This window comes from Giraffa tippelskirchi, chromosome 4 (assembly GCF_054371585.1).
Source record: "Giraffa tippelskirchi isolate mGirTip1 chromosome 4, T2T-mGirTip1v1.2.pri, whole genome shotgun sequence".
Taxonomy (NCBI): Eukaryota; Metazoa; Chordata; class Mammalia; order Artiodactyla; family Giraffidae; genus Giraffa; species Giraffa tippelskirchi.
Window position 1 is genome coordinate 154,835,038 of NC_137278.1, and position 281,707 is coordinate 155,116,744.

Genomic DNA, 281,707 nt, shown 5'->3' on the forward strand with positions numbered 1-281,707 from the left:
CTGGCCATTAAATACTCTTCTCCCCCTGAAGGTTTTTGCCATCTTCCCACTTCTTGCTTTGTCCACCAGCAGGCTAACTGCAGTCTCTGGTCCACCTCTCTCTTAACGCCCCAAGTCATATGGAAAGCACTGTTTCCCGGAAACGTTTGAAAACTGCAATTATAACGATTGGTCGCTCTAAAATCCTCAAAATATAAGACCAAACTCCTTTTTTATTTTGCCTCATCTAGGCCCATTTGCCCACCCTATTTTTTGCCACCAAAAATAACCCTAATTGATGAAATAAATTTATATTTTATAGCAAGACAAGAATATTATAAACATAAATTTTTTCTCTGCCAGATCGGGGCTCTTCCCTCCCCCTTAGAGTGTACTGTGGATCTGCATTAACCAGAGCTTATAGTCCTTCTCAATCTTGTATAGTGTCAGGATGACCCACTACTTCATAACTCCTTGAGAGATAACCTTCCTTCTGTCAATAATTCATTTGATGTAATGTATAACCCTTTATCACAAAAACTTCTGTAACTGTGCTGTGACCTCTAAGGGGTGGGGCAGTCCTCAGAGAGCTTTCTGAAAGACTGTCTCCCAGGTTATAATCCTCAGATTGTCTCAAATAAAATTTCTTGCTTAGATCAACTATTAATTTTTTCATCAACATAACAAAACACAGCATTTTAACTTATACCTCCAAGCCTTAACTCATACTTCCATCCTTAAGTCCTCATCCTCGGTCCTGATGGAGAAGGAAATGGCAATCTACTCCAGTATTCGTGCCTGGGAAATCCTGTGGACACTGTTTGGTGAGCTACAGTCCATGGATCGCAAAGAATCGGACACAACTGAGCATGCACACACACACCCTCACTCCTTAAATTCCAGGTCCTAATCAAATCTACCTAATCCACAGGGCATTCCCAGATACCTTAATCAAAATTAATCTCTCCAGATCTCCCAATGTACAAAGTACTTTGTACCTATTATGACTTCATCAATACCTGACAGGTTTTAACTAACTTGTGTTTCTCTTTTTCCACTAAATTTACTCAGTTCAGCTCAATGTTTATTCAGCACCTTCTATGATGTGCCAGGCATGGCAGCAGAAACATAAGAGAACTTTTGAGGTTGAGAGGAGCATATGATTTATGCAAGAAAGGTATCTAAATCATAAAGATTCAAGAGATATTGAGGAATATGAACAGTACCTATGTGTCAAAGGTGCTCAATAAATAACTAAATTGATTGAGATGCTCAGATTACTCATTCATTTGAAACATAAAATTATGAACACCTCCTATGTACATAGACTGCTAAAACTATAAGAAAAAGGCTACTTTTTATTAAGCTGAGATACGTTATTTCTAATCCCTACCACAACCCTGCAAAATAAATATTAGTATATTTTGCAGATAAAGAAAGTGGGCTCAACAAAACTGAACAATTTATCCGGGACCACACAACTAGCTCTAATGTAGTTAGGGAACTAAAATATACAAATATGGAAAACTAGACCATTATGTTGTTGTTGTTGTTCAGTCGCCCAGTTGTATCAGACTCTTTGCGAACCCATGAATTGCAACAGGCCAGGCCTCCCAGTCCCTCACCATCTGCCCAAGTTCATGGACTTTGCATCAGTGATGCCATCCAGCCATCTCATCCTCTGTTGCCCTCTTTTCCTTCTTCCCTCAATCTTTCCCAGCATCAGGGTCTTTTCCAGTGAGTCAGTTGTTTGTATCAGGTGACCAACATACTGGAGCTTCAGCTTCAGCATAAGTCCTTCCAATTAGTATTCACGATTGATTTCCTGTAAGATTGACTGGTTTGAACTCCTTGCTGTCCAAGAGACTCTCAGGGGTCTTCTCCATCACCACAGTTCAAAGGTATCAATTCCTTGGCATTCTGCCTTCTTTACAGTCCAGCTCTCACAACCATATGTGACCACTGGAAAGACCATAGCTTTGACTATATGGATTTTTGTCAGCAGAGTGATGTCTCTACTTTTCAACACACTGTCTAGGTTTATCATAGCTTTCCTGCCAAGAAGCAATCATCTTCTGATTTCATGCCTGCAGTCACCATCCACAGTGATTTTAGAGCCCAAGAAGAGAAAATCTGTCACTGCTTCCACCTTTTCCCCTTCCATTTGCCTTGAAGTAATGGGGCCAGATGCCATGATCTTAGTTTTTTTAATATTTAGTTTTAAGCTGGCTTTTTCACTCTGGAGGAGGGAATGGCAAACCACCCCAGTATGCTTGCTGTGAGAACTTAGACCATTATAAGTTAGTATAATTAGTCTGGAATTCTCAGGGAAGGCTAGATAGAGAAGATGGGGCCTGAAATGGACTATAAAATGTGAACTTCTGAAATGCTATTCAGCTACACGAATAAGCAAAGAAATACAAATTAAAACATGTCATCCACCTCACTATATTACCAAACATTTTTTTGATGCTCGCTGCTGAAGGCAACAGAGAGAAAACCAGAAAACTGTATACCAAAATATGATCAGTAGTTGTCTACGTATCAGAATATTTTTATTACATTCATCCACATTTTCCTAATGTTCTGCAGTAAGTATGTATTACTTTTATAATCAGAAAGATAAACTTTTAAAAATTGAGTAGGCTTTGGATGCCATATGTGTAATTTCCTCCATTTATACTAACAGAAGCAGAAGATATTAAGAAGAGGTGGCAAGAGTACACTGAAAAACTGTACAAAAAAGATCTTCACGACCCAGATAATCACGATGGTGTGATCACTCACCTAGAGCCAGACATCCTGGAATGTGAAGTCAAGTGGGCCTTAGAAAGCATCACTACGAACAAAGCTAGTGGAGCTAGCTGGAATGGAATTCCAGTTGAGCTATTTCAAATCCTGAAAGATGATGCTGTGAAAGTGCTGCACTCAATATGCCAGCAAATTTGGAAAACTCAGCAGTGGCCACAGGACTGGAAAAGGTCAGTTTTCATTCCAATCCCAAAGGAAGGCAATGCCAAAGAATGCTCAAACTACCACACAATTGCACTCATCTCACACGCTAGGAAAGTAATGCTCAAAATTCTCCATGCAGGCTTCAGCAATACGTGAACCGTGAACTTCCAGATGTTCAAGCTAGTTTTAGAAAAGGCAGAGGAACCAGAGATCAAATTGCCAACATCCACTGGATCATCGAAAAAGCAAGAGAGTTCCAGAAAAACATCTATTTCTGCTTTATTGACTATGCCAAAGCCTTTGACTGTGTGGATCACAATAAACTGTGGAAAATTCTGAAAGAGATGGGACTACCAGACCACCTGATCTGTCTCTTGAGAAACCTGTACACAGGTCAGGAAGCAACAGTTAGAACTGGACATGGAACAACAGACTGGTACCAAATAGGAAAAGGAGTACGTCAAGGCTGTATATTGTCACCCTGCTTATTTAACTTATATGCAGAGTACATCATGAGAAACGCTGGGCTGGAAGAAGCACAAGCTGGAATCAAGATTGCTGGGAGAAATATCAATCACCTCAGATATGCAGATGACACCACCCTTATGGCAGAAAGTGAAGAGGAACTAAAGAGCCTCTTGATGAAAGTGAAAGAGGAGAGTGAAGAAGTTGGCTTAAAACTCAACATTCAAAAAACTAAGATCATGGCATCTGGTCCCATCACTTCATGGGAAATAGATGGGGAAACAGTGGAAACAGTGGCTGACTTTATTTTTTTGGGCTCCAAAATCACTGCAGATGGTGACTGCAGCCATGAAATTAAGAAATGCTTACTCCTTGGAAGAAAAGTTATGACCAACCTAGATAGCATATTAAAAAGCAGAGACATTACTTTGCCAAAAAGGTCTGTCTAGTCAAGGCTATGGTTTTTCCAGTAATCATGTATGGATGTGAGAGTTGGACTGTGAAGAAAGCTGAGTGCTAAAGAATTGATGCTTTTGAACTGTGGTGTTGGAGAAGACTCTTGAGAGTCCCTTGGACTGCAAGGAGATCCAACCAGTCCATCCTAAAGGAGATCAGTCCTGGGTGTTCCTTGGAAGGACTAATGTTGAAGCTGAAACTCCAATACTTTGGCCACCTCATGCGAAGAGTTGACTCATTGGAAAAGATCCTGATGCTGGGAAGGACTGGGGGCAGGAGGAGAAGGGGATGACAGAGGATGAGATGGCTGGATGGCATCACCAACTCGATGGACATGAGTTTGGGTAAACTCCAGGAGTTGGTGACGGACAGGGAGGCCTGGCGTGCTGTGATTCATGTGGTCGCAAGGAGTCAGACACGACAAAGCGACTAAACTGAACTGATACTATAAAAACATAAGTGGAATGGGAAGGCATTTGAAAGAGATGGGGAAGTGCAAATACAAATTACTAAGTTAAAAAGAGAAAAATAATTACCGCAGAGAAATGAGAACTTAGGCAAAGATTTAGGTATAAGGATTTTCATTTCTCCATTGCAGTACTAATTAAGAACAGAAAAAAGGGACTTCTCTGGGGGCCCAGAGGGAAAGAATCCACCTTGAAGTGCAGGGGACATGCGCTTAAGGGACCTGGGTTTGATCCCTGGTCAGGGAACTAAGATTCTACATGCCTTGGAGCAACCACTGAGCCTGAACGCTGCAACTACTGAAGCTGGCATACTCTGGAGCCCGTGCCACAACTAGAGATCCTGCATGCCACAAGACCTCAACTAAGACCTAACACAGCCAAACAAATCAAAAAAAATTTTTTTAAAGGATAGAAACTGTTTTAACAAAAAATACAATGGAAAACACAACCATGTTGGTTTTTAAATGAAATATGTTTATAAAAGCTTTTTAGATTACAAAATAGCATGTACAATGTAATTACAGCTTGAAACATTATATGCATAGAGAGGATCTTTAAGACTGCTCCAAAGTGTTTTCTGTGGTTGTTTACCGGTGAACGTTTTAACCAAGCAGGACTCTGTAGGGCATTTCCAGGACAGACCCCCTTTCTCCCATAACCTCTGCTGTAGCTCCTCTATACCAAGATAATAGCATCTGATACATACTTTCTGAATTACAGATACTAAAACCACCACCAAATGGGAGAAACCATCTGACGATCCTGAGCCCCCAGACCCTATAGACACCTTAGGACTGATACTGTTAAATGCCCTATTATCTCAACATCAACCAGAGAACTGTGCAGGAGCTAATCAGTACCCTGCAAACAGCCTCTCTCACCCAGCTTTTAAAAATCCTTTACTGCGGGCTTCTCTGGTGGTCCAGTGCTAAAGAATCTGTCTTACACTGCAAGGGCCACAGGTTCAGTCCCGGGAAGATCCTACACGCACTGGAGCAACTAAGCCCTCCAGTTGCAATTACTGAAGCCCTCACGCCTAGAGCCTATGCTCCACAACGAGAAAGCAGCACCGGTCCACTGGCACTAGAGAAAGCCCCTGAGCAGCAACAAAGACCCGCTACAGCCAAAAAATAAAATAAAATAATAAATCTAAAGAAAGAAATCCTGTGCTGAAATCCTTCAGGGAATTTGCGGTATTTGAGCCCCAGCTCCCTTGTCCTTCCTGGGCCCGGCAAGACACTTTTCTCTGCTTCAAACTTCCACATTTTGGTTTGGGCTCACTGTGAAGAGGAAATTTGGCGGTTTGGTTTTGTTTGCGCCTGTGTGTTCTTGCCTTCATTTTCTAAAGGAAAAATAGTTGTTTTATAGGAAGTTGTGTAAAGCTGCTTAAAATATCACAGCAACAAATGAAGTTGCACATAACTTTAAAGCGCTTTCTAGCTTTTTTTGCAACTAATAATTCACTTATCGAGGGCCACCAAAAATTCAGTGAAATTCGCCTTTCCTTAGCGATCCGTTTCGAAGGCAGAGAAAGAACAAAACAGTCTCCACCACCCACTGCAGGAACATAACACACCCGGACCTAGAAACCCCACACCGCTAAGGTATGCAAACCGACCGACAGGAGGAGTCAGGCCTCCGCACCCGGAAGTGAATTAGAGAAGGCGCGCGGCATTCTGGGAAGACTTATGCGAGCCTGGTTTGTGTGGCTGGCTGTTACCAGGGAAACCGGAGGCGCTCGACGGTTACCAATGGCTGGGTGCCTTTAGCGGGAGAGTCTGAGACGCTCAGTGATCGTTTGGAAAGAGCGAAGAAGGGAGGGCCCTTTGAAGAGGCAGTTGTCCTGTGAGGTTATCTAGTCGTGCCGGCAGGCTGAGAGCCTGCTCTGGGAATCTGGGTCACGCCCGCTTGTTCTTTGAGTCTTTCGGCCAAATGAAGTGGCCCTGCGGCTCTTGACTATCATTTCTTTACTTTTCTGCCCCTTCTTAGAAAATGTAAGTTGAGAATTTGTAATTAACACTGTAATATGTTCTAATATCAAGGTTAATTCTTGTTTATAAAATTGAGGACATTTGAGGGGACCACAAATTGAGAACTTAAAATTAACACACAAACTGTAGACTGCCCATTGAGACATGGTAAGGGCATAAGGATTTTAGATCAAGAGAAATGTTACTTTCCCAAAGGGAATTGTTTAATTCCGTTAGGAAAATAAACAATATGGATATTTTTTCCTATGCCTTGTGCAGAAAATAGAAAGTGTGGGGTTAATCACTTGTATTAGCGATCAGAGTGTAATCCTGGCCACAAAGGGATATTAATTACCACCCTCCTCCTCCTCCATGCTCAACTCCCCCCTTTATGTTCCAGCTAACTTTAAACTTCTGCAATACTGTGCTTTTTCAAGTTTCCTCCCTTTGCAATTGGTAAAAATGATCTTCCTTGCTTTGATTTTCTTTATTAGAATCCTCATTTAGTTATTATGTCCTTCCCTGAGACATTTGTCCAGCTCTCATTCAAGACAGAAAATAGTCTTCTTTATGAACTTTTGAATATTTAACATAGTAATTGTGATTCATTTTGAGACATCTCGTCTTCCAGCTTTAGAGACCTTCCGGTGGTAGAGAGTCTGCCTGCAGTGTAGGAGACCCGGGTTCGGTCCCTGGGTCAGGAAGATTCTCTGGAAAAGGAAATGGCAACCCACTCCAGTATTCTTGCCTGGAGAATCCCATAGACAGAGGAACCTGATGGGCTACAGTCCATGGGATTGCAAAGAGTCAGACGTGACTGAGCAATTAACACTTTCCGTGGGCAGGGCATATTTTATATTCATCTCAATTGCTTTGATGCTCTGGCTCATTTGGTTCTCAACAGATATTTGTTGGATAAATGTGAACTATGTTAACTAGAGTCTAAAGGAATGTGAACTAAAATGAAATAAATGAGTGGCCACTGAAATAATAAATAAATAATTGACTTTTTTTAAAAAAAGGAATAAAACTCACCAGTCATCAGAAGTAACTTAAAATTTTCATGTATTACATGTAAGTTGTTTTCTCTACATGAATATTTTTGGCATAGTTGAGTATATTTGGAGAAACCACTTTATGTCCTGCTTTTTTCACATGTATATAATATACTTCTGTTATTAAAATCTTAACAATAAAGACAGCACTGAAAATGTAAATCTGTTTGTAGTGAGTTGAAACAGATGAAGTGGACGTAGCATGTGAAGACAATTCTTCCAAGAAGTTTGGCTGTAAGGTAAAGGAGAAAGGCCAGTAGTGAAAGCAGAATGGCAAGTGAAAGAAAGACGTTAGGGTTTCTCTGTAAGGAGAAGAGACTTGGTGATGTTAATAGTAGAAGATTCAAGAGTAGTAAAGATACTGCCAGGAAAGAGGATAACTGATTGAATGATTCCCTAAAGAAATAGAAGGGAATGAGATCCATAGATCAGGTACATAGATAGGAGACAGAACTAGGAAGGAGGATGTCAAAGTGGATGTGGATAATAATAATTTTTAAACGATTGAAAATTGGCAAAAGAATAACAAAAATCTGTCAAAAAGATATATTGTGTGCATGTGTGTACTGAGTCACATCAGTCGTGTCTGACTCTTTGCAACCCTATGTACCATAGCCTGCCAAGCAACTTGGTCCATGGGATTCCCCAGGCAAGAATACTGGAGTGGGTTGCCATGCCTTCTTCCAGGGGATCTTCCCAAACCAGGGATCGAACTCCTGCATTGGCAGGCAAGTTCTTTGCCACTGGTGCCACCTGGGAAGCCCAAAGATATATTCAGTTTAGTTCAGTTTAGTCGCTAAGTCGTGTCCAACTCTTTGCGACCCCATGGACTGCAGCACACCAGGCCTCCCTGTCCATCACCAACTCCCGGAGTTTACTCAAATTCATGTCCATCAAATTGGTGATGCCATCCAACCATTTCATCCTCTGTCGTCACCTTCTCCTCCCGCCCCCAATTCTTCCCAACATCAGGGTCTTTTCAAATGAGTCAGTTCTTTGCATCAGTTGGCCAAAGTATTGGAGTTTCAGGTTCGGCATCAGACCTTCCCATGAATATTCAGGACTGATTTCCTTTAGGATGGACTGGTTGGATCTCCTTGCAGTCCAAGGGGCTCTCAAGAGTCTTCTCCTACACTACAGTTCAAAAGCATCAATTCTTCAGTGCTCAGCTTTCTTGATAGTCCAACTCTCACATCCATACATGACTACTGGAAAAACCATAGCTTTGACTAGCCAAACCTTTGTTGGCAAAGTAACATCTCTGCTTTTTAATATGCTGCCTAGGTTGGTCATAACTTTTCTTCCAAGGAGCAAGCGTCTTTTAATTTCATGGCTGCAGTCACCATCTGCAGTGATTTTGGAGCCCCCAAAAATAAAGTCTCTCACTGTTCCCACTGTTTCCCCATCTATTTGCCATGAAGTGATGGAACCAGATGCCATGATCTTAGTTTTTTGAATGTTGAGTTTTAATCCAACTTTTTTACTCTCCTCTTTCACTTTCATCAAGAGGCTCTTTAGTTCTTCTTCGTTTTCTGCCACAAGGGTGGTGTCATCTGCATATCTGAGGTGATTGATTTTTCTCCCGGCAATCTTGATTCCAGCTTGTGCTTCATCCAGCCCAGTATTCCTCATGATGTACTCTGCATATGAGTTAAATAAGCAGGGTGACAATATACAGCCTTGACATACTCCTTTCCTTATTTGGAACCAGTCTGTTGTAAAGATATATTAGGTTGATGCAAAGGTAATTGTGTTTTGGACAGTGAATTTTAAATCATTATAACTAGGCTAAAACACATCTTTATTAGTCAAGATAGGAACCATTATAGTCAACACATTTTGCCAGTGAGAAGTAAGTTTGTTAATTCCATAGCATAAAAATCCATGCCCGAACTCTTTACATTTTCTGCCTCCTGCAGCTTGTGGAAGCATTTTCTCTATAAAAAAAATTGTTGAAATACTTGAAGAAGTGGTAGTCGGTCGGCAAGAGGTCAAGTAAATATGCCAGATGAGGCAAAACTTCATAGCCCAACTCATTCAGTTTTTTAATCATTGGTTATGCGACATGTAGCCAGCTGTTATTTGGAGAAAAATTGGGCCCATTCTGTTGACCAATGCCAGCTGCAGGTGTTGCAGTTTTCGGTGCCTCTCATCAATTTGCTGAGCATACTTCTCAGATATTACGGGTTCGCTGGGATTCAGAAAGCTGTAGTGGGTCAGACCAGCAGCAGACCACCAAACAGTGACCATAACCTTTCTCTGGTGCAAGTTTGGCTTTAGGAAGTGCTTTGGAGCTTCTACTTGGCCCAACTACTGAGCTGGTTGTCACCAGTTGTATACAATCCACTTTTCATCACGCATCAAAGTACAATCGAGAAATGGTTCATTGTTGTTGTGTAGAATAAGAGAAGACGACACTTCAAAATGACGATTTTTTATTTGCAGTCAGCTTGTGAGGCACCCACTTATCAAGCTTTTTCATTTTTCCAATTTGCTTCAAATGCCAAGTGACCATAAAATGGTCAACAATGAGTTCTTCAGCAACTTCTCATGTAATTATAAGAGGATCAGCTCCGATGATTGTTCTCAATTGATCATTGTCAACTTCTGATGACCGGCCACTGCACTCCTCATCTTCAAGGCTCTTGTCTCCTTTGCCAGACTTCTTGAACTACCCGTGCATTGTAAGTTCGTTAGCAGTTGCTGAACCAAATGCGTTGTTGATGTTGAGAGCTGTCTCCGCTGCTTTGCGACCCATTTTGAATTAGAATAAGAAAATAGCTCGTCTAACATCATTTCCCTAGTCTAAAATAAATATAAAATAAACAGCATGTAATGTCATTAGCAAAAAAAATAGTGAGAAATGTGCATTAAAATGATGTATAACATAACCACATTTAAGAATTATTCCAATATTAAATGGCAAAGTTCAACAATGCAAAAACCACAGCTACTTTTGTACCAACCTAAATGTGTACAAGTGGCCAACGAATAGGTATGTTCATCCACATTACTTAAAAATGTAAATGGCATATTAAGTGCCTATTAAATTGGCAAAGATTAAAAGAAAATACTATAGGTATTGGGCAGCTGTTCAATAAAACAAGATTACAGATGGGTATAGAAATTGGTATATCTCCCCCTTCCCAGGCATTTTAGAAATAGGTATCAAAATTCTTAAATACTTTGACTAAACAAGTATGGGCTTCTCTGGTGGCTCAGACAGTAAAGAATCTACCTGCAATGCAGGAGACCTGGGTTTGATCCCTCAGTTGGGAAGATCCCCTGGAGGTGTGCATGGCAACCCACTCTAGTATTCTTACCTGGAGAATCCCCATGGACAGAGGAGCCTGCAGGCTACAGTCAGTCCATGGGGTGGCAAAGAGTCAGACATGACTGAGCGACTAAGACAACAAATAAGTATACTTCTAGGATGTTTTCAAAAGGAAATAATCAAAACTGCATATGTATGTTAAGCTGGGTGGAGTTCATTTCAGTTTCTCCACCAAAAAAAACAGGTTAAACATTATCACATACTTGTTAGACATGGATAACGTGAACGCAGATAAGAGACATTCACTCATATCAATTTAAGTAAGAGCATTTGCAGGTTTTCTAGGAAGGGCGTGTAGAGCTGCAGTTTGACTAGCCTGATACCCAATTAGTGGGATGCTTCGAACCATTTAAAATGACAATGTAGAGAACTATTTAATGATAAGGAAAGATATATAAGAAAGAAAAGTGGGTTATGAAAGCAGTAGTATGTAGTTCTAGCCACGTGGTGGTTTAACAGACAAGGAAACAGGCTTAAAGAAATAAACTGTCCTAGGTCACCTGGCTGGTAAAGGACAAAGCCTAGATTTCAAACCAAGTCTGTCTCGTGCAAACCACCTTCTTAACTACTGCACTTCAAGGATGCAGGTAGACTTTAGAGGATGGAAAAAGTTATATCAGGCAGGCAGAGACTAGGGAAGGATAATCTAAGTAGGAGAGACTAGCACAAAACTGAACCAAAAAGATTGGAAAGAATAGGGTATGTTTCAGAACACACACACACACACACACACACAGAGGAATATGAGATATATGCAGGTAAGCACTAGAGAATAAAGCAAGAAGGACTGGAGATAGATTTTTAAGATTCATAACCTTCAAAAACCTCACAGGAAAGTGGCCTCACTTAGGACATACCTTACAAAGGTCTTGGGCCTCAGAGCCTGATAAAGCACGAGTTGTAAGCACAGAGCTTTTGAACCTGAAAATTCTATGGAAGGGCCCTGAGTGGGGGATTTGAGGGACAATGGGTCCAGATTACGGACTTTCCCCAAAGTGAGGAAGGGGTCTAACGGCATGTAATAGAACCCTGTGAGACTGAGTTCTATACAGTTGTATAAAGTTGGTCAGGTGATGTTAAGTTCTTTGGACCTCAATTTCTCCATCTCTTACAGGATAGAAAGTAGAAGAGGCTATTATATAAGATGATCTTTTAATATCTCTTCCTATACTAACATTTTGTGATCTTATAGGCGAATGATTACAAATTCAAATGCCTCAATTAAAGATGAAGTGCTGCGTGCGTGCTCAGTCACTCAGTTGAGTCTGATTCTTTGCAACCCAATGGACTGTGTAGCCTGCCAGGATTTTCCTGGCAAGATATTAGAGTGGGTTCCCATTTCTTACTCCAGGGGATCTTCTTGACCCAAGGATCGAACCCATGTCTCTTGTATTGCAGGTGGATTCTTTACCACTGAGCCATGAGAAGAATATTTCATAAATGAGGAAATGAACCGAATGTAATAAAAAATAAGAAGTGGTAGAGATTGGAGTCAATCCTAGAGGAAATCCATCCTGAATACTCTTTGGAAGGGCTGTTGATGAAGCTCCAATACTTTGGCCACCTGATGCAAAGAGCCAACTTATTTAAAAAGATCCTGATGCTGGGAAAGACTGAAGGCAAAAGGAGAAGGGGGCAGCAGAGCATAAAATGGTTAGATAGCATCACCGGCTCAAAGGACACAAACTTGAGCAAACTCTGGGAGATGGTGGAGGACAGAGGAGCCTGGAGTGCTATAGTCTATGGGGTCACAAAGGATCGGACACAACTTAGTGACTGAACAACAACAGAGTTTAGAGTAGTATTTCAATGTCTCGTCTAAAACTCCAGCCATTCTTCCATGAATGAGGAGCCAGTTTTGCCTGATTTTCCAACTTTTCAAGAGAAACAATATTGTATTTGCCTGGTGGCTCAGACGATAAAGAATCTGCCTGCAATGCAAGAGACCTGTATTCAATCCCTGGGTTGGGAAGATCCCCTGGAGAAGGGAACAGCTACCCACCCCAGTATTCTGGCCTGGAGAATTCCATGGACTGTATGTATAGTCCTTGGAGTCGCAAAGAGTTGGACATGATTGAGAGACTTTTGCTTTCAGTTTTCTTTCAAAAATATAATGCAGACCAAACAAAACACCTCTACTGACTAAATACTAATTTTCAATCTCTTATAGATAAAAAGCCTAACAAGAATGATAAGTGTTTGAATGAAAATAATTAAGTATAAAGAAAGAGGAAGAAATCAAAGAGAATACCGAGATTTCCCCCTGGGTAATGAAGAGGAGGTGGTATACATTAATGTAAATACTAAAGTCAGCAGAAGGTTTAGAGACAGAAGGTGTTTGTGAGTTTTGTTGTTTTGGTTTTTTTTAACACTGGACAAATTTCTCATTTATAGGTGTCCACAGCACATGAATCAAATTCAGCTCTGAGTTTGAGAAATCTATGAGATTATCAGAGAAAGGGTGCAGGAAGTGTAGGACAGCAATTTGAGGAGAGAAGATGAAAGAGGAGTTCAAGATGCAAGAGTCATTCTCTCAAAGTTTCATTAAATCTATGTCACAGTATGTATTTGTTATTTCATGAGACTAAAATCCTATGAGAGCAGAAACCACAGATGTATTCTTCAGTGCCTAGCACAGAGCCTAGATAGTAGACGTCTTAATGTATGTTAAATAAACAAATAAATAAATACAAGACAATGTGTCTCACAGTTAAAGAGATGCAGGGTTGAATTCAAAAATATTCTTAAAGAAGCTTATAGGCCAGAAAGTAAGATAAGTCTTATGCAGAAGTAACTAACCCATGTTTGAAAAGTTCAGTTCAGTCTCTCAGTTGTGTCTAACTCTCTGCGACCCCATGGACTGCAACGTGCCAGGCCTCCCTGTCCATCGCCAACTCCCTGAGTTTACTCAAACTCGTGTCCACTGAGTCAGTGAGGCCATCCAACCATATCATCCTCTGTTGTCCCTTTCTCCTCCCGCCTTCAATCTTTCCCAGCATCAGGGTCTTTTCTAATGAGTCAGTTCTTCACATCAGGTGGCCAAAGTATTGGAGTTTCAGCATCAATCTTTCCAACTAAAGTAGTTTGAAAAAAATAGTTGGAAAAAAAAAGTTGAAAAAGTTGAAAAAAAGTAGTTTGAAAAGTAGTGCTTTAAAAAAAAAAAATGGCACCAAGAGATTCAGGAGAGAAAATTTGTTTTAGAAGAAGTAAACCCAGGCTTTAATAACAGATGGTTAGGATTGGATCATGAAGATTTTGGGAGGAACTGATCGGAAGCAGCAAAATAGAAAGGCTCATCCTTTCTTTAGAAAATAGGCAAGTGTTTGAGACTGCCAAGACAGTGAACAGAGAAACCAAACCCTAGAGAATCATCCACACGTGAAGAAAACAACCAAGTAACTAGGGAAGGAGTCTCAGAAAGATAAAAGGAGCATCAGGAGAGAAAGTTTATAGAAACTACGAATTCATGCTTCAAGAAAGAAAAGTAGTCCAAATAATGCAGAGACACTAGGCCATCAAGGAAAAGGATCTAAACCCATTGGATTTGGTGACTAAGGAAATCGTTGATGACTTTCAACTAAACAATTTCTTTATAGTTGACCAAAGAACATAAGGAGAGGAGCTTAAAAGACTAGTAGAATTAATCAGCTTTTGTTTATGGGGGTAGGAAATGTAGTTACTTTGGAGCAGGGAAAAAAAGAAAAAAACTAGGAGAGGATTATGTTGGAAAAAAGGATAATTATATGAAGCAAAATGTTGGAGGATCTAAACAGTAATGAGATCAAGAAAGGGGAGATGAGTCATTGGTCAACAATCAGCATTATAAATTCTAACAAATATTATTCAATAACAAAGGTAATTTTTTAATCCCTTACCATATTTTCCTACTCCATTCCCTGGTTTCTTTCCACTTTTATAGCCTCAGAGTAACTTTTGATATGCTGAAAAATAATTTTAGAACTTCAACTTAGTATTATTTCTTTAATATCCTCATATAAATCAGTGGATATTATAATACCAAAACCTCCTACATCTATGGTTATGCCTCATCTCTTCCTTTCAAGGAACCACCTCTCCCCAGCTGTAGCCCGGCTGGTTTCAGTGAGCTGAGTACTAATTCCCCCCACTGCCCCCGTGTGTGTTTAATCCAGTTCTGGCCAATAACAAGCATCACCAATTCTTTTACCGACACAGTAAGGAAAAAGACTCTCTTCCTCTGCTGTTGCAGGTGCTGAAGCCCATATAAGCCTGGAAGAGACAAACCACCTTTGTTACCACTTGGATGCTGGCCTAAAACTGAAACTAAAAAAGCCAACCAACCCGGGAGACAGAAAACAAATCATGGTGACCTTATTTGAGCCCAGGGATCCAGACATGCCTAAAGACTAGCTTTACCACTGAACTCACTAGTTAAATGAGCCAATAAATGCTCTTTTATGCTTAAACTTGAGTTTTATCTGGATGTTCATCATTTACTACTCAAAGCATCCTAATACAAGTATAATTAAAGTAACGTTATTTTTTGTTTCTGTACCCTATTTTCAACGTGTTACTCTATAACGTACTCTATAAGATATTCTATAGTTTTCACGAAATCATCCACAAATTTAATACAATCCCAATTTTAAATCCCAATAGAAGCTTAAGAGCTTTTTCTTTTTTTAATTTTAGAAATAAGCAAAATTACTTCAAAATTCACTCAGAGGGGGAAAAACTATAAATACCAAGAAAATAGGGGGAATTCATAAAAGAAATTGTATAATCAGATATTAAAATATAAAGCAAAAATAATAAATATAGGATGGTAATAGAGTAAGAATAAACAGTCATGGAACAGAATTCAAAGCCTGAGTAAATATAGGAGTATTTCCCATACTTAAAATATGGTAAATCAAGAAAAGATTAGTTCAATAAAGTAAGGATAATGAGCTAGAAAAATCATTAGATTTTTACCTTATTCATCATCCCAGAACAAATTCCAAGTGGATTTATGATTAAATGTAAAAATTGAAGCCAGGTTTTCAGTATGTATTTGTTGGCATATAATTGGGATAATCTCTACTAATCTCTGCTAAAATTTTAAATGTTAACACCTTTTGATACAGCTTTTTAATTCTACAAATTTATCCTATAGAAATAAAATATATGTATAAAGATAAATATGGGTAATATTGCATTGGAATGTCAAAAATTATATACACATGTGGAATAACAAATAAGGAATGGAATACCAGGCATTCTCAAAGAGGTGATATCGCAACCAAGGAGGTGAAAATTGGTTCCTGAGGAGACAAATCATTTTTATGAATAAAGCAAAAATATGCATAAGGTATATAAACAGGTATACAGTATATATGTGGTATTGAAATTTCATGAGGTGGGTGATGATTAAGGGGTAAAAAGTCTTAGGTGGATAATGATGGAAAAAAGACTGAGAAAAACTGATCTACACAATTTGTTACTGTGTAACTGTCGAAAAAAGAATGAGGTAGATGTATGTATATTGACAACAAAGGATGCCCAAGATGCATGATGCTTTAAATATATATATGCTGCTGCTGCTGCTATGTCGCTTCAGCTGTGTCCGACTCTGTGCGACCCCATAGACGGCAGCCCACCAGGCTCCTCCGTCCCTGGGATTCTCCAGCTCTTACATGTCAATAAAAAGGTTCAACACCATAACCAGCAAACCTGGTAAAGAACATGAACAAGCAAATAACACACACACTCTACAAATGACTAATAAGCATGTGAGAAAGTGTTTATTATTGCTAGTTAGGAAATACAAAAAATCCCAACAAAGAGATAACGTTTTCATTGGATTAGCAATATAGCAACACCTACAAAGGTTGGTGTTGGCAGAGAAGTGAGAGGGTCCTGCAGGGATATGAACAGGTTCAGCCTTTCTGAGTGCAATCTGACAACATGTACCAAAATGTTAAGTACATATAGTTTGAACCATAAGTGATACTTCTAGGAATGAATTCAAAGGTGATAATCAGATAAATGAGAAAAAGATTTGTTATATTAGTTATTTAAAAAAATTGGAAACAAAGTTGTTTAAAAAAAGTTATTAAGAGACTAAACACAATTTTGAGTGAAAAGAGCTTGTTACAAAGCACCAGGTTCATTGTGATCTTATTTATATAAGTAGGTAAACACATATAGAATTAATTTTTAACAAAATGTTAGTAATGGAAATCTCTGGTGGGAGTGCGAGTAAGTTTCAAGATTATGCAAAAGCAATACTAGCATGAATTCCTGTGTACCCCCACTCAGCTTTTTTATTTACAGGAGTTCCCTGGTGGCCTAGTGGCTAGGATTTCAGGCTTTCACTCATCAGGGAACTGAGATCCCACAGGCTGCAACAGAAAGTTGTTTTGGAATAATAACATACCCATCAGATAAACATTTATTGCTAGTTAATAGATGTAGCAAATATTAATATATGAAAGATGCTGATAATTGCCTACCAGTTCACATATTCTTCTAAAGTAACTTGTTTTGAACACAGATCTTTTCCCTAAAGGACCATTTACTATACCATATACCTACTATCACCATCACTGATGGGGCCAGATTGCTATATACAATAGCAGTCCCCCTTCCCCTTCTTCCATTCTCATAGAAAATTTTATTTGTCTGATACCTAAACAAAGTAAATTGTTGTTGTTTAGTCGCTAGGCCGTGTCCAGTTCTTGCAACCCTGTGGACTGTAGCCCACCAAGCTTCTCTGTCGATCGGATTTCCCAGGCAAGAATACTGGAGTGGGTTGCCATTTCCTCTTCCAGGGGATCTTCCCGATCCAAGGATCAAACCCATGTCTCTTGCATTGGCAGGTGGATTCTTTACCACTGAGCCACCAGGGAAGCCCAACAACAACAACAACAACATCCAAATGCATTACACTTCCTCCTCAGCCTAAGAGGATTAATCTTGATTGTTGTAAATCATTCATGATAATTGCCGTTTCCCTTGCCAACTCTGCCAATGAGATGCCAAGAAAAATCTGCTGGAGGCCTTCTGGGAAAGTTGCTCTTTAAAAGGAACAGATGAGAGCTTCCCCGACACAACTACTGAAGGCCTCTTGCTGCAACTACTGAAGGCCCAGTGCTCTGGAGCCTGTGCTCTGCAGCAGGAGAAGCTATCCCAGTGAGAAGCCCGCTCACCGCAACTGGAGAGTGGCCCCCACTCCCCACAACTAGAGAAAAGCCCATGAGGCAACAAAGACCCAGCACGGCCAAAAATAAATTAAATAAAGGGAACACATGATAGGCACAGTTCATTTCCTGTTTCCTGGTGTTGTCAACCCTTGAAACTGCGGCAAACATCTTAGAACAGTGAAAGAATCATCAGCTTCAGAAGAAAAGCCAACATGACGAGGATGACAAAGCAAAAAGATGGAAGAAACCTAGGTCCTTCCTTGAGGCACTGAGCAGAAGTCCTATCTCCATATTGTTATGTAAAGTAGTAAATGTTTGAATAAGTTTGAATTGGATTTTCTTTTACTTTCAGCCAAGAGCATCACAACTGATAAAAGCACATTTCTGACTCAAGACTAGCCAATCTCTCAGCTGACCAGTTGGACACAGAAAAATACAAGGTGTCCATCACATTAATGCCAAGAGTGGAACTAAAGTCCCCACACTTCTACTTAAATTTGGAAAGGTTAGTACCTTGGAGGAGAAGGCAATGGCACTGCACTCCAGTACTCTTGCCTGGAAAATCCCATGGACGGAGGAGCCTGGTAGGCTGCAGCCCATGGGGTCGCTAAGAGTCGGACACGACTGAACGACTTCACTTTCACTTTTCACTTCCATGCATTGGAGAAAGAAATGGCAACCCACTCCAGTGTTCTTGCCTGGAGAATCCCAGGGACGGCGGAGCCTGGCGGGCTGCCGTCTATGGGGTCACACAGAGTCGGACACAACTGAAGTGACTTAGCAGCAGCAGCAGCAGTACCTTGGAAAATATCCCACTTCCTTAAAGAAATATATAGACCTTGTCACCTTTTAGCTTAAACAGCATAATAGATGCTTTACACCTCATATTACCTGTCTGGCTACTCCTATAATAAACTAAAGAAGAAACCCCCAAAAATCATAGCTCTAAAGTCAGAAATATATACAAATGCTTACCCAGAGAAGTGTCATCATCTCCTGTATCCCTCCCACTCTGTTCCCACCCTCCCTCCTTAGGTAAGTTTCATTAGTTTCTGGTTTATTCTTCCAATGTATCTTTTTGTAAAAAATGAGCAGATACAGGTATATTATATCTCCTTATTTCCTACCCCAAATGTATCATACTGTTTATTCTTTTTTGCTCTTTTCTCTGTTCACTAAACAGTAAATCCTGAAAATCAGTCCACAAAAACTGCCTCATACTCTATCATGGGCATAGGACTCTATCATGTGCATTCGATTTGTCTCCTATGTATACATATTTACATTAGCTCCAACGTTTTGCAATTACAAGTACACTGAGATATATAATCTTACACATGTGTAGTTTTCTATTGTTAGAAATGTTTCTTCAGGATAAATTGCTAGTGAATTGGGTCAAAGGGTAAATTCATATGTAGTTTTCTTAGACATTGTCAAATCTCCTTCTACAAGACCAGTACTATATGATTTCACTTATATGCAGAATCTAAAAAAAAAAAAAATGAACCCATATAACAAAACAGAAACAGAATCATAGATACAAAGAACAAACAGGTGGTTACTAGAGGAGAAGTAGGTGGAGAGGAGAAAGAAATAGATGAGGGAGATTAAGAGGTATAAACTTACAGTTGCAAAATAAATGAGTCATGAGTATGAAATGTACAGTGTGGGGAATACAGTCAATAACTGAAGACTATCTTTGTATGGTGACATATCATAACCAGACTTATTGTGATGATCATTTTGAAATGTACAGAAAAAAGTCACTATGTTGTAAAATGGAAAAATATAGTGTTGTGGGTCAATTATACTTCAAAAGCAAACATACAAGCAAACTTATAGAAAAAGAGATCATATTTGTAGTTACGAATTGGATGAAAGCAGTCAAAATGTACCAACTTCCAGTCATAAGATAAATTGGAACAAGGGATATAATGTACACCAAGATAAATACAATTAGCACTGCTCTATGTTATTTGAAAACTGTTGAGAGTAAATCCTAGGGGTTCTCCTAATAAAAATTTTCTTTTTTCTATTTAATTTTGTACCTATATGAGATGATAGATGTTCATTAAACATATTGTGATCATCATTTCATGATATATGTGAGTCAAATCATTATACCTTAAACTTATACAGTGTTGTGTGTCAATTATTGGGTTTCCCTTGTAGCTCAGATGGTAAAAAAAAAAAAAAAAAAAAATCTGCCTGCAATGCAGGAGACCCTGGTTATATCCCTGGGTCAAGAAGATCCCCTGGAGAAGGGAAAACTGGAAGAAAAATTAAAAATAAAAATATAATCAGTTATGATGTTAAATTCACTAATCAATTAAAAATTTAAAAATACAACAACCGTAACCATCATTCATGTCTATTTTTACACCCTAAAATTGACACTTTTCCCAAAAGAATTTTAGGTGGAAGCCCACATAAGCAACCTTTGCTTTCATTGTTTTCATTATGTGGATTTGGAACCAAGTGGATTTTCTATTGGATTTTCCTTTTTTTTTTTTTTTGGCAGCTATGCTTTGGAACAATGAGATTGAAAACCTGCAAAAAGGCAAGGTGTGTGTCCAAAACATGTAGTCAGTCTGGCTGTCACCCTGAAGCAGGCAGAGATATGCCCTGAGGATAACCAAAGTTACACCCACACATCCCTGTCATTATGTTGTCCCAAAGACTGGCTGTTGTGTTTATCTTCCCAGCAAAGCGTGTCTTAGTTTCATTCACATATTTTCATCCTGTAAGAAGATAATTTCACTTTTGGAAACTTTGGCACAGAGCAACAAGGAAATACTAAATATATGGGTGTGAAACTAAATGTCGCCAAGAGATACATGCAAGAGGACAGCACATCGCAGATGTTTCCTGAGTCTGATAAAGGCACGCTGCAGATCCCAAGAGGTTCAAGGATGCTGAGTGAACAGAGTGAATAGAAGGCATAGCTTCATTTTATTTTTTTCTCATAGCTTCATTTTATTTTTTTATTTTTAATTGGAGGATAATTGCTTTACAATGTTGTCTTGGTTTCTGCCATACAACAACATGAATCTACCTGAGAAAACCGTAACTGGAAAAGACACGTGTACCCCAGTGTTCATTGCAGCACTATTTATAGCAGCCAGGACATGAAAGCAACCTAAATATCCATCAACAGAGGAATAGATAAAGAAGGTGTGATATTTGTATACAGTGAAATATTACTCAGCCATTAAAAGGAACAAAGTTGAATCATTTGTAGTGATGTGGATGGACCTAGATTCTGTCATACAGAGTGAAGTAAGTCAGAAGAAAGGCACAGGCCTTTACTTAACCTTCACTGTGTTCTTACCATCCTCAGAATCCTAGGCAGCAAAAAGCACATCTGTCAAATGAACAAAGGGCTAGGCACTAGTGGTAAAGAACCCACCTGGCGATGCAGAAGATGCAGGAGATGTGGGTTTGATTCCTGAATCAGGAAGATCCTCTGGAGAAGGAAATGGCAACCCACTCCAGTATTCTTGCCTGGGAAATCCCACGGACAGAGGAGCCTGGCCGGCAACAGTCCAGAGTCACAAAGAGTCGGACACAACTGAAGCGACTTAGCACACACACACAATGAACAAAAATTGTGGAACCAGCCACAAGCTGCTTTTAGCTCCTTTGTGAAGGAGTTGAGCCACTCATCCTCATCTTCCTCTTCCACCTCTTCAAAGCCACTTGCCTGGCTGGTTGTCAAGGAAGGGCCTCCAAGCCACCAACCAGGACAGGTGGAAGAAATTGCCCTTCTGTCATCCGACCACCTTTCCCTGTGTATGCCACATCTCTTCTGTCTCTGCTCTCTCTCTCTCACTTTTGACCCCCAGTTCCATTGGCTGGTATTTCCCCAAGCCCACTGTGGTCCTCTCCTACCCAGGCTGACACAGGCTAGGTGGCATACTGGAAACAGCACAGACTCTGGACTGAAAAACGTTAGGTTTTGGCTCTTGCCTCTGCATTCATGAGCTTTACGACCTTGGACATATCATAATAGACCTTCCAGGTCTCAGTTTTGTCGTCTATAAATGGGCATAAATAAGATCTACTTTGTAGAGCTGTTGTAGGATTAATAATGACGGTTTTTGTATCTGGCACATAAGTAGCTCAATAACTAATAGCTGGTAGTGATGGTGGTAACGGAATGAGGAGAGAAGGAACTTCAGCTTCCTACCTCAAAGGGCTATCCTGGTGGCTCAGCGGAAAAGAATCCGCCTACAATGCAGGAGACACAGGAGATGTGGGTTTGATCCCTGAGTCGGGGAGATCCCCTGGAGGAGGACATGGCAACCCACTCCATTATTCTTGCCTGGAGAATCCTATGGACTGAGGAGCCTTGTGGGCTACCATCCATAGGGTCGCAAAGAGTCAGACACGGCTTAGTAAGTGAGCACGCAGGTGCATAAAAGCTCCACGGACTGAAGACTGGAAAGGTATCTTTATATTTTCAATTTTTTTATCTTCTAATCTGTGCTTCCTTTATTTAAAAAGGAAATTATCTTAAAGGTCTTTTCCAATATTAAAATTCTAGTTTTAATGGCAAAAGTTAAACAGATGTCTACTAAAGGCCTTTTATGTGCAGAGAGGGTCACATAAAATTTCTCTAGGTGAACCAGATTAAATTAAAATCTGCTGGAAAAAAATCTTTAGATTTTCATTTTTTTTTCTTTCCTTCATACTTTCTTGCCAGTGGCATCACTATGCATATGATCCAAAGGAGTAGCGAGTGGCAACCATGCATCTATGTAATAAGTACTTGGGTCGTTGAGGCTCTTTTCATATATGTATATTAAATAATGTTGATGCCTCAGAATTTTTATTTCAATGCTTCATTATTCTCTAAACCTTTGACTGATCCTCAAATCACTAGGTATCAGTAGATATCTGATGAAGACTGCCACCCTCAACAGTGCACCCTCATTCCAAGGAGCTCATCGGTAAAAGAGCAGGCTGAGATGGTTGCCTTCTAGCTTCAGTATCTAGGAAATTCATTTCGCTGAAACGGATTGAGTTCAAGGTGACCCAGCTAAGTGCGCTCCTGAGTACTGTGATAGCTTTTGGTGAGAGATAACAAGGCTGTCACTTCTACTCTGCTTGTCTCCACTGAACATTACCATCTGCAAAGGTTTTTAACCTGGGCCACGAGATGTGCTTTGGTGGGTTCATGAACCTCTTGAAATTGTGTTCAGTTCTGTGTGTATATGAATTCTTCTGGAGAGAAGACCTGCAGTTTTCATCACATTCTCAAAGGTGTCTATGACCCTCAGAAAGTGAAACCACTGACATAAGAAATTAAGTACTGGGAATTCCCTGATTGTCCCATGGTTTAGACTCTGAGCTTGCACTGCTGGAGGCGTGAGTTCAGTTCTTGGTCAGGGAATTAATGTCCCGCATCCCATGTGGTGTGGACCAAAAAAATATATGAAATTCGGACTTCGCTGGTAGCTGAGTGCTAAAGAATCCACCTGCCAATGCAGGAGATGCAGGTTTACTGCCTGGTCTGGGAAGATCCCCTGGAGAATGAAATGGCAACCCACTCCAGCATTCTTGACTGGAGAATCCCATAGACAGAGGAAACTGGCAGGCTACAATCCATGCGGTTGCAAAGAATCCAACATGACTTAGCAACTGAACGAGAACAACAAAATATGAAATTAAGTAGTAGGAATTAAGTAGTGCCCAACCTGCTGTATTAGTTTTCTATTGTGCTGTGTTGTGCTTAGTCATGTCCGACTCTGTGTTTTTCTACTGCTTCAGTAATAAATCACCAAAAATTTAGAAACTTAAAACTAATTTATTATCCTAGAGTTCCATCTGACGTGGTCTCTCCAGGTTAAAATGAAGGTATTGGCAAGGCTGCAAACTTTTCTGGAAGCCCTAGGGGAGAATTTGTTTGCTTGATCATCCTGGTTGTTGGCAGGATCCACTTCCTTGTGGTTGTAGAACTGAGGCTCCCACTTCCCTGTTGGCTGTCATCTGGGCGCTGTTCCCAGCCTCCAGAGGCTGCTCTTGGACGTGGCCCCCTTCCTCCATATTCAAAGCCAGGGTCTGAGTCCTTCTCAAGCTTCAAGTCTCTCCTGCCTCTTCTTCAGTTGCATCTCTCTGACTCATTTTCCTGCCTTTCTCTTCCCCTTTTAAAGGCTCATGTGATTACAATGCGATTACATTAGGTCCATCTGGATAATACAGGATAATCTTCCTATTTTAAGGTTCATAACCTTAATTCCCTCTGCAAAGTCTCTTTCACCACATAATTTAACATATTCACAGACACCAGGGATTAGGGGGCCATTATTCGGCCTTCCACACCTTTCCACCCACATTTGTGCTTCTTTTTATTTTTAATTAATTTATTTATTTTAATTGGAGGCTAATTACTTTAGAATATTGTAGTGATTTTTGCCATACATCAACATGAATCAGCCTCGGGTGCACATTTGTGCTTCTTGCCCCATTCCAGTCACAGAGAAAGGAGGACTGGTGACCGGGCCCTGTGCAAGGTGTCCTTCAGCAAAAAGTATGTGATGCTGTCCTCAACAGCATCCACAGTCTTCTTTTAGTTACTTATTAATGAAGTACCACCTAAGCCCCCCTGCCAAAAAATTCGATGAACTTAGGCCCCAACAGCACCCCACTCGTCTTTCTCCGAATACCAGGTTAAGACGTCCAAATCTCTATCTTTTCTCCTAAGAAAATAAAGTTTCACTACATTGTCCAGAAAAAATATCTAATAACATAAATTCCTTTTATGGTCCAGTGGTTAAGAATCCACCTTCTACAAGGGTGGGATGATTTGAGAGAATAGCATTGAAACATGTATATTCCCATATGTGAAATAGATGATCAGTCCAAGTTCAATGCATGGAGCAGGGCACTCAAAGTTGGTGCTCTGGGACAACCCAGAAGGATGGGATGGGGAGGGAGGTGGGGGGTTGGTTTCGGACGGGGGGACACATGTACATCCGTGGCTGATCCATGTCAAGGTATGGCAAAAACCACTACAATATTGTAAAGTAATTAGCCTCCAATTAAACTAAATAATTTTTTTTTTTTAAAGCTATTGCCAGGAAAAAAAAAGAATCCACCTTCTAATGCAGGGGACACGGTTTCCATCCCTGGCTAGGGAAGGAAGGTCCCACGTGCCCTGGGGCAACTAATTCTGTGCATGGGACTATTGAAGCCCCAGAGCTCTAAAGACCATGCTCCGCAACAAGAGAAGCCTGCATGCTTTAACAAAGAACCCACGTGCCACAACAAACATCCAACTGCAGTCCCCCTCAAAAAAGTCCCTCTAAATTGTTAAAGACTAATAAGCAGTCACTCTTCTCTAATAACATAGAGCAAAAAAAATAGAATTGCAGAATTATTTAAATCACATAGAAAATTTATTACTAAATGTGAATTGCATGTAAGCTGTGTCGGAGGCCCATTAAATGCTTCCGCTCAAACTTGTCTTCTTCGTTTTGTTCTTATCGTCTGCAATCAACCCCAATCACTTGGTTGTACCTTGGGGACTATCATTAATCCCCTCTCCCTTCTAGGGGGTCTCATCTTTTGATCCAGATCATCAGCCCCAGCTCAGCTCACCATCTCCAAGAGATCACCATGTGTATGCCTACTGTTAAGCTTACAGACCTCCAGGGAAGGAGTTTGCATTACAGAGAGAAACAGTGGCCTAGACCACTTTCAACTATCTCCTTTATATCTGGCCCAGGTATTGTCTCCCAGCATCCTTGGTTTTTAGAAATACTCAATATAAAAAAAGGTATTGGGAATAATCATCTTCACAGAATTGATGTAAAGATGTGTTTTCTCTTTATTTAAAACAAGATTTAGCAGCCAATCTAAAAATTTATGAAGAAATAAAATCATTCAGATATTGAAGACTGACTTGCTTAAAAACTCTGTCCTCTCCCTCTCTCACAAGCGTGTGCATGCACACACACCCCTTAAATATTAAAAATGTTTTGTTGCTGATAGACTGTTTCAAAACTCAAAAGTTTCTAGGTGTTCCTTTCATTAAACCATCTCCTGACACAATGGACAAGACACAACCCTGGCTCCTCTACGAGAACTCACTGGGGTGGAAAGGGACATCATATTTTATCAGGGTTATTTTGATGTGGAGTTGTTTTCTTTTTTAAGTCTGAAAGACAGCACCATTTCTCCTTACACTCTCTCCCCAACCCCTTCACTTTGTATCCTGAGGTCCTGTGTAGTGTCCACATCCTTCTCCTGGTCCTTTTCTCCCAGATCTGATCTCTCCTTCATCCCTCATCCCACACCCTAGTCACCTCCAAAGGTGATTCACAGCAAAGCTAAGGGAGCTTCAGCCTCAGGGCCTCACCTGTGAGGCCTCTGGGTGTGCAGGGTCCAGGTGGAGAGGCCAAGGAATCAGAAGGTACTTCTTTCCTTCTTTTTTTTTTCTTTAACTTTTGTGTGTGTATGGGTTCCTTCGAGTTTCTACATGTAACATCACGCTGTCTTTGAAGGGAGATAGCTTCACTTCTTTATTTTTTCGTTTAATTTTCTTTCTTTATTCCTTTATCTATTTTGGGGTTGCACTGGGTGTTCATTGCTGCCCTCGGGCTTTCTCTAGTTGTGGAGAGCAGGGGCTACTATCTAGTTGCCATGCATGGGCTTCCTACTGTCATGGCTTCTCTCATAGCAGAGTACGGGCTCTAGAACTTGGGTTCCAGAGTCGTGGTGCACGGACTTAGTTGCTTCACAGCATGTGGAATCCTCCTGACTCAGGGCTTAAACCTATGTCCCCTTCTCTGGCAGGCGTACTCTTAACCACTGGACCACCAGTTAAGTCCCAGGAGGAATTTCTATGTGAGCAATTCTACTAAACTGCCTAAAAAGAACCATAAGAAAGTATTCTGAGTCCCCAAAGCATCAATTGTTTATTGTGATTTATTTCTTTATCCTAAATAGGCAATTTTCTACATAGGTCTGTCTGCTTTTTAAAATATATATATTTATTTTGCTGTACCAGGTCTTAATTGTAGCACATAGGATCTACCTCCCCATCCAGGGATTGAACCCAGGCCCCCTGCGTTGGGAGCACAGAGTCTTAGCCACTGGACCACCTGCATCCTTTTTTTTAAGGAGCCCCCCAAATTGTAATCTGCCTGCAATGCAGGAGACCCCAGTTCAATTGCTAGGTTGGGAAGATCCCCTGGAGAAGGGAACAGCTACCCACTCGAGTATTCTGGGCTGAGGAATTCCATGGACTGTATCCTATGGGGTGGCAAAGAGTTGGACACCACTGAGAGATTTTCACTTTCACTTCTCTTTCCAAATCGTAGAAACTTCAGCCCCACAGTACTTGGTTCTGCCTCTGCTCACCTTATCACAGGCCCTCACTGCGTCTATCAGCCTTACTTCATTCCTCACCCCATCCCCAGCCCTCCCTCAGCTGTGGGAACTGCAAGGGTGAGAAATCAATTTAAATACTATTTCTAGCATTTATTAGCTATGTGGCTCTGAGTGAGATGTTTAAATTAACTGAGCTTCATATCCTTCACCTGTTTTTGAGGATCAGAAATAATGGGTGAAAAGACCCTACCGAGTTGCTGGGCAGTGGGCACTGAATTTATATCACCTAAGACTTTCAAATGTGTGGTGAATGGAGACAAGGAATACAGACTGCACTCAAGCCAGGTAAGTTCCACAAATAGCTCTAGTCATTACACTTACCTGTCATGACTTATGCATCATCAAGCTCTTAGCCGAGTATTGCTTCAGGTTGGACCCTCACGTTAACCATCTGAAATCTGTTAGTCACCCAGTCGTGTCCAACCCTTTGCAACCCCATGGACTGTAGCCCACCAGGCTCTTCTGTCCATGGAATTCTCCAGGAAAGAATACTGGAATGGGTTGCCACTTCATTCTCCAGGGGATCTTCCCAACCCAGAGATTGAACTTGAGTCTCCTGGATTTCAGGCAGATTCTTTACTGTCTGAGCCACCAGGGAAGCCCATGTTAACCATCTCTGCGCCCAGTTCTGGGAGTCTCATCCTTTAGTAATCCCTAGATTGACTTCTTTGCCTTTTCTGCAGGTACCCAAATGCTTCCTCAGAGGACTGCCCCTCCCAGGGCCTCTTTATAGAGTACTTCTGCTCCAAACCTGTATTTTTATACCTTGGGAAAAAATACTACTTTTGCTGTTCCACCATGTCTTCACTTGTTAGGACTATTATAACAAAATATCACAGACTGAATAGTTTATTAACAACAGAAACTTATTGCTTACAGTTCTGGAAGCTGGAAAATCCAAAATTAAGGCACGAGCATGGGTGAGTGAGGGCCCTTTTCCTGGTTCACTCTGTCCTAACATGGTGGAAGGGGCCAGGAATCTCTCTGGAGTGCCTTGTTTCATATATATAATTTTATTTATTTTTGACTGCACTGCATCTTTGTTGTTGTACAGGCTTTCTCTAGTTGCAGTGCACTGGGGGTACTCCCTAGTTGAGGTGCTCTGACTTCTCATTGCAGTGGCTTCTCTTGTTACAGAGCACAGGCTCTAGAGCACAGCTCAGTAGTTGTGGAACGTGGGCTTAGTTGCTCCTCAGCATGTGGGATCCTCCTGGGCCAGAGACTGAACCCGTCTCTCCCACACTGGGAGGCAGATTCTTTATCACCGACCACCAGGGCAGTCCTGGAGCCACTTTCATTAAGGCATCAATCCCATTTAAGAGGGCTTTACCTTCATGGCTTAAGCATCTCCCAAAGGCTCTACCTACTATACTCATGGGCTTCCCAGGTGGCTCAGTGGATAAAGAAACCTCCTGCAATGCTGGAGATACCGAAGACGCGGGTTCATTCCCTGGTTCGGGAAGAACCCCTGGAGGAGGGCATGGCAACCCACTCCAGTATTCTTGCCTGGAGAACCCCATGGACAGAGGAGCCTGGCAGGCTACAGTCCACAGGATCCCAAAGAGCCAGACACAACTGAAGCAACTGAGCACATACGCACTATACTAATACCATCACATCAGTCATTAGCGTTTTGACATATGAATTTCAAGGGTACATTCAGAGCATAGCACTCCCTTAAGCTACTTCTTAAGGATTTCTGTATAGTCAATTATTCCTCTAATATTCACTGAGCATATGCACAGGACATTTTGCTATGCTTTTAGGAGAAAACAAAGGAAATAAGACAAGACCTTTCTACCTAAACAGGCTTGGAGGGAATAAAATGGATTCAAAATTACTACAAAAGAATAGAGTATGTGTAAAGTGCTATGGAAGTTCAGAAAAGTAAAAAAAAAAAAAGAAGTTTGGGTTGGAAGAATTAAGGAATGTTGAATTGTTGAATGAAGGACTGTTTAATATTGACCTTAAAGGATGGAAAGAATTTTGGTGGCAATATAGAAGAAAGAGAAATGTGTTCCAATGTGTCTAAGGTTCTGACTTGGAGGAAGCAAGAAGAGGAGTTCTGAGAGATAAAGCTGAAAACTGTAAGACATATAAGACTCAAGTAAATGGAAAGATGGTCCATAATCATAGATTAGAAGAATTAATATTGTTAAAAAAGTCCACATTACTCATAGCAATCTACAGGTTCGATGTAAGCCCTATAAGAATTCCAATGGCATCTTTCACAGAAACAGGAAAAACAATTCAAAAATATGTAGGGAACCACAGAAGACCCTGAATAACCAAAGAAACTGAGAAAGAACAACAAAGCTAGAGGCATCCCACTTCCTGATTTCCAACTACATTAGAAAGCTATAGATCAGAACAGTGTGGTGATGGCATAAAAACAGACACTTGATCAATGGAACAGAATAAAGAGCCCAGAAATAAACCCATGCACATATGGCTAATTAATTGCAACAAAGGAACTAAAAATATCCAATGGAGAAATGATGTGTGTGTATGTGTGTGTGTGCTCAGTCATGTTCGACTCTTTTTGATCCCATGGACTGTAGCCCGCCAAGTTCCTCTTGTCTATGGAATTTTCCAGGCAAGAATACTGGAACAGCTTGCCATTTCCTACTCCAGGGGATCTTCCTAACCCAGGGATCAAACCTGTGTCTCTTGCATTTCCTGCATTGGGAGGCAGATTCTTTACCATCGCACCACCTGGGAAGCCCAGAGAAATGCTAGTCCGTTAAATAAATGAAGAGAAAACAGAACAGCCAACATAAAGGGATGAAACTAGACCCCCATCTTACACCATATATAAAAGTCATTCAAGATAGATTAAAGGCCTGAACCTAAGACCCGAAGTCATAAAACTCCTAAAAGAAAACGTAGTTGGTAAGTTCTTTGACATCAGCCTTGGCAATGATGTTTTTGGATCTGACACCAAAGCAAAGACAACAAAAGCAAAAATAAACAAGTGGGACTACATCAAACTAAAAAGCTTCTGCAAAGGAAACCATCAGAAAAATCAAAAGGACACCTATGGAATGGGAGAAAATACTTGCAAACCATAAATCTGATAAGGGGTTAGTACTCAAAATACATAAAGAACTTATACAATTTGATAACAAAACCAATTTGATTAAAAATAGACAGAGGAACTGGATACTAGACATTTTCCAAAATAAATGTACTCGTATGTGAAAAGGTGCACAACATCACTAACCAGGGAAATGCAAATCAAATCCACAGCGAGGTATCATCTCACATCTGTTAAAATGGCTATTATCAAAAAGACAAAGGATAAGTGTTGGTGAGGATGTGGAGACAACACCCTATGAGTTCATGGATGAATGGATAAAGTATACAAATACAATAGACTGTTATGCAACCATAGCAAAGAAGGAAATCCTTCTATTTGTGACAACATGGATGGACTTTGAGGCATTATTCTAAGTGAAGTCAGACAGAGAAAGACAAATACTGTATGATCTCACTTATCTGTGGAATCTGAAAAAACCATTTCATAGGAATGGCAGATTGGTAGTCAGCAGAGGTGGGGGAATTAGGTGAAGGTGATCAAAATGTACAAACCTCCAGCTATACGATAAATAAGTTCTGGGGGGTATACAGCATGGTGACTGTAGTAGCTAATACTTTATTACATATTTTAAAGTTGTTAAGAGAGTAAATCAAAAGTTCTCATCACAAGGAAAAAAATTTGTAACTATGGGTGGTGGAGAACGCTAACTAAATTTACTGTGGTAACCATTCTGAATACACACATATTATCAAATCATGATGTTGTATGCTCTAAACTAATACAAAGTTATATGTCAATTTTATTTCAATAAAATTGGAAAAAAATGTAAAATAATAAATAGTACTTAAATCCATTCCTTCCTCAAAATGCATTTCCACCATCTCAAGTCCTTATCACTCACTGAATTATTAAAATAGCCTGCTAATTTGTTCTCGGCTTCCTTCTCACTGCTAACCAATATATATATATATTTTTTTGGTATAGAATGCAGGATCTTAGTTCCGTGTATGTGTGTGTGTTAGCTGCTCAGTCGTGTCCAACTCTTTGCAACCCCACAGACTGTAGCCCGCCAGGCTTCTCTGGCCATGGAATTCTCCAGGCAAGAATACAGGAGTGGATTGCCATTCCCTTCTCCAGAGGAACTTCCCAACCCAGGGATCGAACCCTGGTCTTCTGCCTTGCAAGCAGATTCTTTACCATTTGAGCTGCAGGGAAGTCTCCAACCAGAGATCAAATCTCTGCCACCTGCAGGGAGCTCACAGAGCCTTAACCACTGGACCACCAGGGAATTCCCTAATCAAATTATTTTAAAAACATAAATCTGATACTGTCACTCTGTTACCCAAAGGTATGCATGGTGGGGATCCAGCTGCTCGCTGCTTAAAAGCCAGTAAACAGGCCAGGTTGGTGGAAAGGAAAGTTTGCTTTATTTCAGATGCCAGCCACTGGGGGGAAGGGGGATGGACATCTGTCCAAAGGCCAACTCCCCTGCTGATAAGCAAGGGGTGAGAGCTTTTATAGACAGAGTGGCATGGAGGAGCTACATGCAGAAACAGTACAGCCATCTCTAACAGTCATCTTCAAATTGGTCATCAGTGGTCAAACTAGCATCATCTTGGTTGTTTTTGGTACAGTTAATCTTCATTTCGGGGGTGCACTTGGTCCCATTTCTTTGCAGTCAATTCTTGGAATTGTGGCAGCTCAAGTCTGGGTACAGTCTGCTCATCATGTAGTTAACTTCTCCACCTGGTGTTTTGGTATCTATAAGATACTTCACAGGATATGGCTCAGAATATTATCTATAGCCCTTGAGAAAGAAGTAAAGATCCTTGACTGTGCTTAATGACTACATTATTATTGTTTAGTCTCCTTAGACTGTTTTGCTTTGTTTCTATATTTCTCACTTCTCTGATTAAACTTATTCTTTGACTAAAGTTTTCCACGGACAAAAGTCAGGCAGGGAACATGGTGGGGAGGCAAGGACCGTACGGTCCTGCTCCGTTTCAACTCCACTGTTCAAACCCTTCAACGGTCCTCCACCCCTCCCTCTCTCACCTCTTCCAGCATAATGTTCATTTTCCTTAGTGTTATCATCTGTCCCCCACATAACCCCTTCCCCCTCCTCTCTCACACTCCTTTCATCATCATTCATTCTCTTATTCATTCATCCACCAGGGATTTATGGAGCACCTACAATGTACATCCCACCTCATGCTACAGCTCTATTTGCAGTACCTGAACACCTCAAGGAATGTCCTGCCTCCCGGCTTGTGCTTTCCAACTGCCAGGGCCTCCGTCTTCTATCTCCACCCTCACCCAGCCCACCTAGAAAACTCCCTATTCTGCAAGATACAAATCAGGTGCCACCTCCTCTCTTTCAAGCCTTTCCCAACCTCCAGGTAGAGGTGGCCATTCTGCACCTCTGTCCTACAGCAAGCCCTTCCACTATCACTGCATACAACAGGCATTTACCTGTTCATTTATCTGTCTTTACACTTTTAACTCCTTAAGGACAGGTCATATACACTGTATCTAATTCACCTTAGGTCCTTAACAGCACTTAGTACAGAGACTAATAGTAAAAGTCTAGGGACCTCCCTGGTGATCTAGTGGTTGAGATTTCACCTTCCAGTACAGAGGATGCAGTGGTTCCCTCCCTGGTTGGGGAAGTAATGTCCCACATGCCTCGCAGCTGAAAAAATCAAAACATAAAACAATATTGTGACAAATTCAATAAAGACTTTAAAAATGGTCCAAATTAAAAAAAAAAAAACTTTAATAAATAAATAATTTTTAAAATTCAGTACAATTTTGTTGTCTAAATTCTAAGATCATTTCCAGGTCTAAAATTTCTGTGATTCAGGCACAGCATAAAGATCAAAAAATAATAGTTGAGAATATGTCATATATTTATGTCATAGCCACACAAAATTGTAAATTTAGATTTTCATATTTGAGGGTTTCTTCAATATCCGTCGGGCAGCAAGCAGCAATTGCAAATGCCATGCCAGTGCTGGCACTCTCCTGGCTCATCTCTGCTTTATGAGTGTTAAGCAAAGGTCAACTGTTAACTCCCTTCCTGATCTATATCTTTATTTCTGTAATCCTACACAAGGCAGGCAAAGATTCCTAGGGTGTCACGCTGTTGCCTCTTGCCACGAGAGGGCAACAGGGAGTCCAGGTTTGTGTTAAAACCCTTCTGGCCACAAGATGGACCCCAAACACCAGTTTAACGGCGGCAAGGATTTACTTTCCATTAGTTGCATGTTAGAATCTGGTTTCTCTTATTCCTGCTCCCTGAAAACTGAAATTTCTCCCACAGGTGATTGGGAAATAGCTGGGAATTGTCTAGAGCTACATTTGTTTAGGAAGAGGGAACATAGGAAGAAAGAGAAGCAACACTAAGAACTTCATTAAAATTAGCTAGAAAGAGAAGACCCTCTTCCAGGCCAAATAAAAGACCAGAAATTTGACTGTGGGTGATGTTTTAGGTGAATTCAAAATATTACCTAAACAAATATTAATTTTTTTAGGTGTGTTAATTAATGATGTTTTTCTTAAGAATGGTGGTTTAATAAGTGGTGTTCAGCCCATGAGGGCAGGACCCAGGTCTCTCCTGGCCACCACTCTCTCAGCTCTTAGCAAAATGGCACAAAGTCTGTGTTTAGTAAACAGTTTTTGAGTGAAGAGAAAGTTCAGTATTATCCAAATTCTACACATACATAACTAAAGGCAAACTAAAAGTCTCTTTTTAAAAAGTCCTGGGAGATGGGTGATGAATCGCAACCACAATCATCAAATTATATTCTTGAAAGCCTGGTGCTCTCATCATGGCTCAAACAACCAAAATCAAAGTGTTTGTGAACTGAGCAAACTCCCGCCTGATGGAGACTTTTTCTGGGCCAAGAAAACCACATACTGCTACTTGGACCTTGGTGGGCTGGCAGGTGAAATGGGAGTGGGGTATGAGTACAGAACGCAAATCTTCCAGACCGGGCTTGGAGGAAGCTGCTTTACTGAAGGAATTTCATGTTTGTTCTGGACAGACCTCTGGAATTTATGTTCTCCTTCAATGCTTTCAGGTCCTCCCATTACAGTTGAGCTAGTTATTTACCTCAAGCAGAGATTTCCATTAAAAATGTATTTGTGTGCTCAGTCGTGTCTGACTCTCTGCAGTCCCATGGACTGTAGCCTGCCAGGCAAGAATACTGGAGTGGGGTGCCATGCCCTCCTCCAGGGTAATCTTCCAACCCGGGGACCGAACCCGTGTCTCTTGTGTCTCTTGCATTGGCAGGCAGATTCTTTTATCACTAGCACCACCATTAAAAATCATGATTCAAATATCATATATTAACATATATACAAGGAATTTAGAAAAATGGTACAGATGAATGTATCTGCAAAGCAGAAATAGCTACACAGACGTAGAGAACAAACATATGGTCACCAAGCAGGGAAAGGGGGGTGCAATGAATTGGGAGGCTGAGATTAACATATATACACTGCTATGTATAAAACAGATAACAAATGAGAACCTACTGCATAGCACAGGGAACTCTACTCAGTGCTCTGTGGTGACAAAGAGAGGATATATGTATACGTATAGCTGATTCACTTTTCTGTACAGCGGAAAACTACACAACATTGCAAAAGCAACTAAACTCCAATTTTAAAAGATCATGATTGACACCCAGATAGTAAGAAAAGACTGCCCTAAGGGTACATGGTACTTCCCTTCAGAAGACCTGAGCAGAAGCAGCTATCCAGGGAGCCTCATCATTGTTTCAGTTTTGTAGCCCCCAGAAGAAACTGTTCTGTGTCCTGCTGTTCGTCTTCACAGAGCGTTGCTGTTTCTCCTGTGTCAAGAGAAGACTCTCAATAGGCAGGATGTTTATAGGAGGGATTTTCAACCAAAAATTAAATATTAGCACCCAAGCACCCTGGGCTTCCCTGATAGCTCAGTTGGTAAAGAATGCCCCTGTAATGCAGGAGACCCTGGTTCAATTCTTGGGTCGGGAAGATCTGCTGGAGAAGGGATAGGCTACCCACTTTATTATTCTGAGCCCTGGTGGCTCAGACAGTAAAGAACCCATCTGCAATGTGGGAGACCTGGATCTAATCCCTGGGTTGGGAAGATCTCCTGGAAAAAGGAAAAGTCACCCACTCCAGTATTCTGGCCAGGAGAATTCCATGGACTTCCACGGGGTCGCAAAGAGCTGGACACGACTAAGCGATTTTCACTTTCACCCAAGCACCCAGAGAATCTATGTGACATTCCCTGGCTTCCCCCCACCCCATTTAAAGGTGATCCCTATATTATTCTCTGTCACGGCACTTGTGCATGTCCATCACAGCACAGATGACAGCCCTTTGTTTGTTTACTTGTTTATCACCTTTTCCACTAGACTAGGCTCCCAGAGGGCAGGGGCTGAGTCAGTTCTGTTCACCCCTCTCTCAGCTCTCAGCAAAACGACACAAAGTGTGCATTTAACAAACAGCTGTTGAGTGAAAAAATGCATGAACAGAAAGTCTAGTATGATCCAGTTCTACCAAATCCAAGAGGGGGAAATGGATTCCTGGCTGGTTTCTGTGTTGAACATCCTTTCAGGAGTGAACAGGGCTATTAAGACTACTGCTCTTTTTCAATAGAGTCCAATTATAATTACTGTTCATTTACCTGTGTTCTCCTGGAAGGACTACTTAAGCCAATTACTAACATTAAAACATAGAAATGTGAAATTTCACTGTTGAGATGGCAATCTATTTAAAATACATCTTAATTTTACTCTCTTGTTAGAAGGTTCTCCTGACAAACCTCTTTATAACAGCTGAGTCCTCCCCTAATCGAGCCTAATCATGGTAGAATCATTAGCATTACGGCAAAGAACTGGCCTGGAGAGTGAGCTAGTCCTGAGATGAGACCCAGCTTGGCCATTTACAGCCTGGTGACCTGGAGCAAATCAGCTTTTCAAGCTTCCATGTCCCCACCCAGTAATACCTGCCCTTGGGCTGTGTGCCCAGCACACCCGGACCTTCAGAACTATTCAATCCTCCGCACTCACTGCCAGCCGAGAGAGCCCAGCTACCCAAGACACGTTAGACTTACTCATCCAGGCATTAGTAACATTCGATGTAAGAAATAAGAAAGCATGTTACATCACTGTTGCCCCAACTCAAACTCTCTCCCCAGCCTCCATGTTTACATCCACCTCAATATCAGATGGACACCCACAGTGCATACGCACACTCCCTACCTCAGTCACCCCCACTTACATAGAACCACACTGCCCCCCTGTGCCTCCAACTACAGCTTTTTACTTTATTGTTCAATATGGCCAAGTGTTCAAGGGCCAAAGAGGGCTATCTGTACAATATACAGACACACATGTGGCAGAACAGGAGCAAATTTCTTTAACAGTAAGAAACCTTTAAAAACCAATTAGGAAAATCAATTAAGAAAAAGCAAACTACCCAATAGAAAAAAAAATGAAGACTAAGAACAGGAAAAGAATGCAAAAGGTTAGTAATCCTGTGAAAATATTCTCAGACTTATTCACAATTAAGACAAATCAAAACCATGAGGCACCATTTTTCACTTATCAGATTAATAAAAATTAAAACCGATAATGCCCAATGTTGGCAGCAGTATGGAGAAACGGGCATTCTTATACACTATTGACTAAAGTCTAACCTGGGCAATTAACACTAACAAAAAATTTAAATCAAAACAATAACATTAGTTCAGCTTTTGCTCATCCAAAGTCACCCACTTAAGAAGTGAAAAGAAATAGATATTCCTCAAAAGAAGACACACAGATGGCCAAGAGGCACGTGAAAAGATGCTCAACATTACTAATTATCAGAAAAATGCAAACCAGAACTACAATGAGGTATCACTTTCCACCAGTCAAAATGGCCATCATCAAAAAATCTACAAACAATAAATGCTGGAGAGGGTGTAGAGAAAAGGGAACACTCCTACACTGTTGGTGGGAATGTATAATGTGCAGCTACTATAGAAATAAATATGGAGTTTCCTTAAAAAACTAAACGTAGAGATACCATATGACCCAGCAATCCCACTCCTGGGCATATATCCAGAGAAAACCATAATTTGAAAAGATAATTTCCCCCTAATGTTTACTGCAGCACTATTTACAGTAGCCTGGACATGGAAGCAACCTAAATGTCCACCAATGGAGGAGTAGATAAAGAAGATGTATATATATACATATATATACAAAACTGGAATATTACTCTGCCATAAAAAGAATGGAATAACATCACTTGCAGCATCATGGAAGGACGTAGAGATTGTCAATACTAAGTCAAGTAAGTCAGAGAAAGACAAATATTATATGATACTGTTTATATGTGAAATCTTTAAAAAAAAGTACAAATTAATCTATTTTTAAAACAGAAATAGAGTCACAGATGTAGAAAACAAATTTATAGTTACCAAGAGAGAAGGAGGGAGACAAGAGGAATATAAATTGGGAGATTGGGACTAACATATTCACACTGCTGTGTATAAAACAGATAACTAATAAGAACCTGCTGTATAGCACAGGGAATTCTATTCAATTCTCTATAATGACCTATATGGGAACAGAATCTAAAAAAGAGTGGGGTAACAAAAAACTAAAAAAGAGTGAATATGTGCCTATGTGTAACTGATTCACTTTGCTGTACAGCAGAACTAACCCAACATTGTAAATCAACTAAACTCGAATAAAAATCGATTATCAAAAAATAAAAATAAATAAAAGTGAAAAGAGAATAAACAGATTGAGAAAAGATACTATTTAACCCATAACAGACCAGTAAGCACAAAATATAATGAAATTCTACAAATCAATAAAGCAAGTGAGACAGGAGATAGATGGGCTCCAGGTTAGACATTTACAGTCAGCATCCTGTTTACACTTCCAAATAGAAATAACAACATGGGTGACTTCCCTGGTGGTCCAGTGGTTAAGAGTCTGCCTTGCAATCCAGAGGACACGGGTTCAATCCCCGGTCTCGATTAATAAGATCCCACAGGCCTTGGAGCAACTAAGCTCCCGTGCCACAACTACTGAGCCCACATGCCCCTGAGACCACAGGCCACAACTAGAGTCTGTACACCACAACGAAAGAGCCACATGACACAACTAAGACCCGACACAGCCAAATAAATAAAGGACAGAAAAATCTTACTAACACTAATCAAAATAAAAGCTGAATAACTATGAAAAAAGAAATAACAACAACAACAGGAAAAGGGTAAACAACTGGACTTTGTCCCCAGTGGACACTTGAAGATAACAATAATGACACGGGCAAAAAGTAGCTGAATTCTGCCCAGATAAAAGACGAAGAGACCACAGATTTCTTATTCTCAAGGTCAGGAGACCTTCCTGACTACACATGAGCAGAAAGGCTGCTCAGGGGTCAAAAAAGGAGGGGGTGCCACTCCATAGTAGGTGATGTCAACCTACCCAGAGGCCTCTTCGCTAGAATCCATCTTGGCTAAGCAACGGGCCTCACACAGGGGATATAAACCAAATACAGACTCAGAATCAGGCAAAGCAAGATGACTGGCCAGAGGAAACCTCAAAGAAATGCCCCATGTAAGTGATTCAACTATCAGGAGGGCTTGACTCTCTGAGCCTGCCCATGTGTCTATCCACAGTACCCTTTCCCTCCTAATAAATGCTTTACTTGCTTCACTACTTTCCTTCTCTTTGTGGAAATTCATGTCCACAAAGCCAATGGGACAGGGCATTGTCATTGGCCACTGGTCTAGTGGCTAGAATTCAGCAGTCTCACTACCTCAACCTGACTTCAGTCTCTGGCGGGGGAACCAAAATCCTGCTTGAAGCCACTGCAGGCTGAGGCCACCTGAGATCAGAAAGGACAAATACTCCAACAGGAAAAAATAATAGTCAAAGGCAATTCACACAAGAGGAAACATGCATGGCCACAAAATACAAGAAAAGAAGCCCAACCTCATGAATAATGCAAGAAATGTGAACAAAAACCACAAGATGCATTTCACAACAATCAAACTGGAAAAATCAAAAGATCGAACAATACCAAGTGCTGGTGAAGATGTGGAATAACTGACTGGAGTGAGTGCAAAACCACTTTGGAGAACAATTTCTAGTATCATTGAAGGTCCTCATATTTCGTGAATTAGAAATTCCCTCCTAGGCAAATACCCTAGAGAAATCCCCTCAGGAGATACAATCAAGAACACAAACGTTCGCTGCAGCATTATTTATAACAGAATAAAACTAGTACAACTTTAATGTCCATTAACCAGGAAATGGATATATAAATTGTGATACATTCATATAATTTGAAGTTATTCAGTACTGAAAAGAAATTAGCTCAAAAAAATGGTATCAGCTTGGAAGAATCTCAGAAATTTAATGCTGAGGAAAAGATGCAAGTGTCAGAAGATCTTTATGTCTTTACATATGTCTTAAGGAGTGCAGAATAAAATTTTTTAAATTTATGTAAGTATACTTTCACCTAATTCCACTGCTAGTAATTTATCTTACATACATATTTGCATATATACAAGAATGCAACAATATATACAAGAATGCAACAATATATACAAAGATGCTTATTATAACAGTTTATAAGAAGAAAAAACTGAAAATAACCTAAATATGGGAATATTATATAAAATATTCAATAAAATGCCAGAGCTAGACAATCATTTAAAAGCCTGAGCTAGACCTGTATGCCAAGATAAATATTTACGTGGGAAAAAATAATCACAGAACTAGACTATTTGTGGAAAAATATTAGATTAGATGTATACACACACACACAAACAAAAACTTTCTGTATCATAAGAAACCATTAACTTTGATCATCTCAGGGGAGTAAGACTGGGTAATGAGAGGCAACTTCTACTTTTCATTTTACACCCTTCAGAATGATTTGCATTTCTGTTTTCACCATTAGTGTATATTACCTTTCTAAGGCAAATAAATAAATAGATAAATCAGCAGAAAAAACAAATAACAGCCATAAGATTAGGATGTTAGTTTACCAAGATTTTATTTTAAAAGCAAAAATCACATGAAACTCTTTTAATCATTTTTTATGTTTATCTCTTTGGGGAATTGAGAGCACTCAAAGAAATGAATCCTAAAGGTGACTGCTTTGAACAGGATGATAAATAGTACTGCCATTGGAGTACATTATTTGTGGCTCTTTCACAGCTTTACATAACTATCTGTAGAATATGCTGCACTATTTGTTTTACTTCAAATCACCACTCTGAAAACCATAAACTGTTTTCTGACCTCAGAGGGTTTGTTTACCAAAAAATACGTTCAAAGAGGAAATAAGGACCCAAAGCACATTAGCAGAGTGGGCCAGCATACCAGCCAGGATAGTTTCCTGGGCTCAGGGACACCAGGCATTGCTGTCTACCAGGTCTGACCAGACACATCGCCCTGGGCCTTCTGCCTCCAAGCCCTGCTGGTTCCTCTTAGCTGGTTCACACCCAAGGCAGCAGCATCACTAGAGACGACACTTAGCCTGCACCATGGGCACACTGAGGGGTCTGCAAGCCTTCGTGGGCTCCAGCCAGACCTCCAAAGTCAGGAAGTTTGTGGCTGAAAAGGTGGGGGAAAGAAGCTGAGTGTAGAGAGGGCCATGGTGCAGAAGCCCCATTTCCCAGCCTGACCTAGGGACCGGCACTAGGAGTGGAGCCCAACAATGGAGACTCAGAGCCTCCTGATTCCTCTGAAACCAGAACTCTGTAACCTGTATCTGTTTTGACTCCCGGTAAAATTTACTGCCAAAAATAAAAGGCTGAAAATAAAAGTTTGGAAATCTTTAAACTAGCGGGCACCGCCAGACATGTGGTTCTCAAACATAATAATCAAACTTTTTACAAGCTTTCTTGTGTTTCTTCAGCAGTAGGGGGGAAAAAGGGCCTGACAATACCTCCCTCCCGAACCTTGCAGGGCGGCTGGAAGGATCAAACGAGGTAATAGCCATCTTCAGCTAAGAGGCCCTTAGGAAACAAATTTATTATTTCCTTCCTTTATAATGGAGGATATATCCGGTTCAAATAATTCGTCACACAAACAAGACTGTTTCTTCTAGAAGGAGAAGACGAAGGGGGGTTGGTAAGAAGAATAAAAAAAAAAAAACAGCAACAGCTCAGTTACAATTTAAGAAGGGAGAGACTCTGATTGAGTGCCTGTCACATAAATGAACTTGGGGTTGGGGGTGAGTGTGGTGGGAAGGGCAGTGTGGAGAAGGAGGACGTCTGGGTTAAGCATATATGTATGTATGTGTGTGTGTGTGTAACTCAGTCGTGTCCTACTCTTTTCGACCCCATGGACTGTAGCCCACCAGGCTTCTCTGTCCATGGGATTCTCCAGGCAAGCATACTGGAGTGGGTTACCATTCCCTTCTCCAGGGGATCTTCCCAACCCAGGGACTGAACCCAGGTCTGCCGTATTGCAGACAGATTCTTTACCACAGAGCCACTGGCGAATCGGTGCTATGTATCAAACACCATGCAGTGTGCAAGAGGCCCCATGTGTTTCCTTTAATCTGCACAGACTATGACTGTTGTTGCTTAGTCGCTCAGTCGTGTCCAACTCTTTGCGATCCCATGGGCTGTAGCCGACCAGGCTCCTCTGTCCATGGGATTCTCCAGGCAAGAATACTGGAGTGGGTTGCCCCTTTTCCTTCTCCAGTGGATCTTCCCGACTTGGGGATTGAACCCTCGTCTCCTGCATTGGCAGGAGGACTCTTTACCACTGAGTCACCAAGGAAGCCCCACAAAATATGCTGCAAGTGTGCTCATTCCATTTTACAGATCAGAGGGAATGAACAACCTAGCCAAGGTCAGACAGAGACACTTCCCACCCAGGCTGCAGTTCCCTCCACAGCCTCACCACTGGCTCCTCCCCCTAAATGTGGGTATTCCTGTCCCCACTTTCTCCCTTTCTGTTATCTCTCTTTAAAATCTTGGGTCATTTCACCCCTTGTGTCATCTCCTCCATGCACATCCTCTGTTCTGATTTCCAGCCCCCTGGACAGTTCCCAGTTAAGATCCCACTGCCCTCACAAACACAACAGTCTCTGAAAGGAGTTCTTCACCTCCCCACTCACACACCCCATCCTCCCAGCCTCCCAAGCTCAAAATCACCATCACTTCTGGTCCTTTCTCCCCCTTCCCCATATACACCATCACTCAATGATCTCAATTCTTTCTTCAAAATCTCTCTTACCCTTCATTTTTTATTTCTCCTTTTTCTCTTTGCAGCCTAGCACTGTGAACCTTCTATCTCCCTGGCCCCTACAGAAGCCTCCAGCAGGTTTCCTCAAGATTTTCACCATGCCATAAACATCATGTACACCATGCTATAAACATCACACCACATACCTGCTCTGCACCTTCACTGGATGGCACGCTGCCTTCGTCAAATCAAGTACACGCTCAGCCCTGCTCCCTAAGGCTGCCTGCATCTTGCCCTGTGGCTTTCCAGCCTCCAACCCCATCCACTCCTCAGTTCCTCAGTTTAGCAAAGGATTGCTGGCTGCACACACCCCTCACTTTCCTCCCCTCTCCTCCCCACTTGTGGCCCCAGTGCCCCCAGGAGGCTGTACATTTTTCCCTCCTGCCACCTCTCAGTTAAGGCCTGTCAGCCCTCCCCTCCAAGCCTGCAAGGCTCATTATCTGTACTGTTCATCAGGCAGTAATTATGTACTGCCTTGTAACTCTTCTATTTAGCCCGGAACAGGCTTTGAAATAGGCTAGTGCATGTAATCTCTCCCAGGTCTCTATCTCATCACTCCAAGCAGTATAAACCACTCGGAGAAGACTGTCTAATGGGTCTAAGTTTCTCCCTGCAGTGCCTGGTACTTAGATAGTGGGTGCTTAACACATGTGTTGATTTCCTTTTTCTATGTATTTGTACTGGCCTCAAACCGCCAGGGCTGGTTAGAATAATAAGCATCAGCCTTGGAAGCCTGCTTTTGGCCACTACAGATCTCCAGCAGGACAATTTCATCTTGACCTCTCAGATCAGGGTTCCCCAGGATTCCCCCACCCCTGGGGCATCAAGGGCATCAACTGCTCTCAGAGTCTGCCAGAGAGGTCTCTGACCCACACCACCAACCCAGGCTGGCTCTGTCTGCTACTTTAGTGATTACATTTTCGTGTCCTTCCCTGGTCTCCAGCTAGAAGGAAACAGCCCAGAGAATGGAGTTGGGGCCGGAGGCTCCCTAAACCCCAAACCCCGACCCTCTCATTGGGGATGCAACCTCCAGCCTGCTCGCTGGCCCGTCAGAAGCACCCCGGGGCACCCCTACCCTTGGGAGAGAAAGAAGACACTGCACCTTTAAGTCTGCAGCCAGTTGAGAAAAACAAGCTGTGATTTATATAAGCGGGAAAATCATGTGATTTGCAGGAACGCTCCCTCCTCCACCGGCCCCCTCCCCGTGTAGTGTCGCCTCCAGCTCTTCCCAGAGGAGCCCCGGCCCCGGCCGCCGGGCTGGGCTGGAGGGGAGGGGGCCAGGCAGGCGGGCCTGAGGGCGCCCCGAGCCTCCCTTCTCTGACCGCGGGAGCCCCGCGCGCCAGGGCGCGCCGTGACCGAGAGGGGCCTGGAGCCACCGCGCCTCACTCCAGCGCTGCCCGGTGGCCCCAGACGCCGGCGAAGGCGGTGTTCGGCCTCGGGGCGCAGCGGTTTGGCCCGAGCATCCCCTGCCGGGGGCCCCTTGCCCGATTCCGACCAAAGTGTGCGACGGAGAAACTGAGGCTCCTCCCCCGCCCAAGTCCTCCAGGAGAAAGAAACGCCAGGGGACCCAACGGCCTGACTTCTGTGTCCCCCGCACCCCGAACACCCAGCGCGGGGCGGGGGGAGAGTAATTTAAGAAATCATTTGATCGGGAAAGGACATGATGAAAATCAGCCATTTCTAGAACTGAAAGGCAGTTTGTGTTTTTAGCCCAAAGGACCTAGCTTTCAGGGGGAAAAAAAAAAAAAACAACCCGATGTGGCCTTTTCAGCCAGAGCCAAGGAAAATAAATACATGATTCGGAGGCCCTAAGAACCCGTACAGATCTTTTAAATATTAGAGGAAGGGTAGTGTAGCTACAAGGAGCCCACGCCCACGCGGAGTTAACTCTGACAACTTCTGAAGGAAAGGAAATGCTTAGATCCTCCTGAGCTGCAGAAACTGTAGAGTGGGCAAGACTTGAAGAGGTCATCTCAGCCATCCCCCTGTCTCTGGAGGAATACTATACTAAGGCCTTCCAGGAAGTGCTTCCAGCTGGGAGAGGGTTAACCATCACTTCCGAAACCAAGCCCAGGAGAAGTTGGGGGAACTCCCTCAGGGCAAAGGGCTAGGAGGGGAGGAAATATCTCTCAATGCCATAAACCATAACATCCCTCTTTTCTATAAACCTCAGTAATGGGCCCTGATACTGTCCAAGGAAGGAGACCCATGGCTTCTCTGAGTTACCAATTTCCAGGAGTTAAACCTTGCCAGAGAGAAGGTTGCAATTCCATTTTATTTTCCTCCCTTGGTTATCTGCTAGGGATGAGGCATAAGCCCAGTGCTGTCACATGGAGAAAAACATGATGCAATTAATGAAGTTGCTAATGCATCGTCTTGTGGTGACCTCCGCCATCGCCAGCACAGCCTGGCCAATTTCAGTCCACCCTCTACATCCCACAGAGCCAACTGGACCCTGGGAGGTCATTCTGGCCCTCCTCCCATCTCCCCTCCCCCCACAGATGGAGGGCCTTTATGCTGAGATAGTTTGCGGGACAGCGCCTAATGCTCTCTGTCACACCAACAGTAAGTTCCTTCCTGAAGGAGAAAGCTCAAGTTAAGCAAATATTCTCGATTATTCTTTAAATCCTGAAGAAGAAAAATAGAAGTTAACATAGGGGCTGAAGGGAATAGCACTCCCTGCGTTCAGACAGATAACCAACTACATTCATTCCATTATCAGCGAGCACCTCCTGTGTGCCTGGCCCTGAGCTGAGCACCAGGGGGACCATGGAAACAGAACACACAAAGCTCCTGCCCTGAACCTGACTTTCTACTCCCCGACTCTGTCACCCCAGACAGGAGCCTGGAAAAGGCTTTTCTCTCCCCCTCCAGCACACAAATGTCCCCTCGCCAGCCCACACCCAGCTTGTGTTGCCCCCAATTCCAGCTGCATGTGTCTCACTTGTCTGCCAAGAGCTGCTTCTATCAGAAGGCGACACCTCTCTCTGGTGATTGGGTGGTGGGTATAAGAAGTAACCCAAAGGCCTATCCAGAAAGGGAGATCAAAGTTGGCAGCCTCCTGGGCCCCTCCCCAAACTTATAATTCAGGCCCCACTTCACTCCGTGCCCCTTACTTTCTTTCTTTGCTCTTTTTCCTGAGGGACCCGGCTGCCCCCCATCCAGGGCTCCTCTTTCCTAAGCTTCATATGCCTGGGGTCTGCCCATCCTCAGAGCCTCCCTGATGCTCCGAGTACCATATTCTCAAGGTAGCCTCTCCGCTTCCACAGAAGCCCGAGCGCCCAGCCCTGCACAGATGCCTTGCCAAGGTCTCTTCTGTTGCCTTATGGCTTCTTGTTGAGGGTACTCAGACCTTCACCCTTAACCGCAGGCCTGTCAACCACCACCTTCTAACCCCACCCCACTCCCGGACCATACCAGCCCCTGCCTTATTCCACTCTCTTCCTGAGTTTGGTTTCTTGCTTCCCTCAGCCATTCATCAGCATGGCCTGATAACGTGCAAAGGGAGAGCTGGCGAGAAGCCTGTGGTGAACAAACATTTTAATGAACAAACAGAAATGATGGCTCCAAACTGAAAACACCCTGGAAGCCACAAACTCAGTGACTTTTAAAGAAGCCAGATCAGGACCTCTGAGGGCTTTCTTTCTTTTCTTTTTTTTTAAATGCACCCAGGAGGGCAATGAGTGAAATCAGCTCATCTTGGACACTGTCTCTTTCAGGAAAACAGGGGCCTCCAAAGAAAAAAGGCATCCTAGCCCCTGCCAAATTCCACTCTGTTTCAGATTAGCCTCCCAGCAAAATGAGGGGGCTGTACTAGCTGCTCTTCCAAGTCCTTCTAGCACCGAGGCTCTGCAGCTCCCCTAAACAACCTATTTCTGAACCCTCCACGTCCTCATCACAGAATAGCGGATGCATCTGTGCTCCGGGCCTGGGTCCGCAGCTGGAGCTCAGAATTAGGCCTTTCACTGTAGTGTTTTCAGGCCTGTTTTCCCTCTTTCTCCTTTCCCTGAAAGGGCCTCTGGTCTTTCCCAAGCTGCCAGAGTAGAAGGGAACACACAGCTCCCCCAGAGCAGAGGGGCCCATCGAAGGGAAAGCTGGCCCGGCCCCAGGACAGGCTCGCCTGCGATTCTGCAGGGACATTCCTCCCTCCCAACCTGCAGGCAACTTCTGGAACTTCCAAACAGCACATCCTTGAGCCAGCTCAGGCCCCTCAGTATCCTGCACACCAGTTTACAAGCTTTTAGTGGCAACTAACACATTTGGCAAACCTCCTCAAGTGTGGGCCAGGCTGGGCCCTTTTCCCCAGGACCCAGCTGATGAAGGGATGCTGGGCTGGGACCAAATTGGGGTCCAGCCAGACAAGCCCTGAGCCTTGGTTCTCTGGGCCAAGGCTGGAGAGGACCAGAGGGAAATGTCCTCGGTCGGCCCTACCGCCACCACGAGGGCTGGTCCCGCGATCTTAGGATGCATCAGTAATTCCAGGCAGGGCTCCATCCTCAACCCACACTCAGCCCAGGACCTGGTCAGGGAATCTCCAACATTCCCAGTAACACAAAGCTCGCCTTCCATGCCAGATTCCTCTGGAGTCTCTGGGTGGGCGTAGCCAGACCCTCTCGTTGGGCTCCTGCTAGATCTGGGAGGTCCAAAAAGCATCTGTCTCCATCAGAGACAGTCACAGCTCCAGATCTCTGCTTTCAGATGATTTTAAAGAGAAGGGTGTTTTGAAAGCTCAAGACATGTTCCGGGCTTGGCTTTGGTTCTAGCTCCATCTCCGTCTCTCAAAATACCAGTTCTACCCCTGTGAATCTGGACGTCCTGGAGGCAGTGAGCTGAGCTGACAGGACTGCAGGGAGCCTCTGCTTCCTGATGACCCAGGCTGTGCCCAGTCTAGATTTTACCAGAAGGACTCCAAGAAGGGAAACCCACATCCACTCATTCCTTCAGGCTCTCTGACTGACACGCTGGCCCCAAATATTCAAGAGAAGACTGGAGACTCCCTCCCAACTGTGGGGACCTCATCACTGTTTCCTACCCCCAACCTCCCAGTCCGTCTCGTCTCTTATCCCACAACCAACCATGTTCCCAGGACTCTCAGAGGGTTTATGCTTCCTCTGAAGACCTCTGGCTCGGTTTCCTTCTTGACTACCCCTTATCACCCATGCACTGCCCACTTCCCGCATCCCCCCAGCCAACCCGCCAGCTCACACCAGGCTAACGGGCACAGTAGTAGCCTTCCCCTTCTCCAGGGAATCTTCCCAACCCAGGGATCTCTTGCATTGTAGGCAGATTATTTACCAGCTGAGCCACAAGGGAAGCCCAGACTTTTACTTAAACCTCAGGGAAATAGAGAATCACAGTAAACACATTCGAATCTAACAGACATCACTCTCCTAAAAATTTGTCAGCCATCCCCCCACCTCAAAAAATTTCTCATGTTTCCTAAGTCCCAACTTGTACTATCTTCTCCAGCCTCTCACTTCTCCTCCAGACCCTTCTATCCAAACTCCAAGTTCCTGCTGATTTCTCTCACACAACATTTGTCTTGCCTCCAGCCTGCCCAGAGGGTCACTCTGTTCTCACCAGACAGAGGGGCTTCTCCATCAGGGTTCATAATCTTCAAAAAAGAGGCGTCTACCTCTGGGGGCTGGGGTGGAGGGGAGTGGTGCACCCCTCCCCTAGAATGATAAAGTACAGCATTTTTTCTCTATGTAACACTTTCTTCCTATCCACCCTCCACCACCACCCCCTTACATCTGGTACCCCTCTCAGTTGAGAAATCCACCCCAGATCACTCCTTCTCTTTTTTTCACCCCTTTATGGGCATGGAGCACTGGTAATTACTCTCCCTGTTATAGTTAAAAATGATGATCCAATAAAAAATAAGTCAACATAAAACAGACACAAAAGGACAAATATTATATGATTCCACTTACATGAGGTCCCTAGAGTAGTTAAATTCCTAGAGACACAAAGTAGAATAGTGGCTGCCAGGGGCTGGAGAGAGGGGAGAATGGGGAGTTATTGTTCAGTGGGTATGAGGTTTCAGTCTGGGAAGAAGAAAAAAGTTTTGAAGATGGATGGTGGGAATGGTTGCACAATGATGTAAATATACTTAATGCCACTGAACTGTACACTTAAAAGTGGGAAAAATGGTGACTTTTATATAATGCATACTTTATCACAATAAATAAGTACTGTCAGCAACATTCACTCTGACTTCAGGACTGGTGTCCTGGTGGTTCAATGGCTAAGACTCTGTGCTCCCCATGCAGGGGACCTGGGTTCGATCCCTGGTCAGGGAACTGGATCCCACATGCCACAACTAAGAGTTTGCACACCACAATTAAAGATCCTGCATGCCACAATTAAAACCCAGCACAGCCAAATAAATTAAATAGATTTTTTTTTTAAATAGCAACAACAAAACCCATCTACTCTGACCCCAAGAGAGACTTGCAGTTAATTGAAAAAGGGGAGGCTTTTCCTTCTGCCACCCTACATTTCAGCAGCTCTGTGAACACCTTCAGGGAGCCCCGAGCTAAGGAGGGTATCTTCACCTGCTCTCAGTCATCTTTCTGCTGACCTCACCTACATGGCTGTAGGCTTCAGTTCCATTTCCAACTGACAGAAAGCAGAAGAACCGCAGAGGAGGCACCATCCATGTAGGTGTGCGTGTGTGCTAAGTCATTCAGTCGTGTCCAACTCTTTGCGACGCCGTGGACTATAGCCTGCCAGGCTCCTCTGTCCATGGGATTCTCCAGACAAGAATACTGGAGTGGGTTACCAAGCCCTTTTCCAGGGGATTTTCCCGACCCAGGGATCGAACCAGCTTCTCTCAGTTCTCTTGCATTCGAAAGCAGGTTCTTTACCACTAGTGCCACCTGGGGAAGCCCAAGGAAGAGGACTTTGGTTCTAAACCTAGTCAGTAACTAGTTGTGCATCCTCGAGCAAGTTATCTAATCTATGTATCTCAATATCCTTATAAAGAAAACAGAGAAGGGAACAGGCTGCCCCACGAGAGATAATGGATATGAACACAGTTTGAGAAGTGCGTGCAAGCTGATTTCATCATCTTTAATTTCACTTTGTCAAATTAAAAACATCTCAAACATTAGAAGTAAGTTTCTACCTGAAAATAAGGAGGTAGACAGTAAATCGCTCCATAAATACAACCTAAAGATAATACTTTGATCCTCCATCATCATCCCTAAATCATCATCCTCATTGAAGGTGGAATGAAGCCAAGTTCTTCCCAGCCTGATCTCTCTCTGCCATGAAAACCCATTTTGTCCAGACACATTTTTCTCCATGATTTGCTCTTAATTCAGAGGCAGGATCCAGTTTTGCCCACAGGCTGCCCATAGCATTGCCTGCATGAGACGTGCAGTGGTGTTGCAAGCAGGAGCAGAGTTGGGAGAGGGGTAGGGGAGAAGCCAGGGAGAACGGAATCCCTTGAACATATATTCAAAAATGGCACCTTCTAACTATGTTCAAGCCTCCCTGGTGACTCAGTGGTAAAGAATCCATCTGCCAATGCAGAAGACGTGGGTTCGATCTCTGAGTTGGGAAGATCCCCTGGAGAAGGAAATGGCAACCCACTCCAAGATTCTTGCCTGGGAAATCCCACAGACAGAGGAGCCTGGCGGGCTGTAGCCCAGGAGATGGCAAAGAGTTGGACGTGGACACAACTTAGCGATTAAACAACAACCACGTTCATGGCACTCACACGTTGACATGACGGTCAATAGCCTGGTGAAAAGGTGCCAGCACAAGTAGGGTGGCTCCAGGACCACAAACCCCATGAAGAAGGTGGTCCAAAGGTGGCTTCATCTGGTGGAGTTGGCTGCCCCTCAGTCTGACCACCAGCCGGGTTGGCTGCTGTCAGAAGGCCACCAGCCCCGGCTCTACCCCAGATGCAGGAGGCAGCATTTCTCTCCAACAAAGAGTCTCTCTGTCCCTCAGGCCCAAGGAGGACGTTCGGGTCACCCACAGCCCAGGTAACGCACACCTGGCCCTGCCCCTTCCTCCCTTTTGCCACCCCGACCTCACTAGGACCCCTTCTGGTTCTTTTCACAGCCTCCCCTTCTCTCTGAGGAGGGACTTGTCAAGGCCTCTCTGCTCCCTTCCATGGAACCTCCCAGAGGGAGGGGGTCCCAGCCCTCTCATCTAGGGTCCCCGGTTGGGTCCCTGGCCACTCCTCAGGACCGCCTCCCACACCTCATAGGGACCCAGCTCAGCCCAGATGGAAGTCATCTGTATTCAGGCTTCACCCTGATTTCACCACTAATTACGTTATGCTTGTCCACACCCATTTCCACAGCACCTCCACCCCCACCCGAGCCCCCTTCACACTTACTCAGGCAGTGCCAAGAAGGAAAAATGGAAGCAGACCCGAAGGAACCCCAGGCGGGCAGGCAAGCTGGGGACACAACCAGAGCCCAAGGCTTGGCCAGCGTGCAACTCCAGGCTCTGATCCTCAAGGGGCCCTGCCTCCCTTTCAGCGCAGAATTGTAATGTCAAGGAGCCAATTCTTCCCCTGAGGCCCAGGGAGAGGTCTGCAGACAGGTCCCACTTGAGAGGCCAGCTCCCTCTGGGCCTTCTGGGCACCCCAGGTGTCTTGTCCTTGCTGTGGCCCCAGGACCCTCACTCGCAGCCAGTCACAGGCATCTTGGGGTCACCATGCCTGAGGTCCAAGGACTCCGAGGGACAGGGGCGTTGTTGTGAGACCGTGACTTCTAGAATGTCCTTCTGTCCCGTTCTGTGGACTTTAAGCTTTTCTTAGTACCCAGGAGGGCAGACCAAGGGGACTTTGATCCCATGGGCATCTGGTGGAATAAACTATCATTGCAAATGGGGCCTCCTGGCCACCTTTCCCCTCAAACATGGCCTGTTTAAGAGCAAGCCACTCTCTCAGGCTAATCTGACCACACCTACCTGGGAGCTGCGGGGAGCCTGAGTGGGAGGGTAGGGGTGGGGAAGCTGAGCCTGGAAGAGGGAGGGAACTCAAGAACCACCCCCTCTCATTCCAGATAGAGCCAGAGTGGTTCCTCAGAAGAAACCGTGAAGTGTCAATAACCAGACCCTAGCACAGCCTGAAATGTCTGAGCCGCCACCGCCTTCACCAGCCACCCTCTCAACTTCTCAATGAAGGCTGTGGGAGGGGGCGGAGTGTTGCCCGCCCCCTGACCGGGGTTGGGGTGGAGGGTCCTCACCGGTCTGGGCCCAGATCCACCCCCTTCCCCAGCCTTCTCACAGGGTGCTTTGAGGACCCGAAGCTCTGGCTTCTCCAGCCAGTGCCCTCACAAAGGCCCCCTCTGTCACAGCCTCCCGGGGAACAGCCCCCCCCCCGCCCGCCCCGCCTCCTCCCGCTGCCCACTCCTCCCCACTCCTCCCCACTCCCCCCCACTCCCCCCCACCACACACACAGGCACTTCCTACAGCAGCGGATTCCAAGCCGAGTTCCCAAAGACGTGCTGGAACAAAGGCTGCACATGACTCCGTGTGCCGGAGAGCCTGTCAGGGCTCAGGGAACGTAATTATAGGGGGCACAGCCACTCTCAGCGGCCACACCTGGCCGTACAGTAAACAGCACTTCTTCCTGTCAAGCTAGGGGGGAAGTTGAGAGACAGGGAGGCGACAAACCACAATTTGAATCATTTGGAGAGAAGCTATAAATATAATAATGAGTCATTTGTAAAATATAATTTCATCCAAAAGCCTGGAAAAAATGGGAAAGAAGTTCTTATGCTATTTCAGGCTAAATCGTTCAAGGGTGTTCTGCCAGAACCTGGGGAGGGGACCCAGCTGCCCCCTGAGAGCTGGGCTGCCCTCCAGTCCCCAGCTCTTCTCCTGACGCTGCATGGCCTTGGACACCCCCTTTTCCAGTTCCCTTTTCATATCCTGGGATCATGATGTCGTGATGCAGAGTTCTCTCTTGGAGAGCTGATAAGAATCATAGCTGAGCAGCCTTGCATCCAGGCTGTTGAGCTGAGAGCAGTTTAGGGCAGCCACACTGTTGTTTTTGGCAAAATGTTCCCCAGCCTTGGGGGCCTTCAGCCTTGTGAGCACAGGGTGGCTTTTCCAGTGTGACCCGCAGGTCTCCTCCGGAGCTCTGGGAAGCCTTAATTCCAGCCCTGGGCCCCAGCTGCTCATGGGGGAAAGGGAGAGTCTGAACAAGCCTCTGTCTGGGGGAGCGTAGTGAGGTCACCACTGCCTTCGGAGTGGTTGGAACCAGACTTCTCCTAGGTTTGGTTACAGGGGGAACCACTTATTCTCTGTGTGACCTGAAGTAAGTGACTTAAACCTCTCTGAGCTCAGTCATTCATCTATTGATTTAGTCACTAAGTCGTGTCCGACTCTTGTGATCCCATGGACTGTAGTCCACCAGGTTCCTCTGTCCATGGGATTTCCCAGGCAAGAATACTGGAGTGGATTGCCATTTCCTTCTCCAGGGAGGATCTTCCCAACCCAGGAACAGAACCTGGGTTTCCTGCATTGCAGGCAGATTCTTTACTGACTGAGCTATGAGGGTATCCCTACTTCATCTATTACATGGGTTTAATAACAGTATCTTCCTCAAAGGGTTGTTGAGAAGATGAAATGAATTACTGTGTAAAGCACTTAGAAGAGAACCTGGCAGAATGAGCCCTCAATAATGCCAGCTAAGATTCTGGTTATTGTTTCTCACTGAGCACTTTGTGCTGCAAGGGACCACAGGACAGAGGCACCATAGTGTATAGGATTAACCTGAGTGATGGTGGATAAACCAGGGTCAGGGCCCAGGGCACGTCCTTCAGCCATTTCATCATCTCAACTTGCCCGTTGACCTGAGCAAACTGATTAATCTCTGTGGCCAGAGCACCCCCTCATCCCTCCTCACGAGCAGCTTTGTCTCTGGCCTGAACTGCAGGGACTGCGAGGAGAGGAGGGGAGGACTCTATCCTAACATCTAGAGGCTGAAGTCAACTGGTACTTGGGAGGGGAGCATCTGAGTGTGTGCTGCGCTCTCTTTCCTGTTCTCTTCCCTCTTCTCCTCTTTTCTCCTCTGTCTCTCCTTCCCTCTTTTCTTACCTCTTCTTCACGCCAGTTCTCTCGACCTTCCTACTCTTCTACCCCCAGGCAGAGCTGAGAGAGTGGAAGGGGGCTGAAGTGCTCAAAGCTTCTGTCTCCCCAGTGCTTCTGGCACTCGGACCCTGTTGCTGAGGGTGACCTTGAAAGCCCTCAACAGGACTTCTTCCCCTGAGGTGGCCCCTCACACCCAGGGTGGCCAGAAGAGGTCAAGAGAAATAGTCTCCATGTCAATATTCTGAATTTTTCTTTTTCAGAAACCAGAGCGCCGCCGCCAATCCTAGCCTGGGGTAAAGGTCAGAGGACATGTATGCAGCAAGAGTCTTTTCTCCTGTACCTGCCAACTCTCCCCCTCTTCCTAAGAGGACGTGTCTTTGCCAGTGCTGTGCCCACCTTCTCACTCTTGCCTGGATAACTGTTTTTCCCCCCAGTTATTCCTTAATATATCTGTCAGTGTTCACATTTCCCTAAGTGTATTATCTTTCTTTTTTTTTTTTTTTTTCCCTTTCTAGTTAGTTTGAATTAGGGATCTAAAGATCCATGCAGGGGACTTTCCTGGTGGTCCAGTGGCTAAGACTCCACACTCCCAATGCACACGGCCTGGGTTCAATCCCTTGTCAGGAAACTAGATCCCACATGCCGCAACTAAGAGTTCACATGCCGCAACTCAAGATTCCGATTGCTACAATGAAGACTGAAGAGCCTGCGTTATGCAACTAACACCTGGTGTAGCCAAATAAATATTTTATTAAAAAAAAACAGACAAACACAGTGGTGTCATTTAACTTGTTTCTCTTTCCCTTATATATCCTGTAAATTGATAGTTAGATTTATTTATCTGGCTGCACCGGGTCTTAGCTGTGGCTTGTGGGCTCTAGTTTCCTGACCAGGGGTTGAACCTAGGTCCTCTGCACTGGGAGCACGGGAGTCTCGGCCATTGGACCACCAGGCCAAATTCAGGTTTGATTATTATTACCTCTTTTTGTTTCTGTTGTTTGACAGGATTATTTCACATAGGTGGTGAAGTGTGCCTCTGTCAACATGTATAATATCTGGTTGTCTCTCTTTGTGGGACTTCCCAGGTGGCACTAGTGGTAAAGAATCCACCTGCAATGCAGGAGATGTAAGAGATTCAGGTTCGATCCCTGTGTCAGGAAGATCCCCTGGAGAAGGAAATGGCAACCCACTCCAATATTCTTGCCTGGAGAATCCCATGAACGGATGAGCCTGGAGGGTTATAGTCCATTAGGGTCACAACGAGTCAGACACAAGTGAACTGCCTTAGCATGCAGCATGTCTCTCTTTTTGTCATATTGTCAGCCATTGTTCTTCATTGCCTAGATCCATTATTTCAGTAGGGCTTTCAAAATTGTGATACTCTAGTTATAACATTCCTTCTTAATTTAGTAGTTGGAACATCTCATTTCTACCACTCTTAATTGTCTTGTATAGATCCATACTCCTACATAGTATAATTTTCCTTCTGCTTGAGGGACTTATGTCAATATTTCTCATAGTACAGGTCTGCTGGTGATGAATTTTTTTCATATTTTGCCTGAAAATGTTCTCATTTCACCATAATTTTTGAAAAATATTTTTGTTGGGTATAGAATCCAAGGGTGACAATATCTTCTTTCAGTAGTTTAATGATGTTGCTCCACTGACTTCTGGCTTTCATTGTTTTTAAAAGAAGTCTATGAGCTCATTTGGGGTGTGTATATATACCTTTGCATCGTTCCTGGTGTCTGGCATACAGTAGGTGCTGAATTAAAATTTTAGGAAAATGAATAAAGAGAAATCTATGATCACTTGGCCATGACCAACCAGGACCATATGGCCATACTCATGACTGGTATGTGCTTCAGACTTGTCATAAACAGTGGGCACCAACTGTAACAGCTGTCCTCTGGGCATGTCCCTCTTCCTGAGCTGAGTTGGCAGTGTCCAGAGCACTCCCAAGAATGTGGCTTTAAATATCCTGACCTTGACAATTCCAAGGCCTTTGATGGAGGGCGTGTAGAGTTGAGACACATGAGTCACTCAAGGTGCCACAAAAGTGTGACTGCTCCACTGAGGCTCTCAGAATGCTCCTTGTCCTGAGGTGTGGTGGAAGGAAGAAAATAAACATGGAGAAGCCTAGTAAACACTCCCCGACATTTGACACATTCCTCCTTCCCACAGATGTGTCCAGAACTCTCTGCCTGAACAAGGGGTACTGGCAGAGGACCCCAGCTATATTCACTGCCAGTTCAGTGTCTGGATAAGGCCACCCCAATAGGTGCGTAGCAGGAGCAAACAGAATCAAGGGGCAGGGAAGCAGGGACACAGGGCACATCAGTCTCTGGGATCAGAGTCTGCATACTTCCCAAATCCACGTTGGCTCTGAATACCTGTGCTTTTCCGGTCTAGTGGGCAAGTCTCTGCCAAGCTCCACTTCTGTGCCCTACATAATGCTAGATACTATAAGGACAAAAGGAGACCTGTTGTCACTAAGGAATTTAATCATTTCCCTAAATGCAATTTCTCCCAAAGTGAGGTTTCCCAGTCACCTGCATGTGAACCATCAGGGACATTTGTTAATAGTGAAGATGCCTGAGCTCAATCTCAGACAGAAGGAATCATATTCTTTAGGAACGAAGCCCAAGAATTAATACTTTTTTTGGGGGGGGAGGGGGCCACACCATGAGGCTTGTGGGATCTCAGTTTCAAATCAGAGATCCCAGGGATGGAACCGGAGTCCCCCACAGTAGAAGCACAGAGTCCTAACCACTGGACCACCAGGGAATTCCCAAGAACTGACACTTTTAGTAAATTTCTTATATACATAAAAGTGTAAGAAATATTGCTGTAATGTTTTATCCCTATGAAGTTTCATTCACTGTATTTGGACACCTAAGAAATTCTGTTAGAGTTGAAGTCTCTGGCCATTGGCACCTTGGCTCAGAGTTTCTTTGGCACTGTAAATCTCTCTATAGGCTTCCAATCTATTTGCTTCTGATGGATTCTGTGAGCTACTACACAAAAGCAAAAGTCTTGCTGAGACTAGTCTCTGGGTCTCGTGTCTAGTGCAGGTATTTCTTTCTTTAAGCAACAAACCTCAGTGCTCTTCCAGACTCTCAGCCTTACCTTAGGATAGCTATACCTTAGGACAACAGGAGAGGCACCCCAAGTCTGGTCCTTGCCTGTGGGCTATATCCCATGTACATATTAAGGGAGTGAAAACCAGGAAGTACTTAGGAAAGGACATGTCCCAGTCTTATCTCCTGCGATATATACCCCATCCCTGCTTCTGCTTATACTCATAGACTCTGGGGCAAAGCTTTGGGGATTTTACAATTCTGCCAGTTTCCAGAATCTTAGCCATTTTCTACCATAGGCAGAAAGAGCTTCTCTTAGCAAAGCTCTATTTTCTTCCTTTTCTCTTTTTGGGTAGGCTAGTTTGAACATAAGTTTACCTTTTTATAGTACTTTACTAATAGCAACAAGAAGGAACCAACCCAATCCAACACTCTGAATTTCTCTACTAAGTAATGTGCTGCTATAACCACAGCAGGCACATGAGCTGCGTTCCAAGGTACAACAGGAAACTATATAACTAGCTGGATCGGACTGTTAATTTTTCAACCCAAGATAGAGGGGTTATTACTTGCCCTTCATCTTTCCTCTTTGGTTGAATCACTTTGGGGCTGAACCATTTGTGTGGCGTCTTACTCATGGCTTCCCTGGTAGTTCAGATGGTAAAGGATCTGCCCGTAATCAGGAGACCCTTCGATCCCTGGGTTGGGAAGATCCCTGGAGAAGGAAATGGCAACCCATTCCAGTATTCTTGCCTGGAGAATTCCATGGACAGAGGAGCCTGGCAGGCTACAGTCCATGGGGTCACAAAGAGTCAGACACAACTAAGCAACCAACACATATTACTCATGGCACTAATTGCTGTACTAGTTAGGACTCTTTAAGTTGGAATAAACAAAAATCCAACTCAACTGGCTTAAACAATAAAGACAATTTACTGGCTCACATTACTCTAAAGTCCAGAGGAAGAGCTCCTCTGAGCAAGGCTTGATGCAAGAGCTCATACAGTGTCACCAAGCACTTCGCTTCCCCACTCTGTCACTCAGCCTTTCATGGTGGCTTCATCATCATGTTTCATACAGTGGCCTTCCATCAACTTCAGGTTCAGAGTTATAAAATGGTCACAGCAATTTCAGACTCACATCCTCATACTAGTGACTGCTTTATAAGTCCTGAGACTCATACTCTCTCATTCACTTGAAATGGATCAAATGCCCATCCCTGAGTGCCTCCTATATGCTCAGTTGCTCAGTCGTATCCGACTGTTTGTGTCTCTATGGACTGTACTGGTTTTTCCGGTAGTCATGTATAGAACTGGGATTTGGATCATAAACAAGGCTGAGCACTGAAGAATTGATGCTTTGAAATTGTGGTGTTGGAGAAGATCCTTGAGAGTCCCTTGGACTACAAGGAGATCAAACCAGTCAATCCTAAAGGAAATCAACCCTGAATACTCTTTGGAAGGACTGATGCTGAAGCTAAAGCTCCCAAACTTTGGCCACCTGATGCAAAGAGCTGACTCATTGGAAAAAACCTTGATGCTGGGAAAGATTGAAGGCAAAAGGAGAAGAGGGCAGCAGAGGATGAGATGGTTAGATAACATCACCAACTCAGTGGACATGAATTTGAACAAACTCTGGGAGATAGTAAAGGACAGAGGAGGCTGGCATGCTACAGTCCATGGGGTCACAAAGAGTCGGACATGACTTAGCGAGTGAACAACAACCCATGCCTGAACCAGCCACTGTGGCCAGTGTGCTGAGTAGCTAAGGGATAACTGGGGATAAGAGCGCACCCCACCCAAATCCCAGGGCTGAGAATGGATGAAATCCTCTAAAAGGGAGCCAGGTACTGTGAAGGAGTTTATAGCCAAATGCAGAGGGGAGCAGACCTCTGAAAGGTATTACCAAAATGAGGTTAGGACTGTAACATTAACCAGGGGGGATAAAAGAAGGTGCACCTATGTCTGCCTGGAGAAATTTAGAAAGAATTCCCAAATGTTGGCAAGGATGTGGAAAAAAAGGTGCAGCCATTATGGAAAACAGTAAGGAGGTTCTCTAAAAAACGAAAAATAGAACTATCATATGATCCAGCAACTCCACTCCTGGGCATATATCCAGACAAAAATAAAAACACTAATTGAAAAGGATACATGCATCCCAATGTTCATAGAAGCACTATCTACAATAGCTAAGACATGGAAGTAACCCAAGTGCCCATCAACAGGCAACTGGCTTAAGAAGATGTGGTATAAATTATACAATGGAATATTACCCAGTCATAAAAAAGAACAAAATATTACCATTTGTAACAACATGGATGGACCTAGAGAATATTATGCTTAGTGAAATGTCAGACAAAAAAAGACAAAATTATAGAATATCACTTGTAAGTGAAATCTAAAAAACAATACAAATAAATGTTCATGTAAGTGACAAATAGACTCATAGGCATAGAAAACAAACTTACAGTTAAAAAGGGAGAAGGCAGAGGGGGAATATAAATTAGGAGTATGGGGTTAACTATTAGATAGATATGAACTATTATATATAAAATAGATAAACGACAAGGCTATCCTGTACAGCACAGGTAATTATCCTCATTATCTTCTAAGAACCTATAATGGAGTATAATCTTCAAAAATGCTGAATCACTATGGTGAACACCAGAAACTAACACAGTATTGAAAATCAACTATTCTTCAGTAAAAAGATTAAAATTAAAATAAACCTAAAAGACCTCATCGCCTTTATTTGTCACTGTTGGCCTCTCTCTTTGACAGGTTTCATGGACACAATACTTTCTTGGTTTTCCTCCTACTTCCAGGCTGCCAATTTGTTTCCTTTGTTAAATTAAGTTAATGGTGTTGAAACTGGCAATGAGCTCATAGGAGGGTGTGGTAGTATTTTATACTTCTCTGTGTTCTACACATCCTAAAAAAACTTTTGAAGGACTTTTTTTTGGCCTAATCTTGGAACTGACTGAAATCTCAGTTCCCTGACCAGGGATGGAACCCAGGCTCGGCAGTGAAAGCACCAAGTCTTAACCAATAGACAGCCAAGGAATTTCCCGGAAGAATAACTTTTATTTTTATCCTATGGAGTGAATAGAAAAATTTTATTGATTATAGTAGATATGCATTGAATGTATATATATTATATATATACATAAATGTATACATAATTAATGAAAATTAATTTTTCTTGGAGTAGAGTTGTTTTACAGTGTTGTGTTGGGCTTCTGCTGTACAGCAAAGTAAATCAGTTTTATGTATCCATGTATCTCCTCTTTTTTGGACTTCCTTCCCATTTAGGTCACCACAGAGCACTGAGTTCCCTATTGTACACAGTAGGTACTCACTATTTATCCTAGTTATCCATTTTATACATTGTATCAATAGTGTATACATGTCACTGACTTCCCTGGTGGTCCAGTGGTTAAGACTTTGCCTTCCAATGCAAGGGATGTGGGTTGGATTCCCAATTGCAGAGCTAAGATCCCACAGTTCAGTCCAGTTCAGTCGCTCAGTCGTGTCCGACTCTGCAACCCCATGAACCGCAGCACACCAGGCCTCCCTGTCCATCAACAGCTCCCGGAGTCCACCCAAACCCATGTCCATTGAGTCAGTGATGCCATCCAACCATCTCATCCTCTGTCATCCCCTTCTTCTACTACCCTCAATCTTTCCCAGCAGCAGGGTCTTTTTAAATGAGTCAGCTCTTCGCATCAGGTGGCCAAAGTATTGGGGTTTCAGCTTCAACATCAGTCCTTCCAATGGACACCCAGGACTGATCTCCTTTAGGATGGACTGGTTGGATCTCCTTGCAGTCCAAGGGGCTCTCAAGAGTCTTCTCCTACACTACAGTTCAAAAGCATCAATTCTTCAGTGCTCAGCTTTCTTGATAGTCCAGCTCTCACATCCATACATGACCACTGGAAAAACCATAGCCTTGACTAGACAGACCTTTGTTGGCAAAGTAATGTCTCTGCTTTTTAATACGCTGTCTAGGTTGGTCTTAACTTTCCTTCCAAGGAGTAAGCATCTTTTAAGATCCCACATACCTCAGCTAAAAAAATCAAAACATAAGCCAGAAGGGATACTATAACAAATTCAATAAATACTTTTTAAAAAAAAATTGTGCGTATATGTCAACCCCAAGGAGATCCAACCAGGCTAGGAGATCCAATCAGTCCATCCTAAAGGAGACCAGTCCTGAGGTTCACTGGAAGGACTGATGTTGAAGCTGAAACTCCAATACTTTTGCCACCTGATGCAAAGAGCTGACTCATTTGAAAAGACCCTGAAGCTGGGAAGGACTGAAGGCCAGAGGAGAAGGGGACAACAGAGGATGAGATGGTTGGATGGTATCACCGACTCAATGGACATGAGTTTGGGTAAACTCCAGGAGTTGGTGATGGACAGGGAGGCCTGGTATGCTGCAGTCCATGTGGTCGCAAAGAGTCAGACATGACTAAGCGACTGAACTGACTGACTGACTGTCAACCCCAATCTCCCAATTCATCCCACCCCCAAAATAATTTTTAAATGAAGTTTCTTTTCTCATCTCTTCCCTTCTCCATTTGCCACAGTTGTTCTCAAATGAGTACAAAAGTGCACATAAGCATTGCCTGGGAATCTTGCTAGAACCTTGCTCTCCTGGCCCTGCTTGCCTCAGCCCTGCTATCTTCTTGACCTTATCTCTGACCTTATCTCTACCCACACTGTGGCCTTATGCTAACATCACTCCAGCCACTCCGGCCTTCCTATCTGTCCTCAAATACACTGAGAAGTTCTCTATGACCTTTGCACTTACACAGTCACAAACAACAGGATCCCTGCTCAAATACTACATCATCAAAGCAGTCACTCTGAAATAGTGTGCACACAAGCACATGTTCAATCACACGGACCTGTTTTATTGTCTGCATAGCACTTAGTACTTACTAACCAAAATTATCTGGTTTTCTTGGATTTTGTCCACTTGTTCCCTATTATCTAGCCCTCCTGGAAGGTGCGTTCCTATTTACTGCTTTATCCCAACTCCTGGAAGATTCAAACCACTTGATAAAGGGAATTCCCTGTGGCCCAGTGGTTAGGACTCAGTGCTTTCACTGTCAGGGCCCACATTCAGTCCCTAGTCAGGGAACAAAGATCCCACAAACCACTCTGTGTGGCTAAAGGGGATAAGAAAAACCTTCTTGATAAATATTGTTGGTTGAATGAATAGATTTATGCCTGCGGAACTCAGGAGAGAGGGCTGGGGGTGTGGATTTTGGAGCTGGCATCACAACAGTAACAGCTGAAACCATTCCATGAATCGGTGTGCCCGGTGAGGGTGGGTAGAAGTGAGGAAGACCAGAATAGAACCTAGGAGATGTCTACTGAGTGGAAAACGGGAAAGGTGCCTGGGAGGGAAAACAAGAAGTGGCCACAGAGGCTGCAAAGAAGCACTGGAGGAAGACTCGGCCTAGAAACCCAGGCAGAAAAGAGTTCTGGAGCAGGAAGTGGGGGACACAAACAGCAAAGAAGCAACTGAATAGCAAGGTGCCCACTGGATTCTGGTCACCAAGAAGTTACTGGTGAACATCCAGTTCCTGCAAAAGGAGGGGCGACTGGCAACCCATGAACATCATTGGATAAATGCCCTACCTCCTGCCATATGTAGGGACAATTCCAATGTCCCTCAGAGGGTCCCAAGCAGCACTGAGCCCCAGGGTAACAAACCCAAAAAAAAGTATGCCCTTTATTGGTTTGTCTTCAAACCTTTCCACTACCCTCTCCTCTGCTCCCTGGGAACCTCCCAGGTAAACCATTAGCATTTGAATCCTTCTCAGGCTCTGCTTTCAGTGAAATACAGATCCATTTCTCTTTCAGTTTTTCAGGAAGAGAACAAGACTTTCCCTTACATCTCACGGTTCAGAACTGGACCATGTATGTGCCCATGCATAAAGAAAGGGGATGACTGTGATTGGTTCAGACCAGTCATGACCCATTCCCTGGGGCTGGGCACAACATCCATGGAAAGCATCAAGCTACAACCCAGCTCCATCTCCAAACCATCATGATTCCCATGACTAATGAGTGTGAGGACCCTCACAAAGATGGCATGCACATCTTAACCCCCACACATTCCACCCCTCCCCAACCTGCACCAAACATAGCTATCCATAGCTATGCACTGCCGGGCATTCAGTTCACACCTGTGCTCTGCAGGGCACCGTGCTAACTGCTAGGGAGGGGCCTGAACACAAGTACCACAAAATAGAGTTCCTGACCTGAAGGGCTGTATCATCTAGACACATTATACACACAGGACAATGAAGCAGACATAGACATCAGGACAGTTGAGTCGGAATCACAGGGGCAAGAGTTATCAGTCAGAATAGATTAGGTTATGCTGAAGAAACAAACACCCCCTCTGATTTATTTATCCTGCAATAGCCAGCCCTCACAGTGGACAGAAGGTTCTGCTCCATGGTGTCGTGCTCACTCCAAAACCCAGCCTGATGGAGCAGCCAATATATGGATATTGTTGAACCAGAGGGAAAGAGAGCTCAAGAGGGTTTTGAATTAGCAATTGAATTCTTGGCCTAGAAGTGAAATGTTTGACTTCCACTCGCAACCCATTGGCTAAAACTAGTCACGTGGCCCCATCTAGCCTCAGAGAGCCAAGGAAGTGAGAGCCTACCATATGCCAGAAGGCAGAGAGGCAGAGATATTTGGTGAACAGTGCAAAGACTTCTAGAAAGCATGAAGGCAGAATGGCACTTGAACTGAGCTTTGAAAAATAATTTAGTCTTAAATAGATGAAGTTAGTGGGGAGTGGGGAGGACCTGCCAAACAGAGAGCTGTATAGGAGAAGGTATGGAGGTCTCAAAGTGCCTAGCAAATGTGAGCAAAGTCAGGCTTCATGAGGAGTGAGAATGAAGCTGGGGCTGGGACTAACAGGAAGGCTAGGTTTAGACTCTGAAGGTCTTTGAGTATCAGAATATGGGTATTATACTCCTGTAGATTATTGGCAACGAGGTGCTACCCAAAGATTTTTAATCAGGTAACTAACATGATCTTATTTGTGTTCTAGGAGGATAACTTTGGTAGAAAAATGGGAAGGAGCTTGGAAGGGACAGAAACCAAAGCCTGGGAGACTATAGGAGGCTGCAGTAATAGTCCAGACGAGGTATAAGGTGGAATTGAAGCAAGGAAAGTGCTGAGAAGATGTGCAAGAAGAGACACTTCCCGTCTAGAAAGGATCACTGCCTTTTTTATACAAGGGCAGAGAAAATAGTTTAACAATCCCCAAATACCATCACCCAGCTTCAACTGTTCTCCACACACGGCCAATTTTGCTTCATCTATGCCCCAACCTCCCTGCTTCAGTCCACTCAATTATTTTAAAGCAAATCCCAATTACCATATTATTTCATCTATAATTTGTTCACTATGTGCCCTAAAAGATAAACACTCTTTTAAAGAGTAACTACAATACCATTATCACACCTAAAACATTAGCAATAATTACTTAACATTATCGAATATCCAGCAAGTAGCAGAATTTCCTTGATGATGTCTTTTTTCCTTCCAGTTGGTTTATCTGAACCCGGATCCAAATAAGGTTCACACACTCCATTTTGTTCTCTCTATTTCTCTCTCTTGTCATTTACCAGCAGAGGATTCTGGGTCATTTGTGTCCTAAAGAGTTGGTGAAACTCTGGATTTTGCCCTGCTGTCATTCGACATCCTTGTTTTCCTGCTGCATTGCCTGTGAACTGGTGGCTGGATCTAACACTTCTCCCCTTCGAACAGGAGCAGAGGGAGGAGAAGGGAAGGAGAAGTGGGTCATTATTTACACAACACCTACTATATGCCAGGCACTGAGTGGGTTCTATAAAGATGATCTATTCTATTATGAAGATGATCTCATTTCTTCCCCACCTCAACCCTTTGAGATGAGTACGCATGATCATTGCTTTGACAGGTGAAGAAACTGGAACTCAGAGATGTTAAACAACCTACTCATTTCACAGAGCCAGAAAATGAAGGAGATGGGTTGGAACCTGGTTCTGTTTGACTCCAAAGCCCCTTCTCTTTCCACTGCCCCAGGGTGGGGAAGGGCCTTGGCCTACAAGTGGCAGTCAGGAAGGAAACCTAGCTATCCTAACTCCCAAGAGAATTTCCGGATTAGTGATAGACATTATGACTTAAGACGTGCCAGGTGCCTTACATACATCACAAGTACCTAAATGATAGATGCATCATTATCCCCATTTTACAGGTGGGTAAACTGAGGTCCAAAAAGGGTAGGTGGCTTGTCCTAGGCACTGCAGTCAATGAGCAGAATGCATCATTATCCCCATTTTACAGGTGGGGAAACTGAGGTACAGAAAGGGTAGGTGACTTGCCCCGGGCACTGAAGTTGGTGAGCAGAATGCATCATTATTCTCATTTTACCGGTGGGGAAACTGAGGTCCAGAAAGCATAGGTGGCTTGTCCTGGACACTGAAGTTGGTGAGCAAAGTCAGGATCCACTCCCAGGCTGGTCTGACAGCAGACCCCATGCTTCCCACCGCTGCCCCCTGTGGGAACGCCTCCAGCCTTCCTGGTGGCCATGGCAGGATGGAGCTACATGCTGAGGCAGGGATTAGCAGGCCGCCTTTCCTGTCCAGAGCCTGGAGAGTGAGCTCTCACTGTTGGCCTAGCCCCCACCAGGGATGACGTAGGCTCAGCTCACAGCAGTGAGGCAGTGAGCGAGGGCTGGCCGCGCCAGCCCCATCAATCTTGGTGGCATGGACTCCCTCCTAGAGCTTTCTCACAAGGCCCCACTCCCTACTGTGGTGGAGCAAGGATCCAGGAGGAGCCCATTCAAGGGAGAGCTGGAGGCCACGCCAAGAAGCCCTGAGAGCCCTCTTCCTCCCCAGAGCTGTTGCGGACAATTGAGAGAAAAACCGGGACATTCTCCCCACCAGGGTATTTTGTATGCTTTGCACTTGCTGCTGCGTTTCCTTCATCTAAAAGCTCTAAAATTTCAAATAAAAAGGTACAATGAAAGCAGCAGCAGGATAAATAGCCACAGTGATCTGAGCTGAAACCCTGCAAGCTTTATTCACATCTTTAGAAAAACTCTGAAGGCTCCTAGTAGCAGCTGCAGTACAAAGCCTCACACTTTAATTCTAAGGCTGCCAGAAATAGGTCTGTCAGGCCTGAAATATCACTGCATTTCATTACTCTTAAATGTGCATTACCATCTCTGCCTCATTACCAGCTGGGGGGTATTTTCCAGACCAACTCCAGAGAGAACTGGGAATCTGGGACTTGTGGGGAAGGGGAAGATTGAGCTGGAGCTAGGACGTGGGGATGAGAGGGGAGATCCAGAGGCTTAAACCTGACGAGAACATAGATCAGATGAAGAGCCACAGAAGTGGAGGTTTCTGTTACTAACGTGGCCCCATCAAGCAGGCACTTGGGAGAGTGTGATGTCACCAACCTGGGTGGGGAAGCTGGGAGGAGACAGGAAGAGGCAGGCCACTGGGGCAGCAATGAGGACAGCTGTTGAGCCAATAGTGGGGCCCGAAGTGGAGGGTAAAGGGCACCGATCAAGGCCTTCATGCCTGGTGGCAAGTAGGGACTAGTCAAAGGCAGATTAGGCCATAAGGGCCTGGGGAATCTGAAATCACAGGGACAAAGAAGCCAATGATAAATCCCAGAGGGAGATGGCTGCTGGAGATGTGGAAGTTTGGAGCTGGGAGAAATCTGCATGTTTATAATAATACTGACACTCAGGGTGGCTCTGAATAATTCAGTAGGCACCGTGATCTCGTTACAGTGCGTGTCCCTGGGGTACAAAGGGAGAAGGGATGGATAGGCCCAGGCCGGCTGCCGACGCCTGGCTTTCTGAAGGGCATGACAGATGGGCCAGCGCTGGCCACCACCCAGTCACGCTTTGCATGGTGATTGGTTTTCAAAGGAGAACAGGGTTTGTGAATGGAGCCAGCTTGTTGCTTGCTGCCTTCAAATGGATGCTGCTGGGTCGTGTGGCCAACCCGGGCCCCCTTATGAATGGGGCATCACTGGTGGGTGGTGAACAAGCCAGAGGTGACTCCCCGTCCCCTCCCCCTGGCCCTGATGAGGCTGAAGCAGGAGGAAGGGGGAGAAGTACCCCAACCCTTCTGTCTGCTGACAAGTTTAACCCTGTTAGTCCTTCTCTGTGCTAGCCCTGTAACAGCTGCTGAAACAAGTTCAGTTGCATAAACACACAAGAAAAGTTAGGATGCAAGTTTCTTTTTCTTTCATGTAAAGAAGTCCAAAAATAATCAGAGATCTAGGCCCCTTGCATCTGCTGCTCTGCCATCCTTAGTCCTTACATACCACCCCTGGCTCAACATGGCTGCTCATACTCCAACATCACGTCCACATTCCAGCCATCAGGAGAAAAGATGAGAAGGGACCCAGGGCATATGCCAGTCTTTTCTTTTCTTTTGTGCAGTTTCCCAGAAGCTGCCACACAAAAGCTTACACTTAATACATCAAAACTTAGTTAGATGTTTATACCTTGCAAGAGAGGCTGAGAAATGTGTTCTTTGTTTTATTTGGCTATGTGTTTCCTGGCAGATAATTCATGGTTCTATTCCATTTCTGCATATCTTGCAAGTGAAACACTGTCCGTTTCAGATTATCATTTCCAGGATATAATGAACATCCATGAGGGAAAGGCAGAACAGTGCCTGTTGTAAAAGTTTTGGGTTCCCCAAGTTTGGAATCCTCTCCTGAGATACAAGCCACTGTGTGTCCAGGCATCATCACCTGGCTATCTTTGTGAAGCCCTATGGGAACTAAGGCCGATACTCCTCTGTGACTACTGCTGTAATAAACTGTCATTTATCTCTGACCCAGGAGTCTCAGCTGCCCAGCAGCTATCACAGGGACTAATTTACTAGTTTGTAAATAGAATAAGGAGAAGGCAATGGCACCCCACTCCAGTACTCTTGCCTGGAAAATCCCATGGATGGAGGAGCCTGGCTGTCTGCCGTCTATGGGGTCGCACAGAGTCGGGCACGACTGAAGCGACTTCACTTTCACTTTTCACTTTTGTGCATTGGAGACAGAAATGGCAACCCACTCCAGTGTTCCTGCCTGGAGAATCCCAGGGATGGCAGAGCCTGGTGGGCTGCCATCTATGAGGTCGCACAGAGTCGGGCATGACTGAAGCGACTTAGCAGCAGCAGCAGCAGCAAATAGAATAAAATCTCTGATCTTCACAGTTCTTGACAGTGTTCAGCTAAGAATCAGGGATTCTATGGAGGTGATTATTAGATACCACCCCCAGCTGCAAAAACTATCCACATGGGTGTTTCCAGGTACCGCTGCCCCTCCCACAATCAAACAGAGGGAGTAGCCTTCAGGTGAAATTCCAGCCATTTCCAGAATTCAAGCATGTTCCGAAATGTCCGAAGTCAGGGGTGCTAAAACACGTGCTCACCTCTGAGAGTTCTCTCGGGGCCCCATGGACCTCCTTGTCCCCGCGTGGTCTGTTCTCAGGCGCCAGGAGGATGCTGAATGCTGCTCTGGCCTTTACATCTGGAATGACTTGATGACTTTCCCTCAGTTCCCTGAATCAAACTGCCCTCCTTCTCCATCCTTCACCCCATTTCCTCCAGTGCCCCTTCTCCCCGCTACCCCACCCTCCCACCAATGTCTCCCAGGTCAGGGCCCCCGACCTACCTGAGGGAGATACAACACTCAGTCGGCATGTTCTGCTGCTGTCTCCCTGCCCTAAGACAGTTCTCCTCTGGGCAGTGAAGCTGGGGGTCCAGCCAGCCCATCTGTGCAACACCCACTCCCCAGCCACTACATCTGTCTGATGAACAGCCCCCTCAGCTTCCCTGCCCTTCCTCCTGCAAGCGGGGGTCTGAAGTCACCCTTAACCCCTCTCACCTCTCGCTGCTGCCCCACCATCCAATCACTAAGCCCTGCCTCTTAAGTATCTCTGGTATCTGTTCCCTCCGCCCTAAACCCTGTTGCTTCTTGTCTGGTTTCTCATCGCAGCCGCCCACCAGGTGCCCTCAACCTCCAGTCCAGGATCCACAGAGTGCCCAAGTGACCATTCTAAGAAGTAAACTGATTCATAGCCTCACTACCGCTGAACAAGTTTCAAATGCCTTACCATGGCACCTGAGACCTAACTGTTCCACCCATCCCAGTTGCCTTTCTAACCACCCTCTCCTAAACCACCTGATGGCAAGACACACTGGGCTACCCTGCAGCTCCCCAAAAACGCCCTATTCTCAAACAGCCCAGCAGAGTCACACCTTCTCTCAATCCTCCTGGGAATGCCCTTCTTCTCTCCTCTCGCTGCCCACTTCCTGGGCACCTACCACTTCCTATCCATCTTTCAAGACCCAGCTCCAGTATGACCTCATTTGAGAAGCTGGCCCTATGCTCCTCCACAAACCCAGCAGCTGGGCTTTTCCCCTTGTGCCGCCACACAACAGTGTACACACACTATCTCCATGCATACATGTCCCCATGTATGCAGTTATTTGTGCACATTTTCCCTTCCTCCAGATAGTAAGATCCTGGAGATAATGGACGAGAATTGTGTCTTTGTGACCCAGTCATGCTCTTTTTTTTTTTTTTTTTAGTTCTACCAGTTTATTGCTACCAATCCATCTCCCTCCACCCTCATGCACGCGTGCTCAGTCATGTAACCCCATGGACTGCAGCCCACCAGGCTCCTCTGTCCATGGACTTTTCCAGGCAAGAATACTGGAGTGGGTTGCCATTCCCTTCTCCAAGTCACGCTCAATAAATCCTGGCTGACCAAAGAAATGGACTGTTCCTCACTTCAGAGCTTCGCTGGTAGTAAAGAACCCGCCTGCCAATGCAGGAGACATAGGTTCAATCCCTGGGTCAAGAAGATCCCCTAGAGAAGGAAATGGTAACCCACTACAGTATTCTTTCCCGGGAAATCCCATGAACAGAGGAGCCTGATGGGCTACAGTCCATGGGGTCGCAAAAGAGTCAGACACAACTTAGCAACTAAACAACAACCACCCTCATTTCACTCATCTCATATCCAAGGCTTGCGCAATAATGGGCTGTGACCAAGCAACACAGTTCAAGAGAGAGAGGTCTCCCTGAGAGTTTCAGGCTGAAGACAACTCCAGGATGGAGAAAGAGGAACAGTGGGGCTGGGGAGAGGTGGATGAGGGATTGCCCCTCATGAAGACCAAGGAGTGGCAGCCAAGTAATGAGAGGCATAGAGAAAAGTCAGGTCTCAAAGGAAATGCAGACCTGGAGCAGCATGGTCATTCTTTGGCAGGTATGTGCATGGTGGAGGGAAGCAGACAGGAAGGGGAGACCCAATGAGGTCTAGATTTGAAGCAGATGCTACTGGAGGCAACAGGCAGACCCAGAAGGAATCCCTTAAATAGCGCTCTCAGGAAATCCAGGGCTCAAAGTATTTCTTCAGCCCCCAGGACAGGGAGCTCAGTCCAGTGTCAGGAACAATGGTCTCCTGCCTCACTGCCAGGCAAAGAGAACTTACACAATGAGATCTGGCTTATGTATTAAAAAGCTTCACACCCTAAATGCAGTGTGATATCCCTGACTGGATTTCGGAACAAGAAAAAAAGGACACGAGTGGAAAATGTGAAATCCAAACGAAGTCATACTTTGGTTAATAGTATCGTGCCAGAGTTCATTTCTTCATTTTGACAAATGAACCACAGTTAGGGAAATTGCTAACTTTAGGGGAGTTAGGTAACATAAAGAGTATTTGGGAACTCTCTATAATACTTTGCAACTTTTCTGTAAGTCTAAACTTATTCCAAATATATTAAAATAAAACCAAAAAAAATCTTTAAAACATAAGTTCAAAATTTAATAGGCAGAAAGAGAAAGCAAAAGTTTAAAGGGAAGGTAAAGGTGCAAAGGTCTGTACAGACAAAGCTATGGTTTTTCCAGTAGTCATGTATGGATGTGAGAGTTGGACCATAAAGAAGGCTGAACGCCGAAGAACTGATGTTTCTGAAATGTGGTGTTGGAGAAGACTCTTGAGAGTCCCTTGGACTGCAAGGAGATCCAACCAGTCAATTTTAAAGGAAATCAACCCTGAATATTCATTGGAAGGGCTGATCTTGAAGCTGAAGCTCCAATACTTTGGCCACCTGATATGAAGAACTGACTCCTTGGAAAAGACCCTCATGCTGGGAAAGATTGAAGGCAGCAGAAGAAGGGGACGACAGAGGACGAGATGGTTGGATGGTATCACCGACTCAATGGACATGAGTTGAGCAAGCCCCAGGAGATGGTGAAGGACAGGGAAGCCTGGTGTGCTGCAGTCCATGGGTTCACAAAGAGTCGGACACAACTGAGCAACTGAACAACAAAAGGTGCCAAAGGGCTTCCCCGGGTGGCTCGGTGGTAAAGAATCCATCTGCCAACCAGGAGGCCCGGGGTTCGATCCCTGGGTCAGGAAGATCCACTGGAGAAGAAAATGGCAACCAAATCCAGTATTCTTGCCTGGGAAATCCCACTAACAGAGGAGACTGACCGGCTACAGTCCATGGGGTCGCAAAGAGTCGGCTACAACTTATCAACTAAACAACAACAAAAGGCAAAAAGTGGGACTTAAATTTATTCTTAATAAATTAAGAATTATTCATGTCAATGTATGGCAAAAACCACTACAATATTGTAAAGTAATTAGCCCCCAACTAAAATAAATAAATTTATATTAAAAAAATAAAAATAAAAAGCAGAGACATTATTTTGTCAACAAAAAAATAAATTAATTAATTAAATTCTTAATTTAATTCTTAGAAATCTGAAGACCTTGACTGTATACATTTATCCACTCAACAAACTCTTATTGAGCATCTACTATGCACCCTTATGGCAGAAAGTGAAGAAGAACTAAAGAGCCTCTTGATGAAGGTGAAAGAGGAGAGTGAAAAGTTGGCTTAAAGCTCAACGTTCAGAAAACTAAGATCATGGCATCTGGTCCCATCACTTCATGGGAAATAGATGGGGAAACAGTGGAAACAGTGTCAGACTTTATTTTTTGGGGCTCCAGAATCACTGCTGATGGTGACTGCAGCCATGAAATTAAAAGACGCTTACTCCTTGGAAGGAAGGTTATGGCCAACCTAGATAGCATATTTAAAAGCAGAGACATTATTTTGCCAACAAAAGTCCGTCTAGTCAAGGCTATGGTTTTTCCAGTGGTCATGTATGGATGTGAGAGCTGGACGGTGAAGAAAGCTGAGCGCCGCAGAATTGATGCTTTTGAACTGTGGTGTTGGAGAAGACTCTTGAGAGTCCCTTGGACTGCAAGGAGATCCAATCAATCCATCCTAAAAGAGATCAATCCTGGGTATTCATTGGAAGGTCTGATGTTGAAGCTGAAACTCCAATACTTTGGCCATCTCATGCGAAGGGTTGACTCATTGGAAAAGACCCTAATGCTGGGTAGGATTGGGGGCGGGAGGAGAAGGGGACGACAGAGGATGAGATGGTTGGATGGCATCACCAACTCGATGCACATGGGTTTGGGTAGACTCCGGGAGTTGGTGATGGACAGAGAGGCCTGGCGTGCTGCAATTCGTGGGGTCGCAAAGAGTAGGACACGACTGAGCGACTGAACTGAACTGAACTGATGTGCCGAGCGTTGTTTTCAGAGTGGGGGATACAGCAATGAACAAAACTGAGCCAATCCCTGCCATCCTGGAACTTACATTTTTAGTGCATCTAGAGCTTACTCTGCCTAACCCCACTCTACCCTACAGGCTCCAACACTCGGCTCCTAGGACTGAAAAGTGGGCCCAGTTCTTCCTGGAGTCACATCAGGGTTGTAGGAAGGGCTTTGTTTGAGCAGCAAGAGTCAGGAGGCCTGAGGTGGCTCCAAACTGGACGCTGAGTTGGCCTAACTTTTGGCTTCTGACTAGAGACAGAACTACGTGCCTGCCTTTTCTCATCTGTTACATGAGCACAGTAGTAAGAAACCAACTTTCTGCCGGAGATATGCTTAAGTTCAGTGGGCGCGATAAAGGCACTTGCACTAATATGATGGTTGTAACTATTTTAATTAAGACTAAGACGTGGGTTAGGACCTCTCTTCTCTAATTATTACAAACCCTCCTCCTTCCGTCGTCGAAGAACTTTCGGAAGTGGAGTAAAAAGTCGAGGCAAACACTGCATGCTCAGCGCGCGCAGGGCTCCAGACTGGGCGGTCAGCCTGGACCAACCAGCTCGAGGATCAAGGCCAGGGTCAGGCCCACGCAGCCGCTCGGTCCTCAGGCAGCCCGGGTGCGGCGGGCAGGAAGCGCGGAGCGGTCCCTGGCCTGCGCCCCCGCCCGCGCCGGCCTCGGCTCCCAGCGGCAGGGGCGGGGGCGGGGGCGCCGCGCTCCGGGCGAGCACCCGCGGCAGGTACCAGAGATCGGACCGCACCCTTTAGGAGGCCCACACCGGCGAGCCGGGCCGCGCCCCGAGAGGGGCCCAGCGCAAGCCTCCCCGCCTGGCCCCGGCCCAACCGCCTTCGGAGGGAAAGTTGTTGCTCAACCCTGAGGAATGCGGAGCCGCGGCGACGGCGGCGGCGGGAGGAAGCGGGAGGAAGCGGCGGGAGATCACAGCGACGGCCGGCCGGGGACCGCGCTGGGGCGGCGAGCGGCACACTTGGCCCCGACGTAAACCGCGGGTGCACCCCGGGGTCCCAGCGGGCCCCCAACCACGCGGACCGGTGGCGCAGCGTGGGGCTAGGATGGCCGGGCCGTTTGGGAAGAGCGGTGGCAGAGGCAGAGGACAGAGACAAGAACTTCCCACCGAGAACTCCGGGAGGGCAGAGGTTTTTGTCATGATCTCGATTAGTCTCCCACTCCTGCAAAGTGCCTTGACCACAGTAGGCGCTTAATAAACAGTTTTGAAAGCGTGAGCTAATCCTGCCCCCATCCCCTGCCTCAGTTTCCTCCTCGGGTGCAACAAACGGTTTGATCTCCGAGGCCCCTAGCAACTCTGAAATCCTAGGATGCTGAGGCTAAATCCCATGTGTACTGCTGTGGTTTTGCTTTTAGTTTTTCAGGGACATTTTTAGTGCTACCCTTTATGATGTGCCAGGAGTGAATTTGACACCAGATGGCTTTTTTTTTTTTTTTTAAATAAGAAAGAAGACAAAGGGAGGGAGAAAAATATTTTCCAACTGGCAGTGCTGACAGCATTTTGGAAGAGAATCCAGGGAGGCAAAGAGGAGCTGTCTCAGCCTGATTCTTCCTCCTCCCGCACACCCTGCCACCCTGGCCTCCACCATAAATGGGGGAGATCAGATTGGAGCTTTTTATAGATGAGGCGCAGGGAACATCATCACAGGAAACTCCACCCAGAGTTAGGACTGGCTCTGTCCTCCCCAGCTCTCACCAGGGATGGCCCCTGAGCTACAGGGGCACCGGCTCCAGCTGCAGGCAGGGCTCTGGCTAAAGGTGGATTCTGGTGTTAATTAGAACAGAGAGACACCTGGCAAATCAAAATCCAGTGCTCCCTCCCTGAGGAACATTAAGGAAAAATAGCCAAAATGGCATTGTCTTTTCTGGAATTCCTCTCTTGGATCCCAACTCCCTCTCTTCACACAGGGAGGAGTGGACCTGGTCCTCACTCAGAATGGCCTCTAGCTCAGTTCTTAATGTTGTGGCAAGGAGAAGGGAAATTCCTAGAATGAGCCAATTTGGCAGTGTGTACTGTGGTGTCAAACAGGGAGGCTTGCAGTCAGACTGCTTGGGTTCAAATCTTGGCCGCGCAACCTACTAGTTGTTTGACTAGGACAGTGGCTTTGCCTCTCTGTGCCTTAGTTTCTTCCACTAAAAAATGGAATAAAGTCCCCTCCCCACCCCCACCACCCCTGTCAGATTGCTGTGTGGATTTAATGAGAGAGTACAAGAAAAATGTGAGTAGTTTGCCTCTTCAACAGACCAACAAGGAACACGTTCAGTATTTTTCTTATTCGTCCATGGGACTTCCCTGGAGGTCCAGTGGTTAAGAATATGCCGTGTGACACAGGAGACGCGGGTTCGATGCCTGGTGGGGAAACTAAGATCCCACGCGCCACAACAGCTGAGCCCACACACCACAACTAGAGAGCTGGCGCGCCACAATGAAAGATACCGGGTGATGCAGTACAGATCCCATGTGCCAATCTAAGACCTGACAAAGTCAAATAAATATATTTTTTAATATTTTTCTTATTTGTTCAGCTTCAGGATCCCCCAAACCAGGGCCTCTTGCTGGGTAAGAAGAGCCCCACTGTGGCACTGTCACCTCGGGACAAAGGGATCTCAGTCCAGTGAAGTGGTCCCTCCTCCTCCTCCTTCTCATTCCCAGGACACGGGAGGAAGCAGCTTGGGATAAGGAGAAATCATGCATCAGGCTCCAAGTTGATGAATCACCCTAAAGGGGTTGGGGGTGGGGGAAGCTCAGTAAGAAATAGGCCACCTTTAACTCAGAGGGAAGAAGGGGACAATGGGTGAGGAGAGGGGACCCTTGGTGCTACATTGGGAGGTTGTGACCAGTAGACAGTGAGGGGCTTGCGATGGTTGCTGTGGCATATAACTCTATGAGATATCCTTGATTTTCTGCTGGTAAATTGTTTCCTAATTGTTTCAGATGCAGAGTTCTTGAATCCTTTACCAGCAAGCTCCTTGAGGTGAGGTTTTTTTATCTTTCTGTTGTGGTAGCCACTTCACACAAACTCCCAGAAGAAGCTACACAAAAAGTTAACACTCTCAAAGTGCCTAGTAATTTGGTTGAGCTGTTCGTCATATACTAAAGGTTTGTGTCCCCTTCCCCAAATGTATATATCGAGATCCTAACTCCCAGTGTGATGGTATTAGGAGGTGGGGCCTTTGCAAGGTAATTAGATCATGCGCCCTCGTGAATGGAATTTATGTCCTCTTACAAGAGATCACATGGAGCTCTCTTGTCCCTTTTACTAGCCACCTATGAACCAGGAAGAAGGCTCTCACCAGACACTGACTCTTCCCACACCTTGATCTGGAAATGGGAATGTGAGAAATAAATTTCTCTCATTTATAAGCCTTCTAGTCTATGGTATCATGTTACAGCGGTGTGATACGTTGAGACTCCAGACTGGAGGGACAAGGGGAGACAGGTGGTAGCACAAGGGGCATCTGTTGGCTCCAAGTGTCTTTCCTTCAGCTCACAGGTCTCTCTCTCAAAATTCTCTCCATTCAAACCTTTTCAGCCTCCAAAAAGTCAATGACACCTGGGTTCCCCGCCTATCCTGTCACAGGGGTGCAAATGTCCTTGGCAGACCTGGGAAACTACATGTCTTCAGTTATTCTGTTACTCCTGGCCTGTGTGAGTCTCCAAGGCAAGCTTTGCTGCCATGTCTTTCCCTTTCTGGAATGGGCACTGGACTCCCAGCCAGGACAGAGCCAACTGCTGCTCCCTGAGACATTTTCTGGAGTCTCCGTATGGTTATTCATGTGTCTGGCTCATTCTCACCCTTTGGGTTTCCTCTTCAGAGTGGACTTCCTTGACCACCATCTACCAAAATTAACCACTGCCCGAAGATTACTTTCCATTACGTTATCCTGTTTATTTTGTTATTTGCATGCTTTTTGTTTCTCTGCTCCACTCAGACCAAAAGTTCCATAAGCGCAGGATCTGGCCATTAGCACATCCTAGCCCCTTTCACAATGCCTAGTATACAGTAAGTGTCTACTTAACAACTAGCAGTCTCCTCCCAGAGTTATTCCTCTTCTCTCTGCATTTTTAGTCAGTGCTTATTTATGAGGTTGGCTTCCCAGGTGGCTCTAGTGGTAAAGAATCCGTCTCCCAGTGCAGAAGACATAAGAGCCGTGGATTTGATCCCTGGGTCGGGAAGATCCCCCGGAGGAGGAAATGGCAACCCCCTCCAGTGTCTTTGCCTGGAAAATCCCATGGACAGAGAAGCCTGGCAGAGAAGCCATGGGGTCACAAAGAGTCAGAGATAACCAAAGTGACTTAGCATTTATGAGTTAATTCTTGTATCTTCAAAAGGTGCAATAGCCTCCTTCATTTTGAAAATTTATCAATCCTACTCTGTTCAGTTCAGTTCAGTTCAGTCGCTCAGTCGTGTCTGACTCTTTGCGACCCCACGAATCGCAGCACGCCACGCCTCCCTGTCCATCACCAACTCCTGGAGTTTACCCAAACCCATGTCCATCGAGTCGGTGATGCCATCCAACCATCTCATCCTCTGTCGTCCCCTTTTCCTCCTGCCCCCAATCCTTCCCAGCCTTAGGGTCTTTTCCTACTCTGTAGCCATCAGCTTATCTTTCCCTCCTTCACCCCAGGGTACCAGGGAGAGATACTTGGCAGTGTCTTATGTGTCAGTTGGGGCTTCTCTGGTGGCTCAGACAGTAAAGAATCTGCCTGCATGCAAATGCAGGAGACCCAGGTTCGATCCCTGGGTCGGGAAGATCCCCTGGAGAAGAGAATGGCAACCTAACTCCAGTGTTCTTGCCTGGAGAATTTCCTGAACAGAGGAGCTGGGCAGGATATAGTCCATGAGATCGCTACGAGTCAGACACGACTGAGCGAGTAAGCATGTGCTATATGTCAGACAGGACCTTCTTGTGGAAAGCAACAGAAGACCAACTACAAGTGACTTAAGCAATGAATAAGTATATCATTTTTCAGAGGTAGAGAGGGTTAACTCCACCTTCAATAAAATCAAAGCTCCAGTCAGCTTCTCAGGGATTCTGTAGAGACCCCTGGCATAATAGGCTTCCCCTTCTGTCTCATTGGCCAGGGCTGCATCACATGCCTGAGGCCTAAGCCAATCACTGGCAAGGAGACAGAAGCACCCTGATTGGCCGCTCAGACTTATCAACATGCATCTCCTGTGACTGAAGGGGGGGGGTCCTTCCCTGAGGAAGGAAAATTCTAGAACAAAATCAAGGCTCACCAGCCCAGAAAAAAGGTAGAGTGTGGCTGTTGAATCTATGAGCTGCCCAGTAACCATCCAATAAATTGTTTTTCTGCTTCAGTTAGCCAGAGTTGGTTTCTGTGGCCTGTAACCACAGAATTTTGGCTGATGCAGCCCAGGGGCTGCACAGTGAGGAGTGACAGAGCGGCATTCATGGCCAGGAGGAGTGATGTCAGCACATGGCCCTGAGATGGAATGGAACGACCACACAAGGAGCAGGCATGAAATAGGCCTGAGACCCCGGAAACAGTCTGCGGGGTTTGGGGAGCTGGGTAATTAGGTCTTAGAGCCAGAGGCTGTATATTTTCAAGTGACTTTATTGTGACTGTAGCCCCAGGCTGTGTAACCTGGGAAAGGTGGGTCACATGGAGGTTCAGTAAATATTGAAGTTGACTGAAGCTACCGCCCTCCCTTTTAAACACTCTGTTCTTCCCTGGTGTCCAAGAGGCCATCCATGTAGATGACTGGCCTTTTCCACCACTGCCTTTCCCGAAGAAGACTTGAGCAATCACATCACCACATCCTCCACCTCACGTCTCGCCCTCCTCAAGGAGATGCCTCTTCATGGTTCAGCACTTGAGCCGCTCTCTCACCTCTGGACCCAAGACTCCACGGTCTCTTAGACTTGCCCCACCCTCACACCTGAGCCTCAGACCTGCTGTCTCTGACCTTAAACTCTTGTCCTTCCTCTCCTCCTCTTGGCTGCCCACTGGCTGCCCTGAAGAACTTGGTTCAGTCCCTGGCACATAATGACATATGATTAATGGTTATCAAGATTGTCTCATCCTCTTCTGCCTCCTGGTGAATGGCCTGCCCCAAGGCCAGTCACATTACTATCCCCTCCCCCATTCTAGAATGCCCCGCAGCCTTCTCACTCTCTCCATCTTGGTGGGGGGTGGGGGGCGGTAGGGAGGGGGTTACTCCCTGCCTCTCACAACCTCCATTACTGTTCCCTGCTGCCCTCTCCACTGATTCTCCATCTCACCTCAAGGACCTCACGGGGGCCCAGTAATCCTTGTTATCTCTGGAGAGCTCCCAATTAAGGGCCCCCAGCAGCTCTTCTAAGCTCTGAAGCTCCTCTCCTACCCTGCCCACTCCTCCTACAGATAACCACCTCCCCCTTTGTCAGCAGGGGTGTCAGCCTCTACTGTTCACCTCAGGGAGACATCTCAGGCTTTTGGTCACAAGAGAGTGGAGTACAGTCCTTTCTGTCTCCACTTTTCTCTCAAAAAACCACTCCCCAAACAACAAGGAGAATCAGAAACAGAAACCTAAAATCCATCTTCAACTAAACCAGGAGACATTAAGAGTCCTGAACTAGGGACTTCTCTGGTGGTCCAGTGGCTAAGATTCTGAGTTCCCAATGCAGGGGCCCTGGGTTGGATCATAGTCAAAGAACTAGATCCCACATGCTGCCACTAAGAGTTCCATTGCCATAGCTAAAGGTCCCATGTGTGAAACTAAGATCTGGCACAGCCAAATACATAACATTTTAAAAAAAGAATCCTGAAGTACATCATATGAAAACAGAAAGTGGATGGGAGAGTGGCAAATGACTAAGAAAGGCAAAACAACCAGAGGCAAGTGTCCATAAGAAGCAAGCTGACCCTTCCCGCAGGGAAGCTAGGAATTGGAAGGAGCGAATAAATTAGAAGGCAGGGGCCTAAAAACTGGGAGGCTTGTTTGAAGAGCTACTTAAAGAACAATCTGATAGGAAACTCGGCGGTATTCAGCACTATCAAGGACTTACTGTGACCCCTTCCCCATTCATGCAGGAGACAGGGATATCAATTCTGGAGATACAATATTGTAATAGAGAAATCGGACTTTGCAGGGGTTGGGTGGAGAAGGAGTGGGATCAAAAGCTTAGGGAAAATCAGCATTCTGGATTGTGTTACTAGGCCTGCTTGCCACACACCTCTCTCTATCCCCCACACTCCAACAGCATGAGGAACCCCAGCAGATGGGCTTATAACCTCCAAGCAGGAGGCTAGACTACAGGATCGTCTTCTGGGACAACCAAACTGTGCCACTGATGCTGACACCTGGAGCTCCCCAAAGAAAGAGTTCAGCCAGCCCCTCAAGTGCTCTACCAGGAGCCTGCAGTGAGTGCTCCCAACTGGCTCACAGTGCCTCCCTCTCAAACATGAATGGACAGCCAAGGAAGACCGGTGTATGAGGAAAGTCTCTAATATGATGCAAACAACAGAAAATATGAAATCAGAGGAAACGGAGATGATATAGGGAGACCGCTTCAAACGAATATCCTCCAAGAGGTGATGGTGACTGCATACGAAGAGCAAGAACATGAAACCATTCTGAAAAGAAAGGAAAAGAAAAAATAGGGAACACAAAAGCACTCTTGAAAATTAAAAAAAAGAAAGAGAAAAAAAAGTCATAACAACATACTTTGTAAATGGATTGGGAGAGAACACTGGAGATAGAACATCTCCTGGAATACAGAAGAAAGAAACAGTCAGTAAGAGAGAAATAATAAGAAAACTAGAGGATCAGTCCTCTTTGATCATAGCCTCTTGCCGAGTAACCAAATAATAAGAATTTTAAAAATTTGAAGCAAATAAAAAAGAAATTCCCAGATCCAAAGGACATAAATTGTTAGAACAGAGATTCTTCAACATTAGCTTGCATCAGAATACATGGAGAGCCTGTCAAAACACAAATTGTTAAAACACACAAGGAATATTTTTCAGCCTTAATAAAAGAAGGATCTGGGGACTTCCTTGATGGTTCAGTGGTTAAGATGTCACCTTTTAATGCAGGGGGTCACAGGTTCGATCCCTGGTTGGGGAGCCAAGATCCTACATCCCTTGCAGCCAAAAAAACAAAATATGGAATAGAAGCAAGATTGTAACAAATTCAATAGACTTTAAAAGTGGTCCACATCAAGGACTTCCCTGGTGGTACAGTGGATAAAAATCCACCTGCCAGTGCAAGGGATATGGGTTCCATCCCTGGATCAGGAATATCCCACATGCTGCAGAGCAATTAAGCATGAGTGGTACAGCTACTGAGCCTGAGCTCTAAAGCCTGTGAGCCACAACTACTGAGCCCTTATGCTGCACCTACTGAAGCCCACGCACCTAGATGCTCCATAGCACAAGAAGCCACCGCAGTGAGAAGCCCATGTACCACAACGAACAGTAGCCCCCCTGCTTGTTGCAACTAGAGAAAGCCTGCACACACAAAGACCCAGTGCAACTAAAAATAAATGAATAATTTTTAATGCCCCACCTTAAATAAATAAATACATGAATGGATCTCATAGGCATTATGTTAAATGAAATAAGGCAGACAGGGAAAGACAAATACTGTATGGTCACATTTACATGTGTATCTAAAAAACAAAAACAAACAAACAAAAATTTAATACAGAGAACCCAATGGTGGTTGCCAGGAGCTAGGGGGGTAGGATGAGGGGTGGAGGGTAGGAGAAATGGATGAATGGGTTCAAAAGGTGCAAACTTCCAGTTATAAAATAGTGATGGGGATGTAACATACACCATGGTGACTAGAGTTAATAATACTATTGTATATTTGAAAGTTGCTTGAAGAGTCAATCTTAAAAGTTCTCATCACAATAAACCATAATGGAAAAGAATATTAAATATATGTGTGTGTGTGTGTGTGTGTAAAACTGAGTCACTTTGCTGTGCAGCAGAGATTGGCACACATTGTAAATCAACTGTACTTCTATAAATAAATAGGAAAAAAGTTCTCTTCATAAAAAAAATAATTTTGTAACCACGTATGGTGACTGACTCCTTCATGGATCACAGCCTTGTCATGGCATAGGGGCTTGCAGAACTTGATGAAGCTATGAGCCATGCTGTGCAGGACCATCCAACAGATGGGTCATAGTGAAGAGTTCTGACAAAACATGGGCCGCTGGAGGAGGTAACGGCAAGCCACTCCAGTATTCTTGCCTGGAGAATCCCATGGACAGTAAGAAAAAGCAAAAAGATATGACACCAGAAGATGAGCCTCCCAGGTCTGACGGTGTCCAGTATGCTACTGGGGAAGAGCAGTGGGCAATTACCAATAGCTGCAGAAAGAAGGAAGCAACTGGGACAAAGTGAAAACGATGCTCAGTTGTGTATGTGTCTGGTGGTGAAAGTTTGACGCTTTAAAGAACAATATTATTTAGGAACTTGGAATGTTAGGTCCATGAAAAAAGGTAAATTGGATGTGGTCAAGCAGGAGTTGGCAAGAGTGAACATCTACTACTGTGAGCAAGAATCTCTTAGAAGAAACGGAGTAGCCCTCATAGTCAACAAAAGAGTCCGAAATACAGTACTTGGGTGCAATCTCAAAAAAGACAGAATGATCTCAGTTCATTTCCAAGGCAAGCCATTAAACATCACAGTAATCCAAGTCTATGCCCCAACCACTGATGACGAATAAGCTGAAGTTGATTGATTCTGTGAAGACCTACAACACCTTCTAGAACTATCATTTTAAAAAAGATGTCCTTTTCATCATAGGGTATTGGAATGCAAAAGTAGGAAGTCAAGAGACACCCGGAGTAACAGGAAAGTTTGGCCTTGAAGTATAAAATGAAGCAAGGCAAAGGCTAATAGTTTTGCCAAGAGAACGCACTGGTCATGGCAAACACACTTTTTCAACAACACAAGAGACATCTTTACACATGGACATCACCAAACGGTCAATACCAAAATCAGACTGATTATATTATTTGCAGCTAAACATGGAGAAGTTCTACACAGTCAGCAAAAACAAGACCTAGAACTGACTGTGGCTCAGATCATGAACTCCTTATTGCAAAATTCAGGTTTAAATTGAAGAAAGAAGGGAAAACCACTAGGCCATTCAGATATGACCTAAATTAAACCCCTTATGATTATACAGTGGAGGTAATGAATAGATTCAAGGGATTAGATCTGGTAGACAGAATGACTGAAGATCTATGGATGGAGGTTTGTAACACTGTACAGGAGGCAGTGACCAAAACCATGCCCAAGAAAAAAAAATGCAAGAAAGCAAAGTGGTTATCTGAGGAGGGTTTACAAATGGCTGAGTAAAGAAGAGAAGTGAAAGGCAAAGGAGAAAAGGAAAGATATACCCAATTGAATGCAGAGTTTCAGAGAATAGCGAGGAGAGATAAGAAGGCCTTCTATAAAGAAGAATGTACAGAAACAGAGAAAAACAATAGAATGGGAAATACTAGAAATCTCTTCAATAAAATTGGAGTGATCAAGGGAATATTCCACGCAAGGATGGGCACAGTAAAAGAAAAGGTAAGGACCTAACAGAAGTAGAAGAGATTAAGAAGAGATGGCAAGAATACACAGAAGAACTATACAAAAAACATCTTAATGACCAGGATAACCATGATGGTGTGGTCACTCACCTAGAGACAGACATCCTGGAGTGTGAAGTCAAGTGGGCCTTAGGAAGCATTACTACAAAAAATGTTAGTGGAGGTGATGGAATTTCAGTTGAGCTATTTAAAATTCTAAAAGATGATGCTGTGAAAGTGCTGCCCTCAATATGCCAGCAAATTTGGAAAACTCAGCAGTGGCCACGGGACTGGAAAAGATCAGTTTTTATTTCAGTCCCAAAGAAAGGCAATGCCAAAGAATGTTCAAACTACCGAACAATTGTGTTCATTTTACATGCTAGTAAAGTAATGCTCAAAATTCCTCAAGCTAGGCCTCAGCAGTAGATGAACTGAGAACTTTCAGGTGTACAACCTGGGTTTAGAAAAGGCAGAGGAATCAGAGATCAAATTGCCAACATCCATCGGATCAAAGAGAAAGCAAAGGAATTCCAGAAAAATATCTACTTCTGCTTCATTGACTATACTAACTAAAGCCTTTGACTGTGTGGATCACAACAAACTGTGGAAAATTCTTAAAGAGATGGGAATGCCAGAGCACCTTACCTGTCTCCTGAGAATCCTATATGTGGGTCAAGAAGCAACAGTTAGAACTGGACATGGAACAACTGACTGCTTCAAAATTGAGAATGGAGTACAACAAGGCTGTATATTGTCACCCTGTTTATTTAACTTATATTCAGAGTACATCATAGGAAATGCCAGGCTGGATGAGCCACAAGCTGGAATCAAGACTGCCAGAGAAATATCAACATACTTGGATATGTAGATGATACCACTCTAATGGCAGAAAGTGAAGAGGAACTAAAAAACCTCTTGATGAAGGTGAAAGAGGAGAGTGAAAAAGTTGGCTTAAAACTCAACATTCAAAAAACTAAGATCATAGCGTCTGGTCCCATGACTTCATGGCAAACAGAAGGGAGGAAAGTGGAAGCAGTGACAGATTTTATATTATTGGGCTCCAAAATCACTGTGAACGGTGACTGAAGCTTGTTCCTTAGAAGGAAAGCTATGACAGACCTAAATAGCGTATTAAAAAGCAGAGACATCACTTTGCAGACAAAAGTCCATATAGTCAAAGCTATTGGTCTTTCCAATAGTCATGTATGGATGTGAGGTTGGACCATAAAGAGGACTGAGCACCAAAGAATTGATGCTTTTGAATTGTGGTGCTGGAGATTATTGAGAGTCCCTTGGACAGCAAGGAGATCAAACCAATCAATCCTAAAGAAAATCAACTCTGAATATTCATTGGAAGGACTAATGCTGAAGCTGAAGCTCCAATATTTTGGCCACCTGATGCGAAGAGCCAACTCATTCGAAAAGACCCTGATGCTAGGAGAATTGAAGGCAAAAGGAGAAAAGGGTGGCAGAGGATGAGATGGTTAAATAGCATCACCAACTCAACGGACATGAATTTGAGCAAACTCCAGGAGATAGTGAAGGACAGGGAAGCCTGGCATGCTGCAGTCCATGGGGTCTCAGAGTTGGACACGACTTAGCAACTGAAAAACAACAACAACAATGGTCACTGATGTTAATCAGACTTACTGTAGTGATCATTTCATAATGTAAACAAATATCAAATAATTATGTCATATACCTGGAACTAATATGACATCATATGTCAATTATTCCTCAATAAAAACAACAAACAACAGCTTGGTGGGACCTATCACCAGAGTTTCTGACTCAGTAGATGCGAGGTGGGGCTCAGAATTTGCCTTTCTAACATATCTAATATTTCTCACAGGTGATGCTAGTAGTGCTGGTCTGGAGCCCACATTTTGAAAGCCACTGTTAGATTAAAAAGACCTATCAAGTGCCATGAAAAATGAACCATGCTGATAAATTGTGATCTTTTAATATATCAGGAATAACAGAGAAAGTCCTAAAAGTAGGCATGGGGGAGGTGAATTCAAAGACTCGAGAATCAAAATAGGGTGAGATTTCTCAGCTCTAAAATCAGAGTTTGCAAGATAAGGAAGGAGCATTTTCAAAATTCTGAAGGAAAATGATTTTCAACCTAAAATTCTATACCCAGGGAAAAGTAGTCATCAGGAGTAAAGGTGGGAGACTTCCCTGGTGGTTCAGTGGTGAAGACTCTGTGCTCCTAATACAGGGGGTCCAGGTTACATCCCTGGACAGAGAACTAGATCCCAAAATGAAGAACGAAGATCCTAAGATCCTATGTGTCACAACTAAGACCCAGCTATGCTATGCTAAGTCGCTTCAGTAGTGTCCGACTCTGTGCGACCCCATAGACGGCAGCTCACCAGGCTTCGCCGTCCCTAGGATTCTCCAGGCAAGAATACTGGAGTGGGTTGCCATTTCTTTCTCCAGTGCATGAAAGGGAAAAGTGAAAGTGAAGTCGCTCAGTCATGTCTGACTCTTAGTGACCCCATGGACTGTAGCCTACCAGGCTCCTCCGTCCATGGGATTTTCCAGGCAAGAGTACTGGAGTGGGGTGCCATTGCCTTCTCCAAAGACCCAGCATAGCCAAATAAATATAAATAAATAAATATTAAAAAAAAAAAAAGTTCAGGCAGTACAGATACACTAAAAAAAGAGAAGAAGAATGAGGGTGGGATAAAGCCATTTTAGGTAAGCATTAAGCCTCTAAAATATTACCTCCCAGGCATTCTTTCTCAGGAAGCTACTGGAGGATGTGCTTCATTCAAAAGGAAATAAATCGAGAAAGAGGAAGATACTGAGTCCCTGAAAGGGGAAAAGGGCAAAGTGAATTCTTAAGTACCAGTCATGGGCAGTCCCAGGGTGACAGGTGTGCTGCAAGACTTAAGAGCAAAGCATCCAGAGAAAAGCAGAAGGATGGGGTGCCACAGGACAAATGTCTCCAAGGAGAAACAAAACAGAACCAATAAGATTATATGACAAGTTTGGCCATATGCAAAATTGTACTGAGAAGGGGTTTTACAGAACCATTGAAGGGAGTGGGAAGACGGAGCCAGAGATTCAAAGAAAACCAAGCAAACAAAAAAATGAGGCAATTAACTACAGGAAAAACAAGAAAGTTGTATAAGAAAGGAAATGTAAACAGAGCACACAACAAAAAGTTATATTAGAAAAGGAAATGAAACGAGCATATTTGCCTCAAAAGTAAACAACAATTTCAAAGTCAATAATGAGATCATTGAACATGGATTTAACCATAACTTGTGATATAAACAAAGTGGGAGTGGGTAGAGAGGAAGAGAATCAGAACCCTCATCTACCAAGACAAGGAGTGAACAAATTAGATAAATGAACCCAGAACGGCAGTGCACATGTTATTTAGAAATAAGGAAGGAAATTCCACAAGAAACGGTCAAACGAGTTGAAAGTGGTTGCCCCTGGGGAGTAGGATAAAGCTTGGGAGAAAGGCCAGTAGGACTTCTGTTTTTATTACAAACCCTTTAGAAGGATTTGGTTTGTAAGCAATGTGTATGTATTAGCTCGATAAAAATAAATATTACTTTTATAAAGCAACTGTGAAAGGAAGTGTCACATCCTCCAAGACAGAGTGCCTGAGGGACCCTGTTGTAGCCTCAGAGGACCAGGGGTCTCCCGGTTTCATCCCCCACCCCCGCCCCCCCTCCCTGCCGCCCCACAATGGGCATTACTCATAAGCTCAGCCCTCTTCTTCTCCCAGAAGCATTCCCTCCATCTCTTCCTGTTCTGCGCACCATCCACAGGGTGGCTATACTCCAGCCCTACTGAGCCTGCTTCTGGGCCTTTGTGTGCACTGTGTCCTCAATCTGGAAGGCTATTCTTTCCTATTCCACTCTCACCCACTCTCACTGCAACAGATGAAAGATTTTTTTTAAATATTTATTATTTGGCTGCTCCAGCTCTTCATTGTGGCACGTGGCATCTTTTTTTTTAATTGTAACATATGAGATCTTTAGTTGTAGCATGTGGGATCTAGCTCCCTGACCAGGAATCAAACTCCACCCCCTGCACTGGGAGTATGGAGTCTTAGCCACTGGATCACCAGGGAAGTCCCAGATTAAGGACAGTTTAAATTTCAAGCCTCAGTTGAGATAACACTTATTCCATAGCCATCCTCCTTCCCAACCTAGTCTGGGGCTACATGCTCCCTCTCTGTGTTATCCTACAGCTGTGTGTCTGGTCCTCACTGTCGCTCTTTAGTTCCCTGCACTGTAAATGCCCCCTCACTTGTTTAGCTCTCCCACTAGACTGTGAGCTTAAAGAAGACAGGAACTCAGTCTTAATCCCTCCAGTTCCAGGTCAGCGCCTGTTTCTGGTAAAATACTGAATGATCATGCAAATGGATAAATATTAATATACATGACACATTTAGTAAGGGTTCAGATCTGAGTTATAAATACTCAAATGCAGGCCTCCCGCCCCCATCCAAAACACGCCACCCTTTTGTCATCTCCATTCTATCCTCTGTACTCTCCCTGTCCTATAAGATCAAACTTCTCAGGCAAGCTGGCTGTGGCCAGTGCCTCAACCTCACTCCTGCCTTGATCCCATAAAGCAGTCAAGGCCCATTCACGGTGACCAGGTTCAGCTCCAGTAAAGGCTATTTCTAACCGAGTTCACGCTAAAATAGAAGGAGCAGCTTAGAGACCGTCTGCCCAACCCGGAAGGAAATCAACTCCCTCTTAGTTTTCTTGTCCCGGAGCCTAAAACACAGGTCTCAGAGGTCTGACTGCCATGCTAAGTCGCTTCAGTCGTGTCTGACTCTTTGTGACTGTAGCCTGCCAGGCTCCTCTGTCTATGGGATTTTCCAGGCAAGAATCCCGGAGTGGGTTGCCATGCCCTCCTCCAGGCGATCTTCCCCACGGAAAGAGACGTCTGGGTCCCCTGTTAAACAGAGGGGACACAGTCTTCTCTTAACTTCGACCTGACAAAGGTCCGTCTTTGCATAAACTAAGCGATTGGCCCTACCCAGTCTTTCACCCCCCCTTCCATTCTGCCTTGGTGACTCCCAGCCAGTATTGTTCAGCCGCTCAGTCGTGTCCGACTCTCTGCGACCCCATGAACTGCAGCACACTAGGCTTCCCTGTCCTTCACCATCTCCCGGAGTTAGATCAAACTGATATCCCTCGAGTCGGTAATGCCATCCAACCATCTCATCCTCTGTCGTCCCCTTCTCCTCTTGCCCTCAATCCTTCCGGCATCAGGGTCAGTATATCCATTGGGAAAGATGTGAGCCCCCAGCCCGGGTTCAGGAAGGCCTGGAGGTAAGAAGCGTGAGTGCTCAGCCTGGGCCAGGCACACAGTAGGTGCTGGGGAGTAAAAATCCGCCCTGCCTCACTCCCACGAGGTCTGGGGAGCAGGCTAGAGAATTCGCCTCACTGGGAGGCCTGCAGGTCGCAGGCTTGGGTCAAGGGAGTCCTGCCGCCCCACCCCCATCACACCACGTGACCTCAAAGGGCCGCCCGGGGTTTGGAATGCAGCGACCTCAGCGTCGCCCCCGGAGGGGCCGGCAGAGCTGCGGCGGAGGGAGGGAGGGAAGAGGAAGGGGCCGCACCCGCGGCTGGGAGGACTGGAGGCGGGTGGGGCACAGGAGGGGGCCCTTTCCCCCCCACACCGCGCGCGCTGGGGGAGTGAGGCGAGGAGGTAGACAATTTGGCTTCGTCCAGGAAACCTGTAAATACGGGCCGAGAAACTCGATCTGCTCCTGTCGCTTCCCTATTTGGGAGAAGGGAGGAGACGGGAGATTAGTGGCTCCTGGGGGCGCAGGTCACGTGGCTTCCCAGGACTAGGTGGGGGGAGGGGGAGACTGTGCTCCCTGGGAACCGGGATTCAGGGAGGCCGCCATCCCAGGCCTGCCGGCTCGAGCCCCAAATAGTTCCATTTGTCCTCATCTTACACGCTCGCACCCTGCCCGTGGGGTGGGAAAGTCAAGGGTCCGCCCTGCTGCGGGTTCCTGCACGCCACGAGCCCTTCTGAATGCCCTGGCGAGGTGTGTCTGTCGGTCGCACCAAGCCTCAGTCGGCTCCGGGCCTCCTTTGCAAAGCCCGGAGTAGATGTGTCAAGACTCCCTGGACCCAGACTTTTGTGCCTGTGGCGGCCGCCAGGCTCCGAAGCTCGGCTCTGGGTCTAGGACTCGCCGTCCTGGGTGGCGGAGAAAGTGTCCAGGAGCCTGGTGTCCTGCCTCCTGGCTTCCCGGGCTCAGTGGCCCGGGAGACCCGCAGTGCCCAGGGAGGAAAGTGTGCACCGGGACTGGCTTCCAACAGAGCCCACTGTGAGGGCATGAGAGGTGTGGAGGAAAAAAGACAGCGTCTGCCCTCAAGGAGCTTACACTGGAGGCAGGACAACAGTCAAGAAAAGCAGAATGAAAATACTGGAGCACAGAGAAATACGCAGAGCACATCTAAGTCCAGCTGGGACCTGGGAGGGTTTGAGGAAGAGGTGGCACTTGTATTGTATTTTAAAAGGATGAGGAGTCATCGCACCGAGGAGGGGGTAGGGCCTCCAGACAGAAAGAACCCCAGGTGCAAAAGCATGGAAGCACACGGTGCCAAAGAACCACAGGTGACCCCTTCCTCGGGACAGAAGCACCAGGGAGTGTAGGCAGGTGTGTGAGAAATGGGGCGGGTGAGCCACCAGGAGCCAGAGCCAGGCATCTGAGCTTGTTCTGAAAGTCCTAGGGAACTGCTGAATCATTTCATATAGCCAGGATCAGATTTGCATCTTCCAGGAGAACTGGGGATGGATTTGGATGCAGGCCCTAGAGCAGGAGAGAGCTTGATTAGGAGCCTGTTGCAGCCTCCTCTCATATAGCAGCAGTGGGAACCAGAAGAATGAAAAGGCTTGACAAATACTTGTGAGGGGAAGAGCCACTTGGCTTCAGGATGGATTGGGAAGTGAGGAGGAGTGGGGAGGAGGTGTCTTGGGTGACCTCAGGTTCCTGGCTTGGGGAACTAGGCAGATGATGGATGCAGAAGGCAAGGTTGATGAGGAAAGTCATATTTATTGAGCACCTCCGGTGTATCAGGCACTCAGTGCCTCCCATATTATCTCATTTAATCCTCACAGTAACCTGTGAAGTAATACTATTGGTTATTCCCATTTTAAGATGGGGAAACTAAATCAAGAGGTTCAATAACGAAGTAATAGGGGTGGGATGATGAACATACCTGCACCTTGCAGAATGCATCATCCCAATCTGAAGTTTCAGTGAAGTTCCCCCCAAGCTCCTCTACATAAACAGTATACTCACTACCACTAACTCCTCCTCCCCTCCCCAGATCCTACATGTGGCATCACCCACAACTGTTCAGTCACTGTCACCAGATCTTTAACCAACCCCACTTCATCCCCAGGACCTTGCCCAGAACAGCCAGGGCAAGGCCACACAAACTGGGTCAGGAGGCCACAGGGCTCTGCAACCCTGGTGCCAAGATCCCACCTTCTCAGTTACAGTACAAAACAGAACCGAGACACTGCAAGAAACAATCAGAGAAAGCAAGAAAATGGATGTGGTCCATTTGTAGTAAAAAAAAATTTTTTTTTCATTTTAATGCAACATTTCAGTGACATCAGAGGGTCAAGAAAGGTCTGCCTTGGTCCAACCCTGTGTTCATTTTCTGTGGGGAAAGGGGCAGAGTTCTGGAGCAAGTGTGCCGCTCCCATAGAGGAAACTTCTCCAGCTGTTTCCCTCTCCCAACCCTGGTTCAGGAACACCCAGGCCAACCCAAAGAGCCATGGGAGACAGATGGGGCAGCACTCCTTGGAGCCCCAGCCTCACTACCCCAGCCTTGCACTTGGGGAGGGGGTAGGGGCATTAAGATCCTGTTGCTTCCAGATTGCCTCTCCCCAGCCTTCTGGTGGAAGTAAAGTTGAGATAAAGGGAAGAAACAGGTAGGTGACCTGAGACAGTTCACAGGCTTTCTCTTGGGAGAATTGTTAGGCCTAGAGAGCCCTGGCCTCAGATAGCATCCTTGAGCCTAATTGAATGGGGCCCACCCAAAGTCACACAGCCAGCAACTGGCCCAAGGCCTGGAGGTAGGTCATGAGACGGTTTGAGGCAGAAGTGAGGCCTCTCACCTCCCGTACACCCTTAACTGTAGGAAAGATGCTCATCATGACCCCAGAGAGCTGTCTGGGTCAGAGAGCTGAAATCTGGGGACAGAGCAGTGAGAACCCCACGGCATCAAGAGTCCAGGCCCCTGCCTGTGTTCCAGGCTCCAGTAAAGCTGCCACTGCCTTTGTAGTTTCTGGAGGCACAAAAGTTCTTACCAGGCCTCTTGGGGAACTTCCCTCATCTAACCTCTCCACCCACTGGTGATGGACAGAGAGGCCTGGCGTGCTGCAATTCATGGGGTCGCAAAGAGTTGGACACGACTGAGCGACTGAACTGAACTGAACTGAACCCTGGGCTCTATTTGCACCGTTGTGCCTCTGGTCTTAGGTTTCTGTATGTCTTCTTATAAATGAAACTATCTTTGACCTCAGAGCAACAGGTACTTGAGGGCCATCTCCTCTATATCGTTCAGGGACAGCTAGAGCCCTGCACTCAGATGGCATCCTCAGCACACAGAGATGAAAGCAGTGTGCCTCCAACTGTTGGTCACAACCTGGTAATGGGTCATGAAATCATGGCCAGCATCTTAAAAAAAAAAAAGTAGAACAGGAAGTATCATAGTGCACGCACATAACAAGGATAAGTGTTATCCCAAGAAGCTTTTGTTTCAGTTATCTCACGGTTCAGAATATGTTTCTTGCTGTGGGTCACTGAACCCCTGGTCAGAGCACTAGTTAAGACATAGACTCACATAGCAAATACAGAAAGAAAGGCTGCCTGCTCTGTGTCGGGCACTATGGTAGATCCAAAATGAACAATACAGTTTTAATCCATCTGCTGGTGGGGAAGGCAATAAGCAAACTATCTGTAAGAAATGATGCTCAGTGCTCTGAGAGAGTATGTAAGAGGCTATAAAGCCCTGGTGTGAGAGTGGGTATCTGGGAGGGTTTCCCAGAGGAGGTGATGCAGTCAGAGTTCTTAATAAGAAAAGACAGTGACAAGGGAAAAAAAAAAAAGGAAGGGAAAAAGAAGAAATGGAAAAAACAGTGACTAGATTCTGGTATCTCTTCCATCCCATCGATAGGAAAAGGAGGATGGTAAAGTGTTAAGATTCAAGTCTTAGAGTCTAAAGACAACTTCTAGGGAGTTACCTGGCAGTCCAGTGGTTAGGACTTGACACTTCACTGCTCTGGACCCAGGTTCGATCCTTGGTTGGGAAACTAGGATCCTGCAAGCAGCCTGGCCAAAATAAAGACAACTTCTAGTCCTGCCTCCTCTTAACAAGCTGTGAGACCTTAGGTGAGTCAGTTAATCTTTCCAGACCCTGTTTCCTTGTCTACAAAATGGGCATATCTGCTCTGTCAACCTCAAAACAGTAAGAGATCAAACATCACAGAAAATGTATGTTAAAGTACTTTGTAAACTATAAAAGGGGGAGGGATTGTCTCCATGGATGAGGAAATGACAGTGTAGAGCTGTGAAGTGTCTTGTCTAACACTAGAGAGCATGAGAAAAGGAGTGTTGGGGGGTAAGGGTGGGCGGGGCAGGTACCCCTCAATCTTCTGTCCTCAGCTTCTGCCTGCACTCCCCCTCCTCTCACTGCAGCTGAATTCCCCACAAGAGGATGGGGGCAGGGCCCCAAAAGGCCCCCTGGCAACCTATTAAAAGATTTACCTAAGAATCTTTTAAGGTTTTTATGACCTTTTTCACAATGATGGGAGGTAAATAAGTGAGAACTCCTCCCTTTCCCCTTTTAATGAATTAGGATCTACCCAAACTCAGTGTTTAAAGTTACATAAGCATCATTCAGATCTTCTGTACCAGCTTTCACTTTGGAAAAACTGCATTTCCATTAAAAGTGTTATATAAAAAGGTTTTGTGTATGTATGTGTAGGAACAGAAGGAACAGGTGCACATGAGCACTGTCAAGGCACACAGGCGCATATGCATCACAAGCTCACCTGTCCTCATGGGGAGCAAGTTTAAGATGTGACCTGCTTGGCCGGCAACCCCCAGTGAGACCTGGTGCATATTGGGCAATGGGAACTACAGCAGGAAGGCTATCAGCTGCCCCAACCTCCCAGGGGCCAGAGAAATCCTAATCTTCCAGAGAGTTTCTTCCTTGGCAGTCTGAGTTTCATTCATCATAAACTATGGAGGTTGGAAGTAGCTCAGAAGTCACCCAGTGCAATCTCACTGGACATTACTCTCCCCAGCCTTGACTTGAATAGCTCCATTCCTCCCAAGGCGCCCATGTCACCTGTGGATAGCTGTAGCTCACTGGAAAAGACCTGATATTGAACAGAAATTTGCCTTTCTGCAGCTTCCACTTCTTGGGAACAAATGTATATCCTTCACCCACTATCTTGAGTCCAGGAGTCACAGCCAGCAGGAGAGTGCCTGGGGCCTAAAACCACGGAGGGAGGGCAGTAAGGGTCCACAGAGCTGAAGCTTTAAGCTTAGAGACTTCTATACATCTAAACTGAGACTGGTACTGTGGGGGAAGGGGAGCAAAGCGCCCAGGGGTGGATTGAGAGGAGGGGGAGAAGTGGAGAAGCCTTAAATGGGAGTAAGTGCAAGGCTTTGAGCAAAGCCGGGCTCCTTAGGTCTCATTTGTTGTGTGGGAGTCAGACCATCCCGAGGTCAGTTCCAGCTCTAATACTCTTAAGTCCTCGGTCTACTCACACACCACACACACACACACACACACACACACACACAATACTCTTAAGTCCTCGGTCTACTCACACACCACACACACACACACACACACACACACACGTATCCCTTTCTGGTTTCGGTGGTTGTACTCTTACGTGAAACGGGGGGGGGGCACAATTCGAGCGCCAAGGAGGAAGTAAAACAACTGCCCGAAGCCTCCCTCTCATCCTGGTCCGACCTGACTTATGCTTGGAGGCTTGCTTGGCTACCCGAAGGGCGCAACCATTCCACCGTAGGCGGGTAGAGATACACAAACAAGAACACCCCAGCACAGAGGAGGGAAACGTGAGCTTTGGAGTGTCCTTTTAAGTAGTTGGAAAGGGGGTGTGGCCGAGGAGACTGGGAGGCCGCAGCCCGACGAGGGGGGAGTGGCCAGGGGCGTGGCCTTAGCGTCTGGAATGTTGTTGGGTCCTCGCACCGCATAGTAAGGAGGGGCTCCGCCCCTTTTCTCGGAGAGGGCCAATAGGAATGCCGGAGCGGTTTCAAGTCTCCCCCGCCAGCCAGCCCGCCCGCCACCCCACCCCCTCAGGGATTCGCTTTTTCCGTAACAAAACTGCAAAGCTCCGGATGTTCGGCAGCCCCGGCGGCTCACAGGTGGAGGGGCCCGGGGCCTAGGACTGTGCCCCGAAGCGAGAATCACCTGCAGGCCTTAGAGAGGCCGGGTCCAGAGCCTTGAGGCGCGCGGGGGTGGGTGCTGCAGCCGCGGGTTGTTTATCTGGAGTACGGAGGGGAGGGGGGAGCCTGGAAACCGCCCCGTGTCCCATTTCCTCCTCTTGTTTTCGCTCCGGATTCTCCATGTTGGACCCAAACTGAGGAGCCCGGAGCTGCCGCCGGGGGATCGGGGCTGGGGGCACCCGGGAGAGCCGCTACCCGGGTCGCCCGCTCTCCATACAGGTCTCCTCCCTTCCCGGCCCAGGGAGGGAACAAGAGCCGGGATGTGAACAGCAGTGGGAGTCGGAGTCTCGGGAGCCGGAGCCTGAGCCGGAGCGGGCCCCCGCCCAGGCCCCCCAGCCCAGCCCAGCCCAGCCCGTGCGCCAGCGCGTCCTCCCGCCCAGCCAGCCCGGGCCCGCGGGATTGTTAGATGGAACACGGCTCCATCATCACCCAGGCGCGGAGGGAAGACGCCCTGGTGCTCACCAAGCAAGGTAGGGGCAGCAACTTCCCAAAACTTTGCGTCGCCCCCGGGCGGGGAGGGGGCTAGCACAGCTCCGAACCCGAGTCTCGGCCCCTGACCTCCCGGGGCTCAGAGTGGGGGATTCCGACCGGATCCCCTACCCCATCCGCCCCTGCGTCCTGGTGCGCACTCAGACCCGGCAGAGGACTGCGCCGGGGCCCGGGCTTCCCTTCGCCCTAGGGGGAGGGGCGTCATCCGCGCAGCTGTCACCCCTTCCTGCACCCCCTCCCCGGGCAGAGAGACTAAGGGGTGAGCGCTCGAAGCGCGACTCTACTCGCGTCCATCCTCTTCAGAGTTAGGGGGTGGGGTCGTCACTTTCCCGCACCAGAGCGCGCGGCTGCCCCAGGACTACAAGGACTGGGGAGGGGAGGGGAAAGGGGGGGTCCCGGGCGATCTCGGGCTAGAATGGAGCCGGGACTGGAGTCCAGCACTTCCCAGCCCCACCCCCCAGCCCCTCACCCCCCTCACGCCCGTCAAAGCTCGAGGTTGCTCAGACAGCGGGCGGTGACGGCGTCCGGTAGGACTTGGGACCAAGTTCACCGCCCGGAGGCGGGGGCGGCCGCAGTGGGGGAGGGGCCGAGCCCTGGCTGACCGGATCTGGTCCGCCCGCGGCCCTTTGCTGGGCCCGGGACCTCGGCGCGCGGGGCTCTCGCCGGGCGGCCTCCTGCCGCTTTCGCTGAGCAAACAAGCGCGACCCCAAGGCCCGACCAGAGCCCCTCCCTGCCCCGGTGCGCTTCCCCGGGGCCGCCGCCACACACACAGAGCCGCGTTTGTTCAGCCCGAGAGCGGTGTCCCTGGTTACATAATTCGCCGGATGGCATGAGACCCGGCGTGTATCTGAATTGCGCTGCGAAAAAGTGCGAGTTCTCGGTGGGCAGCGGCTAGCGGCCCCCGCCTTCCTGCGGGTCGCGGGGAGATACGAGGGGGGTCTCGGGTCCTCTTTGGGGGTGGGTTTGGGGACTGGAGCTTGATTAGGCCGAGGCCCTTCGTAGGGACAGGGAAGGTGGGGGTCCGAGGGTGGGATCTTTGAGTTTGGTCCTGGAGAAGCCCCCGAAACTCTTTCCCCCTCCCCCACGTTCCTCTTCGGACCTTGAGGAATGTGTCTGGAAGAGCGGACAGAATTTCCGCGGGGAATAAGGACTAGGGTCTTTTTGTTTGTTTGTTTCTGGAGAACTTCCCAGACTGGGGCCACCTGGCCTGGGGTGGCTGGGGAGCTGATGCTCTTGGGACCAGATTCGGAGCGTCCCTGCTCATCCTTTAATCCCCCAGAACAGGGCAAAAAAGGCCCAGTGGTGCAGTTGGACATACTGAGGCCCAGAGCCTTGTGAGGGGCCAGCCCTGGGGCCTCGGTGTAGCCCCACAGCTCCCTGTTAGGCAACATTAGTCAGCAGATCACTTATTTCGGGGGTTCCTGGTCCCAAGGAGCACCCCCAAACTTGCCTAGAGGCTAAAAAGCTGGGCTGGTGGTTTCACCATTCCCTAATTCCCTTGGTGGAATGCTGGGGGGCGGGAGGTAGTGCGTGCTTCCTGCATCCACTGGCCCTACTTAAATAAGCCTTGCCTACTCAGATCCCAAAGCCCCTGACTCCCTGCTCTTGGCCACATCACTAACCAGGCTGCAGCTTCACCCCTCCCCTGGCTGCTCAGCTGTGCTAAGGGCTGAAGACGGGAGGCTTTCTGTTTTTATAACTTCACTCCTGACTGTTCCCGCTCTCTTCCCAACCTCATCTGAGAAAGACTCCAAGTGCTAGCCAAAAATGAAGAAACGTGTGGATGGAGGATTCCAGAGGGGGCAGTGTTGATGAGAAGGGGAAGAATTGCCCTGGACCCACTCTGGTCCTCCCCTCCTGTAGGGGCTCAGGAGGGTGCCCTCCCAGGGAGAGGACCGCACCAGGAGTGGGGGAAAGCTGGACTGTTGAAGAGACAGCTTACCAATCAAAGCTGGAAGTTTCATCCAGCAGAGCAAGTGGTGGGGAAGAGAATAGATGGCAGCAGAAAGCAAGCAGCTGGCTTCTTGACAGTCTAGCTGCTGATGTTGGTTGAATTTTTCTTAGAGTTACCATTTTCTTTTTTGTGTGTGTGGTTTAGTCTTCAAATTTATCCCTGGAGGAATCTGAATCCTCAAGCCAGCAGCTTGGGGGTCTCTCTCCTCCCTTGTAATTTGACTGCATTCCAGAGAAGACATGCTTTCTTCCTGAACTGCTTAGGCAAACGGCAACCAGCAAGCTAACTTTCTGATCCTTCATCCTTTACAAACAAATCCTGCATCTTTAAAAAAAAGTGAGGGTAGGGAGCAGATGTTTTCTCTCTCTCTAAGAGTTTGGCCCTCTCTCCTCTCCAGTGTCCTATCTCTAGGCTTCTGCCTCCCTTCAAAAAACGGGGAAGGAGTACTGAGACAGTTTATTAATCAGTAAATTTCTAGAAAAATACAAATGGCTCCTAGCTTGGGTGGTTTTTTACTGAAGTTGTTTTGCAGGGTTTTTTTTTTTTCTTCTTTTTTAGCATTCTGCTCTCAGAGCTTTAAGGCTGGCTGGGTGTGTTGATGATTCAAAGGTAATTACAGTAGAGGAAGTAGAACAAAGTTGCTGAAAGCATTGATGATGAAAGGACCCAAATTGGACCATCTCCCCAGACAGATGGGTGAAATGGCTCGCTGGTACAGCAAGGATAGGGCTGTGTGGTATATCAAAAGTGAAAAAGGAAAGTTAGTATCCCTGGTCCAGCAAGGCTAGGGCTGTGTAGAATATCAAAAGTGAAAAAGGAAAGTTAGTATCACTTTGATTAGAAAAGCGCCATTTATGGCAGACATTCGAGTATGTCTCCCCATTGCTGTGAGACTGTGCCTTGGGCTTCAAGGTTAGATAGGGAGAAGCCAAGGAAATAGGTTAGCTTATAACCTCCCGAGGTGAAATGCGAGGGTGGGGCAACCTCTTCCAGAGCTTGAGTGACCCACAGCCTCTCTATGGGAGTTGGGACCTCTTCCGTGTTGTTTTGTGGGACCTGATGCCCCTTCCTTTCAGACAGTTGATGGTGATGCTTTGGATTGTCTTCTCACATGTCTTACCAATAGGTTCTGGTAACTGACCATCCCTAAGAGGATGGTGGCAGGTTTTTCTAACTCTTGCTTCCTCCCTACAAGGGAGAAGTTCTGCCTTGTTTGCTCACGTAAAAGCTCAGACACCTTTCACTGTAGTTGTAGCTAGGCCCTTAACTTGAAAAGTTTGGCTTTTTTCCTCAGCTTGCTGGGTGAGCTTCCAGGGTGTGTGTTTATAGCTGGCTCCTCCCGCCCCACGGGTTCCTCTCCCCTCCTGGCTCAGCCTCAGCCTTGGCCTCTTTGTGGCCGCCGAGCCTCGCTCCTGTGTCTTCTTTGGAGTTGTTGCCCCACCTTGGAGCGGGGTGGGGGCCTGGGTGGTGACTGACATTTGTGTTTGTTCCTTGCCAAAGCAGCCCAAGGGAGCCCTGCTAACTCAGCAACAGCGTTTGTAAATGCCCACCATCCTGGGCTGGGAGTTTGCAGTTCTGCTGCTGAGTCTGACTTGGACAGTTTGCGGTGGAGCCAGACTCAGGGATTGCTGTGAAAACCCCTCCAGAGATGGCGGAGGTGGTCGTGTCCCTGACTCCTGTCTCCTCCCTCTCAGCTATAGGGGTCTCAAGCTGAATGGAAGAGAGGTCCCTTTTCATCCTCTCAGTGGGACCTTCCAAATCCCTTATTATCACAAACTTTGTTAAAATGGTAAATAGAAGTAAGTTATGTGCCCAACCTTTCTGTGAAGAGTTAATACATGTGTTCATTACTAAGCAAGAGAAAGACAGTGTGTATTTGTATGTAAGTATATGTCCCTTTCCCTTCTCAACTTTCTTCCTCCTAGCTTTTGGGTTGGTTGAGCTATTGTCTTATATTCTCATCTTGTCTCTTGGGATGGAGAGGGGATGGAATAGGGGAGGGTGGAAGGCAGGAGCAGCAGTTAAAGTGTTCAGAAGATCTGCTCCCGGCAGAAGAACTGCTCCGGGAGCAGAATTGGTTGCTTCCGGCCTGGGTGCAAATCCCTGCTTTCCCTGTTTACAGTGAGACTTGACAAATCACTTCTCTGTTCTTAGTGACTTTTCTGTAAAATGAAAGTATTGGTCTCTACACATATGTAATGCCTGGTACTTAGTAGATAATTGAAAAATGTTAACATCCTTCTTTTTTAGACAGCTAGACCACCACTCCAGTGTTCCTCCATTCCCTGAAGGACACAGTACAAGCAGCAAAATAATCATGTGGGTTTTATTGTAAAAGACGGGTGGCTGAGGGTCAGAGGGGACGCTAATGTGGGAGCTTAAGCCTTCTGGGAGGATCATAGCCTTGCTGCACAGACCCCGTCTTTGTGCCACTGTGCCACTGGATGGGATTTTATGCAAGTAGAATGTCTTGGGCCTTTTGCTCTCTTTCTGGAGCCCAGGCATCTGGGGTGGGAGGAGGCCAGGGAGCCACACACCTCCTAATAAAGAGTCCTGAAGTCTAAATCTTCTGAACAGTTGCTCAGTTCTTCAGAAGTGGATACAGTGAAGACTTGAGACAACTGTATGCTACGTTCTTACTGTCTGCATTCACTTTAAGAGTTAAAGAACCCAGTGAGAGTCTTTTCTTTTTTTTTAAGGAAATTCTGGTAACAAGGAGAGAAAAAGAAGCGGGTTTTGAAGAGAAATAGATGTTCCAAAGCCGTGTCTTTGTTTCTGTGTTTTTTGGGTGAACCTTGAGAAAACACAAACACAACGTTAAAGTGCTTCTCACCCCGTCTCAGGCTGGCAGCTCAGGAAGCACAGCATTAACTCACTTGTCCTGGGGACATGGGATTGGGTGTGGCCCTGTCAGGACTCCCTCCCTCTTCTGTAGAGGAGGAACAGTTCCCAACTGAGATGCAGATGAGTTTATTACCATGCACATCTTAGGAATGAACTAGTAGAAATCAAAGTGGAGAAAATGACTTAGCACTGGAAGCCTCTCTGTACCAAGAGGCCAAGCAGAACAGAGTCTTTTTCTGGCCAAGTGCCCAGCCCTTCAGGTCTTAGTGTGCCTGCACCAGGTCTGTTATGGCAGAATGGGTACTCCAGCAAGCACATGGCCTCCTGGGCAGGAGGTACAGGCATGTTCTGTTTTATTCGTCAGCTATTCTAGGGGTTAGCCTTAAACCTGATCTCTCAGCAGACCTGCTGACAGCTCCTTTTCTTTCCCAGGTGATCCTGGTTCTCCTATCCTATCCTACCCCCTATCCCAAATCAGGCTTTGCTCTTACTCCTTTTTTATTCAATACCTCTTTTTATCTCTTTTACATCCTGTAGAATTTCTCTTTCTCAGCTGCATAGATCTAAGGGAACAAATGGGGCCCCAAACCCAATGAGAGCCAAGCAGATTTATGAGAAGGCTCAGAGCGTGTACCACAGATGTTCAGAAGTGCCTCCTGGGTACGCTGAGGGGGCTTGGGCCTCCTTCTCAGGAACAAGGACCTACAGTAAGAGATGGCAGGTTTGGGTCTTTTGACTCTGTGATAGAATAGAGCAAGTACCCCTAGAAAGGAAAATCAGGCTCTGGGGCGCAAGTCCCCTGAAGCCTGCAGAGACACTGAGGCAATGGGATGTGGTGGGGAAAGGGGCCTTGGGTTCTCTAACTGAATCACCCTCCGGTCCTGGAAGGGTTAGTCAAGGACCACTGGCAGCCTTTAGACATTGGCTCTTAGCCAGGGACACACATCAGACTCTCCTGTGACACTTACTAAAAATACAACCTCCACCTGGGTCCTACTGAATCAGAGCCTGAGCAGGTGGGCCGGGCATACGTGTGTTCCAAGTGCTCCCTGTGAGTCTGACAGGTGTCCCTGGAGAAAAGCCAGGTGAGTGCAGCAGTAGCCCAACTGCCTGTTTAGCCTTGAGCATGACGAGTGCCTGGAGGGATCCAGTTTTGCTGTTTGTTAACCACCCTGTGGCTCCTAAAGGGGGGTCCGAAAGTTTTCTGAGTATAAAGGAACAGAGACAGAGTCATGGTCCTCGCTCACCAATAATGATCACAGATGATACTTAGAGAGCACTTACTGTGGGACAGGCGCTGCCCCAGCCTTTTATATCTAGTAGCTCACTTAAGCCTCACAGTGACCTTGTCGGGTAGGAATGATCCCCTCTGGACAGGTAAGGAAATCCTCCACCGAGAAGCCAAGCACCTTGTCCATGGGAACATGGCCAGTTCGGGACAGCTGGGACTGACTGAGTCAAGTCTAATCCTGACCTGCATGGCCTCTTCTCTGCATTGTGCAGGACACCTCTTAGGGTACCTGGTCAAGCTTCAGGTGACCTGAAGCCACCTTGTAAGGAACCATGCAGCATGGTCCTTTCCTGATTGGCCTTCAAGCAGACAACCCAGGGTGGTTGTGCCTTAGGCAGGCCCACAAGGCTGTTTGAGCAGCTGAGGTGGGGCAGGCGCCAGGTTTCCTGATGTCCAGCTTAGCGCTGTCGATGGACATATCAAGACTGGTGGGTTGGTCCCACGTGCAGCTGGGCTGTGGGGGGAGCGGGTGAGTGACCCTGTAGGTGGGACAGACTCCCTGGCAGGCTCCTTCCAGTTCGTTTGCAGGGGCCAGCCACGACAGGAAGGAAGGAAGGAAATGGTTGGCCACCCTCAACGAGAGAGAGAGAGAGAGAGAGAGAGAGAGAATGTGTGTGTGTCTATGATTGGTTTTTGTGGAGTCTTGGAAAATGCCATTTCCCATGGTTGGCCCTGCCATGACCTCTGTGTGACCTCTGGAATGAGAAGAAACCTCTGTGGTCTCTTTCAGTGTGGCCGTTTTTGAGATTGAGACTGAGATAAGGATATGAAAGTGCTTTGTGCTGAAGGCAAGCAGCTGAACTTTTTTACTGAACTGTATTACTAGGGTCAGGACACACCCAGACTACCTTGTAATCCGCACAGCTCTGTGCAATAGGTAATGTCAGTCTTCCCATTTTACAGAGGAAGAAACTGAGCCCCAAGGCCACACACCTTATATGCAGCAGAGCCAGAATTTAAGCCTAAGTCCGTGACACCTGTGTCACCACTCTGTTGTTCAGTGGTCAGAGGAGAGATGTTCGATGGTCCCTTGCTGTATCCTGGGCTTTCATTCTTTTCCCATCTCATTCTCCTGCATGTGTCGCCTAGAATAGGCTCCATAGCTGGAGAGAGAAGAGGCACTAAGTTCTTCAGGTCTTCACCAAACCAGGAATCAGGCAGAGAGCCAAGACGGGCTGAAACAGCCACTAAGAGGATGTTTGTGTCCTGCTGGCAGGTTTCTTTTAGCCCCTAACCTCCCACAGGGGTTTGCTCAGCACCTCCTTAGGGGAAGAGGAAGGCTTAAGGTGGGAGGGGATGGCTTCCAGTCCCCCACGATGACATCTCTGGCCTAGCAGGTGCTGCACACAATGAAACAAGGGCAGGGGCCAGCCTGTGGGTTCTCCTGCGTGGCATCTCGTGTCTGTCCCTGCTGCTGTGCTGGGCCATCCGGTCACTTCCTGACATCCGCTCAGAGCACCCTGGGATGGGGTTGTGTCAGCCTGCTCCTGACGCACCTGTGAGGAGATGCTCTGGTCCAGGGCCTGTTCTTTCTCCTGGGAACCCCAGCCTGTTTCTAAAATATGTTAGAGCTGCCCAGAAGGGTGTTTTGCCAATAACTCTTTTAAAGGCTGACTCTGAAATTGACCCAGTTATCGTGGTCCTGTTTTAGAAGTTGCCAGGAATCCCTTGCTTCCAGGACGGAGTTGTCCTTGAGGGAAGATCCCTGAAGTTGTGGCCCCATGTTGTGATCAGTGACAAGACTGCCAAAGGGGGCAGGGGAAAAGCAGACGAGGTTGCCGGTGACCGGTACCCCACTCCCACCCCATAGATGGCCTGGAGGAGCCAGGACTGAAAGAAGTCCTCCTTTCTTAGAAGAGAGGGAGAGGCAGGGAGCCCTCCTGCCCTGGCAAGAGCTAATGGAGGCGTCTGTGTAGGCAGGACAGCCCTACTGCTGGCCGTGGGGATGGTGCTTGTACAGAACACGCTGGCGTAAGCCAAACAGCATGGCTAAAAGTTTTTGAAAGTCCATACTGTCAGCTTCATGGCTGCTCTTTGGAACTAGGGAACTGGTGCTGAGCTGGGCGAGGCCCCGCCTGCCTTGCCCCTTGAAGAGAGCAGTGTCAGCAGTTGCGCACCCTGGAGCTGGGCACACCCTCCCCCTTGTTTGTAGTCTTTCCTGTGTGGGGGATGTCTAGGCGCCTCTTACCTGGTTCCCCTGCCGACTCACCTGATGGTCCAAGAGCCCTTCCGTCCACCTGGCGCTTCAAGGCCTCTCCTCAGCCAAGGCATGGATGCCCCGTGCTGGGGACCCGGGAGGACTCCTCTCCACGGGGAGCCCCAATCAGATGCGTCTTGGCCTCAGGTCCCAGGCAGCTGGCCAGGAAAGGCCGGAAAAGCTCCAAACATGCTCCTTCCGCCAAACGCTGAGAGGAGGGAGGCCCCTCCGAGAGGCCATTTTATAGTGATAGCCAGGCGACATCCTTTGCTGTGGGGGGGATGAGAGATGGTGGCGAAAGAAGTACTTTTGAGGGGTGAACCAAGAAAGCATCCTTCTGCATGAATGGGCTTGTTAAAACCCCACAGCCCAAGAGCTTGCCTTCTGCCGAATCCCAGGCGGGTATGTGAGGAGTTCCTTTGCTGGGACACGAAGCTGTGTTGTTGGCAACAGTGATATCTGAGCCTGACCTTCAGAAGGAGGTTAAAAATAGTGTTGTCCTGGCAAAGCCATTCTCCATCTGTGTGTGTGTATGTGTATGTACACGCATGCATGTTTGTGCACTAGCTTCTTAAGAAGCAGAGGCAAATAGTATCCCCACCTGGTGCTTCTTGGGGGCAGACGTGATGGACACAAGGGGAGAGGCCATGCTTTGTCTCAAGTGGAATGGCCTCACCTGCTTTCCTGTTACTTGCTGGTGCCAGCCAGGGAGTTTGCAACTGGAAAACAACTTTTGTAGTGAACTGGGAAGAAGGTATGGAGTGGTTTTGACTTTTTGAAACCTGTTCAGGGTTGGAGTTCCTCTGCCACCTTTCTTACTTTCTGTTCTTGAGCTTCAACCACGTGCTGGGGTGGGAGAGCCCACAGGGTTGCCAAGGTGCAGTCGTTTTCCCCTTAGATAACTCATTAAAACAAGCATGGGATTTAGGTTTATTCTTCATGGTGTGTTACTGTGCTTGGTAAGTTCTACTTGTCCTCACAGTCAGGAGTGGTCTTGTTGTTATCCCAGTTAACGGATAAGGAAACTAAGGCCCAAAGAAGCTGTGTGGCTGAGCCGGTAACTGGCAGAGCCTGGACCCCAGCCCTGGTGATCCTTGGGGGAGGCGGGCAATGCCTCTCCCGTTGCCCTTTCTCTTCACATCCTGCCTCAGCAGGAAGCCTTGCAGCAGTGAGTTGAAGGGGTGTCCTGGCCTCCCTGTTCTCAGCAACCTGCACACTTTCTTCTTAAGCCAGAGGTTCCCCCCATTAGATCAGTGCTGGTCCTTTCTGACATTCAGCCTCGGACCAGAGGTTCAGAACAGGGGGCGCAGGTGCACATCAGTAATGGAGCTCTGTGGTACCCATTGGAGTCCTGCCCTCCCTCACCAGGGAAACCGTGTGCTGTGAAATCCCCACTGGCCTGTACATTTGCTTAATGCCAGGGTTCCTCTCCTGGGGAGGGGGTGCAGTCCCTGGCTGTCAGGAGCGCAGTGCTGAGTGCTGGCTGAAAGGAGTCCTGTGACAGGCTCTTTGACACAAGGCTCAGATCCCACCCTGGGTATTTCCCCTCATCCTTAAACCCACTCAACACAGTGGATCTCTGACCAGAGGTCCTGGCTGCAGCTCCTCCCCTGCCCCTCCCGCATCGTCCTCTTGATCTCCCAGAGGTGTCTGCCAATCAGAGTAGGTGCCAGGCCGGGGTGGGGGTGAAGGGAGCCTTGGAATGGAATCCCAGAGCCTTGTACTGTTTTACCCCTGAACCCCTTTCAAGGACTGCCCACAAGGGCAGCAAAGAAGGGGACCAAACCCCAAATTGATCCTTCACCAGCCCAGCCTGAAGAGGAGCATAGCAAACACTCTAAAAGAGATCTTGAGAGTGCCCCACTGCTTCCCACTTGTTGCAGGAATAAATGCTCACGATGCCTGAGCTGTTGGGGACCCGACAGAGTAGTTAAGAACCCTGACTCTGGATTCAGGCAGATCTGGGTTCAAATCCTTGCTCTGTTATCCTACTACCTGTGCAACCTCGAGCAGGTTACTTAACCTCTGTGCTTCAGTTAGCCTTCTATAAAATGGGGGATTAATGCCTATAGATGGGTTTGTAGTGAGGATTAAATGAAATAATAATGTCAGGTGTCTTGTCATGGGCCTGACACATCATTGGTGCTCAGTAAACATGACTGAGGCCCAGAAGGACTGAGTGCCTTGTCTCAGGTGCTCAGCTCTTCAGTCTACCCACCTCTCTTCATAAGGGAGCTTGTTTCTAACTCTTCTGGGCAGTTGCACAGAAGGCTTCCACAGGTCCTGGTGCTGTCGAGGTGACCAAGACCCTGGAGGCCCCAGAGTCACTCACTCAGCCAGAGTTCCTGAGCACCAGCTACTTAGAAGCTGGAGGCCATTGCAGGCCCTGTTAGGAGGCAGCCATGTTAGGGGGAGGCCGAAGAGGCCCTGATGGATTCTCAGTGGCAGTGTTTGTAAAGGTAAGGAGGACAGACAGCCTGGAGAAGGACTGAGGGAAGTGGGACCCCAGAGGGGGAGGGGTGGTGAGGGATGTCTGGGGTACTGACCTTGCTGTTGTGGGTCTGGGGTCCCCTCCCGAGGCGCCGCAGCTCTGTGCTCTGCTCCGAGCGCCTGCCTTCAGGGTCAAGGCATTCGTGGTCTCTGAGGCCCAGGGGCTGCCTGGTCACATTGTATTTTTGAGAAGACCCTCATCCCCTGCAGAGTCCGAACCAAGCTGAGGCGCCCCTAGCCCCTCCCCACAAGCTCCCTGTACAGAGGCTGAAGCAGTCCTGCCTGCTGGGCCTCCCGCAGTGGGAACCAGGAAGGCCTCTCCGTGGCCCCAGCCAGCTGCCCCTTTCACCCGCCCTGCCTCCCAGGATTACTCAGCCTTCACAGCGCCTGTCACTAAGATGCTGAGTGCGTTCTTGACGGCCTCTCTTCAGGAAAGGCTTGGGCTGTGTGGCCTTTTAAGAAAGGCTCGGTGCCCGGGTTAAGCCTCTGATTGTGGTTCTGCGTGAAGAAACCATAAGCCAAAGGAAAAGCGATAGTTCGGCTTTGGTCTTGGAGCTTTGTGTCAGCGTCTGCTTGAGTCCCTGGGCTTGGTATTGAACGTGGGCCATACAGACAGGTGGAGAAACTGTCTTTCCCCTCTGATTTCTGCATAGACTATTCAGAGTAGGAAAAAGTCCAAGGAACTGCTTACGTTGCGGTCTTTAAGTACTGGTCTCTGCTCACAAGTTTGTCTCCTGAACTCAGGGGCCTTGGGCAAGGTCTCCAATGCAACTTCTTCCTTCAGTCCAGGATCCCCAGTCCCTGGAAATCTTGCTTTCTCCACCAGGGCCAGGAGCTCAAGAGTGATATCCAGGTTTTTAGGCTAATTGCTGGGGAAGCTTGAACATGTTCTGAAAAGTTATAAGTGGTCATACCAGTATCAGGGGATCTGCCTGATCCAGGGAGGGGAGAGGGCTAGACTGGACTGACTGGTGCTGGACCTCAGCCTCTCTGTTGAGCCAGAGCTGAGTCACTTGTTCTGGGGCGGTGCTGACTGCCACTTGACTGATTGACCATGAGCCATTTCCTCATCCTTGGCCCCAGGAACAGAGTTTGGTTTTCCCTCCTCTCCAGGGGCTCAGGCAGCCCAGGAACTGGGCGTTAAACATCTCTTCCATCACTTCTATAGGAGCGGCCTCTGAGCAGGTGCAGCACACCCGCTGAGGACTGAGCTGAGGGAGCTTGGCCTTGCCAGGATGGGGGTTTGGGTACCACCTTGCCTCCCCTTTCCCTTCTTAAAACCAACAGTAAATGGAAGGTTGTCCTCAGTGCCACATTCTGTTTGTCCCCTACCCCCACCAGAGATGGAGGTATTTCCGGTGCTTATTTTCCTGCATTGGAGTTTGCCTTATGCCTTAAATTGGAGTGGGGTGGATTTCATTCCAAGACCATCTCCTGCCCTGGACCCAGGAGAGCAGACCTGTGGCTGAGGACCATTCTGGCAGCAGTGGAGCAGTGCCACCTCCTGGCCACAGTACACATCCTGGCTTCCTACTCTTGCTCCACAGTTGCTGAAACAGTTCATCTGAAAATAAAAGGAACTTGAAAAAGATTTTCCAAAGTCTGTTCCTGTAATACCTGTAGCTTTTTGGATCAGCTTGACCTTTCTGGGGCTGCTTTCCCAAGCCTCCAATTAAGATGGCTTTGTATTTCCAAAGCCCAAATTGTCAAGGCAGGACTTAGCAGTTACAGCCTAGAAGCAGGGACATCGGCCCAGAATCCAGTGCTGGATGTATGTGTCCCAAGAGAGTGACGTTCTTGTGGTCTTGGAGGAGAGGGAGTGGTAAGGAAAGTGGCTGGAATGTGGGAAGGACACAGGGGTGTGAACAAAGCTTGTAGGTTCTTCTTGAGACTGAAGCCGTTCTGCTTTCTAGTCTGGGCTCAGTGCTGCCAACTGATCGGGCATTGAAGGAAGCTGACCCAGGACAGGACAGTAGCGTTGCTAACTTGAAGGGGTCTAGCTCACTCCCTTCTCTAGAATTGGTAGTCTTCTGGGAACTGGTGGTAGGGATGATTTTTGGTTTTGTGAATTCATCTTGAGGGTTCCCTTAGTGTGCTGTTACCAAAGTGGGTTCTGTACCTGGCCCCATCTTTCAGTGCCCCTTCCCCCACTGTGTAATTAAGAGCAAGTTTTTTGCAGCTCATTTCCCAAACCAGGGACTAGGGATTCTTGTGTTTCTACTTTACAGAGATGTTGGAATAAACATGTACATTTCACTGGTGACTATATTTGGTTGTTCACCTGGCCCGTGCCATGTGCCCCAGTGTAGCTTACAGACTAAAGGAAATACAGCATGGGAAGTGGGCATCCGTGGATGTCCTTTAGCTAACGCCTCTGTCATTCCCTCCTCTCTAGGCCTGGTGTCCAAGTCCTCTCCTAAGAAGCCACGTGGCCGTAACATCTTCAAGGCCCTTTTCTGCTGTTTTCGTGCCCAGCATGTTGGCCAGTCAGCCTCCTCCACTGAGCTCTCCCCATACAAGGAGGAAGCCAACACCATTGCTAAGGTAGCTGGATCCAAGGTGGTGTGATGCCAGCTAGAATGGGACTGCCGTGGGCGAGGAAGGGTCACTGTAACCGTAGCAGGAAAGCAGGCCAGCCTTGCCTGAGTCAGAAGATCTCTGGCACAGAGGAGGCCCTTTCTCTGTCCTTCCCATCATGGGCCATCTTCTTCCTGTTGATTCCCATTTGTGGTGTGGGCCACCTGGATGTCCCTGTGGTTTCTGAGGGCCCCTGTAATCCAGATCCTTCCAAGTTCCTGGAACTGTGCAAGGCACTTTGCATATGTTGTCTCATATGACCCATAGCAGCCTTGCAAATAGACTCAAGGATTTCAGCTTACAGACATGAAAACTGAAACCCAGAGGGTATATGTAGCCCCTGAAGAGTTATTGGTTAGTAAATGGTAGTATCAGGGTTTGAACGCAAATCTCTCTGGCTATAAGTCCTGTGACTGTTGTTTTTATTTTTAACTAAGCAAAGATAACTTCCAAGTTATCTTTCAGGGAACTTTCAGGGAACCAAGGAATTGAAATTCTGTCACATTTCTTGATGACCCCTTGCAGCACTCTGAGCTGTACCTGTTAGAGACATTTGGAAATATGTAGGGTGTCTTTGATTCTCATAATTACCAGAAGATACATCTGGCATCTCAGAAGTGGGGACAGAAATTATTCTTTCCCCCTATGCCATTGGTATTTCTTTCTGAACCACCAAGTTTTAGCTGTCCTTCCTCTTTTTCAAAGCCAGGCTATAGACATGTACTTCACTATCTGAAACAGGGAAATGGTTAAATGAAGTACAAGGTGACAGTATGAACTGAACTGTTAACTTTTACTAAGAGTTTACAACAATATGGAAGTGTTGAGTTGCAACATTAAGTCAAAAAGCAGAAAGCAAAATTATGTATCAGGAGGGGGAAAGACTGCTAAAACAAGCTTGAAGGAAATGCAGTAAAATGCCAACATTGTTTCTCTGAGTGCTAGGATTTTCATTTTTCTTCAGGGTTTCCAGTAAGATCACTTACTTGCTACAACCGTAACATTTTTATTAATAGCCAAAGGTAGGAAAAACGTTTCTGATCTCTCTGCACTCTGTCTCCCTTCACATTTTAGGACCACAGTGTGAGTTCACATCGGCTTACTTTATGTTTTGTAGGAGCTTGGCACGTGCACACACACACCCGCCATCTATGCCCCCACGGAGAACATCGGAAAAAAGACATGTTCTCAAAGAAAAGCCTGGGTTTCTGGACTAAGCAAGAGGCTAAGCCTCTGTAGTGAGGGGTTCTGATTTGGATTTTGACTCTGTGCACCTGCATCAGCTGCGTCCGTTCCCTGTTCCTCTGAGAGGCAGTGGTAGCCAAACTCAGGGACACTGCCCTCTCCATCCTTCATCACGCCTAGTGGGGAAGGGAGATTTCGGCCCCTTTCCTGCCCAGCTCTTAAGGAAAGTCATTTTTGTCATGTTAGGGTTTTCCAGGGGGCTGGGATCTTGGGGAGAAGATTCCCCTGCAGGGCTGAGTGGGCTTTAGATGGGCAGGAAAAGCAGTAGTGGGCTGGCACTGACCACCTCCTTTTCTCCCGTAGTCGGATCTGCTCCAGTGTCTCCAGTACCAGTTTTATCAGGTATGTGAATCTGACAGGGTATGTGCTTAGAAGCCCCAAGACCCAATGATCCTTGCTAACCTCATGTGGTGATATCCTTAGTCCTTGTATCTTGCTGGCTAGCTCCACCTGGGAAGTTGTTTGTCCCAGACATTTGCTGAAGGCCCACTGTGTGCAAGGCATTAGATCATGGAGGGGATAGCTGGCCTCCACCCTGTGGAACTGATCACCAGCCCTGGCCTCTATCTCCAGTATCTGGATCACTTCACAATCCCTGGGGAAGACTGAAGCAGGGAGTCAGTCTCTACTTTTTCTCCTCTTGGTCTTCTAGTGTCACCTCTCTTGGGTTGAAGTGGGGGGCATCTTCCATCTCCTCAGTGGGCCCAGATCTTCCCAGAGTTCTGTTGAGGGAAATTAATTTTTCTTGGTGGCAGATTCAGCATTTTGGCTCTGGTTTTAGATTCCAGGGACCTGCTTGCTCCCAGAGGTGACAGAGGAAGATCAAGGAAGAATCTGCGTGGTCATTGACTTGGATGAAACCCTTGTGCATAGCTCCTTTAAGGTAATGTGACCTCTGGAGCCCTTCCTCACCCATCTCGGGCTGTCCTGGGAACCTGACTCAGGTGCCGTGAATTGGCCTAAAGTTGATGCTGGAAGAGTGATTAGAGACAGAAGGGCCGGCCTCTGGGATTTGGCCACACTGGCATCGCAGATACCTGGAGGCTACTCCAGAGAATGTTGAGCGGGAGCTCCTGCTCTCTGGTCACTGCCAACAGGCTGCATCTGCCCCTTGTCACAGCACAGGAGCCACCAGGGCTCTGTACAGGACAGGCCCAAAAGAGGGCTACAGGCCATGAGTCAGCCTTGGGCCCTGTTCCTGTCTGTTTTGTCAGGATGTTTGTTAACAAGGCCCAGAGACTCTCAGCTCAGGTAGAATTTGCAGGTGGTGGTAGGTAGGGAAAACCAGAAGGAATATTGCAGCCTGTACTCGGGTGAGAGCCACTTAGTGGGGCAGCAGGAGCTTCCTAGAGCCTCTGAGATCTGACCCTCCCCCCCTCCTCCCAGGGGAAGGGCCTTGGCCAGGAGTGGGGTGTGGCTGGGCTTCTAGTCCCTTCTCATGAGCTGACTCATTAACTCCTCTGCCTTTCAGCCAATTAACAACGCTGACTTCATAGTGCCTGTAGAGATCGAAGGGACCACTCACCAGGTAAGTGCTGCCAGGCCCAGGGGCCCAGGGTCCTCCATGCCTCAGGGCTTGTGTTCCATCAGTTGATCCTTTCTTGTAACTTCAGTCTCTCCATTTTTATTGGTACCTTGCACACCCAAGGCTTTCTCATCTTAAAAAATTCAGCCCCCAGTCGCCTCAAGCTGCCATTTTTATTCTCTTTGCAGCCAGACTTTTAAAAAAGTATTATTTAATAATAGTAATAGCTATCATTTACTTACCTGCCCTGCCCCCACTGAATGTGACCAGCACTGTTAATGCTTTATTACATTTTCTCTGATCTGAAGAGTTGGTGTCTCTGCCTGTTACAGGCAAGGAAGCCAGTACTGGCTGATTTCTTTCCTCCCCTGCCCACCCATTCCATCTAGCTGGTGAATTTTCTTCCTTCCCAGCTCAGGCATCTCCTCCTCTGTATCTTTTTATGCAGCTCTCTCCCCTTGGGTCCCTACACTGGATTCTGCCACAATAAATGCTCAGTATGCATCTATCAAAAAAACACTTGATTCTAAGTAAGAGCAGACTCTGGCCCTGTATAACCTGCTCAGTCCAGGGTTAAGGATCTGTGGTGTTGATAGTCAAACAGAAGAGTTACTTGTAGGGAAATGGGGCTTGAGGCTCCCATGGGTGGTCATCACTCCACTATGTCCATTAAAAGCTCTCTTTACCCCACTGCCCTCCTCCCAGCTGAAGTGCTCTGCCAGGCCTAGCACTGGATTCTGCATGGCAGCCCTTTACAGTCTGCTTGAGGGCTTCCCTGGTGGCTCAGATGGTAAAGAATCAGCCCACAGTGCAGGAGACCCGGCTTCAACCCCTGGGTTGGGAAGATCCCCTGGAGAAGGTAACAGCAACCCACTCCAGTATTCTTGCCTGGAGAGTCCCCATGGATAGAGGAGCCTGGTGGGCTCCATGGGGTTGCAAAGAGTCCAACACAACTAAGCAGTACACTTGAGTGTATAGAGATGATAAAACTCACAGAGAAGACAAAGGCATATCTTCAGAGAGATAAATAAACACAGTGAACTCCTGGCTAACAAGGAGAGATGTGAATAATGGAAAAGGGATGAGATTTAAATGATTGGGGGGTGGGGGTGGTAGTGGGGTGTCTACATGCAGAAGTTGGGTTTTCAGCAAAGAGTGGTGAGAGGATGCCAAGCCTGATGAATAACCAGGAAGAAGAGAGGACCTGTTAAAGGTTAAAGAAATGGCAAATGAGAGGAGGCCCAGTTGTGGCTACCTGGAGCAGAGGGTTCCTGTTGCAGAGCTGGGAGGGGTCTGGTGAGTGATGGCCAGTCCAGGACACCTCCAGGAGGAAGAGTCACTCTATGACTCTTGAGCAGGGAGAGACGTGGGTAAAAAGAACTTGGAAGGGATGGTTCTAGGAGCACATACGTAGGCTGGATGAGAGGAGAACACCTGGATGGGGGCAGGGACACAGCAGACCCACAAGGGACATGCACGCAGGGAAGCTTTCTGGCCATGATGTGCAAGATGATGAAAGGTGACACGAGGGGTGGGGTGTCTGGCAGGAGCAAGCACAAAATGGGTGGGAGTCACTAGGGCAAGATGCTACGGGGTGTTGGATCTGTGGTCACGGAATGGGAATAGGCCACTTTTCCCCTGGTGCATTTCAGGGAAGCTCTGCAAGGGAGGGCTTGGGGTTTTGGGAACTATCTGCGACCTCGCCTGATGGGGACCTGGACTGACTATCCTGCCAGAACTAAGGATAGGAAACTCCTGCCGAGGCTGTGGCTGGATTCAAGTAATCCAGGATAGGCTGTTTCCATCCGTGAGGCCTATTCTTGATTACTTGTTTCTGGAGGCAGCTGATGGTTCACCGCCGGAAAGAGATGCCTCCTGGGACCTGAAGTGTTTTTGTTTCTTTTTGAGCTGGGTCAAGGTTGGGACCACTGAGCCAGCAGGAGCCTGGTGAGGAGGTGATGCTAGTGCCCTGGTCTGTGGGGCAGAAGGCTGCTGGCCAGGTGGTCCAGAGGCGGGGTTGTGGACGTACAGACTGAGTCAGTTCTGCGCCTACTTGTGCAAGTGGTGATGGGGCCTGACGCGGCGCAGCTTCCCCTCACAGGGTCACCTCTAGCAAGCCACTCTGCTTCTCCTCAGGTATACGTGCTCAAGAGGCCATATGTGGACGAGTTCCTGAGACGAATGGGGGAGCTCTTTGAATGTGTTCTCTTCACGGCCAGCCTGGCCAAGGTATTGAGGGCAGGAGGGGAACAAAGAACCGGGAGCAGGCGTGGCAGCTCCTTGCGGGTCCGCAGGAGGCCACAGGGAAACCAGGACCGCACCCAAATAAAAAGCCTCCTCTCTCTTCCCAGTATGCCGACCCCGTGACGGATCTGCTGGACCGGTGTGGGGTGTTCCGGGCACGCCTGTTTCGCGAGTCCTGTGTGTTCCACCAGGGCTGCTACGTCAAGGACCTCAGCCGCCTGGGAAGGGACCTGAGGAAAACCCTCATTCTGGACAACTCGCCTGCTTCCTACATCTTCCACCCGGAGAATGCAGTGAGTGGTCCAGACACACCCACCCGGCAGGGCTTGGCAGATTCCCTGTCCTGGGAGGGTGGTGAGCTGTGGGCTTTGCTGGAGGAGCACCCCAGCCCAGGTGAACGAGCCAAGCTCCGGGGGCTCCGGGGCAGGGAGACTAGGCCGCCCTCTCCCTCCCCAGGTGCCTGTGCAGTCTTGGTTTGACGACATGGCGGACACTGAGCTCCTTAACCTGATCCCGATCTTTGAGGAGCTGAGCGGAGCCGAGGATGTCTACACCAGCCTGGGGCAGCTGCGGGCCCCTTAGCCTTCCCTGCTGCCAAGCCACGGCCATCCCAGTAGGGGGCTTTCCTACACTGTGCCTTTATGATCAGCCTGACAGAGTGGAAGCTGGAGCATCTCACCAAATGAGGCCTGGAAATAGACGTGATTGAGAAGAGCTTTAGGACAGGTTAGATACCGAGTGGGCAAATATCAGACCAGTGATACCCAGAGCTCCCTGCTCCTTGAGTTGGGTTTCTGAGATGTGAGTGAGAGTCTGTGCGCGTGCGTATGTGTGTGTGTGTCTTGCCTTGAACTGTGGCCCCAGGATATAAGCGTTTCAGGTTGGGGGAGAAGCTGAAGGATCAAGAGTCTCCTCGAGTTAGTCTGTCTCCTCTCCCTTCACCCTGAGAGCCACCGAGCTCTGCAGGCATGAAGACTGTTGAAGGCTCCATTGCCAAACCTATGGCCTTTCCTCAGTGTTGTAAGGTTTATGCCAAGGAGAGTGTGGGGTCAGGGGCTGCCTTCGGGTGCCCCAGACATGCATCTTTCTGAAGCCTTTCTCTTGCCAGCTGCTGCAGACAGAGAAATGACATTTCTGGGAAGATGAAAGCTTGTTTCCAGAACTGGTAGCCCCAGTGGCCATCAAGTCCTGTGGCCCGACAGCTGCCCTTGCCTCCAGCTGAGTGCCTGACTCGGGTCCTGTCTGCATCTCCCCAAGGCCTGAGTACCAGGCCTGCCTTCCTCGCCACCTAGCCATAGTCTTGAACCTGTGGGGAAGGAGGTCTTCTCCCTGCCCTGGAAGAGGACAGATAACTGATTTCCGTTCTTTTGACTCTGTTTTAAAATTCTCTTTTTAAATACAGAGTGTTGGGCTGTTTTGTTTCTGACAGAGCTGCAGTCCTGGGCCTGAGGTGAATGTGGGAGGCCCTGGGGACAAGCAGAATCCCCAAAGCATGAATGTGTGTGTCCCCTTGGCTTGTAGGTCAACTGTGTCTCTCAGTCTGCTCTTCAGGGAATCTCTGCTGGTGCTGCCACAAGGACTTTGTTCCCATGTCCGGGAAGGGCGCTCACCCTCCTGTTTCCTGGGCAGGGCTCTCTCCTCTCGTGTCTTCCCCCAGGGCCTGGCCTGTGCCAAGTGTCTTCATCCTTCCTGGCTGGCTGGGTGGCTGGCTGGCTGGCGCTTTTTCTCTCCAGAGCCTCAGGCACGCTTGCGTTTCCTGGGCGGAGAGGCTGGGTGTTCTCTGCGTTTAGTTTGCCAACGTAACACACGTGCGCCCTGCCAACAGTAACAGATGTGAGTGAGCTCTTCACTCACCTGTGCTTTGCGAGTCTCTTTGCTTTCAAAAGTTTCTTAATAGTGAAATGCTTTAAAAAAAAAAAAAAAATAGCCACAAAAAGGAAGTTTCCCCAGGATGGAAAACAAAAGGGGAAGAGCTGCTGGAATTGGGAGCACAAGGGGCCCCCCAGAGGGAGCCCCACCTCAGCATCACTGCCTTAACCGTGGCCTCCCCTCCCTCCTTCAGGTGGGAGTTTCTGTCACCCCACCCCCAGCCCCTTTTTCCCTGGAGGCAGGTGTCACCAAGCATTTGTAAGTTGCTTCAGGTGCGAGAACACTGCCCACTCAGGACTCACCCCTATTATCCCTTCCAGTTTCCACACACTAGGCCAGTCTGAGGAGCTCACCAGGACCAGGCAGTGGAACAGCAGCTTGGGGTTCTGGCTGCCCAGTGTCTTCCTCTGGCATCGTGAGGCCACCCTCCCACCCCACCCTCATTGCAAGGTTGTGAGGCCTGGCCTTTCACTTTGGTGTCACATGAGTGAAGTAGGGCCCCCAAAGCGTGAGTGGTCATTTCCCCAGCATCATTTCCTGGTGCCTGTGGGATCCTGCTTCATGCAGGTGAGGAAAGAGGGTTCCAGGGCTGGCCAGGAACAACATCTGAAGGGAAGTAGGACCTTCTGATTCCAAGGCCCTGGCCTAGGCCTCCTAATCCCCACTCAAAGGGTCAGCCCTCGGGCCAAATCTGCCATGGGGTCCAGCCAAGCTATTCTGACTAAGCAAGCAATAAGAGGCTCTAGGTTGACCCAGTTCCAAGGACCCTTTCTGCCCTCCTTTGGGTCACCTGGTCTCCAGGAAGAGCCAGTGCGACCCATTTTCCTGTCGGGCCTGTCTAAGTGTTCCGAGGGATTATGACCAGGGCCCAGGATGACCTGGTGGGAGTGTCCCACTGCTTCTGCATGAAGCCCAGCTCTGCAGGCCTCATCTCACCAGACCCCTGCCCCGCCCTGCTGCAGTTCCTTACCAGTAATGCCACACCCCTTCACCCCCTCCTCCCTTCCCTGGAGAGGTAGCTCAGCCAAATATAAGTCTAAGCAGGGTCCATCCGCGTGGACCAGAGCCAGCCTGAAGTCGTTATGTGCTTTCTGGTCTCCAGTTTCAGTGTGTTAGGGGCAAGAGATGGTTGCAAAACTTGCTCCTTAGAGGAATCAGGCCAGACTCAACTTGGGAGGAGGGCAAGATTGCAAGGAGGAGCCAGTTCACCCCAGGATCTGTTTCAGGGTTTCCTACCAGCCCTTCCTGTTGGAGGCTGGCCTTTGGGAAGCAATAGGCCACCAGGCCTGGCCAAACCCCAGTTCAAGCCATGCCAGGAATCTGCCCACCTGCCAAGTTCAGTTCTTTTAAGGTGCCTCTTCAGGGACACAGCGTGTCTCTCTGATTGGGCTTCTAAATCAAAAGCCTGATGTTCGTGTCCCTCTCATAGGGGGAGCTTTGGACACAGGACCAGTTTGGAAAGGGTCAGGTAAGAGTCTCCACTCTGCACATTGTAGAGGGGGGACCCTTTGCGGGCCCATGGTCCCTCACTAGAGAGGTTGAAGTAATTTGCCTTCAGTTAACCTGGGACCTTCTGTTTTAATTCCCTCCTGCCTCCCAAAGATTTGGACCATTTTATAAATGTATCAATTCACCTCTGTTCACAGTGGCCCCGAAGCTTCTCTGTGCTAACAGCATGGGAAGTCTAAATGCAGGCATTCCCTGGGAAGTGGGTCCCGTTCTGTTTTGCAACCCTACCCTGTTCCTGAGGAGGCCTCATTTACTAAGGCAACTCCCCATCCCCCTCCAAGGTTGTCTTGCACCCCACGTCCCAGCCAGGTCAAGTGTCTACAGAAGGTAAGCCTGTTTTCCCCTTTAGGTCTTCATTTGGTTGTTTGTTACTGTTGTCCCTCAGTTGCCATTTTTGTAAAATGAGGTTTTAGTTTTGTCTTTTTTAAAAAAGAAAAAAACCACCGATAAATACTTGCATTCAAGCCGGGGAGGGGAGGCAGAGCTCTGGCCCCCTGCTGCATTCTCAATGCTGTGGGGCATGCCTCTGGAGCAGACTCTCGGCTTTTGGACCCTGAGCTTCTTTGCTTGTAGTTATCTCAGATTTGACCTGTCTGTGTTGTGCCACTCAACCCCCTTCAAGACGCCATCTGGAGGGTCAGGGAGGTCTGCCTCCCACTGTGACTGGGCTTTGGGGTTCTGACCACCTTGCTTACAAGTCCATAATTTGATAAATTTGTTGTATTCAAAAACTTGAAATGTAGGATGCCATTAAGTGTCTGTTTATATTTTTGAAATATTTGTATTACTTAACAATTAATGAATAAAAGTGGGTTTAAAAAATCCATCCATGAATGGGAGCTGTCTCGTGCCCCTGCTGTTGTTCATTCGGAACTTACCCCCCACGCCCTTCTTCCCTCAAAACCCCTCTGTCATGATGAGGCTGGCATGCCCAGGCTGGGAGACCAGCTGTGGACTCAGCACATTGATTCTGCCCAAGGTCACAGAAGTCCGGCTCCATTAGCTCTTCCCTGGCCCCAGGGTGGAACCAACCCCATTCCCTCCAGGTGCTTAATAAGCATATGCTTGGTGTCCTATTGACTTCTGGGGAGCAACCAGAAGCCCCAGAGGGACTTAGGGACTTAGCCTCTTCCTTCTGTGCCCCTTACTGGTTTTCCCAGAATAGGAGCCCTGAAACTCAACAGTGGTTCCTGTCACATAGTAGGCACTCAGATTTTGATTGGACTGCCATATGACCCCACCAAGGGACAAAACAGGATGACCTAATAACACACTCAAGGCCCTTCACCCAGACTTCACCTCCAAGAAATGCCCAGAAACATCTGGGGGAGGCACTTGCCAGCCTGGATATCCCAGGGGCTCAGCAGGCGGCCCAGCCCTGCCTCCTGTCATCAGTGTAATGCATTCATATCTACAGGATGGCAAATTTCATATCCTCCCACCCTCCTTCCTGCATTATTGATGGACTGCACTTTTAAAAAAATCAATTAGATCAGGGCGTGGAACTGGAGTTAAAAAGAAGCCTTTAAAAGTCTACTCTTGTTTTTGCTGTTTTGAATAGGAACAGATAAAGCTTTCCCTCTGGTTTGAATAAGTCAAGCCCAGGGCTAGGTTGGCTGTGATTGGCCAGGACTAGGAAAATGCGGTTAAGATGCAAACTCAAGCAAATATAACCCAGTGTCTGCACAGCCTTTATGAAGAGAAGGCAGCAGGGCCTTGGAGCCTCCCGCATTGGGTGGTTCCTCAACACTGCTTACCTGCTGCCAGAAAACTGGGAAGACTGGTGAGAGAAGGCAAGGTAAGTTCTCTTTGGTTTATGAGTGCATGTCAGTAGAACAATTTTACTGGACTAGGAAGAAACAAAGGAGAAGAGATTGAAATTTCCTTGGCCTTGTCTTCTTGGATGAGGCTTTTAGAGGATTGAACCAGGAGCTCGTCAGTTTTGCAAACTTCCTGCTGAGAAGTTGAGGTAATTTTTAAGAGATCCCTAAACATTAAGGCACATTTTCAAAAGCTGGGAAAGATGAAAAATACCCCTGCTCAAAAAAGGTGGTGTAGAGCAAGGCATAAATGAAAACCAGCTTCCTCTACTTGGGGTCCATTCATAGGAGTGTTAGTAGGAATTAAGGGCCACTACCTTTTAACCTGGGGTTTCAAAACTGCACCCCACCCAGTAGTAGTGTCAAAGGGTACTAAGTTAATAATTAGGAGTTGAGGAGGGACAGAGGGACGCTTTGGGAGACTTCAGTGTCACAGACTGGATCAGCGTTTTCTGGGTGTTCCAATACGGCAAAGTTCTTTCTGTGAGCATGTCCTGTCCTGCATTTCAGGGCTCCTGGCCCAGTGAGTGTCTGGATTGCTAAGTCCCTGTTGGGAATTGGGACTGCTTTTGGCCTCTGGACTCAGTCCTAATTAGTGCCAGCTGGTTTGACTTTTAGCAGGTTTACACTTAGCTCTCTCCCAGGAATGAATTGGTCTTTATCCCCTTCCCCTAGCTGGGTCATGGCATTTGCCTTTAGTGACTGAAATCTAGGATCTGCAGAAAACCTGAACAAATATTCCCCGGCAGTTCCGAGCAGCACAGGGTGGGGCAGTGCCAGTTATCAAATTAAATCCTCAAACATTGACTGCTCCGCATCATTGCTCTGCTTTAGGCCTGCTACAGCAGTAGACAAAGGGAGTTTTTTGTTTGTCTTTTTTTGTTTTGCCGATGTCCACACTAGATAATGGCACATACCCAAACTTAGGTTCATCTACCAAGGCTCAAGAAAACAATGGCCAGACATACTCCTCCTAACAAGCACAATATGCTTCTAAATAGCCAAACCCCAGGCTTTCCTGGTGGCTCAGATGGTAAAGAAACTGCCTGCAATGCAGAAGACCCTGGATCGATCCCTGGGTCGGGGAGATGCCCTGGAGAAGGGAATGGCTACCCACTCCAGTATTCTTGCCTGGAGAATTCCATGGATGAGGAGCCTGGTGGGCTATAGTCCATGGAGTCACAAAGAGACACGGCTGAGTGACTAACACTTTCACAGCAAAATCCCAGATAGACCTTCCAGGGTGTTTGGGTTTTGTTTTTTCTTTTTCCTACGTATTAATAAAATCAGTCAAGCCCATCCTTTACCTTTGCCTTGTGAGAGCATTCATCAGTTATGTGTATCACCAGATTGCAAGCCCCCTGAGAGCAAGAACCAGACAGGAGTTTTCATTATGTAAAGGCTGTGTGGCCATGGACATGTGTAGGTGCTTGGTAACCCTAGACGCGCCTCGAATAGGGATGGTACACAATGCACACTTCTCTTTACCTCTTCCTCTCTCTCCCCACCCTGCCTGTGGGAGGCCACTGCACCACTGGCTGGGTCTGTGGTGGGGGGGGGGGATCTGCCCACAGGCCATGCCCACCTGTCCCTGCTGGCACCCTGAACTCTCAGTACTCCAACTAGAGATCCAACCCACCACCCCCTGCATTGGAAATCCCAGAGTCTTAAGTGGTGGACTGCCAAGGAAGTCCACACTGTGAATTCTGTGTCCCAGCTCTGCCATTTTACTTTCCCTTTTCTTCTGTGAGGCACAGGGAATATATTAGTCATATGACAAAAGCAGGATGGGATAGTTAAAGGATGGTTTACTTTAAAAAGTCTGGTAAGTGAAAGCCCAAAGAGTGGACTGTGAAGAGGACATGCCAAGCAGAGAGTCTGGGAGAACTGGAATAAGAATGAGAGAAGGACACTCAGTTTGGAAATACTCTGATGTAAGCTTTTCAGCCCCATGTGCCACTGGATTTAGGTAAGTTAGGAAGAGTTGCAGTACCTCAGAGTAATTAGAACAGAGATTTTATGGATTTCTTTCTAGTGATATTGAGCAAATTATTTAACCTCTCTGAACCTCAATTTTCCCACAATGTAAGATGAAGGAAATATATTCAGCTTATGAGAATTAAATGCGAGAGATAAAGTCAGTCAACAGAAGGCTTAACATATTTGTCACCCCTTCAGTGAATAATCATGCCTGTTACCAAAGCTCTTAACAAGAGAAATAGCAAGGGGGAAGCAGAACTTCCGGTGGACCGCCCCCCGCCCTCCCCTCCGGGTCAGCCAGGCTTACGACGTGAACTTGGACAAGTCATTTCCCACATCACTGTGAGATGACGGTGCAGGGATGCACCATGAGGACATGGCGGATGGCTGATAGGAGATTGGGAAGTGACTAAGGAGGAAAGCGGGTGGGATGCCTGCTCTGAGAGGTGTCATCTCCCCACTTGCTCTGTGATGTTTCAGTCCCGGGAAGACAAGCGCCATGTCTCTGAGCAGCGCCTTCCGGGCTGTGGGCAACGACCCTGGGCTCATCACCTGGAGAATAGAGGTGAGCTGGGCTGGACAGCGCAGCCTCCTGGGCTGCTGCAGGCCCCCCACACTCAGTCTCCTGCTAGTGGTTGGGCAGCTGTGAGAGGCAGCAGTGAAGAGCACAGTCTCCTATCTTTGACCCCTCCTGGGTGCACAGAACGGGCGGGTGAGGTAGAAGAAGTGCTCTTTACTTTGGGGAGCAGGGCTCCAAGCAAAAATAAGCTGGCCCTTTATCCAGCCATCTGCACTTCCAGTAAATGCCCTGGAGAGATGGGTGGGGCCAGGGCCACCCAGAGAGCCCCAAGACTACTGGCTGCTCTAGTAAGGACAATGGAACCTGTCTTCCACGGGCACTCTGGCTCCTGCAAAGTAGGAGGAGGTTTGGGGGGTACAGCATAGATGGGAGCCCTGCTCATCCCTTCTGCTGCTCTGGCTTGAGCCCCTCTGGCTGACCTGGAGTGCCACCGGTCTATAGCTGGGAACCGCCCTAGCCCAGAAAGCCTCACCTCCTTCTCCCTGCTCTGAGCCCAGCGAGGGACTGCTGCGTAAAATGCAGAGGAGATGCCCACCTCACTATTGTCCACAGGAGGGGTCACAGCTGCCTAGCAAGCTGCTCAGAGCCAGGTCACTCCCACTGTTTTAAGGCTCCCCATGGATGTGGGATTTAACAACTAATAGGAACGAAAAATTACACAAATTGTGGGATATTTAACATTTTCACATTTGACACACACATTTTACATAGCATACACTTACATAGGACCGCAGGTTTACCTCCTTGGAGACAGTGATGAAAGTCCCCATCTGAGGCCACATGAATGGCTCTCCTGGGACGAGCCAGACGTGCTATGACAGATGCATCAGAGCTCCAATCCAGACTCCAGACAGGAGCCCTCAGCACAGAACCTGCACACAGCCAGCCCTCAGCCCCCAGAGCCTCACAGAATCCGGGTACTCCATTCCGTTCTCAGACCTGGGCCAGCGCTGGGTGGATGGAGTCAGTGCTGGAGACCCTGGTGCTGCGGCTCATAGACTTGAGGCTCTTCCTTGAGGGCTTGCACCCAACTGCATAGGACTGACGGGGCTCACCAGGTTCCTCAGTGTAGCGAGATGAGACCAGGCAGGTGGTGGGAGGAGGACAGACCCAGGGCCGTGCAGGCAGAGCTCAGCAGAAGCCAGAGGGGTGTGCGCGCTCATCCTGGGGCTGGCCACCATGCCCCATGGGGACATCTCCCTACTTTTCCACCCACTCCCCAGCCCTGTCACCTGTGCCAAATAATAGCGTGGAGGGAGGAGGCTTGGGGGACAAGGGGGAAGGTATGTAGCCTATCCACACCCCTTGTCCTTCTAGAAAATGGATCTGGTGCTGGTGCCCCTGAGTGCCCACGGCAGCTTCTATGAGGGAGACTGCTACGTCATCCTCTCGGTGAGCACCATCCCGCCCTCTCTCCTGATTCTCACAAGCTGCTCCTCAGAGAGCCAGCTCTGAGGCTTTCCTGGGAGATCTGCCCACGAGGTTAATCAGGCCTCTGGTATCCATCTTGATTTTTCCTCGCTATTGCATGGAACAGGCTTCCAGTTTGACTATCAAAGCCTGTGCTTAGCCCAGGGTTTTAAATTTTGCATCAGAGGGTGGGGGTGTGGCCCTCAGTCTGAACCTCAGCACGTGGCCCATAGCCAGGCTTCGGTCTCCTGGGCCCAGACCTCAGATTACAGTGCTGTTGAGGAAGGCCAGGTGGACACAGGGCCGTCTCTGGCCTCAAAGTGCTCACCTAGCCAAGGTAACAGTCTCCCACGTGGACGGTGCTGACAGAGCCACGCCAGCAGACAGCAGCTCTGTACAGCCGTGAGAATGCAGGGGTGCAAATGAGCAACAAGAGAACTCTTACCTGCAGTCCAACCTGGCAAGATCCCCCCGACCTCTGCTTATGTGGAGGACAAAAAGCTGTCAGCATTCCCCAAATGTAGGGAGGGACTCAGGCTGTTAGGGCTTGAGCCATGGAACAGGTCTGCCCAGGGGCCACTGCAGTGGGGAAGAGACCTCAGAGCAGGACACAGAGGCCCGAGCCTGCCAAGAATGGGACACAAGTCACCCTAGGCAGCTACCTTCCCAGACCAGAGGGGCGAACCGGCCCCTGAGCCAATCTTTTTGACTACACCCCAGACCCGGCGAGTGGGCAGCCTCCTCTCACAGGACATCCACTTCTGGATTGGGAAGGACTCCTCCCAGGATGAACAGAGCTGCGCAGCCATCTACACTACGCAGCTGGACGACTACCTGGGGGGCAGCCCCGTTCAGCACCGGGAGGTCCAGTACCATGAGTCCGACACCTTCCGCGGCTACTTCAAGCAGGGCATCATGTGAGTAGCTGGGCACACAGCAAGGACATAGATGTGGTCCACCAAAGAGGAAACCCAAAGGCTAAAAAGCATGCGAAGAAAGTAATCAGAGAAATGCGAATCAAAACAAAGCTGTCGTTTCCACCTATCACAGCAGTGTAAGTTAGAGAGCTGGGTGGTGCTGAGTGTTGGCAAGGCTGTGGGGAGATGGGCACCCTGGTGCCCTGCTGGTGGGAGCAAGGACTGGCCCAGTGTTCCGGAGGGCAGTCTGCTACTGCCACTGGGGTAGGTCCCACTCCCTGGGAGGTGACCCAAAGGAATTCTCACGTTCCCAGGTCCACAAGGGCACGGGAGCCAGAATGTTCATAGTGGTATTAGTGGTGGTGAGAAGCTGCAGGCAGTGGGGTGTGCCTCCCCCAGGGAGACTGAACAGGAGAAACACTCCAAGACACCACGGAGTACCATGCCATCACATTAGAGACACATTTGACCTGTGGACACACCTTAAAAACATTGGGCTTAAGGAACACAGGAAGAAACAGGCTTGAAATATAGAACAGAATGCCAATTCCTGTTTATAAAACATGACATAAGCACAAAACAACAGGCCACGTTTTACCAGAATGAAAATAGAAAGATAGATGTTAAACTGTTAGAATGGATGCCTATGGCGGGGAGAAAAAGGCGGGGAGGGGAGCGTATGCAGATAAAGGGGAACACAAAAACACTACAAGAGGGGGGTCTTGTAAAGGCCAGTGATGACAGCCTTCCATGAACTGAGGAATTTGATCACCTCCAAACTTGATACTTGAGATTGAAAACAAAAGAATTCCAAGGAGCTCAGGAGTTCTGAGGTTGGTCGAAGGCCAGCTTCTTGCTGGTGAGCAGTCCTCACTGAGGACCCACTGGGCACAGAGCAGCCTGCTGAGTCACCAGGGAACCCAGCAACAGAGGCCCTCTGCTCCTGGGGGCTTTCTGGGTGCCCTTCACATGTGGAACGCCTAGAGGAGGCTGGGTTGGGGTGAGAACCAGAGGCTGGAGAGTGGTTTCCTGGAGTGAATTGGTCTTCAGGCCATGGGGAGATGACTTGTGCCCCTCCCCCAACACACATGATGTTCAGCTTCTAGAACAAAACAAAACAAGCTCTTCCATGCCATGGGGACTCTATCACTCCTCTGTCTGGAGATCTAGTCCTCTGGTGGTTGGTTCCTACTCTTAATATCGCAACTCAAATGTCAGTCCTCCAGAGAAGACAGCCCCAAATGTCCTGTCAAAAAGCCCTCCACTGAGGGCAACTCTGTAGCAGGGGTGACCAGCATCAGTGTTTGCCTTGCTCGTTTACCGCCATCACCCATGTGGGCAAAGGCTGCCTCTGTGTGACCCACCACTCTCTCCCCAGTACCTGGCACATAGCAGGTTCTCAGTAAATAACTCAATGGCTGTTCCCTCAGCTACAAGAAGGGGGGTGTGGCCTCTGGGATGAAGCATGTGGAGACCAACACCTATGATGTGAAGCGGCTGCTGCACGTGAAGGGGAAGAGAAACATCCGGGCCACCGAGGTCAGTCCTGCCCCCTATCTGTCCTGGGCCTGAGGCCTCTCCACCTGGCACCCAGGAATTCCTCCTGCCCGATGTCTACCTCTTTCCCTGCAGGTGGAAATGAGCTGGGACAGTTTTAACCGAGGGGATGTCTTCCTGCTGGATCTTGGGAAGGTCATCGTCCAGTGGAACGGCCCGGAGAGCAGCAGTGGGGAGCGCCTGAAGGTGTGGCCCAAGTGGTCGGCCCCTCCTTTACCCCAGCTACTCTTTCCTTCTTTCCTGGCTGGCTCTTTCCTGCCCTTCCAACCAGACGCCTGCCTTTGAGCAGCATCTGTTTCAGAGACAGGCCCTGTGACTGTGGCTGCACCTTAGCCTGGGGTTCCTCAGCATCAGGGTAACCCCTTTGTCTGGGATCCAGGCTGCTTCCTTTGGAGCTGAGGGGCATCCCTGGCCTTCTTTACAGGCGATGCTTCTGGCAAAGGATATTCGGGACAGGGAGCGAGGGGGCCGTGCTGAGATAGGAGTGATCGAGGGAGACAAGGAGGCAGCCAGCCTGGAGCTGATGAAGGTCCTTCAGGACACCCTCGGCCGGCGCTCCATTATCCAACCAGCAGTCCCAGATGAGGTCATAGATCAGCAGCAGAAATCAAACATCACGTTGTATCAGTGAGTAGCTAAGGCTGGCTGCTGGTTGGAAGCTGGGGTCAGGGGAAGGCGGCCCCTAGAGAAACAAGCACTTCTGCTCGGCTCCATTTGGGGTGAAGGCACCTGGGTTTCTTTGTCTTTCTTCAAACGCAGCTTCTACGAGGAGCTTGTTTTTCCCTGAACAGCTACTGTCTGCTCTTGTTAGCAGTGTTTCCTGGTCTCTGGGGGGAGAATGTTCCTTGACTCAGGTCTGTGCATCCCAGGGGTGTAGACAGGATAATGTCAGGGGCAGGGTAGAGATAATATTCAGGAAAGAGATGAACAGAAATCTCCCCCAGACAACAGCATCCGTCACATTCCAGTCCGCACTCAAGCCATGCCTGTCACAAGAAGTCAAACTCTACCCAGAAACTCCATCCTAAGACCAAGCCAGGAAAGAGCAAACTGACCATATGATGCTTTGTAGAAGGGAAGGTACAGGCTAATCTCTCCCCTTCTCCAGTGTCTCAGACTCATCTGGGCAGCTGGCGGTCACAGAGGTAGCGACGAGGCCTCTGGTTCAGGACTTACTGAACCCTGATGTGAGTAGCACTTGGGTGGGTTTGGCTTGGGGTAGCCGGGCCTGGCTTCAGAGGCAGGCCCCACGGAGAAGCCTTCCTTATGGTCTCGGGCAGCAGTAACCACTTTTGTCCCTGGCCGTCTGCTTCAGGACTGCTACATCCTGGACCAAAGTGGAACCAAGATCTATGTATGGAAAGGAAGAGGAGCCACAAAGGTTGAGAAACAGATGGCCATGTCTAAAGCGCTGGTAGGAGCTATGGATGTGCAGTATTATCCAAAAAATCTGTCCACAAAACGTTACAGGTGCTCAGAGAGCCATATTAGGCACTGGAGCACAAAACATTGCAGTTGCATCCGTGACTTCAAAGTCAGACAAACTGGGATTCAAATCCAGGTCTAGTGTCACCTCCTAGGGTTGTTGTGATGGTTAAATAACATTTGTAAAGCACTCAAACACACTGGCACACACACCTGCCCAATAAAAGGAGGCTATTATTATTGAAGGCATATCACATATCAACAGCCTTGTCCTCAAGGAACTTATGACATTATTGTGCAGCCTTCTGCAACTGAACCAAGCAGGATGCATCTACCAAGCGAAAAAAAAAAAAAAAAAGCAAATGAAGGTGATGCAAAGTCAGTAGAGTACAGAAGTGCTGAAGGAATATACTATAGAGGATTTTTTTAAAAAAAATCAGTAATAATCATGACATACCAATGAAGGAATGCCAAAATGTTCTGTTCAGTCCTTTTCTTGAGGCAGCTAGCTTGGTCCCTAGACAGAAGTGAGTTAGAATTTGACTCTGACTCCCAGAAGGGAACAATCCTATCCACTGGCTTGAAAGGGTGAATTACCAGTCAAGCCAAGAACCCAGTGCATTCCCTGACTGACCTACCCTTTGGGGGTGGGGGGTATCCACAGAATTTCATCAGGATGAAGGGCTACCCCAGCAGCACCAATGTGGAGACCGTCAATGACGGTGCCGAGTCAGCCATGTTCAAGCAGCTGTTCCAGAAGTGGACAGTAAAGGAACAGACCGTGGGTCTGGGGAAAACGTTCAGCGTGGGTAAAGTCGGTAAGACTGCCCCCAGATGGTGGTCTCATTGTGGGGAGTCTCTAGAAAGACAGGCACGGATGGTTTTCACTCACCTGGCTTCTCCCAACCCCTTCTCTGCAGCGAAGGTTTTCCAGGATAAATTTGATGTATCTCTGCTGCACACCAAACCAGAGGTGGCAGCCCAGGAAAGAATGGTGGATGACGGCAATGGCAAAGTGGAGGTAATAAGTCCAGCGACCCCTGTGCCAGGGCAGGCGGGGCACCAGCTCTCCTGGCTGCTTTGCTGCAGAGGAGTGCACAGGATCCTGTGCGCTCCTCTGCTTCCCTTGTCACCTCCGGGGCCTCAGGACTCTTCCCTAAGAGGTGTCTGTGTCTGCAGGGTTCTCCCACAATTCTTCAGGGAAGGGAAGCGTAGACACCCCAGTGTGCTGTCAACAGCTCATCTGGCAGACACATTCAAATCACCTCTGAGCTGTGATGGGGGTGTGTCTGACCAGGGATGACCTAGTTCTCCAGATTCAAATCATGCAAATGGGATAAGCCCTCAGCACTGGGAAGAAGCACCAGAGTATGAGGGGTACTGTGAATGGACCTTTGTGCCTCATCCACCTGGATTCTCTGCTCAGCATGCCCCAGTTCCCTCCAGGTGGCTGTTTGTTCAAAGAGGACTCCCCCCATCTCTTGGGAACTGTGTCTCCTTCTATGTCCAGATCTGGAGGATAGAAAACCTGGAGCTGGTCCCCGTGGAGCACCAGTGGTATGGCTTCTTTTACGGGGGAGACTGCTATCTGGTTCTCTATACGTATGAGATGCATGGGAAGCCTCATTACATCCTGTATATCTGGCAGGTAGGCCTGGGGCAGGCTCTTAGCTTTGGATCCTGGTGCTTCCTCTGGCCACTGAGCTGGGGCTGGGGGTGGCAGGGACCCATCACGCCCCTCTCACCCCTGCAGGGCCGCCACGCCTCACAGGATGAGCTGGCAGCCTCAGCATATCAGGCGGTAGAGGTGGACCAGCAGTTTGAAGGGGCCCCCGTGCAGGTTCGGGTTACCATGGGGAAGGAGCCGCGCCACTTCATGGCCATCTTCAAAGGAAAGCTGGTCATCTTTGAGGTGAGAACTCTTAGGTAAAATTACACCAGAAGCAGAATGCTGAGAAGCAGCAGGTCGGCAGGGAGCTATGGTAGAGGAGAGGAGGGGTGGAGAGTGGGGCTTGGGGTGGACACAGATGAGAAGGGGGTGAATCTCTCTAAGACACTTCTGAAGTGCATTCCGACTGCCTAGGGCTTCAAGTCCACACCCCTGCCTAGTTCATGTTCAAGGTCTTGTATAATCTGACCCATACTACCTGTGCTGGTGCATCACCCTCAGCTCCCTAACCTCCACGCTCCACTCCAGTCAGGTGGGTCTCCTCTTTAGACCTCACACGTGCTCTATCATTCCCTGTCTGCCTCCCCCAGCCATTGTGCCCCTTTAGATTCAAGTCCCATGTCTTCCAGGAAGCCTTGGCTGAAGCACCACCAGGGCTATATGATGTCACATGCTTGATATTGATATTCACAAGACTGTGGTCAAGTCCTAGTCTTGTCATTGATTAGCCAGTTTTCTGAGCCTCAGTTTCCCCACCTGCACTGTGGGATAATAATACCTATTTCACAGAGTTATTATAAGGATCAATAAAATGATACAGCTAAGGCACCAGAAAAGAGCCTGGCATATAACCCAGGTCTCAGAATGAAAGCTAACACTGTTTCTTAAAAATATTTATTTATTTGGCTGCAGAGGGTCTTAGCTATGGCATGTGGGATCTAGTTCTCTGACCAGGGATTGAAGCTGGGCCCCGTGCACTGGGAGCACGGACTCTTAGCTGCTGGACCACCAGGGAAGTCCCCTGAAAGCTAACACTGTTGGTACCATAACTCCAGCTCACCTCGACCTCTCCCAGTTAGCGGAGAAGCTCCTTGAGGGCAAAGGTGGTGTCAGATACAGCCCTGTTCTCCACAGCACTGGCCCAGTGCTCAGCGCACACGGTATACCTTAGATCTGGACTCTGCTTTTCTCTTTCTCTCTAGGGTGGGACTTCTAGGAAGGGAAATGCTGAGCCGGATCCTCCAGTAAGACTCTTCCAGATTCAAGGACATGACAAATCGAACACCAAAGCAGTGGAGGTCCCAGCCTTCACCTCCTCCCTAAACTCCAATGATGTCTTTCTGCTGCGGACCCAGGCAGAGCACTACCTATGGTATGGCAAGGTAGGATGGCTGGCCCAGCAGTCACACCCATCCCTTGGCTCCCAGCCCTGTGCCCACCCTCTGGTCAGCAAGGGCAAAGGAACTTAGAGTAGGCTGGAGCAGTCCTCAAAAAGAGGAGCCTTTTCCTAAAGAATCTTCAAAGGGACCAGCAATGTTCCTCACAATTAGGCCTCCAGTTACACACTCAATAATGGCACTGCTCACACCCAGAAAACCCTCCATAAACAGCTAAACACATGGAGGCTGGATGCAGGTTGGAAAAGTCAATCTTTCCACACCAGTTTTGTGGACTGTAATAGGACAGGCATTAACACTGAACAAAAGAACACTAAAAATATGATTTTTGTCAATTCAGATTTCATCTGCATTGAAAAGCACTAGAACTGATTTACAAAAGAGAACTGAATAGGAAAAGATGCTCAATATTAATAGTCATTAGGGAAATGCAAATAGAAACCCCAATGAGATACCACTACACACCTATGACTAATGACTAAAAAACTGATAATATCTAGTGCTGGTGAGGACAGAAAGCAATAGGAATTCTCACACACTGCACGTGAGAATAGAGATATGGCCTTTGAAAACAATTTGACAGTTTCTTATAAAACATATACTTATAGTATGAGCCAGCAACCCCATTCCTAAGTATATACCCATGTGAAATAAAAAACTACCTTCACACAAAAACCTCTACACAAATGTTTAATAGCACCTTTATTTGTAATTGTCAAAAACTGGAAGCAAATCAACTGGAGGATGGATAAACAAACAGTGGTGCTTCCACACAATTGGAATGGAGTACTACTTAGCTATAGAACACCCACAACTGCAAGGAAGACTCTCAAATGCATTATGCTAAGTGGAAGAAGCTAGACTCAAAGGCCACACAGTGTAGGATTCCATTTACCAGGTTCTGGAAAAGGCAAAACTGTAATGATGGAGAACAGATCAGTGGTTGCCAGAGGCTAAGGATTCGGGGAGGGTTTGACTACAAAGGGGCGGGTAGTCTGAGGGAAACTTCTGCAGTGGTGAGGCAACTTCTCTGTTTTTATTGTGGTGGTGGTAACATGATTCTATGCATTTGTCAAGAATCATAGAACTCTATGGCAGAAAGGGTGAATTTTTCTGTATATAATTTTACAAATAAGTTTAATTTTTTTCTTAAAAAAATAATCAAAAGTAGGTGCTAAAATTCCAACTGAAGGTGAAACAAAGGTGACCTCTCAATACCCACTGAGCGTTTCAGAGTCTAGTCTTGTCCTTTGCTACCACACTGTTTTCCTCCTTCCCACCACCCCCCAGCCTCTGCCCTTCCCAGCACTGGAACAAACCCATCTATCTCCCTGTCCTGAGGTCTTTTGGCTTGGTAACTAATCCTGGCTACACGGAGTTATTAGTCACTTTATTCCCACATCAACGTGCCTGTGTGTGACTAACATCTGTGTTCTCCCTACCCCGTTCTCAGGGGTCTAGTGGGGATGAGCGGGCGATGGCTAAGGAGCTGGCCAGGCTTCTCTGTGACGGCACCGAGAACACAGTGGCTGAGGGCCAGGAGCCAGCTGAGTTCTGGGACCTGCTGGGAGGGAAAACTCCCTATGCGAATGACAAAAGGTACGGGACCACAGCATCCCCTGTTTGGCTCCCCCTGCCTCCCAGACTGGTGAACTGCAGGTGACTTCCAAGCAGCTCAGCTCCTCTACATGGACTGTATTGCAGACTACAGCAGGAGATCCTAGATGTCCAGTCTCGTCTCTTTGAATGTTCCAATAAGACTGGCCGGTTCACTGTCACTGAGATCATAGACTTCACCCAGGACGACCTGAACCCAGGTGACGTGATGCTCCTGGATACCTGGGACCAGGTAAGACAGCCAGAGAGCTTGGAACAAATGACAGATATCCTCAAGCTTTAGGCTATTTTTTTTGTATAGTATCTCTCTCCCAAACCCCAGTTAAGCCAGGGTAGCCCTGGACCATCCCCAAGTCAATCAAAAAATTGTCAGTGGTGACCAAAGGAAGAGCCTGATTTTTTGCCAGGGTTGGAGAGAATAGAATGTTGTTTAAAACTCACCATCCTGGGAATTTTCCCACCATGCTCTGGGAAAACCATGCCATCCTATCAACATACACTCCCTTCTCTCAGGACCAAGAGAAGCAGGCTCCACACCTGGAGATACGGGCCTTTGGGGTAACAAAGGGATAAAAAGGGACATCTTCAAGGCCACCCCTCGACCACATCCGGTTTTCTTCAATTCAGCTCTGCAAACACCTCCTCCTTTCTAATCACTGTGCTGGGTGTGGTGTCACTAAGGCGAAGGGCCCCACCCCACTCTCAGAGTCTACAGGCTGACGGAGGGTGGAGGAGACTGGACATAGAATCATCATTTTACTGTGATGGAGGTACATATGAAGTGCCATGGGAGCACAAATTAGGGGTACTCAACACAGTTCGGAGAAGGCAAGGGCACCCCACTCCAGTACTCTTGCCTGGAGAATCCCATGGACGGAGAAGCCTGGTAGGCTGCAGTCCATGGGGTCGCGAAGAGTCGGACACGACTGAGGGACGTCACTTTCACTTTTCCCTTCATGCACTGGAGAAGGAAACGGCAACCTACTCCAGTGTTCTTGCCTGGAGAATCCCAGGGACGGTGGAGCCTGGTGGGCTGCCATCTGTGGGGTCGCACAGAGTCGGACACGACTGAAGCGACTTAGCAGCAACACAGTTCAGGGGCTCAGAGAAGACTCTTTGGAGGAGATGGCTCCCAGACCCCAGGAGAAACAGGTATTAATCAGGTAAAGAGGCCATTCCAGGCAAAGAAAAGCAAGGCAGGAAATAGTCTAGTATATAGGGAACTACAAATAGTATTATCAGAACATAAGACAGAGTTAAAGAGTGCCCTAGAGGTGAAGTAGGTATGGACCTTATCAACCAAGTCAAGAAGTTTGAAACTTACCCTGGAAAGCTACTGAAATTTAAGCAGGTAAATGACATGGTCAGTTCAGTTCAGTCACTCAGTCGTGTCTGACTCTTTGCGACCCCGTGAACCATAGCACACCAGGCCTCCCTGTCCATCACAAACTCCCAGAGTTTACCCAAACCCAATTCCGTTGAGTCGGTGATGCCATCCAATCATCTCATCCTCTGTCATCCCCTTCTCCTCCTGCCCTCAATCTTTCCCAGCAACAGGGTCTTTTCAAATGAGTCAGCTCTTCGCATCAGGTGGCCAAAGTGTTGGGGTTTCAGCTTCAACATCAGTCCTTCCAATGAACATCCAGGATTGATCTCCTTTAGGATGGACTGGTTGGATCTCCTTGCAGTCCAAGGGACTCTCAAGAGTCTTCTCCAACACCACAGTTCAAAAGCATCAATTCTTCAGCGCTCAGCTTTCTTCATCGTCCAACTCTCACATCCACACATGACCACTGGAAAAACCATAGCTTTGACTAGATGGACCTTTGCTGACAAAGTAATATCTCTGCTTTTTAATATGCTGTCTAGGTTGGTCATAACTTTCCTTCCAAGGAGTAAGCGTCTTTTAATTTCATGGCAGCAATCACCATCAGCAGTGATTTTGAAGCCCCCAAAAATAAAGTGAGCCACTGTTTCCACTGTTTCCCCATCTATTTGCCATGAAGTGATGGGACCAGATGCCATGATCTTAGTTTTCTGAATGTTGAGCTTTAAGCCAACTTTTTCACTCTCCTCTTTCACTTTCATCAAGGGGCTCTTTAGTTCTTCTTCACCTTCTGCCATAAGGGTGATGTCATCTGCATATCTGAGGTTATTGATATTTCTCCCAGCAATCTTGATTCCAACTTGTGCTTCATGCAGCCCAGCGTTTCTCATGATGTACTCTGCATATAAGTTAAATAAGCAGGGTGACAATATACAGCCTTGACGTACTCTTTTTCCTATTTGGAACCAGTCTGTTGTTCCATGTCCAGTTCTAACTGTTGCTTCCTGACCTGCAGACAGATTTCTCAAGAGGCAGGTCAGGTGATCTGGTATTCCCATCTCTTTCAGAATTTTCCACAGTTTATTGTGATCCACACAGTCAAAGGCTTTGGCATAGTCAATAAAGCAGAAATAGATGTTTTTCTGAAACTCTGTTGCTTTTTCGAAGATCCAGCGTATGTTGGCAATTTGATCTCTGGTTCCTCTGCCTTTTCTAAATCCAGCTTGAACATCTGCAAGTTCAGAGCTCACATATTGCTGAAGCCTGGCTTGGAGAATTTTGAGCATTACTTTCCTAGCGTGTGAGATGAGTGCAATTGTGCAGTAGTTTGAGCATTCTTTGGCATTGCCTTTCTTTGGGATTGGAAAGAAAACTGACCTTCTCCAGTCCTGTGGCTGCTGCTGAGTTTTCCAAATTTGCTGGCATATTGAGTGCAGCACTTTCATAGCATCATCTTTTAGGATTTGAAATAGCTCAACTGGAATTCTATCACCTCCACTAGCTTTGTTCGTAGTGATGCTTCCTAAGGCCCACTTGACTTCACATTCCAGGATGTCTGGCTCTAGGTGAGTGTGAGTGATCACACCATCATGATTATCTGGGTCATGAAGATCTTTTTTGTACAGTTCTTCTGTGTATTCTTGCCACCTCTTCTTAATATCTTCTGCTTCTGTTAGATCCATACCATTTCTGTCCTTTATTGTGCCCATCTTTGCATGAAATGTTCCCTTGGTATCTCTAATTTTCTTGAAGAGATCTCTAGTCTTTGCCATTCTATTGTGTTCCTCTATTTCTTTGCATTGATCACTGAAGAAGGCTTTTTTATCTCTCCTTGCTGTTCTTTGGAACTCTGCATTCAAATGGGTATATCTTTCCTTTTCTCCTTTGCTTTTTGCTTCTCTTCTTTTCACAGCTATTTGTAAGGCCTCCTCAGACAGCCATTTTGCTTTTTTTGCATTTCTTTTTCTTAATAGTCTTGATTCCTGTCTCCTGTACAATGTCACGAACCTCCATCCATAGTTCATCAGGCACTCTGTCTCCCAGATCTAGTCCCTTAAATCTATTTCTCACTTCTACTGTACAGTCATAAGGGATTTGGTTTAGGTCATACCTGAATGGTATAGTGGTTTTCCCCACTTTCTTCAATTTAAGTCTGAATTTGGCAATAAGGAATTCATCATCTGAGCCACAGTCAGCTCCCGGTCTTGTTTTTGCTGACTGTATAGAGCTTCTCCATCTTTGGCTGCAAAGAATATAATCAATCTGATTTCAGTGTTGACCATCTGGTGATGTCCATGTGTAAAGTCTTCTCTTGTGTTGTTGGAAGAGGGTGTTTGCTATGACCAGTGCATTCTCTTGGCAAAACTCAATTAGCCTTTGTCCTGCTTCATTCTGTATTCCAAGGCCAAATTTGCCTATTACTCCAGGTGTTTCTTGACTTCCTACTTTTGCATTCCAGTCCCCTATAATGAAAAGGACATCTTTTTGGGGTGTTAGTTCTAGAAGTTCTTGTAGGTCTTCATAGTACCGTTCAACTTCAGCTTCTTCAGCATTACTGGTCGGGGCATAGACTTGGATTACCATGATATTGAATGGTTTGCCTTGTAAATGAACAGAGATCATTCTGTTGTTTCTGAGATTGCATCCAAGTACTGCATTTTGGACTCTTTTGTTGACCATGATGGCTACTCCATTTCTTCTAAGGGATTCCTGCCCACAGTAGTAGATATAATGGTCATCTGAGTTAAATTCACCCATTCCAGTCCATCTTAGTTCGCTGATTCCTAGAATGTCGATGTTCACTCTTGCCATCTCCTATTTGACCACTTCCAGTTTGCCTTGATTCATGGTCAGACTGTGCTTTAGATCGCTCACTCGGGCAAGTGTAGAAGAGGAGGAAGGGGGTGTGAGAAAAAAAGAAGACTGTACGTTGGGAGGCCCATCAGCACACCATGGCCCTAGTCCAGTAAGAGCTGCTGCTGGCCCACACAGAAGCAGTGGAGTAGAGCTGGATGGATGGTGACAGATTTGACAAAAGCATGGGAGGTAAACCAGCTAAGTCCTGGTGATACAGAAGGCATTCAGGATGATTCCCAGGTTACTGCCTTGGGTGACTGAATGGACACCATTCTCCAAGAATGGAGACACAGATACAAGTTCAGAAAAGAGCTACATGTTGGGGGTGTTATACTTGAGGTGCTTGGAGACAGCCAAGAGGAGATGTTTTGTAAGAAGCTGGATTCAGGAAAGCTGAAGTTCAGAGAGTTCAGGACTGGAGATGTAGATGTAGGAGATACACAAGTTAAAACGAATCTGAGAAAAACTTCACTCCGCTGAGGCTGTGAACTGCGGACAGGGAAAGACAGGGCAGTGCATACGATCTAGTACTTAGCCTTTGGCATGAGCGCAGTAAAAAATGGTCTCTACGACAACAGGTGTTCCTGTGGATCGGGGCTGAGGCCAACGCCACAGAGAAGGAGAGTGCTCTGTCTACTGCCCAGGAGTACCTGCACACTCACCCCAGCGGCCGAGACTCCGGCACACCAATCCTGATCGTTAAACAGGGGTTCGAGCCTCCCATCTTCACGGGCTGGTTCCTGGCCTGGGACCCTCACATTTGGAGCGTAAGAACCGAGAACCGGAGAGACGTTCTTACTGCCAGGGTGCTCAGCACTGACAGCTCAGAGGGATGGCAGGGTACTCGAGGGCTGAGTCAACCCAGGACTGTACCTCCCCACTCCCTTCTCCACTCTCCTGTTTTTACCTTCCTTCTCTTTCGCACCCTGCACAGCAGTAAGTCCAGTCAGCGAATTCACATCTTGCCTCAGGATCAGGCAATGTGAGAAGTAATAAAGTTTGTGAAGTCTGTCCACACACATTACATCCTGATAGCCAGGGGAACATTGTTGCCTGTGTTACAAATGAGGAAGCTCAGAAGAGAAGTTACTTGTCTATAGTCACAACCAGTAGGAAGAAGCCAGGTTTTCTGACTCCTAGTCAACTGCTCTTAGTATGGAACATTGAGGAGCCACCAGCAAAGACTGCAGATCATGTTTAAGTACCTTCCAACCCTGCATAGACCCAGAAGGGGGGATTTTCCTTTCTGTTTATCCCTGAAATGTCTTCTGTCCCCTGGCTTTTTTGCTTCTCTCAAGGGTTATAGACCAGGTCTGAGACATCCCTCCACTATAAGCAACATCTCATCCTGTGTTTCCTATCTCTTCTTTTCAGGCAGGGAAATCATATGAACAGTTAAAAGAGGAGCTGGGAGACGCTGCTGCTATCACAAGAATCACTGCTGTGAGTTTCTGGGAGGGGCTATTCACAGGCAACCAGAGCCAGAGAGAAATAGCAGATGCTACTGACACAGCATGGCCGAAACCCTATCATGCCCTTTTCAGTATCTCTCCGGTGGTCTATTTTAATGTGAAGATTGTTTTAGACGGTAGAAAAAGCAGGCTTCAGAGCCAAGTTCCTTATTTTACTGCCTTCCAGAATTTAGAACAGACTTGCTGTTACCAAATTGAATTATTCAACTCTGTCACTCAGGAGAGATTAAATTTACTAGTAGTATTTTTCAGAAATAATAAGCTTCTGACCCAGGTGACACTATTAGTTTTTGACAGTGGCATCCACAGAAACTCAGGCCATTACCCCTGTTTTAACAGCCCCCAAAAGTGGAGGTCCTGGCCTAGAATCCAACAGTTCTTTAACATCAGGACAGTGTACCACTGTCCAAACCATCTGGCATTTTGTTGTTTGTGCTCTACAAACTCAAGATTTCAAAATTCACGGCAATGTAGCATCTTTAAAATGTGTTTAAGAGAAGTATGACTTCAGTTTGAAATCATCTGAAGGCCAGAAATGTAGAGCCCAAGTAAAAGTGCCAAGAGAAGGGATGTGATCACAGTATTTAAGTGAGATTTATGCAAAACATTTACGCCAACTGACTATACAGGATTTACCTTAGACTCACTGAATCAGCTTCCAAGAACCCCCAAACTGGAATATTTTAGATTTCCAGATGACTCTGACATGCAGCCAGTGTTGGAGACCACTGTTCTAAAAGATGATTATAAAGCATGAAGTGGTAAAAAAAACAAAATTTAAATGTTATAAACACAGAACTTCAATTGCACAGTCCTGAATGGTCTTTTATCGTGTCTACATTCTTATCTTCCCTAGGATATGAGGGACACAACCCTTCCCCTGAATTCTGAGCCAAAATATTATCCCCTAGAAGTTCTGTTGAAAAATCAGAGTCAGGAGTTGCCTGAGGATGTGAACCCTGCCAAAAAGGAGGTGAGTGACTGACATGAGTGGAGCTCTGCATAAGCACCATCTCAGAGCATGGCCAACACTGTGAACACTCTAGACATCTGACCTACACAGGAGCTCAAGCCAGAAACCCAGGGCTCCTTCTTGATTCTTCTTCCTCACCTCTCACATCAACCCGTCAGCTAGCTGCCAACCACTGCTCTCTATCTCTCTGCTGCCAGTATGGTCCAGCCATCATGGACCACTGCCATAGGCCCCCAGTGAGTTTCCACCTCTGTCCCTACAATCTGATCCCCATATAACAACCAATGGGCTTTTACAGCAGATAATACTCTTCTGTTTAACACATCTCGAATGGCTTCCCACTGCACTTAGAATCCAGAGTCCTCGCAATGGCCTCCAAGGCCCTATACAACCTGGCCCCTGCCCGCTTCTGATATCGTCTCACAGGCCACTACTGTCTTCACTTACAGCCCTTTAGCCAGTTGCTGTTTTTCTGTTCCTCGAACATGAGCCTTTCTGCTGGCTACTGCTCCTGCCTGAAAAAACATCTTTCTCCCAGATCATCAGAGAGCCAGGTCCGCCTCATTGTTTAGGTCACAGCTGCAGGGTCACCTCCCCAGGAAGGCCTTCCCTGACCACCCAACCCTGCCTCCCTCAACCCCTACGGTCCCTTTGTACTTGGTCACTCAGTCCATCTGCCCCACTCCCTGATACCTTCAAAAGCAGGGACCTTGTCTGTGTTGTTCATCACCACATTCTCAGCTTTACAGCACCTAAACAGTGACTGGCAGATCACAGGCACAACTTAAGTTTCAGCTGATTTAATTAACAGTCATGTTGAATGAATGAATTTATTTTCCCCTTGAAGTGTCTCTGGGCTTCCCTGATAGCTCAGTTGGTAAGAATCTGCCTGCCCCTGGTTTGATTCCTGGGTAGAGAAGATCCACTGGAGAAGGGATAGGCTACCCACTCCAGTATTCCTGGGCTTCCCTGGTGGCTCAACTGGTAAAGAATCCACCTGCAATGCAGGAGACCTGGGTTCAATCTCTGGGTTGGGAAGATCACCTGGAGAAGGGAAAGGCTACCCACTCCAGTATTCTGCCTGAAGAATTCCATGGGCTGTATAGTCGATGGGGTCGCAAAGAGTTGGACACAACTGAGCAACTTTCACTTGAAGGGTCTCTAAATTTTCCACAGTGTTTTATGTAACCAATTCTTAAGTATCTGGGCTACAACTTTCTTGAAAACAGAAACCATATCTTAATAATTTTACTTGGACTGAAAATATTCGTTAATCATTAATAAATAAATGTTAGAATGTTATGCTCTCAGCAAGATCCACCTGATCCTGCATTGGAAAACATCTGGATAAAAAAATGGCAGATAAAAAAAGAAAAAAATTAATAAAAAATGGCAGGCATAAGGCAAGGAAAACTGTCACTCAATTTAGTTCTCCATTCAGCCAAAGCCCAATGTTTAGCACTCCTACATAATATATAACCCATTTCTTGTCCTCTGGCAAGAGACTGGTGCCAGGCGGGACTGCAAGTGCAGTGAACCCAGTCAGCACTTCCACAGGCCACGGTGGGACTCCACAAGCTGAAGAGCTCTCCAATGAATAATTTAAGTCGAACACAGACTTTCTGAAAAATTCATTCTACTTCCCCTTTCAAGAAACTGCTTGGGACTATCTCTTGGCCCCTCTGCCCCCACCCCATTAACACTGACAGGTGCCAGGTCTTTTAACCAGAAACTTTGTGTTCTCTCTTAGAATTACCTCTCTGAACAGGACTTTGTTTCTGTGTTTGGCATCACAAGAGGGCAGTTTGCTGCTCTGCCTGGCTGGAAACAGCTCCAGATGAAGAAAGAAAAGGGGCTTTTCTGAGGCAAGAAGGCATCTGCCTATTGCAAGATCCCAGAAGAGAGCAAACAGTGCCAATGTCAGGAAAGAATTTCTCTAATTTCTGCCCAACGTCCAGCTACTTAATGGAGAGACAGCAGAGCCTGCCAAGCACAGCATGTACTCCATTTTTGTCATCCCTGCATTTCTTAGTTGTCATATACCTAAAATGTTAGCTGCTCACTTTGAAATTTTTATGGTCTTCTGGCTGAAGCCTTAGCAGAAAACACTAAAACTGCATGAAAATCTGGAGAAGCCAAAAGTAAGAGAACAGAAAAAAAGTGTTTAATTCTGGGGCAAGGGCCTAAGTTTGTTTTAAATTTTAAGGTTGGTATTTCCTATTTAACCCACGAATCATCAAAGTTATTCACATATATACCCTGAAGTCAAAATCTAAATACTCAAATCTGTATGTGCCAGAAGTTTTTAAATTTTCAAATAAAGATACTTATAAGAACAAATGGGAGTTCTTTTCAGTATTTTGGGTCTGCCCATTAGGGTAACTACTGTGTTCTATGAGAGAAATGTCTCAGTACTGGGGAAGTCAAGAGGCACTGCTGGGCTTCCTTAGAGTGGTTCAGTGGTAAAGAATCCACCTGCTGATGCAGGAGACATGAGTTCGATCCCTGCTCTGGGAAGATTCCACGTGCCACGGAGCAACTAAGCCCATGAGCCATAACTATTGAGTCTGCACTCTAGAGCACAGAAGCCCCAACTACTGAGCCCACGAGCCCCAATGACTGAAGTCTGCAAACTCTATAGAGTCCGTGCTCCGCAACAAGAGAAGCCACTGCAATGAGAAGCCCGAGCACCACAACTAGAGTAAAAGCCCACAAAGCAACAAAGACCCAGCACAGCCATAAACAAATAAAACTATTAAAATTTTTTAAAAAAGAGGAACTGCTGAGGGAGCTCTCTGGATAGCTGGGATCCCTGTTTCTGGCACAAGAATCCCAGAATCTGCTACACAGCTGTCCAGGAAACCTCAGGCCCCACCCAGCTACACCCTACTATCCAGAAGAGAAACAAGGCCATGTGTTATTAATATCAGGAATGAGGCCAGAACCAGTGTGTATACCACCACAGAGAGCCTTCAAAGCATGCTACAGACATCAACAAATGAACCACATTTTTCCAGACAACTCCAAGTTTGAGTCAACAACTGCAGAAGATTCCATGTGGCAAAAGTAATGTAACTGGGGAAGTTCCAGGATAAAACCATAGTCCAAAGCATCACAAAGTAAAACTGAACAAGAGAGGTCTATGTCACAGGAGTAGGAGGGGAAAGAGTCAGACATCTTGGGGACGCCATAATAAATGTGTGGAAGGGAGAAGCAGCAGACACTGTCAGCCACTTCCATGAGGCCCACCTGTTGTTTTCTAAAATGTGTCACAAGTCAGGCACCAAAAAGCTAGACCCAGCATGACGCAAACAAGGAAAAGTTTCTACTCTCTTTGTTACCTAACAATTTTATTTAATAGCTTTACCCACAAAGTATATAATTTCATTATAAACTCAAATGAAAAACAAATTCTGGGTATGAAAAGGCTTAGGAAGTAAACTTCTTTTTGTAAATGTCCAGGGTTAAGAATAAACATATCCTCCTGGGCCCAAAGTCTCTGGAACCTATTCGGCGTCTGCTGCATCTTCGCCTTCTCCACACTCAAACCGCACAAAGTCTACGACGGACACCCCGTAGGGCTGCACGTACTGTCCCAGTGTGATGGAAGGGTCTAGCAAGTATGGCTGGGACAGCATCTTGGTTTCCGCCTCTCCCCCGGGCTCATCGTCCAGGGAGCCAACAGAGAGGGGAGCCATGCCCACCACGTGCTGCCCAAGGCGGCGGCCAAGGTCTTCGAGGTTTGCCTTCAGCTCTGATGTCTCACAGATGACCAGGGCCCCATACTTCCCCAGCACCAGGTTGTGGAGCGAGGGGCTGTGCATTGCCCCATGGACATAAGAGCCAACATAGAACCCAGCTGGCACCTTTACCCATGCAGCCCGTTTCAGAATCATGTTTTCTCCCAGTTTCCCTGTGAAAGAGCAAAAGAAAAAAAAAAACAAAAACACGCTTCCAGAATACAATGCCCATGGTAGTACCAAAATATGCACAGCAGTGGCCAAGCCTGGGAGATAGTCCTCTGCATTTATACTGTGGATGTGCCGTAAGATGGAAAGATATCATTTTCAGGACAAATAGGAAAAGGGGTTTTGGGGGAGAAGGTGGGAGAAGTGAAATGCACTTATGGAGCACCAAACAGGTGCCATGCTGCTATTTAGAAACACAGACTCTGGTGTCACACAGACCCTGGCCACAGGTTCTGCCTCTCACTGGCCACACGACCTTAGGCAAGTAACTTAATGATATAACCCCATTTACTAATTCATCAAGTCTTTTGTGTTCTCACCTGCAAAATGGAGATCATGCCACTTAACCTGAAGGTAGGGTTACTGAGAGAAATAAATAAGATGTATAAAAGAACTTATTACAATATCTGGCCCTCTAATAGGAGCACTCTCATCTGGCTAACATCACTACATTCAACTTAGGCTTAGAGAGCTTAAGGAACCTGTCCAAAGCTACAGAGCTAATGTATGGCACAGCTGGAATTCAAACTCAGATCTGACTCAATTCAGGGTTTTTCCCCACCAAATCACTACCCCTCCCCCAAACCACCGTAACTGACACAGACAACTCCTGATGATCTGATACTGGGGGAAAAATCCCAAACTAAAAGCCCCGGAAAATCTAAAACCCCATGTCATCTGGTGGTTTCAACTTCCCTTCATCAAAAATAAAAAGATAACATCTTTGGAGTTACTTATAAGAACAAAACCAGATTCTAGTCCCCCCCCCCCTCACCATTCTCTCAGGATGCTATCCCCTCCTATCAGAAGCCCAAATAAGTCAAAAGGTAGGAAGGGGTAGGAAAATAACGAGGTCTGGGTAAATACCCCTGAATTAGCCATCGTTACATCTAAAAGTCACAGAAGTCATAAACCAAAAGGGATCTTAAAACAGCTCTAAGCACCTACCCAACAGTCAATTCCCAGAAACTGACAAGGCTGAAACACCCAATTCTTCCAGAATTTCTTAAGAAATTTCATACATAGCTGGCTGGCTGGCTGGTTTCTCAACCATGACTCACTGAAACATCATACATACCTCAAGATGACCTGATAAAAACAGAACTGATGCCTTGACTGGAAACATCAGATGAGCAGTAAATTCCCGCAAGCTCCACCCCAGCCCTGCTTCCCTCCTTCTATCACGGTCGTGTACAAGGAAGGCAAAACCCCTGCTGCTCCCACCACAATGATCCAGATGCAGTTCCTGCAGCCAGTGGTTCTGAAAAAATGTACCTTCACAAACTCAGGATCAGATTTTTTTTTTAAAGAGAGGACAATTTCCTAAACACCATGCCCTGAAATATTCCTGGATCCCTTCGTAAAGGTGAAATAACCTCTGATGGACTGTTCCCTTCACGGTGTATAGAGAGGCAGTCAACCAGAGGTCAAAAGGCCATCTCTGCCTAAAGACATGCCTTGTTTGGTCAGCAGTGATGCCTGCTAACTTTAATTAGTTGCAAACAGCTAAAAACTAAGATTTTTTTTTCATACAAATCTAAATCCTTTTAAAGGAATTAAAAAATTCTGATGACACTGGGATCCTATTTCCCTCAAAGTCATCAGGTGGCTTGGTAATGGTTTCCTCCAGTGGAATGTGAGCTTTTCAGGGTGTCCACTGCTCACCAATCTCTAACACGCAACCCACCTCTCACATTCATATTGTCTGACCCTTGAAGGAACTTGACCTTGTAATTTTTGATCTAGATTTGGAGGAATATCAAAGATACCAGGAGATTCAGTTCTTAATTTCCAGTTTCCACATCCTTACAAATACTCACCAATTGCTAAGGCCAGCTGATCCTTGAGAGAACCCTCTCTCTTGGGTCCTGCTGGAAGTTCAGAGAGCTCAGAGGAATTCAAGAAGCCCTAAGGGCACAAAGAAAATGAACAAGAGTCATTTTCAGTACACCTGAACATGAGTCAGTCTGTACAATTCAAATTACCAAGAGACTAAGCAAAAATATAGGTTATAGGTTATTCCTCAGAAAGTTATTTAAGACAATTAAGTAGAAACAATGTTTTCATTAAGCCAAGGACATTAACAATTGATAACAGCTCCACTTTTATAAATATTTTACTCTATCAACACTCCACCCCCAAATCCATCCCAATCTCCAGCCTAACTTCTTAGAATGTAGCTTCATAGAAATCAGGAATAATATTTTCAAACAATCATAAAATACTAAAGCTAAAAGGTTAGTAGATTGTTAGTAGGGATGAAAAATGGTGCAAATCCAATGGTGGGGGATTGGACAATAGCTAACAAAACTATTACATATACTTTTATCCTTTGATCTGGCAATCCTATTTCTAGTACTTTAATACTCTTCCGATGATACAAAAGTACATATGCACAGTTATTCATTGAGCAAATATTTCTAATTGTAAAATACTGGAAAGTTTAAAACTCCAAACATAGGCAGAGACTGGCTGAATAAACCACAGTACAGTCACAGGTGGAATACTATGTAGCTGAAAAAAAGAAAAAGTTGCCTCCATGAGTTGCTAAGGAGTATTTCCAGGGTATACGAAGTGAAAAAAGCAAACTAAAAGAATATATACATATTATATCACCATTTGTGTAATAAATATTTGTATGAAAGTGTTAACCTCTCAGTCGTGTCCAACTCTTTGTGACTCCATAGACTGCAGCCCGCCAGGCTTCCCTGTCCATGGGATTCTTCAAGCAAGAATATTGGAGTGGATAGCCATTCCCTTCTCCAGGCGATCTTTCCAACACAGGGATCCAACCTAGGTCTCCTGCATTGTAGGCAAATTCTTTACCATCCAAGCCACCAGGATGAATATGCTTATTTTTGCAAAAAGGATAACCAGAAACCAATGAAGTTGGTTATCTACAAGAGTGGATAGGAATGGGGTAGAAGGGAGAGGAGGGAGTAAGACTTGTGTATGTGTTGGGGGGAGGTATTATAGTTAGTTTTAACTTTCAGAACTTCATTAGTTTTACATATTCAAAAATAAAATTAACGAAGACTTGGAGTGAAAATGAACACTGACCAAACAGAAACAAAGATTCTAACTGTATTTCAAAGGAATAACATAACTTCAAAAGGGGGACCCAAACTAATCCAAGTTATTTTTGATTCAGTCCTTTGACCACATAACTTTAATAAGGACAAAAAGAACCTCAAAGAAATCTTGAACTACTTTTTATTATTTGCAGTGATCAGGGATAGTAACTCTGAAACAAACTGTGTATGTACTGTACAGCAAGTAAATAAGCAAACATACTGAAGTTTCTAGGAGCCAGTGCATTCACTATGAGAGAAGAAAGGCATAAATTACAGAATGGGGGAAGAAAAGGAAGGAGCCTGTGGTGCAGGATTAGAACTGAAACATACACACACACACACACACTTCTAGCTCTGCTGAAAGAGCAGAATAGCAATGACATCTCAGTAGAAGTAAGCATACCCAATGCCCAGATCCTCCCCTGGAGGAGAGTATGGCAACCCACTCCAGTATTCTTTTTTAATTAATTTATTTTTTAATTGAAGGATAATTACTTTACAGAATTTTGTTGTTTTCTGTCAAACTTCAACATGAATCAGCCATAGGTATACATATGTCCCCTCCCTTTTGAACCTCCCTCCCTATCCCACCCCTCTAGGTTGATACAGAGCCCCTGTTTGAGTTTCCTGAGACATACAGCAAATTCCCATTGGCTATCTATTTTACATACGGTAATGGAAGTTTCCATGTTACTTTCTCCATATTCCAGTATTCTTGCCTGAAGAATACCATGGACAGAGGAGCCTGGAGAGTTATGGTCCATAGGGTCGCAAACGGTTGGACATGACTGAAGAGAGTTAGCATGTACACATGCACACAATGCCCAGATCTTTGTTTCTAAATACCATCCCCCCACCAAAAAGAATCAAGAGCCCTTGTAGAAGTGGCCAGTTCCATGGATGGGGGCAAGGAAAGTATGACATAAGCCCAGAATATTTTGTTATGCCAAAAAGTAAGGAAATACTTGGAAAATAATAAGCTATACCAAAGAGACAATGGAGACAGCTTGCACAGGCTGAGGTTATACTGACCAAATCCAGGGATAATTTGAGCATTAAAGTGACTAATAGATTATATGATGAATTGTAGCCTATCACATTTAATACAAAAGAAGAATCTACAATGGAGAAGGAAATGGCAACCCACTCCACTATTCTAGCCGGGGAAATCCCATGGACAGAGGAACCTGGAGGGCTACAGTCCATGGGGTCACAAGGAGTTGGACATGATTTAGCAACTAAACAACACAATACCAAGAGTAATTAACATTTATCACAAGATCTCAAGAGAAAGATAAACAGAAGGAAAAGGGTGGTACAAACAAAAAAATTGTTGTGAGTAGTTGTTCGTTTTTGCTTTGACAATAAGGATGGATCAAAGGCATACGGATATGTCAATAACTCCTTCGTTGATCCTTCTACAGAAAAGAAAATGCTCGGTCTCAACTGTGCCTTTCTCTAGGATTAGTATTTAGAAATCCTTTCCTTAGGACATTCTAGATTCCCAAATACAAAGTTTCACCTGATTTGATGGATTTTTATCCCACGGGCATTCATTCATTCGTTAACAGAGATGTAATGAGCCCCAGACAAGTGCTGGGCCCACCCCTCATGCACCAGAGACACACTAGTGAAAAGACAAGTTTCCTGCTTCATGAAACTTATAGTCTATTGCGGAAGGCAAACAAGGAATGAATAAATATAAATGTAATATATAAGCACTATAACAAAATATTTTAAATGAAGCAAAATAAGGGGACAGAGCAATAGGAGGAAAGGTACTCCTCTCCTGAAAGCAGAGACATGAAATAAGGAAGTGAGACATGAGAACATCTGAAAAAATGGAACAGCAAAGACCCTAAGAGGGGAGGAACAAACCCAGCATGTTGGAGACAATCCCAAAACTCACTTTACTGTATGTGGACAGTTGATCCTTTAAGTTCTGACAATGCAACAGGGTTCCCAGGGCTACTTGCTGGACCAACTGTTGAAATTTTAAATTTCTGGAAACAAAATCTGTCTCACAGTTCACCTATGGGAATAAATTGATATTGTTGTATAAGCTGTTTACTAATAGTCTCCAAAAGTGTCTTAAAGCAAGGTATTGACAGAACAGGCAGCGGACCCAACAAAACAGAAACAAATGTCTGTGGGATTTTAAAGCTACAGTTGCTCCACTAGCTTGAGGCCAGAAACTTAATGAAGTGATCCCTGCTGTGCCAATGAGTCAGCACTGACCTGCACCTTCAGAGACTGGTTCCATAATGTCCCCAAAGGATTCACTTCAAGTTCACACCTGCCTGTGCCAGCAAGCCATAATCCCCTCATTCTCTGGGCTCCTCTAATGCCAAACCACTTTTGTGATTCTCATAAGGAGCATGCAACCTTGATCCCTCACATGCACAGTTCAGAGCAGGGTTCAAGCTCCTATGAGAATCCAATGTCACCATTGATCTGATAGAAGACAGAGCGCAGTTGGTAATACAAGCCATCAGGAGAAGCTGTAAATACAGAGGAAGCTTCACTCCCTCGCCTGACACTCACCTCCTGCTCTGTGGCCCAGTTCCTAAGAGGCCATGGACTGGTACCAGTCTGTAGCATGGAAGTTGGAGACCCTCTGGGCTACCCTAATAGGCCTTTCCTCACCAACAACCTGTGCATGTCTATACTTATATGAATCCAGAGCTAATAACTGGGGTCTCACGGGCTTAATTCTAACTAGCTTTTATGGTTCTCAAACACCTCTTCTTTAAGAATGCCAAGGTCTACCACAAAGCCCACACTCAAAGAGACAGTTGCTTCTGATATCTAGAACTCTGACACTCACCTCTACTAACACAGTAGTGTCTCCTTCCTGCAGCAGCCCAATCAGACCTTCTTTGGTCTTCCTGCCATGGAGCCTAGCAGCTTTACTCCAGCCCTCCTTCTGGGCCTGCTTATGGAGCCAGCTCTCTGCCTATAAATAAAAAAGATAAAGGGCAGATGACATAAGCACAGAATTTAGAAAGGAATGGGGCTCTAAAATATCTTCAGGTTCCCCAATTCTTTCTCCTTCTCCTCAAACCTACAAAAAAAAACTAAAGTAATTTATCATTTACTGGCAGCATACCACCAAATGCCAAACAGTAGACATTGTGCCTGATGTTTAGTAAATTTTAAAAAATTATTTATTTGGCTTGTGGATCTTAGTTGCAGCATGAAGGATCTTCCATCTTCATTATGGCATACAGGATCCTTAGCTGCAGCATGCAAACCTTTAGTTGCGGCATGTGGGACCTAGTTCCCGGACAGGGATCAAACCAGGGTCCCCTGCACTGAGAACTTGAAGTCCTCGCCACTGGACCACCAGGGAAGTCCCATGCCTGGTATTTTGGATAAGTTTAATCTTCACAACAACCCTATGGGGGAGATAGCAGTATTTTCTTTATATATAAAAAAGAACAATGCAACTCTTAGAGATTAAGTAAGGTATCCAAGGTCGCGGGGATTAGTGTGAGGGTACCAGGATCTGAGTGTTGGTCTGGCTTTGACTACTATAACATCCTTGCATGGAATAATGTGTTAGCCCTGGGACCCCGAGTCAGTTGCTTCAAAACAGGTAAGAGTCAAAGGGTGAGATTGCCATTAAAGTCAGAATCCTGTGTGGGGCTGTGTATGGGTCACAGGGACAGCAGGTGTGATTTCTACGGTCCCCAGCGCGACCTCTGGAAAGCACTGGGGTCGGGCCCCAGTATCCCACCCCCGCTCCCCTCCACTTTCTTCCCCACACCTGTTTGAGATCCCCGCCACAAGTCTCCAGGGCTTTCTTGCAGTTTACAAAGGAGTAGCCCGTTTTCCGCCGCAGTTTCATGAGGAGCTCCTTGCTGGAAGCCGAAGACAGCCAGGACCCAGAGTGAAATGTATGCCACGGCTGGGGCGACTGAAGCAGAGGGAGCCCAGCCTGGAGGAAATAAGAAGGGATGAGCAGCAGGAAGCGGCGAGGAGCTCCGGGGGAGGGAGCACGTCGGCCGGGGGACGACTTCAGGAGAGACGGGCCCAGGGGGTGGGGGGAAAGGCAGCGCCGGGATGCTGGACCGCGAAGAGGCACCGAGGTGGGGAGAAGGGTGAGATGGAGCCGAACGCAGCCAGGGAAGGGGAAGGGAGCGTGCCGGGCGCACAGGAGACCTGCAAGGAAGGCAGGAAGGGACCAGGGCCAAGAGCGCTCAGCGGGCAGCTCCCGGTCCGCGCTACCAGGCAGAGGCGCAATGACCGCAGCAGCGACATCTTTCCGGGGGGCCGAACAATGCAGCCGGTCGGCGCACCTATGAGGCCACGGACCTACGGCGTGGCAGCGGGGCCAAAACTCTCCACCAGAACGCGCCGAGCGGGGACAGCGCCACCTGCTGCCCGGAGGGCGCATTTGCCTCCCCTACTTGGTTTACTGAGATGACATTTCACAAGAGAATTATTCCCCAGAGGTGAAATAATGGAAAACATGAAACCGAGTTGTCACAAAATAATAACACAAGACACGTGGTAGGACTTTATGTTTATTTCCAATGCTTATTTCTATATCCATTTATGGCTCACTGACAAACTTGTGAGGTAGGAGAGTGGGTTAAGAAGTTTGACCAAGGTCACCTAGGGAGGAGGGAGGGTGTCCCTCCAACAAACCGAGTAAATTATTTGTTGAACAAGCAGAAATATTTGATATGTGCCTGGAACCATATAGCCCTACCCTCTAAGGTGATCTGATGGTGAGAAAATAGGGAGCAGACAAATGATCACACAAGACAAGGTAAATAAACCCCAGGAGACAAAGAGTTAAAGGGTCTCAAAGGAGAAAAATCATATTCAAACAGGAGGCTCAGATAAAGCTTTTTTCAGGAGAGAGGCTAAAAGCAATGAAGATTTTGAGAGGTAAAAATATAACCCAGGCAGGGAATCATCAGAAAGAATGAAGGAAGAAGTCAGAGAATTTTGGTGTGGGTTTAGGGAACAAAGAGTAGACCTTTTGTAGTTTGGCCAGAGGTTAGAACATGTGTAGGAAACCAGTAGGAAATGAAATAGAAGGGTAATTTGGGATCACATGGGATACACTGAGTACCAAGCAGAAGAGCTTATTCTTGCTTCTGTTGGCAGCAGAAGATAATCGGAGCTGATTGTAGAAGATTACAAGAGTTTACAACACAGTTTGAATGGGAGTGAATGGAGGCTAGGAGGCCACAGGAGGTGATGTGTGACCCAAGCAGTAAGTCAAGAGAGGACCAATCAGAGGCCCCACAGTGGGAGAAGAAGAGAGGTGAAGGCAAAGCACATTAGGAAGGAGGGACTGACAGGGCTTGGAAAGGTACAAAAAAAAAAAAAAAAACAAAGAGAACCTGGAACTTAGTGACCAGGACTCCAACTCCAAAAAAACTGAAGGAGCTACAGTCCAAAGGACAGCTCTGCTGCCTAACCCCAACTTCAGGGCTAGGAAGACTTGACCCAGTTAGAGCCACAGTTCCACCAGACTATCTCTAGAAGCAAGAAGTGGGTGATCTGAGGTTTCTTGCTTCCCGGCACCCCCCAGCAAAAGTCCATGTTCTCTGGATGCAGGAGAGATCTTTAACGCTTATTTTCCTTTAAAAAAATTTCCAATAGAATCTGGAAAAAATAATCCATTCTGTATAAAAAGACAATGGCAGGACGGACAGGATCATGACTGTCTCTCTGCAGCCACTGTTTACATCCCACCTAACCTCCCCTTCCCCTAAAATCCTGGCTGCCCTCTCATCTTCCTCTGCTGAGAACAGGAACTGGGAATTTCCTTTGCACTCTAACCCACACAGCAAGGGCTCTAGTATCCCTAACAAGTGGCACCTCCCTGCAGCTTCCCAAGTGGCTCTCAGGAAACAATGAGGGAAGGAGGAAAGACAGGCAAGGGAGATCCATCTTTTTTTGGTCCTTATGTTTATGGCTCTGGAGATATGGCAGTTCCTTCATGAGAACGAAGGGTTCAGAGGAGCAGAAGGATGACATCAAGCAGGTCTTGGTCCCCTGTGCCTGGCCCTATAGATGTTGACATTTTCATCCTCATCCCGCTGGGCCAGCTCCAGTTGGAAATGCTGGGGCAGGAGGTGCTGAAAGAAGCTCTCTGTCCCATGCTCCTCTCTCATCTTGGAGGCCAGATAGATGGTGCCATGGGGCCCGCACAGATGTCGGAGGGTCCCCAGCAGCAGTGGGAAGGTGGGCTCCAGGTACACGATATCAGCCCCCAGCACCAGGTCATAGTCTCCAGGGAAGACATGCTGGTCAATCCCCCAGGACAAGGCGCGGACCTGGGCCCGGCCTCCAGGGGGCACATTGGCCTGGACGTTGCCCTGGATCTGTTCTAGGACCAGGGGTAGGTCAGTGATGGTAACATCCCCCCCTGAGAGAGAGGAAGGAGGAGAAATGCAAGTCAGAGGGACCAACCAAGGGGTTTCAACTCCTGCCCAGAAGGTCCAGAGACCTCGGGGCCTAGAGGATAATGTTTTGACAGCCCAAAGTCCACATTTTGGATTTTAGCTGCCCTAACCTCAGCTTCATCCACTGCCATCTCATTACTCTACATTCTACAACATCAACATTCTCGCTGAGCTAATCTTCAACCTCTCTGCCCAACACACAACAATCAGATGTCAGCAGAAGCCTGGGCAGGACATAGCTGGAGGTGGGCTATGAACCCACCCCCTACTGACACAAACCAGCCTTCATGGATCTGGAAAGCTTCCCAGAAGACATGACCTCAGCAAGCCTTAAAGGGCAAGGAGGAGTTAGTTAGTCAGGTGAAGTTTCTCAAGCAGAGAACAGAGAGTACAAAGGCCTGGTGATGAGAGAGCACGGTGTATGCAAGGAAGGCTAGACCTTAAAGAAGGTGGAAGGGAAATGTGTTAAGACATGAGAGTACAGAGGAAAATCATTATGGCATGCTAAGGAGATCCAGGCTTGATCCTGAGGGCAACAGGTTTAAGGGCAGAAGCAGAGGGTGATGATGATTAGATTAGGACTTCAGAAAGCTTCCTTCATGCAGTAAGTACATGTATTGAGCATCTACCAAGTTCTGAGGGTACAGGGGTGAGCAAGACAAGACCTTGGCCTTCCTTGAGATTTGTTATAGAGGCGGAGACAAATGAGGTAATGCAAAACTATTGAGTCATAATCATGGTGATTATTACAGAAACAGGAAATATGCAGAATTCATTCTTCCATTAAATAGTCATTATGTGCCTATATGCCAGGTGCTGAGAATACAGCAGTGAACCAATCAGATAAGAATCCTTCCACTCCTAGGGCTTACAGTCTAGTGGCTAGAGACAACAACAAAACATGAAACAAAACACACTGTAAGTCAGATGGTATGCTGAAGCAGGGAAGGAGGATAAGAACCGCTTGAGAGACAGGGTAGGGAATGTCACTTTAAACTGGGTAGTTAGGGAAAGCTTCAAACTGGTAGTTAGGGAGCAGATTATGTTTGAGCAATGACCTGTACGAAGTGATGGGGCAAACTCTATGGGTGTGTCAGATTGAAAAGTACCAAATGAGGGACCAACAGAAAGAAAAGAGGTGAAGGTAAAACACACGAGGAAGGAAAGACTGACAGAGCTTAGAAACCCCTCCCCCCCCCCAAAAAAAACCAGCCATAAACGTAAGGACCAAGAATAAAGACCTTGAGGCAAGAGTTCACTTAACAAGTCTGAGGACCAGTAGGAATGCCTGTAGCTGGAGCAAAATAAGTGAGACAAATAATCTTAGGGGTCAGATTCTAGATAGCGCCTTGTAAAGCAACCAAGAAGTTTGGTTTTTAGTATGAGTGAGATGGGAAACTATTAGAAAATTTGTAATGGAAGAATGTCATAAACTTTATGGCTTTAAGAATTTAAGAATGGCTCTAAAGAGATCACTCTGGCTACTGTGATGAGGAAATACTACAGAGGGGCAAAGTCAGAACAGACCAGTTAGGAGGTGGCTACAGTTACCCAGGTGAGAAGTGATCATGGCTTGAACCAGGGCAGCAGTTGTCAGATCCTGAATACATTTTGAAGGTAGAGTCAATAGGGGGGTTTCTGACAAATTAAATATGCACTATCAGAGAGAGAGGCTGAGGATGGTTCCAAGATATTTGGCCTGACAACCAGAAGATCAAATTGTCATTTATTTAGGTGAGGAGGGCTGCAGGAGGAGCAGGCTGGACAGGAAAATCATGAACGCATTTCTGGACACATTAAGTTTGACATGTTTATCAGACAACCACAGGAAGGTATCAAGTAGGCCGTAGGTTATACAAACAAGTCTGGAGATATAAGTAGGAGAGTCAGAGTCATCAGCATGGAAAGGACATTTAAAGCCATGAGTACACAGAATAGGGGAGGCATCAAAGGGCTGCTCCTGAGCCCTGGTGTACTCAGACTTTTGGTTGTGAAGAGGAAGAGCAACCAACAAAAAAGAATGGAAAAAATGCCAGTGAGGTGGGTAGAACCCAGAAGCGTGGTGTCTTGGAATCCAAAGGAGGAGTGTTTCAAGGAGGGAATGACAACTGCCACCAAGTCCAGGAAGCTGGGCTCAAAGTGACTGCTGTACTTTTATTTTCTTTAATATTTATTTATTTGGCTGCACCAGGTCTCAGTTGCAGTATTGCAGGATCTTCAATCTTTGTTGCAGCATTCAGGTTCTTTAGTTGCGACATGCGAACTCTTAGTTTTGGCGTGTGGGATCTAGTTCCCTGATCAGGGATGGAACCTAGGCCCCCAGAATTGGGAGCTCGGAGTCTTAGCCACTGAACCATCAGGGAAGTCCCCTGACTGCTGTACTTAACAACATGCAATCAAAAGTGAAGTTCACAATCTTGACTGGAGCAACTGGAATGGAGAAAGCAAGTTGGGGGGGGATGAGGGGGTGTTCTGGAACAGAATTGAAGAAACAATAGGAAGAGAGGAATGACAGTGAGTATTAACTCTTCTGAGTTTCATCACAAAGCTGAGCAGAGAAATGGAATGGTAACTGGAGGGATGTGTAGGATCTGAGATAGGAGAAATTATAGCATATTTATATGCATAATACACACAAACACACATATGGAATGATCCAGAAAGAAAGGAAAACAGATAACACAGGAGAGGCAGGGGAGCAGGGTATCTGCTTCAACAATGTCTTTAAATAGATGAGAAGGTTTAGGGTCTCATGAGGCATGGGGGGCTTGACCTTAACTAGGAGCACAGCACGTCTACCATGGTAGCAGGAGAGAAGGCAGTGCAGACAGACACAGCTGGGTGAGTAGATGCTGTGAGAGGAACTTGTGGACATTTTCTATATGAAAAAAAGAAGCAATCAGAAGAGCTAGGCAACAAAGTCATCGGCTGGAGAGAGAGAGACATTTGGAGGTATGAAGGGTGAGATGGTAAGAAATAAGACATTTAGGAGAGCAGAAGAATAACTGGATGAGAGAGAGGTAAGAGGCTAGCGGGACATCATTTAAGGACACATCTGAGGATAATGACAACAAATTTAAAATGAAACCAGTCAGCACAATTGTGTCTATAATACTAGAAGTATCTAAGATAGCTTGGGGGTGGGAGTGTCCTGGAGGCCTTCCCTGGGAAGTGATGTTTGAGCTGAGCACTGAAGGCATATGCATTAACCAAGTGGTACGAGGGGTACACATAGAGTACAAGTACAGCCTATGTGAAGGCTCCAAGGAAGGGGACACAGAGATAGGCTTAAGGAACTGGCAGGAGAGCACTAGGTAGCACAAGGAGTTCAAGAGGGAGAGGGGGAGGCACAGAAAGAAGCTAGAGAGGGAGGCCATGCCAAAGGGACTGGTTCTATCCTGAAAGCAGCAAGAAGCCATTGAAAGATGGGGAAGGGGTGCTGAGACGATCACTCTGCCAGCTGGGTGGAGCGAGCAGAGGTCTAGGTGGGGGCAAGGAGTAGAAACAGGAAGACCAGTTTGATTAATTGTAGCCATCCAAGCAAGTGATGGTGCCAAGGACAGGGGAGCCATCAGTGCAGATGGAAAAACAGGAGATTCAAGAGATTTTTAGGAGTTAAATCAGCCAGACTTGGATAATGGAGATGGGGATGAGAAAAAGGGACATGTCAGAGGTGGGTCTAGATTCTCCACTGGTTGGATGGCAGTTTGATTCACTATAATGGGGAAGCCTGAGGGAGAAACAGGTTTGGTGGCAGAAGATTACAAGATTTACTTTGGCCATGCCAAACTTCTCCCTAGGGAAGCTTGAAGACACTAGTGAAAATCCATGGGAAAGTTGGCAGTGGCCTGAACTAGAGCTGGGGGGGTGAGAACAGACAACTGGGGAAGTATTAAGGACATGTGACCCACAGGACTCACTGACTGCCAGGATGCGAGGGGAGAGGGCAATGGATGAGAATGACACCCAGATTTCTGAGTGGGCAGCAGAACAGAGGACAAAAGAAGAAGTCAGTCTGGAAGCAAGTGAAAGGTGTTTTCCTTGATATTACACATCTTTTCTGCCATTTCAGCATAGCTGGCCACTTCTTATCCACCCATCCTTCATGGAAAGCTGCTGGTGACACTCCTTCGGTTCTTTTCTGAGCCTGCTATGCTCATACTCCTCATCTGATAGACTTTCTTCTTGATGGATTCCCAGAATGTCAAGGGAGACATGGCAGAGCATGTCCACTGGCTCTGCACATACCTCTCCATAACATCCTGTAACATCTTCCCCCATCTTCAACACTAGACCATAAACTCCCTGGGGAGAGGAAATCTGTCTTACTCATTGCTGTATACCAATACCTAGCACAATTCTTGGCACATACAGGACTCCAAATACATGTTGGTTGAATGAATAGAATAAAAGAATGAAAGCCTGCAACTGGGAAGACTTCCCTGAATGTGTTTTGTGTTATGTCCCTATGAACAAGGACATGTTAATTTGCATTCCTAGGGAGATGTCATCGTAAGTGTTCTTAAAGGAATGTTTTCAGTGTGAAGTTTTGCCTGCCCATCAGATTGTAAACCAAGGAATTTTTCCTTTGTAGTTTTTGATTCTCGACAAAATGAAGCAGAATTTTTACCTTTTTCTTTCCCAAATCTGCAGTGCCTAATTCCTACCCCACTTCCGGCAAAACACAGCCTAACCCTCAAAAACTCATAAGCTTGTTCCTCCCAAGCAATCAAAACCTAAAGAATCAAAAATATATTCACAGTGAAGTTAGAAAGTACTCATGAGGTTTAATAAGGAGAAGGCAATGGCAACCCACTCCAGTACTCTTGCCTGGAAAATCCCATGGACAGAGAAGCCTTGTAGGCTGTAGTCCATGGGGTTGCTAGGAGTCAGACACGACTGAGCGACTTCACTTTCACTTTTCACTTTCATGCATTGGAGAAGGAAATGGCAACCCACTCCAGTATTCTTGCCTGGAGAATCCCAGGGACGACGGAGCCTGGTGGGCTACCGTCTATGGGGTCGCACAGAGTCGGACACGACTGAAGCGACTTAGCAGCAGCAGCAGAGGTTTAATATCCGCAGATTGCTCCCTCTAGAGAGTAATTCCATATAGGCATTTTAACAGAAGACCATATAAAAAGCAAAGATTTTTTCTGACAGCATTGTCCAGGAAATCACAAAGAGCAAAAAGGTAAAAAAAACTCCTACTAAGGCCTGCCCAAATTTTATTTCCTGCCCCGCCCCACCGGAATCAATCACCATGGGTGCTGGAACAGCCAATCAGCACCATCTGGCACACAGGAGCAGGCAGAGGCAAAAACAATTTTTTAAGTATGTTAAAAAGAAAACACTGTGTTGGTCCCAAACCACTCCCCTCCCTCTCTCAAGAATCCAGGAAGTGACAGGTTCTCTACATCCCCGTTCCCCTCACCCCCTCCCACCGCAAAGCTCACGCACCCTGCAGCGCTGCCAAGATTCCCACGATACCAGTCCCCGCGCCCAGTTCGATCACTTTCTTGCCTCGGAAATCCACATTTTGACTCTCGAAATAGTTGCACAGGCTTAGAGCCTATAGGAGAAAAAAGAGAAAATATAAGATTGCAGCAGGGATGGCTCCATATGGGAGAGCGGGAGTCCGGGGTCTGACCTCCCCGCGGACCCTATCCCAGGGCCGCCCACTCCTCACCGCATCCCACACGCGCGCTGCCACCCCGAGGCTGGACCCGAAGTTCTCCGTGATATTCAGCACGTGCCCACAGAAGCAGAACCTGCTCTTCTCCGAGTAGCAGTCGGCGAAGAGCCCGACCTCACGTGGGAACACCGAATCGGGCTCTGATTCAGGATCTGGGCGGGAATCTGCCATCTGGCCGAGAGAGTGCCCTGACGCCAGCCAGCGCTCTGATCCCTGATCTGAAGCGGGGTGGGGGTTGGGGGACAGCGAGCCCCAAGGCTGCCCGGTGCACCGAGCCCCGCCTCCTCGAGTTTGCCCTCCTTCCTCCAGTCTGACTTCCTGGAGGTGGGATGAGGAGCTGCCTCCCTGGCTCCGGTCCCCAGCGCGCACCCGACGGGACTTACACCGGGCTACTAGGGGGTCAGACCCAGTGCACTGTTCAGAGACTGGGAGGCGGGGAGAGGAACGAGGATTAATTCAACGTAGGAAAGCGGGGTCCCTGGACCCCTCTCACTTGCAGGGTGCACAGGGGCCTGCAACAGGGATAGTAACCCAGACCAAACAGAAGCAGGCTAACGATAGAGGCTGGGTGCGAGTCTGGCCTTGCCAGCCCAGTTAAAGACCAGCGGCGGGGAGGTACCCTTCCGCGCGGCCCCGCTGCGGACCCCCCTTCCCAGCCCAGCTGAATTCACTCTTGGGGCTTTAAGGGGAGGGCTCTGAGCATATGTGCGCCTGGCTGCGTCATTCTCGTGCGCCCAGAGCCTAGTTCTTCACGTGGGTTCTGTAGAGAAACTCGCGTTGGAGATCATGGCGGGAACGGAGACAGGGGACGCGGCAGGAGCCGAGGCCCCACAGCCTCAGAAGCGCTACTATCGGCAGCGGGCTCACTCCAACCCCATGGCGGATCATACGCTGCGCTAGTGAGTGAGCGAGGCAGGGCGAGCAGGGGAGCGAGAGGAGGGCAGAATTCTCGGATTAGCCCGGAAAAGCGATTGTGCTGGAACGGTTGGGAGGGTTTAGGGTACTCTTGGGAGGATCGCTGGGTGACGTCGATTTTGTGTGTGGTGGCGCGCGGGGGGGGTGTGTGTGTGTGTAAGATTCGGCAGAGGGCGGAGTTTGCGGGTTGGAGGGGGCGTGGTGTCCTGGACGACGTCTGGGTAGGATTGCTAGGCTGGGAAGAGAAAGAAATTGTTACTGGGACTAGCGTGATGGAGGAAGAATGTCGTTTCCATCTTTCAGTTTCATCTGTGAAATTTAACAAAAGGCAAACTTGGGGGAAGGGATAAGTTAGAAGCCTGGGATCCACATGTACACACAACTAAAGTAGATAACTAATAAGGATCTCCTGTATAGCACAGGGAACTCTACTCAGTCGTCTGTAATGACCTATATGGGAAAAGATTCTAAAAAAGAGTGGTTATATGTATATGTGTAACTGAGTCACTGTGCTCTATAGCATAAACTAACACAACATTGTAAATCAAGTATACTCCAATAAAATCAGTTAAAAAAAAAAAGAGGAACTTCCACACAACCCCACCCACACCTTACTCCATCCTCTTCCCGCAGAGGACTTCAGCAAAGACAAGTCCCAGTGCCTTAGGCAGCCAGTCTCTGGGACAAGGGGAACTTGAACCCCAGAAAGTAGAGATGCCCAGTCAGTCACATCAACCCGGAAAGGGAGATAGGTGGATCACAGTCATGGGCCCCATGATAGGCCGATGATTCATACTGGGGGTTAAGGGTGGTTTCCATTGTCCTCCCTAGAGGCCAAAGGGCCCACTCTTACAGAATTTTTGAGAAACCCTCCTCTCATGCATCTCCCACCCTCACCCATCCACCCACACACATAGTACCACTTCCACAATGGCGTAACCAACCTTCTCACATTTCTCACGTCTTCTCTCCAATAGCCCTGTGAAACCAGAGGACATGGACTGGTCTGAGCTATACCCAGAGTTCTTCACTCCACTGCCTCAAAATCAGAGCCATGATGACCCAAAGGATAAGAAAGAAAGGAGAGCTCAGGCCCAAGTGGAGTTTGCAGACATAGGCTGTGGCTATGGCGGCCTGTTAGGTAACACTCTGGCCCTCTCTCTGGGGCAAGAAGAGGCAGTGCCTAGGTTCTGCCACCTCAGCAGGTTTGCTGGGGGCCATAGTTGGCCTTTCCCCTTCGGACCAGACACTGCTTGCTGTGACATCGTTGTGAAGAACCTCCACCTTTTCTCTACTCTGGGTCTGTGGCCTTCGCCCGGGAGAAGGGAGGGGGCTGCCTCAAAGCCTCTTAGAACTTGAGTTGTCTTGCTCTGGCCCTGCTCCTGGCACTGGTCCCTACATGAGCCATTTCACCTGCCAGGTGCCGGGTCAGTGAGCTGGTCAGCACAAGCGTCAGAGATTAGTCGCTGTGGCCAATGATCCTGAACTGTCTTTCTCGGGGATTCCACCCCCCTCTCCCTCCCCCCCCACCAGAACTCATTCCTTCTCCAAGATCCTATTTTCAGATTTCTCTTATATTGTCTGTGTTGTCCCAGCCGTTCATGCTAGACCCACTTCTCTATCTAGAGCTCTGCCATGGAAATAGCAGCATGACAGAGAGGACGAGCATAGTACTCGGTGGCAGGAAACCATGGTTCCAAGTTCCAGTTCTGCCTTTTCTTAGCTTTGTGGCTTCAGCCATTTCCCACACTCAGTTTTGTCATCTTTGCAGTTTACCACATAATGTCATGAGAATTAAGTGAGACAATGTGTGGAAACACTGTGAAGACTTTAAAGCATATGCAAAGACACATGTATTGCCAAGCCTTCCCACTTCCGGTTCTGGTGACAACTTTGGGCTGTCCCTCAGCCTCTCCAGCACAGAGCTATCCATACAGGTAGCTCTCTGGCCACACTTTCCGTTCCTGATTTGGGTAATTGCTGATTGAGGCTTCCTTGCCCGTGTTGACCCCTCCGTACATCCTGTAAGGATGAGGTTGATTCTGTTTCTGTGTCCAGTGGAACTGTCACCGCTGTTCCCAGACACGCTGATTCTGGGTCTGGAGATCCGGGTGAAAGTCTCAGACTATGTACAAGACCGGATCCGGGCCCTGCGAGCCGCTCCTGGAGGTGGTTTCCAGAACATCGCCTGTCTCCGCAGCAATGCCATGAAGCACCTTCCTAACTTCTTCCGCAAGGGCCAGGTGGGGCAGGGCCCCAGGGGTTTGGGCTGGTAAGCAGGTGGGGTGTGGAGGCCAAGCTCTCACCACCCTGTCGGCGTTCGTCTGTCTCACAGCTGACAAAGATGTTCTTCCTCTTCCCTGACCCACATTTCAAGCGGACGAAGCACAAATGGCGAATCATCAGTCCCACACTGCTGGCAGAATATGCCTACGTGCTGAGAGTTGGGGTGAGTCGAGAGCAGGAGGGAGGATGAGGTGAGGGGTCTAATAAGGGGCCTTCCAACCCGAGAATTCAGTGGGGATTCGTTGGGGACTCACCACCATCCCCATCACCCTGCTGCTTGACCACTCGCAGCGCCCTCTCCAGAGTGACTTTGCCTGCGCAGGGGCTGGTGTACACCATAACTGACGTGCTGGAGCTGCATGAGTGGATGTGCACCCACTTTGAAGGGCACCCCCTGTTTGAGCGTGTGCCTCTGGAGGAGCTGGTAAGTAGGGAGCCTAAGAAAAACTGTGGAGAGTTACAGAAAGATCCTTGCCAGAGTGGTTCTGTCTTCTTTGAATCCAGCTTAAAGCCTAGAGGATGGGATGAATGGGACCAGGGCAATCCGAAAGATGGGCAAGGACTTACTGGATCCTTCCTTCTTCCAGAGTGAAGACCCCATTGTGGGACATCTGGGCACCTCAACCGAGGAGGGAAAGAAAGTTCTTCGCAATGGAGGAAAGAACTTCCCAGCCATCTTCCGAAGAATACAGGATCCCACTCTCCAGGCAGTGACTCCCACTCCTACCCCTCCTGGTCACTGACTTTGCCTTTGCCTTAGTGGAACCCCATCTTTGGGGGACTGGAAAGGAGATCAGGCCCTTGGACCTTCCCAGCTGAGCCTGCTACAGAGAGAGCAGGCAGCAGTCTCTCAAGTTGAAGAGCTGCCCAGGGCAGGACCCTGGATTTCAGGACTGCCCCAGACTCCTCTCACCTTCTTGCCCTTCCAGTGGCAGCAGAAAGCCAAAGCAGCTGACTGGGAAGGTCAAAAGACCTTGGACCAGAAGGGATCCTTGGAAAGGAATGGGGACTTGCTCTTTCTTAGCACTCCCTTCTCCTAGGAGCTCTCCTTCTCAGCTGGAGTGAAGAATGCAGTTCTCCACTGTCCCTCTAAACTGTCTGCTAGATTCAAATCACGTGCCCGCTCAGGTTTGCTTTACAGTTCTGAGGGTAACATGTATATGTGTGCCCATACACATGCTAGTGTTTTTGAGGAAAGGCTAGAGTGTGTATCACTCCCATCCTTTCCCTGCCTAAGACTTGACCTGGGGAATTCGTGTTCCCTTTGTTCTGGAGATCCTGGGAGGGTGTGGTGGTGGAGACCCCCTCCCTTCTCATGTTGACCTTTGCTTTGATTTCAGAGCTGACTGACTAGCACTGAACCTGCTTGTGGGGGGGCGGGATTAAGGAGCAGAGAGCTGAACTGGGGAGGATTCTGAGGCTAAAAAGTGGAAAGGGGCTGCTGACTAGAAACCCCACACACACACGCACAGGAGACTGAGTCAGCTGGAGAGTCAGAACTCTAGCTTAACCCTTGCTCTGGCCAAGAGCCCAGAAAAATCTCTCAACTTTTCTAGTTTGCAATAAGTTTCTTCATTTCTGCTCCTCAAGTCCCATATTCCCATAGCTGGTAGAACAGGGCTTGTTGACCCAAAAGACCAACCCCCTCTCCTCAAGGAATAAAAATGAAGGCTCCTGAAACCATTTTAACCCATGAACCCACCTGCCCTCTGTCCAGTTGGGGGGTGTGGGGGGCAGGGGGAGCCATGTGGGAGTGCAGAAGAATTCTGCTCAGGTACAAAAAAGGTGCAGCCCAACGAGGCCAGAATCTGAGGAGAGCTCCAGCTATGCCTCTTCCCGCTCTTCCTCCTGGAGGAGCTGGAGGGGGAATTCCTGAGGAGGGCCCCCCCGGGGTGGGGGGCGGCGAGCTCCCTGGGGAAGTGGTGGGAATACCAGGGACCGAGTCTGTGTCTTGGTCAACTAAACCTCACCAAATACACTTTCTGAGGCAGAGATCTTTAGGCTGATGGACTAGGGCACCAGCCCAGGAGAAACTGAAGCAAGCCTCTCCTCCCAAGAGGGTCATGGTAACATGAGACCCAAGGGAGCCGCCTAGGCCGCTCCGGCCCCGCCTACTGTTCCTGGGTGCTAACCCCAGCACCGACCACTCAGGAGAGGGAATTGGCTGAGGAGCTTGGGGAGGGGGCGTCGCCACTACAGCGTCCAGGAGTTAAATAGCGGCCGGGCAAGATGCTCTGGAGGAGCGAGCTTTGCTGTGTTCCGGAGCCAGACCATGACCCAGACCCTCAAACTCGCATCCAAAGTGTTCCATCGCGTCCGCTGTCCTGAGCTGGGCGCCTCACTGGGCTCCAGAGGCTCCGACTCAGCGTCCCGGGTTTTGGCGGACATCCCAGGCCCCTCCACGCCCGGCTTCCTTGCGGAGCTTTTCTGCAAAGGAGGGCTGTCACGGCTGCACGAGCTGCAGGTAGAACGGGGCGCCGTTCCCGGGACTGAAAGCTGAGGAGGTTGGCATTCACAAACCCTAGTGCAGAACGTAGCAAAGAGGGCCGGTGGGAACGGATGCTCATGAATTACAGAAGAGACGAAGTTGGGGCTGGGGGAGGTGGCCCGCGGGACGCGGGGTCCTCTGGATACCCGGCGGAGGAGTGCGTTCAAAACGCCCCTTCTCGCGATGCAGGCGTCTGGAGGCTCGTAGATCCAGAACAAGTGCGCCGGAGGCGGGACTCTCTTAAAGCTAGTACGCTCCTGTACCTTCAGTGGGGGCTCGTCTTAAGATGAACAGTCCACGGGAGGAGCCTTTAGGGATTTCTCCGCCCAGGTGACCAAATAGAGATGCTGGATGTCAGCTTTGCTCCCAGCTCCTCCGTTTTGCCCATCACACCCAGACTTCCTAGGGATGGGGAGTGAGGGAATGGAGAGGCGTTTGCAGCATCAGAGCCATACACCACTTGGGAGCAGAAGCTCCCCGTTTCAAACCCCAAACAGCGCCCTTGGAGTTGGCGCAGGCCAAGCCGGGAGCTCTCGGCCGGGGTCTCCAGGTCCGCTGCTCGCGTTCTCCCAGGTGCAGGGAGCCGCGCGCTTCGGGCCGGTATGGTTGGCCAGCTTCGGGACGGTGCGCACCGTGTACCTGGCCGCCCCTACGCTTGTCGAGCAGCTGCTACGACAGGAGGGACCCTGCCCCGAACGCTGCAGCTTCTCACCCTGGGCGGAGCACCGTCGCCGCCGCCAGCGGGCTTGCGGACTGCTCACCGCGTGAGTTCTCTGGCCCCAAAGCCCCCGACGTCCAGCTGCCTTCCTCCCTTGCGGCCCGGTCTGGAGACAGTCTGGGGAGGTGGAGGAAGTTGGTCGTTCTCCCAACCTTCTGGCAAATCGAGGTTCCCACTCCAGTCCTTTTCGCTCAAGCTCAGGTGGAGCCCGGCTCTCGTGCTTATTCACCTCTTTATCTTTTGAAGCCGGAATCCTGGGGACTCGCGGAAGGGGCTGAGGCACCAGGATCTAGATGCAAAGGAAGATTCTGTGACTCAGCTTACCCAGGAACCCAGGCCCCTCCAGGGCAGGATATGAGTAACGAGGAGTGGGGATGGAAAGCGGGTGCAGGCAGGGTCAAGTTTCTGTACCCCCGAGAGAGAAGACGCTATCCCTCTCCTGGCCACCCCAGCCCGACACGCTCCATCTCCAGCGCCACCAGCCCCGTCGGGTCGCCTCTCCACATCACCGTCTGCCCTGATGCGCCCCCTCTCCGCACCCCCGCACAGGGAAGGGGAAGAATGGCAGAGGCTCCGCAGCCTCCTGGCCCCGCTGCTCCTCCGGCCTCAAGCGGCCGCCCGCTATGCCGGGACCCTACACGGTGTGGTCCGTGACCTTGTGCGGCGACTGCGGCACCAGCGGGGACTGGGCGCTGGGCCGCCCGCCCTGGTTCGAGACGTGGCGGGAGAGTTTTACAAGTTTGGACTGGAAGGTGAGTCCCAGGACGGGAACACGCATAGGAAGCACCTGGGCCGGGTCTCGAGGTGCCTTGACAGCGCCCCCTCCCGGCCAGGCATTGCTGCGGTGCTGCTGGGCTCCCGCCTCGGCTGCCTGGAGGCGGAGGTGCCCCCAGACACAGAGACCTTCATCCGCGCAGTCGGCTCGGTGTTCGTGTCCACGCTGTTGACCATGGCGATGCCCAACTGGCTGCACCGCATCGTGCCCGGACCCTGGGACCGCCTCTGCCGAGACTGGGACCAGATGTTTGCATTCGGTAAGGCACAGACAGATTGGGCTTCCCAGATGGACTGGGCTTTCCAGGTGGCGCTAGTGGTGAAGAAGCCGTCTGCCAGTGCAGGAGACATAAGAGATGCGGGTTCGATTCCTGGGTCGGGAAGATCCCCTGGAAGAGGGCATGGCAGCCCACTCCAGTATTCTTGCCTGGAGAATCCCTATGGACAGAGGAGCTGGTGGGCTATAGTCCACGGGGTCGCAAGGAGTCAGGGACATGACTGAAGCGACTTAGTAGGCACACGCACAGCAAGGCACAGAAATGAAGTGGGGATGGGGGAACATAAAGCTGTTCCCAGGTGGTGAGGAACACCCTGTCCCCATCTGCACAGCCCAGCAGCACGTAGAGCAGCGAGAGGCTGAGGTAGCCATGAGGAGCCAGTTTGGGAAGTCTGAGGAGGACATGGGACCTGGGGCACACCTGACCTACTTCTTGCTCCGGGAAGAGCTGCCTGCTGCGTCCATCCTGGGGAATGTGACAGAGCTGCTACTCGCCGGGGTGGACACGGTGAGGTTCTCCCTCTGTGTTGGGAGCCCCACTTCCACAGCTTAACCTCCTCCATCTCGGGGCCATTTCCCTGCCACTGGAAACCCACTGTGGTCCTCTAGGCCAGCTTGGCTTAGCACCTCCTGGGGTCCAGACTGCCTCATATCCTGCCCCCTATGCTGGGTCCCCACTCTCAACACCTCTAATGCTTCCCCCTGTCCCCGCAGGTGTCCAACACGCTCTCCTGGGCTCTATATGAGCTCTCCCGGCACCCCGAAATCCAGACAGCACTCCATTCTGAGATCACAGCTGCGTTGGGCCCCAACTCCAGTACCCAACCCTCGGCCACTGCTCTGTCCCAGCTGCCCCTGCTGAAGGCCGTGGTCAAGGAAGTGCTAAGGTGAGGGGGCAGGAGAGGAGAGCTAGAGAAAATGCTGGGGGAGGGCTGGGAAAGCATATAGGGGGTGGGAGCTGGGAGAGAGGGTGCAGGAAAATGGTACTCTATTCCCTGGCCAAGAATGGGTTTGGACTTTGGGTGGCAGGAAAGGAAGGCTATAGCCCTTGCTTCACCTTGTTGTCTCCCTTTTGTGCTCTGCCATCCAGACTGTACCCTGTGGTACCTGGAAATTCCCGTGTCCCAGACAAAGACATTTGTGTAGGTGACTATATCATCCCCAAAAATGTGAGTAGAGTCTATGGGCCCCTCCTGCTAAGCCATCCCTACCTTGGGACTGTTCCTGTTCTCAGATACTCTCCATAAGCCCTTCAAACCCTCTCCTTGGCCTGGGTGCCTCTCTGGCATATAATGGGGCAGTAGAGAAAAGTAGCTCCAGAAAACTTTCAAATCACAGTCAACCAGAACCTGCCTTCCTCCTAGTCTGTAGGTCCTGTTCTCTACCTCCCTCCTGGCATTCTTGGGCCCAAATTGACAAGTTTGTTTTCCTCCCTCACCAGACGCTGGTCACTCTGTGTCACTATGCCACTTCGAGGGACCCTGCCCAGTTCCTGGAACCAAATTCTTTTCGTCCAGCTCGCTGGCTAGGGGAAGGCCCAGCTCCCCACCCATTTGCATCTCTCCCCTTTGGCTTTGGCAAGCGCAGCTGCATAGGGAGACGCCTGGCAGAGCTTGAGCTGCAAATGGCCTTGGCCCAGGTGAGTGATCTAGATCTTCTACCTTCCCCAAGCTGCTGCTGCTGCTGCTGCTGCTGCTGCTGCTAAGTCCCTTCAGTCGTGTCCGACTCTGTGCGACCCCATAGACTGTAGCCCACCAGGCTCCGCCGTCCCTGGGATTCCTCAGGCAAGAATCCTGGAGTGGGTTGCCATTTCCTTCTCCAGGGGATCTTCCTGACCCAGGGATCGAACCCACATCTCCTGCTTGGCAAGTGGATTCTTTACCACTGAGCCACCTGGGAAGCCCGCCTGATAGGCATAGGGAAATACATAAGACTTGGGAGACTTAATCCTCTGAAATATGTCAGTCCCATCATAGGCCCAGAGGGTGAGTAAGGGTTTTGGGACTATCTTTTTCCCTACCATAATCTTTTACCCTCATTGACTAAGACATCCCCTATTAGCCACAGGCGCCATTCCAACACTGACCATCCTAACACTAATAATGCCCATTACCAATCAAGCCCACCATTGTAGACACCTGCATAGCGATAGCCTTCTTCCTCCCTTTCCAGATCTTGATCAACTTTGAGGTGCAGCCTGAGCCAGGTTCTGCCCCCGTCAGACCAATGACCCGGACTGTCCTGGTACCTGAGAGAAGCATCAACCTACAGTTTGTGGACAGATAGTCTGGTGGAAACAGGCTGTCATCATCACCGTTTCTCTCATCGTAGGGGTTTATTAGGCATGAGACCAAGAGATGTATATTTCTCTGCAGACTGTCTGGTTAGAGAGACCATAGCAAAGTGCTTGAAGCAGCTCTGATCGAGGTAGGAAGTATGCATCTGGCCTGACCCAGCAAGCCTTGAGAAAACCGTGATCCATTAGCCTGCTTAGCCCTTCTAGTCATATCATATGCGTCCTTCAAGGGCCAACTTCAATTTTAACTAATCATGCTGGGTGGCCTGAGGAAGAATTCAACCACTGGCCTTTTGGGGCTTCACAGTGTTTACTGATGCTGCTGGATCAGCACTTACCATGGCCTGAGCTAAGTGTGTATCTGGTCTGCCCCTGGTTGATCCTCTCTTGTTGCCTGAGAGCTCTTTGAGAGGAAGGATAAGGCCTTATTCTCTCTTTATACACCTTGCCGGGGCCTGTCCCTGACTGGGTGACACCATGTAAACTCTCAGATTGTATCTGGATGATGTGGCAGAAGGGACAAGCAGCTTACCAGGCTCTGTCTACCCTGCTTCTTCCTCATCTTGCCCCTAGGAAGGTGAGTCTATCCTCACCTGGGTTATGACTTTTAAAAAAACTCTCCTTGGCTCTCTGGTCACTATTAAGTTTGCTTGCCCCACCACTTAGATCCCAGGCAGAGATGTCTTTGGATCTAAGTCTTCCTTTTACATATTGAAGTTTTTTAAATACTGTTTTTAAATTAAAAAATTGTTTTGAATGTTCCATCCTTGACTTTTGACTTATTTTCCTCACTTCCTACAAAGACCTGGAGGTAAGACCTTGACCCAGATTCCCTACTTTGGTTTCTCAGGTCAGGGAAGTGACCACCCGCCCCCACCCCATAACAATGGGAGGTCTAGACACCTGGGAGAATGGTTTGCATCACAAACCCAGACATTTCTATCTGTGGTGGGAACAGCCAAGTCTGGCTCTCTGTAAGAGATTAAGGAAGGGTGGTGATGAAAAGTAGCTTCAAGGGCTAGGCTGTTAAAAGGGGTGGGGAGGGACTTGCAGAGATGGCCAGAGATGGTTGACTGTTTGGTAGAAGAGTGCTTTTGGAACCTGGACTGCCAGGACTAAAAGGACACCTTAGCATGGCCACTCTGCCCTCTTTAGAGATGTTGCTCCAAGGTAATTTCCTTCAGAGAAAGATAAGGATACAGACAGAAAGATGACATCAGAGAGGATGAATGCCAAGTGTGGGGGTGGCTAGAAACCCTAGGGCACCGAAGCAGAAGAGGAGTGGGTAGCAAGAGTCCCTGTCCCCCTGAGTCAGCACTCTCTGGCCCCCCAGAGGCTGGACTCAGTTCTCTCCTCGTGATGTATATAGATTAACTCATCTTCCATACGAATAAATCTCTCAGCACCTTCCCTGCAGCGCCTTCTGTAGCCTAGCTTACCCTCCCCATGTCAGGACTTGTCCCCCTTCTTCCTGCTCCCCTCCATTCCAATTAGCAGATGGAGACAGAGATTTCACTTCACACTTCCTCCTCCTCTCACCACCTCAGCCCCTGCCCTAGACATGGCTCCCTTCCACAGAAACCCCATCAGCCACTAGCCTTCTGGGGGCTATCTATTTATGTAAGATCTACAGAGTGGTAGGGTATACCCCCAACCCTGTGCAAAGACCAAGGTTTGGTGCTTTTACTGTTCCTCCTCTCAGCCCCTTCTCGGCTGCATTCAGTCTCTAACCCTACTCACTATCACTAGCTCAACTTGAACCTAAGTGACCTGATTTTTGGCAGTTCTGAGCTTAGAGGGAGAGTAACTCCCCACTTCCTCTCAGACCCTATCCCCTGGAATCAGTGGTCAAGATTTTTCACATTCACACTCCTCATGGGAAAGTAGGCCTGCTCACTTGAGGAGGGCAGCAGATCTTATGACCCTTTCCTGGACAATAATCCTTTAAAGGTGGAAAAAGGAGAGAGGACAATATAGATTGCTGGTCCCAACCTCCATACCTATACCTCCAATGGTCCTGAAGGGGAGAGGAAAATGATGTCTTGCTTAGCCCTGTTTTAGGACCCAGCACGGAAATGGACAGTGTGCTTGTATGTTAAGTGCCTATATTCTTGGTTATATCTAAGCCTTTACGTGGGGACATCAAGGGGGAAAGCTCAGGCTTGGCACAGGAAACCCTACCTGTGTCATACCTACCTAAACCCTATCTACTTGGATAAGAACTAGGAGTCACTTAGTTATGCTGTCTCCCTTCTGGTTCTCATCAGCTAGTCTGTGAAAGGGAAATCAGTGAAGTCTGGTCCTTCTGTGTCCCCAGGTGGAGAACGTGGAAGGTTATCTCTCTGGGGAAACTATTTCCCACTGGAAAAGTGGGTGGAGGGTAGGGCTCAGCCTCAGTTTTCTCTCCACTTTAATCCCCTCTGAGGTTGGAGGTGATACACTTCAACACTTCCAGGTTACTCACACCCAAGTACAGCTTTGATTCCTATACTCCCAGGCGAGTCCGGGTGCCAGCACCATGGACAGCGGCTGAGACCCCCCCCCCCCCTTTTGGAGAGGGATTGGGGAGGACCATTTCCTGGGCAAGGATATGTGGCCTTTAATAGAGAAGCATTCCCAAAACACTTCCAGGGAGAAGGCAAAGCAGAGCCTTCCCTGAGATGAGGACCAATAATAGGAGAGGTCTCTGGATCTGACTTAAGCAATGTTATCAAGTAATTATTTTAATTGCTGATCAACAGTTCACGTAAAAGACACTATCCTTCATATAACACACAGCCCCAAGGCTGCAAGAGAAAGGGACCAGGCATCACGCTGCCATCTTAATCAGTCCTTCCCAAACCTTTTCTCAGCCCTCTACGCGTCTGCCTCCAAGCACAAGCTCTTCCAGTTAATATCAACTAGCTGGAGCACACCAGGATCAGACCTGTGACCTTGAACAAGGGAGCTTAAACTGGGGCTGGAGACTCATAACCCTGGGAGAGTCTGTCTGTCTCACTCCAAACGAGTCCAAATTCACTTCACACCACTTCTCCTGGTGAGCACATTACCTAGTAGGGATTGAGAGAACCTGCAAGATTCCCTGAACAAGGACTGCTCCAGCCCCCAATGTTTAGGGGATTGGAGGAGCTCTCATTCTTACAAATAACCACCATCCTTCACATTTGCAATGTCTATTTCCCCTCAAATTTTCTGTATCTATTATGATACTTAACACAAATTTCCAAGACTCTGTGTAACTCCAGCTGAAAAACATTTTGGAATTTGTAAATCAGCTATTATTTGAAATAAATGCACCATCAACTAGTCTAGAAACCTTTTTATGCCATCACTGATTTTCCCTACAATGGCATTCAACCTGCCCCTCATTTATTCTCAATCTAGCCCTATGAGGTAGACAGGAAAACCATGGTGGGGAGATATTTTTTCCTAAATCACACAACATCCAGGTGTCAGGTCCACCCCTGAGATGCTTCTGAGCACTGCCACCTAGCAGCCAATGTGAATTATTCACCACCAAGTGGGAGTTACACCTCCAACTCAGAAATCACTGCTGCATTTGGGATTTGCAACCTCTGCAGAGAAACTTCCCCACACCTCCCAACCCTCCAGAAAACCCCCGGATGAGAAAGGAGTCTCCATGTGCATATAAATGATTCTTTATGCCCTTCCCCCCATGCAATGGGGGGGGGTGTGGAGCACAGGGAAGTACCCCCGCCCTCATGCAGGGAACGGGAGGTCAATGTATACTAGTCTTATTGCCAGCTGCCCTGTGGCCATGGGGTGGGGAATGGGGGGGGGTCTACAGCCCCTTTCTTCTGGCATTGGTCCCCCTTCACCAAGTCACCATAGTGGAGCTGGGGGCTGGAGGCCCTAGGAGCTGAGGTAAGGACGGTTCTCTAGGGAAGAAATGATGCTCTCCCCACCTGCCCACTGGCTGCCCCAGGATGAGTGTGAGGGGCTGTCAGTGGGGGCTGGAATGTATCCAGGTGTCTCTACCCAGTGGGCAGTAGAGGCCAGACAATGTCTCCAGTTTGAAGCTGTCCACAGAGATCCTCATTGGTGGAGGCAGTGTGCCCCAAACACCTTGTCCAGGTGGTACATCCAGCAGCCACAGCAGCTTATCTCTGGCCGATGCATTGACTCAACATCCCCGCTCCTGGAGTTCAGTTCAGACCGTGGTGACCCTCATGACAACCTCACGGCCAGAACTGGAACTGGAACGGGCATCTGGTGGCCGCAGCTGTCCAAGGAGATGCAGGATTGTGTAGCCACAGCGCTGAGGCAAGAGCGTCCGCATGCGCTGGGCAGCCGGGGGTCGGCTGGTGGCCCCAGTGGGGTGGCCCGTCCGTGAGGTCCTGGGGCCCGGCTTCCCTGCCGTCCCTCCCCCTGCATCTCCTCCTATGTCCTTGGTTTTGTCGTAATTCAGGACCTTCCACTGCTGGTTTACTGCCTGCCAGCGCTTGAAGATACGGTAGACAGAGGAGCCTTCATGGACGATGAGGCCTGAGCAAGAGAATAAGAAGTCCAGAGTCAATGCTGTCCAGACCTAGACCAGAGGTACTTAAGCCAACATTTCTCCAGGGGGAGGAGATAGGGTTGCAAAGGGCCCGGAGAAGCAGGGAAGGGAGGGACACCAGGATTGCCCCAAAGGTTCTCAATGGTAGAAAACATGGCCATGAAACTGAGGGAATGGGCAGGGAAAGTGAAGTCAGTTGGAGGAAGATGCTGAGCAGGTGAGAAAAGAGAGGTGCCCTCACCTATGCAGACGACATCCATGAAGCCATACATGCCATAGCAGATCTGAAAGAGGAGATCTTGCCGTTGCCACTTGGCTGAAGGGCTAAGTGAGGACCAGATAAGCCAGGAGATGCTGGCGACGAGGAAGAGTGAGCCCAGAACTATGGCTGCAATCTGGACCTTCTCGATGACTGTCAGGGAGATGGCCTGCCACTGTATGGGAGAAAAGGCTCCAAAAAGTCACAGAAAGAGATGGAAAGCCAGGTTAGGGTTGCCCTGAATAGGAGGATGCACCAGAAGCCTTCCTGAAACCCTTCAGGTAGGGCTAATAATCTGTCTTCTCTGTGCCTTGATCAAGTCTAGAATATGGCACTTTTCATATTGTTTGAGACCATTTCCTGTCTTATTTTAGAAAGGCATGACAGACAACTGCTCTGAAGTCAGATCATCTAGGATCTGAATTCCAAATCCTTACTCACTTTTAGGCTGAGTAACTTCGGGCAAGTTTTAAAATTTACTTGTGCATCAATGTCCTGACTTAAAATGTAGATACTAATAGTACGTAATTATTACGATTAAAAGAGTTAATATACACCAAGAACTTGACACATAGATAATTCTATATGTCTGCTTCCGGCAGTAACAGCAGCGCTACCACCTTTTCCTCTTTTGTTGTCCCAGGACCTGGCACACAGGTGGCGCCCAATAAATGTCTTTGTGAGTAAATGAAGGAAGGGAGATATTTATAGACAGGAGATTATGATAATGGAGGAGAGGGTGACTTTGAAGCAAGAGTAAATGGATGAAATAAGCTGCCTGGAGGATCCCTGATTCTAATTGCTGAAAGGCCCTTGCCCCATTCTCAAGAGTGCTCCCCTTATACCTCACCTGCAAGGGATTCTTGGTGCTGATTGCCAGGACCTGGTACTTGAAGTAGCAGAGCTCACAGCTCCAGGAGCCCCTCTCGCTGATCCAGCGGATGAGGCAGGGCTGGTGAGTGCAGCGCACAGAGCCGTCGCAGCGGCAGGGGCTCAGGAGCTCCCCCTGGAGGAAGAGTGAGAAGGGTCCCTGTCAGCTATCTCCACCCGACCCCAGTCCTCTCCACTTCAGGAGAGGGAAACCTCTTCTCCAGGTCAGTCTCCCACCTTAAAAAAAAAAATCAGGGCTTTCAAACAAAACAAAGCAAGACGCTAAGGCTACAAGCCCAAAAGAAAAAATTAAGAGTTCAAGGTAAACTTGCGGGACCCAATAGAAGAGACAAGAGAAGGGAAGGGGAGGAGGGAGTTGGCTGGTAAATACTGGGTCTTCTCTGTTCCTAGAGTTTGAGGAGGGTGCTCCTTAAGGCTTCCGAAATGGAAGGCCATCCCTTAGGATCTGGAGAAACAGAAGTCCGAGCTTCTGAGCCATGCCTTCCTAACCCATTCCATCACTGTAAAGTGTTTCACAGATGTGGTGCAGAGTGGGATAGGTTACAGTCCTCAGTTTCCAAGAATCAAAAAGGAAAAAATCCTAAGTAAGTGGAGGCTGTTCCCCTTTAATCAAAGTAATTTCTCAAGACAAGAAGAGACACCCCCTTGGTACTATCCCGGGACAACTTTGTCCATAACATTTAAACAAAGAATATTCTTTGGAATGAGAAGGCAAGTTGTGGAATGGCAAGTGAAGAAAAGTGCCCCACGGAGAGAACTACTGAGGGAGGCGAGGGCACCGGCTGGGCGCCTCCTTTCAAGGTGGGAACAGAAGCATTCTCCTGTCTGCCCACCTCCCAGCCCTCAGCCTACAGAGACCCTGGGGTGAGAGAAGTAGGGGAGAAAAGATGTCTCGGTTAAGCCGAGAGGATTTGGGGCCCTCCCAGGAGAAAGCCCCACCCCTTCCTGGAGACCCCTGATCCGCCTCCACCCCAAATCTGCGCTCCTGGAGTCTCCAGCCAAGTCCCCCAACCTCACTCCATTTCCACCCCAGGTCCCTGGGTCCCGCCCAGCCTCCGCAGGCCCCGCCCCCTGCTCCCGGTCTCCCCGGGCACCCCAGGTGCGCGCCCCCACCCCTCCCCGTCCCGGCGGGTGCCCAGGCCTGACCTGCTCAGGGCCTTGGAAGCAGATTCGGCACTGAGGGGTTCGGAGCCCGCTGTCCAGGCTACTGCTGAGCGACAGGGCGTCCAGAGCGCCCGGAGGCGGCGGCGGGGGCGCGGGCGGCGGCGGGGGTCCGGCCCGCGGCTCCTTGTCGCCGGCCAGGCCCCGGGCTCTCGGCTCTGACCCGTAGTACTCCTCTTCGTCTCCGTCGCCGTCCCGGGCCGAGCAGCCGGCGAAGGGCGCCCAGCCGCAGCCGCCTCCCCCGCCCCCCCGGGGCTGCGGCTCGGCCCGGGGCCGCCCCCCGCCCGTCAGCACCAGCAGCTTCAGCTCGTTCAGGAACATGCGGAGCCGAGACTTGAGCATCGTCCGGGCGCCGGGGGGCGGGGGGCGGCGTGCAAGGGGGGCTCTCGGGCGGTGGGGGGAAGGGAGAGGACAAGGCCGGGGAGGGGGCGCGCGCTGGAGAGCCAAGCCCAGCTGGGGTCTACCGGGCCTGCGAGAGCCGTTCACTGCTGCCACCGCCGGGACTCCGGGGTTTGCGGGGCCGAGAGGGCTGGCGGCCCGGGGGCGGCGGGGCGGGCAGCCATGGCCGGGGCAGGGGGCGGGGTGGGGGGGCTCAGGGTGCCGCGCCCCGCGGGTCCGGGTCCGGAGCGGGCCGGGCCCCCAGGGTTATGAGCCCCGGTCCTCCTGCGCTGGGGCCGCCCCCCATCGCCGTCCTCCTGGCCCCAGTCCCGCTCCGGCTCCGGCTCCGGCTCGGCCCGTGCGCTCGGCGGTGGCAAATGGCGGCTCCTTCCGGCGGCGGCGGCGGCGGAGACCCCCCCGGAGCGGCGGGCGGGCGGGGCGGGAGGGGCGGGAGCCGGGGAGCCGGTGAGGGATGGAGGGAGGGGCGGGGCAGGGAGGGGGAGAGGAGGATAAGTGGCCGCGGCTGCGCATCCCCGCCCTGCCCCGCACGAGCAGGTGTCCCCAGAGTCGGGGGCGAGTGTGCGAACCCGGGGGAGGGTGGAGGGAGGGGAGTGGCCAAGGAAGGAGGATATGCACATGGGTAAGAGAATAGGTGTGTGAATGGGGGTGTGGGGGGGGAGCGGGTGAGGATGGAAGGTGAGTGGTCACAGACGCAGGTGCACGAGGGAGGGAGGCTTGTGCAAAATGGGAGTGTGCAAAGAAAGAAAGCTAAGCAAGGGTCCGAGGTGAGTGAGCAAGACATGGGCTCAAGCAATAAACACTTTTACACAAAAGACTGAAAAGTGTGCACAGTGTGGGGCTGTGGAAAAGAGATGAATGTGTAAGGGGTGGAATTGGATTGTATGAAAAACAAAAGTGTGTAATTGTAATGTGTGAGGGAGGTGAGTGAGCAAAGGAGCGGAGTGTTAAAGGGGTGAGTGTCTTTCCTAGTATTCTCCTGACCCACCACCACTGCACTGAAGTGAACCATACCTAACACACACACATACACACCCGCACATGCACACACATGCTTAGCTTTTTGTTGTATGGGGGGTCTTGACCCTGAGAACCAGTTGTACCCTCTTCATCCCTTATTTCTACCTTACAGTTACATCCTCCCTCTCCTCTCCTTATCAATGCTATGGGAAAAGGAATTCCAGGGAAGCTCATTGGGTCAAACACACTGGGAAAAATAATTAATTAGTAAAAAAAGTAATTAACAGAAAAAGGGAGGGTATGTAATCAGGGACAGACTGCCAAACTAAGGATCCTCAATAGAAAGTGATTAAGGAGAGTAATGCTCTTACAAAGCATTCAAATATTTTGGATGGATGGATGAATGAATCAGAAAAACGGTCTGGAACCCAAGCCAACATGGAGGATGACTTCTATTTTAAGAACAGTGAGCTTATGTGGAGTGTGAGGCTAAAGTGGGACCTTGCTGGTGTAGGACGGAAGTTTAACACACTCAGAGACACTTAGCCTTCCAGAGGTTTACAAACCCACCAATCCTAGCAAAATAGTCAATGAAACATTCACCTCACAAGCCTCTTAATCAGTTAGCACCTTGGGATTTTTCTTACCAGAATTCCAGTTGCCTTTGCCAGCAAAGGCCCAGGACTACGACTATCAGAATGCAAAAGGGGAAATCTGTACTGACATGTCTTCCATTTCGCCCTGGAGTATGGTTTATATGAATCTCAAGCTTGAATTCATATCCTCAACCAGATGATTAAGGAGAACAGAAGTTAGGGCACAAGGAGAGCAAACAGAGTAATAGAATGGTTTCAGATTTTAGATATTAGATAGTTTATCATAAATGAGAAACTGATCCCTTCTTTTCCTTATTCCCATTCTCTCAAAGGGTTGGGAGACAAAGAAGTTGGAATCAGTAAGACAAGGGAAGTCAGAGAAACTTGCCTGTTGCCTACCTAGATGTCTGTGAGCAGAGGTTGTTTGGGAAAAGTCTCTTAGGGTAAGGGCAAGGGCTAGGGCTAAGCTTGCCATAGGGGAAAAAAGAGAAGCACAACGACTCCATATAAGGAGTCACAAGGTTTGCAGAAGGGAACACTCATTTTCATGCAGTGTGGTGGTAACTTCTTTGCTCCTGCTTACTCCTATGTCTATCTATATGTGGTGTATATAATATCATACACATACACACATGTCATACCATCTTACTCCAGAAAAGAACCTTAAAGGTCAAGTATTCCTTTTTCCGGCTCATCAATAACTTCTCTGCCAGAAGGTATCTGGTCTCTGCTCTAACACTCCCAGGAAGAGGTGGAAGTTGGGAAGAGGGGACGACATTACCTTGCCACACACGCTGTTGGATTATTGTACTAACCTGTCTTCCATCAGTCCTTTAATCCTAGTTTTGTCCACAGATGGGCAGTCCCTTGGACTGCAACGAGATCCAACCATTCTATCCTAAAGGAAGTCAGTCCTGAATATTCATTGTAAGGACTGATGCTGAAGCTGAAACTCCAATACTTTGGCCACCTGATGCAAAGAACTGACTCACTAGAAAAGACCCTGATGCTGGGAAAGATTGAAGGCGGGAGGAGAAAGGGATGCCAGAGGATGAGATGGTTGGATGGCATCACTGACTCGATGGACATGAGTTTGAGCAAGCTCTGGGAGTTGGTGATGGACAGGGAGGCCTGGCGTGCTGTCCATGGGGTCGCAAAGAGACACGACTGAGCAACTGAACTGAACTGGGCACCGTCTACTCCCTATTTTATATGACCACATATAAAATATGTGACTATATCTTTATAGATAACCTTATCACTAGTTGAAAAAAAGGTCAAGTGTCTGAGACACGAAAAAAAATTAACAAAAAAAAGAAACCCCACATACACACAGGAAGCAAGGACTCAGTAAGCATTTGCTGAATGAATGAATGAAACAAAGACACAAGTGAGAACATGTTTTCCGCTGGCGATGAAGCAGAAAGACGACAGTACCACCTCCCGTCCCTCGACCCACTTCCCCGCTTAGAGAGAGTGAGAGACAGGTAGTGAGACTCAGGCTCGGCCTGCAGCCGAGAGTTGGGAATCCTGGGTGGCCCAGGTTGCCATGGCACCGCATTGGCCTCCACCCTCTCCTCCCGCCCCACCGCCCCAGCGCCCCAGCCAGAGTTAAGGCAGCCAGTCACGTGCCCTTCAGCGTAACCACACCTCTGCTCTTCCAAGCAATGTCAAGCGGTCACGTGTGATAGCAACAGATCACGTGGTTGCCATCTCTCCTCCGCCTCTTTCCCCTCCTCGCCCCTTTCGCGTTCAAAGCCGCTTCCCGGCTGCCCCTCTGCGCATGAGTAGCCTGGTCACGTGGTCCGAACGTCCGGCGTTCGCCCCGCCCCTCCGATTTCCGCGCGCCTCTTTGGCAGCTGGTCACATGGTGAGGGTGGGGGTAAAGGGGGCCGCTCTAGCCTGCGGCCTGCGTCTATGGTCGGGCCCATAGCGTCCAGCTGCCCAGGACAGACCTCGAGTGTATGGCGCTGCAGGAACCGGCTCCGGGGTCCGGTTAACGGGCCGACCCCGCAGCTCCTGAAACGGGGCGAGGTGAGTGTATCCCTTTTCAGGAATGGGAACTATTCTCGCCCTCCACTGCTTCCTACGCGGGCTGGTTATGGAAGGGTTGCTCGAGGGCGGGAAGTGGGGCAGGATGTGATAATGTTCCTTTGTGGCCGAAGGGAGGTGTAATTTCAGGAACTGGGTGTCGGGTCTTTGATGTAGGGGGTGTGTCGTATGGGATTTCCCTTGTGTGGGGCTCGATGGTCCCAAAAGAAAATGCATTTTTGAAAAAGTTATAGGGCCTCACGTGACTGGAGGGTTTGGGGTTAGAGTTATTGTGTTACCTAGGGGGCTGCCCTCAGGGAAGTTTGGGAATGCTGTTGATGTTGTCTTTGTGATGTCTTTTGTGGGAGTCACTTTGTTGCTGCAGGCTCATTGGGTCTCTGTGATTGTAGGGTCTCCTCTGGTCTGAGAATGGCTACCTCCCGATATGAGCCAGTTGCTGAGATTGGTGTCGGTGCCTATGGGACAGTGTACAAGGCCCGTGATCCCCACAGTGGCCACTTTGTGGCCCTCAAGAGTGTAAGAGTCCCCAATGGAGGAGGTGCTGGAGGGGGCCTGCCCATCAGCACCGTTCGGGAGGTGGCCTTACTGCGGCGTCTGGAGGCTTTTGAGCATCCCAATGTTGTCAGGTGAGAAGAAGATGGAAGGGTGGGAGTGGGTTGTGAAAGGAAAAAGACAGCCTAACCTGTAGATGTGGAGTGGTGGTCAGAAGAGGAGTGGGAACCCTGAGGAAATAGGGGAGGCCATGTTGGGTCCAAGACCACTGCTCAGTGAGTGACCATTTGTTCTGGCCAGGCTCATGGACGTCTGTGCAACAGCCCGAACTGACCGGGAGACCAAAGTGACCCTGGTGTTTGAGCATGTGGACCAAGACCTCAGGACGTACCTGGACAAGGCACCCCCACCAGGCTTGCCAGTGGAGACCATAAAGGTAAGTAGGGTGGGCAGACACTTGAGAGGTAGCTTGAGACCTTTGTGGTAGTTTCTGTTGTAATTTCAGGTGTGGCACCTGGTTCCCAGTTTCTCTGTACTTCCCCCTTCCAAACCAGGATCTGATGCGCCAATTTCTAAGAGGCCTGGATTTCCTTCATGCCAACTGCATCGTTCACCGAGACCTGAAGCCAGAGAACATTCTGGTGACAAGTGGTGGGACAGTCAAGCTGGCTGACTTTGGCCTGGCCAGGATCTACAGCTACCAGATGGCACTTACACCTGTGGTTGGTAGAATGCTGGTGGCCAGGGTGGGATCTGGCCGGGGGAGAAGAGTGATTGCCCATAGCAGTTGAGAAAGGGTGTGTTTTTTCATGTGCTTTGCAACAACTTGCAGGGCTCTCATCCGCACTACTTATTCCCATCAGGTTGTTACACTCTGGTATCGTGCTCCAGAAGTTCTTTTGCAGTCTACGTATGCAACACCCGTGGACATGTGGAGCGTTGGCTGTATCTTCGCAGAAATGTTTCGTCGAAAGTATGGGGCCCAAGTATCCCAAACATTTTGAATTTCCCAAGTCTTTTATTCATAAACCACACCCATACCCTGCCCGCTCTTCCACTTACTACTGGCCACCTTGTCCATAGCTGGGAACTCTGAAATGTTCTGGAATTAGGAATTTCGTAGTCCTTTATTCTCCACACCCTATGTTTTGAGCCACTAAGCAGTTATCTACCACCCTGTCTTTGAAAGACTGCTACCGGAATGAATGTTTCTTTTCACCTTAGGCCTCTCTTCTGTGGAAACTCTGAAGCTGACCAGTTAGGCAAAATCTTTGAGTAAGTGACCTGCAAGGGGAAAGAACTTTGCATGCTGAGTCCTCCTGTTTCTGCTGAGCCCTGGACAGCAGCTGGCTTTGCCCCTGGAGATGGGGGCTGGAAAAGGGCCTTCCTAACCAGAATTCTCCTGTTCCCCATAGCCTGATCGGACTTCCCCCAGAGGATGACTGGCCCCGAGATGTGTCTCTACCCCGAGGAGCCTTTTCCCCCAGAGGGGCCCGCCCAGTGCAGTCCGTGGTCCCTGAGCTGGAGGAATCTGGAGCACAGCTGCTGCTGGTAATAGACTCAGGCATGGGCACAGGGCGAGACTGCAGGGGGAAGTCACGTGTTTGTCGCTCAGTTGTGTCAGACTCTTTATAACCCCATGAACTGTAGCCCACTGGAGTGGGTTGCCATTTCCTTCTCCAGGGGATCTTCCTGACCCAGGGATTGAACCCAGGTCTCCTGCATTGCGGGCAGTTTATTTTACCACTTGAGCCACCAGTAGGGGGAAATGGAACAGGATAAAAGGAATCCAAATGCATTGTTGTTACTGAGACTTGTTAGTGAACGGGCTGGTTTTTATTATTGTTTTGAACAGCTGTCCACAACAAGGATAGAGAAAATCAACCAATCTAGGTATTGTTGGGGTAAGCAGGAGTCTTTTGTGTTTCTTCCATGTTTTCTGACCTTTGCGCTCCTTCTCAGGAGATGCTGACTTTTAACCCACATAAGCGAATCTCTGCCTTCCGAGCCCTGCAGCACTCTTATCTACACAAGGCAGAAGGTGACGCAGAGTGAGCAGCGGAGTGGCTGGAACAGAACCAAGGCGAGAGACACCAAATTTCCCTTCCTTTGAACACTTGAGGGGAGAGCCCCACCACTGAGAAGGCAACCGCTGCCTTCACCTCTGAAGCTGTGGAGACTCCTCCTCCAACTTTTTACAGACAATATTTTACTGCCTTAACGACATTCCCCTCCCACCCTTCTTTTTGAGGCTTATCCTTATCCTGTGTCCTTACACCAAGGGGTATGTCCCTTGTTCTCCCTTCTTTATACCTTTATATTGGGATCCTTTTTTATACAGGACAAACAAAACAAAGAAATATGGTCTTTTTTTTTTTTTTTAATGTTGCTTCCTCTGATTGGCTTTACTGTTTGGGGATTTGAAAAAAAACCATTTGGAAGATGGAACTTCCTTGCAGATTCTCTTTAGATCACAAGGTCTACATAGTTAGTGGAGCCCCTCAACTAACAAAAGAAGAAAAGGCACTTACATGGCTTCTTTGAATATAGAGTTTAAATGGTTTTTATTTTTATATTCACTGAACGTCCCCAAACCAGGTCCTCTTTATTACAAGAGTTCTTGGTAGTTTTCTCTCTGGCTCTGTCCCTGATTTACCCTTGGAGCAAAGATGTGTTGAGGTGGTCCAGCATATGGAAGGGAGAAAAGGGGAAACAGCCAGGAATGACTCTACCCCCATCCCATCTCATGTAATCCTGGAAACTTCCCACATCCACTTAGGGAGAGAGGAAGGAAGAAGGGTTTTTCTTTATTCTTTATAATCTTTCTCCCAGCAAAACATATCAAGGCATAAAGCCTAACTGTTCAGTCATCTTTAGGGAACATGGCAAAGGGCCTTTCCTTTTTCTCAAACAAAAAGGGCTACAGACCCCAAGTTTTCCCTAAGGGGAAGAAAAAGCTTAAGGAGAACAGACAGCAGGAGAGATGTCAGAAGGATCCAAAGTCTCATAGAAAGGCACTGGGGTTGGCTCGAGGATCCTTCTGATTCCGAAATCTCATCGCTAGCCAAACACCAAGGATCTGTAGAAGCAAAGAGAAAAGAGATAAGCACAAACTGAATCTCTGGGGCTAAGACTTGGAGGTGTAGAGAAGGGATATAAAGGAACTAGAGAATGTTACCTCTGTGAAGCTAAAGAAGAGTCCAACACCCCCCAGGATTTTCAGGGCTTCATCTGAATGCTTAAGAAACTTTTCTCCACACATCTGACATGTGGGGCTCTGGCTCTTGCAGACCTGAGGAAAAAACACACATATGCATATTTGGAGGGTGCAGAGTTGCTATGGTGCTCTATCATTAACTATGGTGAATGACCCTAGGAATTATTTTCCAGTTCCTGATTAGTATCCTATAGACTGGACTTCACTTGGCTAATTCTCTAGAATCTGTATCCATCCCCCCACTCCTACCAGCGCACAGCCCCAATACAAGTGAGCTGCTAGAGACAGGCAATTACATTAAGCTCAAATCTGCCAATTTGAGCATTGGCCTTAGCCAGTTTTCTGTCTCTCAAACCACTGCTGCCCCCTACCCCTTCCCATGCCAACTCACTGCAGTGCAGAAAGCATAATCTTGTTGATCCAGGGTTGTAAGGTTGAACAAGCCACAGCAATCAAAACTTCTTTCCAGTTCATCCCGGGTCTTGTTGCTCATGACCCACCAAGATGCATTGATGACATCTGTCTAGAGGATATAGGCAGAAGGAAATCATTTGATGCTGCTAACCTTAAGAATCCCCTACATTTTGATCCCAGTTCCAGTGCTTCAGTTTCCCTTTTGAAGCAAAGGGAGTTAACATCGTTCAAAAGCAAAGGTGCAGACACAGTAACTATCCACTTCCTTCTGGATGGTCCTCACAGTCAGTTAGCCAGACATCCCAAAGGAAGCAAATAGCTCTGGAAGTAGTGGGTCTAAGAATGATCTTTGGGGCCAGACAGAGTAAGAAGTCAAGAGGTTAGAGGGTGGGGGGGAACGTGAGTACTTGAAAGGGCACCTTCTTACCTGTTTGCTTAGGTTAATAGCCAGACATGAGCAAGAGATTCCAAACTGGAAGATGAAGACCAAACCAAGGATGATCATGTACTGAGAGGAAGAGTTACGGAAAAAAAAATGTCCTAGATTCCTTTATGTTCCACCTCTAACAACGATCTGATCTAGTCAAAGAACTTACACAATTATATCAGCTGAAAACAAAATCATTGGCTTGTGTTTCAGAGTATGGTATAAGGGAGGGCAAGGAGACATATCCCCCAAACACCGGAGGTCTCCTACCCTCCTTTCTAACTTCCTAGCTAACACAGTCCTCCCAAGAGCCCTGGTGCCCCAATCACTTCAGGTCAGGATACAAAGAAAAGCAGTACTTGGTGGTGGTTGACAGCACCTACCAGTCCAGCAACCGCGATGAGAAGAAGGAAGACTCCCACTGCAATGACTCCTCCGATGATATGGATGCTGGACACCAGACCCAGGCCCTTAGCCCATGCAGCCACTCCAATGAGCAACAAGCCTACCAGCTATGGGAAACAGCAGGATATATCTCAAAAGAAGTCCAGTGTGCTTCACGGCCAAAGGCCAAGGTGAGAGCGGTGGTTGGACAATAAAGGAGAACTGAGTTTGGCACGAGTGAGTGAGAGGAGGTGCTACTACCAGGGCCAGGACCATCCCTAGGCACTCCTCCCATCAGAGGTCAGGATGGCTGGAATAGGGTTGAGAGGCGGCAGGGAGCGTAAAGTCTATGAATATAAAATGGAACATTTCGCTTCATCACTTCCATTTGGGAGAAGCCTGAATTCAGAAGAGGGAGGACTGGGCTTTTATCCCCACGATGACCCTTCACTGCATCACCTCCCACCCCTAGATAAACCCTCTGATCACCGGAAGTCTCCCCTCTTCCCACGGAAGTCCCTAGGAATTCCCTCTTCGCCGGAAGTTCCCGGGAATCTTCCCGGAACCCCTAGTACATCCCTCTCCCCATCGGAAGTCCCCTAGACATTCTCTCCACCGGCCTTTCCGCCCTGGAGCTTTCCCCCCACCTCCAAAACCTCACCATGTAGACCACGTTGAGCGCGCAGAGCGCATTCTTGGAGCAGGCAAAGCCTCCGCAAACCATCTCCCCAGCTTTGGGGACCCAAGTGGTCCCAAGGACTTGGGGGGAGGGTCTCGCGGACCGTCTTCTTGGACCCCGACAGCTTCTGTCTCTTTAAATCGAGTCCAGCCAAACCCAATCCTCTGCGCCTGCACCGTCCCACCCCCAGCCTTTGGATTGGCGAAACGCGGGACTAATCTAGGACATCTGTGGCCTGAATGCCAATCAATCTGCATTGCGTCACTGACCCGCCTGCCGGGCCCTGCTTTAGGTTCTTTATTGGATGAAACTTAAAACTGGGGGCAGGGCTTCCAGAGGGTCTCATAGAGACCCGAGCCTAAATTTCAAAACTCCAGATTGAAAACGGAGATTTCTGTGGTGGCGGCTGCAAGAGGACTTATCCGAGGGAGGAGGTTCTCGGGAAACTCCGGTGAAGAGAAGGTGCTTCAAGGGCCAGGTGAAAGGGCTCCTCCCCTCAGGGAGGGAGGGCCCTCCCGCCCCTTTCCCCTTGTCCCGCAATGACCTCATAATGACGCTCTCGTTTGCTACTATTGCATCACATTCGGGAACACCCAGAGAAGCAAAATACTAAGCTATTTAGCCCGGCCACAGAGGCCCCAGGTTGGGCACAACACCACCTAGCAAATACTCTCATGTTTGCAAGTGCATCCACTAGTACACATAGCCTGATCCATATCCTCTCCTGATGGGGTGTGAACATGCTAGAAATTCAGTATGAAAATAAGCAGCCTCGGAGCGGCGCGTTCCTGTATGTGACAAAACCACAAGACGCACATGAGTGTCCTGGAGTCTTCAGAGCACGCGCCTGATCCGTGGCGGTAAAAAAAAAAAAAAAAAAAAAAGACAAAGGGAGGGGCCTGGAATATGAATAAATATCAGGGGAAGGCGGAGTCTTCACATTTTCACTCCAGGGGCGGGCGTAGTGGTTGATCATTATCTGTTTATTAAGGAATGAGTGCTTTGACGCACCGCCTTTTGCGTGGGGATGGGAAAAGACCTAGTTCCTCTTTCCACCAAAAGAAAGAGGCAGTCTTAGTAGGAACACAAATGAAAAACCTCCCTTCAGCCCTACAGAATGATTTACATTTGTGTATACTTAGATTCTATGACTGCCTAAGTGGCACCGTCTTACCGCTCAAGTCAGACCGCATGGTTTCCAACTTTGCAGCTTACTAGCTGTGTAACCTTTGGCCAGTTACTTAAGCTCCCTGTGCCTGTTTCCTCATCTGTAAAATGGGGATAAATAACCATACACCTACCTCTTGTGTTGTGAGTTAATATATATAGAATGCTTAGAATGTATGTAGAATGGTTACCTGGCACATAGTAAACACGCACTGCTAGTTATTATCTTTTGGGCTATTTTACAGTTTCCAGTGGGTAATCCCAACTCTAATTCTCTTATCTCCAACTACACATTCATATATTAAAATCCCCCATCCGTCACAAATTAGTATCAGTAAGATATACAGGAGAAGAGGCATTTGGCAGGGCCAGAAAGGTTTAAGTCCTGAAACAAAATGATTACATCAAACTACCCACTGTTTTCCTCTTCACTCCCTCCCCCTACCGCATCTTCTTTCTGTCCTTCAATTCCTCACCCACCGTCTTTCAGGGACTAAATCAAGGACAGGACAGTGGTATCAGGCATAAGGGGAGCTGGTTGGCAAGCGTCTTAGTTGGGCGGTATAGTGAAAAGTGTATCAAATTATAATCAGACTACCTAAATCCATATCTTTGTGTCACCTCTTACTGGCCTCTCTGAGCTTCAGTTTCCTTTTCTGCCAAATAGAGATAAAAATCCTACCCCTTGGGCCTGTTGTGAAGTCAGGCCCATATATGAAAGTGTGTTGTAAACTATTAAGTGTTATAGACAAGTCAATTATTATGAAAGTAACTGAACATGGAGCCTGGTGGTTTTGTCTGGTTACAGGTTACAGCCCTCCATAACTTGTTCTCCCTGTGCCTACTTGGCCCTTTTAAGCAGGAGGTGGTTGCAGTGGGGTAGCCGACTAAGGAAGGGTTACATTGCAAGATGTTAAGTGTGTGGACCCTTTGGATGTGCAGAGTAGGTGGCGAGTACAGCTGAAGCTGGAATCCAGGGCATTAAGGTGCCAGACCGAGTGTGTGTGGATTCCTGTGAGGGTTTGAGACTGCACACAAACCTATAGGTCACCAAGAGTTTGGGATTGCACCTGGGACCTGGCATGCCACACTCTCCCCTCACCAACACCCATCTTAATTAGCCACCTCCCATAGGAGGCCCTCGGATGCTCATTAAGGTCTCTCCATCCACCTGGCTGGGGAATTGTGGCAGGGGCTGGCTGGCAGAGCTGATAGGCCAACGCTAGAGGGGGTGGGTGGTGCAGGAGGTAGTGCTGACCCAGGCTGTGGGTTTGAAACTCACCAGTCAGGAAGTGAAGTCGACAGACGGAAGGGCGGGCAGGGGAGGGGAGTTCTGAGGCTGAGCAGAAGGGACCTTCTGGGGTTTGGGGGCTGTGGGGCCATGGGCTTCAGGGCCAGTGGTTGCTCTTAGCCCAGCAAGACAGATCTGGGCAACATGCACACCCAGAGGCAGTTGGCTGTAGCTGCAGTGAGAGCAGAAGTCAGACGACATGAGGTGGCCAGGCAGGCTCTAAACCGCCTCAGGAAGCTGGCAGAGAGGGTGAGCAACCCTGAACTTCGGGACAGTATTCAAGCCTCGCTGGACAGCGTACGAGGTAAGAGAAGGATTAGCTCCCAATTTGGGTGTCTTGAGGACCAACAGGGGCATATAAGGGCTTGCCGGGTCATCCATCATTTCCCGATCAGCCACTTTCTGGTTCCCAAGATGGAGCTGGGTCTTGGGGGAAGAATACATCTGGAAAGGATGGAAAAAGACAGAGGAGGTATCATTCTTCCTCTTTCCCCAACTCTGCTCCTCCTCCCAGGGGATCAAAATACAGGTCACTGCTGAGCTGACCTTGGCAATGAAGAAGTGGGTGAGCATGAGGAAGACAGGCCGTGACAGACCCATGGTAGACTTGGACCCTGCTGGGGGAGTCTGGGGCAGGAAGCAGTTTGGGACAGGAGGTTCCAGGACGGGATAATGTGGTCATTCCCAGGACCCACAAAGGATCGGTGACCTCTTGTTTTCCAGCTGTAGAGAGAACACACACCAGAAATACACCACGCAGAGTATCTCAGGCTCCCAGACACACACTAACACTCACACAGCATGCTCTGCCCAGCTGAAAGTGCAGAGAAGTCCCCAGGACTCTCCTCGGTCTCCTTTCCTCCCTGTGCTCCTGTTCCTGTCTTCCCCCACACACATACCTTCCGCTCTACCTCCTTAGTGCCATTAGAGCAAGTGATGACAACACAGGGAGGAAGTGCTGCCATGGCAACACCATCCGCCACATCCTCCTGCCCACCCCAGCCTTCAATCCTGTGGTGGGGCCCTGGCAGAAGTAGCTTCTCTCTATCCACAAGGCCCTACCACTAAGGAGCTAGTGGAGCTGGAGGTCATCTCTGATCTGGTGTCATTTAATTTGCCTCTGAAGCTGCAAAGAGCCAATAAAAGCTAGCTACTTTGCTCACTAAAGGTGTCTGGGTGAAGCATATCCTCCATTATACCCTGGTCTCTTCCAGGCTCTCCATGCTTAGCTGCCTACCTGGGGGTTGTGGTGGGGGGTGAGTGGGCAAGAGACTGTTCTTTCCATCAAGGATGATTCCTGCCAGACCCCTCTGATAGTAGAGGCCAGCAGGAAGGAACTTTTGGTTCACTTGGGGAAGAACAGTTTGGTTCAGGTTCCTAAGGGAACAGTCTAATTCCTTTTTCATTGCCTTTGTTCCACTGGTACCCCTCTCACCATCTCTCCTCCACCTTTTGCCAAGAATTACAGCTGATACCTTCCCTACAGGGGTTAGGAAAGGAAACCTAGTGGGGAGTGGCCCCATGAGGCCTCCTAGGGAGGAACTCCAAGCTCCACCCATTGCTTAGGGGGGAAAAAAAAAGAGTTGGGGAGGAAAGAGGTTTAGGCCAGGTAGAGGAACACAGCTTATCTATGGAGAGGAGGGAGAGAGGAAGGGTGGAAGCTGAACTCTCTGAGAAAACCACTCTTCCTAAGTGATTTGTTCCACTCCACTCTAAGAGTCAGGATTCTGTTCCCATTGAACATAAACTGAGGCAACCAAAGGAAGGAATATTAAGCCAGAAGCAACACATTTTCAGCCTCTCTTTCAGAAAAGACTGTTGAAGGGTCTTCTGTTCTGGGGATGGTGTCATCCTTTTGCTGGGGGTGGGAGGGGGGAGCGCTGGTGGGTGCTGACTGAGGACCGCGGAGGGACTGGGTACAAGTTTCAGGGAGAACAAAGGGCACCCAGCGTCCTGGTACCGTCCCCCCCTAATCCCCTACCAGGCCCAGCATGCCGCCGGCTTCTGCCTCCAAGAGCCGCCCACGGCAGCACTTATTATAGTCTCCGCTGCGTCAGGAGGGTGGGACGCCAAATTAGGGGAACGCTGAGACTCCCCGAGTCCCAGGGAGGGGACTTCAAGCCTGGAAGGGAGGCCTCCCTCGACTAGTGCCTCACACCTGCCCATCTCATCGTCTGTCCTCCATCGGCCTACCCCTTTCAACCTTCTCCCTGGGCTGGAGGACAGTCAACCTTTAACTCCAGGGTCCCTAAAGGGCTGGAGGACACAGAGCAGACGTTTTTCATTCTATTTCCTCTTTAACCTTTGGGGAGAAGCCCCACCCCGAAAACCTTAGGAGATTGAATGGAACTCAGAGGAGGCCTGTACCCTCCGCCTCAGCTGAGGGGTCTTTATGTTGGGCGCTAAATGCTCGGCATGTGTGTAACCAGGTGTGAAGGTGGTGTCTCCACTACCCGGCCGGTCCCCCCACCCGCCATACACACCGATCCTCCTCTCTGCTTATCCTCGCTCTTTCTGAGGCGCTCTTGGAGCTACGGTTGCTATGGAGACCGGATGCATTTTGGTATGGGGGGTGGTGTCGATCTGTAGAAGTCTTCTTTCTCCTTCCACCCCGAGCTGGAGCTTTGGGACTCACTTTTCCGCCGGGCTCCTCCACTCCGTATATCTCTCTCCACTTGAGGCAACCCCTCCTTCCACCCACCCTGCTAAGTTCCATGTTTGTCCCCATCCCCAGGGAACACTTTCCAAGTTCACTTTGGGACAGTTAGGCTCAAGTCATGGCCCAGTCAATGCACTGCGTATGGAAGGAGGGGGTGGGCGACGGGGCTGGGTCGTGGGAAGAGGAACCCATGCAAGTACCTGGGGAAAACGAGGGGTCCTGGGAAAGGGATTTCAAGGCTCCCCATTTCCCCACGTCAGCTTCCCCGGAATTGACAGTGAACCCGAATTTGCGCCGTTTTCGCCGGGGATTGGCCACCCATACAATGATTTTTACTCTCTTGCTGAAAGGCCACACCCAACAGTAGCGCTCCCTAACCGAGGTGTGCTAGGGGAGGGGGCTCGATGTTGGAGTAGGTGAGTCCAAGTTCCAGGAAATCCAGCCCAGGATTTGGGAGGGAAATCCAGTCCTGGATTTTGCACTGCCTTCGCAGACAGCCGTGCTGGTGGAGAGAAGGTGGGGGGGAGATTGGGTGGGGGGGCGGGGGGCCGCCTCCTCCTCACTGTGAGGGGAGCGCCCGGACACAGCGCGCATCCGGACCGAGCCGAGCCCCAGCGAGCCCCCCCGGACCCTGCGCCCGGATCTCACGCCCCTCCTCTCCCAGACCCCAGACCTGTGGGTTCCCACCCCCTCCGGCTTCCCTCCTTCCTCCTCGCCGGCGCCTGTATCTCCATGCCCAGCATCCTCCCCGCGCCCCTGCGAATCCCTCGCACGACCAACCCCATTAGCTTCCCACCCTCCTAAAGACCCCCTCTCGACCCCCATCCGCTCCCCCTGTCCCTCGAGTCCCCGATTCCCCGCCCCTGCCTCCCCCGCACCGGTTCTTCTCCCTCAGCCCCGGGTTCCTCTTTTCTGCCCCGTTTTCCTCCCTCTCCCCTTTTGCCCCCACTACAGTCCTCCCAGCCCTCCCCCGCCCATCTCAGCGCCCCCACCCAGGCCGGGGTGCAGGGTCCGGCGCGCCTCCTTGGAGCAGCACCAAGGTCCCGGGGTTCCAACGGGGTGGGGGCGCAGGGCGGGGAGCATGGGGAGGGGGCGCCCCGTGTGATGGGAGGGGGGCGCAAGCGGAGGCGGCGGCGGCGGCGGCGACAGCGGAGCCGGGCCGGGGGCTCAGCGGGGTCCGGGGGCTGGGGGCAGCGAGCAGGGCGGCCCCATGGCCGGGCCCCCCTGAGGCAGTCCGGGGGAGTCCCCTCCCCTCCCCAGCTCGGGGGTCTTGGGGCCCCATGAGCCGGGGCGCGGGCGCGCTTCAGCGCCGGACAACGACCTACCTCATCTCGCTGACCCTGGTCAAGCTCGAGTCGGTGCCTCCGCCTCCGCCTTCTCCGTCTGCGGCCGCAGCCGGCGCCCCTGGGACCAGAGGTACCGAGACCGCGGATCCCGGCAGCCCCCGAGGCGCTGAGGAGCCGGGCAAGAAGCGGCACGAGCGGCTTTTCCACCGGCAGGATGCGCTGTGGATCAGCACGAGCAGCGCGGGCGCCGGGGGCGCCGAGCCCCTCGCTCTGTCCCCGGCTCCGGCCAGCCCGGCCCGCCCCGTCTCCCCGGCTCCCGGCCGCCGCCTCTCCCTCTGGGCCGCCCCTCCCGGACCCCCGCTCTCCGGGGGGCTGAGTCCAGACCCCAAGCCCGGGGGCGCCCCCACCTCCTCCCGGCGCCCCCTGCTCAGCAGCCCGAGCTGGGGGGGCCCGGAACCCGAAGGCCGGGCGGGCGTCGGCGTCCCCGGCTCGTCCTCCCCGCACCCCGGCACCGGCAGCCGGAGGCTCAAGGTGGCGCCTCCTCCGCCGGCTCCCAAGCCTTGCAAGACCGTGACCACGAGTGGCGCCAAAGCCGGCGGGGGCAAGGGCGCCGGTAGCCGCCTGTCATGGCCCGAAAGCGAGGGCAAGCCCAGGGTCAAGGGGTCAAAGAGCAGCGCCGGGACTGGAGTTTCTGCCGCCGCCGGCGCCGCCGGGGGAGGGGGAGCGGCAGCCACGACCTCTGGTGGGGTCGGGGCTGGGCCCGGAGTCCGAGGGAAGCTGTCCCCTCGCAAAGGCAAGAGTAAGACCTTGGACAACAGTGACTTGCACCCGGGACCGCCTGCCGGCTCTCCTCCTCCGCTAACCATCCCAGCCACCCTGACTCCCGCCTCTGCTGTCACCGCCGCCTCCGCGCTGCCCACCGGGCCTGCACCTCCAATCACTCTGGAGCCTCCAGCTCCCGGGCTGAAACGGGGCCGGGAGGGGGGCCGAGCATCCACTCGAGATCGCAAGATGCTCAAGTTTATCAGCGGCATCTTTACCAAGAGCACAGGAGGGCCTGCTGGCCCCGGGCCCCCTCCCGGTCCCCCGGTCCTGTCTTCAGGCAGCGGGTCTAGAGAGCTGCTGGGTGCAGAGCTCCGCGCCTCCCCTAGTGAGTAGGCCCATGGCCTGAGGACAGGGAGGGGAGGGCATCTGGAATGCTCAGCTTGGGGTGGAGGAGTGGTGTGCAGGACTGACTGAGAGAAGATTCTTGGGTGGATGGATGAACCAGGTTCATTTCTCTGCCAAGAACTGGGGCAAAAAGGATAAGAGGTCCTGGAAGCGGGGTGAGTAGGCATTGTGGGACATGAGAGACGACGATGTCAGAGGGACTCAAAAAGCCTCAGAGCTTTCTGGGATAAATAATGCCCTTGGTCAGCATGGCTGTAGGAAATTGCTCCCAGAGAAGCCCCAGACTCCACTCCCAGCTTCAGCTGGCCTCTGGGAGCATGCAAACGGCTTTGCGTTGCCCAGAGGGTTACTGAAGGAGAAAGGGATGGAGAAGCCTCAGTTTCTCCTGAGCACTTGGGGTGGGTGGCATCAGAGTGACCTTGCAGACAGTCCTCGCCAGGGACAGGTCTTTTGCTGGGCTGAGAGCAGGCTGGTGAGGCTTCTAGCAGGAAGGGACAGGGTTCTTTCCATGCAGTGAAGGCGAATTGGGCAGTACGAGAGTGCGCGGGGGCTGGAACGTGCTGAACACTTGCGTGTGAACTGAGAGGGGGCGGATAGGTAGCCTCACTCCCCCAAACCGCCCACCCCAGCCCCAGAACGCATTGAAATTCCTAGGGGGGCTGACCGGGAGTGACTCAGTGGGGTGGAACTGCTGCAAAGGCAATTCTTACCCCTGGAGACTTGGGAGAGGGTACGGAGAAAGTACTGGTTTTTTTCCGGTGGCGGGGGGGAGGAGGGGCTATCTTTATTTATTTATTTTCTGGAAGAGAGAGGCGAGGGCGTCTGGGTTCAGCTCACACTCCCGGGAGAAGTGGCGAGTCCGGGAGCGCAGGCGGCCCCCGGGGTTTGGCTCTGGAGCGAGTGGGAGCAGATGGCTCCGGATCCCAGAGTTCCCGCCGCAGCTGCAGCGCCCCGGGAACGTCCGGCTAGTGTCAGGCGCGGGGGCTGGACCCGGCGGGCGGAAGGAGCATCTTTCCTCTCCCGCCCCCCGCCCTATCCCTCCCCAGGCCGGTGGCTTCTCTCGGCCTGGGAGTGGAGCCCGGTTCCCCATCGTTCTTCTGGAGGGCGCTGGTGAGAAGGGTATGAGAGAGGAGTATAGAAAAATCCAAGCTCCATTCCTTGGGCTGTGGGGAGGGGTCAGGGCCACAGTGCCGTTGACCTTGAAAAGGGGGAATGATATTTTCACTTCAGGTTCTGTCCTATGAAAGGGAGATTGAGGCGGACCCACTCCCCCCTATGTCCCAGTCCCTTTTTCTGGGGATTTGCCCTGGGAATCAGTCAGTTTGGTGAGCAGGACACCTTTTCTCCTTCCAGAGGGAAGACCCCATCACTGTCAGAGCCTTGGTCCCCCAGTCTGGGGCAGGGACTCACGTTTGGGGATGTGTTTTAAGGGAGATGCCCGCTGAAGTATTTTTGTCTTGCTGGCTCCGTTGCTAAGCAACCACTGAGCGGCAGCAACAGCTGTGGGGAGAAAGACTAGGATGGGAGGACTGGGGACCACTCTCAACTCAGCTTTTCCACACAGCTCTCCAGCCCAGGCAGGGCAACTACAAAAGGAGGAGGGGTAACTGAGGGTTGGGAGCCCTCCTTGGCCTGGAGTATCCCCCTTAAGACTCCTTTTCTGTTACAGAAGCTGTGGTCAATAGCCAGGAATGGACTTTGAGCCGCTCCATTCCTGAACTGCGCCTGGTAGGTAACTCAGTCTCCTTGTCTGTATGAAGGTTGATCTCCCTGCCACTGGCACTCTCAGCTCTCTCACCTTCACCTCTTCCCTTCCCTCCCTCTATGAGAATGGGGAATAGTTTTCCAGTTCTCCTGAGATTCTACCTTCATAGCACCTTCCTGGGGCTTGATACATCCTCATAACTTTCTTTGAGTTCTCTGGAATGCTCAGACTCAGTCATCCTGCCTCTTCTTAATTCCTTCCATCTCTGCTCTACAACCTTTCCTCAGGGTGTGCTGGGTGATGCCCGGAGTGGGAAGTCATCACTTATCCACCGATTCCTGACTGGTTCATACCAGGTGCTGGAGAAGACAGAGAGTGAGTTCTCAGGAGCCATAGTAAGCTAAGGGTTGGGGTCAGGGATCTGGGCAGTGTGATCAATGACTGCAGGTATGGTGACCAGAGGGAAGGATGCAGCCACAACAGCTAAAATACAAGGAGCATGGGGAGATTTGGTGACCTGTGACCTCTGACCTCCTATCACTCCCAACTCTTCTGGACAGGTGAGCAGCACAAGAAAGAAATGTTGGTGGATGGACAGACTCATCTGGTGTTGATCCGAGAGGAAGCTGGGGCTCCCGATGCCAAGGTGAGGGATGAGATGATGGGGTAGGCAGGTGGGCTGGGTTCAGCACTGGCCAAAGGAGAGGCCTCTGGTTTCCCAGGTCTCCTTGGGAATAACATCCAGAGGAGTGGACCTGTCTGACCATCCATTTGCTCCCTCACCCTCCGCAAGTTCTCAGGCTGGGCAGATGCTGTGATTTTCGTCTTCAGCCTGGAGGATGAGAACAGTTTCCAGGCCGTGAGCCGTCTTCACGGGCAGCTGAGCTCCCTTCGGGGTGAGGGACGAGGAGGCCTTGCCCTGGCACTGGTGGGGACACAAGGTAAGGAGGGGCTGGGGAAGCACTGCTTTCAGGGGAGTTGCTACTGGGTATCACCCAACGGAAGTGAGAGCTTGGCAAGGTGTGTGGACAGGGCCACTGGGATTTCAGTAACCCTCTGGAAGGAGCCTGGTCTCCAAATAAGAGTCGTTAAACCAAACACAAACTCCCCAAGGTCTGAGAGAGAAAAGAGGACCCTCCAGGAAGAACAGCTGCAGTGGCAACCTCCTTCCTCTGAGGTGTCACCTGCTTGGTGCTCTCACACTGCTGTTTCCTGATGCTACCACCAGGCCCTCTTCCCCAGCAGAGCCAGGAAAAGCTTCTCTAGGACCCACCTGTATGAAGCTGGTAAATCTTTCTGTCTGGATGCCTGTCCTGCAGGTGGCTGCTTCCACCTGTTGCTTGCCTCCTGGCTTCCTGCTGCAGATGAACAGTCCACCTGTTACCATGGACATTCAGCCTCATCCCGGTTCATATGCTGCCAGGTGTCCTCCCACTCAGTTCAGGACTCACTGAATTTTCAGGGCAGGGAGAATGCCACTCAGGAGTCTCAGCCATGTCAGACCTTATTAGGACGTTCCAGTCAGCTCTGGAATATTCTTTGAAGACTCGCACACCGAGCTCACCCAGCCTACTCGTGATGCAGCTGGGCCCAACATTCACAAAAGGCTATACGCTCCCATTGCGCCCGGTCATAGGAGGGATATCGTCTCATACCCTATCCCTAGTGGTCCCAGACTAGGACTAGAGCCCAGAAGAAAGGAAAGCAGCAAAGTGGGCATGGGACCCCTCATCCACCACTCCTTCTTTCTTGTCCCCTCAGACAGGATCAGCGCTTCCTCCCCCCGCGTGGTGGGCGATGCTCGTGCCAGGGCTCTGTGTGCTGATATGAAGCGCTGCAGCTACTATGAGACTTGTGCAACCTATGGGCTCAATGTGGATCGGGTCTTCCAGGAGGGTGAGCTTGGCCATCCCCTGCATGTGTTGGGGAGCGGGGGACTTGGATATTCCTCAAGGTCCCACCTCCAGTCCTCCCTCTGTGAGCGACAGGAAATTAGCCTACGTGGGAGGGAGGAGGGACCAGGGAGGTCAGAGAAGGTTTGCTTAATAGCCACAGGTCCTTCTGGGCAGGAGGAGCTGGCAAGGCCACATGTGGCATGAAGGCCACAGTGACAAGGAAGTTGGAGCCTGTTATCTCCTGGGTATTTCTCAAAGTTGGGTACGAAAGGTGGTCTTGGATATCTGCCCTGCTCATGCCTTCTTCCCCTCCCCTCCCCCAGTGGCCCAGAAAGTGGTGACCTTGCGAAAGCAGCAGCAGCTTCTGGCTGCCTGCAAGTCCCTCCCCAGCTCCCCAAGCCACTCAGCAGCTTCCACTCCTGTAGCTGGGCAGGTGAGTCAGGGTTTCAGGGTCCAAAGAAGGGCTGGTGGGAATTAGAGGAGGGGCTGGTGATCCAAGGAGAGGCACAAAAAACCCAAGGAAGTTGTGGGGGTGAGGGCAGATGGAAATGGCGGTGACAGTTTGTACAAAATGCATCGGACTGGAAATCAACCAGGTTTGAAACACCATTTGCAGTGTCCTTGAGCAACTCACCTAAACATCCCAAGGATGTCAGGAAAATTGTATGGCATAATACTTGTGACGTCAACCTTTGCAAAATCTAAAGCACTGTGACAACGCTAGTGAGGAGTTTTATTATTAATGATAATACAAATAAATGGTGATGAGATGAGGGAATATCTCAAATTGCTCATCACTCGATGTAACTGTAGCTTGGTGGGCTGGGGGCCCCCCGGCAGTTCTGAGCCCTCTGTTTGCCTGCAGGCTGGCAACGGGGGCCACACTAGCGACTACTCTTCCTCTCTCCCATCCTCACCCAATGTCGGTCACCGGGAGCTCCGGGCTGAGGCAACTGCAGTGGCTGGATTGAGCACCCCAGGGTCCCTGCACCGGGCAGCCAAGCGTAGGACCAGCCTTTTTGCGGTATTGGACATTCTAACCCCCTATCCACCTATCCCCTGTTACCTGCCTATCTTCCTGGTCTCTAAATCTCTCTGTTGGCCCTTCATTTGTCTCCCATGTCCTTCTATCAGCATATCTCTCTATCCGTCCTCTAAATGATGTCAATAACCATTCCAGAATCGTCGGGGCAGTGACTCTGAGAAACGAAGCTTGGACAGTCGGGGAGAGACAACGGGAAGTGGGCGAGCCATCCCCATCAAACAGGTGGGTGGTCCAGGGACTGGGGTCGGGCTGGGGGGAGCTGGTCTTCACTGGGTTTTCTCCCACATGTCTCTTTCCATTCTTCAGAGCTTCCTACTAAAGCGAAGTGGCAACTCCTTGAACAAAGAATGGAAGAAAAAATATGTGACCCTGTCCAGTAATGGCTTCCTACTCTACCACCCCAGCATTAATGTGAGTGCCAGAGACTGGCTGGGCCACAGTGGCTGGCCTTGGGCGCACTTCTAGCTCTTCCAGTCTGTGCCTCTAGCAGTTATCAACACTGGTTCTGGGAAGTGCTAGTCCTCTTCTTTTTACTTTAGGAAAACATCTGTTAGGCAGCTACCATGTGCCCATGCTGCAGATGGAAGTGTAAATCCATCTCCCGAGGACTTGCAATCTAGTACGAGCAAATAGAGAAAAGACCTCTACTTGGCCTGCCCTTCAGTGATGCTTTCTGGGGGAGACAGTGCTGGGCCCAGTCTCTTGGGATCATCCCAACCTAGTCAGCTCCCAGAGCCCTCTCTCCAGTCCCTCTCTGCCCATAATATTGGCTGCTTCCCAGCACTGCTGAGGACCCCAACATTCCCTACACTCTCAACCCCTATACTCCTGTAGGATTACATCCACAGTACCCACGGCAAGGAGATGGATTTGCTACGAACAACAGTCAAAGTCCCTGGCAAGCGGCCCCCACGGGCCATCTCTGCTTTTGGCCCCTCCGCCAGCATCAACGGGTTGGTCAAGGACATGAGCACTGTCCAGATGGGGGAAGGTCCTGGTGAGTGGGGCTGCTGACAGAGGGGCAGGAGAGGGGCCAGGGCTAGGAAAAAGAGGAGGAGGAAGGACGAAGGGAATGGGACTGGTTAAATGGGAAGGGGGGTAATGACAAGGGACCACATAAGGAATCACTCAGAGACTGAGTGACTCATTGGGGATTTATTTTCTTCCCCATCTGACAGAAGCCACCACTCCTACCCCAAGCCCAAGCCCCAGCCCCAGCTCCCTGCAGCCACCACCAGACCAGACATCCAAGCACCTGCTGAAGCCAGACCGGAATCTGGCCCGAGCCCTCAGCACTGGTCAGTAAGGAATCACCCTCCATTTACTGTCTTCCAGATCCAGAAGGGATGCAGTGGGAAGTAAAACTGGGGTGGGAGCTTGGAAGCTGGACTCAATGAATGAGTGGACACCCCAAGCGCTGACTGGGTACCCAGGCACCAAGCTCAGTCATACTGTGTTTAGCATAATGGCTAAGACAAGTGGGTTCTAGAGCTAAGCTGCCTGAACTTGAACTTGAATCCTGGCTTGCCACTTGGGCAAGTTACTTGACCTCTCCACATCTCAGTTTCCTCATCTGTAAAATGGAGATAATAGTTTCTACCTCACAGGGTTGCTTTGAGGCTTAAACTGAGAACATTATCCAGCACATAGCCACCCATCAGCATTTGGAATGTTTGGAAATATGTATTTTTTAAACAAATAGCAAGTAACATTGTAACAAGTGGTCCTCACAACAACCTTGTTGGGTCAAGATTATTATCCCCATTTTAGGGATGAAGAAACTGAGACTCAGAAGATTAAGTGACTTGCTCAAGGTCTCAAGGCCAGTAAGTGGCAGAGCCAGGATCTGAGTACAGGTCTGACTCTAAACCACTCATCTGCCCTCCTCCCCAGGATTGATCTAGGGGGACCTCCTAGAGAGGGATGGCTGAGGAGGGGGACCCTAAAATGCCAAATCTAGTTCAGGGGAGACAGGCTATGGAGAAATCAGGGAATCTGTGGAAGGGGCAGCTGAGGCAGCTGTGTTCCCCTCCCCAAGACTGTACCCCATCTGGAGACCTGAGCCCCCTGAGTCGGGAACCCCCTCCTTCTCCCATGGTGAAGAAGCAGAGGAGGAAAAAGTTGACGACACCATCTAAAACTGAAGGCTCAGCTGGGCAGGCTGAAGGTGAGGCCCTGGTGGGCAGTTTCACTCTCACCCTGGACCCTCACCCCCAAACTCCAGGTCACCCCTGCAGGAGGAGGAAAGGTGCCTGAGCGGAGTGCTTGACTATCATCACCACTCTGTACATTATTTAGTGAAAAATGGATGGATGCTCCTCAGCCCCTATGCTTCCTCCTATTCCCCAGCCAATGCCTTTTATGGCAATAGGCCCCAGCCCCTGTTCTCAATGACCCCTGTAAGTCTGTAGCTCCTGCTTCCTCTCCTAATGACCCTCTAGTTCCTGTTACAGACCCAACTCTGCTTAACACCCCAGCCCCTGTGCCCAGAAGGCCCCACTATCCCCAAGGACTCAGTCCCTGGCTTCAGTGTCCCCGAATGACTCCTCAGCTCCTGGGGTCTACCCACCCAGCTCCTGTTCCCAAATAACTTTCTGTGATTGCCAAGCTCCTACAACAGCCTTTGACTACAGTGATTTCCATTCCTTTCTCCCTGTGACTTACCACAGACCTGTGAGACTCCTCCTGAACCCCAGGGACCCCTCACCCCTGGCGTCTGAACTCCTGTCCCCCTTCCCCATGTTCCCTCAGATCCTGATCATCCCTTCCCCTCTCTGAGACCTCATTGGTCATGATACCCGGTCCCTACCGCCCCTGCTCTCTGCCGGGTGCTCAGACCCAGGTTCCAGATCTGCCTACTCTCATGGCTCTTGGCTTCCGCTCTTCTCTGCTCGGGGGCCACTGACTTTAGTTCTGCTTTCTCTCCCCATCTGTCTGTCCTGCTTTGTCTCTGGCACTCTCTGTCACTATCTCTCTCTCCACCTCTCCATCTGCCTCTCTTTTTCTCCTTTCTTGGTCTCTTTCTCTGTTCTGCTCTCCATTCTATCTCTATCTCCTTTGCTTCGGGAAACCAGCCAAGCGCAAAATGTGGAAACTAAAATCCTTTGGTAGTTTAAGAAATATTTATAAAGCAGGTAACAAGTGGGGAGCTGGGTGGGGCGCTGAGCTGGGGTGCAGAGGGGTGGGGGTGCCCCTGCCTATCCCTGCATGTGCTCGGGCTTCCTGCTCTCCCGCACCCTCTGCTTCCCCAACCACTCTGCTCCACTCCCAGGGGCTTGGGATGGATCTCTGGGAGGAATGGTTTGGGCAAGGCAGCTCCTGTTTGAATTCTGTCCCTAGTGACCCCATCCCATCCCCCCACCTAGAGGAAAACTTCGAGTTCCTGATCGTGTCCAGCACTGGTCAGACGTGGCACTTTGAGGCAGCCAGTTTTGAGGAGCGGGACGCCTGGGTTCAGGCCATCGAAAGTCAGATCCTAGCCAGTCTCCAATGCTGTGAGAGCAGCAAGGTCAAGGTAAAGGGTCGGGTGATGGGCGGAAAGCAGAGGTGAGTGTCTGAGGCGTCCGGAGAAGGGCTCAGAGGGAGAGACCGACTAATTCCAACCCTTTATGCAGCTGCGCACAGACAGCCAAAGCGAAGCCGTGGCCATCCAGGCGATCCGGAATGCCAAGGGGAACTCAATCTGCGTGGACTGCGGGGCCCCCAGTGAGCACAAGGGGGCAGTGGAGAGACCCGGGAGGGAGTGTGGTTCACTGGAATTGATGAATGCTGCTGGGTGGCCCGTCCAGCTGCTCCGCCAGGGAGCTGACCCCTGCATTCCGTCCCCAGACCCCACGTGGGCCAGCTTGAACCTGGGCGCACTCATCTGCATCGAGTGTTCTGGCATTCACCGGAACCTGGGCACACACCTGTCCCGCGTTCGCTCGCTCGACTTGGACGACTGGCCGCGGGAGCTGACCCTGGTGCTGACAGCCATTGGCAACGACATGGCCAACCGCGTGTGGGAGAGTGACACACGGGGCCGCGTCAAACCCACGCGGGACTCTTCGCGGTACGCGTGCAGAAGAGGGGTGGGGGCTACTTAGTGTGTGCAGCTCCCAAGAGGGTCCCTTGGGTAGGGAGCAGAGGTCTTGGGGTGGAAAGTCCCTAGAGCCTTTCTTGATGATCTCTGGTCCTGCAGGGAGGAGCGTGAGTCATGGATTCGCGCCAAGTACGAACAGCTGCTGTTCCTGGCGCCGCTGGGCACTTCCGAGGAACCGCTGGGCCGCCAGCTGTGGGCCGCGGTGCAGGCCCAGGACGTGGCCGCCGTTCTCCTGCTTTTGGCCCACGCGCGACACGGGCCGCTCGACACCAGCGTAGAGGACCCGCAGCTTCGCTCCCCACTTCACCTGGCGGCCGAGCTCTCCCACGTAGTCATCACGCAACTGCTGCTGTGGGTAAGTGAACCCGGGATGGTAAAAGGGGCTTTGAGGGCTCCGTCTGGGAAACAGGCAGGCGCGCGGTGGGCGGGGCGAGATCCCCAAACGCACCCTGTGGAAGGGGGCCTGGCGATCCGGGGGAGCCGGCGGGAGAGGATTGGCCCCGGGGACGCACCGTAACGCGGCCGTCTCCGCCCTCTCTAGTACGGCGCCGACGTGTCCGCCCGCGACGCGCAGGGCCGCACCGCGCTCTTCTACGCCCGCCAGGCTGGGAGTCAGCTGTGCGCCGACATCCTTCTCCAGCACGGTTGCCCGTGTGAGGGCGGCAGCACGGCCACGACCCCCAGCGCGGCCACCACCCCCAGCATTACCGCCACGCCCAGCCCCCGCCGCAGGAGCAGCGCCGCCAGCGTGGGCCGAGCCGATGCCCCAGTCGCGCTGGTATAGTTGCGCCGCTGGAGAGACACCCTCACCCCCACACGGGCCGGGCACGACCACACCGGGTGGACCGCTGAACAGATGCACCCACCCACCAATCCGATCCGCAGCTTGTTCCCGCGGGAGCACTTCTCCCCCCACCCCATCCCTGCAAGAGGGCACAGCCCCCGCACCTCCCGGAAGACACAGACTCACTTCCCTCTCCCCAACGAGGCATGGAGACCCCAGCTTGACACGCCCCCTCTCCACTGTTTCCACACTCGGATTGCTCTGGGTCTACCAGCTGGGTGTTTGCTGGAGGGACTCCCCCGCCGAGGTCCCTGCTCCTGGCCGTTTGGATGTGCCCGCTCGCGCCCCCTAGGGGTGGGGGAAAGGACTAAGTCCTGCCTGTGTTCGATTATCCCACGGCGGGATCATTTACCCAGGCTGGCTCCTGGGGCGACGCCACGCCACAGGGAGGGGTTAGTACGTGGGAAGGCTAGCCCTGGGACTTGGGGCCAATAAGGGGGACCCTACCCCTTCCATGCTAATCTCACTGCCCAGTGAAGGGGGAAGGGCAGCGAGGGGCAGGACCCCTGCTGCCCATGGGGGTAGGGGGTCCCCAACCCTTTCCGTGAAAGGGACCAAGAGGAGTGGAAATCAGGACGTTCCCCCCACATCCACCCATGGATGGAAGCTAAAGGGTCGGGGGAGCCAAAAACCTGGGTCCCTCCTCATTACTATCTTGGGAGGGAGAAGGGAAGGAGCAAGAGCGGGCTAAGGGGGACTGGGGAGGGGCCTTGTAATTTATTGCTTTGTTCCCCAACCAAGGGGCGGGGGCGGGCAGGGCTTGGGGAGGGCGTTTCAGGGTAGGGGAAGCCAAGGGTGGGCAGAGGGTGGGGTGGGGTGGGGGTGCTCTCGGGTTGTGAGTGTCTGTGACCGTGACTGCGTCCTTGTGACTGTGCAGCGCCCGTGGTGATCTGGGGTAGGGGGCACCCCTACAATGGGACCCCTCCCCCACTATTCTTCCTGTCCAGCCCCTTCCTCCCACTGGAGCAGCTCCAGACCCATCCCTCAACCCCATGATCCCTCCCAGCCAGGGTTAAGATGGTGTGAGGTGGCTGGGAGGGTTTCCAGACCCCCCTGTCCCATCCCTAGAAAGGGGGTGGTGGGGTGAATTTACCTGGCCCAGACCCGCCTCCCTCAATCAACCCAGCCCTTGGGCCGTCTGTGTCAGTGGTTTCCGGTCTTTTTTTTTTTCCTGGCTAAAATATTTTGCAGAGGACCAGGTAATTGGGGAGAGAAGAGGGGCGGGGGCAGCAGGGGATACTACCCCCTCATCTCCTCCAAGGCAAGTGGTGTGAATCTTCATCAACAGCAATTAAAGAGGAAGTGATTTTGTCTAGGGGGTGAGCTGCTGGTCTGTTCTTGAAGAGCTGGGTCAGGGAATGGCCTTGGTCAGGCTGGGGAACTGGAGGTGGGAGAGGGCTAGGGAGGGTGCCTCCTGCTGGGGCTGGTGGCAGGGCAGTATCCAGGGGCATGAGGTGGTAGGTCAGGTACTCCATCATGTGCAACAGTTCCTGGAGTGGAAGGAGACAGGCAAGTCAGAGCAACAGTGGGGACCCAGGGAGTAGAGAAGTCAGTAACAGCCAAGATGACTCCTGTTCCAGGCGGGAGTTGGGTTGTGAAGTTTAGAGAAGAAGATGGGAGGGGGCTGCTTGGAGGAATGAGAAGATAGGGTCGCTTTGGTTAAGAGCAAGAACTTTGGAGTCAAATCTGGTTTTGACACCAGTACCTCCGCTTCATAGTTAGGTGATCTTGGATAGGTTATCTTGGTGGCATCTGTTTGTTTGTAATCTGAACAATATCTGCTCAGAGGGCACCTGGTCAGGGCTCCAGCATCAGCCCTGGAGGACCACCCCAGGCCAGACTACTCACTTTGAGCACCTGGTACCAGAAGTAGAGCTTTATAGTAGAGTCCCTCTCCTGGCAGGGAGGGAAGAGCTGGGAGATCTCCCAACCACAGATGTCACTGGTGTCACAAACTCCAGTTCTGCTGAGGCAGACATCTGCCCACCCCCATGACATGCACAAGACTGCAAGGACATGGCAGCCTTAGGCCAGCACCGTGCCAAGAGCTGCAGCATCTTGTGGTTCAGCATGTAGCCAGTCCTGCTGTTCCTTGTCTGCAGCTGAAAGCATTCGACCTGGTAGAGGGGCTAGATGGGCCAGCAGCCTGGGTGCAGCCACACACATGTTGTCAGCCACTTTGATGAACCAGTCTATGGCCCATTGTCTTCCGGTAGAGTTGGTTCTGGCCCCCCAGGCACACTCAGCCCCACGAGGCACATTCAGCTACAGGTGCGCCAGTGAGCTGATTGCATGAAGGAGCCCAGATCCCACTCACATGGGAGGCCCTGCTTCTGCAGGGTCCTTGGCTGGGTGACCTCCTAGCAGAGCAGCCTGACCCAGGAGAAGGTGGAGTCAGGGTTGCAGATGTAGTCGCAGGTGTGTGGTCTGGGAAGGCAAAGCAAGAGGAAGAGAGGCAAGTAGCAAAGAAGACTCAACTGGGAGACCCAGCCACCATGCCCCCCTTCATCAGAGCCCCTGGATGCCCCCACTCCATCCTCACTTTCTTTTTTGGTAGCAAAAGCTCACTCCATTCCTCAGAAGCTTGAATGTGAGAGACTGTGGGAAGGAAACAAGGACCCTGGAGAGAATGAATGACCACAGGGAACCAGAGGCGAGTGGGATGTTCCTTTCAGTTCCTAGCAGTGAAAGGTGGTCAAGGTGTCAGCAATCCCACATCAGATCCCCACACTAAGGACTCCACTGGCTTCGTTTTGTCATGGGCTGCATCTTGGCCTGTGGGAAATGTAAAAGGTGGTCCTCCAGACTGTGGCAGAATAGGACTCTAGAAGTGGATTCCCTGCGGGCTGGAGGGGAGCTACTGCCCCTAATGTCCATGCCAACTTCCCAGTTCCCCTTGGTGTCCTCACGTGGATTCCTGCTGCCATCTGCTGTCCCCTCTTCCAGTTACCATCTGCCACACATGCTGCACCCCTCCTCTTGTTTGCCTTAGCACAGCTGGGAGTTTTACCAGAAGCCAAAGGAAAGTAAAAAGGAATTTATTATTGAAAGTACAAAATGATTGAATCTAGCAAAGTCTCTAGAACTCTATTTTCTTTTTTATTTATTTTTATTTTCTATTGAATTATATAGTTGATTTACAATGTTATGTTAGTTTCTGGTGAACAGCAAAGTGATTCAGTTACATATATATGTGTATACACACACACACGTATATACGTATTTTCTTGGTATTCTTTTCCATTATGATTTATTACAGGATATTTAATATAGTTTATTTCCTGTGCTATACAGTAGGACATTGTTGTTTATTTTATAAATAACAGTTTGTGTCTGCTAATCTCACACTCCTAATTTACCCCCCCACCCACTTTCCCCTTTGGTAACTATAAGTTTGTTTTCAATATCTATGAGTCTGTTTTTGTTTTATAAATAAGTTCATTTGTATCATATTTTAGACTCCACATATAGGTGATATCATATGATATTTATCTTTCTGACTTACATAGTATAATTTCTAGGTCTATCCATGTTGCTACAAATGGCTAAGTAGTATTCCAGTGTGTGTGTGTGTGTGTGTGTGTGTATGCCACCTCTTTATCTGTTTATCTGTCAATGGACCTTTAGGTTGCCTCCATGTCTTGGCTATTATAAATAGTGCTGCAATGAATATTGAGGTACATGTATCTATTGGAATTAGTTTTCTCTGGATATATACCCAGGAATGGGATTGCTGGGTCACATGGCAACTGTATTTTTTTTTTAAGGAACCTCCATACTGTTTTCCATTGTTGTTACACCAATGTACATTCCCACCAACACTGTAGGAGAGTTCCCTTTTCTCCACACCCCCTCCAGCATTTATTATTTGTACACATTTTTAATGAAGGCCATTCTGACCAGTGTGAGGTGATGCCTTATCTTAGTTTTGATTTGCATTTCTCTAATAATTAGCAATGTTGAGCATCTTTGCATGTGCCTACTGATCATTTGTGTCTCCTTTGGAGAAATGTTTAAGTCTTCTACCCATTTTTTGATTCAGTTGGTTTCTATTGTTGTTATTCAGCAGTATGAGCTGTTTGTATATTTTGGAAATTAAGCCCTTGTCAGTTGCATCATTTGCAAATATGTTCTTCCAGTCCATAGGTTGTCCTTTCATTTCATTTATGGTTTCCTTTGCTGTGCAAAAGCTTATGTTTGATTAGGCCCCATTTGCATATTTTTGCTTTTATTTCTATTGCCTTGGGAGACTAACCTAAGAAAATATGATTTATGTCAGAAAATGTTTTGCATATGTTCTCTTCTAGGAATTTTATGGTGTCATATCTTATATTTAAGTCTTTAAGCCATTTTGAATTTATTTTTGTGTATGGTGTAAGGGAATGTTCTAACTGCATTGATATGCATTCAGCTGTCCAACTTTCCCAACACCACGTGCTGAAGAGACTGCTTTTTTTTCCATTGAATATTCTTGCCTCCTTTGTCAAAGATTAATTGACCATAGGTATATGGGCTTGTTTCTGGGCTCTCTATTCTGTTGCATTAATCCATATGTCTGTTTTTTTTGTTTGTTCATTTTTCTGGTTTTGCCAATAGCATGCTGTTTTGATTACTGTAGCTTTGTAGTATGGTCTGAAGTCTGGTAGGGTTATGTCTCTAACTTTGTTCTTTTTCCTCAGTATTGTTTTGGGAATTCTGGATCTTTTATGGTTCTATATACATTTTAGGATTATTTGTTCTAGGTCTGTGAAAACTGTCATGGGTGTTTTGATAGGAATTGCATTAAATCTGTAGATTGCTTTGGTAGTATGGGCATTTTAATAATATTAATTCTTCCAATCCAAGAGCTTAGGCTATATTTCCATTTCTTTGAATCATCTTCAGTTTCCTTTATCAATGTTTTATAGTTCTCAGCATATAAGTCTTTCACCTTCTTGGTCAGGTTTATTTCTAAGTTGTTGTTGTTTTTAATAATGTCATTTTAAAAGGGATTTTTTTTACTTTCCCTTTCTGACATTTCATTGTTAGTGCAAAAAAATGCAACAGATTTCTGTATGTTAATCTTGTATCCTGTATCTTGCTGAATTTGTTTATCAGTTCTAGTAGTTTTTGTATAGTGTCCTTAGAATTTTTTGACCTTGTATAATGTCGTCTGCATAAATGACAGTTTTACCTCTTTCCTGTCAATCTGGATACATTTTATTTCTTTTCCTTGTCTGATTGCTATGGCTAAGACTTCCAATACTATGGTGAGAGTGGGCATCCTTGTCTTCTTCCAGATTTTAGCAGGGAGGCTTTCTGCTTTTCCCCATTGAGTATTATATAATCTGTGGGTTTGTCATAAATAAATGGCCTTCATTATGTTGAGATATGTTCCCTCTGTACCCACTGTGGTAAGAGTTTTCTTTAAAATCATGGATAGATGTTGAATTTTACCAGATGCTTTTTCTCATCTATTGAGATGATCATGTGGTTTTTGTTTTTTCTTTTGTTGATGTGGTATATCACATTAATCTTTGTATCCTTGTCCCAAGGACTATCCTTGTCCCAAGGATGAATCCAACTTGACTGTGGTACATGATCTTTGTTGGATTCAGCTTGTTAATATTTTGTTGAGAATTTCTGTGTCTATTTTCTTCAAAGATATTGGCCTGTAACTTTCTTTTTTTCTAGTGTTTTTGTCTGGTTTTGGTATCAGAATGATGGAGGCTTCATAGAATGACTTTGGGACTGTTCCCTCCTCTTCAGTCTTTTGGAAGAGTTTGAGAACAATCAGCTTAATTTCTTCTTTTATAAGTTTGGTAGAATTCCCCAGTGAAGCCATCTGGTCATGGGCTTTTGTTTGCAAGGAGTTGTATTTTATTGTTGTTTTTAAAATACAAATTCTATTTCACTTCTATTGATTGGGTTATTCAGATTATTTCTTTTTGATTCAGTTTTGGTGAGATATATTTCTAGAAACTTGTCCATTTCATCTAGGTTGTCCAATTTTTGGCACTTAATTGTTTATAGTATATTTTACATTTTGAAAATTTCTACAGTATTGGTTATTTCTCTGCTCTCATTTCTTATTTTATTTGGGCCCTTTCTCTTTTCTTTTTGGTGAGCCTGGCCCAGAGGTTTGCTGATTTTGTTTCCCTTTCAAAGACTCAGCTCTTGGTTTCATTGACTTTTTCTATTGGTTTTTTTTTTTAATCTCTATTTTATTTACTTTCTGATCTTTATTTTCTTTCTTCTGATTGTTTTAGGTTTTGTTTGTTCTTCTTTTTCTTTCTCCAGGTTGATTATTTGAGATTTTCCTTGCTTTCTGAGAAAGGTCTGTATGGTTATGAACTTCCTTCTAAAGACTGCTTTTAATGCATCTCATGGATTTTGTATGGTTGTTTTCATTGTCATTCGTCTCAAGGTATTTTTTAATTTTCTCTTTGATCTCATTGACCTGTTGTATTTTTTTTAGTACCATATTGTTTAACCTCTGTGTAATTGTTTTTTTTCCTTGTTGCTCTTTTTTTGTGGTTGATTTCTAGTTTCATGCTTTTATAATCAAAAAAGATACTTGAAATAATTTCTGTCCAATTAAATGCTTTGAGGCTTGTTTTGTGTCCCAGTATATGGTCTATCCTAGAGAATATTCCATGTGCACTTATATGCACTGTTTTTTCTGATGAGGTTAAGACTTTATGCCTATCAAATCAAAGATAAGCCTCCTGCCCCAGCCTGTCCCTATGCTCCCATTCTACAAAATTCTGCTATAGCTTCTGATCAGCTTCTGATGGTATTCCTTCTATGACTCTTGTCTCCAAGTACCTTCCAGTCTCTTCAGAACTCAGCTGCTGGTTTATTATGTTATTGAGTACTTCCTATGGGCCAGGTACTGTGCTAAGAGCACAACACACACACTGTCTTATTCAATCCTCCCAACCACCCAAGGCCAGTATAGTTGTCCACAGTTTACCCAGGAGGAAACAGCACTGCAAAAATTAAACAGCTTGTTCAAGGCCCTACTAATAGTAAGTGGAGGGGTGAGGATTTGAATCCACCATTCTGCCTGTAGCTGCACTTGTGGTAGTGTCTTAGATCCCTCTCCTTAAGATGCACAAGTGGATCTAGGGTTGCAGGGTTTTAGAAGCCTACCCATTTGTAATTTTAAGTAAAACAATTTAAGCATAACTTGCTCAGCAAGTATAAGACCACTTGCAGCAAGAAGGTGGTCAGCCTCATACAGCTTCCTTCCACAACTGAATCTTCCTGTCCACTTTTGGAGACCTGGGAGTTTCACACCCTCTATTGGTTATCTCATGAGTCAGTGAAGTTGTCAGCAGAAATGCTGCACACCTGAAAGATGCAGACAGAGAAAGAAAGTAGGGGAAGCTGGGGACCTAGATTTGCACTTGGTAGTAAGGAAGAGATGGAGACACCTAACCAGGCCACCAACCACTGGCATACTATGGAGATGGCCTGTGTGAGTGGCAGCTGTCTCTCTGGGCATGACCAAAGCTAGAGGTCTTTTCTGGGAAATGAAGTGGTATGGCTGGCAGGTATGGGGATGGAGTCTGCAGCACACTGTAGGGAGAGTGCAGCAGGAGGATCCCCATGGTGGGTAACTCTGTGTGTACCCTGTGGCTTTTGGGATATAAAGGGGGAGAAGGAACAGAAATGGACAGATGAGGAAAAGGAGGGAGACTAGCACTGCAATTGCTTCAGTCCTGGCCAGGCCAGCAGGCTTTGCTTCACTGTCCTGGTCTCTTCTGCATACCCCAGATCCACTGCCACTTCCCTGACTGTGAAGCACAGAAAGGGACCAGAGAGCATGCCCTCCATCCTAGGAGAACACCAAGTCTCCTCCCTACTGAGTGCCGCCCCCCTCCAAAGAAAAAAAGATGGATGGTTTGATGGTCCAGTTCTTTATTTAGAAACCTGATTGTTCTAGAACATGGTAGGTGGGTCTGTAGCCTACCCTTTTTGTGGGATTGTGTCAGAGGTGGTGGGCAACTTTTTTCCCATTTTCTCAGCAACAGAGAGAAGGTGCTTCCACTCAGAAGCACAGATTTGTGGGAACAGTGTGGAAAGGGAAAGGGGCAGGACATTTCAAGCTGATCTGGGGGAAGTGGGGCGGTGACTCTCAGCAGGAGTGGGGCAGGGGAGCGGGGCCTACCTCTTAGGGCCTGCTGACCGGCCCCACTCTTCTCACTCTCCCTGCTCTACTCAAAAGATCTCAAAATGCTTGTTAGGGAGGGGAAAGGAACCCACAAGCTGGGGGATGACAGCAGGGGCAGCCAGGAGGGAAGGAAGAGGGTGTGGGGAGAACCAGGGACAGCAGATCACATAGGCCTGGAGGTCTCCAGGTCTCAGCAGTAGCAGCAGCACTTGCCCCACAGCCCCTCCACACCCCACGAGGGCCTCGGGGTCCACAGCTCACAGCTCAGCTCTCTGCTGTTTCGCCTTCAGGGCCCTGAGGGTTGTGGGGGACAGAGGCAGGGCCAGTCTAGGAAGACTCTGAACTCTTTGGTGAGCTGATGGTGGTGATCTCAGAAGTCAAATTCATCCAGGTCCCCAGTGCCCTCCCCGCCTGGGGAGCCCCACACCCGGCGGTAATTGCTCTCCAGCTCTTTCTGCCGCTGCCTCTCTTTCTGCGCCTCTTCAGCTCCCTGCACCTGGGGGAAGGCCACACGGTGGGGTGGGGAGGTGGAATGAGCAGAGGCTGTAGCAGACACTGGAGGAGGGGGGTAGGGGGCAGGAGCCAGCACTCACACAGTTGACTTGTAGGGCTCTTGCTGAGGGCTCAACACCTAGAACTGATAGCCTCATCTTATAGATGAGGAAACTGAGGCGAGGCTGGGGGTGCCTGGAGGACTCTAAACCTCACCCTCAACCCCTCAGCCTGCGGGGGGACAGGGAAGGCGGGAAGTCCAGGACTCAGGGGTGGGGTGCCTCTCACCAAAATATTGAAGAAAATCTCCTTGAGGTTTTTCGTATCCTCATCAGTCAGCCAACGTGCATCCTCCTCAGTCCCTTCTGTCCCTGGTCGGACAATTTTGATCTCAATTTTCCCTGGAAAGGAGTGGGATGGGCAGTGAGAGGAGAGGCCGGCCAGGTGGCAGCTCCAGTGCAGGTCTTCTGCCCCCTGGGTCCCCAGCCCCTCCACTTCCGGCAGCAAGCCCTTCCAACAGCTCTGAATCCAGACCGCCCCCTAGGGCCCACCTTCGGCTGTGAGTCCCTCCCTCTCCAGCAGGTCTTTCACCAGCCCCTCGATTTGTTTCAGCTGTGGGTTTTCCCGTTTCATCTCGAGGACAGTCAGATCCTGATTGGGGCCTCCGTGACGGAGCTTGGTGACCCGGACCCGGACTCTGTGCTCAGGATCCTCCTCTTAGAGGGGGAGACACACAGGGAGACACAAAGCAGAGCCGTGACTCCAGGGTTAGGGGCTGGGGTGCTCGCCTCTCCCTAAGCCATCAGTTGGTTTTGGCAAGTTATTCCCTCTCAAACAGGTATCTGAGTCAGGGTTCAGAATAAATTAGGACCCATCACCCCCCACCCCATTCCAACCTATAAAGCTCCCTCCACCGACTGCAGTTTCCTTTCTTCCCTCTGGACCCAGTAATTCTGCCCATCACCTACAGGAAAACAACTGTTTTCTGAAGCAAAAATCAGAGAAGTTGGGGCCTGCAGAGAAGTTTGTTTTAAGAAGGAGGTTGGAAAACTTTGGTTTGGCACCCTACAACGTTGGTACTTGAAAGACATTTCAGTGTTTATAATAGAGATAGTAGGATGGAAGGATTGAAACTAGGACATTAGACCTGGAATGCCTGGTCTCTGCACCTACGGGACCCGTGGGACAGACACAAGGGACACAACAGGAAGGGAATGAGTCTGTCCAGGCAATTGGCTTATGAGTAGCTGGGCTGCCTATTCCTCCCTTCCAGCTGAGGGCACTCCCTGTGCAGTCCTAGGTGACACGATCATCTGTCACAGGTGTGTGGTCTTTGGCCTGCACACTCATGGTCACTCATTTAATATCTACTCATCAATGACAAGGTGCCAGCAAAGTGCTAGGCACTGGATGTATAGAAGCAAGCCAGGAAACAGCCATGCCAGTGAGCCACACAGGCTCTGAAAGCTGCTTCTCAAATGGATCACTAGAAAGTAACCAGGCAAAGGGCTAGAGGTGTTGGGAAGCACGAGAATGGTGTTCCAGAAAGAGCGAGAGGGTGAGCATTCTCACAAGGGATAAAAGTGACGGACCTGGTTCCTGTCTGACAGCCCTCACCTGTTGGTTGAGGGGGTGGGGGAGGCTTTTTGGGGACAACCCTCCTTTTTCGGTGCTTCTTCATCAGCTCTGGGCTCTGTTTTTCCTCCAGCCTTTTGATGAGTTTGTTGAGAGTGGATGTCAGGGCCAGCATAGCCCGATCGCGCTCTGACTCCTTCTTCAGCCCGTCTGGGTCTAGCTCTTTCTCTGTCTGGGAGGCCCAAGGTGGGGGTGGAGAGTCAGGGATCTGGGGAGTGAGGGGCCATCCAAGCTCTACAAGGGAGTAATGGCTAAGTCTCATCCTTCTCACAGATCCCCTTCCCCACCATCCCAGTTTTAATTGCAGTTCAGGGCTCCTGGCTGAATGACCCAGGCAGGAGAGGCGTGTCCCGGGTTCTCTCCCCGCCCCTCGACTGGCCCCGCCTACCGGCGCAGGCAGCCAGGGAAGCTGGAGGCCGCAGGCCGCAGGCGGGAGAGCAGAGCTCACCTCCTGGATGATGTTCTCCAGCTCCCGCTCCATGCCAGCCTTCACCTCCGCCCGGAGCCGCTCTCGGTCTGACGGGAGCAGTATACCTTCCAGTTCCTTCTCAAATTCTCCCAGCAACTGCCGTTCATCCTCATCTTCATCTTCATCCTCATCCTCCTCCTCTTCTTCCACCTCGTTCTGCTGTTCTGGGTCGCCCTTTTCCTTCACCTCTGGTTCCCTGGAAGGGACTTCTGTAGCACTGTCTCCAGGCTGCTCCTGGCCTGCGTTTGGCTTCCCCTGGATGGGTGAGGATCAGGAAAAAGAAAGAGATGGCAAATGGTTGGGGTTTCCATAGAGACAGCAGGGATGTGGTTTAGCTGGGGACTCATGAGGAGTAAAGGAAGTTGAAGCAGCTCTTTGGGCCCAGTTCAGGGGTGGTGTTCCGAGTGCTCCCAGCAGGGAGAAAGGTTCTATCCTTCCTGGGAGCAGGGCTCATACCTTTCTTGTTCCACCCTTCAGCTCCTCTATCAATCGAATCAAGTCTGCGGGACTCCGAATGACTTTGACCTGTACATTGTTCTGAAAATCTGAGATGAAAGAATAGGAATAGATCATAAATTAATTCTACTTTGACTTCCTAAGAAGAGGAGTTGAGGAAGCCAAGGAAGGACACGGTCCCTGGCTCCAGGAACTACCTGTCTGTCTGAGAGACAGCGGCCAACACACCCCTAGAAAGAGCACTTAGGGGGCCTAAGGTGGCCTCAGGTGAGAGAGAGAAGGATGCTAACAGGCTGCCCAGTCCCCTGCTCTTTCATGTGCCACTGAGTTCTTCCTGGCAATCAACCTGGCTTTTAGGTCAACAGAAGAGATTCTGGGGTCAAGGGCTCCTCCTCCCTGAATCCTGTTCTCCCCACAAATACAAACCCTTTTTTGTCTGCTCAGCTCCAGGGATTGTACGGTAAACTAGATTCATTCTCATTTAATCCTGTAACAGCTCTCTAAGGTAGGGGTTATTGCCCACATGTTATGGGTGAGGAAATTGAGCTTAAGGGAGATTATCCAGGACTATAAAGTCAGGCAAGCAGTGGAACCACTGTGTTCTGCTACCCTCCTAGAGAAGCACTGCTGTCTCTAAAAAGGAATCTGCTGCTGGCCCAGCTGCCCAGCCTTTCTCCTAGTGTCTAGGTCTATCCCCACGCCATGCTTGCCAACCTGAAAACACACGCAAGCAGTATAGGAGACGTGGAGAGTTCACTCACCATCGGGAGAGGTTGGCGGTGGGTCTGTGGCTTCAAGGTTTGGTTCCTGCTCCTGATGGGGAGAAAAGGGCAGAGTCAAGTACGCAGGCTTCTGCATGCCAACCACACTCTTAAGGCACTGCCTGTGGGTATGTCCTTGCATCCCTAGGTAAGAAGAGGTCATCTCATAATGAACCTCAGCTTGAGTGGCCCTCCGACCCAAAGCCCATGTTCAGCCTCCTCAGAGAAGTGGCTAGGAAGCTGGCTCTCACCTCGGCCTGTGTCTCCTCCCTTTCTGGGGGCTGTTCCTCTGGCTCGTGAAGCATCTTCCAGAAATCTGATTCCTTACTATTCTCCTTGGCTGGGCTTGCACCTAGAATACAGAAAACAAGGAGGAACCGGAAAGGGGAGATGGGATATGTTTCCCTCTTCTATTGTAAGGTGTTAGGGCCTGTAGTACTCCTTCCCCCTCCCCAAAGTCAGGGCTGTTGGGCTGTTGAGGACAACACATCCCTGGGTGCACAGGACAGTAACACTGAAGAAAGGAAGAAGTGGAGACATGTGTCATGGAACAGGTGACTCAAGGACCTACCTGCTTTCTTTGGTGGCACCACCCCAGGCTTGGTCTCACTCCACACTGGAGGGTCCGGGTCTTGCCACCCCTCTATGGCCCTGTCTCCGTACTGCTTTGAGTCTACCGGAAGACAGCATGTCAGCAGGACAGGGATACATTCTCAGCTCTTTGATACTTGATCTTCTGCCTGTCTCTCCCTTTGTGTCTCCTTCCTCCCTGTCCTCTTTTAATTACTCACCAGCTTGCCTCTGAATGTAGGCCATGTACTCCTCAGGCTGCAGGGCGGGGTGGCAGAGAATGGCCTGGGGAGCAGCACTGGGTGGGGGCCGGAGGAGTGGGTGAGGGCAGAGCCGAGGAGTTCGAATGGTCAGCACGTAAGAACAGGACAAGGGCTCGTCTACTCGATCAATGTAGTCCCCAGAGATACCAGCGCCCTCATCACAGAGGAACTGCCAGGACAGGAGGATGAATAAATAGTAATCACCACCAACCATTACTATTAGTTCTTAGAACAGCTGTCTGCTATTAGGGACTTACAGTCTGTCAGGCACTGTGCTCTATGCATCATGTATATGGTGCTATATATGCATTGTTATTGTTTAGTTGCTACATTGTATCTGACTTTTTTGCAACCCTATGGACTGTAGCCCGCCAGGCTCCTCCATCCATGGGATTTGCCAGGCAAGAATACTGGAGTGGGTTGCCATTTCCTTCTCCAGGGGATCTTTCTGACCCAGGGATGGAACCCCCGTCTCCTGCATTGGCAGGTGGATTCTTTACCACTGAGCCACCAGGGAAGCCCTTCACATGCATTAGCTCATTTAATTATCATGACAACCCAGTGAGGGAGGTAACAGTATCTCAACTCTGTGGCTCAAGATACTGGGGTTTGATATAGTTGAGGGACTTGTTCAGGCTGACCAACTGATAAGTGGTAAAAATACGAATTGAACTTGGGCAACTTAACTGTAGGTAACTAGCTGATTTCTGTTTCATGTTCTTGCTTTATGTAAATACAGTATGTACATACTTATACATATTTGATATATATTTTATATGTATTTGAAATATGTATATTCTTTGTGTGTGTGCATGTGTGTATGATTTAAAAAAACTTCAAACAGTTCTAAGGCCTTTGTATTAATCAGAAAGAAAGTAAAGGTATCAATTAATGTTAGCCTTTGATAAGTTAGGATTCACCATTGTAATTTCTGGAGCTTCCCTGGTGGCTCAGCAGTAAAGAATCCGTCTGCCAATACAAGAGATGTGGGTTTGATCCTTGGGTTAGGAAGATCCCCTGGAGAAGGAAATGGCAACCCACTCCAGTATTCTTGCCTGGGAAATTTCATGGACAGAGAAGCCTGGCAGGGCTCCATGGGGTTGCAAAGAGTCGGATATGACTGAGTGCACACACATGCGCGCGCACACACACACACTGTAATTTCTAACATAACTATTACAAGTAGAAGAGAGGTCCCATTTCTGAGTGGCAGCACAAGGAGCTCTGCAGATCCACTCCCTAGTGAAATTTCATAACTGGTGAACACTTTTTTTTTAACTCAGGCATTTAAAATCTCTGGAAATTTTCCCAAGGATATACAACAAATTAAGAAACATCTATTCAAGAAAATCCACTAAATCTTGAATAGTGAAAGTTTGTAGTACTTGGGCCATGACCTTCCTTCTTTTCCCCCAACCCTGACTTCACACCTCAGACAGATGCTCCACTCCAGGTGAGTGAGGTCCAAAAAATGGGGCTTCTATCCCCTCAGCATCCAGTCAAGGGATATGGTATGTCACCAGAGGGGCAGGCCACCAATATTCCTTAATCCTCTCTAGTTACAAGTTGCAGAGAATAAATTCCTGCTGAATACGGTCAAGAGACCAAGACTCCCTTCCTCCACTCAGCCCCACTCATAGGACAGTGGCTGCACCTCAGGTGCAGAAGGACAGGAATACTGGGCCTTGATCATCCTCACCACAGATCACTAAAAGGGCAGAGGTTTCACAACAGAGATGAGAACTGAGAGGACCAGAGGCTATCACCCCTGCCCAGGTCTCTGCTCATAAAACAGGAGTGTCACTCTGACAGAACTGGGTCAGTGTCTCTGACATCAGCTCCAGAGCAGGGGCTTAGAGATTCTGCCAGGGGGAGAGGCAATCCATTAGAACAGAAAGCTCCAAAGCTCTTTCCAAATGAACTGACTTCTTGTGAAAGAGTATGAGGAAGTTTAAGCCTAAGGGCACTTTCCAAAAAATGAAAATATTGGTGGTAAGCACTAAAGAAGAGGCTGGTATCATCAAAAACAACCCTGGTACAGAAGCCCAAATGTAACTGGATCAGATTATGGAGCAACTTATGCCCCACATGTCAAAAACTACAGAGCAATTGGCTAGCAATTAATGAGTATGAACAGCTGGGTATGATATCAGCAGAGGCAGACAGATTAACACATCAGCAAAAGAGACAGCCAAAGGGAGCCCTGCTGACACACCATCATCCACTGTGGCTGTGTGCATGCCCATGGCTGTGCCCTCAGAGGAGTGACATCAGTGACTTCATACTGCAGGAGGAATAGGCCTCATTAAAGTAGCTCAGCCAAGTCATGAAAGAAACAAGCAAATGACCAAAACAAGTCTCATGGTGGAGGCCAAGAATCAGTATCCAGACTTGCTCCAATATATTACCTAAAATATATTTTAGGTATATTTTAATATATTTTTTTTCACTTTTCAACAAAAAGTTATGAGATAAGCAAAGAAACAAAGTGTGACCCATATGCAGGAAAAAAGCAGGCAACAGAAAATGCTTGTGAGAGGACACAGATGTTAGATTTCAGAGAGAGATCTAGACTACATTTTAAAGAGCTAAAAATTTAAATCATATAAAGTATGTTCTCCTATAATTAAAAAAGATACATGCACCCCCTATGTTCACAACAACACTATTTACAAAAACCAAAACATGGAAACAATCTAAATGTCCATTGACAGATCAATGGATAAAGATGTGGTACATATGTACACTGGAATACTATTCAGCTGTGAAAAAGAATGAAATAATGGCATTTGCAGCAACATGGATGGACCTCTAGAGATTGTCACACTAAGTGAAGTAATTCAGAAAGAGAAAGACAAATACCTTATTATATCACTTACATGAATCTAAAATACGATGCAAATGAACTTATCTATGAAACAGAAATCGACTCACAGACAAAAAGAACAGACTTGTGATTGCCAACGGGGAGGGGAGGTGGAGAAGAGAACAATTGGAAGTTTGGGGTTAGCAGATGTGAAAGTGAAAGTCGATCAGTCGTGTCCAACTCTTCATGACCCCATGGACTATAGCCTGCCAGGCTCCTCTGCCAGTGGAATTCTCCAGCCAGAATACTGGAGTGGGTAGCCATTCCCTTCTCCAGGGGATCTTCCCAACACAGGGATTGAACCCAGGTTTCCCACATTTCAAGTGGATTCTTTACTGTCTGAGCCACCAGGAAGCCCAAGCAGATGCACACTATTATATACAGAATGGATAAACAAGGTCCTACTGTATAGCACAGGGAACTATATTCAATATCCTGTGATAAACCATAATGGAAAAGAATTATGAAAAAGAATGTATATATATATATGTATAACTGAATCACTTTGCTGTGTAGCAGAAATTAATACAGCATTGTAAATCAATTATATTTCAATAAAATACATTTTTTTAAAAACAGGGACAAAGTATGTTCTCTAACCACAGTGTAATGATATTAGAAATTAATAACAAAGAAATCTGGGGAATCCATAAGTATGTAGAAATTAATACACTCTTAAGTAACCAATGGCTCAAATAACAAGAAAATTAGAAAATATTGAGATGAATGAAAACACAATGAAGACATAATATATCAAAACTTATGGATGCAGCTAAAAAAACTGACTAAAGAAGAAAAAATCTATTCTAATAGACCAGTAACAATTAAAGAGGTTAAGTTAGTAATTAAAAACAACTACCCATACAGGCAAGCTTGGGTCAAATGGGTCTACTGATGAATTTTACCAAACATTTAAAACATAAAAATTCCAACTGGTCTCAAACTCTTCAAAAAAATAGAAGAGGAGGGGCTTCTGTGGTGGTCCAGTGACTTGTACTTCCAATGCAGGGGGCACAGGCTTGTTCTCTGGTCAAGGAAATAGACCCCACATGCTGCAAGTAAGAGTCCGCTTGCCACAACTAAACATCCTGCATGCTGCAACTAGAAGACCCTGCATGCCTGGCACAGATAGCTGCTGCTGCTAAGTCACTTCAGTCGTGTCTGACTCTGTGCCACCCCATAGATGGCAGCCTACCAGGCTCCTCCGTCCCTGGGATTCTCCAGGCAAGAGTACTGGAGTGGGTTGCCATTGCCTTCTCTGGCATAGACTGACATACAGATAAATAATGCCTTCCCTGGTGGTCTACTGGTTAAGAATCTGCCTGCCAATGCAGGGGACATGGGTTTGATTCCTGGTCTGGGAAGATTCCACATGTTATGGGGCAACTAAGCCCGTGTGCCACGACTCCTGAGACTGAGCTCTAGAGTTGATGCTATGCAACAAGAGAAGTCCAGGCACCAAAACTAGAGGGGAGCTCCTGCTCTCCACAGCTAGAGAAAGTCCATGCACAGCAACAAAGACTCAGTGCAGCCAAAAATAAATAATTTTTTAAAATAAATAAATATTAGAAAAAAAAACCCCAAAACACAAAAAATAGAAGAAGAGGGAACACTTCCCAACTCATTCTATGAGACCAGGGAATTCCCTAAACCAACAACGCTTTCATTTAAAAAATAAATTTAAAATGTAATATTATAAAAACAACAGCTAACTATTCTCTAACATCTACTATTTCAAAGGCAAAAAACAAAACAAAACAAAAAAACCCAAAACTACAAAACATTGCTGAAAGAAATTCAAGACTTAAATGGAAAGATATCCAAGTTTACAGATTATAAGACTTAATATTGTGAAGATGGCAATACTCCCCAAATTGATCTTCAGATTTAATTGCAATCTCCATCAAAATTTCAGGTGCCTTCTTTGCAGGAGTTATGTTCCTAAAATTCACATGAAAATTCAAGGAACTCCACATAGCCAAAACAATCTTGAAGAACAGGATTGGATTTCAAATCATACTTAGGGATTTCAAAGCTTGCTACAAAGCTACAATATCAAGACATTGTGGTACTAACATAAGTATACAGACCAATGAAACAGAATTGAGTCCAGAAATTAACCTTCACTATTATCATCTTCTATGCAGGTCAGGAAGCAACAGTTAGAACTGGACATGGAACAACAGACTGGTTCCAAATAGGAAAAGGAGTATGTCAAGGCTGTATATTGTCACCCTGCTTACTTAACTTATATGCAGAGTACATCATGAGAAACGCTGAGCTGGAAGAAACACAAGCTGGAATCAAGATTGCCGGGAGAAATATCAATAACCTCAGATATGCAGATGACACCACCCTTATGGCAGAAAGTGAAGAAGAACTAAAGAGCCTCTTGATGAAGGTGAAAGAGGAGAGTGAAAAAGTTGGCTTAAATCTCAACATTCAGAAAACTAAGATCATGGCATCTGGTCCCATCACTTCATGGGAAATAGATGGGGAAACAGTGGAAACAGTGTCAGACTTTATTTTTTGGGGCTCCAAAATCACTGCTGATGGTGACTGCAGCCATGAAATTAAAAGACGCTTACTCCTTGGAAGGAAGGTTATGGCCAACCTAGATAGCATATTTAAAAGCAGAGACATTACTTTGCCAACAAAAGTACGTCCAGTCAAGGCTATGGTTTTTCCAGTGGTCATGTATGGATGTGAGAGTTGGACGGTGAAGAAAGCTGAGCGCCGAAGAATTGATGCTTTTGAACTGTGGTGTTGGAGAAGACTCTTGAGAGTCCCTTGGACTGCAAGGAGATCCAGTCAATCCATCCTAAAAGAGATCAATCCTGGGTGTTCATTGGAAGGTCTGATGTTGAAGCTGAAAATCCAATACTTTGGCCACCTCATGCAAAGGGTTGACTCATTGGAAAAGACCCTAATGCTGGGTAGGATTGGGGGCGGGAGGAGAAGGGGACGACAGAGGATGAGATGGTTGGATGGTATAACCGACTCGATGGACATGGGTTTGGGTAGACTCAGGGAGTTGGTGATGGACAGAGAGGCCTGGCGTGCTGCGGTTCATGGGGTCGCAGAGAGTTGGACACGACTGAGCGACTGAACTGAACTGAACTGATTATCATCTTCCAATAAGGTTACCAAGATGATTCAATGGGAATTGTCTTTTCAACAAATGATGCTAGGTCAAAAGGATATCTACAAGCAAAACAATGAAGTTTGACTCCTACTTCATACCATACATAAAAATTAACTCCCACTGGATCAAAGACCTAAAGGTAAAACTATAAAACTCTTAGAAGGAAACATAAGTGTAAGTCTTCTCGGCCTTAAATGAGGCAATTATTTGTTAGGTACAATATCAAGAGCACAAGTAACAACAAAAGGAAAAAAAAGATAAATTGGAATCCATCAAAATTAAAGGCCTTTGTGTTGTAAAGGACACAATCAAGAATGTGAAACGACAATCCACAGAATGGGAGAAAATATTTGCAAATCATATATCTGATAAAGAACTTATATCTAGAATATATAAAGAAGTTTTACAACTCAATAACAAAATGACAATGCAATTTTCAAATGGACGAAAGATCTGAATAGACATTTCTCTAAAGAAAAAAGACAAATTGCTAATATGCCCATGAAAAGATGCTCCACACTGTTAACCATCAGGAAATGCAAATCAAAACTACAATGAGATGCCGCTTCATACTCACTAGGAAGGCTATAGTCAAAAAAGATGAAAAACAGGGCTTCACTGGTGGTCTGGAGGTTAAGAACCCAACTGCCAATGCAGAGGACACAGGTTCAGTCCCTGGTCTGGGAAGATCCCACATGCCGAGGAACAACTAAGCCACAACTACTGACCCAGCAATCTAGAACCCAAGAGCCACAATAACCGAGCCCCCGTCCTGCAACTACTGAAGCCCGCCACAAGAGAAGCTACCTCAATGAGGAGACCGCGCACTGCTACGAAGACCAAACGTGGCCAAAAATAAAACAAAATTAATTAATTAATTTTTAAAAAGATGAAAAACAAGTGTTGATGAGGATGTGGAGAAATTCAAACTCTCACCCACCACTTGTGGGATTATATAATAAAACAATGAGACTGTTTCAGAAAAAGTCTGGCAGTTAAATATAGAATTTAATGAAAGTCTGGCAATCTAAAAATATTAAAGTCTGGCAATTTAATATAGAATTACCATATGATCCAGCAATTCTACTCCTTGGTATATACCAAAAGATAAACCACACAAAAACCTGTTCACATATGTTAAAAGCACCATTGTTCATAATAGCCAAAAAGTGCAAACAACCCAAGTGTTCACCAACTGATGAATGAATAGATAGAATGTGGAATATTATTTGGCAATAAAATGTAAAGCAGTACTGGTACATGCTACACACAGATGACTCTTGAACACATGATAAATGAAAGAAGCCAGACACAAAAGGTCACACATTATACACATTACATCTACAGAGTGAAAGATGAGAGGTTGTCTGGAGAGGCGGAGGTAGACTAGAAAGTAACTGCTCAAGGGTAGAGGATTTCTTTCAGGGAGATGACAATAGTCTACAATTGATTGTGCTGATGGCTGCACACCTCTGAATACATGAAAAAACCACTGAAAAACACCCTCAATTGTGTGCTATGTGACTTGTATCTCCATAAATGTGTTATTTTAAAAAATAAAGACAGCAAAACTTCCCACTGAGATGAGAGAAAAGTGGCATCATTAAGATAAAACAAACCAAAAGCAAGGAAGGAGAGAAAAAGTGGAACAAAGGAAAGCATAAAATAAAATGTTAGACATAAGTCCAAATATATACACACACATATATAAATGGCTAAAAATGTTTTAAATACAAGTACATGCTATTTGGAGACACATTTAAAACGTAAGAATATAGAAAAGGTAAAAACAAAAGGATGAAAAAAATCAGTAAACATAACTCAATGAAAGCCATTACAGCTGTATTATTATCACACCAGAGACTTAAAGTAAAAAAATTACTAAGATAAAGGTCAATTCATAATGTTAAAACATTCAATTTATGAGGAATAATAATTTAAATTGTGTGTAATTCTTTATCTTCCTTGTCTGTCTCTCCCAATGAGATGAGGCATTTTTGTCTCGTGTTCTCTTGAAATATCTCTAGCAACTAGAACAGTTCCTGGCACATAGAAGCACTTAATAAACATTTGCTGAATAAATTGATATGTAGCCCCAAGATACAAAAAGCAACAGCTGACAGAATAATGACGAATAAATTGAAAGAATAATAAGTAAAAACAGACAAATCCATAATTATCGTGGGAGACAGATCAGTAAGGATACAAAAGATTTGAACAGCATGACCTAAAAGACATACAGAAAACATCATGCCTCACAGTAGAGGACATGTTATTTTCAAACACAAAGAACCATTCATAGACACTGACATACAATGTACTGTACCAGTCTCACCAAATTTGAAAGGACTCAAATTTAATGGTATAACCACGAAAGTCTATGTAGCTATTATATATAAGATAAGATAATCAGGGAAACTTGAAATGATTGAATATTTGGTGATAAGAAATTATGGTTAATTTTTTTAGTGTGATATAGTACTGTGGTTATATTTTTAAAAGAGCTCTAGTCTTTTAAGGATAACACAAAAATATTTAAGGATGAAATGAGATGATGCCTGCAATCTGCTTCCAAATAAGCTGGGAGTGGAAGTATAGTGCATGGAGGTGGGCAAGGGGATAGATGAAATGAGACTGGCCATATTGGTTGAAGCCAGATGATACACAGGGAGGTCACTGGACAATTCTCTCTGTTTTTATGTTTTTCATTTTCTGTAACAGAAAGTTTTTACAGACAATCTTTAAATATATATCACCTGCACCCAGCAATTATACTTTCAAGATACAGTTACACATATACATATGTATAATAGAATTATCTTCTGTAATGACAAAAAGTAGGAGGGAAATGATTTTAAGCACACAGTAATGGTGACAAAATGAGAGAACATTCATACAATGGAATATTATGCAAACATGAAAACAAAGAATAAAGTTCTAGATGTACTGCCCCTGAAAGATCACTAAGAATTATTGTCAAGATGTATAAAAATAAGGTGGTACAAAGTAGGTTTAACATACCGTGCATTGTATGTTTTAAAAAAAACGGAAGAGGAAATAAGAATCTCTAATCACAACTGCTTTTAAACACACAAAGAAAGGCGGAAGGCTACAGAATAATAAGGGGAGGGTTACTGGGCGGTGGAGGGCATGATGGGAAATGAGCAGGTGGGAGATAAGTTTGGGAGGGAAAATTTTTATCGCATACCTTTATACTTTCTGGGTTTTGAGTTATGAGCGAGTATTATCAATTTGAAAAGTAGATTAAAAAAACTTAAAATAGCCTCAGAAAACTGTGACATATTTGGAGTAGTAACTGGAGAGAAATTTATAAGAGATGCAAAAGAGGAAAAGCTGGAAATGAGTTAAGTACTAAAGAAATTAGGGGGAAAAAAGGCAAATTAAAGCTGAATAAAGTAGAAGGAAGGAAAAGAACGATTAGCCTGGAAATAAATACAATGGAAAACAAATATGATACAGAAGCTCAACAAAGCTGAAATCAGTTCTTGGAAAAGTCTAATAAAACTGACCAGCCTCTCAAGAGTGACTAGTAACAAAACCTGTTGCTGCTGTTTAGTCACTTAGTCATGTCCAACTCTTTGAGACTCTATGGACTGTTGCCTGCCAGGCTCCTCTGTCCATGGGATTCTGCCATTTCCTTTTCCAGGGGATCTTCCCCACCTAGGGACTGAATCTGCATCTCCTGCTTGGCAGGTGGATTCTTTACCACTGAGCCACTTGGGAAGCCCCACACTTCCTTTAGCATTTTCCAAACTCATTACACTCCAGGGTTTTCCCTATGGTATGCATTGTGGTATGATATACTCTAATCACTGTTTTATGGACAAAGGTTTTCCACATTCATACATTCATAAGGTCTCTCCTCTGTGTGAATCCTCAGGTGTACTCCAAGAGCTGAATTTTGGGTAAAAGCCTTCGCACATTCACTACACTCATAGGGTTTCTCTCCTGTGTGAATTCTCTGTTGTGCACTAAGATGTGACTTCTGAGGAGAAGGTCTTCCCACCCTCACTGCCTTTTTAGGATTTTACACCTGTGTGAATTCTCTGATGTACTCTGAGGATGGAATTACATGCAAAAGGAATAACCTGAAGAGAGGAATCTAATTACAGATGCTACAACAGTTAGAACTGGACGTGGAACAACAGACTGGTTCCAAATAGGAAAAAGAGTATGTCAAGGCTGTACATTGTCACCCTGATTATTTAACTTATATGCAGAGTACATCATGAGAAATGCTGGGCTGGAAGAAGCACAAGCTGGAATCAAGACTGCCGGAAGAAATATCAATAACCTCAGATATGCAGATGTCACCACCCTTATGGCAGAAAGCGAAGAAAAACTAAAGAGCCTCCTGATGAAAGTGAAAGAGGAGAGTGAAAAAGTTGGCTTAAAGCTCAACATTCATAAAACTAAGATCATGGCATCCGGTCCTGTCACTTCATGGCAAGTAGATGGGGAAACAGTGGAAACATTGGCTGACTTTATTTTTTCGGGCTCCAAAATCACTGCAGATGGTGATTGCTGCCATGAAATTAAAGGACGCTTACTCCTTGGAAGGAAAGTTATGACCAACCTAGACAGCATATTAAAAAAGCAGAGACATTAACTTTGTCAACAAAGGTCCGTCTAGTTAAGGCTATGGTTTTTCCAGTGGTCATGTATGGATGTGAGAGTTGGACTATAAAGAAAGCTGAGCACTTAAGAATTGATGCTTTTGAACTGTGGTGCTGGAGAAGAGTCTTGAGAGTCCTTTGGACTGCAAGGAGATCCAACCAGTCTATCCTAAAGGAGATCAGTCCTGGGTGTTCATTGGAAGGACTGATGTTGAAGCTGAAATCCCAATACTTTGGCCACCTGATGTGAAGAGCTGACTTATTTGAAAAGACCCTGATGCTGGGAAAAATTGAGGGCAGGAGGAGAAGGGTTCGACGGAGGATGAGATGGTTGGATGGCATCACCAACTCAGTGGACATGGCTTTGGGTAGACTCTGGGAGTTGGTGATGGACAGGGAGGCCTGGTGTGCTGCGGTTCATGGGGTCACAAAGAGTTGGACACGACTGAGCAACTGAAGCTAAACTGAACTGACAGAGGTTAGAATAGAAGGAAATAAGCAACTTTATACCAAGAAATCGGAAAAATGAGACAAACTAGACAGATTCCTAGAAAATATACTAAAACTGACCCAAGTAGAAATAAAAAACTTAGAATATTCCTAAAACTACTAAAATAAATGAATCATAAGTAAAAACCTTCCTACAAAGAAAACCTAGACCAAGATGATTTTCCAGGTGAATTCAAGCAAACATGTAAGAATAAAAAATTACAATCTTACACAATCTTCAGAATATAGAAAAAGTGAACATTTTTAACTGATTTTCTGAAGCTAGCATAACCTTGTCTAAAGCATGATAAGGACAGTACTAGAAGGAAAAACTAAGGTGAGTCTCTCTCAGGAGATATATACAAGATCCTTAAAAACATCACAGACTGAGTCCAACAAGATAAAAAAAGGATACTCAAAGATAATACATATGAACTTCCCTGGTGGTCCAGTGGTTGAGAATCCACCTACCAATGCAGGGACAGGGGTTTGATTCCTGGTCCGGGAAGACTGCACCTGCCTTGGGGCAGCTGGGCCTGTGCACCACAACTGGAGAGTAGCCCCGACTTGTCGAAACTAGAGAAAAGCCAGCATGCAGCAACAAAGACCCAGTGCATTCAAAAATAAATAACTAACAGTATTTTTAAAAAGATAGTTTTAAAACTAGATGCATCTCAGGAAAGCAAAATTGGTTTAACATTAGAAAACTGATAAATAACTTAACGTCAAATCACAGATACAGAAAACAAACCAGTGGTTATCAGTGGGGAGATGAAAGGGTGAGCAATACAGGGGCAGAGAATTAAGAGGTACAAACTATACTGTATAAAATAAACCACAAGGATATACTGAACAACACAGGGAATAGAGCCAATATTTTATAATAACTATAAATGGAGTATAACCTTTAAAAATTGTGAATCACTATACTGTACACTGTAATTTACATAATTTGTAATCAACTATACTTCAATTAAAAATTTTGGGGGGGTTGGGAGGGAGGCTCAAGAGGGAGAGGATATATATACACATATAGCTGATTCACTTTTTTGCACAGCAGAAACTAACACAACATTGTAAAGCAATTATATTCCAATTAAAATTTTTTTTAATTTTTTAAAAATAAGAGCAAAAAAATGTCTCTGAGTGTAAAAAAGAAGCTAACAATGGTTGCCTTTCTATGGGGATAGAAACAGAGTGATGAGGGGAAAGTGTGTTAAGACTTTTCTCTGTACACTTTGTAAAGCGTTTCTATATTAGAGCTATGAAAATTCATATCTATTCAAAAATTAAATATAAAATTTTCTAAGTGTGAAAAAAATCCAAGAAGTCAGAAAGAGAACAGAACTTAAAGGAAGAAGAAGGAAATAAATAATAAAGATAAAATAATGAAGATGTTCCCCTTCACGGATCACTGCCTTGTCATGGAGAAGGGGCCTGTGTAACCTGGAGACGCCATGAGCCATGCCATGCAGGGCCACCCAAGGGCACAGGTCATAGTGAAGAGTTCTGACAAAATGTGGTCCACTAGAGAAGGAAATGGCAACTCACTCCAGTATTCTTGCCTGGAGAACCTCATGGACAGTATGAAAAGGCAGAAAGATATAATACTGGAAGATGAGCCCTCCCCCAGGTCGGAAGGTGTCCAATATGCTACGGGGGAAGAGCGGAGGGCAATTACCAACAGCTCCAGAAAGAATGGGCCAAAGTGGGAATGACACTCAGCTGTGGATGTGTCTGGTGGTGGGAGTCAAATCTGATGCTGTAAAGAATAATAGTGCATAGGAATCTGGAACGTTAGGTCCATGAATCGAGGTAAATTGGATGTGGTCTAGCAGGAGATAGCAAAATTGAGCATTGATGTCTTAGGTATCAGTGAACTAAAATGGACAGGAATGGAAGAATTTAATTCTGATGATACAGATGACCACTATATCTACCAACTGCTGTGGAGAGGAATTCCTTAGAAGAACTAGAGTAGTAGTCCTCATAATCAACAAGAGTCTGAAATGCTGTACTTGGGTGCGGTCTTAAAAACAACCGAATAATTTCAGTTCATTTCCAAGGCAAATCATTCAACATCACAGTAATTCAAGCCAATGCACCAACCACTGATGCAAAAGAAGCTGAAGTCAACCGGTTCTAAGAAGACCTACCACACCTTCTAGAATCAACACCAAAAAAGATGTCCTTTTCATCACAAGGGATTGGAATGCAAAAGGAAGTTAAGAGATACCTGGAATAACAGGCAAGTTTGGCCTTGGAGTACAAAGTGAAGCAGGGTTAAAGCTAACAGAGTTTTGTCAAGAGAACATGCTGGTCACAGCAAACACCTTTTTCCAACAACACAAGAGAAGACTCTATACATGGACATCACCAGATGGTCAATAGTGAAATCAGACTGATTATTTTCTTTGCTGTCAAAGACGGAGAAGCTCTATACAGTCAGCAAAAACAAGACTGGGAGCTGACTGTGGCTCAGATCATGAGTTCCTTATTGCAAAATACAGGCTTAATTTGAAGAAAGTAGGGAAAACCAGTAGGCCACTCAGGTATGACCTAAATCAAATCCCTTATGATTTTACAGTGGAAGTGACAAGCAGATTCAAGGGATTACACCTGATAGACAGAGTGCCTGAAGAACTATGGACAGAGGTTCGCAACATTATACAGGAGGTGGTAACCAAAACCATCCCAAAGAAAAAGAAATGCAAGAGGGCAAAGTGGTTGTCTGAGGAGGCTGTACAAATAGCTGAGGAAAGAAGAAAAGCAAAAGGCAAGGGAGAAAGGGAAATTTATACCCAACTGAATGCAGACTTCTAGAGAATAGCAAGGAGACATAAGAAGGCCTTCTTAAATGAACAGTGCAAAGAAATAGAGGAAAACAATAGAATGGGAAAAACTAGGGATATCTTCAAGAAAATTAGAGGTATCAAGGGAACATTTTATGCAAGGACAGGCACAATAAAAGACAGAAATGGTAAGGACCTAATAGGAGCAGAAGAGATTAAGAAGAGGTGGCAAGAATACACAGAAGAACTATACAAAAAAGATCTTAATGACCCAGATAACCATGATGGTGTGGCCGCTCACCTAGAGCCAGACATCCCAGACAGCAAAGTCAAGAGGGCCTTAGGAAGCATCACTATGAACAAAGCTAGTGGAGGTGACGGCATTTCAGTTGAGCTATTTCAAATCCTAAAAGATGATGCTGTTGAAGTGCTGCACTCAGTATGTCAGCAAATTTGGAAAACTCAGAAGTGGCCAAAGGACTGGAAAAGGTCAGTTTTCATTCCAATCCTAAAGAAGGGCAATGCCAAAGAACGTTCAAACTACCATGTGCTCATTTCATATGCTAGCAAGGTTATGCTCAAAATCCTTCAATCTAGGCTTCAGCAGTATGTGAGCCAAGAATTTTCAGAAGCATAAGCTGGGTTTCGAAGAGGCAGGGGAACCAGAGATCAAATCACCAACATTCACTGGGTCATGGAGAAAGCAAAGGAGTTCAAGAAAAATATCTGCTTCTCAGCTGACAAAGAATTAATCTCAAAAATATACAAGCAGCAGCTGCAGCTCAATTCCAGAAAAATAAATGACCCAATCAAAAAATGGGCCAAAGAACTAAACAGATATTTCTCCAAAGAAGACATACAGATGGCTAACAAACACATGAAAAGATGCTCAACATCACTCATTATCAGAGAAATGCAAATCAAAACCACAATGAGGTACCATCTCACGCCAGTCAGAATGGCCGCTATCAAAAAGTCTAAAAACAATAAATGCTGGAGAGGGTGTGGAGAAAAGGGAACCCTCCTACACTGTTGGTGACAATGCAAACTAGTACAGCCACTATGGAGAACAGTGTGGAGATTCCTCAAAAAACTGGAAATAGAACTGCCATACAACCCAGCAATCCCACTGCTGGGCATATACACCAAAGAAACCAGAATTGAAAGAGACACGTGTACCCCAATGTTCACTGAAGCACTGTTTACAATAGCCAGGACATGGAAGCAACCTAGATGTCCATCGGCAGACAAATGGATAAGAAAGCTGTGGTACATATACACAATGGAATATTACTTAGTCATTAAAAAGAATGCATTTGAATCAGTTCTAATGAGGTGAATGAAACTGGAGCCTATAGAACAGTCTTTTGGACTCTGTGGGAGAAGGCAAGGGTGGGATGATTTGGGAGAATAGCATTTAAATATGTATATTATCATATGTGAAACAGATCGCCAGTCCAGGTAAAATGCATGAGACAGGGTGCTCAGGGCTGGTGCACTGGGATGACCCTGAGGGATGGGATGGGGAGGGTGGTGGGAGGGGGGTTCAGGATGGGGAACACATGTACACCCATGGCTGATTTATGTCAATGTATGGCAAAAACCACTACAATATTGTAAAGTAATTAGCCTCCGATTAAAATTAATTAATTAAAATTTAAAAAAAAGAAAAATATCTGCTTCTGCTTCAATGACTATACTAAAGCCTTTCACTGCATGGATCACAACAAACTGTGAAAAACTCTTAAAGAGATGGGAATACCAGACCACCTTACCTGTCTCCTGAGAAACCTGTATGTGGGTCAAGAAGCAATAGTTAGAACCAGACATAGAACAACTAACTGGGTCTTAATTGGGAAAGGAGTCCAAGGCTGTATATTGTCACCTTGCTGATTTAACTTATATGCAGAGTACATCATGCAAAATACTGGGTTGGATGAATCATAAGCTAGAATCAAGATTGCTGGGAGAAATACCAACAACGTCAGATATGCAGATGACATCACTCTAACAGCAGAAAGTGAACAGGAACTAAGGGTGAAATAGGAGAGTGAAAAAGCTGGCTTGAAACTCAACATTAAAAAAAACTAAGACCATGGGATCCAGTCTCATCACTTCATGGCAAACAGATGGGGGAAGCAGTGACAGATTTTACTTTCTTGGGCTCCAAAATCACTGCAGACAGTGACTGCAGCCATGAAATTAAAAGACGTTTGCTCTTTGGAAGAAAAGCTATGACAAACCTAGTCAGTGTATTAAAAAGCAGAGACATCACTTTGCTGACAAAGGCCTGGATAGTCAAAGCTATGGTTTTTTTAGCGGTCATGTATGGATGTGAGAGTAGGACCATAAAGAAGGCTCAACGCCAAAGAATTGATGCTTCCAAATTGTGGTGCTGGAGAAGACTCTTGAGAATCTCTTGGACTGCAAGGAGATCAAACCAGTCAGTCCTAAAGGAAATCAACCCTGAATATTCATTGGAATGACTGCGGCTGAAACTGAAACTCCAATACTTTGGCCATGAGAAAAGCCGACTCATTGGAAAAGACCCTAATGCTGGGAAAGATTGAGGGGAGGAGAAGTGGGCGACAGAAAATGAAGTGGTTGGATGGCAACACCGACTCAATGGACATGAATTTGAGCAGATTTTGGGAGATAGTGGAAGACAGAGGAGCTTGGCGTGCTACAGTCCGTGGGGTCACAAAGAGTCAGACACAGCTTAGTGAAGAAAAACAACAACAAAATGAAGATGTTAATGAAATAGTAATCAGTGATTAACAGTTATTCAACATTGTTAATGTGCTTACTACCACTGCACTGTACACTTAAAAATTGTTAAAATGGCAACTTTTAATGTCTGTTTTACTATAACTTAAAAAACAATTAAAAATAAATGAAGAATTCCTTTATGTTAAAAAGACATTGATAAAATGGGCAATGCACCAAATTCACCAATAAAAGCTGCATTCCCCATAACCCAGTGATTCTAGCAGGTATTTCCCTGGAGAAACTCTTCCCCATTCACAGTGTGGTCTACATAGCAGCACTGTGTCTAAGGGCAGTAGAGTTGAAATCCAACTGTTCCTCAATAGAGGAATGGATAAGTAAACAGTGAAACACAATGCAGCCATTAAAATCATTGAACTGGATCTTCACATCATGCCATAGAATGGTAAATACCTCCATTAGTGAAAAAGCAGAACTATGCTGACGTATAATTTTAAAACACAAAACTATACATATTGCCTATGATATGTGTAGCACTAATAAAAGTACAAAGCAACTACAGAGATGGTTCTGGTTGTTTCTGGAGACAAGACAAAGAAATGAGATGGTGGGCTTTAACTATATCAATAGCATTTTATTCCTTTTATTTAAAAAAAAAACAGATCCAAAGCAAATATGGCAAAATGTTAAACATCTGTTTAACTTATCTGTGACACTATTTCCTGTATGTTTGAAATGTTTCATAATTAAACATTTGAGTGGAAAAAATCTTAGATCTCTCTGAAATCCTATTTAATATAAGAATTGAGATAGGGATCCAAATTTATTTAATTCCAGATGGCTAACCCACTGTTCCCAAACTCCATAGAAAATGCACTTTTACCCAACTCTGTGCATACTGCTCCCACCAAGGAGGCATCTGGAAGATGGAACATCACCAGGCTGGCCCTGGAGTGGGGGAGTCACTCAGTCACTAAAGCTATGAACTTGAGGGCCCATGAAAAGCTGAAAATGAGAAGCAGCCAGATAGGAATACCGTCAATTTTCTGCCACTAAAACCTCTGGACTCCCCAGAAAATATGCTGTCTTTTTGTTCTAGTTACAGTAATAGTTCCCTACTCAGATCCCAGCCCTGCCCACATTCTGTTCTCATTCCTTCTCCTATACCTCAACCTACACTTCTTTCTACCAAGTCCACCCAGCATGTAAACCTGCTCCTACCTTAACACATGAAACAACAAGCACAAAGTCCCACCTTCCCAAGCCCACACCCCTCCCCTTCAAATCCAGACTTCTTCAAAGACTTCCACTTCCTCACCACGGTCCTCAACACCTCAGCTTCACCAGCCCACTGAAACTGTTCTGCAGGAAACCGCCAATGACCTCTGGCACTGAGTCCAACCAAGGACTGGTCAGGGGAGACTGGGAACAGAGGACTTACCAATTTTCATCTGGTTCCCATCCCTATCACCTGAATTTTTATTTCCATGTGTGTGTTTTGCTTTTATTAAAATGACAATTCCTATGATCACTCACAAACGGTTTTCGATTTTCCACTTCCTTGAAGGTTCAGACGCAGCCAACACCACGGGCCAGCTCCTTCTCGAGACATGTCCTTCCTAGGTTCTGTGTCACCACAGTCTCCTTTCTGGCCCCTTCTTGGCAGAGTCCCCTTCTGCCCAGGCTTTCAGTGATGGCTTCCTCGAGCTCTGTCCCACTTTTCTCACAATATCCTGTCTCTTTGGGTGGGATTTCATCCATACCACAGCTTCAATTATAACCAGTAAGTTGATGGCTCTGAGCACTCTGGGTTCAATTTAGATCTCTCTCCTGAGCTGCGAACCCAGAGATCCCAGAGCCGCCTCATATATCTACATGGATGCCTACAGCCACTAAAATCACCCTATTCAAAATCAACATTTTCCTTTACCAAACCTACTCCTCTTCCCACAATACCCATCTCAGGAATGGAAACCACCATCTATCCAGTTGCTCAGGCCAGAGACCTGAGAATCTCACTCTATCAATTTTGCCTCTTGAATCTCTCCAATAATTTAAATGTCTTCATCCCCGGACCACCTTGTTTTCTCACCTGGATCACCACAACCACCTCCTCACTGGTCTCCCAATCATTTCCTTCGCTCTAGCCAGAGTGAGCCTTCAAAACCAACACTGAACATGTCAGCACTCTGCTCAAAATATCGGGCTGGCCAAAAAGTTCATTCAGGTTTTTCCTAGGACAGCTTATGGGAAAACCTGAATGAAATTTTTGGCCAAGCCAATACTTCATTGGTTTCCCCTCATTTCTCAGATTGTTCAAACTCCTCAACACAGCTGCAGAGCTTCTCGTGACATGTGACTTGTCCCCTAGCGACTGCGCAGCCTTACCTCCCATAGTTCCCTCCAGTCACTGCACACAGCTATCAATCCCTCCCATCTCCAAGCCTTTTGAACTCAATGTACCTTCCACCTGGAACACCTTCTCCTTTCCACTCCTCTACAGTGGCTGGACTAACTCCTCATCCTTCTACTGCCAGTTCAAAGGTCCCCTTCCCCAGAGGTCTCCCCATGACCTGGGTTAGTTCTTTCACTGTGTGTTCCTCTGTGAAAAATACCTCACCCATCAGAGAGTCTGCCTGCGTGCTCTGGCTATTTGTATAATGTCTGTCTCCTGACAGCAGGACTAGGTCTCTAAGTCAGCATTTCCTCTCCAGTTGTCTATCACAGTGCTTGGCACGGGGCATATTGTCAGTAGCTATGAGGAAAATGAAGTCCTTGCCTTCAGTTCTCAGTGCTACTGAACATACAAACAAGTAAAGAAATATATAGAATACAATGAAGTAAGTGCTCTGATAGATTATATATGTGTGTGGGTGCTGTGGATTGCTGTCGTCTGAATGTCTGTGTCTCCCTAAAATTTGTAGGTTGAAATCCTAATGCCCACTGTGACCGTATCAGGAGAGGGTCCTGTCAGAGATGCTTAGGTCATAAGGATGGAGCCCTCCATGAATGGGATTAATGCTCTTATGAAAGAGACCCCACAGAGCTCCTTTGTGAGGATACAAGAAGTCTGTGAAAGGAAGTGTCCTCACCCAACCTCACTGGCACCCCAATCTTAGACTTCCAGCTTCCAGAACTGTGAGAAATAAATTTCTGTTGTTTATAAGCTACCTAGCCTGTGGTAGTTTGTTATAGCAGCCCAAACAGGCTAAGATGTGGATATATGTGGACGCGGATGTACTGATATATGAAGCACTGAAAGAACACAATGAACTTTCTGGGCTAGCCAAGAAAGGTCACAAAAAATAAAGTGACATTTGAAATGGTTCATCATTCATTCCATTCATTCAGTGAATAATCTCTGGGCATCTACTTGGTGCCAGGCACTGTAGAAGACACTGAGAATACAGCAGAAAATAAGACAGTCAGATATTGTCCCTGACTTCCTGGAGCTTATTCTAGTGGGGATAGACAAAGCAATTAAACACAAAAAATAAGCTAATTTTAGGAAATGACACATGCTTTGAAGAATATAAACCACCACGGGTGTTTACCGGGATGAAAGCAGAAGGGTGCGTGTGTCTGTGTGCCTATGTCAGGTCTCCCTGTGGAGGTGTCACAGGGATATATAATCTGAATGAGAGGATGGAGACAGCCATTCATAGATCTCTAGGCAGAGGTAATAGACTCAATGGTTCAAAAGACAGGAAGAGGGACTTCCCTGGTGGTCCAGTGACAAGACTCTCTGCTCCCAATGCTGGGGGCCTGGGTTCAATCTCTGGTTGGGAAAACTAGATCCCACATGCCCCAACTAAGATCCAGGGCAGCCAAATAAACAAATAGTTTTTAAAAAACAAACAACAACAGCAAAAAAATCAAAGGGCAGGAAGAAGAGCAGTGGGACAGAAATGTAGTAAGATTTTATATCTCCAACCCAGACTCTGTCCTGGAATTCCAGAATTACAGAGCCAACTACCAACTGACCGTCACCACTGGGATATCTACTAGGCATTTTGACCTTCATATGTCCAACGCCAGCCTAGTTTCCTCCTCCACACCCGTTCCCTCCTACTTAACTAAATGACAATTCCATTTTCCCAGCTGCTCAAGCTAAAGACCCTGGAATCATCGTAGACTCCCCGTCACATCCAATCCTTCAACAAACCTTACTGGCTCTGTCTTCAAAATCCATCCAGAATCTGGCTGCTTCCCACCTTCTCTGCTGCTTCCACCTGTGTCTGCTCTGAAGCATTGGGGTCTTTTCATTTGTGCCAGGCAGAATTACTGAAGGCTTTCCAGAACTCGGTAGAGAAGTGACACTTTCTCAGAGGGGTGTGTTAAAGCCAAATCAGCCCAGTTCACAAGAGCCAACTGGTAAGTTTTCGGGAATGTTGCACGATGATTGACGTCACAGTGATAGCATGAATTTGGCCATGGTGAGGATATTTATACCATGGATACTGGCAGACATTACACCTGGGCTCCCCTCTCCACCACCCCACCCTACCTGGGCGATCCCAGTGTCCCACACTTACCACCACACAACTGCATGTGCAAATCTGTATTACATAAAGAGAACTCTTGTGTCCTGGCTCTCTACAGGTGTAGATGTTTGTGAATACATATTAGAATCACCTGAGGAACTTGGCCTACCAGACAGCTGCCTGCCTGAATTCATTTAAAGTCCACAACATCAGGAACCTTTGTTAAGAGGCTGTTGGAGGTGATGCAGGTGAGAGATGAAGGTATGAAGCACAGGAAAGAAGAGGACAGCTATGAGAGAAATGTAGAAGTATAATGAAGGAGGTTTGTTATTGACTTTGATTCCTTTCCTCTACATCACTTCTCAGCTTGTAATCACAGGCTCATTTTTGTGATTCTTTAACCTCTGCCTTCCTCTCCCGCCTGCAGTCCATGAGGGTAGGGGCTGCATGTCTGCCCACTGCTGCATCTCCAGAGCAGAGCCCAATACTGACACCAGCATGACCTCACTGCAGAGTCAGTAAGTGAAGAAAGGAGGACAAAGTGAAGAAGTAAGAGTTAGTAATGAAATTCAGGTGTCCAGCTTAGGTGACAGAAAGGAGAAACACAGATAAACGTGTGGTTGATTGGTGGGAATGGAAATTGATACCACTAGGGAGAACAGTATACGTGTGTGCTAAGTCGCTTCAGTCGTGTCCAACTCTTTGTGACCCCATGGACTCTAGCCCACCAGGTTCCTCTATCTATGGAATTCTCCAGGCAAGAATACTGGACTGGGTTACCATGTCCTCCTCTAGGGGATCTTCCCAACCCAGGGATGGAATCCAAGTCTTTTACATCTCCTTTATCTGCAGACTGGTTCTTTACCACTAGTGCCACCTGGGAAGCCGGGAGAACAGTACAGAGCTTCCTTAAAAAACTAAAACTACCATATGATCCATCAATCCCACCACTGGGTATATACCCTGAGAAAACCATAACTCAAAAAGACATATGTACCCAGTGTTCAGTGCAGCACTATTTACAATAGCCAGGACATGGAAACAACCTAAATGTTCATCAACAGAAAAGATAAATAAAATGTGGTACATATATACAATGGAATATTAGCCATAAAAAGGAACAAAACTGGGTCATTTGTAGTGATGTGGGTGAACCTAGATTCTGTCATATAGAGTGAAGTCAGAAAGAGAAAAACAAATATCATATATTAATGTGTATATATGGAATCTAGAAAAATGGTACTAATGAACCTATTTGCAGGGCAGGAATAGAGATGCAGACATAGAGAATGGACTTCTGGGCACACTGGGGTAAGGAGTAGGTGGGATGAATTAACAGAGTAACATTGATATGTATACACTTCCATGTGTAAAACAGGTAGCTAGTGGGAAGCTCCTGTATAGCACAGGGAGCTCAGTTCAGGGCTATGTAATTATCTAGAGGAGTGGGATGTGGGGGCGGGGACACAGGAGGCTCAAGAATGGGGGCATACGTGTACACATATAGCTGATTCATGTTGTTGTAGAGCAGAACCTAATACAACATTGTAAAGCAATTATACACCAATTAAAAAAAAATAAAAGTGCCTGTGCAAATTGAGGCAGTGACGCAAAGCTGGAAATATGAGTCTTAAACTTAGGGTCTAGGGCCTGGTAGAGATACTCTTGACTATACCACGCAACCCTGCCCTCTCCCCTTAGACTATGAGATGTCACTGTCGGAGTGTCAACTTCCCTCTCCCAAGACTCACCCGGACCTCGGCCTCCCGGGGCCTCCCATTGAGGTCACACTTGGACCCATTGCCATAGGTCTGGCTGTGGTAGCGTTTCAGGCGATGCTGCTTGGAGGCCTGGGGAGGACATCAGGCATGAGGGAGGGGTGTGAGAAAGACAGCAAGGAGGAAATAAAGAGCATTCTCTCCTAAGACAAAGCCCAGAGAAACAGGTCAGCTAATCCTGACCCTCCCCTTCTCGACAGGGCTTCAGTCTGCAGCCCTGACCCCTTTCTCTCCCAGTCCCACACTCCTGCCACCTTGGCTGTTTCATCATCCCAGTCGAAGGCCGATTGGTAGTAGCCGAGATAGAGGACTTCACCTTTGATCTCTGAATCTGCAAAAGAGAGCACAGTGAAGCATGGTTACCCTGTTCTCAGAGGACTGGGAGGGAAGGGAACTGGGGAGGCAGGTCACCTTCCATGCCTGGTTTCTGAGGGCTTAGGGAAAACATAGGTGGAACTCACCTTCCATATGGTACTGCTGGATGTGGCGTCCATAACAGAATTCATATGTCCACCAGTCCTTGGTCTGACAATAAAAGAAAAAAGAACAGTCAGGGGATGGAGTGCAGACATATCTTCTTGAAACCAAAATCTCTCCTGGTCCCAAGACACATAACCACTGATTTGCTTCTCATCTCCTCCTTATTCTTAATCCTCCAGATTCTTGGTGAGGAGGGCTGTTTGTCTTCTGTAACTTGGAGAGAGACCTCTACAGCCTAGTTGGTTTACTACTCTTCCTTTCGAAATATTTTTTTCTTTGTAAATATATTTTTTAATCTTTCTTTGTTGTCCATAAAGATAAGAAATCACGATATCCTTGAAGCACTCAGACCAGGGAAACATAGAATATCAAAGTATTAATTGAACTTCCTTGTACTGTTTTAGCCACTGTGGATCCAGCTGGGAACAAGATAAATTCTCTGATTTCACAGACTTACATTCTAGTACTAGGATTCAGACCAAAAATAAATAAACTGATAATTCAGTTAATAATTTTAGATGATGAAAAATGCCATGATGAAAATAAAGCAGGACACTGGGCAGAGAGTGACAGGGAAAGGGGTGACTTAACCAGGAAAGTTTCTCTAGGGGAGTACCCGTACTGCCCCACCCTAACTCTCTTTAAGCACCTCAATATTGGTTTAATCTTTATTCTGAGATTTTCTATCCTAACGCTCCTCTATAATCAGCGAAGTATCACCATTGGTTACAGGATTCTTTGTTTCTTTCCTGTCTGTACAATATGCCTGCTCCTTCAATGGCCTTCTTAACTCCTACAGATACTCTGATCACTCCTCATTCACAGACACACTGTGAATAGATAACTAGTTCCCAAATAGACAACTAGTTTCCAAGCTCTCTTTCCCTCTATCCCAGTTCCTTTCACCTTCAGCAGGCAGGGAGCATCTTTCATCGGGCTCAACAACTCAGGGATCCCAGGCCCTTGGTAAGCAGGTGCCTCCTCCTCCCTTTCACGCTGGAAGTGAATAGCTCCAGCTGGCAGGCGACATTCATAGCGCTGCTTGTACTTAGAGGAGACAATCACCACGTCCGAAGCTTGGCTCTGGGAAAGAAGTAGGGGTCGGGGAGCAGGGAGGCAAAGAGAGATTCGGGATCAGGGAGAACAACGAGATCCCTCTTCACATAATGGGGAAGAGTCCAGTCAAGACAGAGTGAGCCACAAGTCCTTCAGCTGTGTTCAGCGGGTGAGGGGAGAGGGCACTCCCACTTCTTCACAGGGGAGGAGTCTGGGTGTTTCAATAAGGAACTGGGACCTGAAGTTGACAGAGGGAAGCCCCACCCCTCCCAGTCCCTGGCCCCAAGGGAATGGGTCCTTGACTACGATCTTCAGGAGTCCTCATAAAACCGCTGCTTACTCTTCCCGATTCTCCTCAGGCTTCCGCCACAGACTCCGTAGCTGCCCTTCTTCCTCTACCTTCTCCTCCTTCCCTTTCTGCCCAGGACCCTCGCCCCTCTACGCCTCCTCACCTGGCCTCCCATGACAGGCAACGGCAGTATCTCGATCCCATAACGCATCTCACTCAGCTCCTCCAGGTTCAGGCTCCCGACCCCGCCGGTCAGACTTGCAGGTAACAGGAGCCCCAGGAGTAGCAGCCCCAACATACTGGACAGCAGCGTTTCCGCCGCCATCTTTCGTTCCCCTTCTAATCTAGAACAACTCCTTCCGCCCTAAACCTGGCGGCGGCCTCATCCCTCCCATAACGCCCCAAGGTCTTATTGGCGAAACTTTCTGTCCCTCTCACATGCCCTATTCCCATTTGTCAACGTAGGTCTAAAGCCCACGAGGAGGTGTATCATGACAATTAGCAAAATCACTCGCTACGCGTGATTGGTTGAAGAGGCCAACCAATCACCAATGATATCGGACCCCCTCCTCCCCTCTCCCGTCCAGGGAGGCGCGGTCTACACGCCGTGCCCGGTTAAGCAGTTTTTTTTTTTCTGTTCTAGCCCAGCTGTTGTACGCATTTCTGATTGCTTTTTAAGTCACTTTTTGTATTGTGTCTGGCCGCCGCCAAGCGAATGTTTGAGGTGGATGGGTGCGTGCACACAATACTCTTGAAAGCTACTTAATACTTGTTACAAAACAAACAATTATTGTATAGTAGCATTCCTCTTATCATATATACATACAACTTTAGGGTGATCTGATAATTTGTGTCAAAACCTTTCTGGACGATCCTGAAGTTGTCCTCCAATAAAAATTATTCTAAAGAAATAATGGGAACTTCCAGTTGAAAACTGGGAGCTGGAGAGCTGAGAGTGACAAACGTAGGTATTGTCCTCCAGGCCACGTAGGAACAAAGGGAAAGGAGAGAGCAGCAACATTTCAGAAGCTAGAAAGCAAATGGAGGAATGGGAACTGATTAAGCAATCCTGAGAAATTGATTCCTAAACAAACATAAACAAGAGCATGACTATATCTTTGGAAAAACTTATCTGGAGAATCTGTCCCGCCCAACAGAGAAATCCCAAAGATATTTTCATCAGAGTTCTCTTAAAGAAATAAGATGAGGGAATCCTACATTTAAGTCCTTGGTCGAGAATCCTGCACTGCAGGCAGATTCTTCCCTGACTGAGCCACCGGGGAAGCCCTCGTGCCCTAGCCGGCACACAGTCTTTCCAATCAGCTTTTTGATAGCCTCACTCCAAAATATAAGCGGACAGCCAAGGATCATAAAACGTTTTAAGGAATGTCTTTAATATACAAAGAAGAAAACAAAACAAGCAAGAAGAAGAAGAAGAAACAGCAACTCAGAGGAAACAAATTGCAAGGGAGAAAAAGCAACCTAAAATTAATTCAAACAAACAAAAACCCATCAGTAAGAGCCTCAGAGAAATAATATATTATGTGCATAAAATTATAGCAGGAGATGGGCGGAGCGAGCACTGCAGACCTGGGACCCCCTTTTGATCGCGCAGTTCTCACCGCCTAGTTTGGGCGGACCGAGAAGGGGACCCCCAGCCGCGATCCCCATGGGCTGTGTTTTCCCTGTCCCACGGAGGCCGCGCCTCCCTCGCCGGACCTGGAAGAGAAAAGAGCAAAGCTTGCAGAGGCTTCAGAGAGAAGACAGAAGGAGGCTGCATCTCGGAGTTTCTGAATATTCAGTCTGTGGAAGAAAAGAGAAAGAAAAAGGAAAAAATAGAAAAAGAAATGGCTACATCTGAACCCCCACCAGAAGGTGGACTTAGATGGACAGTTTTATAAAGCATGAATGTAATAGTCTACTGCCAATAACTATACCTGCAATCAAGTGGACATCCTCAATTTAATTTCTTCTCTTTGAATAAATGGAGATTCAGACTTTGTAATTTTAGTGCTCTTAAGTGCAGTGCTTTTTCAAATCTGAATATTGAAAATGCTTGTGATTGTCAGACTTAGAAAATGGCCAGACCTTTCATCAAATACTTATTTTCCCTACATGTGCTCTTCTGCAGACAGTAGGTGATTTGCCATTTTTCAGTAGTTAGAACATGGACCTAAATTGTGAATATATATGTATATATTGCATGGAAAAATTTTGCATACATCTCAAATACTCAAATTTGCACTTGTAGTTTCCCTTCTTTATAAAGTGATCTAGCTATTTTTAATTTGCCACTTAACCTTATATCTCATTATTTCATTATATGTGAAGATTTTTGCTTAAACTTAGAGACTCAGTGCCTTTTGAACTGATCATCAGGGAAAATCTTGAAAAATTATTTGAAGGGCTTATATGAAGGAACACTGTAAATTTTTAGAACTTACTAAGAAATTAATATTTCTAGAAAACATTAAACTTCTTATAATTTATTTTCTACCTTTGTAGCTTATAAAATTGACATACTCTGTTTTACATTATAATAAAGTTTTTCTTTTGCTTGCTTAATTTAAAATGATATATTGGTGATGCCATCAGAGGGCAGTGATGTACAATACACAGTATTAGATTCAACTCTTTAAATATCTTTGTAGTAATTGAATGAGTTAAACTAATTATCTGGATGGGTTATACTTAGTCCTAATGTTGTTTTTCCAAATTTCATAGGTGTTTTTGTTCTTTCGTATTTGTTAAAGAATGATTATAAGATTTTTATAGATGTGAAATTGCCAAGGCAGGTATGAATGTATGAAAGAAATATGTAAGTACCATATTTAAAAAGTCTACTTTAAACAAAAATATTGCAAGGTAATTCTATGTGATGCATTGCCATAAACTTTTTAGATTTTTGTTCATTGGTAATATGTATTATAGCATTTTCAGTCTTTTGAGTTTTTAATATATAATAAGCTAAAGTAGAAGAATTACTGCATTTTTTAATTTGGTTGCTATTTTGGATGATAAGGCCAAAGTCTGAGCCCTAAGTTAGAATTTTCAGGTATTAAGTGCAATAAAGATTATAAATTAAATAGACCAACTCACCTTATTTACAAAAAGGAAACTGAACTACTACCTTGATCATCCTTCCTACAAATCTTGTGTTATATTGCAATATATTATCTATTTTAATTTTAAAGAGTTTGAACTGTAATATAGATCTCTTGACTCCTCATTGGAAAGATCACTTTCTTTGATTATTAAATGAAATATTCTGTGACTATCCAGGCAAGATATGTAGTTATAGACAGGTTCAATTTTCTTTATCCTTTAGAGAATTGGTGGTATGTTTGTTCATGAAGGATCGTGAAGCCATTGGATTATATTTTAGAAATAAAATTTTTGACTTGAAAAATTTACAACAGGAAGCTTTTTTTTTTAAAGGAAGCAATTTTTAAAAACAGCTACTATTCAGATAAGAAAAAAGAGCTCTTGGAAATCAAAACCAATAAAAAAAAATTCAATAGAAAGACTAGAGGAAAAAGTTGAAAATTAATGGTTGGGAATCTGCCTGCCAATGTAGGAGACATGCCTTCAATCCCTGATCCGGGAAGATCCCACAAGCCTCAGAGAAACTAAGCCTGTGCGCCACAACCCCTGATCCAGCGCTCTAGACCCTGGGCTCTGCAACAGGAGAAGCCACTCCAGTGAGAAGCCTGAGCATCACAATGAAGAGATCCTCTCTCCACAACTAGAGAAAGGTCATGCACGCAAAAGTGAAGACCCAGTGCAGCCATAAATAAACAAATAAGTAAGTCTTTGAAAGAAGGAAAGAAAATGAAATTTGTCCTACCTTAGGAGAAAATTAATAAAAAGTAAAAGATCAGTCCAGCAGGTCCAGCATCTGAATAGTGCATACGTGCATGCTCAGTTGCTTCAGTTGTATCCAACTCTTTGCAACCCCCATGGACCATGGCTCAATCAGCTCCTCTGTCCAAGGAATTCTCCAGGCAAGAATACTAGAGCGGGTTGCCATTCCCTCGTCCAGGGGATCTTTCCGACCCAGAGATTGAACCTGGGTCTCCTGCGTCACAGGTGGATTCTTTTCCACTGAGCCACTGGGGAAGCCTCTCTGAATAGCAAGGATTTCACAAAAAGAGCAGAGACTCAGAAGGGAAGAAATAATTGCCAAAGTTATTTTAAAGTATTGTGTTATCCTGAAATGAAGAAAGTCTCTAAATTGGAAGGGCACACTGATAGCAAACCCACACCAAATCCTTCATCATAGAATTTCAGAACACTGGACACAGACAAACAATTCTAAGAGCTTCCAGAGAAAAAGGACAAGTTGTATACAAAGCTCAAGAATCAGAATAGCATTTGGCTTATCAAAACTCTGTAAGATAGAAGACAGTAAAGAATGGCTTCAAAATTTTGAAGGAAACTGTTTCCAACCTAGAATTCTAGTAATACACACAACCAAACTATGATCTAACTATGAGTCCACAATAAAGACAATTTCAGACATGCAACTCAAAATACGGATATTCCATGCATTGTTCTTCAGAAAGTTAGGAGAGGATTTATTACACAAAGACAAATAAATTAGTCAAAAGAGAGAAAGGTATGAAATCCATGAAACAGAGTATCCAGCAAAAAAGAGAAAAAGGAATCCCCAAGGTGATGTTAAAGGGAGATTTCAAGTTGTAGGGCAGGACCAGAGATCAATTCATCAAGATTAGAGAAATTCAGGATTCAGGAGTGATTTTTTTAAGAAATAAAATTGATAGAATATCTAAGACATTGGAACTTACTGAAGAGAGATTTGCTTAACCAGAGGAGAACTTGGGGATCTATTAATGATAAGTATGTAGAGGAGCCTAGTGGGGCTACAGTTCGTGGCATGGCAAAGAGTCAGACATGACTGAACAAACCCACGCACACACATGTAGAAAGTTAAGGGGAAAAAAACACATTAATTCTGATGAAAATAAAAAGTTGTGCTGGAAAAGCTAAACAGACTTCTGTTTTCTTCAACACAGTTGGTTAACCTTGCACTAAAGATAATTTAAAATGCTGAGTGAAATATAATTATCTTCCTTCTTAAAGCATGGATAAAGCCAACAAAACAGTAAAGAATTAACAGGACAAAACCTAAATTAAGTCAGAAACCTAGAGAGGTATTCAAAACCCTGTAGTCACATTTGCTTGGAGGGCATTTGCCAAATTTGCAGAATTAAGCTTTGTTTTTTTAATGTATGTTTTGAACTCTTTTTTAAATTGAAGTATAGGTGATATACTTCACCTATATCGGAGGAGGAGCCTGGTAGGCTACAGTCCATGGGGTCGCAAAGAGTTGGACACGACTGAGCCACTTCACTTCACTGCACTTCATAGGTGATATACAAAAATTAGGTAAGTTACAGGTGTACACTATATTCACTCATAATTTTTAAAGGTTATACTCCATTTATAGTTATTATAAAATATTGGTTATCTTCTCTGTGCTGTACAATATATCCCTATAGCTTATTTTATGCCCAGCAGTTTGTAGTTCTTAATCCACTATTCTCTATTGCCTCTCTTCCCTTCTCTCTCTGCACAGGTAATCGCTAGTTTTTTTCTCTATATCTGTGAGTTTGGTTTTTTTTGTTGTTGTTATATTCCCTAGCTTGTTGTATTTTTTAGATCTGATATATTTGATATTATACAGTATTTGTCTTTGTCTGACATTTTACTTAGCATGATATCCTCCAAGTCCATCCATGTTGCTGCAAATGGCAGATTTTCATTATTTTTTATGGCCAAGTAGTATTCCATTGTGTGTATATACATATTGCTGGATCACATTGTAGCTCTATTTTTAGTTTTTTGAGAAACCATACTGTTTTCCACAGCAACTGCACCAATTTACATTCCCACCAACAGTGTGCAGATGTGAGCTTTGCTCTCTAGAGAAAGAGAAAGAAGATCCATTGGAGGGGGTGGGGGGTGGAGAGTTTGAGGAAAGATTCTCCTGCTGGTGGACCTGCCCCCAGCTCCGCAGCTCCAGAGACCTGCAAGGAAGGTAGCCTCAGTGCCGAACAAAGATGGAGAACGTGTGATTACAAGTAGAACTTTAAAAAATTTTACAGAACAATTTCACAAGATTTCAATGTTTTTTTTAAAATTCAAGCTGTAAATTTATATTTAAGTGGTCCCGAGGAAGAGAAAATAATGTTGTAGGCACTTAGCTGAAGTAAACACAAATTCACTCTGGAAAAATGTCCCCTTCATCCCAGGCCCCAAAGAACTCCTACAGATCATTTTCCAAGGGAAGTTAGTGACTTGTAATGAAAAATAACTAAACCCAAAAGGAGATAAGATACTGTAAATGAGAACCAGAAGAAACAACAGCAGAAACTGAGCTTCAAAAATTTCAGATATTGTAATTATCTGACACAGATTATAAAATAATTATGCTTACTATACTTAAAGAAATACAAGAGAAACTTGAAAATGTATCAGCAAACAGGAAGCTATAAAAATAATCTAACATTTAAAGTAGAGATTTTAGAAATAAAATTATAAAGTTTTAAACTAAAAACTGAATAAAGTAACTAAATAGTTTAAGAAGCAATTATTCTTCATGGAAGAATTCTAGCTAATAAGAGCAGAAGGAAATATATACTATCTTCATTTTACAATCCTAATGAAATGATCTAGGCAATAGTCATCAATGACTATCAGAAATATTAAGCAAGAGGTTTATACAAGAATCAAACTGACACCGCGTGCATATACTGATAAAACTTAACATTACGAAAAGAGGAGAATCCAGATATTAGAAGCTCTATACAGTCAGCAAAAACAAGACCGGGAGCAGACTGTGGCTCAGATCATGAACTCCTTGTTGCCAAATTCAGACTTAAATTGAAGAAACTAGGGAAAACTACTAGACCATTCAGGTATGACCTAAATCAAATCCCTTATGATTATACAGTGGAAGTGACAAATAGATTTAAAGGACTAGATCTGATAGACAGAGTGCCTGATGAACTATGGACAGAGGTTCGTGACATTGTACAGGACACAGGGAGCAAGACCATCCCTATGGAAAAGAAATGCAAAAAAGCAAAATGGCTGTCTGAGGAGGCCTTACAAATAGCTGGGAAAAGAAGAGAAGAGAAAAGCAAAGGAGAAAAGGAAAGATATGCCCATCTGAATGCAGAGTTCCAAAGAATAGCAAGGAGAGATAAGAAAGCCGTCCTCAGCGATCAATGCAAAGAAATAGAGGAAAACAACAGAATGGGAAAGCCTAGAGATCTCTTCAAGAAAATTAGAGATACCAAGGGAACACTTCATGCAAAGATGGGCTCGATAAAGGACAGAAATGGTATGGACCTAACAGAAGCAGAAGATATTAAGAAGAGGTGGCAAGAATACACAGAAGAACTGTACAAAAAAGATCTTCATGACCCAGATAATCACGATGGTGTGATCACACACCTAGAGCCAGACATCCTGGAATGTGAAGTCAAGTGGGCCTTAGAAAGCATCACTACGAACAAAGCTAGTGGAGGTGATGGAATTCCAGTTGAGCTATTTCAAATCCTCAAAGATGATGCTGTGATAGTGCTGCACTCGATATGCCAGCAAGTTTGGAAAACTCAGCAGTGGCCACAGGACTGGAAAAGGTCAGTTTTCATTCCAATCCCAAAGAAAGGCAATGCCAAAGAATGCTCAAACTACCGCACAATTGCACTCATCTCACAGGCTAGTAAAGTAATGCTCAAAATTCTCCAAGCCAGGCTTCAGCAATATGTGACCCGTGAACTTCCAGATGTTCAAGCTGGTTTTAGAAAAGGCAGAGAAACCAGAGATCAAATTGCCAACATCTGCTGGATCATTGAAAAAGCAGGAGAGTTCCAGAAAAACATCTATTTCTGCTTTATTGACTATGCCAAAGCCTTTGACTGTGTGGATCACAATAAACTGTGGAAAATTCTGAAAGAGATGGGAATACCAGACCATCTGACCTGTCTCTTGAGAAACCTGTATGCAGGTCAGGAAGCAACAGTTAGAACTGGACATGGAACAACAGACTTGTTCCAAATAGGAAAAGGAGTACGTCAAGGCTGTATATTGTCACCCTGCTTACTTAACTTATATGCAGAGTACATCATGAGAAACGCTGAGCTGGAAGAAACACAAGCTGGAATCAAGATTGCTGGGAGAAATATCAATAACCTCAGATATGCAGATGACACCACCCTTATGGCAGACAGTAAAGAAGAACTAAAGAGCCTCTTGATGAAAGTGAAAGAGGAGAGTGAAAAAGTTGGCTTAAAGCTCAACATTCAGAAAACTAAGATCATGGCATCCGGTCCCATCACTTCATGGGAAGTAGATGGGGAAACAGTGGAAAACAGTGTCAGACTTTATTTTTTGGGGCTCCAAAATCAATGCTGATGGTGACTGCAGCCATGAAATTAAAAGGCACTTACTCCTTGGAAGGAAGGTTATGACCAATCTAGATAGCATATTTAAAAGCAGAGACATTACTTTGCCAACAAAGGTCCGTCTAGTCAAGGCTATGGTTTTTCCAGTGGTCATGTATGGATGTGAGAGTTGGACAGTGAAGAAAGCTGAGTGCCGAAGAATTGATGCTTTTGAACTGTGGTGTTGGAGAAGACTCTTGAGAGTCCCTTGGACTGCAAGGAGATCCAACCAGTCCATCCTAAAAGAGATCAGTCCTGGGTGTTCATTGGAAGGACTGATGTTGAAGCTGAAACTCCAATACTTTGGCCACCTCATGTGAAGAGTTGACTCATTGGAAAAGACCCTGATGCTGGGAAGGATTGGGGGCAGGAGGAGAAGGGGACGACAGAGGGTGAGATGGTTGGATGGCATCACCGACTCGGCGGACATGGATTTGGGTGGACTCCGGGAGTTGGTGATGGACAGGGAGGCCTGGCGTGCGGCGATTCATGGGGTCGCAAAGAGTCGGACACGACTGAGCGACTGAACTGAACTGAACTGATGAGATACAATAGGAAGTACAGAGCATTTTCTACAATGGATTCTTGCCAAAAAAATCGCAAGACTATAAATATAATACCGGTTTTACAGGAAATATTTGAAACAGGACAATATGTTAAACACCATCATAATGTAATCAAGAATAAAACAGGATCAATGCTCCAGTTTCTTCAACAAATACATTGCAAGGAAAAAGGGGGCAGGGAAGAATTGTTATAGTTTAAAAGAGGTTTGAGAAACCTATCTGTCAAATGCAGCATATAACTCTTGTTTGGATCCTGAATCAAACTATTATATAAAGACTTTTATGAGTCAGTTAGGGAGACTCAGACCCTGACTAGATATTATATGATATTAAGATACATTGTTAATTTTGCTGATGTAATAATGGCATTATGGTTATGTTGAAAAGATAGTTCTTATCTCTTAGGGATTGCATACTCAAGTATTCACCAATGAAAGAGTGTAATGACTGCCATTTGCCTTAAAATAATTCTGTGGGAGCTGAGGAGAAGTGGTGGGAACACAGATGAAACAAAATTGATCATATTTTTAGTTGAAGCAGCGTGATAGTACATAGAGATTCATTATCCTTAACTTTGTATTGTATTTGAAATTTTTTCATTTAAATTTTCTTTTTAAAATCTCAAAGAGCAGTTTAAACTTAGCTGAAGATTCAGTTAGTGAAGTAGAAAATACATTGGAAGATGTTAACCAGAATGAAACACAGAACAACAAAGGGAGAAATATGAAAGAGAAAATAAGGTATATAGAGAGTAAAGTGAGAAAACTGATTAAAGTTCGGGAAAGAGAAGGAAAGAATCAAGCAAAGATAATGGTTTAGCATATTCTAGAACTAATGAAAGATACAAAATCTACTGATTCAAGATGTCCCCCACCAAAATTTTAAAGTAGAATGGATGAAAAGAAGTCTGTTCATAGGTATATCACTATGAAACTGAGTGACACTGAAGAAAAACAGCAGATACTAAAAGCACCCAGAGTGTGGGTTGGATGAGTGGACGCGTTTTTCAGAATTCATTGACCTACAACATGTAAGTCCTGTGCATTTCGCTACATGTACATTTTACCACAATAAAAGTAGTTAAAAGCAGCCAGAGGGACTTCCCTCGTGGTCCAGTGGTTAGGAAGCCTCCTGCCAATGCAGTGGACACAGTTTCCATCCCTGGTCTGGGAAGATCCCACATGCTGTGGAGCAACTAAGCTTGTGCACCACAGCTACTGAGCCCATGTGCCCTAGAGTCTGTGCTCTGCAACAAGAGAACCCACAGCAATGAGAAGAGTACACACCACACACCACAACGAAGAGTAGCCCTGCTCCCCGCCAACTAGAGAAAGCCCAGGCAAGCACTGAAGACCCAGTGCAGCCAAAAATTAAAAAAAAATTTTTAAAGCAGCCAGAAAACCAGATTATCTTCAAAGGAGTAGCAGTTAAACTGAGAACTGACTTCTTGAATGACAGCAATGGAAGCCAGAAGACAATAGATGATATCTTCAATGTGATGAAACAAAATAACTTCCACTGGTAATTTTATGGCTACTGAAAATATCTTTCAAAAATGAGGGCAAAATACAAATATTTTCAGACCAAGCAAAAACAACTCCCCCAGGAGGGTTTGCAACCAGAAGACTGTCACTAAGGAAAGTCTAAAAGATATACTTCAGAGGAAAGGCAGGGATACTAGACAAAAGGTCTGAGGTATAAGAAGGAATGAAGTGGAGAAATAGGTAAAAATCCTATGTGACTATTGACAGTTGAAAAAAACCAATGCTAATGTCTTCTAGGGTTTAACTCTTAAGAGGGAGGAATTAAAACACACCAAAGCAATAACATACATTGGGAACTTGATGAACCAAATTAAATTTTTGAAGGTTTCTTGTATTATCTGCAAGGAGAGTGTGCTGATTATCAAATATGTCTTTCAAATTCACCCTTCTATATACCACTTTGGTTCTGGGGCTTGTATTTTGAAAACTACATTTCATTTTTTAACCTTGTAAACAGACTCTGTTTTTTACAGCAATTTCAGTTCAGTTCAGTCGCTCAGTCATGTCCGACTCTTTGCGACCCCATGAATTGCAGCACGCCAGGCCTCCCTGTCCATCACCAACTCCTGGAGTCTACCCAAACCCATGTCCATCGAGTCGATGATGCCATCCAACCATCTCATCCTCTGTCGTCCCCCTCTCCTCCTGCCCCCAATCCTTCCCAGCATTAGGGTCTTTTCCAATGAGTCAACTCTTCGCATCAGGTGGCCAAAGTATTTGAGTTTCAGCCTCAACATCAGTCCTTCCAATGAACACCCAGGATTGATCTCTTTTAGGATGGATTGATTGGATCTCCTTGCAGTCCAAGGGACTCTCAAGAGTTTTCTCCAACACCACAGTTCAAAAGCATCAATCCTGCGGCGCTCAGCTTTCTTCACCGTCCAACTCTCACATCTATACATGATCACTGGAAAAACCACAGCCTTAACTAGACGGACTTTTGTTGGCAAAGTAATGTCTCTGCTTTTAAATACGCTATCTAGATTGGCCATAACCTTCCTTCCAAGGAGTAAGCGTCTGGAAACAGTGTCAGACTTTATTTTTTTGGGCTCCAAAATCACTGCTGATGGTGATTGAAATTAAAAGATGCTTACAGCAATTTCAGGTTCACAGAAAAATTGAGTATCAAGTACAGAGAGTTCCCATGTAACCCCTGTCTTCACACACACAGTCTCCCCTGCTATCAACATCCTACACAAGAGTGACCCATCCCTTATAATTAATGAGCCTACAATGACACATCATCAAAGCTCACAGATTACACTAGGGTTCACTCTTGGTTCTATAGTGATACATTCTATGAGGGTTTTTTCCTTCTTTTTTCCTTTTGGCTGTATTTGGTGTGCACCTATCTCACCAAGAAGCCCTGGCTGCACTAAGTGTACAGGAAGGGCCTCTCACCCATGTCACTGGCTACCTGGCCAGTGTGGAAGGCCAGCAAAAGTGTGGCTGCAGGTCAGCCCAAGTGTGAACCTGCCATGTTGGCCAATCACACTGGCACCTTGCTGGAGACCTCCTTGTGGTCCATGGGGATCTTGAGTGTCACCACATCATCCTCCTCCCTCTTCACTGGCAGCACCATCTCATCTTGTATCTCTTCCTCCTCCTCCTTTCCCCACACTTCTCAATCTGCTGTTCACCAGGCATCTTGGTGTCCTTCAAGGTTCCTCTCCTGTGATTGGCTGGGAGGCCTCTACTGTGGCCAAGTGCTCCTGCTCCTCCTGAAACCAGCCTCCAGTGCTCCCTTCCCAGCCTGGGCCTCTGGTTCCCAGGCATGCGTGCCCAATCACTTAGGTTGCGTCTGACTCTTTGCAGCCCCAGGGTCTGTAGCCCACCAGGCTCCTCTGTCCAGGCAAGAATACTGGAGTGAGTTGCCATGTCCTCCTCTAAGGGATCTTCCCAACCCAGGGATCAAACCCCTGTCTCCTGCATCTCCTGCATTACAGGTGGATTCTTTACCACTGAGCCACCAGGGAAGCCCTTGGTTCCCTTGAGTTTAACAAATGTGTAATGACATCTACCATTAATGGTATCATCAGAATAGATTGACTGCCCTAAAGATCCTCTGTGACCTGTTCATTCATCCCTTCTCCACTCAGTTCAGTTCAGTCGCTCAGTCGTGTCTGACTCTTTGCGACCCCATGAACCACAGAACCCTTCTCCACTAACTCCTGGCAAACACTTATCGTTTTATTGTTTCCATAGCTTTACCTTTTCCACAGTGTCATATAGTTGGAATCATACAGTCTGTAGTCTTTTCAGATTGGCTTCTATCATCTAGTAATAAGCACTTAAGTTTCCTCCATGTCTCTTCATTTCATTGCTTAGATAGCTTTTTTTTTTTTACTGCTCAATAATATTCTATTGTCTGAATGTACCACAGTTTATTTATCCATTCAGTTACTTAAGAACATCTTTGTCCTTCATCCAGGTATTAGCAATTATAAATAAAGCCACTATTACATTTGTGTGCAAGTTTTTGTGTGCATGTAAGTTTCCAATTCATCTGCATAAATACCAAGGCCCACATTGCTAGATTGTATACTAAGAGTATGTTTAGCTTTGTTAGAATCTGCCAAACTGTCTTTTGAAGTGGCTGTGCCACTCCAGCAATGAATGAGAGTTTCTTCTGACCCACATTGCCATTTGGTATTGTCAGAGTTCTAGATTTTGGCCATTCTAATAGGTGTGTGCAACAGTTCAGTTGCTCAGTCTTGTCCAACTCTTTGTGACCCCATGGACTGCAGCACACCAGGCCTCCCTGTCCATCGCCAACTCCCAGAGTTTACTCAGACTCATGTCCATTGAGTCAGTGATGCTATCCAATCATCTCATCCTCTGTCATCCCCTTTTCCTCCTGCCTTCAATCTTTCCCAGCATTAGGGTCTTTTCAAATGCGTCAGTTCTTACCATCAGGTGGCCAAAGTACTGGAGTTTCAGCTTCAGCATCAGTCCTTCCAATGAATATTCGGTACTGATTTCCTTTAGGATGGACTGGTTGGATCTCTCAAGAGTCTTCTCCAACACCACAGTTCAAAAGCATCAATTCTTTGGTGCTCAACTTTCTTTATAGTCCAACTTTCACATCCATACACGACTCCTGGAGAAACCATAGCTTTGACTAGATGGACCTTTGTTGGCAAAGTAATGTCTCTGCTTTTTAATATGTAGTCTAGGTTGGTTGATTGTAACTTTTCTTCCAAGAAGCAAGCATCTTTTAATTTCATGGTTGCAGTCACCATCTGCAGTGATTTTGGAGCCCAAGAAAATAAAGTCTCTCACTGTTTCCATTGTTTCTCCATCTATTTGCCATGAAGTGTTGGGACCAGATGCCATGATCTTAGTTATCTGAATGTTGAGTTTTAAACCAACTTTTCCACTCTCCTCTTTCACTTTCTTCAAGAGGCTCTTTAGTTCTTCTTCGCTTTCTGCCATAAGGGGGGTGTCATCTGCATATCTGAGGTTATTGATATTTCTCCTGGCAATCTTGATTCCAGCTTGTGTTTCTTCCAGCCCAGTGTTTCTCATGATGTACTCTGTATATAAGTTAAATAAGCAGGGTGACAATATACAGCCTTGCCGTACTCCTTTCCCGATTTGGAACCAGTCTGTTGTTCCAGGTCCAGTTCTAACTGTTGCTTCCTGACCGACATACAGATTTCTCAGGAGGCCGGTCAGGTAATTTGGTATTCCCATCATTTTAAGAATTTTCCAAAGTTTGTTGTGATCCACACAGCAATGTGCTAGTGCTATCTTACTGTTGTTTTAATTTACAGTTCCCTAGTGACATAGTGCGGAGAAGGCAATGGCACCCCACTCCAGTACTCTTGCCTGGACAATCCCATGGACAGAGGAGCCTGGTAGGCTGCAGTCCATGGGGTCTCGAAGAGTCGGACACGACTGAGCGACTTCACTTTCACTTTTCACTTTCATGCACTAGAGAAGGAAATGGCCACCCACTCCAGTGTTCTTGCCTGGAGAATCCCAGAGACGGGGGAGCCTGGTGGGCTGCCGTCTATGGGGTTGCACAGAGTCGGACACAACTGAAGCGACTTAGCAGCAGCAGCAGCAGCAGTGACATAGTGACATAGGATGTGGAACATTTTTTCACATGTTTATTTGCCATCTGTATATCTTCTTTGGTGAGGTTTCTGTTCAGGTGTTTTTCCCTATTTTTAATTGGCTTGTTTGTTTTCTTATTGTTGAAATTGAGAGTTTCGGGTTATATTCTAGATAACATTCCTTTATCAGATATGTCTTTTGCAAAATTTTCTCCCAGTCTGTGGCTTGCTTCTCATCCTCTTGACAGCATCTTTCACAGAGCAGAAATTTTTAATTTTAAGGAAGTTCAGCTTATCAGTAATTTATTTCACAGATGGTGTCTTTGGTGTTGTATCTAAAATGTTATTGCCATACCCAAGATCATTTAGATTTCTGCTAATTTTTTAGAAGTTTTATAGTTTTGCATTTTATACCTAGGCCTGTGATCCATTTGAATTAATATTTGTGAAAGGTGTAAGGTCCGTGTCTGGATTCTCTCTCCCTCTCTCTTGGTGTATGGATATCCAGTTGTTCCAGCACCATTTGTGGAAAGACTGCAATTTCTCCATTATATTGCCTTTACTTCTTTCTTTCTCTCTCTCTCTTTTTGGCCATGCCATGCTGCTTCTGGGACCTTAATTCTCCAATGAGGAATTGAACTCAAGCCTTTAGCAGTGAAAGCACAGAGTCTTAATCACTGGACCACCAGGAAATTCTCAGACTTCGCTCCTTTCTCAAAGATCAGTTGACTATATTTATGTAGGTCTATCTTTGAGATTTCTATTCTATTTCATTGATTTGTCTCTTCTGTCATCAATACCACTATGTTTTGATTACTGTAGCTTTATAGGAAGTCATGAAGTCAAGCAGTGTCAATCTCCAACTTAGTTCTTTTCCTCTGATATTGTGTTGGCTATTTTGGGTCTTTTTCCATCTCCATATAAACTTTAGCTACCAGTTTGTCAATAACCACAAAATAACCTGCTGGTATTTTGATTAGAATTGTGTTCAATCTATAGATCAAGTTGGGAAGACCTGACATCTTGACAATACTGAGGCCTTTTATCCATGAACGTGAATACTCTCCATTTATTTAATTTTTCATTGATTCCCTTCATCAGAATTTTAGTTTTCCTCATAAAGATACCGGAGAAGGCAATGGCACCCCACTCCAGTACTCTTGCCTGGACAATCCCATGGATGGAGGAGCCTGGTAGGCTGCAATCCATGGGGTCGCTAAGAGTCGGACACGACTGAGCGACTTCACTTTCACTTTTCACTTTCATGCACTGGAGACGGAAATGGCAACCCACTCCAGTGTTCTTGCCTGGAGAATCCCAGGGACGGGGGAGCCTGGTGGGCTGCCGTCTATGGGGTTGCACAGAGTCGGACACGACTGAAGCGACCTAGCAGCAGCAGCAGCAGCAGCATAAAGATACAATATACATTTTGTTAAGTTTATACCTAATTATTTCATTTGGAGGAATGCTAAAGTAAATGATATTGTGAGTTTAATTTCAAATTTCCCTTGTTCATTACTGGTATATAGGCAAGCAATTGTTTTAAAAGATTTTTTTTTTATTGTGTTGAAATATACATAACATAAAATGTGCCATCATAGCCATTTTTAAATGTACAGTTCTGTCGTATAAAGTACATTCACATTGTGCAGCCATCATCACCATCCATCTTATAAACATTTTTCATCTTGTAAAATTGAAACTCTGTGGCTACTACACTGGAATCAAGATTGCCGGGAGAAATATCAATAACCTCAGATATGCAGATGACACCACCCTTATGGCAGAAAGTGAAGGAAATAAAGAGCCTCTTGATGAAAGTGAAAGAGGAGAGTGAAAAAGCTGGCTTAAAATGCAACATTCAAAACACAAAGATCATGGGATCTGGTCCCATCACTTCATGGCGAATAGATGGGGAAATAATGGAAACAGTGAGAGACTTTATTTTCTTGGGCTCCAAAATCACTGCAGATGGTGACTGCAGCCATGAAATTAAAAGATGCTTGCTCCTTGGAAGAAAAGCTATGACCAACCTAGACAGCATATTAAAAAGCAGAGACATTACTTTACCAACAAAGATCCATCTAGCCAAAGCTATGGTTTTTCCAGTAGTCAAGTATAGATGTGAGAGTTGGATCATAAAAAAAGCTGAGCGCAGAAGAATTGATGCTTTTGAACTGTGGTGTTGGAGAAGACTCTTGAGAGTCCCTTAGACTGCAAGGAGATCAAGCCAGTCAATCATAAAGGAAATTAGTCCTGAATATTCACTGGAAGGACTGATGCTGAAGCTGAAGCTCTAATCCTCTGGCCACCTGATGTGAAGAACTGATTAATTGGAAAAGACCTTGATGCTGGGAAAGATTGAAGGTGGGAGGAGAAGGGGACGACAGAGGATGAGATGGTTAGATGGCATCACCGACTCAATGGACATGAGTCTGAACAAAGCTCCAGGAGTTGGTGATAGTCAAAGAAGCCTGGAATGCTGCAGTCCATGGGGTCACAGAGAGTCGGACACAACTGAGCTACTGAACTGAATTGAACTGATCCCCTACCCCAGCCCCTGGCAACCACCATTATACTTTTTGTTTTTACCATTTTGACTACACTAAGTACCTCATAAAAGCAAAATCATATAGTATTTGTACTTTGGTGACTGACATTTCACTCAGTATAAAGGCCTCAAGTTTCATCTGTATGGAAGCATATTACAGAATAATAGTTCATTGCATGTATATGCCACATTTTGCTTATCCAGTCTTGTCCTGATGAACACTTGGGTTGCTTACATATTTTAGCTATTGGGTATAATGCTGCTATGAACACGAGTGTACAAATATCTCTTTTTTGTTGGTCCAGTGGCTAACACTCTGCATTCCCAATGCAGGGGGCCTGGATTAAATCCCTTGTCAGGAAGTTACATTTCACATGCTGCAACTGAGATTTCGCATGCTGCAACTAAAGATCCTGCATGTGGTAACGAAGATCGAGGATTGTGTGTGCTACAACTAAGACCTGGCACAGCCAAATAAATGAATAAAAATAAATATTAAAAAATCTCTTTGAGACTCTGCTTTTTAAAAAAGATATTCTTTTTCATTATGCTTTATCATAGAATATTGAATATAGTTCCCTGTGCTATACAGTAGGACTTTGTTGTTTTTTCATTTTATATATATAATAGTTCACATCTGCTAATCACAAACTCCCCCTCATCCCTTCCCCAAACCCCTCCCCCTTGGCAACCACCAGTCTGTTCTCTATGTCCATGATTCTATTGTTTCACAGATACATAGGTTCATTTGTCATATTTTAGATTCCAGAGGTAAGTGATACCATATGTTACTTGTTTTTTTCTTTCTGACTTAGTTCACTTACTATGATAATCTCTAGCTGCATCCTTATTGTGGCAAATGGCATTATTTTGTTCTTTTCATGGCTGAGTAGTATTCCATTGTATACATGTACCACATCTTCTTTATCCATTCATCCGTTGATGGACATTTAGGTTCCTTCCATGCCTTGGCTGTTGTAAATAGTACTGCTATAAACACAGGGGAGCATGTATCATTTTGAATTACAGTTTTGTCTGGTTATATGCCCAGAAGTGGGATTGCTGGGTCATATGATAGTTCTATTTTCAGTTTTCTGAGGAACTTCCATAGAATCTCCATTCTACAGTGGCTTAAGCAACTTATATTCTCATCAGTGTAGGAGGGTTCCCTTTTCTCCACACCCTCTCCAACAATCACATGCTTACTCTATATCAACTAAGGTGATTATGTGATCCCTTCCCTTCATTTTGTTAATGTGGGATATTACATTGATCAGTTTTTTTATATTGAATCATTCTTACATTCCAGGAATGAATCCCACTTAGTCATAGTCTATGATCCTTTTAATAAGCTGCTGAATTACTTTCTTTTTTTAATCCAACTTTGTTTTTGGGTGTGTGACTGCTTTTATTTTTTCCCTTCTGGCTGTGCTGCAAGGCATGTGGGATCTTAGTTCCCTGATCAGGGGTAGAACTCATGCTACCTGACATGGAAGAGTTGAGTCCAACCACTGGACCACCAGGGAAATCCCTTCTATTGTTGTTGAATTCTATTTGCTAGAATAGAAAGAATATAAATCTTTATTGAAGATTTTTGCATTATGTTCATTCATACAGGATACTTGTCTGTAGTTTTATTGTAGTTCTTTGTCTGGGTTAAGTATCAGGGTTACGGTAGTGGAAGTGAAGTGCTGCTATAATTAAAACCAAAATATATGGCACTAACATAGCAACCAGATGGCTGCCAACGAGAAAATTATACTGGAGGCTCAAAGGATGGAAATTTATTTGTGTTAGTAAGCAAGACGGTAAACACCATTCAGTTAAGAAAACAGAAACAGTTCTGGGTATCAAATAGAATTTAATAAGGAAAATCGTTTACAAACTGTCACAAGGGATAGAGTAGGAAAAAAGGGGAAGATAAAATTATTCAATGATTAGTAAGTGCAGGAAGTCACTAACTCCCAGAGGAGCAAAAGGGGAAATGGTGTTCCCTAGAAGCTACCATTGCTGAGCACTGAGGCTGCTGCTCTTGAAATCCAGCTGCCTGAACAGGAACTCAGGAGCCCATTGCCTCCACTGTCATCACTGCAGCTCCCTTCACTGCTGTCAGAACCTAACAGGAAACCACATGATGAGGAAAGTAGTCTTACTTGACATTAGAAAAGATGTTCTAAGAGGATAAGTATGAAGCTGAGAGACCAAAGACACTATCTGAAACATCAAGTTACGTGGTGACAAAGTCCTTGGTAAAATGATGCCTAAAGTAATCGGGAAAACACACTACATGCTACTGAGCTCAAAAGAAGGCGTTGAAAAGAATCAAATGGCCAGCATGTACTGGAAAATTTTGGATGCATTACAAAAAAAGAGATGAGTTCAGGGGAGAACTGGCATTTTTTTGCAAGCAAATATTAAAGGGAGTTACATGTCCAGAAACATTAGGTCTTACAGTGTTGGAAAACTCTATTGCTTCAAGACTGAAAACAGTGGGAAACAAAATTGAGAAGGCCTTGATCAAAAAGTCTCACGAGTATCCTGCCGTGTGGGAAAACACAGATTAACAATGTGTTCTGTTTTGAATTAAGAAGGCATAAAAATCTCCTCTAAGTTTTTGCATCATTGCACTGCATAGAAGCCACAAACTGTCTCTGATGGTTCAAATGTAAAACCACTATAAGGCGTCCAAATTTCTACATCTAGGAAGTTGGCTATAAAACTTCTATAGCCCCAAGGAGAGAGTATTTCCCAAAGCACTTGAGATATAATCATGAGGATGGGGAAAAAAAGTAAGCTTCCACCCATTCCAAAGGCGGATCGATGGGTCATGGAGAATAAAGATGACAACGTTTATTCAAATTACAGAACCAGAATATAATCAGAGAAATTGTTGGCCTGCCCTGCGGGATGCCCATGTCACTAAGCACCATTGACCACAGCTGGTCTTCCTTCCATTCTTTCCTTTTCTGAGTGTGAGTGTTTCAGTTCAGTTCAGTCACTCAGTTGTGTCCGACTCTTTGTGACCCCATGGACTACAGCACGCCAGGCCTCCCTGTCCATCACCAACTCCCAGAGTTTACTCAGACTCATGTCCATTGAGTCGGTGATGCCGTCCAACCATTTCATCCTCTGTTGTCCCCTTCTCCTCCTGTCTTCAATCTTCCCCAGCATCAGGGTCTTTTCAAACGAGTTGGTTCTTCGAATCACGTGGCCAAAGTATTGGAGTTTTAGCTTAATGAACATTCAGGACTGATTTCCTTTAGGATTGACTGGTTGGATCTCCTTGCAGTCCAACGGACTCTCAAGAGTCCAGGTTCCAGGTTCAATGAATGAGACAGAGTGCTCAGGGCCTGTGCACTGAGATGAGGAGGGAGGTAGGAGGGGGGGGTTCAGGATGAGGGGCACATGTACACCCATGGCTGATTCATGTCAGTGTATGGCAAAAACCACTACAACATTGTAAAGTAAGTAGTCTCCAATTAAAATAAATACATTAATTTTTTTTAAAAAGTCTTCTCCAACACCACAGTTCAAAAGCATCAATTCTGCGGCACTCAGCTTTCTTTATAGTCCAACTCTAACATCCATACATGGCTACTGGAGAAACCATAGCTTTGACTAGATGGACCTTTGTTGGCAAAGTAATGTCTCTGCTTTTTAATATGCTGTCTAGGTTGATCATAACTTTGCTTCCAAGGAGCAAGTGTCTTTTAATTTCATGGCTGCAGTCACCATCTGCAGTGATTTTGGAGCCCCCAAAAATAAAGTCAGCCACTGTTTCCACTGTTTCCCCATCTATTTGCCATGAAGTGATGGGACCGGATGCCATGATCTTAGTTTTTTGAATGTTGAGCTCTAAGACAACTTTTTCACTCTCCTCTTTCGCTTTCATCAAGGGGCTCTTTAGATCCTCTTTGCTTCCTGCCATAAGGGTGGTGTCATCTGCATATCTGAGGTTATTTATATTTCTCCCGGCAATCTTGATTCCAGCTTGTTCTTCATCCAGCCCAGCGTTTCTCATGATGTACTCTGTATATAAGTTAAATAAGCAGGGTGACAATATACCAGCCTTGATGTACTCCTTTCCCGATTTGGAACAAGTCTGTTGTTCCATGTCCAGTTCTAACTGTTGCTTCCTGACCTGCATACATGTTTCTCAAGAGACAGGTCAGGTGATCTGGTATTCCCATCTCTTTAAGAATTTTCCACAGTTTATTGTGATCCACACAGTCAAAGGCTTTGGCATAACCAATAAAGCAGAAATAGATGTTTTTCTGGAACTCTTGCTTTTTCAATGATCCAGCGAATGTTGGCAATTTGATCTCTGGTTCCTCTGCCTTTTCTAAAACATACTTAAAAAATTAAAAAGAGGTGGAATGGTTATAGAGTTTCAGTTTTGCAAGACAAAAAAGTTCTGAAGATTCATTGCACAATAGTATACCTTAAATATACTCAATACTACTCAACTGTACACTTAAAATGGTTAAGATGACTTTTTAATTTTAATTTTTAAATTTTTAAATGAAAAGTGAAAAATCTAATGACCATCTCAGTAGATACAGAAAAATCTCTCCAACTCCTTCTTCTGCTGCATCTTTTCTGCTCCAAACTAGAAAAAGTTCTCTGCTTTTAAGAGCTTATATGACTATACTGGGCCCACCTGGATAATCCAAAATAATCTCCCTATTTTAAAGTCTGTAACCTTAATTACATCTACAAAGTCCCTTTTGTTATGTAACAAAACATATTATCAGATTCTGGGGATCTTGGTGTGGATAACTTTGAGGGATATTATTCTGCCTACCACAGCCTTGTTCTTTATTTTTCAGATAAGATTTTGTACTGTGTAAATATTTTGCAAAAAATAAGACTAAATAAGTCTCCCAACCCCTCACAAGAAATTAATCCCTAAAATTTAAAAACAAAATTAAACAAATTAGCCTAACTATCCATTTGGTGGCATAACTACGCAGAAGAAACAACCCTAAGTGTCTTTCAAACACAATAATATGTACACTTGACCCACAAAATCTTTAACTGCTTTCAGTAATCACAGGATTAGAGGTATTATACTTTTACCCTACTTTCTTGTATATATTATGTGATAAAGCAAATAAGTCATCATGCTGGCATTGTTGCAATAATTATAAAACCTTATATACTGGGAAATGTTCAGATGTCTTAATAATTAATGGGTCAAAGTTGAAATCATAATGGAAATTAGAAAATATTTTAACTGAATAATAACAAAAGAACTGCATAACAAAACTTGTGTGATGAAAGTAAAATAGTATATAGAAAGACATTCATAGCCTTATGCATTTATTAATGCATGTATTAATAAAGAAAAAATGTTGAAAATGAATGTGTTCAACACCCATCTCCAGAAGTCAGGAAAAAAGGCAACAAAAAGAAAAAGAAAGCCAAAAAAAAGATAAAAGATAAAATAAAGAGTAGATTGAAGGCATTTCCCTGGTGGTCCAGTGGTTGAGGCTCCACAGTTCAAGTGCAGGGGCGTAGGTTTGATCTCTAGTCTGGAAACTAAGATCCTACATGCCGCGTGGTACGGTCAAGAAAAAAAAGAGTAGATTGAAGTATAAAATAAACACTCAATAGAGAGGATCAACAAGTCAAAAGTTAATTAAATCCAAATTCTAATAGAAATAGAAACAACAGGGCTGGAAAATGGAACATGACTAAAGATGCTGCCAACATTAAAAAGATACTGTGAAACTCAAGTCATACACATTAAAATGCATAACAAATGTCAATCATTTCTCTTTAGGTATAAATAAACTTTAGAAAATAAATTCATATATAAATATATATGAATATATAAATAAATGAATATATATGCAAATTGCTAAAAAAACTGTCAAAACTGACTCAACTTTTAATTGATTTATTTGTTTACTTATTCTTAAGTTTTGAGAGTTCTTTGTATATTTTGGATAACAGTCATTTAGCAGATATATCTTTTGCAAATTTTTCTGCCTGCATGTGGTTTACCTTCTCAGTCTTTCGAAAGACTCAATATGCTGACAATTCTTCCCAGATTGATGTATAGACTAAGTGTAATCCATAGCAAAATCCCAACAGGATCTTTGGTAGAAATTAGTAAGTCTACCCTAAAAATGTATGTGGCAATGTAAAGGGCTCATAGTAGTCAAAATAATTTTTAAAAAGAGGTTCAGAAGACTCAGCCCATTTCATTTTAAAACCTTATTATAAAATTACAGTAATTGAAAGATTATGGTACTGAGGTAGAGGTAGACATATAGATCAATGAAACAGGTTTGAGAATTCTGAAAAAAAAATCCTTATATTTGTGGTCCATTGACTTATGACAAAGATTCCAAGGCAATTCAATGAGGGGGAGATAGTCTTAACAAATGGTGCTGAGACAATTCAATATCCATAAGCAAAAGATTCATTTAGACTTGCCACACTAAAAAATTAATTCAAAATGAATCACAGAGCTAAACGTAAAATATATACCTATAAAACTTCTAAGAAAAAGCATAGGAAAAATTCTTTATGGCCTTGAGATAAGCAAGAATTTTTAGACATGACACCAAAGCATTACCCATAAAATGAAAAATTGGTAAATTAGACTATATAAAGGTCATCATTAAGAAAATGGAAAAAAAAAAAGCCTAGGAGAGCATATTTATGTGTATCACAAAATATATAAAAACTCTTTCAACTCAGTAAGAAGAAGATAAGTCAATTTAAAAGTAGACTGGGGACTTTCCTGGTTTTCCAGTGACTAAGACTCTGAGCTCCCAATGCAGGTGGCCCTGGTTTGATCCCTGGTCAGGGAACTAAATCCCACATGCTGCAACTAAGACCCAGTGCAGCCAAGGAAATAAATAAATATTTTAAAATAAAAATTAAAAAACTTTAAATGGACAGCAGATTTGAAAAGATACTTCACCAAAGAATATAAACAAATGGATAATAATAAGCACTTGAAATTATGCTCAATATCCTGAGTCATTAGGGAAATGCAAATTCAAACCACATGAGACAGCACTACATACCCACTAGAAGAGTTACAGCTATATAGCTATATAATGAAAAGGACACAATAGCTAATATTGGCAAGACACAAAGAAACTGGAACTCTCTTAAATTTCTGGAGGTAATGTAAAATGGTACAACCACTTTGGGAAGTGACGTTTTCTTTGGAAAGTAATATAAACTTACACTACAAACTCTCAATTCCTTTTTTCAGCATCTAGCCAGTGGGAATGAAAGCATATGTTCACACGAAGACTTAAGAACAAATGTTTGTAGCAGCATTATTCATAGTGACCAAAAACAGGAAGGGCTTCCCTGGTGGCTCAGTTGTTAAAAAATCTGCCTGCAATGCAGGAGACCCAAGTTCAATCCTTGGGTCTGGAAGATTCCCTGGAGAAGCGAATGGTAACTCACTCCAGTATTCTTGCCTAGAGCATCCCATGGACAGAGGAGCCTGGAGGGCTACAGTCAACGGGGTCACAGAGTCGGATGCGACTGAGCAACTAACACTAACTAAAAACAAGAACCGATTCAAATGTCCATCAAGTGATGGATAAACAAAATGTGATATATCCTTACAGTGGAATATCATTCAGTACTAAAAAGGAAAGTGCTGCTGACACATGCTACAACATGAATGAATCTCAAAAATATTATGTGAAATGAAAAAAGTCAGATGCAAAGGATTACATATTTTATTATTTCATTTACATGAAATGCCAGAGAAAACAAATCTTAGGGAAAGAAAACAGATCAGGGGTACCTGGGCTAGGGCTAGAAGTGGGGGTTGACTGAAAATGGCAGGTGGGAACCTTTGGGGGTGATATAAATGTTCTGAAACTGGATGGCCATGATGGTTTCACAACTATTATTAAGTAAAAATTATAATATTGTACACATATCATGGATGAATTTTATGGCATGTAAATTATATCTTAATGTAACTGTTTAAAATGCTTGCCTATTTAAAAGTGACATGAAAGGGGAAGGCTAAGACTGTGTCTTAGGCAAGTCTATCATGTTTAGGGAATCACATTTGGAAACTCAAACCATAGGGAGATGTAAGGAAATGGTTACTACAAAAATCAAGATAATGGTTTCTTTTAGTGGAGAATAAGGATTGGAAAGGGGCACATGGATGTAATCATGGAATATCTGGTAGACTTCTACTTCTTTACTTGGATGATATTTACAAAGACTTTCGCCTTAGAATAAATCATGAAACTGTACCAAGTTTTTTTGGAGATTTTTGCATTTGTATTTTATTTCATAAGAAATTAAAGGAATCTTCCTTTTCTTTTTTGGGGGGGCATGCCACACAGCATGTGGGGTCTTAGTTCTCCCACCAGGGATCAAACCCACACCTCTTGCACTTGAATCTTGGTGTCTTAACCACTGGACCACCAGGGAAATCCCTAAATGAGACTTTAAAGAGGCTAAGACGAAATTGGTATACAGAAATCAATCAAATTTCTATATACTAGTAAAAAGTTACAAAATTAAATGTCTAAAAAGATGCTATTTACAAAGGCATAAAAATATAAACTGCCTAGTAAATCTAACAAAATTGTACAAAATCTCTGGGGAGAGAACTATAAAACCTCACTTGCAACAATTAACAAGACCTACTAAAAAGAAAAAGATACTCATTCCTTCTTTGACCTTTGAGTTACTAAGAACTATTTCTTTAATTTCTAAAGGTATGGTGTTTTATGAGGCTCTTTCTGTTATTGGTTTATAACAATTGCTGATTAGGGAACTTGGCTTTCTATGATACTAATAATTTGCCTATGTCCGTGGATTGGAAGAGTAAGTACTCAAAATATATTAGTTCTCAAACACATCCATAGATTAAAATGAAATCTCAGTTGCATCTCTATTTTGCATCACATACAGAAGTACATACCAGAGGATTAAACACACATGTATAGACACACACACACACACACACACACACACACACACACACAGAGTTTTGTTTAAAGACTGAAGAAAATACAAAAAAATATTTTGAAATGTTGGGATGGGAAAAGCTTGCATCAGCATGACCCCAAACCTAGAAACCATAAAGGGAAAGGCTGAGTGATCTGACTACCTAAAAATGTAGATCATCTACAGAATAAGACACCGTGAACAATGTTAATTGAGGTAAGATATGCATGAAAAGATACACAACACATTTAAAGTGAAATGAAAAACAGAGAAAAGAAAGAAATATCAGTCAGACCTAAGTTATTTTTGTTGCTCCTTATGATCTGATTCTAAAATTTGTATGGCTGAGTAGCCATGAAGAATGACAAGATGGGAGAACTTACCCTACTAGGTATAAAGACAGTTTTAAAGCTATAGTAATTAAAATAGTATAATTCCGGTGCAAGGAAACAAAAGTGGAAGAACAGAAGAGCAAGGAGAACCCAGAAACAGACCACACATACAGACATGATATAATATGACAGAGGAGCACTGCAGATAGACTTTTCAGTAATTGATACTGGGACAACTAGAAGTCCATAAAGAAAATAAATTGAATCCCCTACCTCACGTCGTCCTCACAAGTCAAGCCCAGTAGGAATTACCAACATTCATTGGATTATAGAGAAAGTAAAGAAATTACAGAAAAATATCTACTCCTTCTTCAATGACTATACTAAAGCCCCTGACTGTGTGGAGCACAACAAACTGTGGAAAATTCTTAAAGAAATGGGAATACCAGACCACCTTACCTGTCTCCTGAGACACCTGTATATGGATCAAGAAGCAACAGTTAGAACTAAACATGGAACAACTGACTGGTTCAAAATTGGGAAAGGAGTACGTCAAGGCTGTATATTATTACCCTGCTTATTTAACTTATATGCAGAGTACTTCATACGCAAAATGCCAGGCTGGATGAATCACAAGCTGAGGTCAAGATTGCCAGGAAAAATGCCAACAACCTCAGATACGCAGACAATGCCACTCTAATAGCAGAAAGTGAAGAGGAACTAACAAGCTTCTTGATGAGGGTAAAAGAGGAGATGCCAGAGTCCCTCTCCAGCTGGTCCAGGGGTCCCCAAGGGATGAGCGGCATCAGCGAAAGGAAAAGAAAGAAGACAGAGAGTTTTTGATGGCCCAAGGCCCATAATCTTTATTGCTTTAGTCTCTATTTATATAGCACGTGTTCTTCTACGTAATGATTCTTATAATATTTTTCCATTCAGATCAACATCCCCTAATTCTAAGATGTGTTAAAAGTTTTTTTCCTAGTCTATTGTCATACTTTGGTTACATGTTTACCCCGAAACCTATTTTTTTTACTAGAACATAGTCTATGAATCATATCATTCCATCTACTTTTTCTGTACAGCCTGCTACTACAGCGAATACAGCGTCTTGCTTCAGCGAATAAGTACGATAGCGGTGGCTAAGGGTAAAAGTTTCTCATAGTACAGCCATTGTCAGTGGTGGCTTGTTTACCATCTACCCACATACCACAAGACTATTTCTGGCAGGGGGAAGTCTTTTGCAGTTTACCTAGAAACTATTTACAATACAATTTATATATTTCTTTTCCGTTTATGCTTAGATTCTGAGGGGAAAAGGCAATTGGCTTAGTTTCTGTAATTTTCCCTGATACATGACCCAAGTTTTCCAGTCATCAATAACAATTTCCTCATGAGGCCAGGTCACAATAGGCTTAGGGCTTGTTTTCCAAATGATCATGGCCTTATTCCCTGGCTGAGTGTTAGAGGCCCACCACCCAGGGGCCTCAGTAGGTTTAATTATTTTTGGAATGTTTCTCTGGGGCAAGAGATCATTTTTCTTTTTCCTGGACTCTCATGACCTCATCATGGAAGCCCCTACAACTCCAGCCGTCAAAGAATGAAACAGAGTTAGCCACAACAAAAGCATAGAAACAGGAAGGAGGGAAGGTTCCAATCCTGGAGAAAAACCGCTTTGCAGTTTCCTCTTGATTGGTGCCGTGACTTTGTCATCCGGCAGTAGCTCCAGAACGGCTCCCAACAAGGAGAGTAAAATAGCTGCTTTGAAACAACACTGAAAAAAACTAAGATCATGGCAGTCCAACCAGATGGCCAACACCAAAATCAGATTGATTATATTCTTTGCAGCCAAAGATGGAGAAGCTCTATACAGTCAGCAAAAACAAGACCGGGAACTGACTGTGGCTCGGATCATGAACTCCTTGTTGCCAATTTCAGACTTAAATTGAAGAAAGTGGGGAAAACCACTAGACCATTCAGGTATAACCTAAATCAAATCCCTTATGATTATACAGTAGAAATGAGAAATAGATTAAAGGGGCTAGATCTGATAGAGTGCCTGATGAATTGTGGACGGAGGTTTGTGACATTGTACAGGACACAGGGAGCAAAACCATCCCCAAGAAAAAGAAATGCAAAAAAGCAAAATGGCTGTCTGAGGAGGCCTTACAAATAGCTTGGAAAAGAAGAGAAGCCAAAAGCAAAGGAGAAAAGGAAAGATATACCCATTTGAATGCAGAGTTCCAAAGAATAGCAAAGAGAGATAAGAAAGCCTTCTTCAGTGATCAGTGCAAAGAAATAGAGGAAAATAATAGAATGGGAAAGACTAGAGACCTCTTCAAGAAAATTAGAGATACCAAGGGAACACTTCATGCAAAGATGGGCTCGATAAAGGACAGAGACGGTATGGACCTAACAGAAGCAGAAGATATTAAGAAGAGGTGGCAAAAATACACAGAAGAACTGTACAAAAAAGATCTTCACGACCCAGATAATTACGATGGTGTGATCACACACCTAGAGCCAGACATCCTGGAATGTGAAGTCAAGTGGGCCTTAGAAAGCATCACTACGAACAAAGCTAGTAGAGGTGATGGAATTCCAGTTGAGCTATTTCAAATCCTCAAAGATGATGCTGTGAAAGTGCTGCACTCAATATGCCAGCAAACTGGAAAACTCAGCAGTGACCACGGCACTGGAAAAGGTCAGTTTTCATTCCAATCCCAAAGAAAGGCAATGCCAAAGAATGCTCAAACTACTGCACAATTGCACTCATCTCACACGCTAGCAAAGTAATGCTCAAAATTCTCCAAGCCAGTCTTCAGCAATACGTGAATTGTGAACTTCCAGATGTTCAAGCTGGTTTTAGAAAAGGCAGAGGAACCAGAGATCAAGTTGCCAACATCCGGTGGATCATCAAAAAAGCAAGAGAGTTCCAGAAAAACATCTATTTCTGCATTATTGACTATGCCAAAGCCTTTGACTGTGTGGATCACAATAAACTGTAGAAAATTCTTCAAGAGATGGGAATACCAGACCACCTGATATGCCTCTTGAGAAATCTGTATGCAGTTCAGGAAGCAACAGTTAGAACTGGACATGGAACAACAGACTGCTTCCAAATCAGGAAAGGAGTACGTCAAAGCTGTATATTGTCACCCTGCTTACTTAACTTATATGCAGAGTACATCATGAGAAACGCTGGGCTGGATGAAGAACAAGCTGGAATCAAGATTGCTGGGAGAAATGTCAATAACCTTATATATGCAGATGACACCACCCTTATGGCAGAAAGTGAAGAAGAACTAAAGAGCCTCTTGATGAAAGTGAAAGAGGAGAGTCAAAAAGTTGGCTTAAAGCTCAACATTCAGAAAACTAACATCATAGCATCCAGTCCCATCACTTCATGGCAAATAGATGCAGAAACAGTGGCTGACTTTATTTTTGGGGGCTCCAAAATCACTGTAGATGGTGACTGCAGCCATGAAATTAAAAGACACTTACTCATTGGAAGGAAAGTTATGACCAAACTAGACAGCATATTAAAAAGCAGAGACATTACTTTGCCAACAAAGGTCCATCTAGTCAAAGCTATGATTTTTCCAGTAGCATGTATGGATGTGAGAGTTGGACTGTAAAGAAAGCTAAGCGCTGAAGAATTGATGTCTTTGAACTGTGGTGTTGGAGAAGACTCTTGAGAGTCCCTTGGACAGCAAGGAGCTCCAACCAGTCCATCCTAAAAGAGATCAGTCCTGGGTGTTCATTGGAAGGACTGATGTTGAAGCTGAAACTCCAATACTTTGGCCATCTGATGCAAAGAGCTGACTTATTTGAAAAGCCCCTGATGCTGGGAAAGATTGAGGGCAGGAGGAGAGGGGGATGACAGAGGATGAGATGGTTGGATGGCATCACCGACTCAATGGACATGAGTTTGGGTAAACTCTGGGAGTTGGTGATGGACAGGGAGGCCTGGCGTGCTACAGGGGTTGCAAAGAGTCGGACACAACTGACTGACTGAACTGAACTGAACTGATGGCAGTCGCATCACTTCATGGCAAATCGATGGGGAAACAGTGGAAAGAGTGACACACTTTATTGTCTTGAGCTCCGAAATCACTGCACAGTGTGACTGCAGCCATGAAAGTAAAAGACAGTTGCTCCATGGAAGAAAAACTATGACAAATCTAGACAGCATATTAAAAAGCAGAAACATTGTTTTGCCAACAAAGGTCCGTATAGTCAAAGCTATGGTTTTTCCAGTGGTTATGTATGGATGTGAGAGTTGGACCATAAAAAAGGCTGAGCCAATGAAGAATTCACGCTTTCGGATTGTGGTGCTGGAGAAGACTTTTGAGAGTCCTTTGGAGAGTGAGGAGATCAAACCAATCAACCCTAAAGGAAATCAACACTGAATGTTCATTAGAAAGACTGATGCTGAAGCTGAAGCTCCAAATCTTTGGCTACCTGATGCAAAGAGCCGACTTCAATCAGGAAAAGACCGTGATTGAAAGATTGAAAGGCAAAAGGGGAAGATTGAAGAGGCAAAAGGAGAAGCGGTTGGCAGAGGACGAGAAGATTAGAGAGCATCTGACTCAGTGGACATAAAACTGAGAAAACTCTTGAAACTCCAATACTTTGGCCACCTGATGTGAAGAGCTGACTCATTGGAAAAGACCTTGATGCTGAGAAAGATTGAGGGCAGGAGGAGAAGGGGACGACAGAGGATGAGATGGTTGGATGGCATCACCGACTCAATGGACATGAGTTTGGGTAAACTCTGGGAGTTGGTGATGGACAGAGAGGCCTGGCGTGCTGCGGTTCATGGGGTCGCAAAGAGTCAGACACGACTGAGCAACTGAAGTGAACTGAGGAGACAGGGAAAGACAGAGGAGTGTGGTGTGCTGCAGTCCATGGGGTCACAAAGAGTCAGACAAGACTTAGTGACTGAACAACAACACAGAGACTGCCTTGATGATCCAATGGATTAAAAATTCCCCCTGCAATGCAGAGGGTGTGGGTTTGATCCCTGGCCAGGGAACTAGATCCTACATGCCACAGCTGAAGACTCTGTATGTCCCAATGAAGATCAAGTATCCTGAGTGCTGCAATAAGACCCAGTGCAGCCAAATAAATATTTTTAATATATGTATATGTGCATATACATATATATATACACATATATACACATACACGCAGGAATTGAGATTTAACAAAATTAATGGTATTTACTGCTTTATCAAGGACATTCTTTTTTAAATATTTTAAATTATTTATTTATTTTTGCTGCACTAGGTCTTTGTTGCTGCACAGGCTTTCTCTAGTTACAGAGAGCAGGGGTTACTCTCTAGTTGTGGTGCAGGGGCTTCTTATTGCAGCGTCTTCTCTTGTTGCGGAGCACAGGCTCTAGGCACTCTGGCTTCAGTAGTAGCAGCACATGGGCTCAGTAGTTGTGACTTGCTGGCTCTAGAGCACAGGCTCAGTAGTTGTGGCATACAGGCTTATTTGCTTCTTGGCATGTGGAATCTTCCCAGACCAGGGATCAAATCCATGTCCTCTGGATTGGCAGGAGAATTCTTATCCTCTATGCCACCAGGGATGTCCAAGGACATTCTTAAGTGAAACTGGCATTATTGACTGCAAACATGTGGCAGTGAAGAGCATAATGTATGGTACAGTTTGGTGCCACTGCCTTGATTAGTGCTAAGAGGCCAGCAGTTACCCACTGGTGCTTTTGTACCCTCAGTGCAAATGTCAACCCCGTGAAAAGGGCAAATAGCATCTTAGCATATTATGAAAGCAGCCTTGACCTTATGGATTCCCCAGAAAGGGTCTTGGGGACCCTCAGGCATAGACCATACTTTGAGAATAGCTGCTTTAAAGGAATAAGTAATGTTTTATTTCTTAAACCAAATAGTAGATACATAGGTGTTACTTTTGTAATTCTTCTTTCTAGTATGTATATATGTGTGTGTTTCTTTATATATACTTTATAATAAAAAAAAAGAACATGGCCAACAATGTGGGTTGAGTACTTCAACATAATAAGCACTTGCTATGACAAGCCCAAAACAACCAAATTAAAAAGGAAGAAATTAAACTGTCCAGATGACATGATACTATACATAGAAAATCATAAAAACTTTACCAAAACCTATTAGAACTCATCATTGGATACAGTAAAAGTTACATATAGAAAATTATTACATAGAAATCTGTTGCATTTCTATACACTACCAATGAATTATCAGAAAGATAAATTAAATAAACAACCCCATTTACAATTTCATTAACGATGCATAGGAATAAATCTAACTAAGGAGGTAAAAGACCTGTACTCAGAAAACTATGAGACACTGATTAAAGAAATTGAACATGACACAAACAAATGGGAAGATACACCATTATCATGGATTGGAAAAATTAATATTGCTATTAAAATGACCATATTACCCAATGCAATCTACAGATGTAATGTAATCCTTATAAAAATGCCAATAGCATTTTCACAGAACTAGAACAAATAATTCTAAAGTTTGTATGGAAATACAGAAGACCCTGACTAGCCAAAACAATCTTGAGAAAGAAGACCAAAGCCAGAGGTATGCTCTCTGGTTTCACACTTTACTACAAAGCTACAGTAATCAAAACAGTATGGTATTGACAAAAAAGCTGACACATAGATCAATGGAACAGAATAGACAGCTCTGCAATGTATATGTATTGGTCAAGTAATCCATGACAAAAGTGGTAGGAATCTACAACGAAGAAAAGGCAGCCTTTTCAATAAATGGTGTTAGGAAAACTGAGCAGTTACATGAAAGGAATCAAACTGGACTACTTTATCACACTATACACAAAAATAAACTCAGAAGGAATTAAAGACTTGAGTGTAAGACCTGAAACCATAAAACTCCTAAAATATAACATAGGCAGTACATCTTTGATATACCTTAGCAATATTTTTTAATATATCTCCTCAAGCAAGGGTAGCAAAGGCAAAAATAAATAAATAAGACTACATCAAGCTAAAAAGCTTGAGAACAGCAAATTATCAACAAGTGAAAGACTGCCTACTGGATGGGAGAAGGTATTTGCAAACAACAGACTTGATAAAGGGTTAATATCCAAAACATACAAAGAACTCATACAATTCAATAGAAAAAAAAGCAAACAATCCTATTTAAAAATAAGCAGAGGACCTAAATAGACATTTTTCCAAAGAAGACATATAGATGGCCAACCGGCACATGAAAAGATGATCAATACACTAATCATCAAAGAAATGCAAACCAAAACTACAGTGAGATATCATCTCACACCTGTCAGAATGACTATTATCAAAAAGGCAAGAAATAATAAGTGTTGGTAAGGATGTAGAAAAAAAGGGAAGTCTCATTACTATTGGTGGCAATGTAAAGTGATGCAGCTACTATGGTCTTCCCCGGTGGCTCAGTCAGTAAAGAGTCTGCCTGCAATGCAGGAGACCTGGGTTCAATCCTTGGGTCAGGAAGATCCCCTGGAGAAGGAAATGGCAACCCAATCCAGTATTCTTGCCTGGAGAATTCCATGGAAAGAGGAGTCTGGTGGGCTACAGTCCACCAGAGTCACAAAGAGTCAGACACAACTGAGTGACTAACACTTTCACTTTCACTATGGAAAATAGTATGCAGATTTCTCAAAAAGTTAAAAATAGAACTACCATATGATCCAGCAATTCCACTCCTGGGTATTTACCCAAAGAAAACAGAAACACTAATTCCAAAAGAAAGATGAACCCTATGTTTATTGCAACATTATTTACAATAGACAAGATATGGAAGCAACCATTGATAGATGGATAGATAGATGGATAAAGAAGATATATATACACAATGGAATATCACTCAGTCATAAAAAAGAATGAAATCTTGCCATTTGTGATAACACATATGGACCTAGAGAACACTGTGCTCTGTGAAATGTCAGACAGAGAAAGACAAATACTGTATGATTTCATTTATATGTGGAATCTAAAAAGAAAACAAAGAAACAAACATAACAGAAGAGAAACAGAGTCATAGATACAGAGAATAAACAGGTGGTTGATGGATTAGGGGTGTTAGGGGGATGAGGAAAATAGATGAGAGAGATTAACAGACTTCCAGTTACCAAATAAATGAATCATGGTCATAAAATGTGCAGTGTGGGGAATATAGTTGATAATAATGTATTATCTTTGTATGGTAACAGACTTATCATGGTGATCATTTTTTAATGTATAGAAATGTTGAGTTGCTGTGTTGTGTACCAGGAACTAACATAATAAATCATTTGTATTTTAAACAAATAAACTCATAGAAAAAGAGATCAGATGTGTGGTTACCAGAGGAGGGGTTGGAGAGAGAGGGAATTAAATTAAGGTAGTCAAAAGTGACAAAATTCTAGTTATAAGATAAACAAGTACTAGGGATATAATGTACAACATGATAAATATAATTAACACCATTGTAGGTTAAATATGAAAGTAGTTTAGGGAGCAAAGTAGTGTAGGGAGCAAATTCTGAGAGCTCTCATCACAAGAATTATATATATTCATTTTTTTTCTTTCTCTGTTATTTAGTATCTATATGAGATGATGGATGTTCACTAAACCCATTGTGGTAATTATTTCATGATGTATGTAGGTCAAATCATTATGCTGCACACCTTAAACTTACACTGTGCTGTATGTCAAATATATCTCAATAAAACTAGAAATAAGGAAGGAAGGTAAGTGATAAGGAAAAGAAAATGGCAAAAGAGCCAAGTAAATATCAGCAATACAGTATCGTAATACTAGCACAAAAACGGAGAAGGCAATGGCAACCCACTCCAGTACTCTTGCCTGGAAAATCCCATGGACGGAGGAGCCTGGTAGGCTGCAGTCCATGGGGTCGCTAAGAGTCGGACATGACTGAGCAACTTCACTTTCACTTTTCACTTGCACGCATTGGAGAAGGAAACGGCAACCCACTCCAGTGTTCTTGCCTGGAGAATCCCAGGGACGGGGGAGCCTGGTGGGCTGCTATCTATGGGGTCACACCGAGTCGGACACAATTGAAGCGACTTAGCAGCAGCAGCAGCAGCAGCACAAAAAAGTGAAAATGTCTTGTAGTAACAGCAATCATGACAACTAACACTCCCTGGACCAGACACTCTTTGAAGCATTTTAACTATGGTATATCCATATGACAGAATACTAGGCAGCCTCAAAAACAATGATGTAGTATATGGAGGGAGTTTAAATTGATATAGTCTTTCCAGAGAACAATTTGAAAAATGAATTCTTTCTGTGCTGAGATATAAGCAACAAGAGCTCCTTGGAGTCCACCCCCTACCCTTGAGACACATTTCTGTGGTTTCAGTAGCACAGGGCTTTTCAGCTTGCTGTTTAATTGATCAGTGTGCTAATTGTTCATTAACTTGTCAAATGAGAATAAATCTGTGTATGGCAGAAACAAGTGGCTCACAATTTTCTTGGGTGCTTCTTCAGACTGACATTTTTGGACGGGTTCTTTGTCAAAACCCAAGTCAAAAATCTAAATTAAACATGCTCTTACGTATAATAACTGGCGTTTGGTTTACATAAAGCAGACATATTCACAAAAGTTCACCTAGTAGTTTTATTGCATCACTGTTGGTAAAGGAAACAATATGTCAATCAGGACTGTCTGAGTATGATATATTCATATACTATAAATAATATGCAGTCAATTTTTTAAATGGAGATATATTTTCATATGTTCTTATAAAAAGACATCCAAGATATATGTGTCATGTGAAAAAAAGCAGTGTACAGTTCAGTGAGTATAATATAATCTTTTCTCTGCTTAAAAAAAGTGCGTAAGTAGACAAGTTTTATAGGGTCACCTCCTATCAAACAGATTGAGTGAGTTTTAGAGAAAAACTTCAAACGGATAAAATAACAGACTGATACTGCACTCCAAATATGTATTTAAAGGGCAACCCATTTTAAAACAAAAACAAAATCAGAATCTCCATGAACTGGAAATGAAAATATGATAGCTGAGGAGTGAAACTACTGGACCGGTATTAGCCACCAGTTCCTTTGGAGTGTTTCTTAGATGTTCCACAGCATGACAGGTGGCTGTATGCTGTTGCGACTCCTGACTTGGGCTCTATACATTAAAAACTGCATGCCTGTGGCTTCCCTGTTGACTCAGTGGTAAAGAATCTGCCTCCAATGCAGGAGACATGGGTTCGACCCCTGGTCCAGGAAGATCCCACATGCCAAGGAGCAAGTAAGCCCTTGCTCCACAACTATTGAGCCTGTACTCCAGAGCCCGGGAGCCGCAACTACTGAGTTCATGTGCCAGAACTACTGAAGCCCCAGAGCCCTAGAGCCCCCGCTTGGCAATAAGAGAAGTCTGAACACTACAACTAGAGAGTAGCCTCCACTGGCCACGACCTAGAGAAAAAGCCCACGCAGCAACAAAGACCCAGCACAGCCAAATAAATAAATAAATAAAATATTTTTTTTAAATGCTTGCATGGAGTGACTGCAAAGAGCAGAGAGGATTAGGCTAGCCAGCCCCCGCTAGGCTACTGTGGTGAATAAACTACACCCACAGCTGGCAGAGGACAGGATTGCAACATCACCCTCAATCAGGTCCCTGCGTGTTCAACATTGACTATGGTTCTCGACTAGGGAGACAGTCACAAAACCACTTAGTAGGGATGGATGCAGTGGGAGAGAGGGAAACCTACAACTCTGAAATGGACCAGTATATTTAGCACCTTTTTCTAATATATCTGGTTCTGTGGCAGAAACTGGAGTACTAAAAACTGCCTTTCTCCAAATCTCTTGCAGCTAGCCATTTCTTTATCAGTTAGATGCATGCCTAAGAAACCTGAGTTGGGATAGCCTTAAATTGGGGGAAGAGGGATGTGACTATAGTAGAGGTCAAGCGGTTCTTCAATAAGCAGCCTCCTGTTTTCGAAGTTTGTTAAGGTTGTAACCTCCATTTTGCTGATACTAGAGGCTCAGGGCTATTCCTTCAAGTTGTGCCTAACGCAGTATTTTCAACAAGTTTGTATCAGCATCTAGGGAAGGACAAGTCTTTGTTGCCTAGGCTTGTTCTATTAATTTAACTTAGCTGACACCTGCCCACCAATTGCTACTAGCTTCACCAGTCGCTGTCAGCACCAAAAATGCCCCCACAAATTTCCAAAAGTCTACAGAAGGCACTATCACTCATGCAAAAACCAACTCCAGAATGACATTGTAAGCCAACCAATGCTGAGCAATAAACACCTAATCTACAAAGACACTAACCAAGACACAGGTGAGAATGAAACACAAAAGACAAGCTAGCAAACTAAAATTTTAAAGCTCGTAATGAAAAGTACCACCATGACAGATAGTCAACAAACTGAATAAATAGAAGAATTCACTCTACCTAAATGGAAATAATAGACAAACTTGAAAAATGTTTTAAATAAGTATGTTTAATATCCTCAAAGATAAGGAAAGGAAAGGGACATAATAAAGAAATACAATAAGCACTCCTTGATTGAAATTCTTTTAAAAGCTATAAAGGACATCATTATGACAACTGGAGAAATTTAATATGGACTGTGTATTAGATAATTTTTTTCAAATTTGGGATTCTCCCCTGGAGAAGGAAATGGCAACCCACTCCAGTATTCTTGCCTGGAAAAGTCCATGGACAGAGGAGCCTAGCGGGCTGCAGTCCATGGGGTTACATGACTGAGCATGCGTGTGTGAGGGTGGAGGGAGATGGGTTGGTAGCAATAAACTGGTAGAACTAAAAAAAAAAGAAAAAAATTGGGATTCTCTGGTGGTTCAGATGGTAAAGAATCTGCCTGCAATGCAGGAGACCAAGTTCGATCCCTGGCTCAGGAAGATCCCCTGGAGAAGGGAATAGCTACCCACTCCAGTATCTTTGCCTGGAGAATTCCATGGACAGAGGAGCCTGGTGGGTCACAGTCCATGGGACTGCAAAAAGTTGGACAGGACTGGGCAACTAACACTTTCACTTTCTTTTCTATCGGTAATAAACCTCCACAGTTTGACAGTCATATTGGTTACTTAGGCGAATACCTTTGTTGTTAGGAGATAGATACTGAAGCATTTAGGTATTTAGGAGTAAAAAGTCACAACTAACTCAAATGGGTCAGCAAAAATAATGTGTGTATGTGTGTGTACAGAGTGATAAAATCAGTATTTGCTGCTGCTAAGTCGCTTCAGTTGTGTCCGACTCCGTGCGACCCCATAGACGCAGCCCACCAGGCTCCGACGTCCCTGGGATTCTCCAGGCAAGAATACTGGAGTGGGGTGCCATTTCCTTCTCCAGTGCATGAAAGGGAAAAGTGAAAGTGAAGTCGCTCAGTCGTGTCCGACTCTTAGCGACCCCATGGACTGCAGCCTACCAGGCTCCTCCATTCATGCGATTTTCCAGGCAAGAGTACTGGAGTGGGGTGCCATTGCCTTCTCCGAAATATCTCCATCAAAGACTGAAATGTTGAGATACAAAAAATAAGATGAAACTGTATTAGAATGCTTGTATTATTATTTCATTATTAACAGTTTTTACTTGCCCATTTTTATAAGTGTGACAGTAATATGCTGAAACAATTTCTTAGCACCATCACTAAATTACTAAATAGATGCCCACTTTTAACTAATGCAGTGGAGAAGCAAATTTTTTTTCTTTTTAAATTTTTACTTTGAAACAGTTTCAAACTTAGAAATTTGGAAAATGCATACAGAGTAGTCCCACATATCTTTTTTTCTTCTTTGACCACTTTTGTTAGCAGAAGAAGAGTATGGAGACCCTTCCTCCAGAAGGGAGGGCCTCAAGGATGAAAAGAAGAATCTAAGCTCTTACCCGTTGCAAGAAAGTTTATTAACAATAAGGAAAGAAAGAGTAGGTTACAAAGAGTTGGATGTGACTTGTTGTTGTTCAGTCGTCCAGTCGTGTCTGACTCTTTGCGATCCCATGGACTGCAGCACGCCAGGCCTCCCTGTCCCTCACCATCTCTCGGAGTTTGCCCAAGTTCATGTCTATCGCATCGGTGATGCCGTCCTGCCATCTCATCCCCCGATGCCCTCTTCTCCTGCCCTCAATCTTTCCCAGCATCAGGGACTTTTCCAATCAATCAGCTGTTTGCATTAGGTGATCAAAATATTGGACGCAACTGAGCACACACAAAGAAAAAACAGAGAGAATACCTGAAGAGAGAGGTGGGCCATGCCAAGGGAGGCAAATGGCCCTGGAAGGCTGGGGTACAGTTTTTAAGGCAGGGTTATTTGCATAATCCAGGGGGGCCGTTGATGGACAGCCGTGATTGACAACTGCAGGTTATATAACAAGATACGCTACCTCGCATGTTCTTCCCATAATTTGGTCTGTTATAATTAGATGTATGTATTTGTGGAATGTTCACAAGCAATTAATGAGTCCAGGGGCCGCAGAAGATTACTTTAGTGTGGGATACTGTAAGGTGTGGGCATGTGCTAGAGGTAGGGCAAGTCCTGCCAGCCTGGTGGGTGGGGGTTTTACAGCTCCCTGACTATTTCTGCAGTACTAGTGAGCATATCACTGGGTAGGGCTGGAAAATTGCTTGGTGGGATTAGGTGCCTATTCAACAGTTAGCTGAAGTGGCCACCTCTGGTTGCTCTCAGCTCACTTCCTGCTTATCACTTTTCTCCTATCCAATCCATGTGTCTTTTATTCAGCTTCACCAATTCTGGACATTTTGTCAAAATTTGTTTTATCACTTGTTTCTTTGTCATTTCTTTTTATCATTCTCTATAGATATAATTTTATATAGTTCATAATAAATAATTAATAATTACATTCTCTCTCTACTAAGTCGCTTCAGTCATGTCCAACTCTGTGCGACCCCATAGACGACAGCCTACCAGACTTCTCTGTCCTTGGGATTCTCCAGGCAAGAATACTGGAGTGTGCTGGGAGCCAGCTCACGAGATCCCACCCATGACAGAGTCATGAGAAAGAGGACTGATTTGAGCACGGCTTCTCAGGCCTCGGGGATTCTCGAGAGGCTGCCTCAGCGCTCACCTTAAAAATTAGATCTCTCTTTCTGATGCTTGCTATAATAGACCTCTTCTTGTCTTCTGTGACTTGGACAAAAGGCTTTTCCTGATTCTCTTCTGAAATAGATCAGTCTGAAACCCCAATCAACAAGGCCCCTGAACGGTAGCACCCTAAATAAAATTATCTGGGATATAGAGTTCAGTTCAGTTCAGTTCAGTCGCTCAGTCGTGTCCGACTCCTTGCGACCCCATGAATTGCAGCACGCCAGGCCTCTCTGTCCATCACCAACTCCCGGAGTCTACCCAAACCCATGTTCATCGAGTCAGTGATGCCATCCAACCATCTCATCCTCTGTCGTCCCCTTCTCCTCCCGCCCCGAATCCTACCCAGCATTAGGGTCTTTTCCAATGAGTCAACCCTTCGCATGAGGTGGCCAAAGTATTGGAGCTTCAGCTTCAACATCAGACCTTCCAAAGAACACCCAGGATTGATCTCTTTTAGGATGGATTGATTGGATCTCCTTGCAGTCCAAGAAACTCTCAAGAGTCTTCTCCAACACCACAGTTCAAAAGCATCAATTCTGCGGCGCTCAGCTTTCTTCACCGTCCAACTCTCACATCCATACATGATCACTGGAAAAACCATAGTCTTGACTAGACGGACTTTTGTTGGCAAAGATATAGAGTATGCTGATCTAAATTCCTTTTGCTAACATATTGGTTTGTTTAATAAGTGTACCTGTGCCTTTGGAGCCAATGTGCATAACTGTTCCTTAATAATAAAATAACATTGAGAGCCTCCACACAAAAAGCCCTTATGGGCACAAAACCCTTCGCAGGAAAAAAGGCTTGTTGAGAAATATAGGAAATGTTGCTTTGTGAAACTGTTGCTTAGTCTATATTTACTCGCTGTGTTTTTACTCTTAACGTATTTAGCCTATATAATAAAAGCATAATAGTTGAAGATTTATATAAATAGAAGTTTAGCTGTAATACAAATAGTGAGACAACTGTTGATTTAACTGAAGATTCTTACTTAGAGCTGACCTTCAGCTTGCTGTTCTATGACTTTATGGGACCACACTCTTTTCTGTTAAGCTCAAGGCATAGAGTAAATTACCGAAAACAGGTTTTACCTTGAAACTTTCTATTGACCAATTCTTTCCTGCTGTGCCTGATACAAAAGTGTTCTGACTGATCAACCCTTATCAATAGGAGAGTCACAAGATGTTAGCAGGACCCCAGGCCAGAAAATGATGTAAACAAAATGAACTAAGATATGCAAACGATGTCGGTAAAGGTCAACACTGTTGACCCATTAAGCTGATTTGATATGACTCTATACATTTGTTTCTATATACCACAAAAAATATAAAAGCTGTCTTAAAAATAATAAAGTTGGGAGACACTTGGAAACACCAAGACTCGCTGTGTCTTCTCATTCACATCGCCGACGCCGTCCATCCTGAGGGAACCCCTGGACCAGCTGGAGCAGGACTCCGGCAGGAGTGGGTTGCCATTTCCTTCTCCTAATAATTACATTAATAAAATATAAATTATATATTGTAGACATCACATGCACATATATATACAACACATTCTATTATGTATTTATTTTAAATTTATTTTTATTTATTTATTTACTTATTTTGACTGCACTGGGTCTTAGTTGCAGCACACAGGGTTCTTGATCTTTGTGGTGGCATGTGGACTCTTTAGCTGCAGCATATAGGATCTAGTTCTCTAACCAGGGATTGAACCTGGGCCCCCTGCATTGGCAGTGTAGAGTCTTAACCACTGGACCACGAGGGAAGTCCCAATTATTTCTTTTTTTTGAGTCATTTGAAAGTAGATAACATACATCATGCCCCCTTATCTCTTTAACACATCAGAGTACGTTTTCTAAGAACAGGATACTGGTAACCACAGTTACCAACTATGGGAAATTTAACATTTACCATCTATCTCTTAACAAAGATAAAATATTGACTTTAAGCTACCATCCATATCCCAATTTTGTCCCCAAAATGTCTGTTACAGCATTTTCTTCCCCCCGCCAAGGACAGGACTCAATCTAGGATCACATATTGTATTTAGTTGTTTCTTTAGCCTCCTTTTTTTCTGGAATAGTTACTCAGTCTGTCTTTGTCTCTCATGACATTAATATTTAAAAATAAAATACTGGCCAGTTTCTTTTAAATATATAAAATATTTCTCAACTGAGGCTTATGTGTTTTCCCATATTTAGAATCAAATTATGTACCCCTAGCCAGAATACTGCCTAAGTGATTCTGTGTCTTTCTTGGGGTGGAGACACATACCTGGAGGCTCACAACTTCCTCTGCCTCTCATTAGTAATATTAATTTTGACCACCTAGTCAAGTGCTGTCTGTTTTTCCCATTGTGCAGTTATAATTTTTCCTCTTATAACTAACAAGCAAACTGTGGGGAAACACTTTAAACTATGTAAACACCTTATTCCTCCTGAAACTTCCTCCCTTAAAATTAGCACTCATTGATGCCTCTTGACCAAACCAAATTTTACTCTGATGGTCGCAGATTTTCCACTTCATCATTTCCCTTATATTTGTCAATCAGCAATTTCTCTTTTCCTACATTAATTTATTCAGTCTGACATTCCAAGTTCATCTTTAACTTTTCCTGTCCCAACCCTGGGATAGGACCTGGAATGAATCCAAGGAGCCTGGTTCCTTTTAGTGGAAAAGGGTAGTAAAAGATCTGGGTCTCTTGTTGATTGTTATTGGGTACATGTTTATTTCCAGGCACCTTTGTGTATAATGCTCTGTCATTTCAGAGCAATATTCCTTATAATGTTGACACCAAGTTATTCAGACATTCTTCCTTTCTAAAAGTACCTAATTAAGCAACAATTCCTGCACTTAAAGATTTGGTTATTGGTGATAATGGAAGATTTAAAATGGTCATGGGACTTCCTTGGTTGTCCAGTGGTTAAGAACCTGCCTCAAAAACAGGTTCAGTCCCTGGTTCTGGAAGATCCCACATGTCTCAGAGCAACTAAGCCCATACACCTCAACTCCTGATCCCATACACCACAACTGCTGAAGCCTGAGCGCCTAGAGCCTGTGCTCTGCAACAAGAGAAGCCACCATGATGAATAGCCCGTGCAGCACAACTTGAGAGTGGCCCCTGCTCGGTGCAACTACAGAAAGTCCTCTCATAGCAGTGAAGACCCCGCAGAGCCAAAGATAAATAAATAGATAGGTGAATAAATAAAAATGTATACATAAATAAAATGGTCATAAATGTTTTGCATTTATATCCATCAAGAGATGGAGTGTAACCACTCCTTGAAGCTGGGATAACCTGATAATTTGCCTTAGCACCTAAATATACTTGAGAGAGAGGGTGGGGAAGGAATAATGCTGTGTGAATTACAAGCAAGTCTTCAAGGGAGCTTG

At 46.3% G+C, this 281,707-nt stretch overlaps 11 protein-coding genes, 6 long non-coding RNA genes and 1 pseudogene across 44 annotated transcripts in view; 10 read left to right on the forward strand and 8 right to left on the reverse strand.

The window, feature by feature from the left end:
• The first annotated feature begins 6,052 nt into the window (after positions 1-6,052).
• On the forward strand, positions 6,053-15,126 carry LOC145546668 (uncharacterized). 4 transcript variants are annotated; one of them, XR_014083136.1, is made up of 5 exons: positions 6,053-6,316; positions 9,856-10,031; positions 12,852-12,977; positions 13,076-13,241; positions 14,910-15,126. It is a non-coding gene; the product is annotated as an uncharacterized LOC145546668 (long non-coding RNA). The 4 variants fall into 4 exon arrangements; XR_014083135.1 differs by lacking the exon at positions 12,852-12,977; XR_014083137.1 differs by lacking the exon at positions 9,856-10,031 and having other exon boundaries at positions 12,080-12,977.
• A 16,558-nt stretch (positions 15,127-31,684) lies between these two features.
• Positions 31,685-51,799, reverse strand: LOC145546670 (uncharacterized). Its single transcript, XR_014083138.1, has 5 exons — positions 51,481-51,799; positions 50,903-51,371; positions 35,011-35,136; positions 32,906-32,972; positions 31,685-32,087 (listed from the first exon to the last, which is right to left on the reverse strand). It is a non-coding gene; the product is annotated as an uncharacterized LOC145546670 (long non-coding RNA).
• LOC145546671 (uncharacterized) lies at positions 43,898-54,079 on the forward strand. Its single transcript, XR_014083139.1, has 2 exons — positions 43,898-45,111; positions 53,871-54,079. It is a non-coding gene; the product is annotated as an uncharacterized LOC145546671 (long non-coding RNA).
• Positions 54,080-69,865: 15,786 nt separating this feature from the next.
• LOC145546672 (uncharacterized) lies at positions 69,866-75,755 on the forward strand. Its single transcript, XR_014083140.1, has 4 exons — positions 69,866-70,004; positions 74,923-74,956; positions 75,332-75,496; positions 75,661-75,755. It is a non-coding gene; the product is annotated as an uncharacterized LOC145546672 (long non-coding RNA).
• An 18,540-nt stretch (positions 75,756-94,295) lies between these two features.
• Positions 94,296-117,508, forward strand: CTDSP2 (CTD small phosphatase 2). Of its 4 annotated transcripts, none has more exons than XR_014083141.1 (10): positions 94,296-94,447; positions 94,655-94,905; positions 108,096-108,244; positions 109,826-109,864; positions 110,304-110,405; positions 110,994-111,050; positions 113,184-113,276; positions 113,399-113,584; positions 113,748-114,017; positions 114,400-114,688. XR_014083141.1 is itself a non-coding variant. In XM_081594168.1 (9 exons), exons 2-9 carry the CDS (start codon positions 94,842-94,844, stop codon positions 113,871-113,873), a joined length of 816 nt encoding a protein of 271 aa, XP_081450294.1. In that variant the 5' UTR covers positions 94,296-94,447; positions 94,655-94,841; the 3' UTR covers positions 113,874-117,508. The 4 variants fall into 4 exon arrangements, 2 of the variants coding, with proteins under 2 accessions (XP_081450294.1, XP_081450295.1); XR_014083142.1 differs by having other exon boundaries at positions 94,677-94,905; XM_081594168.1 differs by having other exon boundaries at positions 113,748-117,508.
• An 857-nt stretch (positions 117,509-118,365) lies between these two features.
• AVIL (advillin) lies at positions 118,366-140,009 on the forward strand. Of its 2 annotated transcripts, XM_081594171.1 has the most exons (20): positions 118,366-118,467; positions 120,950-121,034; positions 122,367-122,441; positions 123,180-123,376; positions 124,807-124,915; positions 125,009-125,119; positions 125,358-125,560; positions 126,042-126,120; positions 126,249-126,347; positions 127,023-127,176; positions 127,279-127,379; positions 127,869-128,006; positions 128,112-128,270; positions 129,230-129,409; positions 130,878-131,023; positions 131,129-131,273; positions 135,803-135,991; positions 136,599-136,667; positions 137,553-137,669; positions 139,420-140,009. In XM_081594171.1, exons 2-20 carry the CDS (start codon positions 120,969-120,971, stop codon positions 139,531-139,533), a joined length of 2,451 nt encoding a protein of 816 aa, XP_081450297.1. In that variant the 5' UTR covers positions 118,366-118,467; positions 120,950-120,968; the 3' UTR covers positions 139,534-140,009. The 2 variants fall into 2 exon arrangements, with proteins under 2 accessions (XP_081450297.1, XP_081450296.1); XM_081594170.1 differs by having other exon boundaries at positions 127,023-127,379.
• LOC145546680 (uncharacterized) lies at positions 131,787-135,713 on the reverse strand. The gene is made up of 2 exons (XR_014083143.1): positions 132,366-135,713; positions 131,787-132,081 (listed from the first exon to the last, which is right to left on the reverse strand). It is a non-coding gene; the product is annotated as an uncharacterized LOC145546680 (long non-coding RNA).
• A 993-nt stretch (positions 140,010-141,002) lies between the features above and the next one.
• Positions 141,003-148,988, reverse strand: TSFM (Ts translation elongation factor, mitochondrial). 3 transcript variants are annotated; one of them, XM_081594176.1, is made up of 6 exons: positions 148,942-148,988; positions 148,481-148,651; positions 147,539-147,667; positions 146,621-146,743; positions 143,458-143,545; positions 141,003-141,582 (listed from the first exon to the last, which is right to left on the reverse strand). In XM_081594176.1, the coding sequence occupies exons 1-6, from the start codon at positions 148,972-148,974 to the stop codon at positions 141,176-141,178; spliced, it is 951 nt and encodes a 316-aa protein (XP_081450302.1). In that variant the 5' UTR covers positions 148,975-148,988; the 3' UTR covers positions 141,003-141,175. The 3 variants fall into 3 exon arrangements, with proteins under 3 accessions (XP_081450302.1, XP_081450301.1, XP_081450300.1); XM_081594175.1 differs by having other exon boundaries at positions 148,912-148,988; XM_081594174.1 differs by having other exon boundaries at positions 148,876-148,988.
• Positions 148,989-149,224: 236 nt separating this feature from the next.
• Positions 149,225-157,121, reverse strand: EEF1AKMT3 (EEF1A lysine methyltransferase 3). Its single transcript, XM_081594178.1, has 3 exons — positions 156,829-157,121; positions 156,600-156,711; positions 149,225-151,102 (listed from the first exon to the last, which is right to left on the reverse strand). Exons 1-3 carry the CDS (start codon positions 157,003-157,005, stop codon positions 150,711-150,713), a joined length of 681 nt encoding a protein of 226 aa, XP_081450304.1. The 5' UTR covers positions 157,006-157,121; the 3' UTR covers positions 149,225-150,710.
• A 477-nt stretch (positions 157,122-157,598) lies between these two features.
• METTL1 (methyltransferase 1, tRNA methylguanosine) lies at positions 157,599-161,724 on the forward strand. Its single transcript, XM_081594177.1, has 6 exons — positions 157,599-157,733; positions 158,727-158,890; positions 159,808-159,992; positions 160,085-160,198; positions 160,358-160,459; positions 160,623-161,724. The coding sequence occupies exons 1-6, from the start codon at positions 157,621-157,623 to the stop codon at positions 160,776-160,778; spliced, it is 834 nt and encodes a 277-aa protein (XP_081450303.1). The 5' UTR covers positions 157,599-157,620; the 3' UTR covers positions 160,779-161,724.
• Positions 161,725-162,307: 583 nt separating this feature from the next.
• On the forward strand, positions 162,308-167,350 carry CYP27B1 (cytochrome P450 family 27 subfamily B member 1). The gene is made up of 9 exons (XM_081594173.1): positions 162,308-162,499; positions 163,097-163,287; positions 163,791-163,993; positions 164,075-164,275; positions 164,625-164,800; positions 165,007-165,179; positions 165,383-165,461; positions 165,734-165,931; positions 166,465-167,350. The coding sequence occupies exons 1-9, from the start codon at positions 162,308-162,310 to the stop codon at positions 166,576-166,578; spliced, it is 1,527 nt and encodes a 508-aa protein (XP_081450299.1). The 3' UTR covers positions 166,579-167,350.
• A 1,948-nt stretch (positions 167,351-169,298) lies between these two features.
• On the reverse strand, positions 169,299-175,448 carry MARCHF9 (membrane associated ring-CH-type finger 9). The gene is given in 6 exon segments (XM_081594194.1): positions 169,299-171,094; positions 171,349-171,541; positions 172,217-172,372; positions 173,404-173,775; positions 173,777-174,007; positions 174,009-175,448. Coding segments are annotated over 6 exon segments (1,713 nt in total). The 5' UTR covers positions 174,435-175,448; the 3' UTR covers positions 169,299-170,759.
• A 1,800-nt stretch (positions 175,449-177,248) lies between these two features.
• Positions 177,249-180,274, forward strand: CDK4 (cyclin dependent kinase 4). 2 transcript variants are annotated; one of them, XM_081594195.1, is made up of 8 exons: positions 177,249-177,404; positions 177,812-178,048; positions 178,215-178,350; positions 178,469-178,636; positions 178,778-178,887; positions 179,139-179,189; positions 179,330-179,465; positions 179,877-180,274. In XM_081594195.1, the coding sequence occupies exons 2-8, from the start codon at positions 177,831-177,833 to the stop codon at positions 179,967-179,969; spliced, it is 912 nt and encodes a 303-aa protein (XP_081450321.1). In that variant the 5' UTR covers positions 177,249-177,404; positions 177,812-177,830; the 3' UTR covers positions 179,970-180,274. The 2 variants fall into 2 exon arrangements, with proteins under 2 accessions (XP_081450321.1, XP_081450322.1); XM_081594196.1 differs by lacking the exon at positions 179,139-179,189.
• Positions 180,275-180,461: 187 nt separating this feature from the next.
• On the reverse strand, positions 180,462-183,193 carry TSPAN31 (tetraspanin 31). 4 transcript variants are annotated; one of them, XM_081594199.1, is made up of 6 exons: positions 183,018-183,193; positions 182,356-182,484; positions 181,973-182,053; positions 181,523-181,654; positions 181,093-181,206; positions 180,462-180,993 (listed from the first exon to the last, which is right to left on the reverse strand). In XM_081594199.1, the coding sequence occupies exons 1-6, from the start codon at positions 183,078-183,080 to the stop codon at positions 180,919-180,921; spliced, it is 594 nt and encodes a 197-aa protein (XP_081450325.1). In that variant the 5' UTR covers positions 183,081-183,193; the 3' UTR covers positions 180,462-180,918. The 4 variants fall into 4 exon arrangements, with proteins under 4 accessions (XP_081450325.1, XP_081450324.1, XP_081450326.1 ...); XM_081594198.1 differs by having other exon boundaries at positions 182,317-182,484; XM_081594200.1 differs by lacking the exon at positions 181,973-182,053.
• A 2,309-nt stretch (positions 183,194-185,502) lies between these two features.
• On the forward strand, positions 185,503-201,493 carry AGAP2 (ArfGAP with GTPase domain, ankyrin repeat and PH domain 2). 6 transcript variants are annotated; one of them, XR_014083145.1, is made up of 19 exons: positions 185,503-185,797; positions 192,278-192,336; positions 192,601-192,688; positions 192,874-192,959; positions 193,107-193,254; positions 194,075-194,209; positions 194,532-194,641; positions 195,074-195,232; positions 195,389-195,475; positions 195,560-195,664; positions 196,088-196,250; positions 196,432-196,551; positions 197,292-197,420; positions 198,619-198,767; positions 198,868-198,958; positions 199,082-199,304; positions 199,434-199,689; positions 199,876-200,267; positions 200,947-201,493. XR_014083145.1 is itself a non-coding variant. In XM_081594179.1 (19 exons), exons 1-19 carry the CDS (start codon positions 189,433-189,435, stop codon positions 200,116-200,118), a joined length of 3,567 nt encoding a protein of 1,188 aa, XP_081450305.1. In that variant the 5' UTR covers positions 189,345-189,432; the 3' UTR covers positions 200,119-201,493. The 6 variants fall into 6 exon arrangements, 5 of the variants coding, with proteins under 5 accessions (XP_081450306.1, XP_081450307.1, XP_081450305.1 ...); XM_081594179.1 differs by lacking the exon at positions 185,503-185,797 and adding exons at positions 189,345-190,588; positions 198,328-198,387 and having other exon boundaries at positions 199,876-201,493; XM_081594180.1 differs by having other exon boundaries at positions 199,876-201,493.
• Positions 201,494-208,066: 6,573 nt separating this feature from the next.
• On the reverse strand, positions 208,067-238,076 carry OS9 (OS9 endoplasmic reticulum lectin). Of its 10 annotated transcripts, none has more exons than XM_081594185.1 (15): positions 237,889-238,076; positions 237,287-237,463; positions 236,362-236,425; positions 236,155-236,231; positions 235,874-235,972; positions 212,941-213,151; positions 212,721-212,822; positions 212,401-212,501; positions 212,150-212,201; positions 211,389-211,477; positions 210,957-211,187; positions 210,446-210,635; positions 209,380-209,544; positions 209,117-209,229; positions 208,067-208,832 (listed from the first exon to the last, which is right to left on the reverse strand). In XM_081594185.1, the coding sequence occupies exons 1-15, from the start codon at positions 238,048-238,050 to the stop codon at positions 208,707-208,709; spliced, it is 1,959 nt and encodes a 652-aa protein (XP_081450311.1). In that variant the 5' UTR covers positions 238,051-238,076; the 3' UTR covers positions 208,067-208,706. The 10 variants fall into 10 exon arrangements, with proteins under 10 accessions (XP_081450311.1, XP_081450310.1, XP_081450314.1 ...); XM_081594184.1 differs by having other exon boundaries at positions 210,912-211,187; XM_081594188.1 differs by lacking the exon at positions 237,287-237,463 and having other exon boundaries at positions 210,912-211,187.
• A 200-nt stretch (positions 238,077-238,276) lies between these two features.
• On the forward strand, positions 238,277-239,626 carry LOC145545669 (small VCP/p97-interacting protein pseudogene; annotated as a pseudogene).
• Positions 239,627-257,757: 18,131 nt separating this feature from the next.
• Positions 257,758-281,707, reverse strand: part of LOC145546704 (uncharacterized) — a 29,876-nt gene continuing 5,926 nt past the window's right edge. The window contains exons 2-4 of the long non-coding RNA XR_014083162.1: positions 279,685-279,796; positions 276,638-276,721; positions 257,758-259,273 (exon numbers count right to left, since the gene is read on the reverse strand). This is a non-coding gene — a long non-coding RNA (uncharacterized LOC145546704). The remainder of the gene's footprint in view (positions 259,274-276,637; positions 276,722-279,684; positions 279,797-281,707) is intronic.

Excerpts from the sequence above, each read along its gene's own strand:
- CTDSP2 (XM_081594168.1), top strand. The coding sequence starts at position 94,842 with ATGGAACACGGCTCCATCATCACCCAGGCGCGGAGGGAAGACGCCCTG. Across the intron at positions 94,906-108,095 it reads CCTGGTGCTCACCAAGCAAG|GCCTGGTGTCCAAGTCCTCT; the intron begins GTAGGGGCAGCA and ends CCTCCTCTCTAG. Across the intron at positions 111,051-113,183 it reads TCGAAGGGACCACTCACCAG|GTATACGTGCTCAAGAGGCC; the intron begins GTAAGTGCTGCC and ends GCTTCTCCTCAG.
- AVIL (XM_081594170.1), top strand. The coding sequence starts at position 120,969 with ATGTCTCTGAGCAGCGCCTTCCGGGCTGTGGGCAACGACCCTGGGCTC. Across the intron at positions 124,916-125,008 it reads GAAACATCCGGGCCACCGAG|GTGGAAATGAGCTGGGACAG; the intron begins GTCAGTCCTGCC and ends CTTTCCCTGCAG. Across the intron at positions 125,561-126,041 it reads TCAAACATCACGTTGTATCA|TGTCTCAGACTCATCTGGGC; the intron begins GTGAGTAGCTAA and ends CCCCTTCTCCAG.
- TSFM (XM_081594174.1), bottom strand. The coding sequence starts at position 148,974 with ATGTCGCTGCTGCGGTCATTGCGCCTCTGCCTGGTAGCGCGGACCGGG. Across the intron at positions 148,652-148,875 it reads CCTTCCTGCCTTCCTTGCAG|GCTGGGCTCCCTCTGCTTCA; the intron begins GTCTCCTGTGCG and ends TATTTCCTCCAG. Across the intron at positions 147,668-148,480 it reads GTGGCGGGGATCTCAAACAG|GCAGAGAGCTGGCTCCATAA; the intron begins GTGTGGGGAAGA and ends TTTTATTTATAG.
- EEF1AKMT3 (XM_081594178.1), bottom strand. The coding sequence starts at position 157,005 with ATGGCAGATTCCCGCCCAGATCCTGAATCAGAGCCCGATTCGGTGTTC. Across the intron at positions 156,712-156,828 it reads CAGCGCGCGTGTGGGATGCG|GCTCTAAGCCTGTGCAACTA; the intron begins GTGAGGAGTGGG and ends TTTCTCCTATAG. Across the intron at positions 151,103-156,599 it reads AATCTTGGCAGCGCTGCAGG|GGGGGGATGTTACCATCACT; the intron begins GTGCGTGAGCTT and ends CCTCTCTCTCAG.
- METTL1 (XM_081594177.1), top strand. The coding sequence starts at position 157,621 with ATGGCGGGAACGGAGACAGGGGACGCGGCAGGAGCCGAGGCCCCACAG. Across the intron at positions 157,734-158,726 it reads GCGGATCATACGCTGCGCTA|CCCTGTGAAACCAGAGGACA; the intron begins GTGAGTGAGCGA and ends TCTCTCCAATAG. Across the intron at positions 158,891-159,807 it reads TGGCTATGGCGGCCTGTTAG|TGGAACTGTCACCGCTGTTC; the intron begins GTAACACTCTGG and ends TTCTGTGTCCAG.
- CYP27B1 (XM_081594173.1), top strand. The coding sequence starts at position 162,308 with ATGACCCAGACCCTCAAACTCGCATCCAAAGTGTTCCATCGCGTCCGC. Across the intron at positions 165,180-165,382 it reads GTGGTCAAGGAAGTGCTAAG|ACTGTACCCTGTGGTACCTG; the intron begins GTGAGGGGGCAG and ends TCTGCCATCCAG. Across the intron at positions 165,462-165,733 it reads ACTATATCATCCCCAAAAAT|ACGCTGGTCACTCTGTGTCA; the intron begins GTGAGTAGAGTC and ends CTCCCTCACCAG.
- CDK4 (XM_081594195.1), top strand. The coding sequence starts at position 177,831 with ATGGCTACCTCCCGATATGAGCCAGTTGCTGAGATTGGTGTCGGTGCC. Across the intron at positions 178,351-178,468 it reads TGCCAGTGGAGACCATAAAG|GATCTGATGCGCCAATTTCT; the intron begins GTAAGTAGGGTG and ends CTTCCAAACCAG. Across the intron at positions 179,466-179,876 it reads CTGGAGCACAGCTGCTGCTG|GAGATGCTGACTTTTAACCC; the intron begins GTAATAGACTCA and ends GCTCCTTCTCAG.
- TSPAN31 (XM_081594198.1), bottom strand. The coding sequence starts at position 183,080 with ATGGTTTGCGGAGGCTTTGCCTGCTCCAAGAATGCGCTCTGCGCGCTC. Across the intron at positions 182,485-183,017 it reads CGCTCAACGTGGTCTACATG|CTGGTAGGCTTGTTGCTCAT; the intron begins GTGAGGTTTTGG and ends TGTTTCCCATAG. Across the intron at positions 180,994-181,092 it reads TCTTCTTTAGCTTCACAGAG|ATCCTTGGTGTTTGGCTAGC; the intron begins GTAACATTCTCT and ends TTGCTTCTACAG.
- AGAP2 (XM_081594179.1), top strand. The coding sequence starts at position 189,433 with ATGAGCCGGGGCGCGGGCGCGCTTCAGCGCCGGACAACGACCTACCTC. Across the intron at positions 194,642-195,073 it reads CCACTCCTGTAGCTGGGCAG|GCTGGCAACGGGGGCCACAC; the intron begins GTGAGTCAGGGT and ends GTTTGCCTGCAG. Across the intron at positions 195,233-195,388 it reads GTAGGACCAGCCTTTTTGCG|AATCGTCGGGGCAGTGACTC; the intron begins GTATTGGACATT and ends TAACCATTCCAG.
- OS9 (XM_081594184.1), bottom strand. The coding sequence starts at position 238,050 with ATGGCGGCGGAAACGCTGCTGTCCAGTATGTTGGGGCTGCTACTCCTG. Across the intron at positions 212,202-212,400 it reads GGGAGGAGACACAGGCCGAG|GAGCAGGAACCAAACCTTGA; the intron begins GTGAGAGCCAGC and ends TCTCCCCATCAG. Across the intron at positions 211,188-211,388 it reads TGAAGGGTGGAACAAGAAAG|GGGAAGCCAAACGCAGGCCA; the intron begins GTATGAGCCCTG and ends TCACCCATCCAG.